Consider the following 288,358-nt stretch of genomic DNA (forward strand, 5'->3'; position numbering starts at 1 on the left):
TCAAATCCAGGATGGGACTGTAAGATCCTCTGTGAGGACCTCAGAAAGATGTAAGGCAGTATTTTTAGACCTTTTCAGACAGGCAGCAGTCTGCCTTCTAAAGATGTGCCTTTCAGGTTCCCTCCGTTAAACAGTAGGGCTTCTCTGATTAGTAGGGGTGTTCTCACAATGAGCCTCTGCTAATGGAGTGGATTTCATAAACTGACACTTGAGAAACCCATAAGGTTTTTAAAAGAATGTCAGCTTAGACCGAAAGACAAAGAGACGGTGCAAAATGAAGAGTCTTTCTACTCCTGAAATTGTATAGGCAGGCAGTAGACTGAGAAAACTACTCAGCTGTAAACACAATTTTTTTTTAATGAAAAAGAAAGGATGGCCCAGAGGGTAGAAACAAACACAGAAAGCAGAGCGAAGAATCACGGAGAAAAACCCCCAGCGAGTAGGACCAAACCCTAGTCAAGGACCTTACAGGGTGTACCTGGCTGGATTTCAGAACTGCCATAGACCAGAGATTGCCATGTGCTTTCCCTTTCCCCGTTTTTGGATAGTGTGTCTATTGCGGTTATTCTAAGCCTATACCACCATTGCATATTGCATGTGGAAGGGAAGAGAGGAGATAATTCTCTATTTCACAAGCCTTTGGATCATGAAGAATGTGACTCAGTGTGCTATAATTGAAGAACCACATCTGAGGAGCTTTATATGATGAGATCTTGGGCCTCAAGCCTGACCCTGAAGTCATAGTGGTATGAGACTTTGTGGTTTCTTGGGAGGGGATGAACAATTTTGCATGGGAAAGGATGTGAACTGTGGCCACAAGGTAGACTGTAGCAGATTGTTTTCCAAAGATGATGGCAACAGTATCTTTTATGCCACATAATTCATCTAGAACCTTGCCTCACCCCATCAAGAGATGGAGTCTGATTCCCTTCTTGAATGTGGATGGGCTAGCGGCTTTCTTGTTACCAGTAGAATACTGTGGAAGTGATACTTCGTGACTTCAGAGGCTAGGTCAGAAAAGGTGATGAAACTTCCAACTTTGCATGAATACTTGTGCTGGAGACCAGAGTCCCTTTGTAAGTAGTATGACTCCTCCTGAGACTGCAAGCGCAGAAATCCCCAATCAGCCCCCAGCTGCTCCAGGCCCATTTCAGCTCCAGCTGCCACCTGACTGCAACTGCATGAGAGACCATGAGGCAGAATCATCCATTTGAGCCCTTCCTTTTCAATTTTCTGGCCCACAGAAGCCAGGAAGAATAATAACATGATTGTTTTCATTTTAAGCCACTAGGTTTGGGGGTAGGTTGTTATGGAGCAATAATAACTGAACCCACTCCCATCACCACCCAATCCTATAGAAACCATTATAATGTGGTATTTCCTTTTATTTTATGTGACCTTAGAGTTCTTTTGTGAGAATGCATCTTTCATTTATGTATGAATATAACACTGGGAAATATATTTTGCTCTTTTTCCCCCCATTCAGCATTTTTTAAATGTCCATGTCGCTGTGTCCATCGGTCTGTTGTTTCCAGCTGCTGTGTAGCATGCCATAGGGTGTATCCACCGTATTTTCCTTACCTGTTTCTCTAGCAACAAATCGCTAGATTGCCTCCGATACCCACCTCGCAACCATCCTTGGACATGTCCTCTTATAGCCCTCAGTGGGAGTTTCTTGGGATAATACACCTGGAGTGGGAATGCTGGGACAGAGGGAATAGTATACTTCTAGCTACCCGCTGCTGGCCATCTCTCCAGGATCACTGCACCAGTCCACACTCTCACAACAGCAGGGACTTAGGCAAATAACAAGATGCTTGCTTGCTGGCCCAGCTTCTACATTTTATTTATAAAAACAACCAGTGAGTCTGCTAGAGGGTTTGTTTTCCATAAGCGCCCCAGATACAGTTCACTTCGTTTCATGAAGTTCTTACTTCAGATGTCACCTCACCAGCCTATAGGGAAGGGCCACCAAAGTATCCCATCACTCTCCTCCCTGTTATCCTGTCCTGCTCTTCTTCATAGGTATTATAATTTGGCATTTGTCTGTGTGTGTATTTAGTGTGTATCCCTCTCCACACAAGAATGATGTTAGGTGCACAGTAGGTGACCAATGAAGAATTGTTATGAATGAATTACTCAGGGCCTGGTTTAACTGGGTGCCATTCTGAAGCAGTCCACAACTCCTCACCTACCTGTCCTCACTTAGTGAGGAAGGAGTCTTGAGATGTACTGAGCCTCCCTGATCTCTCCCTGCCTACAGTTTGGGCTCAACATGCACAAGGGTGAAGGGTATTAGGACATTCTGTTCACTTGTAGGACTATCTTGTCAGGGCAGAATTTTGGTTCTATCAGTGTTTCAGGACCACTGGTGTCCTAAGTGTTTGTAATGAGGTCACCATTTCTTGTTAAATGAATGAATAGAATCATTAGACCCTAGTTTAGTGTTATGTAATGATCCTAAGACAAATAAAGAATGGTAAAAAACGAATTCGATAAAAAGTACTTGAATAAATAATATAGCACTAAACTGTCTGTTACTAAAGCCACCAGCTATATGTGGCAAATTACACTTAATTACAGTATAAAATTCAGTTCCTTAGTCACGCTAGCCATACTTGAAGTGCTCAATAGCCATATGTGCAGTTATAGCTAGCGTGCTGTGCAGATGTAGACCTTCCCATCATCAGAGAAAGTACCACCGGGCAGTGCTGTGTAAAAAACTCAACTCTCTAGGGGGGCATGTTCTGAAAATGCAAACCTGCTTTTAGAGGTTTTGATGGAATCTCTTCTGCCTCCTTCAAGATCAAAAGAGTCAGAGTTCTGTTCTGTTATTAAAAATAACTACTTCTGTTATTTTTTGCCTACTTTAGATTTGGGAAGACAGATGTCTTCTTTCCTACTGACTTGTGTTGGGGGACACCTGCAGCCTACCTGTGTGTGCGCAGCTCCACTCAGTTGCACTGAACATACGTTGTTAGCACCAAAGTCACACTGAGATAAAATTTATTGTCATAGAATGAACATTTTTTTTTTCAGAATGAACAAATCTGTTTTACTTTTCACATGCCATGTTCATTGTCCCTCTTTTGGGAGCCTGGATGAAAAGTTGGAAAGTTGCTTTTTTCCCTTTTGTTGTCATTAATTCTTCAAATTCCAAAGTTGTATATTTAAGAGTAGATTTAGTAAGTTGTTGCTAGCATCTGCTGCAATTTTAAAATTATAAAATAAGAATTAGGGGGAAAATCAATTGTTATAAATTTATTTGGGACATTTATTGCCACCACATTGGAAGCCTTTGAAAATTCAAACAGAAACCAATACACTTCCATCTTTTTTACTTTCGATAAATAATATCTTTGTGTATATGGATATATAGATAGATATACTTAATCAATAAGTCATTTAGCAGGGTTTTTACATTTTATACTGCATTCATCCAAAACAGCTCTTTCCAGATCGATAGGATGCAAATGAGGTAAGAATTAAGGCAAATCCAAAAGGCATGCAAATGTAGTACATTTATATTCACTGATAATACAAGCTCCTGTGGTGTGTGGACTAGACACAGGAGCCAAGGGTCCCTCTGTGTCTGTCCAATAGTATTTTACAGGAGGGTAGTGACATAGCTTATAATTAAGTTACATTACCATGGGGGTCTCAGTGCTACTAACATTATGTAATCAAGGAGATACGAGCATTAGCAAAACATGAACAAGAAATCATATAACTCTTTGCAGCACATTTCTGCCCAGGCTTTGGAGGAAGAGGGATTTTTATGAAATGATATTACACATATCACATTGTGGCAGGTTGTTTGTTTTGTTTTATATATGCTTTTAAAATTCATTAGCAAATGACATTCTCATGCACACAAGTGTTTCAAACACAAGAAGCAAGTCCATTTATAGGTAGTCCAAGCAATATTTGTGTGTGTGTGTGTGTGTGTGTGTGTGTGTGTGAATAGCTGCAGACTGAATGGAACATTGAGACTTTTGTGCAGTCCATAGCATTGACATCAGCTCATTTCTGGATGTCGCACTGCAGAAGTAATACAATGGAAGGGTCGCTCTTTGCAGCTTCTTTGAATTCATCCAGTGTAATCTGGTCATCTTTGTTCTTATCCATCTTGCTGAAAATCTTGTCTACTCGCTGCTCAGGCGTCAGGCCATCCTCATTCATTTTCATCATGATCACAGTGCCTACCATTTTGTAGATAGCCTTGGGGGAAAGAGCATTGTAGGTGATATTACCAGAAACCCAGGAGGACAGAGAGCTCTTCTTGCCTCCCTTTCACCTGACGGGATCCCACCCATCCTCCAAGCCTCAGCTTCCCTTTCCCCAGAGGAGTTTCACTCCTTGTGCTGCAAGTTTCTGTGACAACCCATACCATTTCCCCCAACAGAATACATCTCACCTTTATTAAAATAACTGCTTTGTCTTCCCCACTAAAGAGTATGTTCTATGGAGCTAGGAACCACGTGCTCCTGTAAGTCTAGGGCTTGGTATGATGCCTGGCACATCACAGGTCTCAATAAGTACTGATCAAATGAAAAAGCTTTAGCTGCTGGAGCGTGGGATGTGGGGCAAGGGGCAGTAGGAGGGAGGGCCAGGTGAAGTGTTGAAAGATGAAGCTGGAGAGAGGGAAATGAGAAGCAGATCACCGAGTTTTCCTAGGATAAGATAAAGAATTTAAGTTTATTTCAAATAAGTCCTTAAATGCTATTGAATAAGAGATGACATAATCAAATATGGGTGAGTCTTGTGACCAACTGGATATAGAAGAATTTGGGGTGGCTTCCAGGTTTTTGGCTGGAGGAAGTGGTTAGAAAGGGTGGCTCAATGGTGAAATTAGAAATAATGGATTAGGAATAGGTTCAGGGAGGAACATGATGGGTTCAGTTTTAAACATTCTGCATCTAGGTGCAGGAAACAGTCAAAAAGCACTAGCCTTGGGGATTTAGGAAAAGAAGAATTGTGGGGCCAACCGATTAGAAACTTAGACTCTAGTAAGACAACCAAGCCAGTTGTACCATTAAAATTGAACTCTGCAAGAAGTTAGTTTAGGGAGAGTTGTGGAGCAGGGACTCTGTTTATAAGTTAAAGAATAGAGTGAGAAGATTTCAATTATCCAGGCCAACTAATTGTATACAATTAATTCTTGATATGAAATTTCCAAAGTATAAATTATTTCCTTTCTTAGAAAAGTGCTTTAAAAATAAATGCCCATCTATACAAAGACTTGCATGAGAACATTCATAGCAGTATTATTAATAGCCAAAATGTGGAAATGCCACAAGTGCTCATCAACTGTAAACAAATAGGATACAGCTATATGGTAAAAATATATATATTATTTTAGCAACAAAAGAGAATGAATATGCCACAACATGGATAAATCTCAAAAATATAAAGAAGCCAGACACGTAAGGCCACATGTCATGTGATTCCATTTGTGTCAAATGCCCAGAAAGGCAGCCAAATCCATGGAGACACAGTGATGTGTTGGTTGCCTGAGCCTGGGGTGGGAGCGGGCCTTTGGGCATGAGGGATCTAACTGGGGGAATAAAAATGTTTTAAATTTACATTATGGTGATGGTTGCATATCTCTGTACACTTACTAAAAATCATTTAAGTTGTACACTTAACATGGGTGAATTTATGGTCTGTAAATTATAACTCATAAAGTTGTTTTTAGAAATGCCCATCAGAGCAAACCACTAACTAGAAAGTGCTTTATTTAACAAGTTAAAATGTCCACTGAGATAAAATATTTTGTGCGTATTTACTTTTGTAGCTAGATGGTATTGATGTATCATGGAACACTTTAAGAAAGTTGTCTCTAAAAGAGGCAGACTTTCCGAAATTTCATTTTGTGGATAATTGGTAGACAAGGTCCTGATTACTCTAGTAGCCAGAGTGGTGCACAAGGGAAAAGCAGGGAATGTGTACTGTCTGGAATTTAAAAAGAGACAAATGGTCCGTACACATGTAAGCTGCCACTCTCACCCTGGCCTTTAAAAGGAGAAATCAAAAGCCCTTACATGAGGCAGTGGGTATGAAGGCAGCAAAACAAGTGCACTATTAATAAAGTCAGGGTAATAAGAAATGTAAATGCAAGAAGTCCCTCCTGGACCTCAGGAAGCAACTCTGAAAATGGCAGGATCTCATTAATCGTATCCATGACACAGCCCTACAATTGGGACTGTGAACACGACAACCAAGAAGGGCCATTTCAGATGCAGACTCTTACATATCACAAAGGCCGGGCATGCCAGACTCGGAACTCAGTGTGAAACTGCCCCTGTGGTCCCCAGCCCTGATGGACCTGTACTGACTTGCCTTTCACTGTAAACTAGAAAACTGGATAAAAATAAAAGAAACAGCTGTTTTCAGACTTTACAACTGACAGTGCAAGACTGTAATTCCTAAGAGGTGGGAAACAAAGTAGATGAACCCTATGATCTCAGCCCAGAGTCCTTCCTGGACCGCAGCACAAGGAGAAGGGTCCCAAGCAGGGCTGAATCACCGACTGGAGGAGACAACAATTGGAGGAGGAAGGTGAAGATAGCCAGAAATTTCGGGGCAGAGGACCAGAGAGGGAGCCAGGCAGAAAGAAAGCCTCAGAAATCTGCCTAGGAGGACTCCTCAATGTTTATCTGGAAACTAGGCTGCACACAGAGGATAAAAGTTCACAAAGAAGTTTCTGAACAATAAGCCGAACAACTCTTGGTGCTCACACAGGCTTGCAGAGCATTCTAGTTCTTAATGCAAAGAGCTTGCTAAATACCTTGGCATTCAGGAAGCCTATTGTCCATTCTTCTTCTTTTTAAAGCAAAGCTTCTGGCAAGAGTTTTCTATAGTCACTGTCTTTACTTCTTCCTCTCCCATTCTCCTGGGCTGCTCTATTTAGGATTTTGCCACCAACTCCTCTGAAACTATTCTCAGCTGGTTCACCTATGGCCTCCAGGTTTCCAATTCCAATTGTCAATGATTACTTTTCTCCTTTTACTTCTTCTATCAATAGCATTTGACATGATTGCACGTTCCATTCCTTCCCCACAAAACAGTGTGTTTCCCTTCCAGGACTTCTCACTTTTCCTTTTTTACTTTGACCTTTCTGACAATTCTTTCTCCATCTCCTTTACTGATTGTGCCTCATGTTCCTCACCTCTAAACATCAGGTTGCCCCAGGACCTCAGTCCTCTGGAAACCTCTTTTCTATTTATGTTCTCTGTCTAGTTATACTCTGATATGTCGTCTTTCACTTAAATACCTGAATAAGTATCACCACACACGGGGCTGGTTCCCACCACCCAGAGTAGAGAAACCTCACTAAATGTATGAGAAAATCAGTAAGAACCCCAAAATGGTCACAAATTGGTCACTGGGCTAACTTACTACAGAAAACCTACTCTCCATCTGCTCTAAAAGCTTAAAATTATAAAACTGCCTCGAAAAGATCACACTAATTTACATGTAACTTACCTGCCTGTCAAAACGAATCTCAGCACTCTATAAATGAAGACAACAAAATACACTCTAATGCAACATTCATAATGTCCAGGAACCAATAAAAATTATTACGCGTGTCACGAAGCAGGAAAATGTGACCCATAATCAGGTGAGAAATCAATCCATAAAAGCTCTGAACAGAAGAAAGGAAGAGCTAGAAGTGATGGGGGGAAACGTAGAAGAACTAAGAGAAAGAAAAGCAGCCACTGACAGCCAGGAAATGGCCTGGACTGCCCACCGGGCCTTGGTGCTGCCGGGAGATGGCCCAGCCCTCACAGTCAGGTCTCACACCAAACATAACCAATGTCACAAAATGCCAGTGACCATGATGGAGCAAGGCAAAAACAAGACCACTCTGTCATTAAGTCTGAACACAGACACAAAACACCAAGCATCCCTGCTTCCTGCTATGGTGAGTGACCACTGCTTCTTCACCTGTTAGAGCATTGCATCGGTCTGTGTGCCCTCCTCCTAGGTATCTAATCATAGAAGTGTCCCCACTCCCTGACAGTAACCAATCCACAGTAAACCTCTGCTTCTCCGAACCCTCCCCAAATCACCCTCCCAAAGTCCAGATCCTAGAAGTCTTTTCTAACACCCTCCTGCTGAATTGCCCCAAGATTCCCTCACTGCAAGCAGTTATAAAGTCAACTTGTGTAAGTGTGGGTATGTCCTTGGGGACTTTGGCTGAAGGGCATTGACAAGGATTAGAGAGAAAAGTTTTGGAGAGGAAGGGATTTGGTGGCCAGTGAGGGGAAATGACAAGAAGTCAAAGAGGAGAAAAAACTTGGAAAAACCTACTCTGTAGGGAGCTTATAGAGAGACCTTGGAGGGAGCCAAGTTAAGTGTGGAAGATGGACAAAAGATTAAAGAGTGAGAAAGATGAGAAAATCAAGCCACATGTTCAGAATTATTGTGCTGCATCTTTTCTGATAACCTGTTGGAAAAAATATATATTCAATTGAATGAAGGGAACACAAGTAAAGAACTAAGATGTTAGTTTGCTGGGTATATTTGAAAGGGAGTGGGCATTGAAGATAGAAGGGGAGAAGCCAACGGAGAAGAAGAGACTAAAGATGTGGAATGAGAGGGTGTGCAAGTGAACGAGGCCAGCTTCCCAGGCAGGGAGTTGATGGGTGACTTCTCTCTGAGGCTGGGAGGAGAGTGAGAGTCCTGAGGGGACCTTGGGGCTTTGGCTTCTGTTTCTTGCAATCATCCCATTTTCTTGTGGGGATCCACCCTGCCTGATCTCAGCTCTTGGTGTCTGGATGGGGCATCCCCCCAGCTCCAGGATGGAGCACCTGGCTCTACCTTCAGCAAGTGATACCTTTCTCTCCTTGGTCAGAGTGGCTGGTGCAGGGGTGGGAACCCATGCTAAGACAGTCAATCAAAGGAAAGCTACCGAACCATGCATCTGCTATTGCATGCCTGCCAGGCTCCAGGCTGGGTCTGGGTTTTGGGCATGCAGCCGTGAGGGCAGAGCCTCCTCAGAGAGCTTGCATTCTGCCATATATTCCACTCAACAAGGTAATCTGGGGCAGGGACAAATGTTGGGACAAAACCCCTCTTGGTAAGGGTTAGATTGCTTTGGCGTGAGGGTGGAGTGGGCATATTTGGGAAGGTATGCGGGAAGGAAGTCCTCTCTGGGAGATGGGATAAGATCAGAGATAGGAGCGAAGTGAGGGAGGAGCCCCCAGAGGCCAGGGGAGGGCATGCTGGGCAGAGAGAGAGGAAGTGGAAGGCCCTGAAGTGGAACTGGGCATTAGAAGAAAACCAAGAAGACCTTCACATTGGGAATGCAGTACGCAGTGGGTGGCGTGGCAGAGGAATCCTGGGTTATTCACAAACACAATGGGCAAAGCCTGCTTGCTGTGGAATGATCAGAACCTGGAAGGATGTCCTGGGAGCCCCTGACAGCCTCGGGTCCCCACTAGGTGCAGCTGGAGTGAGGCAGAGCAGAGATACACCAAGTGCCAGAGAAACTGAGCCCATGACATCCTGTGTGCCCAGTAAGACAGGTTCATGGGAGATCCAGTAGTGAGTGAATGGCAGATGACAATGCCACCGTCACGACAGTACGGGCCCCATGGCTTGGTTCTGGGACCTCCCCAGCACTGTGCTGCAGTGGGGACAGAAGCAGGAGAAGTCCAGGCGTGGTGTGCAGCTGGCAGGGCTCGAGCAGAGAGAGAAGAAGCCACCAAGGCCTGCACCTAGGAGGCTGCCGTGGGGTCTCCTTCTGTGCCCACCACCCGCCAACCACGCCCCGGGCCTCACCTCGATGATCTCCAGCATCTCCACTCGGGTGATCTTGCCATCACCATCCAGGTCATACATATTGAAGGCCCAGTTCAGCTTCTGCTCAAAGCTGCCCCTGGAGGTGATGGACAGAGCGCAGATGAACTCTCGGAAGTCAATGGTGCCGTCCCCATTCTTGTCGAAGGTTCGGAAAGCATGCTGGGCAAACTTGGAGGCGTCTCCATAAGGAAAGAACTGCAAAGGAGAACACGCGCAGTCAGGTGTTGGGAGGGGATGGAATCGGGGCGACGAGGTAGGTTCCTAATAACGGCATCACAGGTGCTCCTGGGCGTTGTTGGAGCCTCACCCTTTGGAGAGCGGTTTGGCCTGACTGTCAAGCAAGGGCAGGCATTAGGGGAGGCTTTCTCACAGCAGGTGCTCAGGTACAGGCATCTCATTGTTCCCTGTGGGTGAGGCTGGTGACATGTGGCTTTCAGTTGATGGGGCTTGGAATCGGTCAACAAGCACCACCTGATGCTAGTGTTGCAGCATCTCAGCTCACTGCCCCCAGGAACAGGACTGAGGCAGACAGCAGTTTCTCTCCCCACACAGGTGGTGCTACACGAACTTCAATGTTCCTCTAGATATGAGAATCTGGCTTCATCACTGCCCAGTAGGGCCAGAGGGAGGGTGCCCAGACCTGGTTTCTCCTGCCACCAGCCCTCGTCCTGGGCCCACACTTATCCCCTCCCTGGGTGAGGTTCCAGTTTCTAACTTCTTTTTGCAGGGACTTTTCTTTTGCAGAACAGACATTTAAAACTCATTAAAAATAGAACATGACTGGGCTTATTTTTGAGAGACATAAAGAGGTTTCTTCACAGAGCCAACTGTCACCAGGGGTGTGTGGGAGGCAGAGAATGGACACAAGGAGGAAAGGGAAGCAGAGACCACAAGGAGGGAAGGCCATGGGGAATCAGTAGGCGGTGGCCTCAGTCCCCTTGGACATAAGCCTAGGCCAGTTACAAACAGCAGGTAGTTCTGATAATTAACAAGGAAGAACTGCAAAGCCCCAAATACAACCACAAACAAACCGTGTGCTATTTTAAAGCAGAGAAGATATGTATGTGTTTCTGGATGAATAAATCTGGGTTCTGGGCTCTATAGGCAAGCACTACAAGGTCTATAGAAGATTACTGAGGATGCTCATTGATATCCCTTTTCCTTCGTAAGTTTTGCACCTGCTAAGTGGACCAGGTGAGCAGCCTTCATACAGATGGCCTCTTTGCCCACTCTGGGCTATCTACCTCGAGGAGCCCTCGGTCCATCTTTCTCACTGTGCATCCTGACCTGGGTCCTGCAGAGCTCTGCTGCCCACTCCTCCTGCACCTAGAAGCACATTGGAAGGTAGAAAATTTCCCTCCAGACATAAGATATGCTTTAACACAGAAGGATTCTATACATGGGGCCCAGGGAACAGCCAAGCATTCCAGGAGAAGGAAAGTACCCATTACTTATATTTTGGTAGTACCCATTGCTAGGCACAATGATCTGTTCCAGAGACTATTCCTATATAACAAATCACCCCAAAAGCTAGTGGCTTAAAATGACAACAATCATTTTATTATCTCACGAAATAAACATTTGAGACCCATTTCTTTTTTTCATCAAACATATCTTTTCCTGGTTACAAAGGACAATGTTCTCTTATGTTCCCTCATTCCCTAAACATATCTTTCACTTCTCTTATCCTTCATTTTTCATTATTCATCAGAATTCACTGCATTCTTTTTCATGTCGGGCCTCGTCTTGGGTGCTATGGACTCAGAGAGCAATACCTCGAGGTCTCTGTGTTCCGAGACTACACAGTTAATGGGGGGACTTTACTCAAAATTGACTTGGTCATGTTACTTGATAAGAACTAGAACAGAGGAGAGGGCAAAGTATTACTAAAGCTCAGTAAATGAGCTGTTAGTTTCAAGGAGGGAGTTGTAGAGGGAAGGACTTTCCTTCTTCTTTGAACAGCTCAGCATGACCCCAGCCCCTCACCCCCCAATGCTACTTAGGTGCTTGGTACCTGAGGACAGGCTGCCAGGCGCTGAGTTTTGAACTAAACAATGTTGAATCTGAAAACTTCTAAATAGGCAAGTTTGCTCCTCCTGTGCCTTATGCATGAGTGGTCCTGGTCCCTTTCTACAGGGTACTTTGGCTGATGTGTTCATCTGCCTTGTGATTAGGGGCCTGGGTGGAGCTGGCACCTGTGAACTGACTTGGAGTGGAGCAGAGCGAGCCCCTGGACAGGTTCCCAAGTCCCCTTAGTGCTGTTTACCCGCCAGCATTTCTATGTGCAGTTGGCATGAGACCAGTGGGCACGAAACCTCCATTCATGTAGGTTTCTGGCACTGTAATGCTTTAACTATCTTATGTCTCACAGCCTACTTTTAGGTTAAGGGATAGTTCACAGTTTTATCTAAAAATAACAGGGCACCTTGGGTCAGTATATTAAAAATTAATTTAGGTCTAAAAAACCTTGAGAGAAAAATCAATTGTAAATTTTGAGCTATAAAAGTTACATGTGCCTTGCAGAAGGTCTATATATTGACTTTTACAACCAACATGTTTACTTTAGAACTGAGTGTGTGCTCAAGAGCCCTCAAATTTCTGGAGGGGTTGTTTCCTTTAGGAAATTTATCCTATCATGTTCTGAGTGCTTTGAGTTTTTCTAACTAGGGACATGCTCCTTCTTTTGACAAAATAATTCAACTCTAGATGGATCATCACAGAGAAATGAAGCTGCATTCCCTTCAATTTCTTTAGGAAGAATTCAGGGTCTTGAACTCAGATTTACTTCTCCTGGAGGACAACAGGGCCTGAAAAGCACAGTATTTTTCTTTTTTTGCGTACTGTTGTTCAATTTCTTTTTAACTCAATGTAGTTTGTTTCAACTCTTGTATTAAATTTTGACATGGAAGTAATATTCGATGGCAGTAATAATCTATAAATAATATGACAGATACAAAGAACTTTGAGGTTGAAAAATTAAAAATATATATACACACTCATATGTATATGTATATGTGTGTGTGTGTGTATTAGTGTTCTCTCACTTAATTTTCATAACAAAATCTGACATTGTACTTTCCATTTTGTGGATGAGGAAGTGGAAGCCTAGAAAGGTCAAAGGCATTTGCCTAAGATTCCTGGCTGTCTGCAGCAGAGGCTGGATTTGAATGCAAATCTGTCTGACCGTTTCTGCCACACCTTGAGATTTATCTTAATCAAGTGTTAGCCGAGGAAATAAACTTAACTCCACATTTGATGAAGCAACCAAATTTGTTGCATTATGTAATTCTTAGCATCCATTGCCTCTGAAGCTTGAAATTCTCTGCTCTGAGTATTTTCGCCACCTTCTGGCAGCACACATGTACTGCAAGGAAATTACTGAGATTCTAACTGAGATATTTTCTGACTCATTCTTTAACTCAACATTGATTGAGCAGCTGCTATGTGTCAAGGACAGTGTTAGGTTCTGGCAATAAAATAGAAGAAAGACATAGAGCATTAAGGAGTAGGGGAAAATAGGCATTAATCAAACCACCATATAAAGAAGTATAAAATTTTACTGTGATAAATTACAAGTGTATGGAGCTGCAAACAAAAGTAACGGACATGATATTGTCAGTTTGAAGCTTTAAAATATTCGCATGTGGTCCTTTCCCCCATCCTAATATACAGGCTGCTGACAATTCATTGTTCTTCATCACAGCCTAGAGTTTCAGAGTCTGAGACTTCTTGGGATTACACAGACCTTGACTGCTCCCGGTTGTACTCCATACCCTGTCCCTGAACTGACCAACCTGCAGAAGAAAACCCCAGGAAACACTTGAGGTCTTTTCTTTCCCCAGGCAGACAACAGGAGTCTTTGCATGGTTTAACCAGCTTCCTCCTGGCCAGGGCAGGAGCTTTTTCTACAGACAGTTGGCCCCACTCTGCATTTCTTTCTTTTCAGTAATCTATCTAGTTGTGAATATCAAAATGTTTGTTTCCTCTAAGAGGTGGTGCATGAGAACCAGACACATTAGCCTCTGGGCCTCCAGGGCCCCACCCAGCGTGGGCACAGAAAGGCTGAGTGATGATCTACAAACACTGTGCCTCTCTCCAGTGACACATTTCCTCTGCACCCCTATCCCAGCCCTCCCCAGCACCATTGCTTCCTGGATAGCTTATCCTTCCAGAGAAAATATTGCAGCATTTCCCACATGAATCTCTCCCCTCCAAAGATCCCTGGTTCACTGCCTCAATGTGATGGAGGAGGGAGCTCCCCAAGAAGTTCTCCAGCCCAACCTTTGGGTGGGGGTGGGGTGGGCACAAGCAAGGCCTTGGCCAGGACTCACCCCTGCCCATGCAACAGCTGATGTGCTGTGTCAGGAGGGGTGGCAGCAAGGCTACTTCGGAGGATGCCTCTCTCCAGGGCTCTGCCCAAGGCCCAGCTCCTGGCTAACACTGGGCAGCCCTCAGACCTCAGAATAGATTTCTGCCCATTAGTCTGCTGGAAATAGAGCTCTTGATAGGAAATAGGGCTTCAAAAAACCAGAAGAGTATTCTTGGACTGCTCCGCTGCTCACAGTCTTGGAGAGGTCTGCCATCCAATCCCGCAGAAGACATAGTTGCTTTTAAAACACCCTCACTTGGGTCAGTTTTGTTTCTTTTGTTCTCAAATTTCAAAGGCCTATTTTGCCTGGCCTATGAATATACAAATACAATCACCCTGAAATACAGTTGCTCAACCTCCAAGGTTATCTCCCCTTACCCTGCTGGAATTAGCCAGTGGCTTCTAGCCTGTTCTGGATGACCTGGTCTTGTACCTACCTCTTCAGGCCCTGCTACTGAGACAGTAGTTATTGTTTCATGAGTGTGTCTCGTGGAACAAAGCTCTAAGCAGGTCCTTCTCACAGGCCACCCCAGCTGATTCTTTCAGCAAGGGTAGGACTTGGAGGAGGGTCATTTTTCTGGGGTAAGTAACTGGCATGAGGTCACATCACTAAGGGGTGCAGAGGGATCAAACTCAGTGCCATCTGAGTCAAAGCCTTGGCTCTTCCCAGCACCAACTGCAGTCTCCTTCTCCTCCCACACCAGCCCTGCAGACAGACCCTGGGCCTGTCTCTTTCGGGGTCTTGACCTTCCTTGGCTACACTGTATCTCAGAGGCTCCCTGAGGGGCCCCTCGTGCACTGTCAGGCTGCTCTTTGCTTTAGGCCTGCTGGGCTTGTCTACCTTCTGTGGGAGCCACCAAGGACAGGAGCTGTTCAGATGAGCTCACCCCTAACTCCTTGTCCTGGGGGCTGAGGCCTTCACGTAGGGTGGTCGGGCCTTTCCAGCAGACCTCCTGCCGATGGGCAGAAGGTTAGTGTTGGGGTCTCATGTGCCCTGAGATGCTGACCATATGCCTTTGAGAGGTCATTTGATATTTGGTTTTGGCTTTCAGCTCTTCACATCCACGAGGCCTCCCCCAGGAATAGGACCCCATTGTAGTGGTACATTCATTGCTTCCTAACTTTCCCTACACTGAGGCCCTTCCATCCATCATTACCACAGCTCCAGGGGAAACTTTGCACACCCATGTTTGGTCAAGTTTCCTTCCCACACCTGACAATAGCATCTAATTGTTCTCAGAAGAAGGAACGAGACTGTTTCCAGGCCTCAGAGACCTTTCTGTGTCTGGTCCCCACCTCTGTGTCCAGCTTCTGGTCACCTGGCTCCCTTGTCCCGGGGCCGCTTTCACTCCCTGGGGCCTTGCTGGCTCTCCCTCCCCTGCCACAGTCATGGGACAATTGCCGTGCTGCCGCTGTGGTCTGAAAGTTCCTTTGCTGCCCTTGGCCCAGTGAACCCCTGTTCCTTCTTTAAACCTTGATTTGGTCTGGGTCAGACCCCTGTTACACACATGCATGTCACTGTAGGGAACATTTGTTACAATTGTGAAGAAACGTTCACAGGATTGTGGATTCGTGCCCTTTTTCCCTAGTAGACTGTAAGCTAAACGGGGCCGAGAATGACCTGGTTTTGCCATTGCTGTAATCTCTGGTGCCTGGTACAGGGCCAGGCACACAGTAGGTGCTCAGTAAATGTCTGCTAAATGAACAAGTGACTCAGCATACAGATCGTTTCGAGGCCTTGAGAGACAGGGCAAATCTACCCACTGACCAGTAGAAGGGTTGAAATGTGCTCTGGAAGCTGCCTGAAGCCGGCTGTGCTGCAGAAGGCTCACCACTTGGCCTGCAAGCCCATTCGCATTACTACTTAAGCAGATGACTCATGAGGAGATGAATCAGCCCAGAGCAGCACTTGCACTTTAGTCACGTGGATGGGAAGACGAGAGACATTTTCCCTTAATTAGAAATGGTGAGTCCAAAAACTGTTTCCTGCCAAAGCTTTCATTCAACAGATACTCACAGAAGCCCAGTTGGTGCTGGGCTCCATGCTGAGCTTTGTGAGGGCAGGAGGGAGAGTGAGGAGAGGCAACCACGAATAAGAAGATAGAAGGTCTGGTCTCTGCCCTCAAGCAGATGTGATAAGCCAAAGGTAGGTGCAGCCTGACACATGAGCTCCTTCCACATGTAGGCTCTCCAGAAGGAGGTTAAGGACACCCTCGCCCACCCCCACCCTCAAAGGGTTTTCACAGATCCTAAGGTTGCTTCTCAGAGCTACCCCATCCCTTGTCCTCTGGGTGACAACTTCCATTTTCTATCATCACTGCTTCCTCAACATTACAGTCTTTATTACAAGGCAGGCATTATTAGCCTGTGATTCTTGTATAATTACATCTATTTGAGAATAAAATTACTCTTGAACTAAATTTCTAGAGAAGGGGCTTTCGCCTCCCGGGACAAGATAAGCAATTTTCACTTATGTCTTAGACCAGATCTCTCTGTTTACACAGACTGCCCCAGAAAGGTCATGAACTCCCAGAGAAGTTCTGCTTTTTTATAAAAAATGAGAATCAGGCAGTAGAAATCCAACCTCCTTACCTTCCAGATCTCCTTCACGTTAGAATGCTCACCGGCTGGGCGCGGTGGCTCATGCCTGTAATCCCAGCACTTTGGGAGGCTGAGGCGGGCAGATCACAAGGTCAACAAATCGAGACCATCCTGGCTAACACGGTGAAACCCTGTCTCTACTAAATATACAAAAAATTAGCTGGGCATGGTGGTGGGTACCTGTAGTCCCAGCTACTCGGGAGGCTGAGGCAGGAGGATGGTGTGAAGCTGGGAGGCGGAGCTTGCAGTGAGCCAAGATAGCGCCACTGCAATCCAGCCTGGGTGACAGAGCGAGACTCTGTCTCAAAAAAAAAAAAAAAAAAAAAAAGGGATGCTCACCATGGGAAAAGCCAGAATCATCTCTATGTTAAGGATGAAATTATATTTTGTTCTTCATTGTATCCTTACTGCTCTCGAATAAGGCTCTGGTATGCTGTAGGTGCTTTATAAGTGCTACTATATTTGGATGGGTAAAGGAAGCAATTTATTGCAGAGGAAAAGATGCTGGTTGAGTGACAGAGTATCTGGGTGTGACTAAGGTCACGTCATCTTGTCTCTTGGGACTTTCGTTTCCCTGGATATAAAATGACGGATAAATCAGATAAGCTTCAACATTTCATTTAGCTATAATATTTTATTTAGTTTTTCTGATTCTGGAAGTAAAATTTTTAAAAAAGAAGGGATGTTACTTTCATGACTTTGTCATGAAAATGTCAATTTGTCATTGACCAAAGCACCTACCATTCCCGTTGTATCTAATGTCCTAATTACAGGATCAAACTTTGAAGGGTGAATCTCTCTTCTCTTTCTCCCTTTCTCATATTTCTATCTCTATCCCTATGTCTATGTATAAGTCTATGTCTATACAACTACATCTAGATCATATCTCTTTCTCTATTTCCATCTCTGTACCTATAAGAAAGTTTAAGTATCTATCTCTGGTCTCTCCATCCCTATTTCTATCTCCATTGGAAATGTCACAGACCCTGAAGGGTACTTACTGATTACTCAGACTTTAAAATCAAATGAAGTCTCTTTTTATTTCTGTCTAATACACCATTCGCACTATAAATCAGGTCAATGGCATTTTGATTTTGGGTAGGGGATTATTCTAGTACTTCTCTTCCTGGTAAATATTGAGCCACCAACCTATTACTCTTTGTTATGAAACTAGGATGTCAATAACAAATTACACTTTGGAAATTGTGGTGAGTTTCCATTTACAGCCAGTCTGCTAGACTGGAAAGATTGTTTTTATTAATTTTAAATGGCACTGAATTTGAAACTAGGCAAGTGGTGAGGATCTTCGAAGGTGCTTGGTAGCAGCTTGGTTGCTGTGGGGAAAGCTAGAATGAGACCACTCCCTTCGTACTGTCTTCACTCGCTCCAACTGAAGTGGGTAGAAAAGCAGATTTCAAAACTGGTTCTAAAACTTATTTGATCTCCCTGTCTCCTCCAGAATAAAGTGGTCTATCCAAGATCGATTCTCATTTCACCCTGCACCCAACACATTTCACAGCGTCATGGTGACAATGATGAGAACACTGAGCCTGGCTGCATCTCAGTTAGAACCCTACTGGAATGCCATTGGCCACCAGGTCTGGAATCGTGGGGAGAGAGCTATTATAGCACAGCTGGTGACAGCAATGGCAGCCAGAGCCAGGCATGTTCTATCTGCAGAAGTTGAACACATTTGATACAAAATTACAGCTAGATAGGAGGAATAAGTTCTAGTGTTCTATGGCACTGGAGGGTGAGTATTGTTAACCATAATTTATTGTATATTTCAAATAGCTAAAAGAGAGGATTTTGAATGTTCCCAACACAGGGATAAATGAGGTAATGAATATGCTAATTACCCTGATTTGATCATTACACATTATTTACAGGTATCAAAATATCATCTGTATCCCACAAATACATACAATTGTTATGTGTCAATAAAAATAAAAGAAAAAAAAAGAAGTGGAACACATTTGTCAGAAATGAACAAGTTCAGGACCATTGCCTAAGAAGGTGGGGCTTCTGTTTTCTGGAGGAGAGGAAGCTTCCTACCAACTCTAACACGTTCTCCTAAATGTATTCCTGTCCTGCATTACTGCAATATCTTTAACTTCTCCCCAAATTATATGAGCCCCACATGATCCCATCTCTGCCACCACAGTTATAGGATAAGATCTGGTTGCAGACTAAGAAACAAACAAAGGAAATGCACCACGTAGAGAAGTAAGGATGCTATGCTGTGGTGGAGAGTGTGAGCTTTGGGGTTGGATGGGTCTGGGATTGAACATCAGTTCTGCAGTTCACTACATGTGGGACCTGGTCTCGGGCAAAGGATTTTTAATCTTTTCAAAGCTTTAGTTTCTTTTCTTTTCTTTCTTTCTTTTTTTTTTTTGAAACAGAGTCTTGCTCTGTTGCCCAGGCCGGAGTGCAATGGCACGATCTTGGCTCACTGCAACTTCCTCTGCCTCCCAGGTTCAAGCGATTCTCCTCCCTCAGCCTCCTGAGTAGCTGGGATTACAGGCATGTGCCACTGCGCCCAGCAGTGTATTTTTAGTAGAGACCGGGTTTCACCGTGTTGGCCAGGCTGGTCTCAAACTTCTGACCTCAAGTGATCTTCCCGCCTTGGCCTCCCAAAAGTGCTGGGATTACAGGTGCAAGCCAACACACCCAGCCTTAGTTTCTTCATACAAAAAATGGGACAGGATAGAGGAGAATTGGCTGCTGGGCTGGGACCTTTGGGATTTAACGGGGAGGACATTGGAACAGAGTCAGAATGCCCGGTATTGGGTTCCAGTTCTTCCACTATTGAACAGTAGTGTGCCTAGGGGCATTGGGCTTCCCTTCTTTGGATGACCCTGGTAGCAAAGCTGTGAGGATTAGGATGATGTGTGTAAGGCACACACATGATGTGCACACAGTGTTGGGCTCATAATAGGTATTCAGCTGATGAAAGATGCTATTATTATTGTTATTATTATTTTAGTTTCAGCAAGGCTGTGTTCTGTGTATGAGCCAATAATACGAAAACTAAGGAACATTTAAAGAGTACATATATTCTTTAAAGGAAATGACCAGAAGAGGAAATGATCTTCTTTCATTCTTTTATAGAAAACAATATATTGAGTGATCAGTCAATCATCATCCACTATGTGCACCATATGTGGCAGATGCTAGGCAAGGTGCTCAGACAGATGCAGAAAGGCAGACACCGAGGCCAGGATCTGCATGTGGTTAGGGAGGCAGAGAGAGGCACACCGAAAGTTAATGAGCAGTGCAAACCCAGCCAAGGCGGCTGAGATAACCAGTGAGAGGAAGGTGGATTTCACCTTGCAGGATGTGTAGGATGCATCCTGGTATACCTGTATCTTCCTTTTATTACTGTCAAACCCAAACAGAACCTTGGTCGTCCGGAGTCCAAATTTGCTCAAAACCAATATTTCCATCGAAGCAATGCATTTTGCAACATGAGATGTTATGATGAGTTAAAGGCCTCCCTCTCCCCTGAAAGGCAACTGGGGAACAGAGGGCAACTGGGGCAATAGATCCCTTCACCCCACCAGCCCCTTAGCAAAAGAATAGAAAGACTAGATCCCTGCGGGAATCTGGGAGGGCTTATTTGGAATTGCCACAAGATGCAACAAGAGTCAGAACTCATGGGCACAAAGAGCAAGAATATAAAACCCACACAAAAGGATGGCCACACCAGGGCATCAGAGACCTCTCACTTCCTTATCCTCACTGCAGAGCATTTGAGGGATAACAGGGGGAGCTGGCAAAATACTCCCCTGGGAAGGGGCCCTCCTATGCTACTCTCTCCTCCCAAACCCCAATTCCTTGATTATTCCTTTCCCTAAGGAGTAACTGCAGCTAATGTGACCTGATTCTTGCCTCAGCGGTCAAGAAGGACCAACTTAGAGACTAGATCTCAGGGCAGAGGGGAAATCTCTGGAGAGTTTGCTAGTAGGTCACTCCCATCCTACTGAGAATGAAGAGCAGGCGCTCACACCTGTGTGGGCAGCTTGGACTCCAGCGCCAGGTCTGGAACTCGCTCTACTTTCTAATCGTGTCCTGTAGGGCGTGGGAAGGAGGAGCAGGCTGAGTGTGCATGAGTCCAGGTTCCAATCATGCCACTTACTGGCTGTGAGATGCTGGGAGAGGGATTCAACCATCTGGGCCTGTTTCCTCTTGTGTGCAACGAGGGAGTTGGCTCCCTCTGAGCCCTAGGAGTTCTACCAACTCCTGTGGTTCTAAATCTGCAAAGTCTTCAACATTACACTTGAAAAAAGACACTGGTTTAATTAAACTTTGTAACACTTACTATGTGTCAGGCACTATGTAAGCACATTACCCATATTGAATTGTGTAATCCGCCAACAATCCTATGAAGTAGGTTCCACTGCTGTCCCTATTACATGGATGAGTACACAGAGGCATATGGATATTATGTAACCTGCCCAGGGTCACATACTTAGTTAGTGGCAGAATTTGAACTCAGGCAATTTGGCCTTGGGGCTGTATAGACTCTACATACCTCTCATCCACCTAATACAGGAACACAGACCCCCCAAGAGGGCAACATCTCAGTTCTACTACTAGTATCACATCTGCATGCGTTCTAGTGAGACAGAGGCAGCAAAGAAACTGAGCACGTGGGGCCAGCACCTCTTCCAAAACCCCCATAGTCCAAGTTGCTTAGAGAGTCTTGACTTGACCGCTCAGCATTATCCAGGGCCGTGGGGGAGTTATGTGAGACCACGTCCGGGAAAGTGCTGCGTCAACCTCAAGGACTCAACAAAGGTCATTCTGTCTGTGGTTGGAATATTTACCAGGAGCCCAGTGCCATGCAAGGCACTGCAGTGGGCACAGTATAAACCAGACACAGTGCCCTGCTCTCACTGGTGTGGGCCAGAGCAGATCTCCTGGGGATCTCATGAAAATGCAAATTCTGCTTCAGCAGGTTTGGGTTGAGGCTGGGGTTTGCATAGCGCACACTCTCTGATGCAGAAGCTGCTAATGGGTCCTCAGAAAGCAAGAGTGTAGCCTCCAGGCACTTGGGATTTGAAGGAGGAAGCCCAGGCAGGTTGGAGAAGTCAGGGGAGGCATCCTGGGGTGGGGTTGGGGGCTGGATGGTAGCTGGAGATGGGCCAGCACCTGTGCAGTTTTGTGGTGTTGTGGGGGCAGCGTACAGGAGGTGCTGTGGGAAACAGAAACAAAGCCCAGCCTGGGCAGATGTCCAGGGGTCAGCCAAGCCTGCCTAAGGGGGAGCAAGGGCCCAGCTGGGGCTGAGGAGACTCTGCCGGCTGCAGCCCTGGAGCTGCCTCCTCCACCCCTCCTGGTTTATGTATTAGATGTCATAGCAGCCCTTAGTCTTGATGGGGAAGCTCTTCTTGCACATTTCCATATTTATCTCTCTGAGTCTGCAGGGAAAGCACAGAGCAGCCTTCACACAGGCTCTCCGGGCTCCCCTGGGCCAGGTTCATGAATAAAGATGCCTCCACTGGGAGAGTTCTCCCAGCCTTCCCTGTGAGAAGGGGAAGGGAGGGGAAGAGCTGGGCAAGAGGGGCCAGAGAGGAACTGGACAGCCAGCTCTAGAGGGTGGAGGCAGTAAGGACTAGATCCGGGTGGGCGATGGCCTATGGATGGCACCTGGAACACTGGAATCATTTCTCCTCTCAATGCCTCAGTTTCTCTGCCTGTAAATCAGGAGATTGAACAAAACAGCTTAAGGGTACTTGTTCCAGGTCTGGCTTTCTGTGATTCTGTCATAAAGAGAGGCCAATGTTTTGTGACTGCTAAAGCACTCTCCAAACACAAAGCCTACTGTGAGTACCTTTGAGAGCAGCCCTGTCCAATAAAAAGATATCATGAGCCACAAATGCCAATCACATAAGGAATTGGAATTTTTCTAATAGCCATATTACAAAGGTAAAAAAAATAGTTTTTAATAATAGATTCTATTGAACCCATTATATTCAAAACACATCAAAATTACATCATTCAACATGTAATCACTATTAAAGTTATCAGTGAGATATTTGACTTTTTGGACTAAGTCTTTGGAGCAGGTACATGTGTCATTACTCACAGCACATCTCAATTCCTGCTAGCCATATTCTAAGTGCTCAAAACCACATGCAGCCCGTGGCTACCATACTGAACCCTGCAGCTCTCAGCAGTGCAGACAGTGTGAAAGGGCGTGTATGAGCTGTTGCCATAAAAGATCTTTGGGAATATGTGCATGTCATGGTGTGAGCATCCACTGGTCAAGGAAGCAGGGGTTTGTGCGTTAACCTGGAAAACCATAAGCCTCTGAGCACAGGCTGCAGCCTTTTCCTGCCCTTGGACTCCTCAGTCTTCTAGGCCAGTGAGTGTGGACAGAGAGATGAGGCCTTCTGCTTGCTTGGAGCTTGGTGGAATCCATGTTTTCACTCAAATCTAGGTGTCTATTGCCTTTGTACCTTGATGACATCTTTCATTTTCCCAAGACCCTGGCTTACTATTTCCCCATCTCAGGTACCATATGCCAGGGAGTGCTATGGTAATTACACTGGCTTCATATCATAATTCTAAAATGTTACTCTGGGGAGGAGCTCTTTCCACCAAATCCTGACACCCGCCCCCACCCCATGCCAGATAAATTAGTAATTTTCCCCCTTTCTCTGAAAAGCAATAGTGGAGGCAGTTTGGCTTGAGGAATGAGTGAGGGCTACAGAGCCACAGTGACCATGTCAAACTCTGGCCCCATTGCTGAAGCATGGCCTTGAGTAGGGCACTTTGCTTGTACGCCTCAGTTTCCATGGGTGTGAAAAGATAAATCCCATGAGTAAATGGCATTTTGTACAGTGTCAGGCACATGGAAGACACTTTTAAAAAGGTAGCTTACTTTGCTTCCTTCTGTCCTCAGCATTGTGGATGTCTGTTTTGGAGATGACATTACAAAAAGTCCTTTTACCTGTTTTAAGGTAATTCTCACAACAGTCCTCTGAGGTGGGGCTCATAGATGAGAAAACTGTGGCACAGACCGGCAAAATAACTTTCTCAAGATCACAAAGTCAATGGCAGAAGCTAAATTGTGAACCTTGAAAATCCAGCTGCAGAATCCTGGTGCTAATATTCTTTGCCTCGACGCTACATGAGAGGTAGAACTCCTAGGAGAAGGAGCTTTTGAGCTTAAACTCCAAAAGCGAGAACCACAAGCCAGGATGGAAGATTTTAGGGTGGCCATGATGATGACCTGAACCCAGATCTTGCTAAGGCAAATCCCCTCAGCAGAGATTTAGGAATTCTTACATTTTGCCTTCCACCTGTCATCAGCCATCCCTGCAGATTCCCCACCGCCCACGGCTTGCTGTCAGGATTCTATTTTCTGGAGCACCATTCCCAGCAGGCCTCTGAGATTGCTGGCACAGGACCAGAGCCCTGAGTGTTCCATCTCCGAGCATTCGTCTAGGAGACACACACCCCTGTCCTTCAGCCCAGTCCCTCTGGTGGACCCTTCTCCTCCTTTTTGGCACCTGTGTTTGCAGCAACCAGGGAGATATTTAATTCCCACTTCTGCCCAACAGCTTGTTACTAAGCAGCTGGTGCACGCCGAGATGTGTGGAAGGAAAACCTCATGGTGACAAAAACAAACCCTCATGTGCCCTGAGCCAAGTGTGTATGTATGTATGTGCACATGTACATGTGTGTACGTGTGTATGTGTGTTCAAACGAGCTAGGGGTCGAGCTGCCAGTTAGAGCCTGACCGTGAGTCAGAACCAAGCAGGAGCAGTAACTCCCTGCAGCGGGACCCATGGGACGAGGAGGTTCTGGCTGGGGTTTGAGGGGTTCCAGGAGAAAGTGGAAGCAGCACCAGAGCATGAAGTGGGTGGGATGGAACTGTGTGACTATGGGAATGAGCTAACCATTTTCTCTTCTTTGGCAGTTGTGATCTCAGCAAAACAAAAAACAAACATACAAAAACACCTGTTTTCCTCCTCACCCTACTATGACCTGAGAGGCTCATTCTTACTTTGCTGATCTCAGAGGAGAGATGAGGGTGTCAGGGGACAGGAAGGGGCACAGCTAAGCTTTGCCTCAGCCTCATTTGTACAACAAACACATCGCAGGGCATTGTCTGCACCTTGGGAAATGTCACACATTGCCTTTTTATTTCTTGCTTCTTTCCTGGACACGTATTGAGAAGACCCCTAAATGCAAAGGCTGAGATGGAAAGGGACAGAAGTTCCTACTGCCTTCTCTCCTGGTCAACTGCATAACAAACTTTGCCTCAAGTCTTGCCAGGACCTCTTACATAATTTGCAGGGCTCAGTGCAAAAGGAAAATGTAGGGCTTCCTCTTTAAAAATTATTAAGAATCAAGATGGCAGCAGCAGAGCAGTAAGCCAAGTGTGGGGTCCTTCTGAGCACAGGGCCCTGGGCACCTGCCAGCCCTGATTCTCGCCTGCACACTGCTGTTAGAATGAGTGAGCGCATCTGCAAGTCTAGGCCTTAACCTCTCTACTGCACGCTCTTTGATGCCCTCCTCCACCTTCTCCCCCACACTCCAGGATGAAAGCCACTCTGCTTAGTCCAGTCCCACAAGGCCCTTTTGGACTTGGGTCCTGCAAACCTCTCCAGCTTCATTTCTCCACCACCCTCGCCTCCTCAGACACTCCAAGCTGGTGCCGATCCATGGGAAATCTTTCCAGAGTGCTTTTGCATGCTTTGCCCATGCTTTTCTCTTGCCCCCTCACTCCTTGCTAGTTCCTGTTAGTCCTTTATCACTCAGCTCAAGGGGCACTTCTCTGAGCCCCTTGTCTTCTCAGCCTGCTCTTTCCTTTCCACCCCATATTCCAACTCTCTCCCCTGCCTAAGCTGAGTTAAGGGCTTCCCCTCTGAGCAATGACAATACCCTGTATCGATGCACAGGGTCACTTGGGCCTTGTCTTGTCACGAGCTGTTTTATGCCTGCCCCCAACTCTGCTCTGACATCCTCCAGGGAAGGGTCACTCCTGACTCATGTCTGTATTCTTAGTGCCTGGAACACAGTGGATATTCAATAAGTATTTCCTGACTAACTCAATAGGTGAAGGTGGCCTCTGCTAGATCCATCACATTCAGCTCTTACTTTTAATTTTTTTTTTTTCTTTTTGAGACAGAGTCTCACTCTGTCACCCAGGCTGGAGTGCAGTGGCGTAATCTCGGCTCCCTGCAACCTCTGCCTCTCAGGTTCAAGCAATTCTCGTGCCTCAGCCTCCAGAGTAGCTAGGATTACAGGCACTCACCACCATGCCCAGCTTTTTTTTTTTTTTTTTTTTGTATTTTTAGTAGAGATGGGGTGATATGGTTTGGCTGTGTCTCCACCCAGATCTCATCTTGAATTGTAGCTCCCATAATTCCTGTGTGTCCTGGGAGGGACCCAGTGGGAGGGTCATTCCCACACTGTTCTCGTGATAGTGAATAAGCCTCACGAGATCTGATGGTTTTATAAAGGGGAGTTCCTCTGTACAAGCTCTCTTACCTGATGCCATGTAAGACATGACTTTGCTCCTCATTCACCTTCAGCCACGATTGTGAGACCTCCTTAGCCATGTGGCACTGTGAGTCAATTAAACCTCTTTCCTTTGTAAATTACCCAGCCTCAGGTATGTCTTTATTAACATCATGAGAACAGACTAAGAAACAGGGTTTCACCATATTGGCCAGAGTGGCCTTGAACTCCCAGCTTCAAGTGATCTGCCTGCCTTGGCTTCCCAAAGAGCTAGAATTATAGGCATGAGTCACTGCACCTGGCGCTTTTCTTACTTTTAATACCAAATCATCCAAGAAGTATTTTTAATGCTTATTTCTGCATTTCATAATTCTTCTCCAAAGGGCGATTTATTCAATGTATAACTGAAGGAGATATGCTGTGTCTATTTTTTAAGGCACTTTAATGAAAATAGCAACACTTTTTTCTTACTCTATAGATAGTACACATTTATGAAGAAAAAATTTAAAACACAAATAAAGGAATAATTAGCCAAAAACCTACCACTCAGAGTTATTATTAAGAGTGATCATTGTTTGGCCGGGCACAGTGGCTCATGCCTGTAATCCCAGCACTTTTGGAGGCCAAGGTGGGCAGATCACGAGGTCAGAAGTTCGAAACCAGCCTAACCAACATGGTGAAACTCCATCTCTACTAAAAATACAAAAATTAGCTGGGTGTGGTGATGCATGCCTGTAATCCCAGCTACTTGGGAGGCTGAGTCAGGAGAATCGCTTGAACCCGGGAGGCAGAGGTTGCACTGAGCTGAGATTGCACCACTGCACTCCAGCCTGGGCGACAGCAAGACTCCATCTCAAAGCAAACAAACAAACAAAATAAAAAACAAAAACAAAAAAAACAGTGACCATTGTTCTAGGAGTTCATTGATTCAATGTGTATTTATTGAACACTGACAAAGTTTCTCACACTGGGGATACAGCAGTGAATCATACAAAAAACCTTACCTGGCCAGGTGTGGTGGCTCACGCCTATAATCCCTGTGGGTGGAACAGTTAAGGTGAGGAGTTTGAGACCAGCCTGGCCAACATGGTGAAAAACCGTCTCTACTAAAAATACAAAAATTAGCCAGGCATGGTGGCATGGGCTTGTAGTCCCAGCTACACGGGAGGCTGAGGAAGGAGAATTGCTTGAACCCGGGAGGCGGAGGCTGTAGAGAGCTGAGATCATGCCACTGCACTCCAGCCTCAGTGATAGAGCGAGACTACATCTCGAAAAAAAAAAAAACAACAAAAAACTTTACCTTCATTCTAGTCATTAAGTATGTACCTGTGTATGGTTCTGCATTCTGCATGTTTACACATACACGCATGTATATTTATAACTCTAGATTTATTCATTTGGTGCTATGTCATGAAAACCTTTTAGGTCACTGGCTTTAAATATATGACCCCCTTTTTAGTGGCTGATTAATATTCCATTATATGAATGTTCTATAATTTATTTAATCAAATCTAGAGACTCTGACAATGGTTTAAAACGTCTTCACTGTTATTAATACCTTAAAGTGTTTTATTTATAAAATTGATCTGGTTATCTCCTAAACATGGACTATGGGTGAAGGAATACACAAATCTTACTTGTGACCCATATTGTCAAACCACCATCCAATAGTTAACCAGAGTGCTAATGTGTGACGCACCCTTGACATTGCCTCTGATACCAGAACAATGATACAATATTATCCAACCATTTTTGCATTTCTCTGATTTCTAGTGAGGTTCACTATCTTTTTTATATCCTTTGGAAAAATCATATACAAGTTGCTTTTTTTTTTCCTGTGCAAAAGTTTAGATTTTTATATGATCAAGGCATCAGAATTTTCCTAAATGGTGTTTGGTTTTGGTGTCATTTTGAAAGTCCATCCCCACACCGAGATTCAGAATATTTCCCTATGTTTTCTTCTAATACTTTCCTCTCTCTCTCATTTACCTTTGAATATTCACATTTAATTTGTGAATATAATGACTAGACAATTGTTATAAGATTTAATGAAAAGTCCATTTTTTCCTTTCTGATTTAAAATGCCATTTTGGGCTGCGCACAGTGGCTCACGCCTGTAATCCCAGCACTTTGGGAGGCCAAGTAGGGCAGATCACGAGGTCAAGAGTTCGAGATCAGCATGCCCAACATGGTGAAACTCCGTTTCTACTAAGAATACAAAAATTAGCCAGGCGTGGTGTTGTGTGCCTATAATCCCAGCTACTCAGGAGGCTGAGGCAGGAGAATTGCTTGAACCCAGGAGGCGGAGGTTGCAGTGAGCCAAGATCGTGCCACTGCACTCCAGCCTGGGCAACAGAGCAAGACTCTGTCTTGAAAAAAATAAATTAAAAAAAAATAAAATGCCGTTTTGCCCCATATATGCGGGTGTATGTTTGATATGTTTGAACTAGTTATTATTTCTTTATTTGGTTGTCAATTTATTCCTCTGTTAACGGCATAGTATCTTCATTATTGCAAGCTTATAAAATATTTTAATATGTGGAAGTTATCCTCTTCTCTCTTCTTTTATTATTGAAAATATACTCTTCCAGAGGAACTTTAAAATAATTAGATCAAGTGGCAAAGCAATGAAACAAAGCAAACTGTGATGAGATTTTGATTGAGACAGCTTTGAGCTGCTACATTCATTAGGGAGAGCTGGCATCTTTGCAGCACTGAGTCTTCCTATTCAAGAACAAGGAACATCCACTTGCTTATTTATGTCTCTCAACTGATGAGGCTTCTGCAGTGTGAACTGCCACATCCCTTTCTCACAGAGCTGCAAGCCCTGCAGCTTTGGAGTAAGGGCATTGAGCCTGAGGGAATGACTCAAGAGGGCACTCTGGGCTAAAATCCCAGTGACAGTGGCAGGAGGCAGCCAAATGCCTAGGCAGATGAGGTGGGTCCATGGTGAAACCCTACCTCCAAGGTACATTCTTAATTACTAGAAGACAAGGCAAAGACAGTTGAAAGCCCGAAATCCAAGCTACAAGTAAAATACACAGACGAGATTGAGAAGCTATTTTCTCGTTTGGCTTGCTTTCTTGTGATTAAGCCCCACCCTTCACCTATTTTACATTTACCTATCCTTTCCTAATTGTTTTTCTACACTATCATGCCCACCTTTGGGTGTTGTCTTCACTTTAACCTGTTTTTGCATACTCACAAACCAATCTGCACGCACTCGCCATTCCGAGTCCATAAAAAGCCTGGGACCCAGCCACACTGAGAGAGAAATCACCTGACTGTGGGGGTGGGGGACCACCCCACCATGTGCCCTCTCAGCTGAGAGCTGTTTCATTGCTCAATAAAATTCTTCTCTGCCCATCCTTACCCTTCTAATTGTCAGTGTAACCTTATTCTTCTTGGATGAGGGACAAGAGCTCAGGAATTTTTGAATGCGGGTACAATCTATAACACAGCAGGCCGAGTGGACGAGGTGCCTCCAGCAGGCCTGGGGCCAAGCAAGGCCCAGGCATGGCAGGGGGTATTGCTGGCCATGGAGTTCCCTGGTTGGCAAAGTGGCTGAGAAAAATTCTGCATCACCAGTGGCAGTTGGAAACCATTGCCAAGTAAGTCAAGTCCACTGAACTCAGAAGGGCTTACACAGAGAGGGGATTTAGAACAATCCTGCCCTAGGAACAAAACTGTCTTTCTCTGGAGAAATTGCTATAGCTTAGATCTCAGTAGGGGTGGCAGGAAAGACCTTTCATGAGTTAAGTGAAGGACTGCTGATATGGGGGCACCTCCTAGGATAGTTGCTTCATAGAAGCTTCTCATTGCACTTTCTCATCAACCCAGCGAAGTGGCTAGTGTTGCCCTATGTAACACGGAAGGGGCATATGGTTTGGTCACCTGCCTCAAGGTCTTGGAGCTAATGCTCTGGGATTGGATCTCAGATGTGTCTGCCTTTGAGCCCTTCAACTAAACAACCCTGAGCCTTAAGGGACCTTATAACAGCCCTGAAAACTCAGTCTGGGTGTGGGTGGAGACAGCTCCAGAGCCCCAGGCTGGGTGCCCAGAAGGGCCAGGTGGGACAGACACCCAAGGAAGATGCAGAGACAGGTGATTTAGCTGCGGCTGGGCTTCTGAAGCTTTGCCTTGGCTCTGAGCCCTGTGTTGAAGGCAGGCATTCTCTTTGTGCCACTAGAGTGAGGAGTTTTGAAGCACAGAGAGACCTAAGGCTTGGCAACTATGTGGGAGGCAGGAATCAAAGCAGGTGGGGCAGAGGAGAGAATGAGATCACCTCAGAGAAGAGCTGTGCTCTTCAGCAACTAAATGCAGAGAGCAGAGCTTCCTTGGAGCCCTGGCTCCCTGAAGATCCCAGCAGGGGCTACAGAACAGGCAGGTGGCTGAGCTCAGGCCAGGACCCAGCTTCCCTGTGGCCCTTTTAAACTCAAGGACTTACATGTACAGAGTAAGACCTCCCTTATACCTCAGATGTGGGCAGCCTGCCTAAGGTGCTGTGGGACTTTGAATTTCTCTAACACCATTTAGAGGGAGGTATTCTAACAACTTGGAAACCACATCTGAATGCTCAGATTACTGCAGTCCTCACAAATCTTTCTCCCTGGTACAAAATAACTCACCCACAACTCTGGACTTAAACCACAATCCAGTGGCCTAATAAGGCCTTAAAAAAACCACAATGTCACTCTTCTCTGTTTCCTGCCCCTCTGTACCTAGTGGAAACAGTGTAGACTCCTCAGCCGGGCATTCAAGGACCTTCAAAATTAGGTCCTGAGCTTTCATCATGCACTCCCTCCTCCCTACACTATATATCAGACAGAAAAAATTATTTGTTTTTATTCAAATTCTTCACACTCCTATGCCTCCAATGCTAGGTCAATTTAACAACTGTTAGATATCCAATATGTGCCAGACCCAGGTGAATCCAGAAAGAGCCAAGATGGACTGCTGTCCTCAATAACTCACACTCTATTATGCCTTTGCTCCTGCTGGCTACAATCTCCAGCCTGGATTTGAGCTTCTTAACCTTTTATTTGTACTTCTATTAAGATACTTACACTATTGTGTTATTTTTTCTGGCCATGTGTCTGTGTCTACCTTGCTAGATGTGAAACTGCCTTTGCAAAAATCGTAACTGAGAAAATTATAACAGTGAAAGATATCAGACCTAACTGACCCCATCTTGCTTCTAACCTCTATACTGTCCTTGTTCATTCCTGGGCATAGGCCGAACTAGCTTTGGAAAGGAATTTAGTGTATAGTTATATAATAGCCCTTCCCAAAAGGCTATTCTTGTAAAGCAAATGAAAGGTCACCAGCCACCAAATCAAGATGAGAGGGGCTGGAATTTGAAATATTACCAACCATTATTTCAGAGGTCATAAAATTTGCAACTTCCTCAATCACTCTTGAAGTTAACATCACTATTGTGAACCTAAGATCTGCTTTTTGAGATGTTTTTTCAGATTTTTGCATTTCTAACAACAGATGGCCCCACCTGGACCTGCCAACCAGTTCTGTGGCCCGTTGCAACACAGGAACTGACTCAGCACAAGACAACGGCTTCAACTCCCTGTGACTTCATCCCTGAGCTAACCAATCAACATTCCCGATTCACTGGACCCCTACCCACCAAATTATCCTTAAAAACTCTGATCCCCAGGTTTTCAGACAGACTGATTTGAGTAATAATAAAACTCATCTCTTGCATAGCCACCTCTGTGTATATTACACTTTTGCTGTTGCAATTCCCATGTCTTGATAAATCGCCTCTGTCTAGGCAGTGGGCAAGGTGAACCCCTTGGGCGGTTACAGATTGGGCAAACTACCAAGGTGAAAAGGTCATCTTTTATCTGTCTTTGTGTACCTGAAAACACAGAGGGGGCACAAGATAGGTGCTTCATTGAAAGGATGAATAAATGAGTAAGTCCTAGAAGCAATGACAGATTGTTATGCATGCAAATAGGCTAGGATTGTTTGAGGGGTGCTTATCTTACCTCCTCCAGGGCCCTGAGGCAGCCACGGGCTGTGATGTGGTGAGATGGGGGGTATGTGGTGTCTCCTAGGCCTGGGTTTGCATTTAGGTCCTGAAGCTGTTTGGATGTGGTGTTGAAATGAGGGTGAAACTGCTGGGATAGTCCAGGAACAGATTTTAGACAAAATAGTCCTTTATTGCTTTGATTGCTGCTAAAAAGCCTTCTTGGGGCAACCCCACCCAGAGTCTGTGCAGCAGACAAGCTGCACCCAGCAGGCTATGGCCATGGCCAGGCCAGGCTGGAGTGGGGCAGGCATCTGAGAGCCGCAGTTCATCATTGAATAATATTCCCAGAGCCTCTTCTGAGTATCTTAGTGAGGCTTCTACCCAGTGACAGATTTTTCCTTTGTCCTAGAATTGTGGACAATGCTCCAAACTGAAAATAAAAGGTAGTAAGCACTTCATTCTAACTTCAGAGAGCTGCTGGCAGTTGGGGTCAGCCATAAGCTGATAGGGTCTAATAAAGGCGTGCATTTAAGAATCACTCGTGCATCCAACCATCATCTCCCAGGCCAGCTTAGAGACAATGTTCTCTTTGCTCCTCTGCAGACACAGGGGCAGGGTGGGTGGGAAGGGTTGGGGAGTGCTTCCCCTGGTGGTTCCAAAAGAGTTCATCTATGAGAATGGCAGGAAATGGGCATTTTGCTCCCTGACTGGCTGTCGCTTAGGACTTCGCTTAGTGGCCCCTGTGCACCGAGGCTCTGGGCACTGAGGCCAGATGCTCCCTACTCCTGTCACCTTTTCCAGTTCCCAGTTCCTAAGACTTCCACATATGCTCACCGGCCTGTAGTTGGCTCAGGCCCCAAGGGGTACTACACGAGTCCTCAGGGGAACGTGGCCTGTGATGCGCTAGCTAAGGCCAGAACTCCCAACAGTCTGCCAATACTTAGGGGCGCTGCAGAGACATGGTAATGCTGCAAGGGCACCAATTTTTGCATGTGGGGCATATTGGGGTCATGGCTAGCCCTCAAGGAGCCCAGAGATAGTGAGGAGATTAGAAGATCAGCCAAGGGGTTGGGCCTGGTGGCTCATGCCTGTAATCCCAGTCCTTTGCGAAGCTGAGGCAGGCGGATCACTTGAGATCAGGAGTTCGAGACCAGCCTGGCCAACAAGGCGAAACCCCATCTCTACTAAAAATACAAAAAAATTAGCCAGGCATGGTGGTGCATGCCTGCCTGTAATCCTAATCCCAACGACTTGCTTAGGAGGCTGAGGCAGGAGAATCACTTGAACTGGGAAGGCGGAGGTTGTAGTGAGCTGAGATCTCAAAAAAAAAAAAAAAAATCAGCTAAGGAGATGCTGTAACCTGGCCTAGTTCCGTAAGGAACTTACTGAAATTCCCTTTTCTCTATATCTTCCCTGCCTCAATACATGAAGGAGTGGAGGAGCTGCTTAGTAGTAGAGGAAGGGGTGGGTGCCAAGTGCTGATCCTTGACACATTGTCCCGCCCCCAGCCCCTGCCTCCTAACTGCAGCCACAGACAAGGCAGCCTGTGCTGGGGAGGGAAGGAGAGCACTGAACTGAGCTGGAGGTGGAATTTTTTAAAATGAGTAAGACTGTCTTAAATACCTGAAATGAGTCTGTTCTGATAACCAATAACAGAGAGTGTCGCTAATTTAGGGAATCTTGCCAAGATGCTGTCAAAGCAACTATTACAAAGGAGATAATAGTTCATCATAGCACAATTGCTATATGGAATTATAAGGAAAAAATAATTTCACATTTGTATGTTGAGGAGTAGAGATTTCAGGAAACCTGGTTTCCAATATCAAGCCCACGCCAGCTGCTACTGGCATGATAACCAGGGTACTTTTAACTGAGCCCTGTATTAGTCTGTTTTCACACTGCTGATAAAGACATACTCGAGACTGGGCAATTTACAAAAGAGGTTTAATTGGAGTTAGAGTTCCACGTGGCTGGGGAAGCCTCACAATTATGGTGGAAGGCAAGGAGGAACAAGTCCTGTCTTACATGGATGGCAGCAGGCAAAGAGAGAATGAGGAAGATGCAAAAGCGGAAACCCCTGATGAAACCATCAGAGCTCGTGAGACTTATTCACCACCACAAGAACAGTATGGGGGAGACTGCCCCCATGATTCAGTTATCTCCCACCGGGTCCCCCAAAACACGCGGGAATTATGGGAGTATAATTCAAGATGAGATTTGGGTGGGGACACAGAGCCAAACCATATCGAGCCCCATAGTAGACATTTCACACAGGTGTTTTCTCATTTAATTATCTTAATTATTTGAATATTACCTGTTGCTGCTGTAACACATTACCTCGACCATTTTGGTTTAAAGCAATACATTCATTATCTTATAGTTCTGGGAGTTGGAAGTCTGACATGGGTCTTCTCTGGGTTACCATCAAAGTGTTGGCAGAGCTACATTCCCTTCTGGAGGCTCCAGGGGAGTGGATTCCACCCCCCCTCCTTCTCTGGCTCCAAGAGGCTGCCTGCATTCCTTCATTTGTGGCCCCTTCCTCCTTCTTCAAAAGCAGTGGTGGCAGACGGAATCCTCACATTGAGTCACTCCAACCTTCCCTTCTGCCTCCCTCTTTCACTTTAAGGACGCTTGTGAATACATTGAGCCCAACTGGATAATACAGAATGCTCTCCCTATATTCAGGTTAGCTGATTAGTAACCTTAGTTCTATCTACTACCATAAATGACCTTTGCCATGTAACATAATATTTTCACAAATTCTAGGGGTTAGGACATGTATACCTTGGGGTGAAGGGGGGACACATTTTTCTGCCTATTACATTTGTTCCTTTTCACATTTTATGCATGAGACAAAAGGCACAGAGAGATGAGGTGACGAATCCACGGTTTCCCAGCGAGTGAGCCTCAGACCTGGAGATAATCACACACTGGCCCCAGCTGCCAACACAGGCATTGTTCCCTAAAAGCACTGCTGAAATTGATCAGCCACAATCAACCCTGGCTTTTAACACAGAAACAAGTGTAGGAGACTGTGCTCTGTGTCTTCCTTGAAGTTTCCTTGCAGAAATTAGAGTTCCTGATCTGCTCCTTTAGTCCTCATGATAATTCACCACAATGTGTTTCTATCACAGAATTCCAGTTGGTGCTTGGACTTGAATTTGGCCTGTGGCACGTTTGGACCTACACTACCTTAAGTTGTAGCTAGCGACACTATGAATCTAACAGATATTTCCCATCACGTTTACTCTTAGAAGCCATCCTCATCAGGGAATCAATTAACAGTCACTTCTGTTTCCTTATTATTTAATGTAAGCTATCAATTCTTTAATTTATCTGGAATTTATTTGGTGTCTGGTGGAAGGAGAGGATCTGAATTTATGTTCCACTCTCTCTTCACAAAAATTCAACCGGATATCCCAGCAGCCTTTAGTCTATGATAGCATTTGATCATATTTTCCATTCTTATATATGCTAGGGGTTGCTCTGATTTTTTTTTTTTTTTTGAGATGGAGTCTCACTCTGTCGCCCAGGCTGGAGTGCAGTGGCACGATCTCGGCTCACTGCAAGTTCTGCCTCCCAGGTTCACGCCATTCTCCTGCCTCAGCCTCCCGAGTAGCTGGGACTACAGGCACCTGCCACCACTCCCTGCTAATTTTTTTGTATTTTTAGTAGAGACGGGGTTTCGCCGTGTTAGCCAGGATGGTCTCGATCTCCTGACCTTGTGATCCGCCCACTTTGGTCTCCCAAAGTGCTGGGATTACAGACGTGAGCCACCGCGCCCAGCCGGGGTTGCTCTGATTTAACTGTTTTTGCCATTTTTCTGTTGTGGCATCAATACCGTACTGTTTTAATTACTGAAGTTGTAAAGCATGTTTTCATTTATGACAGAACAAGTATCCCACTTACTTACAAGTCAGCTGGTCTCTCTCAGCTATTTACTCTTCGAAGTGGACTTTAGAATGATTTTAAATTCATATTTAATTACTTCTATTCAATTTTTTTAAGATATTGATATAATTATGAAGTATTTATAGCATTTGTAATGTTAAACTGTCCTTAAACTCCTGGCCAACAAGCTTACCTGATTGTGGTGCATGATTGCTTTAATATGCACTAGCTATGGATTACTGAGACAGATAAAAAAGGATCCCTGGAGAATCTCTAACCCTTCCCCACAAGTGTTTATACCAGATGCTTTTGTATAGATGAGGGAACCTGCCCAGGGTGGTTTGGACATGGCCACAGTGGATTGGAGCCCTCCTGTGCACTGGGAGGACCAGCTGGAAGTTCACGCCGTTTGCAGCAGGGAGGAGCCTGGCCTCTCCTGTTCCTGTGTGGGGACCTGGGATTTGATCTGTGAGGCAGGAAGTTGTTGGCAAGGTCCCCTGTTGCTTTGCTGAGTTTTTATGTCTTTTTCCTTTTCACCCAATGAATTCCATTTTCCTCACACTTCTATGTGTCCATGAGCCTAATCTTTCCTGGTCATATGACAAGAGCCTGGTTTTAGCTGAGCTAAGGAGAAAGTGCTGCAACATTACTAGGATTCATTGAAGATTTTTTTTTCTTTCTTTTCTTTCTTTCTTTCTTTCTTTCTTTCTTTCTTTCTTTCTTTCTTTCTTTCTTTCTTTCTTTCTTTCTTTCTTTCTTTCTTTCTTTCTTTCTTTCTTTCTTTCTTTCTTTCTTTCTTTCTTTCTTTCTTTCTTTCTTTCTTTCTTTCTTTCTTTCTTTCTTTCTTTCTTTCTTTCTTTTTTTTTTTTTTTTTTTTTTTTTTGATGTAGCCTGGCTCTGTTGCCCAGGCTGGAGTGTAGTGGCGCGATCTTGGCTCACTGAGACCTCCGCCTCCTGGGTTTAAGTGATTCTCCTGCCTCAGCCTCCCAAGTAGCTGGGATTACAGGCACCCGCCACCATGCCTGGCTAATTTTTGTATTTTTAGTACAGACAGGGTTTCACCATGTTGGCCAGGCTGGTCTCGAGCTCCTGACCTCAAGGGCTCCCAAAGTGCTGGGATTACACGCGTGAGGCACCATGCCCAGCCTGTTTTTTTTTTTTTTTTTTGGATAGAGTCTGAAGATTTTTATGTTCATGTTCAGAGGTAAAATTTGTAGGATGAGCTAGTAGAAGGCTGCCTGCTTTGGAATACCTCTGGATTTGATGTCTGTGATAGATGAGTGGAAAAGGAAGGCAAGGAGAGGGACTCAGAAAAATTGAGGAGAATGAGGACATGAAGCAAACTTCTCTATCAGCCCAGCCTCTCTCATTATGACTCACCAGGATCTTCCCAGCAGCCTGGTAGAATCCAGTCTAAAAATCAGTACCCTCCCCTGGAACTGTTAGTTTTGGCTGTGTGCGGTGGTTCATTCCTATAATCTCATTGCTTTGGGAGGCTGAGGCTGGAGGATCAGAGTACCATACCAGCTTGGTCAACATAGTGAGACCCTGTCTCTACAAATATTTGAAACAACAACAAAAAAATTAGCCAAGTGTGGTGGCAAGTGCCTATAATCCCAGCTACCCAGAAGGCAGAGACAAGAGGGTTGCTTGAGCCCAGGGGTTCGAGGCTGTACTGAGCTATGATTGTGCCATTGCACTCCAGCCTGGGTGACAAAATGACATCTCCTCTCTATTAAAAAATAAAACAAAAGAGTAGAGGCATGGTGGCTCATGCCTATAATCCCAGCACTTTAGGAAGCTGAGGCGGGCAGACAACTTGAGGTCAGGAGTTCGAGACCAGCCTGGCCAACATGGTGAAACACTGTTTATACCAATAAATACAAAAATTATCTGGGTGTGGTGTTGTGCGCCTGTAGACCCAGCTACTCAGGAGGCTGAGGTGGGAGAATTGCTTGAACCCGGGAGGTAGAGGTTGCAGTGAGATGATATTGTGTCATTGCACTCTAGCCTGGGTGACAGAGTGAGACTGTGTCTCAGAAAGAAAAGAAAAGAAAAGAGAAAAGAAAAGGAGAAAGAAAGAAAAAGAGAGAGAAAAAAAGAAAGAGGAAGAAAGAAAAGAAAGAAAGAAAAAGAAGGAAAGAGAGAGAGAAAGGAAGGAAGGAAGAAACTGTTGATTTTTAGAGAAAGAAACTGCTGATTTTTATAGGGCTGCCTGGTGAGATTCCCTGTTAAGTGATATGCTAGGTATTGTTTTTAAAGTAGCTTTCCTTCATCAAGTTCATTCTTGTATATAAAAATGACCATACTGCTCATGACTCACCATTATGTAACCATAAGTCGATTATAGTTTTCCTATTAACTTGCTTTATTCTACTCATCAGCATTTGATTACACAAATATTCTCTTAAGGTTTTATTATGCTTGAATGTGAGAGGAAGAAGTAGGATTCCTTTGAAACAATGTAAAATTCAAATTAGCCCTCCCCAGTGAGTTTAAATGGAGAGGTTTCATTCTACTTTTTTTCTGAATTTATCGGGGTTAGTCTGTACTGTTTTACACTAGCAGATGAAGGTTGTATGATCTTTGCAATTTTTTTTGTACTATATTATACCCTCTTTTATTTCTGAGGCTTAGAATCAATTTGTAGCGTCACTCGATAAAAGACAATAGTGGGTGTGGAATTCTTTTTCTCAAAAGATAATATCATGAATAGCATAATGCTCACCTACCCACCCACTTTCTCAGGGGAAGAGAGATGACTGCATTCTACTGTGGCCCCTTAGTTTTAATTAGAGGCTTCGTCTGTGGGTGAGGAATCCTGGGCTGGAGGCAGCTCGAGTCCCCCATCCAGAAGTCTTCCACGTGGGAGGTGCACTGAAAGCACAGCAGATCTTCCCTGAGAATGAGGAGGCGGGGCCCCTCCACCTCCCATCTGGATACCCTCCAGGTTCCTGCTGGTATTTCTGCCTCTAGCCTGCCCTTCTCGCTTTGCCAATCCCTTGTCCAGACTGCTTCCAGAATGAACCACTTAGAAAATTCCATGAAGCCATCCTACCCATGCTACTTAAAACCCTTCACTGGTTTTTCATCACTTTCTGGAGTTGGATCCCCATGAGAGGGGCCTGGCTCACGTCTCCGGGGTTTCGCCCGTTCATACAGTGGTACCCTCTCTGCCTGACGGACACATTAGGCATGAGCAAAATGAACTTCTGTGTTTCCCAATGTGCCTTCCAGGATATGACCTGTAATTTCTTACCTCCATGCTTTCCCCATTGCAGGAAGGCCTCCCTCTCAAACGCTTTCTACCTCCTGGCATTTTCTTACAGATGCTCTAGCACTCAGTTCATATAGAAAGATTGAACTCCAAGCTAGGGCAAGTGCCCTTCCCCTATGCCCTCTCAAGACCCTGGGCATGACTCCACCACACGTTATTGTAATCACTTAGAATGGCCCTGTAACATTGCTGGGGGCCTTTTGAGAGGGGATTGCATTTGTTTTTTAAGACTGTAACAAATTATTTGAATCCCCGGTGTCTAGTACCATTCCTGATCACAGTATATGCCCAATAAATCTTTATTCAGTGAATGAATACGTTACCCTCATTCCTCAGGTGAGGAAATGCATAAGGAGGGAGGCAAATGATGGAGCACAAGGAGGGAGCCCTGGATGGGGAGTCAGGACCATGAGTTCTAATACTGTTTGTGACCTGGTTTCTCTACTTTCCTGCCTAGAAGCTGCCTTTTCTAAAAAGGCAAATAAGGGAAAATTGAACAAGTTGAGGTCCAATGCCCAAACTTTCCACCAAAGCACCCTTAAGAGTAGAAAATACCTGAGACCTCAGAAGGCTCGGGGGCTGCTGAGTCTGAAGTTTCACATTTGAGTTAATATTCATGTAAAATATGTGTTATGTGCCCTAAAATGTCTCCTTTTAAAAACTGAAATGTGTTTGCAAAACCCATCAGTTAGTTAACTTAAAAAAACCACCCCTCAATCTCCAAGAAAAATTAGGCTGCTGAGAAGATGGACCAAGATTGCCCGCTCTCTACCTATACCCAGGCCTCCACCATGTGGGTAACTTGGTTAAAGACAGATAAAAGAAGGAAGAATACTGATTCTGGATTCAGAGAAGACCAGATCCAATTTCAGTTGTGTTACTTATTAGCTGTATTACTTCAAATAAGCTGCATAACCTCTTTGGGCACTGGTGGTATCCTCTGTAAAACTGGGGAGATGGCAGCCTCTTGGACCTTGTGAGGAGCTTGTGAAGCATCCTGGGAGAGCCCCTGCCATGCGGCACACAGTGGTTATTCAGTATTGGCTCTCTTCCTTCGCCCCTGACTGTCAGATTCTCTTTGGAAGCTTCTCTTCCCAATCCCGACCCCACCACCGATTCACTGGATCATGAGAGAATGATTACAAGCAGCAGTAGGTCCAAAGTGCTGGGGGAATTTTCTGGTGACATATGGAAAAAACATATGCCTGGAGCCATTCCCTCCTCTGCCTTCCTTACCTAAGCCCAGTGGCCCAATTCACTGAAGTCCTCATGTCTAATTTCTTCATGTGTAAATGTGGATAATTAAGGCATCCTTGTAGAGCTTTAGTGAGGATTAAATCAGTTAATATGTGTAAAAATCTAGCAGAGTGCTTATCACATGTTAGGTGCTCAGTCTGTGGGAAATATTATTATTACTCTTACAATAATGGTTATTGAGGGCCCACATTCACAGAACCTGGGCAGAGGAGGCAGAACGATGCTCTCCCCTCAGAGATGTCTACATTCGAACCCCTGAAGTCTGTGAATATGTTACCTTACATGGCAAAAGGGACTTTGCAGATGTGATTAAGTTAATGACCTGCAAATGTGGAAATTATTTCTGGATTATCCAGATGAAACCAATGTAATCACAGAGTCCTTAAAAGAGTCAGAGAAGGGGACGTGACAGTGTAAGCAAAGCAGGCAGAGATTTGAAGATGCTACGCAGCAGAATTTAAAGATGGAGGAGGGGCCTCGAGCCTCCGAATGAGAACAGCTTTGAGGAGGTGAGAAAGGTAAGGGAATGGATTCTCTCCTAGAACCTCCAAAAGAAACCCAAGCCTAATGAAATCTGTTTCAGACTTCTGGCCCCCAAAACTGTAAGATAATACATTTGTGTTGTTTTAAGCCATCAGTTTGTAGTAACTTGTTACAGCAGCAGTAGGAAACTGATATACCAGGTGACTACATCCTTGAGCACAGACAGCAACATTGACCACCAAACTCCTCCTCCGCTTACCAGGTACCAGGACAAGAGCTGGTCCTCTCACACTTCCCTTATCCCCCTCCCCATATTCTTTCCCCAGGTACTGCTGCTTTCTGGGGTAAGAAAGGTGCTGCCATGCTTGAACTGTGCCACTGGAAACCACACCTATTCTTCCCTGCAGAAAGGTAGAGGAAAAAGTGTAAGGTGGGGTGTGTGTGTGTGTGTGTGTGCGTGCATGTGCATGTATGCAGGTGAAGGCATCTCAAAATTGGAAAAGTGCCACATGATGGGGGCAACAATTCAGCCCTGTTCAATTCCAGCATGCCCAGACTGACAAGCTGAAGATGAACGGCAGTTGCCATGGAGACAGCATCCCTTACTTCCACTTGCTGCCTCCTTAGTGTTGCTCCTCACTGTGTGATGCGGTCACCACCCAGCTCTCGGCAGCACCACACCCTGGCAGGGTCCCACCCTGGCTGGGGCACTTCTGCTGTTTCACCTCTTTCTAACTTAACTGAATGAACTCTACAAGCCAGGAAATAGGTTTGGGAACAAGGATGAGAGGCTTAAGGTACAGTGGACAGAGTACTGGTCTCAAGACCTCTTTTTTTTTTTTTTTTAAGACAGTCTTGCTCTGTTGCCAAGGCTAAAGTGCAGTGGCATGATCATGGCTCACTACAACCCCTGCTTCCCAGGTTCAAGGGATTCTCCTGCCTTAGCCTCCAAAGTAGCTGGGACTACAGACACGTGCCACCATGCCTGGCTAATTTTTGTATTTTTTAGTAAAGACAGGGTTTTTCCCAGTTGGCCAGGCTGATCTTGAACTCCTGACCTCAGGGGATCTGCCCACCTTGGGCTCTCAAAGTGCTCGATTACAGGTAGGAGCCACCTCGCCTGGGACCTCTCAAGCTCTCCTGCTGAAGGTCTTTCCCTCCCCTAAGCTCCAGGTTCCTCTTCTGTCTGATGGACAGGAAGTTGGCCAGAATGACCTGTAAGAGCCTCTCCCACAGCTATGAGATTAAGTTCATGGGGAGATCATAAATTTAGACTAAGGAACAGGGGTGAGCTCAAAAATGGTCAGGTTGATGGCTGTTTCTCAGTGACAACCAGATTTTTCACTGTACGGCCAACCCCCCAAGGGACGACTGGGTGTCAAAGGAGGCCATTCTCTGTGTTACACTCCCCATCTTTCTCAGAATAGTGTCCATTCTGAAATGAGTAAAGGGAGAATGGATGACCAGCTCACCCCCTGAGGCCTGTTCATCAGGACTCACTGCTGTTGAGCTTTGAGGGCCTTTCTTCCTTTACCATTCTTCTGGGGCTGTATAGCTCTGAAATTCTGCCACTGGGCAGGAGGGACTCTGGGGTCCAGATGGCATAAAGCCGAGGGAAATCCTCAAACCAACCTTATTCACCAGTTAACTTTTCAAGAATACTCAGCTAGCCCCTGACCTACAGGAAGTGGAGACATACACACAAGTAACTGCAATCCAGGGTGACACTGAGCTCACTGTGTGTGGCCAAGCTTGGCTGTTTAGGAAGCAAATTCATTTCCCTCCATCAGCTCACACCACCTACCACTGTGCCATCCATCAGTGTTTGGAGAAGTACACTCTATTCTGCCTCTTCTTTGTAGGACTTGTCACAGTGCTGCAGAGAAGTGTCGCTGGATCAAGGCTACACTATGCCATTTCATAACCCTTCATGATAAAGAAAGTCACCGATTGGAGCTCATCAATTAGATATGAGAGCCCGACAGGAGCCACAGAGCTGGCTGTGGGGCCACCCAGAGTCAAGAAGCCACATGGAACCTGCTGGGCTTCACTCTTGTGATGATGTTCACAGTATGTGAGTGCCTTGTTCCTGTCACCACAGCCTCCCAAGGGAGAATGTCACAGGCCAAGGGAACAGCTTGAGTACAAGGCTGGAGGTGCAATGTTGCAGAATGTCTGGGGACTGTGAGCCACCCATGTGAGCTAGTGCACAGACTACAGCAGTGAGGAAGGAAAGTTAGTGGGCCCTTTGGCAGACAGTCTTAGTCACCTTTCTACTCCACCTTCCCAGTTTTTCCTTTCTGTAACAACTGTGCTTTTGTTCAAGTCCCAAGCCCTGCAGGGGAGGATGTATTCCCTTGCCTTTTCCAGGAAATAGATGATAATTGGACTAAAATGAATCATGATGATCTTGTTTCTTGCTTTTCATTATTATTTCCTGTCCAAGTGGTATAGTTTAGGCCAAAGAGACAGATGAGTCAGTCTTCTGAAGGTGGGTGGGTAGAAGGCACTTTTTGGAAATCTTTTGATTTTCTGATTAAAAAGGACTGATGCAGCTGGAACCTTTTCCCTATCTCTGGCAGACTTGAATGGTAATGTGAAGCCTGGAACTGCAGCAATCATCTTGTATTCATGAGGGAGAGACCAAGAGAATCTCAGAGATGTTCAGAAGTCATGATCCAACGCTAAACAAATGTCCAGCTCCAAACTTCTTTGTATGTGACAAAAATAAACTCCTGTCTGTTTAAACCACTGTTTGCTGGATTCAGTTAATTGTAGCCAAATATCTGAGGCAGGCCCAGTGCAAGGAAATGGAATTTTTACCTTTTCCAGAAGCAAAGGGAGTTAGAGGAGGTTTCTTTTGTTATTCTTTAGAATTTAGTTTTACATGAATAGTGATGGGAGCTGCCCTGATTTGATCACTCTACAACATATGCATATACAGCTCAAAACATCAAATTACACCTCATGAATACAATTACCATGTGTCAGCAAAATATTTTTTAAAAATGATACTCCATACGTGTTGTGAAAACTTTAAGTGACAAAAAAATAAATAAAATAAGGCATGAGGGGCCCCCTCACTCTCACCAATCCCACTTCCTGGAAGTAAACGCTATGAAGAGAGAGGGGGCAGGGAGCTATGTGTGTATATTTTACAAAAATCAGATTATTCTGCACATCTTTCTATTAATATATAGGGTTTTGCAATTGGCTTTTCTTATTTAATGACATGTCATGGATACAGGAGGTTTTTGAGGAAAGGTAGGATATCATGGGAGCTGTAGTTAAGAAAGGTGAAGACATTTATTCAGTAGTCTAGAAACTGGCCCAAAACTGTATTACATAAAACTTCCGCTCTCTCTGGAAAGAAGCGGAGGGAAACAGAAGTATTGGTAACTTCCTAAGTGCAGGCATATGCTAGGCATTTTAATTTAATTCAAACTCCTCTGTGAGATTATTCTCCTCTTACAAATGAGGAAACAGAGGCTCACTGAAAATTGGAACCCAGCTCTATCTGACCCAAAGCTTCTGGTCTCTCTGTTTCATCAATGAGTGGTTTTGCATTTTTCCACGGGGCAGCCACCATAACTGCCCATGTTTTCCTACTGCTAAATGCAAATATTTGAATTGCCTTAGGAAAGGCATAATGCAGAGTGATTGCTTAGAGAGTCTCTTCCTGGTGGGCCCTGCTAAGAAGACAAAATGCCCTGGATCTGACCCTGAGGAGATAAATGCCCTCCTTGGGGTTGGCCACAGCTAAGTGAGTGAGGCAGGGACAAATTGGAATGGGTTTGGAGGAAAACGGGGACAGGACAAGAAAACCAAAGGAAGTGCCATGTGGAGCCCAATGGGCTGGCTTCCCTGTGACTGCTAAGCAAAGGCGGAGTCGGCTCCAAAGTGCTTGGGAAAATGACAACTGGCAAAACTCATACTGAGGGGTAATGATGCTGTCAGATGCACTGCCTGGTGCTAAGGGCTTGGAAGTTCTGCCAACAGGATTCATTATGAATGTGTAATTTGCTGAACATTGTTAAGCCAATGTTTCCCCCAACTGGGGATGACAGGCAAGTGTGCCTTCAGTGCCCCCTCCTAAGAGCTGCCAGGTCTACGTTGCCACGCAAGCAACAGTGGTAAGAGGGGCCCCCGAGTCTTACAGTGCCCTCAGCTATACCTCAGAGGGCCTCGCCCACACTGAAGGACTTCCTGGTGTGATGCCCTCCCCACTAGGGCCCTTCTCCTGGAATTCTATCCCAGTTCAGAGCCCCACTCAAATCTGATCTCTTCCAGAAAGCCTTTTCCGACCAGCCACCTCCCCATGCGTGTTTCCAGCCCTCAGCTCATTTCCCCAACCTTCCTGGACTTCCCTTTCAAAGGGAGCTGAGCACAATTTGCCTAATACAGCGAACTGTCTATCTCTCTCCTCTTGACTTGGGGGCTCTTCTGGAGCAAGATCTGTCTGACTGCTTTCTAATTATTGATCTCCCTACATGCAACCATTTAAATGGCAGAAGCTATTTACATTTCTATGGGATGAATAGATGAACAACTGTGTCATTTGCTTATGGACAACAGGATGAAACATGGAAAGATGGGTGAATGAGGTCTGGACCAGTGGGTCTGTGCAGCACAGGGAACAGCTGAGCATTCCCCTGTGTATGGCCCCACCCCCCACTCCAGGAAGAAATCTGGGCGTAATGATGAGTGAAGAGTGCTCAGCACAAAGAAGACACTGGACTGACTGTCCCAACGAGAGTCCTTAGAGATTATTTAGCTCTGACATCTTTTGTGATGAGGAAACAGGCCCAGAGAAGGGAAACATCTGTTATGAGGATGCATCACAGGGGCCAGTGGTGGGGCTAGAACTGAGGTCCAGCCCAGGGCTAACTTCTGTTTGCTGTCCTGTGGCCATAATTTGAATTTGGCCATGACCGTCTCAGGGGTGTAGGTACATGTATAATTCATCAAATGTTTTCCAGGAATTTCACTGTACTTTTTCCAAGTAACTTAAAAAATTGCTTTCAACAATTCGTGTTTCCTATCTCAATTAGTATTTTCCATGCACTTGCTAAATAAACCCTTGCTGAAGATTTGAGAAATCACTCCTGCCGATGGTACCTTCACACAGCCACAGCCCTTCTTGTTCCACTGAAATTGGCCTTTCTGGCTATTGGGTGATGGTGATGAATTGTGGGGCAAGATGCTGCAGTATGAAGTCTGAGCTCCAAAAAAAAGAGAGGGGAAGATGGGAACAGTGATGGGGTGGATTTGGGAGTGAGGACAAAGAAGGATGAGGATGGCCTAGGGAGTTAAGGGAATGAAGAGGAGATGGGGTGAGGAGGAGCTGAGGAGAGGAAAGTTGCCTCACTGCACTGCACCGCACTGCACTGGAAGCACCTTGCCCCAAGGTTGGGTATCTTATTCATCTCTGTGTCCCTAGAACTGGGGACTGAGCCCTGGGCCTGACTCAGAGAAGGGCTTTGGAAACTCTTCCTTGAGTGAGTAAATGCACTGTAGAATGGGCACATCCACCGTCTGGGAAATGAAGGAATTGCTGTCACTCAGAGCTGCCTGTCCCCTTCCAGCAACATGTTAAAGCCCAGAGGCAAGCTGGGATGCATTTCAGAGTCATCTTGGAGCTTTTTCAAAGTATAGATGTTGGTCTCACCTCCTTTACACTGAATCAGAAGAGGGAGGGATGGGCCCCATCAGGTGAATCAAAAATGCATACTCCTGTGGTTGAGGACCATTCTGTCACAGTCTTCCTCCTTCCCTGGCCTCTTCTGTAGATGACCTTGCATTGACTGCAGGTTCATCTCTTTGTCATACCTGGGATCATCCATTTAGTAAGGTTTGATGGAACTGAATGTCTATGTGGATTTTCCTAACCATAAGAACCATTACCCAGCGTCCCACAGTCAGCCCCAACCTCAGCCTCTGATGGAGAACTGATGGATGTACATGGAGGCGGAAGGGGCCTTTACACTGTGGAGCACTTAGGGAGGGGGGCTCCCTGCTCAGCAGCTTTACTGGCCAGTCCCTGAGACAAGCCACAGAAATCACATGGCTATCAGGCAGCCTCTGGGGCCACCTCTGCTTCCCTTCTTGGGGTTGAGAGGCTTCAGCCTCCAAAGAGGACCACGCTGCAAAGAGATTATTTTCCTGAAGGGGGTCAAAATCAAGGAAAGCCAGAACTTCAAAACACATCTACCCCTCTCCTCATTCTCACGGTATGCATAGGCACGTGCGTGTGTGTGAGTGAGAGCACACACACACACAGAGTGCATGAAGAACATGGTTTGTCAAAGTCCTCTCCCTGACAAATGACAAAGTCTTGTCTTGCATTGCCCGCCTCTGTGTGTATCATATATTCTGATATTAATTTGAGAATATAAAGAAAGTCCCCTGAACAGGCCCTAAAATCTCATCACTATTACTTTGGTTTTCCTGATAAACTATAAATCCCTTAGCAGGATGTACACATTAAATATAATCAGTCACTGATACGTTAATATCAATAAATTGATGAGAGACATTTGGGGGAGCAGGTTTGGGTGAGGGCAGGACAAGAGTATAGCAGTGGGGCATGGGGATCACAGAGCAGAGAGCAAAGCACGGAGTAGTGGAAGTGGGGGTGCTGGAGACGGAGCTGGCTCCTTTCGCACCTTGAGCCACCACTGTCCTCTTCAGAAAGTTCTGGAGTTGGCCCAGTCCGGGGAGTTTGGGAAAATCCTCCAAACCTCCTCTTAGTCTACTCTTCGACCAAGTTCAAGGCCCCCTTCCTGGATGGAGCCTATCCCCACAGCAGTCATATGTGAGTGCACTACCCCACATTTAGTGATGTGGCATGATCATCCTTCATCTTATCTCTATTCAAGCTTTGTCTTTCAGCATAATCACTGACACCCTCACCACAGAGCTGGGTGTAAGGCATTGCTATCTCCATCATTCAGATGAAGTAACTGAGGCTCAAATGGTTTATGTCATTTGTTACACAGCAAGAGTCAGAGCTGGGAAATGTGAAGTTAGAACCTACGCACAGCTTAGCCATTCACTAGTTGTGTGTCCTTAGACATGTTACTTCCTCTCCTTGTGCCTCGATTGCCTCATCTATAAAATGGGGATAATAATGGTATCTAGGGCAGAAGGCTGTTGTATTAATTAAATAGATAACACAGAGAACATGTATAGCATAGTACCCAGGTACACAGTGAATGCTACATAAGCATTTGCTGTAATTATTGTTCTTGTTTTTGTTCAATACTGTTTCCAAGGGATCCTATCTCCTTCTCTGTTTCTCTCATAGCATCTATTTAACACATAGTAGGGTCTCAATAAACATTAGCTCCCTTCTTTTTCCCTTTCCTTTATTTTTCTGAAAACTACCACCAGGATCAGAAAATGCCACAACTGCTTGATCTATCAAGCAAAGATTTTCTTCTTCCTTGGGAAAAGGAGCCAACCCTGGCACTACTGGATCAAAGCATGCAGAGTTCAGGGCCTTGAACTGTGGCCCTTGCCTGGCTAGAGTTCAGAGGAAGGTTCCCTGGAGATGGAGAGCCAAGCCCCTGTCATCTGGATGCTTCCAGTCCCATGTCACTGACACATTGCAATCCGCATCATGTTCTCTGTCCTCAACAGGGCTGTTCTGATAAAAGGCTGACTAATGGGCAGGAAGGGGAATGTCTTGCCAGTGTGCTTGTTTCCATTAGATTATGGATGTATTTTTAGACTGGCTGAGAAATATCTAGGATCTTGCCTTGCAAGATGATTTTGCGGACTAGGACTGGGAAGAAATAAATCTTAGTAAGAAAAAAAAAAAGATTGCAAATGCTTCCTGCTGCTGGGAGTTCCTTCTTTTCATCACCACCTGGTTCACTATATTCAGATATGGCTTGAGTGTTATTTCTTCTGAGAGGCCTTCCTGGAGCCTCTTCCAGCACCACCCATTTTTCACAACCTCTTGGGCCACATTTGTCTCACTGTATTATTATTGCCAGTCCACTTGATGGACTCCCTCATTGATTGAGCTCTTTGAGGGCAGGAGTCATGGCCGTTGGTTCATTCCAGAATCCTAATTTGAGGCTTTTATAGAGTAGATGCTCAATAATGTTCAACAAATACATGGATGGATGAAGTACAAAGACCAAACAGTCATTCTGTATCAGTAAATCTGACTATGAGTGTGACTGCAGGCCCAAGCCCCTGTGTTTCAGCATCTCCCACGCTAGGTGTTTGTCCCTTACCCCATGTGCCACTGCCTGATGCCCCTGCTGGCCTGCTCATTATGTGATATTCAAGTAATGCAATTAAATAAAGACCTCTGTTGCCAGACTGACACACAGAAAGAAACAAAAGTATAGTTACAGTCAACCAGTCCAGTGGCACAGCCTGCCGGGCTCCATGTGGGGATAAAGGCTGGGGAGTGGGTGCAGGAAAAGGGTAGAGATCATGGCAGTGGGGGGTTGTGTAAGCTATCAACTTATGGATAACAGTTTCTCTTGTTTTCAAAATGAACCCCATCACCTACAGCATATGAAGTGATCAATTGGTGGGACCTTTATGGTCACGGTATAATGCTCTCTATTTGGATGAAGTTTCTCTCAGTCCTCAGTGCCTCAGACAGAGCAAAGCCCTGGGGAAGCTGTCAGGTCCAGCCCAGGCAGCAGAACAGGGTATTTTAGCACCAACCACTCTTGATAATGCAGAAGCATACAGAGTGAGTCTGTTCCTGCTTGTTAGGGCCTCAAATCCCATCTGCAAGGAAGAAAGCTGACATAGCTGCACATCTTGCACTTGACCTTCAGAAGAGAGGCTGATGACAGAAAGAAGCCCTCCAAAAATGTACCCACTGAGCAGAGACTGCTAGCTATCCCCATTATCTAGTCTTCTGTTCTTCCATAGTAACTGATTTTTAACTGAACATGTGGCCAACCAAAATGAAGGCTACTTTTCCAGTGTCCTCTGCGGCTAGCTGTTGCCGTGAGATTAGGTCTTGGACATAGGCTGAAGTGATGTACAGTGTTTCTGGGTCTTGACCCTGAGGGGAAGGACATGCTCCCCTACTCCTCTATCTTCTCCTTCCTACCAGCTTATGTGACACTGTGGTGAGCCAGGTAAGGTCATGAATCACAGCAACACCCTAGGAAGGAGCACGAAAAGAGAAAGAGACCGAGGCCTTGAGGACTCACAGAGCACAGCTACCAAACCGGCTTGGACTTTCCCCATGAGAAAATTAATCTTCAGTCATGTCGACACCATGTGAGTCTCTGTCACAGTTGAACTTAGATCCTAACTAAGGCACTCACATCAATGAACTGAATATATATATGTGCATGTGTGTATGTATGTATGTAGAAAATCAGACACACACGCACACACACACAGTCATCAGGTTCTTTATATCTCCTCCATTGCAAGTTATGAATTTAATAGAATTTTAGTCCTTTAAGGGAGTCATTCATCCCTTCGAATGATAAACACATATTAACATACATCCCTAACACAAAATAATGGGACATCTATAACAGCTTGGAAATCGTAAAACTAAATGGTGAGATTGATTCTTGGGGAAATGGTCATTCCTGCCTGATATGTATTATTATTATTCTCTGTCAACCAGAATCCCCATTTTCCCAGCGTTTTCGTCATCAGTCTCGCCATGAAGACTTTTGTATTGAGATAGGTGCTCCAGGTGTCTAATGCTACCCACTTCCAAATATCACCACCATTCCCTTATCCTGAAAGCTGAACAGACCAACAGCCACAACTCTGTTCACCCCCAGGATATCCCTTGACTCTTCCTGGTTGGTCTGGTCTTATGTAATCTTTCCCAAAGCCAGCTAGAGCTTCATCCAGCGGGTTACCCTGGCAACCCAGCTGTGTCATCTTGAAAGATGTCTCCGGGCACCAGCTTTGAAGTCTGCAAGAGATTTGACTGGGGCTGAGCTGTGAAGCCACGACATATTAGCTTTAACACGATGTCATCATTTATCGTGCTCCTGGTAGACATGTCACATTTTTTAAAAGAACATGGATAAAAATAAGTACTACCTTGACTATGCAGTGAGATTTACTTAGAAAGCAGACACAGCTATCTATTTTCAGAGACCAACTTTGTCTTTTATGGTTTTCCTTGCATTTCTTCTAAAAGAAAATCATTTCAGTGTTCACATTTTTCTCTGAATATCTCGTTACAAACTCCAACATAAGCAGCCTAATTTCAAGTCATCAGATAGCCTTTTCATACTGGGCATGTCAAGTTTTACAGTTTATCTTTTCATTTCCTCTTTGGGAAAATAGTATTTAAGGAAGTTCATTGACAACTCTCTTTTGCTGGTAAGTACCTCCCGTAGTCATAAGAAAATTAGCTAGCTACTTGACTCTCAGAATGGGGGATGTTATGTTATTCTGTTATGTTATGTTGCATATTACTTATTTAAACATTCTGTATTGAAAAGGTTCATTGAGAATCTCTGTAGCTCATTATTCTGGATAACACACTTTAAATGTTTCATTTCTTTCACTTATTCTTTCAACTGAGTTTCAGTTAAGCTATGAAACAGAGTCCTTTATTCATTTGTTAATTTATTATTTCATCCAACTAATTTTTGTTATTGATTGCTGGGGATACAGAGATGACTAAGACACAGTCCCTGACCTTGTGGGTAGCTGGACAAAAAAATAGCCACAATGTCAAGGGACCTGTGCTATAGGGACAGGCATGTCTAGCAGAGATTGAGTGACAGCTGCACGTGATTTCTAGAATCTTGCTGTTGGAAGGGAACTTAAGAAGTGACATGGTTCAACTCCCTCTCTTTACAAAGGAAGACACTGAGGTCACACCTGCCTCTCCTACTCACCGACCACTCTTCTCACTCATATTGAACTTCATTCTGTCCCTTGAACAGGGTGTTCACTCCAATCTCTGCCTTTGTACCAAATTTTATTCATTTTTGTATCTCCAGATCAAAGCAGGAGGTGGAGACAAAAAAAATGTTTCATTTCGCCTCACAAATATTCTTTGAAGGTAGTAGAGCAGGGATTACTAGCCCTCTTTAATAAATTGATACTCTATAACCCAGACAGGTTTGTAACTGGCCCAGATCAACTCGCTAGCAACAGTCCTCACCATGCTCAGGGCCTCCTGGCTCAGTCCCATTCTCCTTCATATTAAGTAGGATGCTTTCTCTTGCAAGGAACATAAGACCCCACTAAGACAGGCCTTGACACAAAGGGTTAATTATCCCACACAGCATGTGGCCCAGGTCCTGTTTCAGGACTAATTCTGCAGCTCAGGGATGTTCCCAGTCCCTTTCTACTCTGCCACGTTCAGCTTGGAAGCCTTATCTCCCCTCACCATTGAAAGTTAGCTGTGGCAACTCCAGGCATCACACACAGACAAGATAAAATCCAGCAGGCTTGTCCGGATGAAAGAAAAACCTTTTCCAGAATCCTTCCCACCCCAGAAGACCTTTTCTCAGATCCCTTTTGACCAGGATTGGGTAACTTACATATGTCTTTCATGCAAAGTAGACCAGTAAAGCATGTAACTGGATTTTTAGCCTCTATTTTGAGAGGTAGGCCACTGCTAGAGAGAAAGGGATAGTGACCATCTGGTAGGTAACCAACAGTGTCTGGTGTCTCATTTAATCAAGCCCCCTCTCTCTGGCTCCTCAGTGCCAGGCATGAGGACCTGTGATACCAGCTTATGGTCATGAAGTCTGCTAGAGAGGGAAGTTGTAATTCCTCATGGTGGGCTTCTCCAACCTCACAGTCATAGCCCACCTTGGTTTTCTTCTGACCCAACTCCAGTGCTGTCAACAAGGAGCCTAAGCTAGAAGTGTAGGCACTGTCAGACCCTCAGCCTCCTGGCCCTCACCACTGCTCTGGGAAGCAGGTGAAGCAAGTCATCATCCCATTTGTCTGATGAGAAAACTCGGACTTGGAGGATGAAGGACTTGCCTACAGCCAAACAGCTGGACAGTGCAGAGCCAGGACTTGGACTCATTTCTGTCTGACTCCAGCCCCCGACTCTTCACTTCTCTGCACTTCATCCTAGGAGCCACTTGGAACCATATCAGACATTTATGTCAATGTTTTAAATCTGAAGACTATAGGAAAGGAAAGCACACAAACCACTCTTATTAGTGGGGATGAGGATCACCTGAGATTTCCATCAAGGCTCTCTCTACCAGGTAAAGAGCATTGGCAATGGAGTTCAACTGCTGGGTTTCAATGCTGTGTGACCTTGGGATAGTTACTTAACTACTTTGTGCCTTAGTTTCCTCATTTGTAAAATGGGGCAAATAATAATAGCACCAACCTCAAATACCCTTATGAGGATGAAATGAGTTAATATATGCAGAGTGCTTGGAACAATGCCTGACGCACACTGAGCATTCAACGAATGTTGGCTAGTATTCTCTATTATTCATCTATGCATCTAGTCATCCTTTGATTTACTTTAGAAAGGACATAAAGTATCTGGTTTTCTATGGTGTTTTATGTGGTAAAGCCAACCAGACTCCCTGCCTGCATTCCCAGGGTGTGGCAGCCTGCCTGGAGCCAACAGTAAATTTGATGGCTGCACGGGGATAACAGACACCTTTCCTGCCACCTACACTCCAATATTTCCAAGTTTCAGGATGCTTGGTGTCAAATGTGATCCTGTCCCTCTGGGTCAGCCCTGAGAGGGGGCTCTGCACATGCCCCTAACACTCTGCCTGGGTTGTTTTGTTGAGGGAAAATTGTATTCTCTGAGAGCCTTTCTCTTGCGTCAGTGTAATACCTTCAAGGCTGTTACCAGCTGCTGCGGAGGGGCTCAAGGAGCAGAAGGTTTCCTTCTCTGCTGGCTTACCCCCCGAGTCGCTGGGAGGATTCCCTGGTGCCTGCACCAGGGACAGCCTTTTCTCTTCCTCCTTCAACTTTTTTTCACATAGAAGCAGTGGTGACTGGGTCAGCCTTGTAGGGGTTCTGGGGAAGGCTGGTTCACATGGATTGGAGGCCAAGACAGTTTCCATACCACCAAGGGGATATAGTCCCCTGGAGCAGATCCTAACTTGATGCTGTGCAGAGAAGGATCTTTGCTGCATAATCAGACAGCAGTGCCAGCTTCCTCAACCCCATACTCTATCCCCAGTCATAATAAGAGTGACCTTTACCATTTATTGAGCAGTTGAATAGCAGACACTTGTAAAGTAGATATGAAGAGCCATTGGGCAGCTGCAGAATCTAAAATGAGAGAAGTGAAGGCCATTGCCCTAAAACTCACAGCTCCCAAGGGGCAGAACCTGGATTCAAACCCTGTAAGAACCCTGTGTCTTACTCCAGGGCTGGTCTCTCCACAGAGCAGCTGCCTTTTCAGCTATTACTTAACATGTATTCTAAGCTGTTGTCTCTGCCTCGGATAGAGAGAACCAAGCCCAAAATGATAGTATGTATAGCTTCACCACACATCTTTGTGCCATTTAGTAATAAAAAATATACACAGGAGAAAAAAAGAAACCACCCAAATGAACAAACATAGGACAACAACCATCTTGCACTGGTCCCTAAAAACATTCTGAGCCACACTGATAAAACAACCCATTTGTCTTTGCTTTCAGACCAAAATGTTTTGAGTATGCTTCTTTATTTCAGATTGAAGGTATTTCACCTACTATATTGGGGATCTGACCCAGGGGCCACCTGTAGCAGCCAGGCCCAGCTGGTTCTCACGGGAACACCGTGTTACTGTTTTTACCCGGAAAGTTGGTCAATCCACTTTTTACTCAGCAAGTCATCACCAGCTTCTCTCTGTGGGAAGTGGCAGAAACAAAGGCCAAGGAAGGGCCTCCTCCCTAAGCAAGTGGAGGGCTCAGGGCAGGCAGCTCTGGCTGGGATCTGTACTGCCAGCTCTGGCTGGGATGACACCACAAGACTAGGCTGGTGGGCTGGGGTCGGCCTCTGCCCATAGGGGCTGACTAAGCAGACAGACCACATGAGGGGAAATCCCAACATGCTCCTGAGCAGGGAGGGGCCTGGCATTCCAGGATCAAGGCCCTGCCCACCGCCTGCTCCTCTGCTCCCCAGCTCATCACCTGCTCAGTGCAAGGAGTGTTTTTACCCTCCCTGTTTGTCTAAGTCCTTTCTGGATGTCAGCTTCAGCTCCTGCACCACACCCTCTGCCCTGCTGGACGCCCCCAACCTGCTCTCTCCCTTCCTGTTCTTTGAGCTCCCAAGGCCGCAGCTCACCTACACCCACACTTAGCTCTTGGGCTGTTGCTGCAGTTGCCAGTTTTGAAGGCTTTATCTTCCCAGATGGCCTGGGATATCCATGGATGTCCTACCTGCTGACCCCCCTGGTGCTGAGTCTAGTACTGTACACACAAGGTACAGACAATAAATTCTTCATGAGTAACTTGAGTCATCTTGGGCTCTAAGTCATTCTCCTGAAGGCACAATGCAAGCTCCTGTATCTTCATCCCTTGAGTCACTGGGACATTTATGAGGAAAAATGAAAATTAACTTTTCCTTCTTGGTATTGTCCATCATGTTGTTTTAAGAATACAACCCCAGGCCACCAGAGTTTCCATTGTACTCTAACACGTTTGGCAGTTTGTGGATTAGTTGTCTATGCAGAAAACCATCTGATCGCCTTGTATACCACATTCAGGACCTTAGGACTTTTGTGGCATTTGATGCCCTCTGTGACCTGGCTCTACCCTATCTTCATCTCACTTTCCCCCTGATACTTCTTTGGTTACCTGACATTTCAGCCAACAGAACTCCTTGCTATTTCCCACATCATCCCCCTGTCTTCCTGCCTGATACAGTCTGAATGTTTGTGTCCCCTGCAACATTCACATGTTGAAACCTAATCCCCAAGGTGATGTTCTTAGGAGATAGGTTCTTTGGGAGGGGACTAGGTGCAACCCTCATGAATGGGATTAGTGCCCTTATAAAAGAGGCCTCGGAGAGCTCACTGGCCTCTTTCACCATGTGAGGACACAGCAAGAAAGAGTCATTTATGAACCAGAGAGGGGGCCCTCAGCAGACACTGAATCTGCCCTGGTCTTGGACTTGCCAGCATCAAGAACTGTGAGAAGTGTATTTCTGTTGTTTATCACTACTTGGTTTATGGTGTTTTGTTACAGCAGCTCAAATGAACTGAGACTCTGCCCTTGTGCCCTTTCTTAGGTTGTCTCTCTGTTAGGAATGACATCCTTGCAGCTACAAATCTACCTAAATTTCAAGGTGTCTTGAAATCTTCAGTGAAGTTATTTATACAGAAATTTCTTAGGCTAGAAAATCTGCACCTATGTTGGGGCAAACGTTACTTTGTATCTCTTCTAGCTATTTACACAGATTGTTACGAGTTTCTCCTAGGCTGTGAGGCCCTTAGAGTAGGGTAAGAGTCTGACTCAAATTCCACACACTCCATAGCTCTTGGCTATGGACTCCTTTTAGACGCCATTCTATAGTTGTTTGTTGAAGGTGGATGACAACTAATAGCTTCTCTATTACTACAAAGGGATTCCTCCCTTTGACATTTTATTTATTTTATTTTATTTTATTTTACTTTATATTTATATTTTTGAGATGGAGTCTTACTCTGTCTTCCAGCTTGGGGTGCAATGGCGTGATCTTGGCTCAATGCAACTGCTGCCTCCTAGGTTTAAGCAATTCTCCTGCCTCAGCCTCCCCAGTAGCTGGGATTACAGGCATGCACCATACCTGGCTAATTTTTATATCTTTAGTAGAGACAGAGTTTCGCTGTGTTGGCCAGGCTGGTCTCAAACTCCTGGCCTCAGGTGATCCACACACCTCGGCATCCCAAAGTGCTGGGATTACAGGCGTGAGCCACCACACCCGGCTGCTTTGACATTTTAGACAGGGAAAGTTGGTCGTAAAATAGCCCAAAATCTGTCTATCACTCCCCCAGTTATAATAGGACTGGATTTCACCTGTGAGAGGAGAAGCTGACCTGGAGTTCAGGGCAGGGTCAGATTCACAGCAATATCACAGTAGTCATGAGAATGGAGCCACAAGCTTCATAACAACCCTCAGAGAGAAACAGTTAATGGCCCAGGAATCCTTCCAATTGGACACCAAAGATGGAAGAATCAGTAAGACAGAAAGCCTTCTTCCCGCAGTTGCTCCGTGGGCCACTGGAGGGCAGGGGTAACTGACTCCCACCTAGGTGAGTTGGTCATTCACAGACCCAAGGTGGGTCAGTGATAGCCAGATCCAAATCCAGATCACCATTTCAAAATGTTAGAAGAGCCCAGTAACATAAAACAGCTTTTCACTGAGAAATCCAAACGTGATTTTGCATGTTCAAGTCCAATTCTATAACAGAAATGTGCTAATTCTTACTCTTTTTTTTTCTTTTACTTTTTTTAGGTGGAGTCTCGCTCTGTCATTCAGGCTGGAGTGCGGTGGCACAATCTCGGCTCACTGCAACCTCTGCCTCCCGGGTTCAAGCAATTCTTGTGCCCTCAGCCTCCCGAGTAGCTGGGACTACAGGTGCATACCACCACACCCAGCTAATTTTTGTATTTCTAGTAGAGACGGGGTTTCTCCATGCTGGCCAGGCTGGTCTCGAACTCCAGACCTCATGTGATTCACCCATATCGGCCTCCCAAAGTGCTGGGATTACAGGCATGAGCCACCATGCCTGGCCTATTTATTTATTTTTTTGAGATGGAGTCTCACTCTGTCATACAGGCTGGAGTGCAATGGCGTGATCTTGGCTCACTGCAACGGCTGCCTCCTAGGTTTAAGCAATTCTTCTGCCTCAGCCTCCCCAGTAGTTGGGATTACAGACATGCACCATGATACCTGGCTAATTTTTGTGTTTTTAATAGAGACAGAGTTTCGCCATGTTGGCCAGGCTGGTCTCAAACTCCTGACTTCAGGTGATCCACCCACCTCGGCCTCCCAAAGTGCTGGGATTACAGGTGTGAGCCACCATGCCTGGCCGCTTTGACATTTCTTCTATTGCAATTAGAAATGGAGTGTCCTTGAGCAATCTGCTGCAGAGAATAACTAACGGGACAGCAGATCCTTCTAGCTTTAAACCCTCATTCAAGGGCTTCAATGTCCTTATTTGTAAAATGGGGGAGGGAGTGGACTGAGAGACTTCTAAAGGGCTCTTTCCAACCTTATCCTGAGGGCAGAGAAGTTGAGGTGCCATCTAAGAGCAATTCCTTCAGGATGCCACAGTCACAATAACCACTGATATCTCTCTAAATGACACCTGCCCTACCATGGGAAAGCAAAATCCCAAGGTGTGGAAGCCATCCAAAATAACTTCACACCCTTGGAGACAGGGGAAGGTTATCATTTTGACCCCTGTGGGGTAATTGCTGTCTCTAATGCTGGTAGCTAGCTATTCCCTGAGACAATATCACCATAATAAAATACCACTGGAGCCTCACATGGGACCTTGTTTTCTCAGAACTCGAGATTATTATTGTCTTTTCCTTGAGATTTCAGACCGCAGCTCTTGTCTTCCCCATTAATTCAAGTTGAATGCAGCCTCAATCATATTGGCAAACATTCCAAGTGGAAATACATGCTAAAAATTGCAACATCCTCACCAGCCCTGTCTGGATGACATTATGTATTTCATGTAATGTCTATTCCTTAAGGAATTAAAACCCTTCTATATACAGCTCTGCCCAACGAATTTTTAATAAAGTCTGCTCCTAACTACATCTTAGTAACAAACAGAATCTGAATCCCTAAAAACTGGTCATCCCCAAATCTTTTTTGAAATGTTTTATATTCAAAATTATTTGAATCAGATGTTGAGAAGAGGCAGTAGTCATCTCTGTCACATTTTCTTTTGATAAAATATCTGATGAGAGAGAAAATTCTTGATGCCACAGCCCAATAAAATGGACTATTTGGCATCTGGATATCCTCCCATGCTGAGGTACCTAACACCAAGTCACTGATAAGCCTCACCTGTGCAAGATGATTCAATGCTTATGAAGCACTTTTGCTCTCACCACCCTCCTGTCTCAACAAAAGCCCACGAAATAAGCAAGGCCCAGAATGTTATTCTCATTTGACAGGTGAGAAAACTGAGGGGCAGAGTGGTCTGTGGATTTATTTAACAAACCTTAAGCATAAAGGACTTTCCCATATTCACACTGCTAGTGTATGGCAGAACCAGGTGCACATCCAGCCTTCTAATTAAAATCACACTGCATTTACCTGTATTCAGGTTGCAGAACAGAATGTCCTTGCTAAAAGTTGGGACAGATGCACACCAAAGTCTTGGGAACACAGAGGGAAGAGACTCTTTTGGCTTTGGGAATTGGAGAGGTCAAGAAATGATTTCCCAGGGAGAAGCTTTTGAACTGATCCTGGAAAGATGGCTAGGATGGAGCAACATGATGTGCATTCTGCTCTACCACAAGATAAACTGGAGAACCTCCCAGATGCCTGCTCCTGAATGTGACTCCCAGGACACAGGAAGCATGAAAAGGTGGCAAGAAGGCTGGGCTGAGTGACTCAGGTGTTTGTCTCCACTCACCACTTTGTAACCTAAGCCAAGTCTCCTGACTTCCCAACCTCTATGGCTTAAAGTGAAGGAAATGCTATCTCTAAGATCGATTTCATAGGCCTTGGTGAAATCAAGTAAGCCACTGGTCAGACTGACAGGGGTTAGAATAATTGGAAAGGAAGGGAATAAAGAAGACAAGAGAGAGAGAAGAGAGAAAAGAGGGAGTGAGAAACAAGGGAGAGATCTATGGCAGAAGCCCCAGAAGTATACAAGCTTTTTCTTCCACAGATTGTTTTCAGGTTGTTGATCTCAGCAAGGCTGCCAAGAGGTTTTTGATTATTTTTGATTTTTGTATTTTTGTTTCAACCTAACATACTTGATCCAGTGGGCCTCCTGCCAACACAATAGGAACAGGGGCTCAAAAACACAATAATCATTTTTAAATTCAAATTTTTATTGTCTTAAGTCAATGAGATTTTTTAGTTTCTAGACAGACTGATGGGTCCTCATGTTCAAATTCACCTTCTTTTGTGGAATAGCTTGAATGTCACCTTCCTAACCAGCCCTCTCTGACCCTCCAGGCCCTTCCTTGTCTTTCCTGTTCCTGATCACAATCAACCCAGTGTGATAGCTGTTCATATATGTATTTTTTTACCCTATCTTGACTATAGGTTTCTGGATGGCACCAGACCATAGTCACCTAGGCAGGGATTTGTGGTGTTTTCCTCTGCAGACCCAGGGCCTACACAGCCCCTGGCACATAGGAGTGCTCAGGAGGACTGCAAAGCAGGGGCTGCGTTTCATCCCACTGGAGACTCCCTCTGCATTAGCGTGGAGCTATAGACAAAATAAAGCTTGATTGGTGGGCCATAAAGGAATCAGTCAAACATCATCTACATAGTAAAAACCAATTTAACAAAACAAAGCCTGGAAGCTTTTATTTGTATTCTTATGCCAGTGAAGTTTGTTTGAAAGTATAACTTAGAAGGGGATTTTGCTGCATTTGTCTTAGTGCCAATTAAGACTCAATAACCACTGTTATGGAACCTAGAATGTTACGTCTGCCAATGGTTAGAAACACTTTTAATGACTCTTATCCTTTCTTGGGACTACAGAATCCTCAATGAATCCGATTAAAGCTACCCCAAGAGAGTTTATATATAAAATTTTACTTGCAACTTCAGTGTGGGCAGAACTCCTGAAGCCTATTTAAACATACTTCCAGGTTAAGACCTAGATTAGTGTTTTTCAAAATGTCACTTATAGATTTTGTCCTTTAGAACCACCTGGCAGGTCTTACTAAGAATACAGATATTGGGTCTCTAATTCCAGTGAACTAGCAACCTGAGGAAGGGGCCTAGCAATCTGCCAACTGAGCAGTCAACCCAAGTGATTCTGAGATGCGTTACAGTTTGAAAGCCACCTACATAGACCAATGTTTTCATTTGCACAGATGCTGAACTTAGAACCAGAAAAACAAAGGCACTTGTTCAAATCCCACAGCAAACAGTGCAGACCTTGATTATATACTTTATTTCATATTCTATAAGACAGAGGTTATGCACCTAAAATCCTATAATTATTATATGTTTGTGTACAACTTTAGGAAGAATGCCTTTTATTCCACGTAGTAGGTTTTTAAGCCCAGGGGCACAATTTAAAAGTAGAATTCTAAAACCACACAGAGAATTACAGAACGTTTTCATAATATCTATTAACTAGAAAAATATTTCTTATTCTATTAAAAGATTTTTACCATCAAATATTTAGGTGCTGGTCCTACAATAGCATTTATTCTTATTTTGTTTTAGTACATATTCCTGGGTAGTTGTATCAACAAAATTTTGGTGAGTAAATTTGTATTTTCAATGCCTTAGGCCTGGAAAATTTCTCATTGAAGGGAATTCCACCAGTATATTTTGTTGTAAAAATAAAGATGGTTTGGTGAAGTGAAAAGCATTACTCAAAAATAAGATGATACACCAATTCCTCCAGGCTCTGAGCTTGCTCAGGGCAATTGAAGGCAATGCCCAATAAATTGTCTGTCCCACAGAAAGCACAGAGAAAGTGGGTCTCAAGTGAATGAATGAACCAATGGATAAGCCTGCTCTTAGCTAGAAAAGATGGAAGCATGTTTTCTAACGAGCAAAATACAGAAACTCCTCAGGAAATGACCACCTAGAGGGACAGGGAATTACTTGGTAGGAACTCTTTTGTTATATGCAAATATATTTTATTAAAATTCAAACTGTTAAATCAATGATGATCAAATTGGACTCTAGGGCTCTCTCACCTGTCTCAGGTGCACCTGTCAGTGGCCTAAGACTTTTCTAAGAAGAAAATTTGGAGCAACGGCACAAGCTGAGGCTCAGGAGAGGTGGGCCGGAGCCCAATAGAACAACCCTTGGGTACTCAGTGGCCTCTGAGGACCTCTCTCCTCATCTGCAAAATAATAAGCAGTAGAATTGAGGAAGGAAGTCTCCTTTCTGGAGGAGGGGCATGAGGGTCAGGACATTGAGAGATTGGTAGGAAATGGTAAAGAAGGCCTTAAGTGCCATCTTCATCCTATCTGGCAGCAGGGAGCTGGGGAAGGGTTTGTGCTTAGGGGACACGGAGTTCGGTGTCTAAGAATCCAGGATGGGAATAGGGATGACACTGCCTCATAGTATGTCCTGCCATGACCACTGCCCCCAAACCCACAAGAATACACGGTAGACATCACTATTTGACTAGGGCACATTTTCCTGTTGAAATTTCATACAGTCTCTCACCCTCCTCTGTGCACCATTTGGTGCTGCCATCGTACGTGGCCTGTGAAATGAAACTTATTTTCATCCTGGCTGTGTAAGTGTAAATGAGAGGATTGTCAATCAGGACAGCAAACACAACTTTTGATATGTCATAAATAGTTTTTATTTCCCTTCTTTCCTTTAAGACTCCGCTGTGTGAGGTGATAAAACAGGCCTTATTATTTCCACCTTATAGACAGGGAAACAAATTCAAACCGGCAGAGATATGGTAAATGTAACACAGCTAGGAATGACTCTCACATCTGTCAGATTCCAAATCCCATTTTTTTTAAACAACTCTGTGACTGCCTTTTCAACTGAACCTAAACCAACCCGAATGTTTCCTGATGAAAATAATCTTGAAAGTCAAACTCTAAACATAAATTAAAATCCACTTAGGGCTCTTTGCAGGATTCCTCTAGGTTTGTTTCTTGATTTCTTTGGCTTTGATGTCATAGTGGCTAAGCAAAATAGCAATGGCACCAACTCTCCAAGGTAGAGGACCCTGGGATGGAGACACTTCTTCCCTACACACTTGCTTGCTCTTCCCCTGGGTTGATTTTCTCATTAAACTGCGGCCAATTCTGTGAAAATACAGTTAAAATTGCAAACTGCCCATCTTAATTTGTGATGGATTGGCAATCAAAATGATTGTTGAAAATAGGAAATTCCCTTGGGGGGTGATCAGGTACTTGGTTCTTGGTGACAAAATGCAAACGCTTTCTTCCCAACCTATCAGCAGCAGTGCTGTCGTGGGGATGATGAAACATCTGCTATGACTTCTGTGGCCAGAGACACAGAAATCCCTACATGTCCAGGGAGTTCCAGACATCTGGGACAGAAGGCAACTTTCTATCAGATGTAGAGGGCACAGAGAACGCATGTGACAACAGAGAAGGAATAAGAATTATATTCATTTGCTCAGGCTGCCATAACAAAGCACCACAGACTGGGGGGCTTAAATCAAGATATTTATTTTCTCACAGTTCTGGAAGCTGGAAGTCCAAGAGAATGTGTTGACAACCCAAGTAGTGCCCATCAAAGGGAAAGTGGAAAATAAACAGTGGTGTATTTGAACAATATAACGTTATACAGCAGTCAAAATACTTGAACTGTAGCAACAATAAGACATTAAAAAAGCAAGTCTCAAAAGATTCTAAAGTAAATACAAATTTTAAAGAATGCACTTTATAGGATTACCAATAAATGTAGCTTCTCTCCCTGGCTGGTAGATGACAGCCATCTTCTCCCTGTGCCTTCCCGTGGCCTTCCCTATGTATGTCTCTGTGTCCAAATTTCCTCTTCTAAAGACACGTCACACTGGATTAGGGCCCACTCTCATGACCTCATTTAACTTTATTACCTCTGTAAAGGATCTGTCTGCAAATACAGTCCCATTCTGAGGTACTGGGTGTTAGGACTTCAACATATGAATTTGGTGGAATATTATTCAGCTGATAACAGGCAGCAAGCTTGAAAAGGGAAAGAGCTATCTGCTAGGGGACAATTTTGTTTTCTAAAAGGTTAATAGAAAAGTCTTCCTCTCATCACTGCATTAATTAACTTCTTGTTTTAATATTCCATTTTGAAATCAACCTCTCTGCTTTCTACTCTTGCCCTACCACCAAACGTTTCTGTCATTACACATTACATTGTGGTGAATCACATCTTCCCAACTTGCCTGTGAAATTCGGGAGGGCAGGCAGGACTGTCCCATAGTCACTTTTATATGCCTCCATCACAAGGCTGCCTAAGAAGGAGATGTACAGCCAGCACTTATTACATTCAGGCAAGAAATGCTTACCCACACTTGCTCTGTGGCAGGCCCTGTGCTAGCCGCTGGGTCTTAACATTGATTGAAATGAGGTGACTGTGTCTTCATGACTAAAGAGTGAAGCCTGCATCTAGCTGGGAGGGACCATGTTCAGATCTGTGTTTTACAAATCTCACTCCAGCAGCTGTATAGTGGATGGGCTGGAGGGGGTTAATGAGGAGCTGCCTTGGGAGTTTGGCTGAGAGGCAGAGCTATGTGCTGCAGTGGGAGTCAGCATTCCTGTCTTTGAAGTCTGTTCCACATTCAGTTTGTGATGCTGGGCAAATTGCCTCATTTCTCTAAACCTCAGTTTTAAATGCTTTTAAAAATATATCTGCTGAAGGAGTTCCTTCATATTTGGAATGCAAGGGCTTTTAAAGTTGGGAGACTGTGGCCCCTGGCCTTGCAGCGGAGCCACTCCCATTATCCTGCTCCTCCTTAAACACTCATCAGGACTTGTTTTTTAGCAACCGAGTTTACTTCCCCCTGGAAAGGGAAATGGGTCTGGTAGCAAGAGGGGATGTGCCAGGTTGACTGCACACACAGGAGGGCAGAGGCTGCAGTCAGCTTTGCTCCCTCAGTTGCATCCCAAGATGCCTCAATCTCTGCACCAAAGATAGAAGGAATCACTGAATGTGCCCATTCACCAGGATAATGACTGTGTCTTGCTGAATATTTGCATTTTTTTCCAGAAGCATTGAAAGAAGCTTTTTCTCATCAGCCCATCTTCTGGGCCTATTACATAATCCACATCTTTTTCCATGCTTCTCCTTTCCAGCTTATCAGATCCGCCTTTCTTTTTTCTGTGTACGTGGCATATTTCTGCTGCGGTTTTTTTCTGTCCTTGGACAACTCTAGAAGGAGAAAAAGACTGCCTGCTTTCTATTTGATATAAGAGTACAGGCAGAGTTGGAATAAGAGGTTGCCAAAAATATAGACCTAAGTTCAGAAAGTCATATATTCCCCTCCTGGAATAAAAAACCCACTCTAGGAGTGAGATGGGGAGGTGGGAGATGATTTTGGTGCATATACATCAGTTGTACCATAAAACGCCAAGGCATGCTTAATGTTTACATGACCCCTCACCTTGAGGCTGGTGCTGTTTCAGTGCTACATACTTCCAGTGTGTAAATAAAATACCTCATTTCCTGCATTTCAACTATTTCTTCAAAGGCAATACCCCTCTCATTTTAAACAAATAGTGAGGAACGTGGCACACAGTGCTCTCTTAATCATAGGGTGACAGCTTGCATGGTCTTTAGTGATATGAAAGTGATTTTGAAAAACTTGTTTGTCTGTACTTTCCTTGAGGTTGAGAATAGAGATAGTTCCAAGGCATGGACTAGCCCCTAGGTAATAAAATAGAAGACATGACATTGAAAACTAGGGAGAGTAGTATGGTTATCTAGGAAATACATACTATCCCACTTCTCTGCAAAAGCAATAGACATCAATTGAGTAATAGATGCACTTTCTCAGCACTTCTATAGAAAAGATCTTGGCATGCTAATAATTGATTACCCAGATCTTCTTAGAAATGTCACAGTGATCGTATAAAATGCACACTATTTATTCTGTTGATTAGTGAGCTTTTAATGATGCAATAAACACTTGCAACAGTTATGACTTTGAACACAATATATATCTAACCACATGGCCATACCCCCATTTCATCCCTTGGTCTTCCCCACTTGAAGTAACTTTTCGTTTGAATCTTGGGTTCATCACTTCCCTGCTTTCCTTTTTATATGATTTTATTGCATTTATTGGTAATCCTATAAAGTGCATTTTTAAAAATTTGTATTTACTTCAGAATCTTTTGAGACTTGCTTCTTTAATGTCTTAGTGTTGCTACAGTTCAAGTATTTTGACTGCTATATAATGTTATATTGTTCAAATATACCACTGTTTATTTTCCACTTTCCCTTTGATGGGCACTTGGGTTGTTTCCCAGTTTTACCATTGTGAATAGCGCAGCTATGAGCATTCCTACACATGCCCCTTCTTGTACAGTACAAGAATGGAATTGCTGGATCATAGGTTATGGAAAATGTTCAGCTTCAGGACATAATGATAACGCTTAATATTTTATTCAATCATTTCACATACACATATATACATCTGGGTGATTCAATATTGCTCAAATCAACATTTGCTAATTAAATGATATAAAGCAATATTTTTCTATTTGGTATTTTAATCAGAAAAAGTTTTAAAAATGTATTTCTTTCACTTGTGTAACATTACATAAGTATACACGAAGTGGAATGTCTTAGATCAGCCCAATCTAGAACCAATACAACTTGTAGACTCAGACAAGCCAAAACAATACTACTGCAGTAGAAATTGTACCTTTTATGGGACTGTTCTGTGTAATGTTCAGGGAAAGTTTAGCTTCTGAGTAGTGTACAGTGTTGAGTTATTGTCCATGTTGTAGACATTGCTGACCAGAGATACGCTACACTCCCCCACCCCTTTTCTAAATGTGCTGTTGTGGGAATCTGGGTTCTTATCTGGATACAGGAGTATCTTTTCTGGTAAAAAAAAAAAAAAAAAAAAAAAAAAGAGAGAGAGAGAAAAAAAGCCCTCTTGTGTACTTTTTCTTTAACTGGGAGAAGTACACATACCTTTAACAGGCCAAATAATGCTGTAATTAGTAAACTGTCAATAATTATCAGCAAACACTCTTCTCTGAGCTTTTTATGGTTCTTTCACCAGATGCTGTCATTCCTTGAGCTCTATTCAGTGCTTTGATTTAACAATTACTCTTTTTGTTCAGAAATTGCTTATTTTGGGAACAACATATATACATTTGCATTTTTAAATGTTAATTTTTCTTTCTGGATGGAAAACAGCCAGAGTTGAAACAAACTAGCTACTTAGAGTTATAATTCCATGTGAGGGTACATTTCATGAAGGCCATAGTTTCTGGCCTAAGGAATAAAAATAAGGTTGAAAAACAACATACCTTCACATAGAGCTGCTGAAATTCCTCGAGATTTAGCCTCCCACTTGGACAGTCCTTGAGAAATCCTTTGTACCACTGCTTGAGTTCATGCTCATTAAACTCTGTGCTCTTCACCAGGTCCTCCATCACTTCAGGGGCCAGTTTGCTATTCTGCTTCCCCATCCTGCCTGAAGAAAAGCAAATTAATTCAATTAGCGCTGTGGCTGTGATCATTTCAAACTTGGTTAGGAGCCAAGCTAGAGTTCTGAGCAGTCCCATGGTCGGAACTCCCTCCAGTGTGGCTAATCCATATCTTCCCAAGTCTGCCTCCTTCTACTTGGTATTCTAGAAAAATATATGAGGGAAATAGACTCTTCTGACCGTTCCAAGGGCTGTAGCGTTCACTCTTTACCTCATTGTGTCATCTTTCATATGGTGTTGACTCCCAAATGGAAGGCAACCATCCCTTTTTATGCTATTCATAGTAAGCATATAGAAGTTGTTTTTCTTTTCCTTCTACAAATTACACTTTATTAACACTTGCCTCCCAGGTGTTTAACTCTACATTTAGTTTAATGGGATACTCAGTGGGATTACTGACAAGAACAATGAGAAGACTTTATAACTAAATGATCAGTAAGTGGCTTGGAATATCCAATCAGCAATATTAAGGAGCCTCAGTTGGTCTGGTTCAAGTTGGAGCTTTTTTCCCCAATAAAAACAGCTATTTCTATTAGTCACACTAATTCTCTATTTCTCCTCTCATAATTAGAAAGTTCGTACAACATTGTCTTCAGAGTTGACAAAATCTTAATGGTTTTCTTCTAGGGATTGGTTGGGGAGTCTTTGTTGATATTATTCCAGACTGCTATTATTTCTGATTTTGAGTTAAAGTAATAGTGCATAAGATAATGTTACCTATATCCATTAAGCACCAGGTTGTGTGGCCAACATCACAGCAGGGAGTAGGGAGACAGAGCAGGCTTGAGATAATTCCTGATTTTTCTTCCTGATTTGGCCAATTACTACATGTGTTACTTAGGGCAACGTTAATTAACTGCATTATCTTCAACTTATTCATTAATAAAGCAGACATAATAATGAAGCTCTTTCAGATTCATTGTGATGGCTGATTAACAAGTAAGTAGGTAAACAAAGGCCAAAAAAAATTCCAAAATTAAAATAACTGCAGGAAAATTAAAGATAATTTTAAAATTTTCCCTTTAAAGTTGCTTTATAATAAATAACAATAAGACTATTGCTAATAATAATAATAAAAGAATTAACACATAAATTAACCCCAGATTGATTTAAAAAGTCAGGTTAAACTTGAAAATTGGAAAATTTCCAGAATCAGGAAAGTGCCAGAAGATCTTTCAAATTCAGTTAAAAGATACTGAGTTAGGGTTGAAGAATTAACCAAGTGAACCTAGTCCTTCACTGTGCTTGAGACAAACTCTCTTTCAGGCTGCAGGCATGTCTACACTTGCAATAGCCTGGAAGGGGTAATCTCACCACATACTTTATTGTTATTATTTTTTAACTTCTCCTAAAACAGATTCCACACCCATTGTCAGTAACCTGCCCCAACATTGGCCAATTCTTTCACTGTAATGGAACTAAGCCACTCTTGCTACTTCCAGGGAAATTTCCACTCAGCACAATCTCAGCAGCACAAAATGCAGTCAGATGATACCATTAAGATGGCCATTTACCCTCCAAACTCTTCAGCATGAGAAAAGGGCCCAGTATCAGCAACTCTTCCCTTTGTCATGGGGCTTCTCTACTTATTTTTGCTCTGAATTCAAGTTCCAAATCTCTTATAAGCAACTGTCTATTAATTATAAGTTACTGTGGAATTCCACAGCTGGGTGTGGAAATCAAGTGGGTACTCAGGTGTCAGGTTTAATTAATGTGAGTAAGAACACTCTAATTCATGGTTATCCTGGAAATCAAAAGATGTATTATTGTGAAACCTTTCAGCACTTTACTTTGGTTTTTTTGGTAGAGAATTACAAACCTTCATTCTTAAACTAGAATCTCACCTAAGAAAAATAGCTATTTAATATTGAGTGCTGGCGACAGAGAAGGCACTTAATGGAACACCTCACAAATTTCATCTCCTGCTCAGCAATCACCGAGCAATCAGGATTAGGGGAGCTCCCTGGGGCTCAGAACGCTTATGGTAACTTGTATAAGAGCATACAATTAATGCATGGCAGAGCTAGAATTTGAACTTGGATCTATAGGACTCCAATGTCCAATCATAGACTAGTGGATGAAAGACATTTCAGGAGAAGGAACAGGAAGAGTGAAAGCAGGGAGGCTTCAGAGAACTGAATCAGTGCCTAGAGGGGATGAAAAAGGATCACTTTGCCAGCCTGGCTGCCTTGTTTGGAAAAGACTTAAATTTACCAAACCACAAGCTCAGAAGTGACTTTGTATTAAAAACCACCTCCCCCAATGCCTTTAGAAGTTCAACAACGTATCAGCTTCTTTGTTAGGCAAGGAAGCTTGGCTTCTCCATGGGTCACTTGTGATGTCTTAAACTGTTCCAGTTGACTTGGGAGAGGGTGGTCTCTTACACACACAGGAAATATTGTCAGGACTGTGAATCACAGTTTGGAGACTCAAGTGCATAACTTCATGCTTCTTGTATGGGTCTGCACCATCACTCAGGTGTGTTGGGCAATGGTTGAATCACACAGAAAGTCAGGTTCTGGCCTGGCTCAGAATGGCATTGCCACTGCCCTCATAGGCCTCATCAGATCTTGCCTTGATTAAAGATTGGCCTCCCCATTGGGCTACCTGACTCCAACCACTCTCCTTCTGCACAGCTGCCTGAGTGAATTTCCAGAATACAAACCTCATTGATCTACTCTCTAAAAGCCTCTGTACTTCTCCTTAGTCTCCATGATGCAACCTCATCTCCTTAGCGTGGCTCAGGTCCTGCCTACTTATATCCTCATTTTCTGCCAATCTGTCTTTTCTCATGTGTCAGTGATTATAAACTATTATAGATTCCAGGATTGCATGCTTCCACACTTCCATGGCTCTGCATATGCTGTTCTCTTCTCCTAGAATGACTTCCCCCCGTTTTCTGCTCAACAGACTTCTTCCCCTTCTTTAAATAGTCTCAATTTACACACCACCTCCTCCATGAAACCTTCATGGACTCTCCATGGCAAACTTAGGCACCCATTCTCTTAGGTATCTCCCTTTCCTTGTAAAAGCTTCCATGATCATTATGTATTTCTCTACTGGATTGTTATTATGGTTTCTCGAGAGAGAGGACTATTATTTATTTATTTTTGCCTCTTGGTAACTCCTATTAGGTGCTCAAATAATATTTCTTGAGGACATGAATAAATAAGGGGTCTGAGATATTTGGTATTTTTTTTTCTGAGAAAATGTCTCATAATCTATATATGAGGAGAGTCAATGCATTCACAAGTATAAATATAAAATGCAGTTGGCAGATGGGAGAAATATTTCATTTAACTGCATGGAAAATATTCAGCCCTCCTGGAGATTGTCTTCATCATTAAAACTGAATACCTTGCAGGTGGGACCCATGTCTTTTATCTCAGTATCTTCAGTAACTGACATAAAGGTGGTGTTTAGTAATGTGTGATAAATGAATGAAAGTATAGTTAGATTAATACTCTCCACCTATAGTCCTTTTGCTCTGGGCTGCAGTGATATGGGCCGAGCAGTATCTTTCATTATGGGACCAGCATAACAGAAAGAGTACAAACAGTACATTTTATCACATTCCCAATAAAGAGATTCCGCTACACCATATGAGGGGGAAGCAGGCTGGCTCTGTCTCTAACTTACTCTGTGATCTCGGCCAAGATCCTTTCCTTCCTAGTTACTCCATTTCCCCATTTAAAAAATGAGGAGTTGGACCAGATGATCTTTAAGGTCTTTCCAACTCTACCATTCGCTGATTTCCCACGTAGGTTTTGTAAATATGAAAATATGAGTCAGACTTCCTATTGGCTTGTCTCAACACATGCAGGCTCTGTGGATTCTTGACCTGAGAATCCATCAGCATTTAAGTGTTTATTACCGAAGAAGGGAGGGGACAGAAACCGGAGTGTGTTACTTTTTAGCTGGGGTTTCAAGCTATAATATTAAAGCCAGCCCATCCGCAAACCAAAAGAATTTCTCACTGCTTGTGTTGTCATACAGAGAAGTTCAGTGCTAGGAGCAAAACAGGACTGGTGGAAGGGCTTTGATGGACAAGAGAACTTCAGATGATAGAGCCCTTGGGGAGGAAAGCACAGCTTCACTTAATGGCAAATGATGTCCAGAGAAGACGGCACTTTTGTACACTAATTTACAAAAGGCAACAACATTGTAAATGTTTGTAAAACATACAAAATGTATGTTTGTAAAACATACAAAAAAACATACATATGTTTGTATGTAAAACATACATGTTTGTATGTTTGTAAAACATACAAAAGGCACTAATTTACAAAAGTGCAACAACATTGACCCATATAAACTATTGACCCCTTTTTTACAGCATTAAAAACAGTATTTTTAAAAACTGTAAAAAAGAGATTACGATTGTTTCCTTTTTACTGATGAGAACTTTGAAGGCCAGAGAGATTAAGTAATTTACCCCAGCTAAACCAGCTAGTAAGGGCTTAGTAAAGAATGCATGCAGTTCTCTCGCACCCCACTGCTTTCCTAATAGAGGCCATCGTCTTCTCTCACCTGCAGGATCATCTCAAAGATACTGCAACTACCTCCCAACTGGTGTTCCTGTCTTGAGTTTTGCTTATCTCTCATCCATTTCCTACCCTGTCTTGATAGCAGGTTCCAGAGCAGAAGAGGCAGAGGATTTAAGAATGCTCCTAGAAGAGGACCAGGAGAACTTCGTGGATGCGGAAAGGGCCTACAAGGGAGCCAAGAAGCACCCATAAGCATCTTTTTTCCATAAGCCCTTTGGGTATTAAAGAGGATTGAAACAAAATATGTATGTGTGTGTGTGTGTGTGTGTGTGTGTGTGTGTGTGTTGCCCTCAGCCTGTCTCTTACCTACTGTATCTAAATCCAGTCTTCCAGGACATACCAGGGTCTGCTGAGTATGAAGAGGCACACAGAACTGCATATCCAGCTCCTCCCAGGTAATCTAGCAATCAGCCTAGCTGAATCTTAGCAAGATTCATTTAAATAAAAACTGAGTGGCTGAAATGGAGCAGTCCCACCACATGTGCAAATACATAGCAGGATAAACACAGCAGTGGGAAAACAACCTTGGAAATAGGGCCCAGAGCAAAGGAAGAAAGGGCTTTAGGGGCTCAGGTTGGAGACCTGCATGTAATGCAAGTATGGAAAGAGGCAGCAATGGGCTGGTCAGTGACAGATTAGTTAGGTCAGTCTTGAATAAATCTTTTCTTTGAGCCCTAGGCTCTTCACTCATATCCTGAAACAATTGCCTTTGTAGAGACTGGCCTTCTCATGCTTAGACTTCTGCCTGGAATGCCCCTTGTGCTTTTTTCCTCCATCTATCTAAACCTTACTCGTGCTGCAAGACTCCATTCCAATCCTGTTTTCTCCATGATACTTCTCTGCCAACTGTTACTACTCCTCTCTTTTCCTTGTATTTGATATTGTGGTTTGGGGTCATTAATGACCCATGGCATAATTAACTTGATGGAATCAGGCAGAAAACTCTCTGCACAACTAAGTTTGGCAGATGTTTGTAAGAATCTTCTAGGAGAAAAGCTCTGTGCTAGGTAAGGTGGGATATAAACAGAAAACATGGTACCAATCTTAAAGGGCTCAGACCTGGATGCAGGAGACATTTACAAGTCTTGGAATATGAAGCATCATGAAATGAATACTCATAGCAGAGAGCTACATAACACAGAGGATAGACAAACAGACAAATACTGACCAAATCAAGCACCTTCACCTGTCACCGGTCCCCAGGTGAAAACTCTTAAGCAGTCTTTCCTAAACTTATCTGAATATAAGAATCACCCTTGGTTCTTCCTTAAAAATACAGCTTAGTGGGTTGATCCTTTGTAGGGAAATCTGTACATTTAAAAAGCAACTCAGGGGAATATGATCATGAGTCAACTTGGGAAATGCTTCTGGAAAGCATAAATAAAAATCGAAGTACATGATCTAAGAAGCACACCCCAAACCAGCACAGACATAACCCAAGGTCTCTCTGATTCCTCACTAACCCCATCTGGCATTCCTGATGTGGTTTCAAGATCCTTGTACTGGGGACTAGCATTAAGAATTCCAAAATTGGCCGGGTGCAGTGGCTTATGCCTGTAATCCCAGCGCTTTGGGAGGCTGAGGTGGGCAGATCACCTGAGGTCAGGAGTTTGAGACCAGCCTGGCCAACATGGTGAAACCCTGTCTCTACTGAAAATATAAAAATTAGCCAGGTGTGGTGGTGGGCACCTGTAATCCCAGCTAGTCGGGAGGCTGAGACAGGAGAATTGCTTGAACCAGGGAGGTGGAGAAGGTTGCAGTGAGCCAAGATCGCACCACTGTACTCCAGCCTGGGTGACAAGAGTGAAACTCTGCCTCAAAAAAAAAAAAAAAAAAAAAAAAAAAGAATTCCAAGATCACACAACGGAAGACCAAAGCTTGAAAAGATTTGCCTGTGGGCTCCTCTGCTTTAAGCCCTTTGGTTTTAGGTTGGAGAGTTTGAGGCTCAGGAAGGTGATGAATTTTCCCAGATCACATGGGCAGCTGATGGCAGAGCTGGGATGAGAAGCCCATCCCCGCACCTGGATGGGTGTCCCCCACTCCCCACCCCCACAGCATGCTGTCCCTGTGTCTAACACTCAAAGCTTGTAAGCCACTACCCATGTATCTCTCTGTGCAAGGATGTTGAAACAACCCCCAGCACCACCCCCTTGGATCCTATAAACAACTGACACCGGATTGCTGGTTTCCAGAGACTGTTAAAAACAGCCTTGAAAACCATGCCTCAAAATTGCCCAGCATATTGTATGTTTTTTTTTTTTTTATAATGAAGCCAAATATCTGACACGATGCCTCTTTCTGTTTCCCTCTTCTTCGTCCTCCAGAAGCCAAGTACTCACAAGCCCCCAGCAGCATTTCCCAGCGGGCAGGGAGGGTGTGGACTACAAGCTGGCATTTCATGCTGTGTCTGGGGACAAAAGCAGCTTCTGGAAAGAAGAGAAATCCCTTCTTACAGCATCCTCTGATGATATTACCTCAAAACCTGAATCTCCTGGAATTATAGTTGCGGTTTCACCCCATAAGCATGAAACAGGAGGGGGCCACAGACTGCATCCCTGGGGACTCAAGATAAGGCAAACGTATTTTTTTAATCTATAATAAGTGAGGGAAAATATTTTGACAGCAGTGGCAGTGGCAATGTTAGGGCGAGTAACAAGAGTTCTGTTTGCCAAAGTATAGTAAACACCTGAAGGTGAAAGCAGAAGTGGGCCCCAGGGATCAATCATCTGATCCAACCCCTTTGTTTTCTAGAGGAGGCCCAAGGAGGCTAGGGGACTTATGCCAGAAAACATAGCGAGTTAGTAACAGAGCCTAGCCGTGCCCTAGCTACCAAGTCTCAACAATAAGACTCATGCCTGCTGCAGTGCCCAGGTCTGTGATCCTTGGGTACTGAGACAGGCTGAAGGTCCTAAGCCCTTCAGAATCATGTCCTCTCATGTGAGTAGGGTGTGACGAGTGGACTCCCTCCTTAGGCCTGCCCCAGCTGCTCCCAGTGAAGCTTCCACCTGAGCTATCTTTTTACAGGGCAGGTGCTGAGAGCCTGAAGTGGCTCTGGAGCCTTGGCCAAATGGTATATCCCTGACTCTGGGCTGGGTGCTGGCAGTGGACATTGGTCTTTGGCTTTCACTAGGTGGTCTCAAGCTAAAACCCACTTAGAAACTTGGGGGCCAGATATCCAGGGGCTCTGATCTGCAAAGGGTCAAAATGGCATAATCAGCCCTTGGGGGTCAGATGCAACTGCCATCTGCCTCCTTTCCAAGGCACAAACAACATTTCCTGAGTGCCCGGGAAACATGACTTAGACCCAAGCCATACTTGATACCCAGGTGCTATTCTATGACTTTGGAAAAGTTTCTACTCAGACTCAGTTTCCCTTGTATCCCTTTTTGTGGGTTTCCTTCTTTTTGTCAGGTTCTGATGTCTCTTTTATTTTCAACTGGACTTAGCGTAGTAGGGAAAAAAAGTGTGTGCTGGAGTCAGTCTTAGGGTCAAATGATGCTCCTGCTTAATACAAGGTGCGTGAATTTTGATAAGTTACTTAGCCCACTGGAACCCCAATCTCCCCATTTTTCAAATAAAATAATGTTATTTGCTCAAAGGGTTGTTGTGAGGATAAATGAGATAATGCTGACTTTTTTCCAACAGTGCCTTCCATGAGGCAGGTGTCCAAAAAACAGTAACTATTATTATCCTCATCACAGGACCCAGCCAACTGGGCTGCTCCAGATGATGGAGAGGGGGACTGTTCAAGATTCAGGCCTAGACAGCAGGAGTCATCCTAACCTCAATACATGGCACCAAGCCTGGCACATGTAAACAGAAGTACACAAATTGTGAAACATAGGGAATTTTACTGTGGCCTTGTTGACTCTCCTTCCTTTACATAAAAGTGCATCATATCTGACCCGACTGAGGAAAGTCATCTGAGGACCTCACAGCCCCAACTAAGCATCAACCATTGAGTGAAGTTTCCATCCAATTTCTTGCTCACCCACTGAACAGAAGTGTGAGCTGATTAATAGCTGGTAACCTTTCATCTGGGAGTGTTTCAAGCAGCCACCCACTTTTCTGCGCCTTATTTTTACTTCCCTATGTGTACTGTCTCTGACCATTCTATGTGTTTCTGAGAATTGGTTTCTATGAAAGGAAATGGGCCATCTTTGGCAGTGTTAGAACCTCACTTAGTTCTGTGAGGTAACAGAGGAAATGCTTTCATTAATAATCACAGCCTTCTGTCCAACAGATTGTGTTCTAGGTTGTGCTGCCAAGTCCCAGTGGGGAGGGACTGTGGCCCTTATCTGAGAACAGCAGGGAGCTGCCGAGAGAGAAGAGCAGACCTGGGGTGTCCCGCTTCACCTGCACATTCCCTGTCACAGGGTTAGGCATTGATCATCAGGAATGCAACCCCTGTCTTTGCATTCAGAGAACTTGAATATTTGGTGGAGGGGGTGAGTGGCATGTACCAGTGTCCACCAATAGTAGACAAGTTCCAACTCACTCATCTTCTGACTCTTAGGCTGGTGCTCTTTCCTCTCTGAGAGCCATTTGCACTCACCATGTTCCTAAGTTGTTATCTCTACAGTAATTCTAAAAAGATACTTTAATTCATGTTGGTTAGTCTTAAAAACAACTTTGAAATTCTCTTATGAAGGTGGCTTTACAGAAGTAAAATGTTCTAGTTGAAGGAAACATGATGTTGAAAATGAGTCAATTCATTCATTTATTCAGCAAACTTTTACTCAGTATTATCATATGATTCCCAAATTTTTCTTTAGGACAGGTCTTTCCAGGTCTTTAGGGGAGGTCCTAAAGAAAAATTTGGGAATACTAGATAATGTATTAATCTGCCTGCTAGACATTTCCACCATTGTATTCTACAACCACATCAAACTCAACATACTATGCAAACATGAATTTGTCCTCCTTTTTCCCCTAAAACATCCTTTTATTCTTTGTTCCTCTCTGAGTAAGTGGCCTGCCATCTTCACAAGGTTCCATGCAGAGTCTGGGCATCATTCTGAACTTCTCTATTTCGTGTTTCTGTATGTAAACCTATCAACAAGTTAAGAAGTTGGTAGATTCTACTTTCTAACTCTTGATTCCATCTACTTTTCTCTGTTGCCACTACTTTGGTTCAAGCCATTATCCTATCACTTTGAGTAGTACAATAGCTTCCTAACTTGTTTCTCCATCTAAAGTCTTGCCCTCCTGAATTCCATCTTCCATACTATCATAGCTGGAATGACCTTTCTAAAACACAAAACCCAATCATGTCACTGCCCTGCTTAAACCCTTCAGTGGTCTCTCATTATCCTCACTCTGAATTCCAACTGTCAGCATGGCTTCCCAGACCTGCTCACTTGGGCCTACACTTTCCCTCCAGCCTCCCACCTTCCTCCCTCCCCTCACCCCTCCTGGCACCTCTTTAGTTTCCTCTCTCCCCATGTTCTCACCTATGCTACAACTTCCTAATATCATGCCAAACCTCTCTGTGTTTCCTTTTGCTGTTCCTTTTGCTCTGAGGGCAGTTCTCATTAGCTACACATTGGTTCTCTAGTGAACTCCCACTGATATTTCAAGATGTAGAGGAGGTACCTCATTTTCAGTGACTTCACTGTCTGGCTACTTCTTCTTTTGCACATTACACAACTGCTGTTACTGCATCACCTGCCACAGTAGTATCTGTAATCCATGTCTCCCATCTCACAGATGGGGGTTCCTCAAGGGTGGGTGATTGTCCACTTCACCTCAGCACTAGTTCAGAGCCCACTGCTGAACAGATACCCAGGAAATGTTGTTGAATTAATTAATTACTATGTAATCCCTCCCATTAACAGCAAGAGCTTATCAGCTGAGCGATAAGAGAGAACCTATGAAACGAAGCTTAAAGATGACTGCACTAAGTGCTGTTAGGGAGAGAAAAGCAGTGTCATGAGGAAGAGAGAGAGAACACGCTTCTTTCTAGGAAACCAGCAACAAAGCTTCTTTGAGAGATTGGGTAAGGAATATTTTATAAAGTGGTCCCTCGAAATTATCTCATGGAAATAATGACACAAGCCTGCTAAGACATATATACAAAGGGTGTTTACTTCAGCATTGTTTAAAATCATTTTTAAAAACCACTTTTAACAACTACCTAAAGGTCCATCACAGGAAACTGGCTAAATAAATTTCTTTAGAGCAATGAATGGAAATTATGAAGCCATTAAAAGTGATAACGTATATCTACATTGATGGATATGGTTGGGTATTGACTCAATGTCATTTATTTAAGTGAAAACACACAAATGTACAAATAAACTCTGTATATTTTCAAGGATAAACCTTTACCTGAGGACATATATTAAATACAATATAATGGAGGAAGGGAATGGGAGCATAGCAAATAAAGGGAAATTAAAACTATATGAGAAAACACAAGAAGGGCTTTATATAAACAATGTTGATATTGAACCATGATCTGAGGAATACGATTAACATAAGCAGCACTTTAGGAATAAAAATGAAAGAAAAAAGGAGAGATAATATTGTAATAAATTGTTAAGTCAAAAATGCAGGTCACAAAACAGTAAGTGTAGCACCACTTACTTTTGCTTTATACACACACTTGCTTGAGCTTGTGTGCACAGGAAGTTTGGTCAGTTCATAATTTATATCAAAATCTTAACAGTGGTTATAACTGCTGGTGGTATAATGGTGGCATTTCACTCTCTCCTTAATATCTTTCTGAACTCTTTATAATGAGCATATAACATTTATAAGCAGAAAAATGTGCAAATGTTTTTATTTTGGCAAACAAATAAATGCACAAAATGTATTTCATTCACCAAACTAATAAAATCCTAACAAAGCTCACTTCTTTCTATAAAGTCTGAGTTTCGTTTTCTTTCCTGACACGGCCTGGAAAATGCACTAGATTAATAGTGAGAAACACTTATACAATTTGCAAACTGCCTCCAGGGTTTGTTCTTACAATGAACTGGTGAATTACGTGAGGCAGAAACTTTCATAGAACTTGTATAGATGAGAAAACTGAAGTTCAAAGAGGACACAGACTTTTGCAAAAGTCACACGGGAAAACACTGGCAGAGTTTGGACTGAAACCTAGCTCTGATGCTTTAGGGAAAGGTGTGGTCCCATGAACCTGTCAAAGCACAGAAAACTCACACAGGCCTTTGGGAGGCTTGGAAAACCTCCTGAGGATATTAGCTGGTTTTGTGGTCAACAGTTTCAGGTTGAGGTCCCAGAATGGTGGGTTTTACCTTCAGAGAAATCATTTCCTTATTTCCTGGAAAGGCAGCAGATAAGGTTGACCAGAGATGTTAATGTTCCCCAAGGCTTCTCGGATCTTTACTTTGTCCTTTGGGTAGATTCCTTTCTGGACTTCACTGGACAACTCTAGACCCAACCATAGGCACCCAGAAGTGGTGATCTATGGAATTTCTGAATTTTCTATTTTTTGAATTTGAATATGAGTCATTGTAATGAACAGTGGATAGTGCTTTAGCATTTACAAAGCTCTCTCCTATCTCACATCTTACATAAACCTTGGCATTGTTAGCATCAATCTTACAGAAGACAAAACTGAGCCTCAGAGAGGTTTGGTGACATAGCAGATTCTGATGGTCAGGGACTCTGACTCCCAGCACTGTGTCTCCCGATCACAACTTCTCCAAGGTGCTGAGATGTCACCTCAGGGTTCTCCTGAGCTTCTCCTCCATATTCATCACCCAGAGCTAAATAGAATGAGCCTAAGAACTAAAGGTCTTTGATCTACCTGTGAATCCTAAAAGACTGCTGTTAGTTCATTGTTTGTAAAGGGAGTGGCTCTAACTGAAAGCACCACAGGAGTTCCTTTTCCAGGATTCTTTCATCCCAGGGCCCTCCCAAATGCCTGTGTGGGTTTTCAGTGCTTTGATAAGTTCATTGGACCATACCTTTCCTAAAGCACCAGAGCTAGGTTTCAGTTTCAGCTTTGCCAGTGTTTTCCTGTGTGACCTTTGCAAAAGTCTGTGTCCTCTTTGCACTTCAGTTTTCTCATCTATACAAGTTCTGTGAAAGTTTCTGCCTCAACGAATTTGCCAGGTCATTGTAAGAACAAACCCTGGAGCCAGTTTGCAAATTGTAAAATTGTTTCTCACTCTTAATCTAGTGCACTTTCCAGGCAATGTCAGAAAAGAAAACAAGACCTAGACTATATAGAAAGAAGTGGGCTTTGTGGCCAGGAGCGGTGGCTCACGCCTGTAATCCCAGCACTTTGGGAGGCCGAGGCGGGCGGATCACGAGGTCAGGAGATCGAGACCATCCTGGATAACACAGTGAAACCCCGTCCCTACTAAAAACACAAAAAATTAGCCGGGCGTGGTGGCGGGCACCTGTAGTCCCAGCTACTCAAGAGGCTGAGGCAGGAGAATGGCATGAACCCGGGAGGCGGAGCTTGCAGTGAGCCAAGATTGCACCACTGCACTCCAGCTTGGGCGACAGAGCGAGACTCCGTCTCAAAAAAAAGAAAGAAAGAAAGAAAGAAAGAAGGTGGGTTTGTTAGGCAGGGACAAAAAGAGGGAGTAGGTTTTCAAATCCCTGGCATGAAGGAGAAAACACACTTGTTGATGAGGAGCCAACAGAAGATTCATAAAAAAGAAGCTGGAGGAAGAGGAGTTGCGTAGAAGGAGAAGCACAACCAAGTGTTCCTTCTTAGGGTTTTGGGAGCTGGATGGAAAGAACGTATTTACCAAAGGTTACGAGAGGAATGCTGATCCTCTTCTGTGAGGTCCCTGTGTTTGAAGTGTTTCCAGCTCTGATTTAGGCTTACGCTGTCCTTGCTGGGCCTTTGTGAAGTATCCAGCAAGGCTGGAACAAAGCACTTTATTGTAGTGCATGAAAAATATCTTCGCTGAAAGAGACAATGCCAAGGCTAGGGGGACTAAAATTAGACCTTCCGGTGTGTTTGACTTGGCAAGTTGTATGGCCTCCTCCACCTGCCTCCCTCCCAGCCGTGGGCCTTCTGAGAGCACAGATAGCATGTGCTGAAGGAGAGGAAGTGCTGCTTCCTCTGGCACCCTGTGGGGATGACAAATGCTTCTGGGCCTGTGTCCCTTTCACTTGGAGTAGTTATGTGAAGTGATACTCAGTTTGAAGGGACATGTTTCCACATCAGCTAATCTGCAAATAAGGATGAAACCATATTGTGTCTCCCCATTAACCTAATGTCCCTCCATGTTGAAACCAAAAGAAAACCTCAAAACAATCCTATGTTTGAACCTCACATTTACCTTTATCTAAGAATTTAGAGCTTCACCTAGTAACCATGGCAGAATCCAAAGAGCCAGTTATCAGTGCCTTCCATCATACAGTGGAGTTGTGTTGTCTACAGCAAAGACCCGGGCCTTCTCATTAGACAAACAAGGTGAGATACTTGCTGGAGCACATCTACTAGCTGGGAAGGGAAATTTACTGAGTTTTTCTTATCCTGTTCATTCAGCATTAAACTGTGTATATTAATAACTACCTCAAAATGTTAAGTAAAATAATAAATCTATATGACCGATATTTTAGCAGTAATAACAACAGCTTATATGATCAAGTGCTCACTATGTGTTCATGGATTACCTCACTTCTTCTTTACAACCGTTTTATGAAGTAGATACCATTATATAGTCATATTACAGTTGAGGTGAATGAGGCTTACAGAGAAGGTTACACAACAAGAAAATGGTAGAGTTGGGATTTGAACCCTGACAGACCCTTAGCCATTGTAAACTATTCTATCAGATTAGAGATGAGAAACAAAAAAGTACTTTTCTGTGACAAAAACCGTTATTTCCACATAAGAGCTCGTCAGTCTCCCTTTTTCACCTGGGTGCTGCCTTTATGTAACATTTTTTTCCCCAAGTGAGGGAACTCTGGGGTCCCCTGAGGCTTGGTCAGTTATCTCACAATTGCCTGCCCCTGGTCCCCAGGGCGATGGGAGAGGACTTGGATGCTAAATAGAAGGGTAGCCATTGAAAGAACAGGGAATGTTTAGCCTGGAGAAACAAAGACTCAAGAGAGGACATTTGAGGTCTCCTCAAATACATGCAGAATTTATGGGCACAAAAATAGACATATAGATCAGCATAACAGAATGGAGAGTCTAGAAATAGATCCAGCTATACAGACTCACTTAATATATGATCAAGGAAGCTTTTCAGAACAAGGGGGAAATAGAGGAAATATAATTTATAAGTGACATAATCACCTCTTGATAGCAGTTTAATAAAAAAAGTAAGAACCATACCATATGCCATCTTTTAAAAAATCATTAACATTTGGAATCAAAAGTTCAATACAAAAACTATCAAAGAAAACTATCAGAAACTGAAAATATAGACAAAAGGTTAATAGCTATGTATGTGTATATAATGCCATGTGCCTCAGAGTGACGGTTCACTCAACAATGGACTATATATATGATGGTGGTCCCATAAAAGTATAATATATTTTTACTGTACATTTTCCATGTTTAGATATATTTAAATATACAAATACTATTGTGTTACAATTGCCTACAGTACTCAGTACAGTAACCTGACGTACAGGCTTGTAGCCTATAGGCAGGTGTGTAGTAGGCTATGCCGTCTAGGTATGTGTAAGGACACTCTATGATGTTTGCACAATGATACATTTCTCAGAACATGTTTCTGTCATTAAGTGATGCATGACTGTATATGTATCTAAAGCAAATACCAATTATTAAGGAAACCATCAGAGACAGAAGACAGAAATGATTAAAGAGTATGAATAGAAAATTCATACCAGAGTAAACACAAATAGTAAACTGATAGAAGTATGTTTAACCCGATTATTAAGGTCAAGATGGACTCTCTAAATAAAAGCAAAGACAGAAACTATAAAAGATAAGACTGATAGATATAACTACATAAAGATTCACAGTTTAGGGAATCTAAAAAAACAGAAAAAGTAAAAATAACAACATGGGACTATATATTCAACATACGTGTCTTTTAAGTATTAACATTGCTTAAAAATAAATGGGAAGAGGATTATGCTGGCAGGCTGAGCAATGAACATCAATAGAATATGAACAAAATATTAAATATCAATGGCCAAGTTTACACCTACAAATAATCAAATACAGCAAAACTGCATGTTAATATAACCCACCAGAAAACACTAGAAATAAATAGTTAAATATAAACTTTTGATTCCAGGGGAAGGTATCTTAAGGAAATAACCCAAGAGGAAAAAGTTACATACAGACACATATTTATTGCATTTTCATTTTAATAATAGTAGAAACTCTAGCACTATAACCATTTCCCACTAGGGAAATGGATAGTAAATCATGGCACATTAACTGAGTGGAACATAAAATTGTGAATGCAATGTTGAAACATGGCAAATTACTTATGATATGCTAAGTGGAGAAAGCAGAGATGCAAAATTAAACACACTCTATAATTACAACTAGTTACTGCAAAAAATGAAGACAATTGTTTTCCTCTCTTGCTCCTTACAAATGAATAAAAAGTGTGGACTATATGCAGGAACCATGTTAAGTATCAGGATATGGAGATGAAAAAGAAATGGCTTATTTCCTATACAAACCAATGACCCAATGAGAGGGACAAATAATATGCAAAACAATTTATTTGTAAGTTATAATATGGAATGATAAGCATATTCCTATAATTTACAAGTTTCTATGGTAACAAGTGAATGTTAAATAGAGATCTCTTATAGGTTATCATATTAACTTATATATTAACATATGAGAACTTGTAAAGATATTTGTGAAATCGGGCCGGGCGCAGTGGCTCATGCCTATAATCCCAGCACTTTGGGAGGCCGAGGCAGGCAGATCACAAGGTCAGGAGTTCGAGACCAGCCTGGCCAACATGGTGAAACCCCGTCTCTACTAAAAATACAAAAAATTAGCCGGGCATGGTGGCGCACGCCTCTAATTCCAGCTACTCGGGAGGCTGAGGCAGGAGAATCGCTTGAACCCGGGAGGCGGAGGTTGCAGTGAGCAGAAATCGTGCCACTGCACTCCAGCCAGTGTGAGACTCCATCTCAAAAAAAAAAGATATTTGTGAAATCTACTTAATTTTCCCTATATAAGGTTGAGAAGGTTGAGGTCCAAAGAGAGTAAGTAGTCTAGAGTGACAAAGGTCGAACTACACTTAGAAAAACAATCAGGTTTCCTAACTCCCACTATTGTGTTATTTCAATTATTTTATGGACTGTCTTCAATGATTTAACCTTCAAATTATTCAGAGGTAGGTAATCCCTTGTATTTTAAGCTAATGATGGATGCCCTTTTATTCTTATTTTCTCCTGACTTTAGGAATCTGAATTCCTCCTCTGCTTCCCTCCCGGGTTGGGAGGTGACCAGCAACCAGCCTGCATTTCTACCTTCCCAGTACCTGCAATCCACAAGGAAGATGTTCAGCTCTTGGCCATCTCCTACAAAAAGTTTAATAGGCTGGGCATGGTGGCTCATGCCTGTAATCCCAGCACTTTGGGAGGCAGGGCAGGTGGACTGCTTGAGTCCAGAAGCTTGAGACCAGCCTGGGTAACATGGTGAAACCCTGTCTCTACAAAAAATACAAAGAAAAGAAGAGAAAAGAAAAGAGAGGAAGGAAGGAAAGAAGGGTAAGAAAGCAAGAAGGAAAGATTAGCTGGGCATGGTGGTGTGTGCCTGTAGTTCCAGCTACTTGGGAGGCTGAGGAAGGAGGATTGCTTGAGCCCAGGAGGTGGAGGCTGCAGTGAGCTGTGATCACAGCACTACACTCCAGGCTGGGGGAGAGAGTGAGACCCTATCTCAAAAAACAAAGTTTGCTAGCTTAGTTTTCATGAAATAGCAAAGTCTTCCATAAGTGGCAAGGCTCTTTTCCACATCCAACCCAAAGATTACAGCATGGAAAATGAATGGGCAGAAGAGAAACAAACAAAGGAAAATCCCTGAGTATTCAGCTGGAGCCAGTGACTGGCAAGGATCCCAGGGTGTATGTACACCTTTATTAAACTACTTGTAAAATTCTATGGACTGTATTTGATTGCTTTTTTGAAAGGACTAACTTGAATACGCTCAAAGAATTTTCAGCTGGAATATTAGCTAAAATCTGAATAAGAAAGATGAAGGCAAGAGTTAAATTGGTGACTCATCTGAGAAAGCACAGTTTAAAATATTAGGGGGCAGACACTTCTGAAACCATGGTGCAGAAAGGAGCTTAGCTTTTGTGAAAGAACACAGTGGGTCAGGAAGGAGTGTTTCACGTGATGATAGGGCTAAAAGTGCTGTATTTTGGCCCATATATAATCATTTTCAGGGGTAGAGAAAAAGTTATCTGTTAACTGAACTCTGCTGACTTTTTGATAGAAATATAAAGATCAGGGTGGGGGGGATCAAAGAAAGACATAAGATAGGATTTACCAAGAACCTACGGGTCAGTTATGACTTGCAGGAGAATAGAATGGGTGTCAGGACAAGCTTCGAAACTTGAAGTCAATGGAAATTACCAGATGCATGAGAAGTACAAAGAAAATGTGAAGTCAAATCCCAGTAAATGGCTTCCTTGCTGCTAAAGTTAGGTTGCTTGCAGAAAACGCATGTTTGGCTTTTGAGAACTGCATTCAACCACTAAGCAACTGCTGCCAAGCAGAATCCTAGAATCACTGAACTGAGAGGGAACCAAAATATCCTAGTTTAGATAAACTCTTTCCTTTTCCAGATGAGAAACAGGTCTAGGGAAGACACAAGCTTTCTCTAAGTGTGTAGAAAATATCTGTGGCAGATCTTGTTCCAAAGCCCCATCTCCTGATTCCAAATCCAATAGTCTCTTCAGCTGCCACTTTTACCCAAAGTCAATCAATAAAAACACCAAGTAGGTGTCAGAAGAAATGAGCTTACTCATCTTGCAGAGAAGCATAAGGCAATGGAAGATACAATGGGCAGGACCTCATCTCTGTCTCAGTAATTCAGCAAAGCATCATGAGTTTGCAATCCCAAGTCTGAAATTTATGAGTCAGCCTATGTTGCTCCATTTCTTCCCCTAGTTCTAATTAATCAGAAATTCTAATTTCTAACCATGAATTCCTCTTCTGCTCTCCATTTCATTTATTCCACCTCACTTCAGAAACTCTTTTTTTTTTTTTTTGCAAAAACTAAGTAGTCTTCCTGTTTGTAGCCTGTACCCTTCAAAGTTAGTCTTGACATTGCCTCCATAGTAATTTTACTAGAATAAATATCTGACCATTTCAGGCATTCAATGCCTTACTGATGCCTGAAGAGAAAGTCCCAGTTCTTTCGTAAGACCCATAGGGGTCACCATGATCTTGTTTATGCCTTTCTCTTCAGTTTCATCTCTTACTTCTCCCACTTCATGCTCCCAGACTTAAAACATGAGTAAATTTGCATTTTTCAAAATGTGTCAATAGTTTATCAGGCCTCTGTCAGCATAGTACGCACTTGTCGAATGGCCAAATGAATGAACAAATGAGTCAAAAGAGATTTAATAAAGAAATTTCTTAAAGATATTGGTTACTTTGCTAATAAATCCTCCCTAGTCATAAGCTCCTCTGAGGATGAGTACTATGTCTGTCCTGTAGGCTATTATATGTCCAGTATTTAACAGTTGAATAGATGAATGAATGGATGATGAATGAATAAAACATTGCAGCAGAGATTCATGTGGCTATTATGGAAGGACAGAGAAGACAATCAAACACATTTGTGGGAACTGAGAGAAGCTTCACATGAGAAGCAACCTTTGCAGTGGATGAATAGGGACTGCCAGGCAGGAATGATAGATACAAAGAGATGTGAAACAGCATGTTATGTTCAGAGATTAAGTAGTAAGAGAATACCACTGGAAAGCCTGAGGTGGGCAGGATAACCTGAGGGAAAGGGTGAGACAGAGTTAGATTTAAATCCCAGCCTTAATTCTCACTACCTGTATGACTCCAATCAAGCTATAAAATCTCTCTTACGTGAAGATTAAACATGGAGTAATAGAAATGAATAATGGTTATTGTATGGCATAAAACAAGAGGCTGTCTCCCTTTGCCTCCTCCTTTTTCTTCCTCCTCTTCTTTTTTAGTGTTAATTACTGGTTTTGGCATAAGTATCCTGGGCTGCTCCAGTCACAGTGTAAGACTAGAGACCCCTAGTCTTACACAGATCTAAACCCCAAAACCTCTGCCCTGGATGTTCTCTGTGGAAAACCGGGTCTTATTTACATATCTGTATCTCATTTATCCTACTGCATGCGCCAGACAAATGTAAAATAAAAACAAGTGCCTCCAACTCAGATGAAAATAGGAAGGACCAATGGAAGAAGAAATCCACTTGCTATCTAGTTTCTAAAGTTTTTATTCATCTGCTATCTATATCCAAATAATTTGGCTCCTCCATATCTCTCCACAGAAAGATTGTATAATTTATTGTCCAAAAAGCATACTTTGAGAGTGAAAGGAGGTGCTATTATTTACACCAGGACAATAGGCATTGTTCAGAACTACCTTAAGAAAATCAGGGTGCACGTTCTTTCTACCTCTCCAACTTTATCTCCTATTACCCTCTCTGTTATTTACTGTGCTTCAGTCATACTCTCTTTGTGGTCTTCTCTAACATATTGAGTTCCTTCTCATATTACAGCCTTTATGTGAACTTTTCTCTCTCTCCTTAGAATTCTCTTTTCCTAAGATTCTTTATGGCTGGCTTCTTGCCATTCAGATCACTGCTCAAATGTGACCTGTCAGGTCTTTCTGGCCTATTTCAACTAGTCTCTCCCATGACACACTCCTAGTGACTATATAATTACCTTGCTTTATATTCTTTGTAGCTCTTAAAATGATCTGAACTTATCTAGTGTATTTGTTAATTTACATGAGTATTTATTGACTGTCTACTTTCACTAGAATGTAAGCTCCAAGAGGGCAGGAACCTGGTCTGTCTTGTTAGCACTCTTTGTACCTAGAATTGTCCCTGGTGCTGAGTAGGTGCTTAATAAATATTTGTTCTATGAATATCTTAATTTTTGATCATTTTTAAAAATAGGCTATCTTGATAGTGATGACTTTTGGTATTAATATATAAAGTGTTCATTTCATATATTAATGCAAAGAGGTTGTCTCTGTCAACTTGGTTGAAAGAAAGGTCAACTTTAAATTCCTATAGCTACCTTGCCTGCTCATGAGCTCAGTAGGGTTATGCATCAGTAGGTAGGGTTCTTAATTATTAGCAACCTCAAGGAAGAACTGAAAAAACAACCTTAAATCAGATTAAAGGCTACAATGTTGTTTGAAAAATTATTATTAGTTGTGTTAGGTTCCGGCTAGATAGCATCCTAGTACCTAAAGGAAAGTGTGGTTGAGGGTTACAAAACACCTAGGGAGGTTGCCTGACCCAAACCATAGCTAAAACATAAGCTCTTGGTATTTTGCATATTTTTAGATCATAAGTCTATTTCTTTCCCTCCTATTTTAAAGTGCTTTGGAGGTTTTTAATCAAACAAGTTTGAAAAAGAGAAATATTACCAGTTTATTTTGGGTAAATTAGTTTTGCCTATTTTTTTTTTGAGATGGAGTCTTGCTCTGTACCCCAGGCTACAGTGCAGTGGCGCAATCTCGGCTTACTACAATCTTCACCTCCTGGGTTCAAGCGACTCCAGCCTCCCACATAGCCAGGATTACAGGCGCCACCACCGCACCTGGTATTTTTAGTAGAATTGGGGTTTCACCATCATGGCCAGGTTGGCCTCGAACTCCTGACCTCATGATCCAACCACCTCGGCCTCCCAAAGTGCTGGGATTACAGGTGTGAGCCACTGCACCTAGCCTAATCTTGCCATTTTTGACAATCAATTAGCCTTTCTAAGGCTCAGTTTCCTCATCTATAAAATTATGATACTACCACCTGACTGAAAGGGCATTTGTAAAATTAGAAATATGTAGGTAATAAACCTAACGCAGTGGCTGATATAGGAGATGCTTAATAAATAGTATCTACTTTTATGGTTTATTTTCTCAGATTGTATTAATCTGTGTATTCCATTTGCATTTGGAAATAAGTTTTAAAATAATACCAATCCATAGATACTCACACTCAGAAAAATCCTGATGCCAAATACTATAAACCTTTGGTGTTAATAGATTTAATATTTAAATTTTCAGGTATTTCATAATGGGCCTAAATAGCTCATTAAGTCAAGTGGTTTATAAGTTTCTTGGAGCACACGTTCAAAACATGATTGGTATAGGGCTGGTGTGTAGCCCTAATAAGTGATTCTCCCAAGCATCTGCATTTAAGTACAGTTTTGTTAATCTTTATTCTACCCTACACATGTAGGGAGTCTCATAAATGATTTAAAAACACAGCAAAAACTAAAAAGCTTTGTTTATTTTGTGAACAATGTCCCCCTTAAAAAACACATCTCCTCCTGCTGACAATGGAAGTGAAAAGAGAAGAGGTCAATCTCTTCACTGTATTTCATGAAGAAAACTACCTGTCAGACACTCAATTTGGAGATTTGCAAGATTTCAAAATGTCTCCTTTACATTATGCCAGGTATATGAGACTGAGCGGAAAAGATCCTTCATCGAATAATCCAAAATAAAAACTTTAAAACAAGAAATTGGAATCCTGAATTGGAATGCTTACCTAGTTATAGTCTGAGTTTGTACTATTTCCCCAAAGTAAGAACCCTAAGCCAAGAAATATCACGGAACTATTATGGAGCTCTGGCAATTACAAATTCTAAAATGGTCTTAAAGGGATGTTTTCATTACCTGCTTTCAGTAATTTCTTGTTAAAGAATTAAAAATAGAGACTTGAAGATCAGAATAATTAATTATGAGGGATAATGGAATAGAAATTCTAAAATATAGAGTTAATACATTTTTAAATAGAGAGAGTTTAAATAATAGTTGAGACACAGATGAAGAGGAAAGAGTAAATTGGAAGTTAGTTCTAATGAAATTATCTGGAATGGAGCACAGTGAGGTAACGGATGAAAAATATGGAAGAGACATTAAGAGATAATGAAGCTAGAATGAGAAGCTCCAATATAGAGCTATTAATAGCTCCAAAGCGAGATAAGACAGAGAGTAGGAGAGAAATTAAACCATGGAATTTTTCAGATTTGAAAAATTCAGAATAAAACATTTTACAAATTTCAGAGTAGGAGAAATAAAACAAGTCCACATGTGGGCACATGACTATATTTTTTTTAATTTTAAATTTATTTTATTTTATTTATTTATTTTTTTGAGACAGGGTCTCGCTCTGTTGCCCAGTCTGGAGTACAGTTGTATGATCTCCACTCCCTGCAACCTCCGCCTCCTGAGTTCAAGCAATCCTCCTGCCTCAGCCGCCCGAGTAGCTGGGATTACAGGTGCCTGCCACCATGCCCAGCTAATTTTTGTATTTTTAGTAGAGACGGGGTTTCGCCATGTTGGCCAGACAGGTCTCGAACTCCTGACCTCAGTGATCGGCCCATTTCGGCCTCCCAAAGTGCTGCGATTACAGGCATGAGCCACCATACCCGGCGGCAATGAAATTTAAGAACATAAAAGTTGAAGAAAATTATCTTAAAATCTATCAGAAAGAAAATTTTGGTTAACTTACAGGAAGAGCCATTAGTCTAAAGTCAGCCTTCTCATCAGCCACATTTAATGCCAGAAATCAACAGAATAGTTTCAAAATGCTAAAGGAAAAAAAAAATCAACTAATAATTATATACCCAGTTAAAGTTTATTCAAAATGAGAGTGAGATAAAGACATTTTCAACTGGATAAAAATTAGAGAAAATACTAATTAGGGACCCTATTATTAAACGATGTACTTCAGGAGGAAGGACACTGAAACCAGAATGAAGTAGTTTTAAGAAGCAACGATGAGTAAAGAAATAGATGAAAAAAGTTGGTAAACAACAACAAGGGATGTTTTGGGATTAAAAACTAAGGTGCAACAAACATACTAGGATGCAATGACATGAATGATGGGGGTTGTGTTTTGGAGTTAAAACATGCAAGGTCCTTCACTTGTTTAAAGACAACTAAAGATACTGACTGACCTTAAAATTTGTTAAGTAGCCTAGGCAACATAGCAAAACCCCGTCTCTACTAAAAAAATATATATATATTTGTCTGGCCTAGTGGCATGTACCTATAGTCCTAGCTACTGGGGAGGCTGAGGTGGGAAAATCACCAGAGGCTGGAAGGTTGAGGTTGCAGTGAGCCAAGATTGCACCACTGCACTCCAGCCTGGGCAACAAAGTAAGACCCTGTCAAAACAAACAAACAAACAAACAAACAAACAAACAAACAAAGCCGAATTGTTAAGTATACATATTAAAAAGGTAACAAAATAGGTATCAGAACAGTGGTAATTATAACTTCTAGGTAAATAGAAGAAAGGAAGGAAAATAAATAAACCTTAATTCAATAGAAAACAGAAAAGGAGGGGAGAGGCCAAAAAATAAGCCCAGCATATATTAAAAATATAATATAAGAAGATAGATGGAATTCTAAATACATTCATCATCTCAGTAAAATCCAGCTATATGCCATTTGTAAGGAATCATCTAAAAAAAGAATAGACTAATTTAACTTTTGAAAAGAGAGGTAAAATACCTACAAATTATCAAATGGAATCCAGCAATGTATTTAAAATATCACTATCAAGCAGGGGTTATTCCTGGAATGCAAAATGATACATATTAGAAAATCTATTACAGGTATTGACCTTATTAGTAAAGAAGTAAAAAAGCCTTTTATTAGAAAAGCATTCAATAAAATCAGCACACATTAATGATTATTTAAAAAAGAAAAAGAAAACTCTCAATAAATTAAGACTAGAACGAATATCCTTAACCTGATAAAGGTTCATACCAAAAGACCTATAGCAAAGTGACGTTAAAAAAGTGAGACTTGGGCCGGTCGTGGTGGCTCACGCCTGTAATCCCAGCACTTTGGGAGGCCGAGGCGGGCGGATCACGAGGTCAGGAGAGCGAGAGCATCCTGGCTAACACAGTGAAACCCTGTCTCTACTAAAAATACAAAAAAAATTATCCGGGCGTAGTGGCGGCCGCCTGTAGTCCCAACTACTCGGGAGGCTGAGGCAGGAGAATGGCGTGAACTCGGGAGGCGGAGCTTGCAGGGAGCCGAGATCGCGCCACTGCACTCCAGCCTGGGCGACAGAGGCAGACTCCTTCTAAAAAAAAAAAAAAAAAAAAAAAAAAAGTGAGACTCTATGAGACTCTCTTTACATTAAGACCAAAATCATGTAAGATGCCTAGGAATACACCTCATAAAACTGTGCCAAAATTTTATGGAGAAAACTATAGAACTTTATTTTTAAAAATTTGAATAAATTTTAAATATACCCGGAAACCAAATCATCTTATAATGCATCAGTTCTGTTGTCATTAGTATAAACACTCAATTCAATTCTAATAAAAATCCCAAGTATATTTTTTATGAAGTTTAACCAAATGAAAAAGCAAAAGGTCAGTAATAGTTAAGACAACTTTGAGGAAGACCACGGATAGTGTTCTACTCCATTAAATATCTAAGCTTATTATAAAGCCACACCGTTTAATACAGTTTGGTACTGATAAAATAATGGAAAAATTAAAAATGGCAATAGAACAGAGAGCTAAACATTTGGGACTTTACATGTGATAGTGGGTGCCTAATACAACAACAGAGAAAGAAAAATACATTCAATAAAACTGTGTTAGGATAACTGAATGTCTACAGGGCAAAAATAAAATTAGATTTCAACCTCACACCAATCTCAAAAATACATTTCAGTTAGATTAAAACCCAAACTTAACACAGTATTTTAAATCATGGTAAGAGGTTGATAAATCCAACTATCTCAAAATTTAAAATTTTGTTTTTAAGACAAAAGCAACCATAAACAAAGTTAAATAAGTGACAGACAAAGAGATAATATCTGCAATGTATATAACAAATAGTTTGCATTCAGAATATATAAGGAATTCCAAATGATGGATAAGAAAAAGACAAACAATCCCATTAAAAAATAGGCAAGGCCTGTGAATAAGTAATTTACAGAGAAGAAAACCTAAATGGCCACTAAAGATTAAGAAAATGAAAAATTATGAAGGACCATTTTATATAATCAGTTTGATTTAAAAATTTAATATTATGATACCAAATGACTGCAAAGATGTAGAGCAATATGAACTCTTCTAATATACTGCTGGTGGGAATATAAATTGGTATATTTTCTGTAGAGAACAATTTGGCAGTATTTAATACAGCAGAAGATGCATATAGAGTATGATCTGGCAATTCCATTTCACTATCTATCTCACATATATATACAAGAAGCCATGTGAAAAAGATGTACACTCTAACTTTGTAATAGCAAAAAAAGAAAAGATAACTAAATGTTCATCAAATAGGGAATAAATAACAAGATATAGTTGCATGATGAAATACTGCTGTATAAGTCTGTTCTCACGCCGCTAATAAAAACATACTAGGGACTGGATAATTTATAAAAAAAAAAAAAGAGGTTTGTTTGACTCAGTTCAGCATGGCTGGGGAGGCCTCAGGAAACTTACAATCACAGCAGAAGGGGAAGCAAACACACCCTTCTTCACATGGTGGCGGGAGAGAGAAGAATCAGTGCCCAGTGAAGCAAGGAAGACCCTTATAAAACCAGCAGATCTCATGAGAACTGACTCACTATCACTAGAACAGCATGCAGGAACTGCTGATTCAATTAAGTCCACCTGGTCCCTCCCATGACGTGGGAATTATGAGAACTACAATTCAAGATGAGATTTGGGTGGGGACACAGCCAAACCATCTCAGCTGTATAGTAGTTATAATAAATGAATAATATTATATGAACTCTAATTTTATTTTTGCCCTGTAGACATTCAGTTATCCTAACACAGTTTTATTGAATACATTTTTCTTTCTCTGTTGTTGTATTAGGTACCAACTATCACATGTAAATTGATAATAACATATAATATTATCATAATAAACATGATCTAAAAGTACTTTTGAGAGAAGCAATTTGGTGAATGATACATTAAGTATGATGTCAGCTACTTAAATATCAAAAATGATACTGTATAGATCTACATATTAAATAAAAATAAAAGTGTTCTTGAAAATACATACCAAATTAAATAGAATGATTGCTTTTGAGGAAGAAGGTAGGTGAGTGAGATTGAGAATAGAAATGAAAATAATTTCAAAATATGAGAAGGCATTAATATTCATAACTTCTGGGTAGTAGATCAATGGATATTTATTATATAATTCTCTGAATTTTTCTGTATGTCTGAAATTTCTCCCAATAAAAAATATTTTCTTTTAAAGTATTTTGTAATTCAGACTTCTCCCTAATCCAGACTAACATTGTCCTAGGTACTTTACAATGTTGAAGATTAATCAAACGGCCATCTATGATTTTAGATAATCTTTTTTCTTCTAGCTCTTACCATAGACAGTAATCATGTTCATCTCAAAGGAAACATGGTAGAATACTAAAGAGAAAATTGTCCCATAACTCTAAGAATTTTGCTAATTTAAAGCATGTCCATTTTAAGTTTAGGAAAAAATACATTTCTCTGATACTCCATTGCTAATTCTCAAGTGATTTCATTTTCATGACATACAAATTTGGTATAGAAATTCAACTAAATTGAAATTCAGGTTAATTTCCGCAATCTTACGACTACTTTGTTGATACTACAATTGCATCTGCGATACTTTCAAGCTAGTTTTTTGCGCATTGCAACTATTTGTTTACTTGTCCGACTCCATTAGACCCTGACTGCTTTGAAGGTGGGAGTCTGTCTTGCTCATCAATAATTATACCATGTGGGCATTCAGCAAGTGTTTTAAAAAATAATTTTATAAAGTTTCTATTTTCATCTGTGAATTGGGATACTAGGCACAGCCGTTTAACACAAATTTGTAAAGCAACTTGAGAAATTCTTATCTTTAGAGGTTCTAAAATAGAAAAAAAACAAAGTTGGAAGGGGAGTAACACTTTGAGTCATCTGGTTTTCTGCCATTGTACTAAGAACACACAATGAGGATATAATCATTTGCAGTTGCTGCTGTTGTTGTTTTTACAGAATCCTAAGCATAAGTATTGGAATAATTTCTTCAAAACCACTCTGAACAGCCTAATGAGATGATGTAATAAAGGTTCATTTAATGATAAATATGCATCTCATTACAAAAATGAAACACAGTCTTTGGCCATCTATCCAGACATAGTTCCTTTCAGCTTATGGGCTCTGAAAATGCATTTTAGATTGGAAAGACTCAAGGAAGGCACAAAGGGGTTGCCAGACCACATAGAAAAACTTCTACTTAATGATCAGAAGTGTGGGCCAATCAACACCTGTGAAAAAAATGGGGGTGAAAAAAAGAAATCTAGGCCAGAACAAATAGAAGAAAGCCTTGTTTTCCTTTTTGAAACCTCTCCTTTCTAATTCATTTTTTCTGTTTTATTTTATTTTGCGATGCTTGACACATTTCCTAAACCTAACTGAAATCCTTTCTGAAACAAGGAAAGAGACAAAGAAGGGCGTGACTCTGAAAAAACCTTCATGTAATTAAAGGAATTGATTTTTAAGAAGACTATTTAGAAATAAGAAGGTAAATTTTATCTATGTCACCACTATGTAAAACAAAACAAAAAAAGAACATAGATAAGAAACCAGAAAGAAAAACACCAAATAATCACAATACCTACCTTTGAATATTAGGATGATAATTTTTATTTTTCTACTTTAATTTTTTTCTAGATTCATGATCATTATCAAATATTAACTTTATAATAAAACTGCATTTTTCTTTTTTTTGAGACAGAGTCTCACTCTGTCGCCAGGCTGGAGTGCAGTGGTGCGATCTCGGCTCACTGCAACCTCTGCCTCCTGGGTTCAAGTGATTATCCTGCCTCAGCCTCCCAAATAGCTGGGACTACAGGTGCGTGCCACCACACCCAGCTAAAACTGTATTTTTTTTTTCAAAAGGACTTACACATTCAGATAGCAGACAGGCAATTCTCAAATATTCAGCAATTACCTATTTACTTAATATCTGAAGAGCTGTCTTGACTGACATAAACTGAACAAGGTGACTGACCAATATTTTCCATATTCTGTATTCTCTCCATACAGTACTGACTGATGCCACACATAGCTAAACACCCCCAGCTACAATGAATTTGCAAACAAGCCATGCTGTGGAGTCCAACAGGCCTGAATCTGCTGGATAATGAAGCACATTAATGAGCTCTCAAAGCCTCACTATCCTCTTCTGTTAAATGGAGATAATTTTATAACCCTGCTGGGTTTTGCTCTGAGGATAATGCATTATGTAACACATGTAAGTGGTGCTTGATTTATTTTTGGGATGAAGTAATTTCCCTTCTCCCTTTATCTCACCTTTCTGGTGGTTTCTTGTCAAATATATTGAGCATATTGGTTATTAATATGTCCCATCCCTTTTTTGTTGTTGTTGTTAGCAGAAATGGCTCTACTCATACTTCAAGTTCAAGGAGGTAGTGTTAAGCTGTTTTTAGGCAGAGATGGCAATCAAGGTTGAGTCACCGACCCAAGAGTGGCACAGTACAGGCCAGGTGATAAGACTAGTAGGGTTGGATAGTTGGAAGAACTCTGCAAATAGAGGTAAAAATAATCAGCCTTGCCCCTTCATGGATTTGGAATGGAAGACAGATGGCACCAGATCATTCGTCAATAGTGAACGCAAAGCTAAACTGCAGAGAGAAAAGCTGAAATGCTATCTATAGTTAGAGGAACATCTTGAATCTCACAAGACAATAAATCCCTAGAGATCTGCTGGTTCCTGATGGCTCTGGAGGTCTAGTTCGGATGTTTATCCTTAAAATAACTCCTCTTTTAATCACAACGTTTAGAGGCAGGTACATCTGCCTTAGTGCAATGTATGCCCTCATTATGGATAGACTCTAGTTTTTAAACCTAAGGGCATACTTATAGGGGAGCAGAAAGAACACATGCTTATATAATCTCATTGCCCTGTCTTAATGCCATCATTAGGGACCAAATGCATTTTGCTTTGGTTTCTAAAGAATGTGAAATTCTTAAAAAGATCATGTTAATATTAGCTTTGTTTCTTATTTCAAACAAAATGTTCATCTTGAAAAATAAAATTTGGTCTGTCGATTGCTGGGGTGAAGTCTGAAGGTGGGGGAATCCAACAAATTATTGCCAAGAGTCTGTGAACGCAAATGAACACTAAGCTTTGGAAACTGAATAGGGTTTCTTTCACATATTGCATTATTTTTCAAATTCATGTCAATTCTATCACTATTAATAAAATATGAATTAATTTTAACATTTCTAAATTTATAGTAGCTATTTGTCACTATGTATTCTTTCAATCAACTACTAACCTTGGGAGCTTGAAAAAGTTGTTGGCATTACTAAGTCTTAGAAGTATAAAGCAGTGCTGTTGAAAAAGATTGGGAACACTTGACACAAACTGTAGCCCTGAGGAAACCTCAGTGGAATTGAATGGTAATTCAGTAGTCTGGGGCATTGCAGACCCTGTTGGCTGGTGAGAGTTTGATGTGAGTCACATTTTTATTCCGATAAGTACTTTTTTAGAACAATGTAAAGGGAGTGTCATTTTTTGGATTAACTTCTTGGCTATTGTTAAGAGTCACCAAAAAAAAAGAATAGATACTTGGTGTGGATTCTCTGTCTGAAGAATTATACCACCATTTACCCAATCATTCATAAACAGTCTCTCTCTCCTCTTTTTCTTTCCTCACAAACACAGCCATGCTCCCCTATGCTCTACCTCCTAAATTCTCTCAGATTTATACAAGTCTCTGAATTTGTGCCATATCAAAAGGAACATCATCTGTCATCTGGGCAACTGCAATAGCCTCCAAACTGGTCTGCTTCCATCTAGCATCTTCTTAATCCATTCTCCAAAAGTATCTTTTGAAAATGCAAGTCCGATCAAATCACTTCCTTTCTAAAGCTTCCAATAGATTCTTACTGCTCTTAAGATGGAGTAAAATTGCTTAATACTGCTTGGAAGATTCATCACAATCTGGAACCTGGCAGCTTGCTACCTAACTCTTCAGCCTCATCCTAGTATCTAGTGACATTCACCCAAGTCCCTTTTTAAGAAGCTCCAGTTTTTCAACAGGTTCACTATCAAATCCAGCCCTTGTACATGCTAGGGCTTCTGTGGGGAGCACTCTTTCTGTGCCTCTCTTCACCTGGCTGACTCCTATTCCTACTTAGGATGTCAACACAAATGCCACTTTGTCTCTGTCCTAGATTCCATAGGCTGTTATTCTCTTTGTTATATATGTCCACAGGAGCATATTCTTCACCCCATTTTTCAGACTGATCAATTTTTAATCATCTGTTTATTGTCCCTTCCCTACCATAAGCTCTATCAATAAGTCTATCTCTTTTTGTTTCTATCTTTTTCCAGTAGAGGGCTTGACACATAATAGGCACTCAATTAATGTTTGAACTGTTGAGTTGGATTAACTGTCATACTCTTCCTGAAAAAAGTTTTGAGGACCAAAGAAGCAACTTAAGAAATCTATTGAAAACAGATTTGTTCTCCCATGTCTAAAATGTCTTAGTACATAGTCTATCCTGTTTGTAGTAGCTCTTACCCTGTTCTACCTCATATGTTGCAATCTGAATCTCAGTTATGGACCAGGCATTATGGTACAGAGGATACAGAGATCTATCTTCTAAAGCATACTAAAATATATGGCAAATTTCTATGTTAATGACATCTTTTGACATAATGAAAGTTTACAATTCTATGGAATCAAATATCCCTATTATTTTATAGCTTCTTGATTGCTTATTTCCCACTATATCTAGATTATACAAATGTCACTTAGATTTTCTTCTGAGGCTTTAAAAAATTGAAGTCTTTAATATGCCCGAAATTCATTTTATGTAATGTGAGATAGGGGTTCAGATTTGCTTATTTCTAAATGGTTAATCAGTTGTGCCAGTAGTACCACCTGTTAAATAAGCTACATTCTTCCCGCTGAATTGAAATGCCACCTTTGTTGATAATTCATAAAATCTTATAACAATGAAATACCTTTGTGAATACTCTATTTTGTTCCATTGGTCTACTTGTCTATTCATATGCCTATTCCATATTATTTGATTATAATGCTTGTGTGTTCTGGCACCTGGTAATGCAAGCTTACCCTCACTCTTTTTTTAAATACCTCTAATCTTGAGAATGCAGCCTTCCAGACAAACTTGAAGACCATGTAAAACAACTTAAAAATGCATGCCTAAAATAAAAACCCTTGTGGCATTATAATTGTTATATATATATATGTATATATATATATATGATGTTTTCCTATTGTCTTTTAATTTTTAACTGTATTTTCTGTTCTTCAATAAGATTTACAGTTACATATAAGCACTTTGTCTTTCATTTTTTAATCCTAAATATTACCTTGGTAGCTACTGAACATAGAGCTTTTTTTCTAATTTTAATTTCTGAATATTTTTTGATAAGCTAAAAGAAAAGGCTACTTTTTTTGTAATTTATCTGATAGCTAGTCTCCTTATCCAATTTTTACTAATTTTTGTTATTACTTGAATCTTTGGATTTTCAATATATATAATCAGCAAAAGATGTCAGTTTAATCTCTTTTCTGATGTTTATTTTTTCTGATGTTTACTCTGCTTATTTCATTTTTTATTATACTGTTTTTCAGAGATAGATAGAAGTCTTTTTCTTTTCTATGACAAGGAAGGATATAAATATACAAAGATAAATCTGTATCTACTCCTGAGAAAACTGGCTCATTGCTAGATTTTTGCCCTATAACACTTAAATTACTTTAAAATTCTTGTAAGTAAATGAATGTGATTTACCTATGTCATTCAGTAATAATAGGTAGAACTGGAAGGATATTAGATAAATTCTAGTTTACCCCTACTCATTTTACATATGATGAAACTAAAGCCCAACAAAAGAAAGTGATTTGAATAAGATGAAAAGCTAGAAGCGAAGCCCAGCCAAGAATACCAAGGTTGTATGACCTCTTTGACAATGTTTTTTGTAAAAGACATAGTTGATTAGAACCTTAGGCATGAATTTAAAAAGCTGTTTTTTTTTTTTTGCTGGTTTTTAAATATCACATTTTAAAGAACAAATTGAACATCTAAATTAAATATTTATTGTATCTTAAAATTTTATTACTAGTATGGCAGAAGCTTCTAGTTTTCTCCAAGACTATTTTCCTCTTCTTCTTTAGTAATAAAACCCCTAATTTTTAGCAAGGGTTATATTAAATGTGACTAAATTCTGGCCAATGGCATGTATGCCAATTTTCAGGTGTGACTTAGGGAAGTGTCCTTAACAGGGAAGGGTATGACCTGACCTTCATCTCCCTTTTCTCCTTCCTACTGGTTAGAAAGCAGATATGTGGCTGCAGCCACACTAGATCATGAGGTGCAAGCCACCTGCTAAGGATGGCTAGCCAAGCAAAAAGGCTGAAGGAGTCTGGGTCCCTGAGAAGTCTAGGTTCTGGGTCCCTGCAACCACCCTGTCAGGGATTGCCTACCTCTGAGTTTGTTTATATGAGTGAGAAATAAATTTCTCTCTTATTTAAGCCACTGCTATCTGGGATCATCTATCATTTTAAGCTGAATTTAACTCTGATCTGCCACGTAAATTATGAGGTATAACAACAAAAGTGGAAATACCTTAAAGATAATCTGCAAACTCTTGCTCCAGAAAAAAAAGCATATCATAGATGTTTGATATCAGAATTCTGGTTATGACCTCAAGACCTTTGAATTTTAAATAATGATCATAATAATGACAATGATAACAATAATAATAGCTGTGTATTAACTATTACAAGGAGACAGTGGAGAGCAGTTAAGAAATGGGGCTTAAGTCAGACTACCAGATGTGCCACTTTTTGGCTATGTGACTGTGGGCATGTCGCTTACTGTTTCTAAGTCTCAATTATCTTTATAATGGGGATAATGAAAATTCTTAGCATGAAGTTGTAATCATTAGATAAACACATGTAATGAAGTCAGTAAAAATTAGCTCCATGCAATATTATTGATCTTATCATTAAAACCCACCAGATTTCTACTACTTTAAAGGCCAGGCATCAAATGACACCTATGTGGCAATATTTATAATTTAATTACCACAATAATACTGTCACATAGGTATCATTATCTACATTTCACAGATAAAATGATTTATAAGGCTCAAAATATTTTGTGACTCAGCTGGAATGGAATGTTGGCTTGATTATAAAACCATATTTGTTTCCATACTATGCTCATTTGATTAAGATTTTATAACCCTTTAAAACCTTATGTCAGGACATAAGCATTTCAAAGTATTCTCCTGCTCTCATTATATACTTTGGTTGCTGCTTCCTCTTAATAAGAGCATTCCTACTCCCTCTGCCCTTTGTCTATCTAATTCCTAGTCTTGACATCTCCAAAATTCATCTCACCTCCAATCCTCATCCTAGGAAAGTTTGGTTCTGTGTGCCCCAAAAATGCTCCTGCAGCACTCTCTGCTTCTTTCATGGACTTGTAGAAGCACATAGAGTTGTAGGAGCACTTGGGCGTATCTAATGACCTATACATCTACACCACAGGAAAGCAACCACGGGTTTGGGAAGAGCACGTAACACACAGGTGCTTGTAAATTTCTTTATCTGGAAACCGTCTCAGGGAACTTTGCATCAGAGGGTAAGCTTCCCTTGGAGATTTACCAACATCAAAAGCTCTATTGTCCTCTGTTACTGGAGCCTTGTGAGTGAGGAATAAAATGGGAGATGGTAAATCCTGGGAGGAAGACCCATAATCCTCTTTTCAAAAAGAAATGCAGTAATAAGCCTCCTTTGTCAGGCCCAGCAATGGTAAACGAGTGTTAGTAGCAATCTCAGGAGGCAAAACTGGAAATCCAGACCTCAGTGGATTTTCCTGGAATCTATTATTTCAAGCAGCCCCAAATATAGGTCTCCCTGTTACACTTTCTTACAGCATTACTATTTTCTTCTATAGCACTTAATTAATTGTAAGTGGTGCCATTTTGGGATTATTTGTTTAATATCCATTCCTCCAGCTAGACTCTAATCTCCATGAGGGCAGGGATTATGGTTGTTTTAGTTCACTTAGTGCTAGGCAAATGATGTCCAATAAATATTTGTTGAAAGAACAAATGAATTGGTGAAACAGAGATAGTACCTCATACAAAAGCTACATAGTGAATATAAAAACAAGGTGAAGTGAGTAAAAAGAGCATCGATCCAATTTGGATTTTAGAGACCACAAATTTTCTGATTTTAGGCAAGTTCCTACATTTCTGTATCAATTTCTTCACCTCAAATAGGGATAATATCTATTTCATTGGATTGTTGTGAAAATGAGTGAGGTAGTATGCATGTAAAGCGCTTGGCAGAGTCCTTGGCAAAGAGATGATATGTGCTAATGATTGTTTACAAACACGGCATCCTTAAAAAAAAGCCATCTCTTCCTCTTTCTCCTTTGCTGGATTAACTGAGGAGACTTTTGGAACACCTGAATGTTCTAAGGTGTAATAATCTGTGAAAAGTGAAAAGACCTTGAATGACTAAACTCAGGCAGATGTAAGCTCCTTTTGCCCCTGAAATATCTTTCTCCTTTGGCCAGAAATTCTCACCTTCCTATTCCATCTCTTAGAGACCATTTGGTGTCCTTTGATTCATGCAATGCATATATATTGAGAATCTATAGAATGTTAAGCACAGAACTGGGCTCTGAAAATAATACACTGGTGAACTAGACAAGAAATGTTCAGCCTAAGAGCTTTATTTAAATGTGAATAAGTCCTGGAAAGAACTGTGGGACTTAGTTATACATACGCCACTGTGAACAATGATAACTATCTGGTTTTACACATCTACCCTATCCCCCGCTCTGTCCTAAGTATGTTACATGCACAATCCCATCTAATCTGTACAAGGACTGTGTGAAATAGACTTAACAGTTTCTGTTTCACAGGCAAGGAATCAGAAGCCATGCAGCTTCTGATGTAGGGGTTTGAATTAAGGTCTGTGTAACACTACAGCCACAATTTTCCTTCTATCATGATGTCTGCCTACCAATGACTTTTAATGATTCAATTGATTTAAGAAGTGATGAACTGGCATATTTAATAATTTACTTCCTTTTATTAGATTCTACCAATATATGGTTGTTCAGTTGAATAAACATGGTTCTTATAATAACTGATGTAAAAGCAGGGGTTCGTAAACGTTACATTTTCACTGGCATATGGACTCTGCCTGCATTTGTTACAAAGATCTTTCAAAAACTACCCTTAAAATGGAAGTAAAAGTCAGGGTCCAAGAGTTCTTCTTTCAGATCTGGGGTGTAAAACTCATGGATCCTGAACCACATAAAACCATAGATGTGTTCGTATTGGTTATTTTGTTTGATGCCATGTTTTAAAAGGCAAAGAAATGAGGCAGGTATTCTGCTTGGTCAAAATACCATCATTTTAACACTCATGTAACACCTGGCCCATTTCATTTAGCTCCTGCTTTAGACCATTAGCTTCTTGAAAAAAGATATTTGTCTTAAGGATCTTTATGTCTCTGGGGCTAAATTCAATTTCTGGCATATAGCAGAAGCAAAAGAAATGTTTTTCATATGAGTGAGAAAAAATCCTATGGTTAAGAGTTTCCTCCAAGTGTCACAGTAGGGTTGGGGCTGGTAAGAGACAGGACAAACTAAGCAAGTGAAATTTGTCATTCACTACCTCCTGGGAACCCAAGAGCCTTCTACTTACTTTATTTTAACAATACTCTCTTTGGAGAAAAAATGATTAGAAATTTATTTAAACTAAAACATAAATGAGTGAATTCTGTTTTAAAGCACCTAACGATGTTCCCTGAGGACTATTTAGGTATAGAGAATTTTCAGAAATTCAAAGATTAATGAGGCCCTGAGTCTACGTTGTAGGAATTCACAGACTGTTCAGGAAGACTACCACTGGATATGATGAAGATGATATTTATGAAGATGATAATGATGATGGTGGTAGCAGTAGTAGCAATGATCATACAGGCAAAGCATGGCATAAAAACTGTATTAATCAGTGCTCCAGGATCTCAGCCTAGACTTGGCTCTCTTTTCTGTTTCCTGCTCCAAAACAAAGTGACAAAAATAATGGACTTTTGGGCAATTGCAAGTAGGTTTTGATTAGAATAGGCTTTTCAGTTCGGAAAGGAATGCAGCCATCTGCTCATAATGCTGGCCCTGAGAATTACTAACTAGTTCAGGTGAATTTTCCTCAATCTTCTAAGTGTTATGACCTCTCAGGCCTACTGCTTTCTAGGGCCCAAGCCTCTGCCATAAAAAGCAGCAAACCTACATTCAAATTTCACACTCTGCCAGAGATGGGCAGAAATCTATGCTGAGGACACTATGCAGCCTGTAGTCAGAGTTATGTGCACAAAGATTTTCCTTTAAGTGGTATTTTAAAAGTTAAAATGTAAAACAATAAGAGAACAGTGAGCTAAACCTTGTTCATATATACGATGGAGTGTAATCCAAGTATTTAAAATATACATTTGCAAAGAATTTTAATTGAAAAGATCATGTTTCTGCTATAATGTTATTAAAAATGTAGAATATAAATTTTAAAGAAATGAGCAGTCTCTATTAGAAAACAATATTGAAAATGGAGGAAAATATAACTTAGTAATAGATTGCAGGTGATTTTTATTCTTTTTTCTGTTTTGTTTTCCAAATTTTCACAATGAGCGAATATTACTCTTTTTACTTAAAAAAGGCAAATTCCCAACCCTCACTGAGGCTCACTTAAGAGCTGTTATATAGAGTAGTGACTTGAAGGACCAGGTATCTGATTAATGAATTACCTGGAATGTCAATCGCAGCCTTCTTTAGTTCTGGTTGTTAGAGTTTTGTTAAATGAGTTTATAAAACTAGAAAAAAAGTGTTCTGAAAGAAAAAGTAATGTCTTCTTCATTTAATTATAAAAAAAAAGAATTCTGTACTTCTATCTAATCCTAGACAATGACAAAATGAATATTCTCACTGTTACAATGAGGTGATCTCAGTCATCATGATAACAATCGGTGGTATCCAAGCTAGAAACAAATTCAAAGAAATGACTTTATTCCTAATTATCTACCATAGGAACCAATAATCACAATCCAGAGAAGATAGCTGGAATACTGTGTAGATTTTTAGCCTTCCCTCTATTATTCACCTCTCAGTGATTTTCCATTTACAGATGTATAAACTTATAGACCTATTATGAAGATTTGGGTACTCCTTACCAGCAACCTCCAGTTGGCATTTGAGGAGGTGATTCTCAGATAATGTAGAAGCTGCTTACTTTACATTCTCTAAATAAGTAGCCATAAGCAGTATACTGTCATTGCATTATGAGCCCTTATAAATACTGTGTGTTGAATTCATCTACCCATTGTTCTACATAGTGTCCATTAACTTCATACATGGTTTTAGATCTACCCAGTGCAAAAGATGGTCTGTTGGCTATGCGCAGTTCCCTACTTCTTTCTTATGAATTTATTTAACTTCTCAATTTAAATTAAGAGCTCTTGAATTGAGGACAGCAAATACTACTACTTCTTTATTAAAAACAAACTAATAATAACCACCAATGAGTTTCAAATAAAAGAGAGGGTTCCGCTAAGCATTTAATGGATATTATTTCTAGTCCTCACAACAATTTCGTGAGATATGTTATAATTTGCATTTAACAAATAAGACTGGGGCTCAAAGAGATTAAATTATTTGGCTAAGGCCAAGAAGACATTAAGTAGTGGAATTAGAATTCAAATTTGGTTCTGACATATAGTCCATTATTTTTCCATTTTCCCATGTTGCTGATGTCTGATATTTAGATTTTTTTTTCAAAACTTCCCTTTTACACCCTAAGAACCAGACTTTGAGGAGTGAAGTAACTTGCCCAAGTTCATATGAAAACAAAGCAAACTCAAATCTGAATCAAATTAATTGCCCTTATTTGTTTTTTAAAACTATGTTACCTCTGTAACATAACAGCAATCACTGCTAATACGATGTATGCCATATTTTAATTTTTTCTATTAGTTTTAATCGGTATGAAGTTAAACATATTTTATAATACTGTCATTTTTCTGAATTTGAGATAATTTCGAAGTTACAGATTTTCTGCCTTTTCATATGGGAAACAGCAGAACTATAAACATGTCAGTGGGGAAGATTCAGAGCCATTAGTCATTAGCCACTTTGGCACAACTGTGGTCAAATATCCATCCAGGAACAAAATGGGAGTGCTCTCAAAAGATCAGTTGCCAAAGCACTTCAAGAAGTTTCCTCTTAATAAGAAGGCCACGCTTTTTGGCCTACTATTCCATTTTTCCTTTTTCTTTCCTCCCTCCCTCTTGCTCTCTCTCTTTCTCTCTTTCCCCCTCCCCCTCTTTTTATAGGAAACTTAACATTCACTGAAGATCTTGTATATGCGAGAGACTGTTCTAAGCACTTTCAAAGACATTATGTTTATCCTTACAATTAATCTCAGAAGTACAATTTTCATTTTCCAAAATTTAGACAACTTGTTCAGAGGGATAAGGCCTATCTTTAGTCTAAAGCCACATCTCTTTAATCCACAATATACTTCTCTCCAGCGAGATGCAGTCATGTCTCATATAAACAGGGTGCTATCTTTTCAACAACTGGGATGTATAGACTTAATTGGCACCCTGATTCAAATAAACTATAAAAATACTTAGGAGATTAAAAAAAATACTTAGGAGATTTGAACACTGGCTTTATATTTGATGATATTAAGTGTTTTTTTTGCTGTGCTAATACTATTGTGGATATATGTAAACTATTACACACAAAATGATATGTCTTAATTCGTTCAAATTAACCCATTAGAGAGAGGAAGGATGGGGACGGCAGTGAAACAAAGTGGACTTAATACTGATTAACATTGGGTGATGGGTACATGGGGGCTTATTATATTATTCTCTCCAAATATGTACGCTTTCCCTAATAAAAAAATTAAAAAATAAAAAGACGTGTGTAGATTGGTTGTAGTTTGGTAGAACAAGAGGGTTTTGGGTTTGAACAACACATTTATCACTTAATATCTATGTGACCTTGGGCAAATTACTTTCATCTCAGAGACACAATTTCTCAGTCATAAAATGAAGCTTACCTTGCAGACACGTACCTCAAAAAGCTGTAAGTAATGAAGTAACGCGTGTAAGTATCCAACACAGAGCACTGTACATGCTAAGTTTTTTTTTTTTTTTTTTTTTTTGAGATGGAATCTCGCTCTGTCGCCCAGGCTGGAGTGCAGTGGCGCAATCTTGGCTCACTGCAAGCTCCGCCTCCCGGGTTCACGCCATTCTCCTGCCTCAGCCTCCCGAGTAGCTGGGACTACAGGCACCCGCCACCACGCCCTGCTAATTTTTTTGTATTTTTTAGGAGAGACGGGGTTTCACCGTGTTAGCCAGGATGGTCTCGATCTCCTGACCTCGTGATCCACCCGCCTTGGCCTCCCAAAGTGCTGGGATTACAGGGGTGAGCCACCGCGCCTGGCCTTTTTTTTTTTTTTTTAACAAAATTGCTAAGCTATTATTATTAGAAGGCATAAATGATTTCTGCTTTCATTTACTTGCTCTTGAGACCTAGCCTAGAGATAACTTTCAATATTCAGATTAATTCAATTTTGGCTAACAGCCAAAGATGAATGATATAGGTAAGCCTTCTAAGTACATGGTCTTCTACTGAGCACCTCTTTGGAAGAATGTCAGCTTTCCCAGTTTCTCCTATGCCATTGGTGACTTGGATCTAGATCACTTTCCCCTGTCCTCTTCCAGTTCTCATGGATTTCTTCTAATACCCATACCAGCAATTCTGGCCAAGGCCTCTTGTTTTAAGAATGAATCATATGCCATTTTTTATTATTCCTTGTATAGCCACTTTATGAAAGTATTGGCTACATTATTCTCTCATCACTGCTGCAAACATGCTCTATCATGCCTCCCTTCCCCATCCCAAGATGATATCTTGGGCTGATTTATATTTTTTCTGCACTTGTAGGTACCAGAAAAGTGGTTGTTTCTAGATATTAAAAAGTTTAGTCTAATTTAAATATAAATTTCCACTATACCAATTCAGTCTTTCCTTAACTAGGATCTCAATCTAGCAGTGGGGAGAGGGGGTAATACGTTCTTTTGTCCTGCTGGCTTCCCTCTTGTATTACTTGCTCTGCTGCTTCTAGGGAGGGGGCAGAGAAGGGGACTACATAGGAAATGGACAAGGTCTTACTTGACTGGTGCCTGTGTAATCTGGCACTCTGTGAGTCAGATGCCCAAATGCTTTGCCATTATCCTGGAGTGTTTGAGGACTCTTTAACAATTCCTGACTGGGAAGTTCCAAACTCCACAATTTATTGATGGGTCAATGCACAGTTGACTTACTGCTCCACCTATTCTGCTGTCCTCAGTGGTACAGCTCTCCAAAGGGGACTTAGACATGTATCAGACATGATTTCTTCCCTCAATAAATTTCCAGTTTTATGCGAAAGTTGGCATGTATACAGTGATTATGTGTTCAGATGTGCTAAGAGGACTGAGAAGTAACTTTTTGTTGCATTCCCTTAGGATGACTGGGTTAGGATATCTAAGTAAGGTTCAGATTTTCATAATCAGAACAGCTCTTGCAAAGTGATTTCCATAGTCCTTGAAGAGAACTCATCTCTGTTCATGAGTTCAAGAGCTTATCCAAGACAGAATACCTGTGTTTGCATGCATATGTGGGTCTCTTTAGTTTCTCCTGTTGGTCTTACTGTCCTTACTCACATTATTTGGGTCTGTATATGCATGCTGATTCCTGGAAGGGAAGTCCCAATTATTCTCATGGGCTTCTCTTAACCCCAGTAGGATGAAAATCTTATTTCCAAAGCTTCTTTGCTAGAGCAAACACGTGAGCTTGACTGTGGTTGCTTTTGTTTCCACAAGGGTCTCTTTAGAAGCCAAGACATGCTCACACCACTGAGAAATGGCTGTGGGCTCAAGTTCTACAACCAGAGCATGAGAAATCCAGAGGCAAATTTAAACGATACAGATGTGTCTCAAACCTTCCATAATTTAGGCTTTTCCTTCCAGATTATTTTACTTCAAAATCATTTTTTCAATTTAACTGTGAAGACCTAGTTATCATAGATCTATCATTCTTTCCCAGGACCTAGAGTAGGGGTGGGGAGAAGAGAGGGGACATATTTTAGCAGATATAACCATAATATAATAATTTGCAGAAGATCAATAATTTGATTATAAATCACCTTTTTAAAATCTAAAATTCTAAAGTTGAATGATATGAACAATAAATTTTTTATTGTCACATGCTATTATGCAATCTGTGAAGTATGTTCACAATATCTCGTAACTACAAAGGGTAGGTAATATCATAGTTATTCTCACATGAGGAAACTAAAACTCAGAGAAGCTAAGTAAGTCTTCCACAGCTACACACTATGATGCCTAAAGCACAGGTGTGATGCCTAAAACACACATTTAATGACTACTAAGTTTGTGTACTTTCTATTACATAGTTCAGCTTTTGTCTTTCTAAAGCAGTTTTTCTAACTGAGTTCTTCAGAACAACAATGAAATGTTGATAAGTATATTTTCACATAAGTTTCCTGTACAAACAGGTTTGGAAATATACAATTAATCGAAGCTAAACAGATTCAGTGGTCTTTACCACAGGGCCACTCAGACTTATTATTAACATGAAAATGAGCACTGGGAATATCGAAGAGTGGGATTTAGTAAGCATTTTTCCCCAAAGAAGTGTTTCAAAAAAGTCTTTGCTTCTGTAAAGATATATTTCCAAAACGCTGATAGGTATTCTTACCACCAAATTTAAACCATCCTCCCTTTCAATTATGCACTTGATCTAGAATGAAGAAATTTCAATAGGCCTTCCTTTTTAATGCTGTCTTGTAAGTAATGATTTGTTATAAAGCCATTACTCTTAAATATTTTGCTTAAAACTATACAAAACAATCTATTACAGTACATTGAACATACTGTGTATATATCATGTATGTGTGTATGTATGTATCTATCTATCTGGATGTATGTGCATCTCTACCTCAGCCCTACCTTGAGTACCATTCTCTGCACTTGGTCAATCTGCATTAGTGCACACTTCTACAAACACTCAGCAAATGAAGGTTCTGATAGGCTAAACCTGATCTGAACATGTTCTGCAACATGTGTTGTGTGTATGGCCTCCCTTTTCTTCCATTTATTTGGTGTTATTTGAGAACCATTTATTTGATAAACAAAAGATATGCAAGTGATATCACCAGTTCCTGCATAAGAGTTGAGGTATAGGCGTCTCCTGGAGTGTTTAACAGGTGCTCAGGGCACCTTGGGGGAAAAGGTAATGGAAAAAAGAGGATAAAAATCAGAAGATAATTAAGCGCTGTCAGATGTCCTCTGACATTATTTATGAAGAGCACCACAGAATCACTGGAGTGGGGGAGGACTGTTCATCAACTGAACATTAGTCACTAGAGGCTCTGAAAACTTTAGCAGAAGACATGTCTTAAACAAATGAAAGAGGTTTTCTAAACAGATGCAGGAACACAGGCCTAAGCTAGGGCATTGATTCAGTTAGCACACGCTTTCTAGGACTGCGCTCACCATACTACCTGGGATATGTGTTATGTTACCTACTATTTAACTATGAGCCAATTAGGAAGATATACTTGGAAAAAATGCAGCAGGACACCTAGAACACTAGCCAAGGAGAAATGGTGAAATGTAGACTGAGAAGGTGGTCAGAAAAGATAAGAAGATGTGGGCAGGAGAGAAGATTGGGGTGTGCAGGGGGAGAAGGAATTATTTATGTTCCAAGCTCTTTCAGGTGCTATATACACATCACTATATTAGGTCTTCAACATTCATATAAGATAACTACATTATCCCTATTTTCACCAGTGAGAAAATAAACTCAAAAGATTAATTAGAACAATAACCCTACTCAATTCTATGAATCATCCAGGAGTTGTCCTATTATACAAAGAAACCTCAGAATTTAGGTGCAAGTTTTGTAGACTTCAAAAAGAGAAAAAGATGTCCTTTTTTATCTACAGATTAGAAATATGCCTGAAATTTCCTAGGAAATTGGGCAGGAAATAGAGGAAGAAGGGGGGAAAACCTGAAGGAAATTGAAAACGCTCTTTGAGGAGTTAAAAACAATAAGGCCATTTTGGATTTGATGTGTGTGGGGGTGGGGGAAATGTGGAGAGGGGCTAGAAACATTGTTTTTGGCTCAGTAGGAAAAAGCAGTTGGAAGGTATCTTTTCTTTATTGTAAAAGCCTGGGAGAAAAGAATGAAAGAGTAGCTCATAGGAGACTCTACCCACAGACACACATTGAATGATTAGTCACAAAATGGGTTGGAAAAATAGAGGAGGTGTGGGGAGAGTATCAGAAATCCTGTTTTGGGAAAGTATTAAAAGACAGAAGTATCACAGTGTAATATTTAACCAAAAAAGCGGAGCTCCTGAAATGTTTTTTATTGAAGTTCAGTGATCAACTGTGAGTGCAGGTTGGGGGAGAAGGGAAACATGTTATTTAGCTACACTGAACAGTAATTCATAGATAATAAAATATATCCAATAAGGAAATAAACTCAAAAATTTCCTTTCACTTCCATATTCTGGACTCAATTATATGCTGGCATTATATAGTAGGCTGATGATGATAAAGTAAAGGCATAATGGAAAGGATATGCATTTAAAGAAGGAATAAGAGAAAATTTGAACTCTTAGTGCAGGGATTTATTTCATTCTGAAATAATTCTGTGCATCCATACCACATTTTCATTTCACTTGACTTAAAATTGCATTTATCTGTCTTCTCCATTAGGCATAAATTCTTGAAGGCTGGGATTGTATCTTACTTAATTTTGTTCTGCAGTGACTACACAGAGCTTGGCACACTTTCTCAATAAATTTAAGTTTTATAAGGTAGGGTAAGCACTGTAAACTGTTCACTATTTGATTCCTTATTTAGAAGTTCTGCAATGAATGGAGATTGCTTCAACTCAGTGACCAAAGTGGTTTATGAGCTACTGATTTCTGATTAAAGTGATGCTAATGATAAGGATAACTATTATTTATTGTACATTTTCAATAATAAGCCATTATATTCTTTACATATATAATCTTCTATTTTCTGTTCAAGAATCCTGTGAATTACTATTAGAAACTGATGCTGAGAGTTTAAACAATTTATTCAAGGTCACAGAACTAATAAACTATGGCCCTGGGAATTTTTGTCTAAGTATTAATATACCTAGCTTAAGAACTTTATACTTCCTGTCATAATTTTCTCTGAGCCAACTGAAATCATGGTTAGAAGTTTCCCATTCACAAACTAAAAATGAGGAAAGACTAATAGTTTAGTGGTTTTCATCTCACTCTGAAGAATGAATACCTTTATAATCATTTAAAAGAATAACAATTTTATATATTGGATTTAAGTTTACTTCACAATTTCATTTTTCATAAAATTTTTCATAAGAACAAGAAAGCAAAAAACATCAAGCACTTTATATAAAGTTACAGAAACTCTTGAACTTCTGGAATTAACAAAATTGATAGTCTTCCATTAACTCGTAACATCAAATGCCAAGAATTTCAGCAAACAGAACTTGCTAATTGAAAGTGAGCCTTGTGCAGCACTACTTAATACATTAAAAGCAAAATATTATATTAATAAGCATTTCAACTTTATTAATAATGCTTGATGGGTCTCCAACGGGACATTTTACTCAAAATTTAAAATTGGACTTCAAGAAATCAGAAATAAACACGCCAATCACAAATTACTAAAACCAATGCAAAATATAAAACACTAGTCTCCTGTAACACCAGCGTTTACTATTTCAAGAACTCTTGAACTGCAAAAAGATTCTAAAATATAAGATAACAGAAATATTAGGATCTGTTGATTTACATTAGAAAAAATTCACCCAGGTTTCAAAGTACATTTAACATGTTAATGATTTGCCAAAAAAAACAAAAAACTATTTACATAAAGCTCCTCAAAAGTTCATAGTCTTTCAGAGCCTAAGAAATAATAAACAAAATCCAAAAAAAGGAGGAAAAAGTATACTTAAAAAGTGAGAGATTTCCATTTTCAGAAAAGTATTATATGGGCAACAATGAATAGGATTAATTCTATGCATCGATAATAATTGCAGATAAATTTAACTGATTTGTTAACACTTTGCCTTTTATAAGCAATGCCTCATAAAAATAAAATCTTTTTTAAGTAAAAGAGATCTACTTTCTACAAAAAGTTCAGTAATTATTGTATTAGGTACATTGAGCTTGAAGACCACTTGGTGAATGAGAGTACTCCAAGTCTTAATTGTAATTTAGAACAAAAGGAAATAGAATGCTCACCTGGAAATAATCCAGTAAATCCTTGGAATTACCATGCATTAAAAAAAAGAATAAACAATTGATGGTTACACAGCAGGTCGTCTGTGTTAGGACTGCAGTAAATAAAGTAAAGAGGTGGAGAAATCCAGAGAAAGTGTAAGAATTGTGAAAATTACCCAATCTGTATACTTTAAGTTAGCTGATAGGGGTATAGAACAGCTCTTGAACATATTCACAGGCACCTTATGATTAAAGTGTCAAACCTCTTTGAAGATTCCTCAGTAATTTACTATTCCATTTCTGTTTCATTCATTAAATAGTTTCTAAAGCATCCCCAAGACCCTTCCATTAGTAAAAGTTCTCAATGATTTAAGCTGGGAGCAACGCAAACTATTTTGATTCACTTAAGAGTGCATAAGTTACCTTTAGAAACAAACTGTAAATGAGAAATGCAATGCTGTGGTCCCCTCACAGGGTGAACATGTTAAAATAATTCCATAGCTCAAGAGAGCATGATCTAAGTGGAGCACATAGCTACCACAGTCTAGATTTATATTCCCTCTTTTACTTATCAATATTCTTATTCTTGTAAATAGGTAAAAATACTTTATCTTTTTACTTATTAAGAGAGAAAAAGGATAAACATGTAAATAGATTTTAAAGCACTCTTAGAGGTATTAATGTAATGCTTTAATATCTTTACAAAAAATAAATCATAAAATAATTTTTTTGAGATAGGGTCTCTCTCTGTCATTCAAGTATAAAATAATTTTTAATCTAGTTTTTTTCGTTACTAACAAAGATACTTAAAGAAATGTTAATTGTGCACATGGTTTCAGTAGAAATTTAATTTTTGATATAATTAACAAGGTACATGCAACTGATTCTTATTAGAACAAATATTTAATTGACAAATATTGAGTTTCCACTATAAAAGACATTGTACAGATATTGTGGAAATATTTTAAAAGGTCATTAAAATCATTGTTTTCCAGACAATGAATTCATATTGTAGGGGTGTCTTTAAGATAAAAAAATTTCCTGAAGATACTATTTTAAAAATGGATTGGAGGGATGGATTAGGTGACTTATATGGATCTTGTCCAGCTCATATGTTCTATTAGTCATATGAATTAACCATTGGGATAATAAAACTATCAATCATTCTTTAATATATCTCTGTACCATTTGATACTTTAGGAAAATTAATGTTTATATTCACTATGCATAATGAAGATGGACATTGTCAGTTTAGATTAATTAAATGTGATCATTTCTGTGAAGAGAGCCTTCCTATTTTCCTAAATAATCACTAATTTTAGGAGCATAGAAATCACTCAAAACAAAGAAAAAGACCTTGAGAACAGTGAAAATATATTGCTGTTATCAATTAGGAAACCATATGTTTGATACTGATGCCGAACTGTTATTCTGTGAAACTCCCTAGGGAGCTTCTCCACAACGTTTGGAATTCATAACTACATGCAACCCAAATAGAAAATCTATAGCTTGCCCAAGACAATATTCCTGATGCTGTAATCCTATCACATGTGACTCACATGTAATGGGGAGGTGATTCACAGTGTAGTAAACCAAAGCGGGGCCCTTAGCAACTACAAATCTCCGTATCTCTGCAAAGGCTATCTGGTGTTCAGAATACCCTGGAATGGGTATTCTGCAAGGGTATATGAATGGGTATATCAGCAAGATCAGGTAACATCTAACTAACCCGAGAGCATTTGTTAGAAACAGACTCTATCCAAGACAGAGCTCATCCCAATTCAGTAAAGATTTACCAACAGAGGAGGGGTTAAATTAAATTGTTAATTGGTAAAGGTGTTGAGAAACTCACCACTTTGCTTCTTAAAAGCTTCAACAACTTCCAAGAGTAGTTACCTACTCTTTGAAATGAGAAAGAGATCCCAAGTGGGACTTCCTCTGGCCTTGCATTCCAATCATCAAGCTCCTCCTTTCCTAATGCCTCAGCTTTTTTCAGGTAAGAATCCTTAGCATTTCCCCATTTGTGGTAGTTGTGAGTATCTTTCTGAGTGCCTGGGAGATTACATTTTTGGAGAAGAAACAGGAAGGCCCAGACTATATTTAGGAGGCGTAGAATGTTATTGTATAGGCACTCAGAGAATTTTTATGGAAGAAAGGGAGAAAATGAGGAAGAAATGGAGAAAGCAAAAGAGGAAAAAAAGGAGAAAAAACAGGAGGAAGGTGGGAAGGCCAGTTAGGCGGGTCATCTTGTCTGCTTTGCAGCCCTCATCCAGCAAGATGAGAGCAGAAACTGCGAAAGAATAAAACAAAAGATCTGCCTGAGGAAAAGCTATGCAAATGCTTTAAAAGCTTTAAAGGATGAAAAAGCTGCACTACTCTCCTCTATAGCACAACTTCAGGTTAAACCAGTCAAGCCTTCTTCGGTCTTTCTGTCCCTTCCCTTTCCCTTCTCTGCAGGTGGCTTTATCTGGAGGATTTCCAGGAAGGCTGGAGACAGGCATCTCTAATTTGGGTTCTGCCTCCTAGGAGCCGGACGAGAGCTGGCAAAGTCCACTCTGGAAACCCTGCAGCTTCCTCACTCCACGAAGTCCTAATCTCTGCAGCTGCAGTGGTTTTGGAGGAGGACAGATGGGAAGAAAAGTGGGAATGTAACTGCAGTGTCTTTGAAGGCTGGATTCCCTGAAGGATTTTGGGGAACACAGCAGGGAAAGATGGAAATGGGCCCTGGGCAGTTCTCAAACAGGAACTGCAGATTCTGATACGCTAGTGCTCCCGGCAAACGCCAAGGATTCCAAAGAAATTGTCTGAGATGCAGAGGAGGCCAGAAAAGCCAGACTAAACATCCAAAGAGGTGGGGATATTAGAGGTGAGGGGCAATAAAAAAGAGAGAGAAAGAGACCTTACAAGATAAAGAGAGGCAAGGAAGAGAAATGAGGTGGTATAAAAAGGACCCCTAGAGACAATTTCAAAAGATGTGCTGGAGAGCAGACAGTTATTTATTTGAAGTCTGCAGCAATGTCACTGAGACTGCTGAAAATGAAAGAGAGAAGGAAACATTTCCACTCAACATTACTTTTTAATTGTTTATTCCATAGACTAGAAGTTAATTGACTTTTCTCTACATCCATGGTTCTGGCCCTCAGTTTCCTCATCTACAAAGCAAGGGGTTTGGACTAGATACCTTACAGGGTCTCTGCCTAACTTGATCCTCTCTGTCAACCTATGAGCCAGGGACTCCAAGACCAAGCATTTATCAGTTTTGATACCTAATTCCCCCCTTTTTCCTCTACCACCCCTCTTTATCAATGCAGTGCCAACACCTGCACCATTCATCGAACTGATGCCAATGCTCAATGATGACAGGGAGTATGGCTCAATTATGACAAATGATTAGTCCTTCTGCCCTGGAGTAAGGAAGGAAGGAATAGACAAGGCAGTATGATTTATACTGTGGATTTCCAATGAGAGGTTCTTCTCGAATTTTCAATTACAAATTTCATCCATTTAAATAAATTATAAATTCCTTTGAGGGGTTCCAAATGGTTGGACTGATCAAAGGGCCAAAGAGCCCTATTTGATGGCCCCCACACCCGATTTGAGGGAAAATGTATTTCATTTCATCCCCAAAATTGGATTTGCTTATTTCGTGGAAATCCAGCACGCACTAGCCATGCTTTTTTCTCATCTTTCTGCCTCATGCCCATTCTGCCAACCTGCTTCAGTGCAGCATTTTCTGGGGTTATTAAACACCCAAGGCTTAATGAGAGTGCATTCAAAAGTAAGTTGTTCAATGATGTAGGATCACCCCCTACTCCCCCCCCACCACACACACACAAACAGACGTAGGCAGTTTAAATGATAGTGGGGGTAAAATGTGTTTTCACAAGTGTTTCATTTTAAATTTGTCTCAACCTGAAATTCCTTTAGAAATTAAAATAAATATTAATATGTAGAAATAAAACTCCCCAGCTTCTCTTGCCTTCAACTGGAAAGTGATACACAAATAGTATGTACTTAGTGTTCTCCACAACCACCAACAATTCTATTTTATTTTAGTTTCCAAAATACGGACAGGAGGGCAACTCTAGAAAAATGGATTCCCACTCTGGCATCTCACAGGGCACTGATCAGGCAATGCTGAGCACTCATCATTTCCACCATGCAGGGAGTATCAGCCTCTCCTCGCTCCTTCCACGTACACATTCTTGTACCCCTGAGGGTATTCATCATTCTGATTTCCACCCGGGGTTTGACCTTGCAAAGACCCTTCTTCCAGTTTCTGGGCAAGGAACAACCCATTTTAACTCAAAACACAAAACGACCTTTTATCCTTTAAAGAAATACTACCAAATGTAACACACCTTGATTTACATTTTTTAACCCCAGATTCCGGATGGCGAACACGGAATGCAAAGGCAGGTAACTAGTTTGGGTCTGACAGTCCCCATTCAGCGACCGAGCCTGTGACTCCGTTCAAAATCGACAGTGCAGTAGAGCATCTTTCCCTTTTCTGCCCATTCACCATTGTGACAAAAATCAAAGACGAAAAAATTATCTACTCATTTCTGAATACTGAGAGAAATGTGCTCATTTTGCGCCTGACTCCGTGGATCTTAAACACTAACATCCCGCTCAGAGATCAACCATGATTTCCATACCAATCTCATCCACTCAGTTTTACTTAGCAAACACCTTTGCTGCCCTTCCACGGTGAGAAAAATGGTGCACCAATCCCACGGATGACAGGTTGCTACTCGACTGCACCCGCTCAATAGTTTTATCAGCAACCGGAAAACTTCACAATCGGTCAATTAGCTACTTAAATCTGTCTAAGACAAACTAAGAAAGCATCTCAGTTTCACCTGTCTTAAATCTAGTCTAAGACAATCCCCCAAACACGCCGCATATAAAACTCCCCCTTCCCCCACCCCCAATATTCCAAAAGATCCCCCATGGACTAAGAGCACATTCAGATCGCCAGCATTAAGCAAGGAAATTGTCCCCATGCATTTAGACGCATCTATGCAAAGCAAAGTATGTGACAATAGCCAAAGCATCTCTCTGACAGTTGGTTGCACTACACATGCAGAAATGCAACGAAGATTGTATTTTCCACTTACAGTTACAGCGCTGCGCACGGTCACTTAACGAAAATGATAAAACTCAACAGTTCTTTTTAAAAATATATATTTAATTCGGGTAAACGCTTAAGCCGTCTCTGTGTGTGTGTCTCGCTCTCTTTTTCTCTGGAGCTCTGGGCTGCTTAAATCCCTCTTGGATCGCGCCTTGCAAGCCCAGCCGCTGCCGCAACACGCTCGGGTAAATCTCTGCTGCAGATTGGGAATCCCATAGAAAACCTAGGGTCCCTGGAGCTGGATGCGCAGGCGCGCGAGCCTCCGCCTCTCCAGGCACCCCCTCCCCTTTCCTCTCTTCCCTCCCCCTAGCTCCGCAGCCCCAGCTAGGAGAACTCGGGAGCCTGTGACCAAAAGCCGCCCGGCGATGGCGCATGCTCAGTCGGAGGGGCTCGGAGTTTCCGCGGGTGGATTCCACGTCTCCAGATTTTAGCAAAAGCTCAAAAGGAAAGTATATAGGAAAAGGGAGTCCGGCTACCGGAGCAACCCGCACCTGGACGGGCGCGAGGGAGTGCGGGTTACTCGGGCTCGCCACGCCCAGTGGTTACCGAACCTGGTGGCTGAAGGCCGAGGCCAGAGATGGAACACGTGGAGCCGCTTTTCCCGCTGCTTTCTGTCCTAGCCGACCCCCGGCCCACCCTTTGTTAGGCTGTAAGGTGAAGGAGAAAACTGCATAAATCTCCGAAAGAAGACTTCCCACCAAGCTGTGAGCACGTCTACCTGGCTTATTGAAGGAACGGTTATGGTGGTCATTTTGTCATGGGCCATTTCATCCGAGGGTCTTCTGCTAGGAGTACTGGGAGCCGGGTCCTCCAGCACCCAGCGCCCCGGACAGTCTCGGTCCAGAACGGCGTTGAAAAAAATGTGTGTTAAAGGGAGCTGGGATCCGAGGCTTCTTGCCCTGTGTACCCTGAGCCAAGCGCCTTCTGTATGCACTTAAGTGTTTTTAACATATGCTTTGCGTCTGGGGTGGGAGGGGGTGGGTGAAAGGGCGGGAATGAACCATTTTGCGAACCCACGTTTAAGGGCTCTGATTAGGCCATCTTATAAAGCCCCCTTTGTGGCCTTGAACAACTAACAGGTTTGCCAGCCCTCCCCCGGCTCCCCATTGGCCTGCCAAAGCCTAGAAGGCTTGGCAAGGAGTAGTGCCCAATAAATGTTTGGTCGGTCGCTTCCCTACCAGAAAAGCAAGGAGAATTCCCAGATGTTCCCAACCAGACCAGTTTTCCTCAAGTGTGTATGTTGTACATGAACTCATTCAACAATTATTCATGGAAGCATTTGCAAAACTATTAGACATTCCTTTATGCTTTGGGAATAAGTGCGGTTAACAAAACCCCCTCTTGGGCTTTACATTCAGGTGGGAGTTTTATTTTCAAGGGAGGGAAGTTCTGGGGGCGAGATGAATATCGGGGTACTCCTTAAGCAGAGCGCTGTACAATCTGCACAGCGTCTTCACACACCCTATCACGTTCAGCAAAACTGTAGAGTTGACCTACCCTTCGGTGCTGGGGACACCAAGAGCGTCTCCCGTGGCAAATGAGCTCTAAATTGACAAATCTCCAGCTGCTCCTGGTTCCAAGTCGAGGAGTCCAGCTTTGAACAAACTTGAGACTACTTAAGTGGGCACCAGGAGAAACTCCGCCAGACAAGTCTGTGGCTGTCGACATGCTAAGTGAGGGCCTCAAGCAGTGATGCCTCAGCCTCATTCGCTGCCAACCTAGCCAGCCCAGAACCCAGGAACTGGCTTCCCGGGCGGGACGCCTCGGGAAGGTTGCGCAAAGGGGGAGCGCGCTCTCGGGACTCCCGGGACACCACCCGCGGCTGTCCCTCTCGGCAGGGCTCTTCCGCCAGTGCTGGTGACCGCGGAAACCCGGAGCGCGGAGTCGCGCGGACTGGGGCGCGCGGCCCCGGCGGGCTGCGGCAGCCGAGCACGTTTAGAATCTGGCGGGCGCCAGCCCTTCGCTCTGGAGCCGCAGTGCGCACTGCGCTGCGGGGCTCCCGGGCGCGCCGGGCTGCTCCTGTTTCCTGGGACTGGCAGGGGGAGTCAGTCCTGAATAAGTCACTTTTTCTTTTTAGCTAGAAAAACGACCTTCAAAAGGCTTTCAAAATCTCGTCTTTGGTCGATTTCCCCTACTACAGCATTTTACGCTGGGCTCTGGTTTCTCTCTCGAGAACAGCCTCCGCACTGTAATCTGCATCAACCCAAAGGGTCATGATGCCATTTCTTCACTTCAACGAGATATACCTATTTATTGCACCCTGGAGGTCTCTTTCGTGGCGGTGTTCGATTTTAGATAACTTACTTGCAACTTGTGTTTAGGAAAAAACGTACACTGATACTTTAAACCATGCTCTGTTGTAGGGTACGATTGATATCGACGCGTGCGCTTTTGTAAAGTAGCTTTGTCTACGTGGGCGGGCAGATTTTTTTAAAGTTCCATTTGCACTGCAGCGCTGTTTGCGTCCTAAATGCGATATTGTAATGTTTAATATCCAGCTATTATGTAGCTTTATCTTTTTCAGCTTTAATATTTTGTTGCTGTTTAATTTTTTTGGCATGCCTTTTAGTCGAGTTGTATATACGAAGTCACAGTAAGAAAGCCAATTCTAAGACTCCTAAGGAATATTATCATTTAAATTACAGAAGGCAAATCCCCTCTTTAGGATGGGAGAATGTACTTGAAGGGAGGAATGTGGCAGGGTCCCTCAGAAGTGAGGGAGCCCGCTGTTCCTCCTTCAGGCATTTGCGGATGGCACTGGTGATCACAAAAAAGCGGAGATTACGCTGCCGGGCGCTCCTGTGGTAGAGGGACTGGAACACTGTCCCATGTTGAGTGAAGAATGCCATCAGCTTTACCAGTTGTCCCGTTACCTAAAGCCACGTCCCCAACTCTACAACTTTCACACCCTGGATTTTTTTTGGGGGGGTGGGGGGTATAGAGGAGGAGGAGGAAGGTGCTGTAGGTAGGGGCTTGTTTCTTCCTTCCTGTGTATCTGGTAGAATCCTCAATTAACCAGAAACAACTGAAGAGCTATTTTTCTTCCTTCAGTTGCAAACTATGTTCTTTATAGAAATTTCTAGCCTTACTTCCACCTTATTTCTTCCCAGATTCAAACAAACAAACAATACCAACAGTAGCTTTTCAGGTGTAAAACACTCCATGTAATAGTCTCACTCGCTTTGTGACGTGGACGAATTGAAAACGGAGAATGACAGTAAAAGTGTGAAATGCCAGTAGTGTAACAGGTCTAAGCTCGTAGTCCTGGGAACTCCTGGTAATATTATTTATTAGAAATATTTGTGTGTAAAATATACGAGCCAAGAAGGGTGGAACTTAAGGCGTGGGGATATTTGTTAAAAATTGGAAGAAAACTTGAAAGTCATTATTAGAAAATGAAAAGAGACCGGAACTGAAGAATGGATTTATACTCGTTTATTCTTAAAGAATAATGATAGTAATTTACTTCTATGGATAGCATACCTTTATTCCAAAAGCAAAGGGTATTTATTAATCATTACAGAAAAGATGTGTTATGTAAGATAATTATATTACGTAAGATTTTTTTTTGTTTTTCTGAGAGAGACAGGGGTCTCGCTCTGTTGCCCAGGCTGGAGTGCAGTGGCAGGATCATAGCTTATTGTGGCCTCAAACTCCTGGGCTCAAGTGATCCTCCCGCCCCAGCTTCCCAAGTGGCTGGTACTACAGACACATACCACCACGCTTGGCTAATTTTATTATATTTTTGTAGAAACAGGCGTCTTGCCATGTTGCCCAGGCTGGTCTGAAACTCCTGGTCTTAAGCAGTCCTCCTGCTTTGGCCTCCCAAAGTGCTGCGATTATAGTCATGAGCCATCTTTTCCAGTCCTATTCTGACTTTTTAAATCTTTTTTTAAAAGATGCAGATAGACCAACAAAATAAAATAACTTCCCTATAGTCAAATAGGAAGTATATCTTAGAATACAGCCCTACAACAGTTTTTCTGACTCATAGAATGTCTCATTGTGTATCTCTGTGCCCCTTCTACATGTTTTTCTAAAATACTGAAAAAAATGCAAGACCATGAAGCAGTGATTCCCATGCAGTTAATGGGTGAGTTTTAGACCTCCTTCTGCAGAGAAGGGAATAAAAATTCTAGTTTTAATGAACTTGATTGATCATGTCTCCCAGTCCTCCTCTGATTTCACTCTGTAATCCATGACTGGATCTAAATTCAGTCTGAAAGATCACTCTGTGTCTGTAGACACTAATTTCCTCAAAATTTGCACAATGCACAATAAAAATTTCATAAGGCCCTGCCAGATGAATCACCGTGAAAGATTTGAGTTTCCTGGAAGTTTCTTGGGGCCTCAGAAATAGTCATAGCAAATACAGGTAGTGTGCAGCCTCAAGAATAGAAAATACTTTATTCCATTTTCTCTTCTACTATTTGGCCTGACATATAGATTCATAGCAGTGCTCTGAAGCTGGAAATTTTTACCATTATTGTTAGTGGCAACACTCCATAAATGATGACAACAGAATTGCACTGTGCATGAGCCCTGTTTCTTTTCATTCATGACATTTTAGGTGTCTTTATTGCTAGGCTGTACTCCTTTTCAGTTGTGTGAATAGCCATTGCAGAAAATATCACGGATCCATTTTGGGGGACCTCGGTAGTTGGAAATCATTGAGTCCAGAAGGGTCTTCAAAAACCCTTCTTGCCTAAAGCAGATCTTACTGACTTGTTTCTCCCTTTAATCTGTGTTTTCTTTAATCTAGAGTTTTTAATTAAACTCTCAACCTCAACAGAGATTCTTAGCATAGAAGTTAAGAGAAAATACGAACAGTGATTTCTATGCCCCCTGAGAGACAACCAACTAAAACAAAACCCACTTTTTTTTTTTTTAACCAAACAGTTTAAAAATTTTATCCTGCCTGAAGGAGGAAAGAAACAGTGGGATCCCTCTTTTTTTTTTTTTTTTTTTTGGTGTTCTTACCACATATATCCTTTAGAGTTCATTTTATCATTCCTAAGGGGGTGTTCAAGAAGAGAAAGAATGATCACTGGTGTTCTTAAATCCAAACATTCACCTTACTCTCGACTTCCTCCTTTTAAAACTACCTATGGAGCATCTTCATGTTAATTTGTTACAGATGGCTCAAACTCAACATCTCCAAATGATTTTCTCCCCTGCCCCTCTGCCTCCTTGGATCTGTTCTTCCCCCTGTGCTGCCTAGCACTTTGACGATGCCCACTATCAACCCAGTCCTCTAAATTAGAAGCCTGGATGATATCTTCAGCTTCTCCATTTCTCTAATTCCTCATCACGTCGTTAACTGAATCCCGTGAATTCCATTTTCTGAATGTCTTGCAAATTCATTCCTCACTGCCACTGTATTAGTTCAGCCTCTCATCATCTCACTCTTGGAACACGTGTTCTTTCTCATTCTCCTAACTGTTGCAAGTAAAATCGCGTCACCTCCTTGAATAAAATCATTAACTGGTTTCTCACTTTAAACAACATAAATTAAAATTTCTTAGCACAGCATGCAAGATCATTTTCTGGCTCTTGAGAGCCCCATCTCTTGCCATGTCTTTTTAGTGCTCTATGCTCAACCGTTCTGTGTTACCTGCAGTATACCAAATATGTAATAATGTTTCACTTCTCCGCACTTATCCATATACTCTTTCCCTTTTCCTGGAAACTCATCCTTCCCTTGTCTTGCCTTTAAGGGTCTTATTAATCCTTCAAATTCAGCCAAAAAATTATTTCCCAGCAGAAGAATCTTTTCCTACCACATAGCAGACAGTTTACAGAATTGTTTTGAAGATTAACTGAGAATAGTATATATGAAAATACTTAACTAGGAAGCTCTACTTAAACATAAGATACTATATAATGACAATACATCTATTAATTATTAAATAAAAGCTAATGTCTGCTTTTCATTTCAAAAGGCAAAATGAATGCTACGTTGATATGAGAAAAAACTCTCGAATCATTTTGATTGAATTTAAGGTTCTTAACTTTGATATGAAGAAACTTTATAACTTTTAAGCATGAGTGTCTTCCACCTTGATTAAATTATTATCATGCAAATAATCCACAAAGTATTTAAAAGCATTTATTAACTGATTTTTCAAGGATTTTTACTCAATTATTCTTGTTTGTTTATTTTTCTGGACATTAGGCATAAATTACAAGTGTAGAACTATATTAAAGTATCTTCTGTTTTATAGCTTTTAAATGATTTTACTATTCTTATGTTATTTGATTCACAAACAGAGAGCATTACCCCCATTTCATAGGTGAGATCAACTCCTTAGGAAGGCCATATTACTGAACATCATGAACTTGATTAAAAAAAAAAAAAGAAGAAGAGAAAGGCCATATTGTAATGCTTTCTAAAAGTAAAGTGGTATAATGTGACAAAACTAGGTAGGGGCAACCCAGTAATGTAATACTAGTTATTCAGCAACTGCTACTCTCCGATGCTGAAAAAAAATGAGCTACTAGTTTCTATCTTTCCGAGTTTCAGGTTCTTACTTGGGATGACAAGAATATGCAGTAATAGATTATAATTTAGGAAGAAGATGAATTACCATTACATACACTACTAGAAGAGAAAACCAAAAATATTTGGCTCACTTTGTTTTTCTTGATTAGGAAACCAGAGTATATAAAAACAAAAAGTCAAAGAGTATTGGGTATTCCACTAATAGTTCATAGTCTAAAATACCATGGAAAATTTTGCACTAAAATTAAAAATTATATACTTACTAAAGCATTTTTAAAATTTATACATTTTGCCTCAAAACTCAGAGGCATCAAGGAATTCATTTTTATTCAAGTTGCTTGAAATATAACAAAGAAGGAAGAAATTCTATTGGAAAATCCTATGAAGTAATAGTTCTGAGGCTATCTACTCATATTTGGTGATAGAGATGTAGTTTACTGTGTCATTTCAGACTGGTTTGTTGTATTTTTGATTTTAATGAAAGAAAATTAAAACGAAATCAGTAAAACATCATCCAGATGGCTGGAGTGCAATCGTACAATCATAGCTCACCGCAGCCTCAAACTTCTGGCCTCGTGATCTTCCTGCTTCAGCCTCCCAAGTAGCTAGCACTACAGGCATGCACCCCTATGCCTAACTAATTTTTTAAATTTTTTGTAGAGATGGAATCTGGCCAGGTTGACTAGGTTATTCTTGAACTCCTGGCCTCAAGCAATCCTCCTGCTTTCACCTCCCAATGTGCTTGGATTACACATATATGATTTTATTTGAAAACAAAATTTCACTGCGAATTTTTAATGTTTAAATCACGGAGGGACTAGAAGAGTCATAACTAGAGGTAAAGAGAATTGGAAGAAAAGTTTTTACAATCACATTAGAAGAAATAAACACTTGAACCAGAAAAGTGGCAGTGGAAATGGAAAGTGTATGAATTTGATATTGTTAGAGTAGAATCAACAAAATTTGATACTTGATTATGTATATCAGAGAAGGTAAAGTCAAACGCAATCATAAGATTTGGAACTGGATCATTGGGACAATGGTATTGATTTTAGTAAAAACAGAAATGCAAGTTTGGAGAAGAGGAGAGCAAGAGGATTGACTTAACTGCTGGACATGTTTCTTGCATTTGAAAGGCTATTGGCACATATAGGTGGAGAGGTCCAGCAGACATCAAGAAATTGCAGGGATGGAACTTGGGTGGGAAGTCTGTGCTAGAAATATAGAATTGGTGGTTATTCATGTACAGGTAATGGCTGTAGCCAGAGAATAGGTTTGATTGACAAAGGAGGAGTATAGAGAGAGGAGACAAGAAGAGTAAAACTTAACCACCAAAGTTTAGAAAAAAGGAATTTGGAAGAGTTGCTTTTGCACTTGTTATTCTCCCTACATATTTGTTTGCAAATTCCTAGAAAGCAGTAAGTTTTACTGATTTTAGTATTGTCAAACAGCACTTAGAATATTGTCTGTAAGAAAGTATTTGCAGGATTAAAATGACGATGTGTATTTAACCCAGCTAAAGTAGAACATGGTCTGTTAATAACAAAAATAATAATTTGTTTCAAATATATGCATGCTGGTTAAATTGTTTTAGAAAATGTTAATATTTAACTTGATTAATAACTTTTCATATGCACATGCATGCATATGAACATATATGTGTTTATCATCTATCTATCCATCTATCTATCTAGTTTTTTGTTTTCATATTTGGAGTCTGTAGTAGATATTTTTGGAGGAGTATGCCTAGCCCACAAGTCAATGGTTCCCTTGCCTCCAAAAGGGTCTAAAGAAACAGGTTCCTGACTGCTGTTTGTTCTGGACACTAGAACCTCGCTAGACCAATTGGATTTTTTTCTTATGATTTTTTTTTCTTTTTTGAGGTGGGGGTCTCGTTATGTTGCCCAGGCTAGTCTCAAACTCATACAAAATTCCTGATATCCTTACAAGAGAAAAAACACAGAGACACAGAAAGACACAGGCAGGGAGAATGCTGCGTGACTACAGGGGCAAAGACTGGAATTATGCACAAGCCAGAGAACACCAGAGATTTCCAGCAACAACAAGAAGCTAGAAGTGGTATGGAACAGATTCTCTCTCAGAACCCCCTAAAGAAATCTCCTGATGATACTTTGATTTTAGATTTCCAGCCCCCAGAACTGTGGGAGAATACATTTTTGTTGTTTTAAGCTTCCAAGACTGTGGTATTTGTTACAGCAGCCCTAGGAAACTGGTGTAGAGGACAATTGCATTTAAATACAGCATGTGGGTGTTAGGTTTATAGTAAAGAATATTCTGGCAGTGCAATAATAGAAAGAGTTTTCTTTTCTGCAAATATGCTTCCCCCCCACCCCGGCTTTTTTTACTGTGAAAATTGCCGAGGTTTGAATTAAGAGATGTGGATTCAAAAACTAACTCTGCTTCTTATTAGATGTGGTCTTGGGCAAATTACTTAAGTTCCCTTCATGCCCTGATTTCCTTATTTATAAATTGGGAAAGATTAAAAAGTAGAGATCTATGGTTCACAAATTCAAGATATTGGGCATCTAAGAAATTCTGGATAATAAGTTAATAGTGCTAATTTGCGTCTAAGATGATATTGAGCCAGTTTCTTCCAATGCAAAACTAAACTAAATTCACAGTTTTAGTTTTATTTAAAATAATTTCCTTAGAGACCTTTCATTATTGTTGCTCATGGAAATCGGATTAGGTATACTGATCACAGTACCACTGCTGGAAGTAATTCAAATTCTGCTTAAGATTTGCTAGGCTAGTTTATGGATGTTTGAATAAAATTCAGTATTAATAGCACTGTAATGTTAAACAATATTTTGAAATTAGACTTATATAACACCTTGCCAATGATCCATATAATGTCATTTTTAATGGACTATTTTTTAGAGCAGGTTTAGGTTCACAGCACATATGATGTTTGTAGAAACATTCATTGACTGAATTCTGGTTGTGTAGATTGTAGTACAGTATTAGAAGTTCAAACATGTTGATTGTGGATTGGTTGAAAAATAAGACTAAATAACATTATTTAATATGTTATATATCTTAATATTCATAAGGGACATGTCCTAAGGCTTTCCCGACTCCCCAGTATGTGAATATTACTCTAGGACAAAATTACTTTGTTGGTAAATGGCCGTATTATTGCCTATGAGTATAAAATGAGATGATAAATAACAACAGCAAAGCTACATTCAGCTGCACATACCACATGATCAGCTGACTAAACTTACTAATTTAATTAACTGCAAGCAACAGCTTTATAGTTCCATAAAATTCACATTTGTGCTTTAGCAAAATGACATATTACTACCTGTCATGAAAGCCTTCAGGGTCATTTACAAATAGATACAGCCCAAAGATTAAATCTGTAATGGTTACATTCTATGAAAATCCTGCTACCTGAAAACTTTATGAAAATTTTCATACATCATTGTACAACTTGAAAAATAAGTAGTTGAAACTTGAGAGCATGACCATTTTGAAAGCAGTTTGAATCTGATGGACTAAGGACCATTTTAAATGAACTAAAATTTACTCTTTGGTTTTTATGACTTCAACACTCACTTTTAAAAATAGGCCTTTATTAAGACTTCTAAATAGATTGAGGTTCTTTCTCCCATTATTGAAGATAACAGATCTATCAATCTAAGAGAATGGACCATTAATATTATTATTTATGCTTGTATTATTTTTATCTTAAAAGATATGTGGATAATTTCCCACTTTGGTCTAGAGGAAAGAATACAGTAACTCAATATATGTCTTTTTTTTTTTTTTTTTTTTTTTTTGAGACAGGGTCTGACTCTATTTCCCAGGCTGGATCCAGTGCAGGGGCGCAATCTTGGCTCAAAGCAGCCTCAACCTCTTGGGCTCAAGTAATCTTCCCACCTCAGCCTCCCGAATAGCTGGGACCACAGGCGTGCGCCACCACACCTGGCTAATCTGTTTATGTCTTTAGGGACACCAGTATTCATCTGAGGAGTCAGTGCCTCTTGAAAGCTGCCAAAATAACTTGTAGGATCATTTAAAAACTAATTACAGAAAGCTTTACCCAGGAACATTAAGGGAGTTAAGATAAAATGTTCCTGATGCTGTCAGGTGAGTGTGCTTTTTATTTCCTTCTCAGAATATTTCTTTTTGGTCCTTGCTATAGCAAGGCTTATGCTGTTACTTGGTGACACATTTTATTCAAATAGTGTGAATAAGCGGAAAGGTGCCAAAGATGAATCTCCTGAGATTTATGATAGAATCTTCTCCAGAGAGAAGAGAATTTTACTCTTTGGTAGTTATGTTGACACTCTTGTTCTGTGAGATGAACTGGGAATGGGGCAAGAAACAGGCAGTATCAGTCAGTGATTTCTGATCAGATCCTATGCCTGAAGTTAGATGAATCTGAGCAGGGCAAGATCCTCTCAAAGATCTGACTCACTAAGAGCATGTCCAGACAAAAGTGATCCCCCAACCTGTAGTTTATAGTGTTCCTAGAGCTCCACTCAAATTTGTACCCCAAAATGACGAATTGTACAATGGAATTCCACAGGAAGATTCAGATTACAATGCGATGCTTAATTTGTATAACTGTGAATTTTCTACTTATTCTTTAAGGTCTTGTTTAAATCCCATGAATACTTCCCTGCTTATCTATCCCAGGGTGATATTTTCTTCATTTCAATTTTTAGTAGTCTTAATATGAATGGAATATTCAATGAAATATCACCAGGACACATAGTTCTTCTTTTAGATTTTAGTATCTAATGATATCATAAAGCTACTTATTGCAGAAGCTGCATCTTATATATTTACTTTGTATGATTCAGAATGCTAAGTTCCTGATTCATAATAGAGCTCAACATTATTTGGTTGATTAATTACTCTTTCTTTTTAGCTTTCATTCTCGTGGGTTATTTTTCTATGATTTTACTGTCTAGAAGAATTAACATTCCATTGGAAATTCTGATAATTGGGAATATTATTTTTATAACTTGATAATTTTATTTATAATTCATACTATGATACATAATTCTGCACTTACAGAACCAAAAACAGTAGAAAACAGTTGTTTTTTAGTAATTCTAAAGAGAAAAAAAATTTTAAGTAATTTATTTATTTATTTTTTATTGTTAGTTGACAAATTATGAATGTGATGTTATAGTAAATGTATGCAGAGAAAAGTTGACATGTCCCAACAAGTGATTATATTTCTTAATATATAAGATATTTTATAATATGTTAGAATATACTATGAAAGTATTTAAGAAAAAGTGACTGTGTGTTTAAGTTAATTTTCATGAATATAACATGATTAGATTGATGAATGAAAACACATAAGACTTGACAGGGAATTTCTAGATTTGTATGGCTGGGAACAGTTTTTACAATTGGCAACAGACACTGGAACCATCTTTTGGCAACTAGTATAATCATTTGAAAGCCAAGAAATATGTTTATATTCTTTCTTAGGTACTGGTCCTCCTTTTTTGCTACTGACAAATGAAGGTTGTGCTAGACTTTATTTTATTTTATTCTTTGAGACATGGAATTTTTCTGTTGCCCAGGCTGGGGAGCAGTGGTACAATCACGGCTCACTACATCCTCCGACCTCTCCCGGCCCAAGCAATCCTCCCCTTCAGCCTCCTGGGTAGCTAGGACCACAGCTGCATGCCACCATGCCAGGCTAATTTTTAAAATTTTTTGTAGAGATGGGTGTTCCTATGTTGCTCAGGCTGGTCTTGAACTCCTGGCCTCAAGTGATCCTCCTTCCTTGACTTCCCAAAGTACTGGTATTAGAGGCGTGAACCACTGTGCCTATCTGACTTTATTTTTTCTCTAACTGTTCATTAGGTAGCTTCCCTGAAACTGATCATAGCTTTCCAAGGTCTTGGTAAAAATTTAAATAGTTTTTCCCTCTCATTCTTTTTAAGGAAAATGCCATATATATTTTTATGTTTTAAGAGTGATTGTCTATATGCAGACAATGTTAAAATCTACATGCTACTGATTCAATGATTATTTGTCGCCTACCCGTACTTAAACTAATTTTTGTGAAATTAGTTCCAAAAATCACAAAATTAACACTTACCATATTAATCAATCAATAAAATATCTTCAAGGAGTTTCTGATTAAAAGTATTTAGATGACAACAAACCTGAGTAAAAATTTTGCCAGCTTGCAATATAGTCAAAATGAGACTACATTAAAGCAGGGATCAAAATTTGAAATCATTTTTTAAAACCAAGCCAACCACACTAGTAGAAAGAGGTAAGAGGTTTATTTTTCATCAAGTGTTAAGAGGTTTCTATGCTCACAAAGAATTTATAGGTATCATCTGATAGTATATATAAGTAGAACAGAGTATAAATTATATCATTTTTCCCATGATGATATATAGTTAGAACAATATTAATAGTGGCAAAAAGAAGCTGGGAGAATGCAGTTCTGATGTTTCTGCCCTTCATAACCATGCCAAATCATTTTAATATGCATATGAACATGAAATCATCTGCATTTATAATCCTTATCTGCTGTTGAACTCCATTTATGCTTTTCCAACTAGCAGTCTAGGGCAATAGCATTTTCTTCAATACAATATGTTTAAATTCAGATGCCTCACCCTCATCCTTATGATATACTTTCAGACAAGTTCAACCTCTCTACTCCCCTCTGCCATTAATAATATGTTTATTTTTCTAGTCAACTGGGCTTGAAACCTTGAAATAATCACTGATTTCTTACCCTCAAAGCAGCTGTAACAAAGTTCTAATGAATATTTCTAAAATGTATTATTCCTGTGGTCGATACTACAATACAGGTTCTTAACATTTCTGGTTATATTATTTCAATGTCTTCTAAACTAGACCAATTTCTCCTAGAGACAGTATTCTCTTGCTTCTGGTTCATGCTAAATTGGCTACTATATAAATTTTTCTAAAATGCTATTTACGTATATCATTTTCCTGAAACACACAAATATCGTCTTGTCTGTGGCATAAAGTCCACCTTTTCTTAGCTTTGGCATGCAAGGTTCTGAACACTCTGGCCTCAGCCTCTTTCCCTCCTCTCATCCTTTTTTTCTCTCTGTTCCCTCCCTTCCCTTGTTCCTCCCTTCTTCCTTTCCTCTCTTTTTCTTTCATTCTAAAAATAGGAAACACAGACAGAAAAGGATATCATTCATAAATGTACAACATAATGAATTATCACAAAATGAACACACCACTCAGGTAAAGAAATAGAAGGCTGAAGCATGATAATTTTTGGGATGCGGAGCCCATATTTCTTATGTTCTTTACTACTCTATGTTGGCTGTCAATAGATTTCTGGCCTTCTTAAAATTCTCACTATGATTTCAGTGTAAATTGATACAAGTTTATAGTGTTCATTCCTAAAAGCAATAGAAAAAAATCAAAATAAAACAAAAAGCCTGAATTTTGAGCTTGTTTTCTTGCCAGAGTTTGAAAACCTTTTTCATTAAAAAAAGTGCAAAATAGTTTTGTAATTCTACTGAACCTCTGGCAAATTCAGTTAAGGCACATTTTTTGAGCAGTGCAGTGAGTGTAGTTTTGACTATTGTATATGCAAACTCTTATCCTTTTCTTGTATGCCTTTCTTGTAGAGGGTTTAGGGTTACAGAAAGGGTTAGTGGTGAATGATGCTACATTTCTGTTTCTTGTCTTCTATTTCTCAGTCCCCAATACCAAAGTCTCCTGCAGACATCTGGGATACTTCTTTTGGAGTTTAAACTGGCATATTTTGGTTCCACATTGAAGTTCCTGACAAAGTTTCACCTCGTATTAGTACTTCAACAATGGATAATTATGGTCTGAGGCACTTCGTCTATAAATCAAACTCGGTAGAAGGAGCATTCCCTGCAATGACATGCAGCAATTGAAATAGTCATCTTTTTATTTTTTGGTAATTATTCTACCAGTTTGGAGTGTAAAAGTAGAAAATATGATGCTGCTATTACATTGCTAAGCAAGCAGAAGGATATCCAACACGGAACCACATATAAATTTAAGTGTTCATGACTGCAAGCCTATACCTATTGAAAGACGAGCCTTGTATCCAGAACAGTGATGAGCACATATTCTGTGCTAAGTATCATTTGAATGAATTTTTTTATATGTGTTTGCACCCGACAGAGATTTTATATGCAAAAATAAAAAAAAGAAAATCCTCTGTCCTTTTATGCTTTACTTTTTTTAAAAAAAATACAACACCTGGATTGTTGTAGAGCATATTAACTTAAAATTCTATTTATAATCCCTTGATTCATTATACTACTTATACATTACATATGTAATATATAATATAATTAGCATGGCTTGGAAATATATGCTCATTTTGCTGCTTCTTCTCTTTCTTACCTTTTTGTTTTCCACATACGAGAAGAAGGGTCATATATGTATGTTATCTCTTTACTCCAATCATGATTACTGTGGTTCTGTTCCTGCTTAGCTACACATTATATTCCAAGCCCAGCTGCTGCCTTGTTTGAATGTTTCTTGAAGAAGGCATTGTAACTTTAACCAAGCAGCCCGTATTCTATATCTATGTTTTTCTAGGTTATTGTCCAAGGTGCGGGCCAGATAACTTTTAAGAAAGTCATTTCTAGAGTCCCTCTGAGTGGTCTCCAGAAATTGTGGGATTAGCTTTTGGAAGTTGATATGAAACTACAGTTAAGTGGGTGATGAGCATGAATGACCTCAGGCAAAAATTGCAAAGCAACTTTCTTCTCTATTCATAAGTACTATGTAAAACAAATATTACATATATAATGAGTATGTATCAGATTGCATTTCAAAATTAAACATGTTGATCCTATTTTTTCCCCACATAGGGCATAATTATCTTTGAGAAACTATTAAAAATTAGGGAAAAGGTTATCCTTTAACAGAATTGTGTGACAGCACATTGCAGTACGCACTAATGCCTCTCCCCAATTCCCAGTGTTACATTTCCTTGTCTACTTTCTGAGATTCTTGGCTCTTTTTCTGCTAGACCCCTTCAAATATCTGCTCAAGGGTATCATGGCCTTGGTCACATTTTCTTTCATTAATTCTCCTCTTAAAAGGTCCACTGATGCTAAATTCAGTTATGTGGAATATACCAAACCCATTCATTATAATTAGAGAAATCCTGGGATACATACTACATTCAGGATAGGCAAGTTACTATATCATAATGTCTATTTAGATTTAGTTTTTTAAAATATTGCTCAGTGTCTTCCAGGCCCTTGTTGCTTTTCACCCTGATTGGCCAAGCCTTCTTGTAACCAGATTCCTTGAGTCAGTGGCTTTCGGATTAATTCATCTTTATTCCTACCTCTCAGTTTAATGTTAGAGCTATTTCCCCACTTTCTTTGTCTCTGACAAAACAGAGCTCTATTTTTTGGACCTTAGGTTAAATTTTGTTTCTGGTTGAAACTACTCTCCTGAGGCTTCCTAGATCCTGTTTTACAGGAATTTTTCAATCCTTTCCTCTGTGAAGCCTTCCTTGCCTATTTTGTATAGAATTTATGGAATCCGTCCCCGAATTTTCACAGCATTTATTTTTTACAGTACTTATTTTCTATATCATTCACTTGGTATATCTTCAAGCTGACAATTTAAAAAATGTCTATTGTATGGTAGGTCCCATGCTAAATATTGGAAATATGAAGATAACCAAGTTAACTATCCCAAGTCTTAAAGAGCTAATAATTTAGTGTAAGAGATAGTATGTTACAACTAATCTCTATATAATTTTATAAGTATGCAATAGATGTCTGAAATGTTATGGAAACATGGATGAATAATTGATTAGTATGGAAATAAAAGGAAGTTTTACAGAAAACTATAGGCTTATAGGAATTAAATGAATGAATATAACCTTTAAGACTCAGCTTTTGGACACCATTTCTTCCTGAAAGTCTCCCCTAAGTCTCCAGACTACATTTGATCCCCTTTCTTCAGTGGCTAGATATAACTTTACTGTAGCGCTTATCCTATTATACTGAAATAAATTCTATAAGTCTGTCTCCCTACTGTACTCTAAATTTCTGGGAAAAAGACTGTGTATTATTTTGGATTCCTGATACTTAACCCAATGCTTGCTGAATAATAGATGCTCAATAAATGTCTTTTGAACTGAACAACAAAACAACAAAACACATTAATGTTTGGAAATTGCAAGTAGTTTTGTGTGGCAAATTGTGAGAGGCACAGGAGAGGAGAGTGAAGTGGCTGAAGATAAGGCTGAAAAATAGCTAGGACAGTTGTGAACAGCCTGATTAGGCAATGTATTGTTGGTTATCCTTTTATATGCATATTTCTTGTTAGAATGCATTCTTTAGAGACAAGGATTAAATCTTACATGTCAAAATATTTCATTCAGCATCAGGCACAGATCCTTGCACATAATAGATGTTCAGCAAATCAAAGGAGAGTTAAATCATCACATGACAGCATCCACTTAAAAGTACTTTGAAGATTATATTATGATTCAATGATCATTCATTGATAGTAGGCAGTGGCTATACTCTGTCCTAGATAATGATAGAGGGAGTATTCTTTTGATCCATTGTTTTCCTGTGAACAGAACCTATGTGCATTCTGAAATCAGGAAACTATAAACAAACTTAAAATATTAAATAGCTACTTTTTTGTATATGTTAAGTTTTGGACTCTCCATTCATAAAGAAGTATCAAATGAGATGAAAACTAACTACCACGAGCTTCTTTTATTTTTAAATGAGGTTTTTGCATATGTCCTGGCATCAAATATAGAGTCTATTGAATTGCTTGACTTTGATATTAGCTAGACAAACTGCCTGGCTCACTACAGCTATAAGCTTGTAGTAAGAATTGACTTAGATAGTATGAATAATATAAATTACTATTGAAACATAAGACAGAGTTTGATGCTGTACTATGCTGGTAACTGTTAACAACTGGTTTTCTAGAAAAAAAAAAAAGCTCTGATCTGTAGCATATGCTGATTTCAGTGATATAAATACTTCCATTATTAGCCGTTTACAGTGATGTAAATACTTCCAAACTACCCACGTGAAGTTACTGAAATACACAGTTGGGAAGAGATGCTAACAATCAACTCTTCTGAATCTGTAAGAGCCAGCTCAGCACACTATGAGTTTGATAATAACTATTGTAATTAAAAATGTTTTTAAATGGACATTGACTGGGTGCCCAGGACTCTTCTAAATGCTTCTTTATATACTGTATTTCATTTACTTTACCCAGCAACCTATGAGGTAGGTTCTATTTTTTAATTCCTATTTATGGGAATCTGTGTCTGAGAAAAACTAAATAATTTGCTCATATTACACATCAAGGAATGAGTGGACTATAGATTCAAAAACTTAGTTTGATTCGACTCTACTCCTCCAACTACTACTCAATATTTCTTTCAGGATATAAAATTAAATTATGTTCAGCATAGTTTTCATGTTAAATGTATTTTTTATCTAATGTCAATATATGTAATTCCTTGAAAATTTTAAGTAAAAGATAGCTATATAAATTTGCCATGTCCAACTAAATATTTATGTGACTAAATTCAGGAAAAAAACTACAAAAGGAGGAAGTAATCTAAGTAATTTTAAGTTTATATGATTAGAAAAAGACATTTTGTCCTCTCAAAACCTTGAAAAGATTTTTACGAAAGTCTAATTGGAAAGAACTCATAATTGTTTTTAAAAAAGGTGTTATTTGCAATTGCATGGATTCTAATAAAAAACAAACTCTTGCTTTATTTCAGCGACAGGGTTCTTAAATTGTTACTGAAGTTTATTAGAGTATCAAATGGATGTTGTAAATAGTGAAACATTCCACCTGTTTTTCCAATACTTAGAGCTCAGGAAAAAGGTTATTTCTAATTAGCTAAGTAAGCACAACATATAATAACATAATAATGAGGAGAAATTTAGAAGTTAAAAAAAAGGTTAGCAAATAAAACTGTAGGGGTCTAAAGATGATTGTAAACTTTGGATCACTGCAGAAAACTTTCCTAAGTAAGACCTGCCACTATGCTTTAAGCAAACGAAGCAGGATATGGCCTAGACTGAAACTGCGAAGGGCTTTATACATTTAAGGGATGGCAAGAAGTTAAGTGCTGCAGGAAAGTAAGTTGTGTTGTGGGAGTAGATGTGGAAGCTGAAAAAAACAGTTTAGAACTGAACTATGAGGAACTTTCTATGTCAAATTAAAGTCTGTATTTTATTCTGAAGGGCATCAAAGGTTAAAAGAAGTTCTTAAGAAAGTAACAAAATGATTAATATTCTATTAAGAAAAAACCTTTTGTAATGGTATTGGGCAGAAGTTGAGAAGAGACTAGTAAAATGAAGACTGGTTTATTACAATATTCTCAGAAAGAGATAATGAGGGATTGAAATAAAGATGATACATTATGGATAAAAGGGGGATTAATTTCAGGGTCATATTTGATGTAAAATCAACAAGATTTGATGAATGTCTATGTAGGGGATGCATTTTGGGGAAATAGTAAAAAAAAGAGAAAAAGTTAAGGATAATACTGAGAGTTTTAGTTTAGGAGACTGGATAGATGATGATGTCATTAATGAACATTGAGGACAAAAAGGTGGTTTACAGTTTAAAGCATTTGCACATATGTTATCACATTTAAGATGATATTTATGTTACAAATTACCATTATTGCGCTGATAAAAACTTAATCTTATATGCAAATAAATGTACACAGTATCCTGATTTTCTTATTTTCCCCTAGTGCTTATCATTGACTTGATGAAAAGTGCTATTTGTGTTATTTATAGCCATATTTATTTTAAATATTTTTAGTAAGTGATGATGTTTTCCTTTCTAACTGCTGTATTTAAATATTTTTGTTGGTGGTTCTTTTAACTGTTTGAAATATATTTTATTATCTTTCAGTTTGAAACAAACTTTTAGATTTAGCATATTTATTCACTTCTTACATGATTTATTAAAAGAAGTAAAAGGGAAAAACTGTCTTGTCATATTTCTGGTTCTATCATGAAACATAAATGATGCTAAAACCACTAATATTTGAAGTCCATTTTGAACTCCTATGGTGTTATAGCTCAGCATAGTTTTCATGTTAAATGTATTTCAACATGATTATAAAAGCAAGTCTCTAACGTATAAAACTAAAGCAAAATAACACAAAAACAAGAAACTTAAGGCACTTTCTTGTCAAGACACCATGAATCCATTTGAGTTGGTAAATGAGTATTAACCATGGAGTAATTTCATTTCTTCTAATTAACTGAGGTACTTAGAGGCACTGGGGATACAAAAATTAATAAATCCTTGTCCTGATTAATGGAGCCTAGTGGAGGGGACATATAAACAACTCAATACAATAAAGACATTTTAAGTGTTCTACAGTTAGAAATAAATTGCTATAGGAAACAGATGACGATGCAAGTAATTCTGCCCAGGGATTGGCTACAGCAGGGAGGAGGAAGAGAAGCTTTCACCGTAGAGGTAACTTTTGAGTAGGGCCATTTAAGGCTTAATAAGAATTTGCCAGGAGGAGAAATGAAGGGCTTTGAGAACATACATAAAAGCAAGAAAATAAACATTCTGGTGTAGGCAGCATGGGGGCAAATTGTTTAAAAAAAAAAAAAAGCTGAAAGAGTTAAGTAGGACCTAGTAGTGAGGATGTGACATACTATGCTTAAGGACATTAGACTTGATATTGATATTGAGTAAATTTCTGATTTAACTCTAATAGGAGATTGTGTCATATCTTCAGTATGGGGTTTATCTCATGAACTCATTAATCCTTTTATTCATTCAGAGTTGAACTATAAGAAGACACCACGCTAAAAGAAATCAGATAGATGCTGTCTTTAAAGCTCAGTTTACTGTTATTAAGGAAGCTAAGAACTTCAAAGGAAGGGTTGGGTAAAGTGATATAGAAAAATGTGACATTTGAAATGGGCTTTGAGGCATCAGTAAGATTTGGACAAGTCTTATTTATATTTTGATTATGATGAGTTGAAGACATAATTTTTTGCATTTCTCACTTATAACTGGTTCATTTTCTAGGTGGCATTTAAAAAAACAAAGGAAAAACCCCACATAAATAGTGGTTTCAATAGGCATTGTTTGAAATGGCAGTGGCCATTAGTATAATGTTTAAATAAGTAAATGCAAGAAAACACTCTTTTTTTGGTCTTTATGGCTGTAAGTTTCTTCAGGATAGAGAAAATAACTATACATTTCTGTATCTTGGAGTCAAACAATTGTTGAGTTACATGTAATACTTCTGGGTTTTATTTGAATTTTAATCCTTAAACAATGTAGAGTTGTTAAATAATGACGTGATGGAGATATAAAAAAAATGTGCTCTTGGGCAAACTAGTAAGATGAAGAAGTAATCAAATATCAAGTTACAGATCAATCTAGACTAGAAATCACAATCAATGGCATTTACTTTACAGATTTAAAAAGTCTTGGTCCTAATATCACACTAGTGCACCAATTATATACACCTTAGCTATACAAGTCACCCCTTATGGGCTAAAACAGAATGGATTAGAAAAGAATATAGGTTTGTGGAAAATCTGGGATAGAAAAGCAATAGAACATAAGATACACAGAAGTAGAACTTGGAGAATTCACTGATGTGGAATCTGAACCACTGCCACATTCTTATTTATAGTGTTAATGAAGTGCTTCTGCTGCAAGGCTTTCTACAAATTTAAGTAAACATTTCTCTAGAGGAATTTACACTGAAGTAATCACAATGTATCTAAGAGTATTTAAAAGACATGAAACTGGTGAACATCTTATTACCTAAAGTAGAAGGCTAGTTATATATTGCCATCTATGCCATGGGAGGGTTCTGAAGTTAGGATTCTGGTTGCATGTTATTGTAGTTATTATAAATTTTAGCATAAAATGTAATATAAAACATACCAAGCTTGAAACAACCACCAAGGGAATCGAGGTGTTTATTACTGAGCACTAGTTACATGTTTCTTAAGAAACATATAATAATAGTAAACATTTTGAAAAACATTTTCTTCTTAATGATTATAGAATTCACAAAAACCAGAATTGACTGGAAATCATAAATGATTCTCAAAGCAGGAAAAAAAAAAACAAGAAATGGCATCTAAAAATTTGTTAGTAGGTATGAGTCAGACCTGTATTATTATGTTTACACTAAATGGGGTAGTTCAAACATTTAATATTTTATCTCTAAATAATTTTATCCACAATATTTGAGAAGAAATCCCCACAGCACATAGTAAACTATTTTTTTTTTAGTCTTAAGTGAAGAATAATAATTATCCGGATAATAATTTCCACACATTTTTCCCTCAGATAGACTGGTAAGTACTGGTGGCTTTTTTCCCCCAAACACACTTTATTAGTGAAGTGGAAATATTAATATGATCTTAAGTGACGCTGGAAGGATTAAAAAGTTTTTCCATACACAGAGAGATTTGGTCTGGTGCTGACAGAACTACACTATTTTACTGGCGAGTCACTCGAGCCGTTGTGGAGATGCCATTTCTGAGGTAAACAAAATTTTAGAATTTAGAAAATAAAGTTGTTACCATTCACAAATTTTTTTTTTGTAAGTGAGAGATTCTAACTTTTCCCCTTCGTTCTACCACAGGGAAAAAAGCATTTAGACTCTCTACAGTCGTGGCATTAGAAAAAGGCGCTAAAAATAGACAATGTAACGGCCCAGGGTGCTCCGACCTTCAGTGGTGAGACAACCGGGGCGCGTGGGTGGGGGCAGGGAGAGGAGGGACTGAGGGAGGCGGGGCGGGGCTGAGGCTGGGGCTGTGGAGGGGCGGATTCGGGGTGGGGCAAACCCTGAGATTAGGCTAAGGCCAGGTCTTGAGGGGCGGGTCAGGGGCGTGACCAGAGCGGCCCGGAACCGCCTATTAAAGGATTGGAACCCCGCCGGGACCTGGGACAGATCCTTTCCATTCGCTGTCATGTCTCTCCCTCAGCCTACGCCGCGGATGGCTGAGCTCAGAAAGCCTACCTCCTCTTTAACGCCTCCTGAGGACCCGGATTCCCAACCACCCAGTAGCAAGCGGCTCTGTCTTGAGGAGCCTGGAGATGTCTTAAAGGCGGGCTGGCGACTGCCTCTGGTGCCTCGCTTGTCTGAGGCGGAAAAAGTCTGGGAGTTGTCCCCTAGACCCTTCAAGGGACTCCTTGTTTCAACGAATGCTCTTTTCGATAACTCCACAGACTCGTGTGTGGAGAAATCAGTCAGTGGGAAGCAGATATGTAATCTGGAATGCTCAAATCTCAAATTCCAAATGAGTAGCTGTTTGCAGTCTCCCCCCTCACAAAGTCCTGATTCTGATTTGAGGGCTTCAGGAAGGTCTGAGGCAGGACTGCATGACAGAGAGGCTTTCAGTGTGCACCGCAGTAATAGCTCCAAAGCAGGGGTTAGTCAACTTCTGCCTAGCACCTCTATACACGATATACATGGAATTAGAAATGAGAATCGAAAACAACAGTTTGTCCAAGGAAGAGACAATGTTCACAAAGAAAATCCATTTTTAGATGTTACCTTTTACAAGGAAACTAAATCACCATTTCATGAAATTAAGAACAGATGTAAAGCTAACAGTGTTATGCCATCAAATAAAAGAGAAAATAACATTTCATCATCTGTACTAAAAATATCAAAATCTCAAAACCAGCCCAGCTTGGAAATTGCCAAACCTAGCTATTTTAGAGATAGCGGCACAGTAAGTGTCCCTCAGTTTCCAATGGACTTAAATAGCAAAATGTCCTCTGTCTATTTAAAGGAAATAGCGAAGAAAAAGAATGACAAAAAAGAGGCATATGTTAGGGATTTCACAAACATTTACTGGTCCCAAAATAGACCTGATGTTAAGAAGCAAAAGTTACAGAATGATAAAAAAACTGTAGAAGCGGAAAACATTTTTTCCGAATGTTATGAAAATGACTACCCATCACTCAGCAGCCAAAATACTTGTAAGAGAAAAGACTTGATCAGTTCAAACTACTGTAACTGCAGTAGTATCCAGTGTAATGTAAGAGACTCTAGAAAGAATTTCGCTATACTAGAAAATGCAAATTGGGAGGAAGCAGAATGTCTGGACAGTTACATACTTACCAGGTTGGAAAAATCTCAAAACTGGGACTGTAACGTTAGACACATTTTGAGAAGAAATAGAGGAAATTGTTGGATTATAAATAATTGCAAGACTAAATGTGAAAATATGAAAAAAACTGAAGAAAAATGGAATTGGCTATTATTATTAGAAATGGACCTTTTAAGCAAGGAAGATTACCACTGTGCAAAAGTCATCAATGCATATGAAGAACAATCAAAGCTTCTCGTAAGAGAAATATTAGGTAGTCAGACAGCTTTAATAACGACTGTTTGGCTAAATGGTAAAGGAGAAAATGATAATACTCTACAGTTGAGATACAATACTACACAAAAAGTCTTTCATGTGAACAACCCTTTTGAAAGTTTCATTATAGAAATTTTTTATTTCCATAAAAGTATTTCAGGAAATAAAAAAGATAATAGTATTTTAACCTGCTATAACATTTTGAAGTGTAAAAAGCAAATTGGTATAATTAGTATTCAAAATCTAATAACCAGAAACATGAATACAAATATAAAGAATGGAATTTTAAGCATATGTTTACAAGATAGTGTTTCAGAACCTTTAGATATTCTATTGAAAACTAACATAGCTTTTTTGCTCAATAACTTTGACTCTTTAACAAGAATTGAAAATGATTTGGAATTAGAAGAGGAATGCATTTTCACGTGCATGCTTTATTTGAAGTATCCAAAAAATATAGTGGAAAATCATACTGCATATCTAGTAAAGATTTTAACTTCTTCAAGACTATTAGAAGATAATATGAAACCTATGTTAAAGAAAAGGAAGTTATTTAGAACTGAACAAGTTTTTGAAAAGTCTAAGAAAAAACCCATTAATTCCTTCAGTATGACAACTCAAAATACAGGTTTTCCAATTTTTGAAACATATGAAAAAATTCCTCTTTTAATGGGCTTTGATGACATGGACGAAATTTCTTTAATAAGAGAAATTACTTGTCAGAATATGAGTTGTCCTCAACAAGTTGTGAATATGGAAAATTGGGCTCACTATAATTCTAGTACTGTTAAAACACATGGTAATTCTTGTCCTCAATTTATACAGAACAACCAAGGATACCCTAATGAAAATTTTTATGAAGTAAATATGCACAGCCAAGATTTAAATATGGAAAGAAAACAGGGACATAATAAGATCAGTAGCTTTGATTGTGAGCACATATTTGAAGATGTCTGCAATGTTAGGCAACAGGCCATACCAGCAAGCCACAACATAATACATAATGAAGAGACCCATACCACTTCTATAACTCAAGTACTAAATTTTTGGAACTTGCTAAGTGAAATAGAAGAAAAAAAATATGACTTAATTTTGAAAGAGGAAGTAAAAGCCACAGCTGAAAGTTTAACAAATAGTTTCCAAGTTCACAAAGATACTAAGATAGAAAAGGAAGAGAAAGATAGTTTTTTTCCAATGGATGACATGTTTTCTGTACAGTCAGTTTCATTAATAAGTAAGGAAGTAAATGTGGAAGAAAATAAATATGTTAATCAAAATTATGTAACAGATACAAATGAATATGAGAGTATTTTGCCAGAAAGGGAGATAGCTAATTCAAAGGATTTTCATAGAAAGAATGACTCTGCATTATATATTAATCATCAATTTGAAACTGGTCTGAGTGAAGGGAATGGTGAATGTTTTCAGGACTTAGCTGCTAAATATTTATCAACAGAAGCTCTGACAATAGTAAAAGATTTTGAGATGAAGAGAAAATTTGACTTAGTACTTGAAGAACTTCGTATGTTTCATGAAATTAGTAGGGAAAATGAACTTCTAAGCACTGTGGAAACAAACAATGGGCAAGAAAATTACTTTGGAGAAAATGATGCTGAGAAGGTAAAAATGGAGATAGAAAAAGATTTGAAAATGGTTGTGGTCAACAAAATACATGCATCTTCCTCGTTCCATGATACTATAGCAGGTCCTAATATGCGCAAAAGTCACCAAAGTTTATTTAAATGGAAAACTGTACCCAATAATAGAGAACAGGAAGTTCCTAATGAGAGTTGTTATCCAAGTAGATCAGAGGAAGAATTACTTTACTCTACTTCTGAGAAAGGTATGAAATTCATTTTAGAACATTATTTCTCATGCTAGAAAAATTACTGCTTTTTTCTGTGTAGGCCAAATGTATAATTTTGACAACAAAGAAGGAAGGTAGAGATAAAATGCAAGACAGTGTTTATTGATGCACACTATTTTCTTTCTTTTTTTTTTTTTTCCAGCAAGAAGCCATAGCTTTATTTATGACAGAAACAATACAAATTTCAAAGCAAGCTGCAGTTACTCCTTGGAAACACCAAAAAAAAAAAAAAAAGTTGTTTTCATACGGTTACATTGTTAATTCCACAATAGCATTTACCATATCATTACTTGTACTTCAGGGCTCAGACTGCCTTTGCTCTCAACACATTTACTTCTCGCATGACCAATTCTATGTCCTTAACTTCTTTTTTTTGAGACAGAGTCGAGCTCTGTGGCCCAGGCTGGAGTGCAGTGGCGCAATCTCGGCTCACTGTAACCTCTGCCTCCTGGGTTCAAGTGATTCTCCTGCCTTAGCCTCCAGAGTAGCTGGGATTACAGGTGCCTGCCACCACACCCAGCTAATTTTTGTGTTTTTAGTAGAGATGGGGGCTTCACTGTGTTGGCCTGGCTGGTCTTGAACTCCTGACCTTGTGATCCACCCCCCTCGGCCTCCCAAAATGCTGGGATTACAAGCGTGAGCCACCGCGCCAGGCCTTATGTCCTTAACTTCTACACCTGTTTCATCAACCTCTTCCTCTTCACTCTCCTCTTGTACAGTTGGAGTCTGTGTGTTTTCTTGAATGTTTGAGACAGCTTCACCTTGAACTTTGACACAGCTTCACCTTGAACTTTGAATTTCTCAGCAGCTGCTAGCTGGGTGCACACTATTTTCTCATAAAGATGTATTCAAATGTTCAATAATATACTGAAGTTGAAGGAAACAAGTTAATTTTAAAAAGGAGCTTTGAAGAATCCTACTTCATTTTTCTAAATATTAGGAGCCAACTGAAGGAAATATTTCTGAAAATATAATTTGTTTATACCGTTAATATTTTATATAAAAGTTACTTTTTGCTGTAACATATCACTCTTTATTTTCAGATTGTGAAACACCTTTACCTAAAAAACCTGCTTTTCTCCCTGATGAATGTAAAGAAGAATTTAATTATTTATTGAGAGGAGGTAACATTGTGGTTACTTTTTAGGATAACTTCTAAGATGATTATTGCATTATGGTATTTTTAGTATGAGGAAAGTATAGATATGTTGTTCAAAATAAATACAAAGTTTTAGCACCTTTTAAGAGCATTAATATTATACTGATAAATTCTAATAATTAAAAATTTGGTAACAGTTAAAATGCTATTTAGAATATTATTGGGAAATGCGCTCTGCAAAACTACATTCAGATATTTGTATTGATGTATTAAAGTGACTATATGTTAAGTGTTGCATATGCCTAGTTTACACATCTAATAGAGATGTGTAATAGGGACCATGCTCTCTGATAGAGAACATGCTCTATGCTTCTCATTGTTATGAAGCTTTTATATGGACATTTTATTATGTGAATAAAAAATATTTGCCATTTAGTCATGTCAACATGATTTTTGACTGATGTTTATACTTTTGATTACATTAAAAATACAACTAGGCCAGGCACGGTGGCTCACGCCTGTAATCCCAGCACTTTGGGAGGCTGAGGTGGGCGGATCACGAGGTCAGGAGATCAAGACCATCCTGGCTAACACGGTGAAAACCCATCTCTACTAAAAATAAAAAAAATTAGCCAGGCATGGTGGTGGGCACCTGTAGTCCCAGCTACATGGGAGGCTGAGGCAGGAGAATGGAGTGAACCTGGGAGGCGGGGCTTGCAGTGAGCCTAGATTGAGCCACTGCACTCCAGCCTGGGCGACAGAGTGAGATTCTGTCAAAAAAAAAAAAAAAAAAAAAAAAAGCACACACTAAAGAAAAATTAAACAACTAACCTTATCTTTTGCCCAATAGATCTACAGTATCAGAATAAAACACAGTATGTCTAACACTCATTCCACCTTGTGGTACCAAGGGTGTAGGGTAGGGGTAGGATTGAAATTATGGAACTAGGCAAAGTTATAATCCGGTCAGAAATTTCTGGTATTATACAACAAGGTTAGATCTAAAAAGAGTAACATTGCAGGTTAAATATATTCACTAAAACATCTTAAGTCATGCATCATGTCTCAAAACATTTTTTCTGCATTCTCATAATCAGTAGAATGTTACCTCTGATACTTTTATTGTCACCTCAGAATTGTATCTTTTCCTCTTAGCTTACAATGAAATAGTTTTAAAAATTAATCAAAACATTGGAAGATCAAAAGCCCACAGGTAGTCTCTTCTCCCCGGGATGAAGGAAATAACTGATGGAACAATACTCCATGAGTCAAAAAGTAGTATGGCAAGAATTAGCCTGAAAAGGATAGGGTTTGCTTCTTCTAGGGCAGAAAGAAAGGAAGAAATTGGCTTAGCAATATATTTTGATATAGAATAAAGGAAGATTAGGAGTATATCCTCATGCTGTCATTGTGATTATAATTGTGATAATAATATGGATGTAGGAGGAAGATAAAGTATGTGTGCACACTGGAAAAGCAATCATTACATTTGTTTGAAATATCTAAACCCATATAACAATGTGATTCTGCCTTCACAAGTTAAAATGACATGTTGTGAAATGTCAAAAATAATGTATGAATTCAGCCAGAATTATTTAATACTATGTTAGGAAGTAGATTCACTTTCAAAGGGTACAAAAGTTGAATGATCTTCCTGAGGCTTGTTAAAATCCACAGTGTAAGAGAAAAGTTGGAAGATACTGGGGAATGGGGTTAATATGAACGGATTTTACTGATCTGCCTAGTTAGAGTGGTTGCCTGCTTATACACTGTCATTTTAAAGGCATCAGAAAGATCCCAGTTATCCTGAAAAGTTTTGATACACACCCACCTGCCATCATGATGCCTCTTCTCTTAACGTTTCCGTTGACTACTAAATGTCTTCAATGGATCCCTTCTCTCTTTCCATCTCTCTCTTCTCTCTGTGGTGTGAAGGCAAGTACAGTATTGAAATTATTTTGAGCACATGTTGTATGCCAACCAGCCAGTTCACTGGCGCTTTATATATCATTTAGACCAATGGAGGAGGATCTTGTGATTCAACAATGTTGTCTTATTTAAACAATCCCTTTGTGTTTCAAAGTTTTTGTTTTTGTTTTTGTTTTATTATACTTTAAGTTTTAGGGTACATGTACACATTGTGCAGGTTAGTTACATATGTATACATGTGCCATGCTGGTGCGCTGCACCCACTAACTCGTCATCTAGCATTAGGTATACCTCCCAATGCTATCCCTCCCCCCTCCCCCCACCCCACCACAGTCCCCAGAGTGTGATGTTCCCCTTCCTGTGTCCATGTGATCTCATTGTTCAATTCCCACCTATGAGTGAGAATATGCGGTGTTTGGTTTTTTGTTCTTGCGATAGTTTACTGAGAATGATGGTTTCCAATTTCATCCATGTCCCTACAAAGAACATGAACTCATCATTTTTTATGGCTGCATAGTATTCCATGGTGTATATGTGCCACATTTTCTTAATCCAGTCTATCATTGATGGACATTTGGGTTGGTTCCAAGTCTTTGCTATTGTGAATAATGCCGCAATAAACATACGTGTGCATGTGTCTTTATAGCAGCATGATTTATAGTCCTTTGGGTATATACCCAGTAATGGGATGGCTGGGTCAAATGGTATTTCTAGTTCTAGATCCCTGAGGAATCGCCACACTGACTTCCACAATGGTTGAACTAGTTTACAGTCCCACCAACAGTGTAAAAGTGTTCCTATTTCTCCACATCCTCTCTGTTTCAAAGTTTTTAAAAGATCTAGCAATAATGTATTTTTCTTTAACCTTTAATAATTAATTTTCTAATTTTAATATTGAATCGAGTATAATAAACTGATTTTATCTATTTTGTGTTGTTTTTCTCCCTGTTTATTATACATGTAGCTTAATTCTGTATTCTACTTCATTAAAGTTTACATAGATACATACAGATTCTTTTTGGTTCAGGTTAGTGAAAATCATACTGCTAACCTTTTGTCAGATTTAACATTTGATTACACTGTTTTTAGTATAACAGGCTATTATATTGAGGTCATACTGATTCAATAAAGTTTGATTTACATTTTTGGTTTTACATATGTACCCCACAGTTTGGTTTTGCATATGTACCCCACCGTTTATTTAAAAAACCCTGAAAGTTAGAGATATTGTATTTTATTTTCAGAGGTAGTTGATTTTACATAACTGATTTAGTAACAGATGTATGTATCTCCATGAACTGTTTTGGACATCTTCGAAAATGATATAGTATAATGTTAAAGAACAACTTCCAACTCAGAGCCCTCTATTGATGCATAATAGATGGAGTGCATTTGTGTTCTATTATTGACAATAACCTCCATTAGAAACCAAACATAACCATTAACCGTACAGCACAGTTGTTTAGCTACCAATAGAAAAAATGACCTGGTGTTTAAAGCCACAACATCAAGTTGGCTTTAAAACCTATATGGTTTTGTTGTGATTGTTGTTAAGTTAGACTGCCTGATTGGAATGCTGACTTTATTTAGTTGCTATATTTTATGGGGCAAGTTACTTAACTTTTTGTGCTTATGTTTTTCATATTTTAAAACTGGAGCTAGAAATAAGTAAAATAATGCCTTTAAAGTATAGTGCCTGGCACATAAATAATAAGTGCTCAGTAAGTATTCAGTAAATGTTGCTAATATCATGATTAGAAGTAAAGATTTTTAGGCATAGAAACTATTGATAATTTTTACTCTTTTATTGTCTTATATTTTTAGGTAGTCACTTTCCACATGGCATTTCAAGAGTACGACCGCTTAAGACATGCAGTAGGCCAATCAGGATTGGTTTGTCAAGAAAAGCAAGGATTAAACAACTTCATCCTTATCTGAAACAAATGTGTTACGGAAACTTAAAAGAAAATTTTTGACTTTCATATTTCAAAACATTTTACAACATCTAGAAATGTTTTGTTTTCTTTGGATATATGTTCTTCCAGCTTGGGGGTTTGGGGCTTGCTTTATTATAAAGTGGAGAAGTTTTTTTTTTGAGTGTATAAATTATTGTATTACCTTTCAAAGTTATAAAATATTTTATGGATTTTATATCATATAAAAATGTACACATTAAAGGCGTTTCATTATTGGATAAAACATGTTGACTTATTATTTTTCATGATATATGCATACAATCCTTTTGTGGAGAAAATTGATAGCCTTTATTTTCTTAAAAGGATCTGTGGCTCATAATGAACTACAGTTCTAATCCACTTCCCCCGTTTTTCAGGTGAAAAAATGGAGGCACAGAGAGGATGAATAAGCTTTTCAAGGTCACAGCGTTTGTATTAAGATTGGAATAAAGGCTCTCTCCTCTGTAACATTCTTTCCTACTTTTTTCTGCGTTCACTTTCTAATCTTTATTTTTTCTTCCAGAGTCTATCTTTGATCCCAGAGCAGAGTTATGATTATGTAGTTAATACTTATTATTAATTTGTTCATTCATGGAACAAATCTACTGTAATACCCTACTATTGTCTTAGGCTTAGTGATAGAATAAAGAAGACATGTGTAAGACTTTGCCTTATGGAGCTTACTTTCTATGCTTGACATTGGTAGAAAAATGTAGGATATACATAATTTATTTATTTATTTATTTATTTTATTTATTTATTTTAAGACAGAGTTTTGCTCTTATTTGCCCAGGCTAGAGTGCAGTGGGGCAATCTCAGCTCACTGCAAACTCCACCTTCCGGGTTCAAGAGATTCTCCTGCCTCAGCCTCCCAAGTCGCTGGGACTACAGGTGCCCACCACCACTCCCAGCTAATTTTTTTGTGTTTTTAGTAGAGACAGGGTTTCACTGTGTTGGTCAGGCTGGTCTCGAACTGCTGACCTCGTGATCCACCCACTTCGGCCTCCCAAAGTGCTGGGATTACAGGTGTGAGCCACCGCGCCCGGCTGGATATACATAATTTAAAGGTAACTATCAGTAGAATAAAATATACTTTAGCCAGAGAAATAACAAAAAATGGGCTAGTTAGCAAAACGTAAGGAAAGAAAGAAGCATCAAGAAAGCATAAAAAACAGAAAGCATCTGATGGCATAAGGAGGACTAAATGTATTGATTCACAAAATAGATGTGACTGGATGAAATTATCTTATTACAAGCAAACATTCTCAGACTTACTGAAACCACCTCAAATTTGGCTCTGTTCATTAATTTCCATCCCCCACCATACACTTTCCAACTTCAATATCTTAGACTAATTTTTCTTCTGCCCTCATAGAACTCATTACCTTCTCACACGGTAATTTATACCTTGCTAGAACATAAGCTCCGTGAAGGCAGAATTCTTTTCTTTTCCCCACTGATATATCCCAAGTGTCTAGAACAGTACCTGCCCCCTAGTCAATACTCCTATTATTTATCTGACTGAAGAAATAAATTTCTACTCCAATCTCATACTAGCTATGTTTTTTTGAATTCTTAATAGCTTTATGGTCCTGGGCAAGCTCCTCATTTCTAAAAAGAGGATAATATTATCTTCTGGGATTATTGTGAGGATTAAATAAACTAAAACATACCACATATTGTAACAGCTCTGATACATAGTAACTACTCAATAGGGAGTACTTACTGATACATAGCAACTACTCAATAATTAATAACTACTTAGAATGTTTGACTTTTCTTGAAATTTTGTTCTGGATTTTGCATTAGATTATTTTCAGAAGTATGCTATTCTTATGAGTTTTATAAAAATGTTTCTTTTTTTCCTACAAATGTCCTCCCTTCCCTCTTCCGTCTTTTTATTATTATTAGCCCCATGTTGGATTTTTCTGTAATCCTACAAGGTAAATCTCCTCACAATCAAGATCTGTCTTCACAACCTTAGTCCTTTGCCCTGTTCTCTGTCACTCTGTGTGAATATTTAATTTTGTTCTCAGGTCTGTATCTCTAGGACCGGTTTATATGCTTCTATTCTTATTCCTAGTACCACGAAGGCTTTTATGGATACTTTTGTCTTTTCTCTAATAAATAGTATATTCACTTAGAACCACTCAATGCTGGTACTTTCATATTCTGAACTGATTGAACATGTGATAAGTTTAAACTCCTAGCACATATTGTGCTGCTTACAACGGTTTTCCATGCCACTGCCCTATTACTAGCTTTGATCGCTAGAACTTTTCTTCTAGGGATGACACCTCCCCAAATGCAAAACTTGCTCCTGCTAGTGTAATTCCTCAAGCACTCCTTCCCCAACTACCTCCAACCAAATACACAACATATGCACACAGGACCTTCCCCTTCCTGCCTAGTTCTGTGAGTTATTTTCTCCGGAAATAGAAAGTTGGAGGATAGGAGGAAGGCAACATTTTAGCTCTTCTTGTGTTTTTGTGTCTTCATAGCCAGGTTTGAAGACTGCATGGGATCCGTGGTGGAAGACATTTTAAACTGATACCCATCCTCTCTCCACCTTTTTCTTTTTTATCTTTGCTCTTAAAATGTAAAAGTTGAATGCTTTCAGATCAGAGGAAATATTTAAAGGGTAAAAAGCCACTTTAAAAAGTACTTGCTTTTATTCAACTTCAGAGTGAATCTCTGCGTTACTTCAGTTTAAAGTTACAAGCTTCTGGATGCATAACTGTGAGCATGAGAAGAGAAGCAGAGCCTTATATTAAATCATCTTGAAAAAGTGATGTGGATAGTCTGTACCTTAAGTATGCAAATCTCTGAGTTACCTGTTTAACCTTATTTAGTTAAGCAAAATGGAAAACAAAATATGCAATGAAGTTGATCTTTAGTTCCATCTAAATTGCCACATAAAAGAATGTTTATAGAGTCAGTCATCATTTTGGGAAATCTTTTTAATAATGCAGGCATTACACATTTACATTGACACATAATAGATTGTGGCAGAGTTTATCCTGCTAAAAATAATCTTTTAGATTAAAGAGAATAGGATATCAAGAGGATCTGAAATTATATTTTTCACATTTTGTTGTAACACATATCATTGTTTGAAACTATCCTTGCTAGATAAGCCTATTTAACATATTCTTTTAAAAACACAGCATATTCAGAAAGGAACAGTCACTAAACCATACCACCTATCCAGGCAATGGCCAAAAAATAAACTCAAGATCTAAAGGTCTCTGTAATTTCTTCTGTAATTTCATAATTTGGAGAAACTCATAATTAAAAAAAAAAAAGTCTGTGGATCTCTTCCTTGAATTCAAGACTCATGACTTTTACTCAGTTTCTCTACTGTGATGACTAATAGGCATTGCAAAGCTACCAAACTGAGCTTCTGATATTTGTTCCCAAACTCTTCCTTCCACAGTGTTTCTTATTTCAGTGAATGGCAATTCTATTCTTTTAGAGAGGAAATGCTGGAGTCATCCTTGACACTTATTTTTTTTCTCATAACCCATGGCTGGCCTATCAACCAATCCTATTGCCATTAGCTTCTCTTGTCTGGATTATTGCAATTGAGTCCTAACTGATCTCTCTGCTTCAGTTCTTGCTCCCCTTCAGTCTATTCTGAACACAGTAGCCAGAATGATTCTTTAAAATATAAGTTGTAGCATATCCCAGTTCAGCTCAAAACCTTCCAAAGCCTTTCCTTCTCACTCGGAATACAAGCCAAAATTCTTACTTGGATGTATGAGGGCTATAATGATCTGACCTTCTCTTGCCTCCTTAAACTCTTCTCTGTATTTTCCCCTTGTTTATTCCTCTGAAACCACAATGGCCTTCCTGTTTCTTAGACACATTAGGTGTGTCCCTGACTCATGGCTTTTGCACTTACTTTCTTTTCCTGGAATGCTTATTCCTAGGATATCTGTATAGCTTGCCTTGTACCACCTTCCTAAGAGCTTTATTCAAATGTCACCTTCAAAGTGTGGCCTTTCCTTCCTGCTAACATTCATATTCCCTTTCCCTGCTTTCAGTTTTTCCTCCTTAATAATTTACTATGGACATACTACATATTTTACTTTTTATTTTGTTTATTGCCTGTCTTTGCCACTAGGTTTTAAACTCTGTGAGGGCAAAAGTCTTTTGTGTTATATTTATTACTCTATCCCCAGTGCCTAGGACAGTGCTTGACATAAGTATTCAATAAATGTTATTGACAAAAAATTGAATAATGAGACCAACAGTGAGTATGTCTTAAACGTATCATGCTGAATAAACTTCTTGAATCATATAGCTTTGTGCCCTCCTGGAATTTAAAGGTCTCTTCCTTCTTCTTTGCTATTCTCTTTTGTATTTTCTCCTTGAACCAGAGAAGTGAAAACAAAGCTTGAATCTAGATCATTTACTGTGTGATCTTCTTCAGGCATTTAGCTGCCTAACTTGTCTGAATTTAAAATTAGTCTTTTTTAATGAAGAAAAAAATAAGGCAAACCATAGTAAAATTTGGTACATATTTAAAATTCAATGTCGTATCTCTTATGCCACTTAAAATCTTTGTAAACAACATCAGTATTTAAATTTTCTAATGGCCTTTTCCTTTTGTGTTAGTAAAAAACATCTATTAGAGTTTTCCAAATTTTAATTTTTGCCTTTTTACTTTTATAATTCCCCTTTAAACAGTCTTTTAAATTTTATTTACTGATTCATTTTTGAAAAGTTAATACCTAGACATGGTACAAAATACAGAGAATAAAGAACAAAAAAAGAAACAGTGAATATAAGTCCTTTTCTCTTTTTCCACACTCAACTTTTCAGTTTCTGTTGATGGAGGAAACAATTGTCAACAGCTACTTGCTCCTATGAAAAAATAATATTTTATTATTAATAAGCATAGAGGGTATTTTTAGTTATTATCTGTTTTATACCTATACTTTAAAATATGCATGATTGTCTTTGTATCTTACTTTTTCCTTAAATATATATTTCTATAAAGAAATTTGGTCATTATGGTATACTTAACAAATTTAATAATTTATGCATTTTAACGTGTTACAATTTTAAGGTTATAAAACTTTTTTTCAATGTTAAGAAACAGAAACTTGAAAAGTAAACTGGGCTTAGTGAATCTGACATTTCCATTAAAATTACCTTAATTTCTGAAGCAATTTTAGAAATTCTGATTTTTAACTATTTCAAATATCTTTAACACTATCTTAACAAAGTATTCATATTCCAACAAATTCAATTTTATCTGTACGCTTAATTACACAGTCCATGTCTTCGTTTTTTTTTAAAAAAAACCTTTGTCATTGATTTTGCTGCCTAATTATGATTGCAATTTCTCTCCTTTATTTCACTACTATACATCCACTAGCTCAAATTCCTACTCAATTCTTTATTAAGCTTTCATCTGTATGTGCACACATTCTTTCTCCTCTCTCCTCAGAGTTTTTATCTCTTTGCCTTCCCTGCCTTCTCTCATCAGAAAGAATACTCTTAAAATGCAGAGGACTTTGGCCTTTTTTCAGTTTGCATTTTCTTTTATTTCTTTGCATCGTTAGCTGCTTTCTATTCTTGAAACTTTCACTTTATGATGATACATTACCTTTTATTTTCCTAACAATTGTATCTCTTTTGCTTTCTAATCCTCAGATATAAGGAAACTTCAAAGTATAGTCCATGGACTTTTGCTCTTTATTTCTGTATTTTACACTTACAAATCTCATTCATTTTTCATGGGATCACTTACTGCCTCCACATTTACCAACTCTACAGTTTTGGAAACAAATTATGTCTATTATATCTCTCTATATATCAATTACAACTACATCAACAAACTCTATGCTTTGGAAACAAATTATACCTTTCAAATTCTAATTTTGGCAGCATAACAATAATTAAAAAAACTAATGTTTATGAAATACATGCCACGGTTCAGGAGCTATTCTAAAATCTGTATATATAAAATACTAATTTAATCTTCAAATAACCTCACAGTCAGATACCATTACTATCTCCATTTTACATTGTGAGTTAAATAACTTGTCTAAGGTCACAAAGTATTATGTTTTCAGAATTCAAACCCATGCAGTCTGCCCTATGGCCAAAGCTCTTAACTGCTGTTATATTGTTCTGATTTCCACATTGCTATAGGTCAACAACTTCAACTCAGTTGTCTAAAATCTCATCAGTCATCATTCACTCTACCACCTGACATTTATTTCATACTGTCAAGTTCTGTTACTTCTTCCTTCTAAGGAACCCTTAACCAATGCATCCTTCTTCATTCTTTAGAGCCTCTATAAAATGGCCTTACCTAATAGAACTTTCCAACTGGCCGCCCCTCAACTTCCCTACAATTTGGCTAGTCTATTAATGCACCACTTTCTCCCAACTAATATTTTCCCATTTTGCTAATTTTTTCCTCTACTGAGATGCACTTTCTTTTACCTGTTTAAATCACACCTGTCCTTAAACTACCACCTTTATACTGCTTTTCCCAACTACTTGAACATTTTATGATTGCTAAGTCCCCTGAATAATGATAGTGCTTTCTTTTTAAATGCATCATCAAGCATTTATTACACCTGCTTTGTATTTTATCTTTGCCTATCTAAGCTTGGGCATAGAGATCATTTTAGAAACTTTGCAGTCTCTAAAGCAGTGTATCAGAGCTTTATACTAAAAATGTTTGTTAATTATATTTGAATATTAATATTGCATTTATTTCATGGCATCTTATATTTGGCTTTATATTCTTATTGATAAATCTAGTAAGCTTATAGCTTTTTTTTTTTTTTTTTTTGGTTTGCAGAAGAAAATGTAACTAAATACAAAGGGCGTTTTTGGCATATTTTTGTCTTTGGCCTTTTCTTGTTGACCCTGTCTCCCTCTACTTCTTAGGTCAGCTTCAAAGCACAACCCCACTTTTTCCTCACATAGTTTGTATAAATGCCTTTTAATATGCCTAACACCTACTCAAATTGAGTTGCACACATTTTTTATCCATCAATAGTACTGATTTTAGACAAAACATTATGAAAATATTTGTGTATTTTCATCAATAGGCAAAAAAGAATGTTTCACAAAACAATTTTCCTGTCTTTTAAAATTTGGTGTACAAAAATAATATCTTGCAAATCTGCTACTCTAACTGCTACCCTTTGAATAATTATCCTCGTTATTACTGCCACCATTATCAGTTATTAAGTGCCTTCATGAAAAAAGGCAACTTGCTGCAAGATATATAGATATAGTGTCAATAATCAACATTTGGAGGCCACTTATTTGTAGGAACAAAGGGGTTCAGCTTGTAAGAACCAAAAGCAGGACCAAGGGATTCTTTTATAGCCTGCTGGGTGGATCAGTCTTCTAGCTGGTACTTCATTTTAAAATTACTTTATTTGCTTTTAAATTTTTTATTTACTTCTAATTTAATGGCATGTTGCTCAAATATCTTAGTATACTTTCACGAAATTTCTCTACACATCTCAAATTCCTTTTTTCTTGCAAATGACAAACTACATGCTTATTGACAGAGAAATTTAATTTGTATGTGGCAGAGTAGTATAAAATTAGCTCAATGTATAATTTTGAGATATATATGGACTTATTTCTCTAAAAACTGATTTAACTTACATATAGTTTAAAAACTTTTATTTAACAATAAACTATTTTTAACAGGAAATAAGTTTATTGAGATATAGGTATATTGATCAGAATACCATAAAGTAAGTTGGGTCTAGGAATATTTTTGAGATATAACATTTTCATTTAGATTAAAACTCTTGTTAAAAAATGGCAGAGCACAGTTTTATAAATCATTAACATTTTTATAATACTATCTTTAAAAAATTAATAGGCTTTGTTTATTAGAGTACTTTTAGGTTTACAAAACTATTAAACAGAAAATACAGAGTTCCCATATACTTTCCCCCAACTCTCCCTACCCTCCAGTTTCTCCTATTATTAACATTTTGCATTGGTGTTACCACTGATAAATCAATATTGATACATCATTATTAACTGAAGTTTGTGGTTTACATTAAGATTTGCTCTTTGTGTTGTAAAGTTCTATGGATTTTGCCAAATGAATAATTTAATGCAATAACCATTATAGCACCACACCAAATAGTTTCAGTGCTCTAAAAATTTCCTCTGCTCCACATTCCTTCCCATTCCTATCCTAAACCTCTGCAACCCCTGACCTTTTTAATATCTCTATAGTTTTGTCTTTTCCAGAATGTCATATAGTTGGAAGCATACAGTATGTAGCCTTTTAGACCACCTTCTTCCACTTAGCAATATGCATTTAAGGCTCCCATAATGCTAACTTTTCTTGTGGTGGATCTTCTCTTAGTAGAAGACTTACATCTTAAATGCTGTAGGCCTTAGCCTTTCATTATTACATTTTTTTTTTCAGGAATAAAGCAAATATAGTTCAAATTGTGGCTATATCCATTCATAAACTTCTGAAAATGTTTTTTCATAGATTTTCCTTATAGGGATTCTGAGCTTCAAGGAAACTATGCTGTTAACATTCACTGGCATTTCAAAGCATTTTAAGCCTTGATAAAATGGCTCTAAAGGAGGTTTTATCTTCTTTCTGTTTGCAGAAACAGTACTTAAGAGCCAAACGTACAATAGAGTAAAATGGTCCATGGTAAGATGTTGCTGTAAAAGTCTAGGCTAGGCTTGAAAAATTCTAGTAAATGGAAATCCAATGTGCTAACCAATATAAAGGGATGTTTTAATGTGTTACTTTTGTGATGTCTTGCATAATGAATGCCTTACATGTGCTACACGAGCATCAGAATATTATTACTAATCCAATTCTGTGACTACAGGAATAATAATAATCATTAAGTATTTTTTTTAGACCCAGTAACTATCTAGCAGTTGGCCCTATGTGGGATATTCATGTGTATATCATGGCCCCTACTTTTAAATAGTATGACATTTTAGTTGACAGAATCTAAGAGGCAATATCCATGAAACACCTAGAAGAATTGTTAGGAGATTTGAGCCTTCAATTGGACTGTCTTTCATGACTTTGAATATGTCATGTAGCCTCATTTGGCTTTCAGATGTTTCCTCATTTGGCATACTGTAATCACTGAATTAACTTCTGATATTCTGCTCTGCAAATAAAATACATTGTGGGTTACTAATTGTAAATGGAAGGAGAAACTAATTGAAAATGGAAAGAGAAATACCAAGATGGAAATACAGTAAATGTAAAAAAAAAAAAAAAGAATGTGTAATACTTTTAGGTATTTTAGCAACTTTTATTTTCTATTAAATGAAGGTTAAAAAAATAAAAATTAGGGTAGTTGCTATTATTTTTCATTTATTTCAAATAGGAAGTATCTGATTTCTTTCCCAACTCATTCATTTATTCATTTAATATTTATGTCCTCAACAAACATTTACTGAGGACATAACAGGAGTCTGGAGCTGAACAAATGACTTAATTTCTATAAATTCTCTCATTTATGAAGCTCAGGTCACTTTACTTATCATTCTTTATGTACTATAGCTTTTGACAGGAATCTATTCAAGGAATGGTTTGGTCCTAACTATTAAGGAATTTGTTTTTAAATCAATTCCTGTTCTATACAAATAATAGAAAATGAACCTCAATAATGATTGCTGGATTTTCTGAAGGCTGTTGTGAAGACAGTCCCGCAGATGTGACCTATTTTCCCTATCTGGATAAAATGAAGTTTTAATTGCTTTAATGTTCGTTATTATGGAGATTTGGGGGATGGAGTAGGAATTACCTGACTGACTTCCATGGAACCAACATTAGAGATAATACACATGAGATGTCTAGCATAGCTTCTGGCACATAGCAAGCATGTGGCTACTAGTAGCTAAGATTATTAACATTTTAGAAAAGAGTTTTCTCATCCTTTATAGGTATAAATAACAAGATTACCAAAAGTTCTCTAGTCTTAATGGATTCCACATATAAAGCATGGGTTGAGGAATATTTACCTTTATGCTGAGAAGTGTTTATTATGTATTTTGAATTTTTACTTTTCAGAATACTTGTTCAAGACACAATTCAAACACTATACATGTTGGGTCAATTTATTTTAACAAGTATAGTGTATTGTGCCAGGTTCCATGGAAGACCCTTTACTATAAATAAATTAACCATTAAAAAGAATACAGCAGTTTTTTATCATGATAAAATACGAATACATAACATGCAATTTATTATTTTAATCATTTTTAGGTGTGGTATATAGTTGAGTGGCAATTTTGAACTTTGCCTTACTTAAAAAATATATTTTGTTCAGTTTTCCCATTTTTACCATAAGAGTGACATCATAACTTTATAACGACAGAGGGGGAAAACTCATTTTTGCATCTCTGGTTTTTGACTCAAACTGATTTTGTGGTATAATTCTTAGCTATAGTTAACACATTCCTATGTGTCTTTGAAAACTGCTTGGGAATTTGTTAGAACTTGGATGCAAAGTTCCTTTGCTTAATGGCTTTTTCTTGCAAAGACATTACACCAGGGAGAAAAGTTTTAAATTGGGATCAAATTATGAAAGTTATTGAGACTGTACTTGAAATGCAAATTAAATTGACAAAATAGTAATATTTACACATAGAAAAATACTGCATATTAGTAAATTTGAAAGAAAGCATGAGATCTTGTTAGATTAAGATAGATGAAACACATTATTCAGTTGAATAAACATCCTTGAGGATTTGTTATATACAAGGCATTTTGCTAAGTACCGTGGGAGTTGGAAGGATATACAAGATAAGGAGTTTAAATCTTATTGGAGAGAAAAACGCATTCACAGGTAATACACAACAGAGTGAACCAACAGAGTGCTATGGAGGTGCAGAAATTCTAGGGAGTGATTCTGATTGGAAAGAAGGATTTATATGAAATCTGGTATTTAAACTATCTTAAAAAAATTTTTTAAATTTTAGATTAGGTAGAGTAAGAAGATTCTATTCAGAATAGCATGAAGGTAAGCAATTTAGCTAGAGACTTATAAATGTTAGTGGTGTATTTTTTATTTTATTACTCTTTACACAAAATCATGAGAGATTATAGATTAAAAATAAAACATGTTAAAAGACTGAATTCTCTTTTTATGGTGAAAAAATATTTTTCCTTATTTTATATTTTGAAATCCTCTTTAATTTTGAGAATTTGATTTGTGTTCAATAAATCAAATTCAAAGAGGCTTTCTAGGATAGGAAGCAGTAGACTGAAATCCTAGAATTTAGAACAAATTAATTTTTAGTACTTCATACATTACAGTCTCAATAAAGAGTAATGAATGCCTCATTTTCTAGTGATTCATATGCCTTTAGAGAAATTCTTTCTCTTAGCCTTCTGTGCTGAAGTATAATCCAAAAGTAAGGCATGCTACTCAAGTTTTCTTCCTTCTTACTAGTATTCAACCCAGCAATCCCATTACCAGGTATATACCCAAAGGCATACAAATTATTCTACCATAAGACGCATGCATGTGAATGTTTATTGCAGCACTATTCATAATAGCAAAGACAGGGAATCAACCTAAATGCCCAACAGTGACAGACTGGATAAAGAAAATATTATATATATATATATAGGTGTGTATGGGTGTGTGTGTACACACACACACACATACACACACACACACACACACACACACACACACACCCTGGAATACTGTGCAGCCATGAAGAAGAACAAGATCATTGTCTTTTGCAGGAAAATGAATGGAGCTGGAGGTCATTATCCTTAGCAAACTAACACAGAAACAGAAAACCAAATACCACATCTTATCACTTATAAGTGGAGCTAAATGATAAGAACTCATGGACACAAAGAGGGGAACAACAGACACTGGGACCTACTTGAAGGTGAAGAGTGGGAGGAAGGAGAGGATCAGAAAAAATAATGATTGGGTACAAGGCTTAGTACCTGGGTGATGAAATAATCTTTACAACAAACTCCCATGACACAAGTTTACCTACATAGCAAAACTTCCACATGTACCCCTAATCTAAAAGTTAAAAAAAAGTAGACTGTAAAGAAACCAGATATTAATAAATTTTTAAATATATGAATATTCATTTCAGGCATATAATTATGTGATAGTTAAAATGTTTCACAAAGCAATCTATTTATGCCTATGTTTATATATATATATATGTACACACCTATATTTTAATGCTAGTTTTATTTATCCTGAAGCCAGATTGCTAAATTAGTAGAAAAATTTCTATGTTAATTACATAGAAAATATTTTAAAAATTAAAACACAACCTTCTCAAATTATTTTTCAAGTTGTCACTGGACAAGATTAGAATAATGAGGTAAGATATGACAAGGTTCACCACTATGTGAAAAAGGATTTTATCCAACGTTCATCCCTAAAATTGAGTTCAAAATGAATGATTATCTCACTGCATTCCTAACTGCAGACTGTAAGAGGTAAAATTTATTTAATAATGGGGATTAAACATTTTTAAAGAAATATTTGATACATGGATTCAATATGATTTAAAACTTTAAGTTTTGTAACATTGCTGGGCCTTCAGTCATGAGACTTCCCAGTTTTGAAAATTATGGAACTTGACAAAATATGCCTGTCTCCTTTTTCTATTCTGAAGCAAGATGGAGAAATAAAAATCTTTCTCCCCAAAGCGTGTGCTACTTTTCAGCCTCACTAATGAGAGTTTATGTCGGATATTCATTTTTCTGACCTAATAACTTAGTCTTTTCAATATTTCCTTCTGACCTGAGCACTATGGAAAAACGTAGACCAGTACCTCTTTCTCTGACATATGGAGACATAGTCAGCAGATTGAGTTGTGGTTTTTATAGTAGAAAAGGAACCAGGCAAGAAATGAAATAAATGCATCATCATGACTTTTGGTTGCATTGTACCCAGCATTTCCAAATAGCATGTGAAATAAACTGAAAGCAGAAGCAGAGTGTTGTAGGAGAAAGGACATGGGTTTTTGGAGATAGAGAGATCTGACTCTCACCCATAGCAACCTGTTAGATTTTCTGTGTCTTCATCTGCAAATTGTTGATAGTAAAATATATCTTTCAGTGTTTCTATCAGAATTACAGATAATTCTTACAAGTTGTCCAATAGGGTGACTGGTACATGATAAACATTTAATAAATGGTAGCAATTAATATTTAACTGAGCTTGTCATAAAACAGTTGCTCAAATGTTTATTATTTTTACATAATATTATTATCATTTTAAATAATATTAAATAATGTAATGTTTATTGTAATAATTAATAATTGTGATATCTAGTGCTTAGATACTTAACTAATCACTGTTTAATAATTATTCAAAAATCTTTGTTGAATAACTACTATGTATAAGACTGGTTGTAGGTACTTGGGATACGTCAGTGAAAAAAACAGACAAAATTTTCTGCTCTTGTGGACCCTACATGCTAGTGGAGGCAGGGACAATAAACAAGAAATGTAAAAAATAAAGTAAATTATACAATATGTTAGCAGGTGGTAAGCCGATGCAGAATGGGGTAAGGATTAGGGTGGTATGTTGGGGATGAGATATAATATTAAATAGAGTCATCTGGGTAGAGTTCACTGAAAAAATAAGATTGAAGCAAAGACTTGAAGGAAGTGAGACAGTAAGATCTGACATGATTTGAAAGGATCACTTTGAGTGTTTGTTGTGAAACAGGTGGGAAACACCACTTGTTAGAAGGTGAAATAGAGCAGAAGACCGGGAGAAGATGGCTATAGAGTTGGTGAGAATTGATTGCATTCTGGATATATTTTGAAGATAGAAGCAAAATAATTTTCTGACATTGGGTGTGTGGTATAAGAAAAAAACAAAGTCAGGGATAACTAAGATGTTTGGCCCCAGCTACTTAATGGATACTGTTGCTCTTAAATTAGAAGAAGTAGGCTGACAGTGGAGAAGGTTTAGGGGGTTGATATCAGGAAGTTTGGCTTTAGACATTAAGTTTGAGATGTTTATTAGATATCCAAGTGGAGAGGTTGTTGAAGAAGCAATAGGATATATAAGTCTGGAGCTTTAGAAAGACATACATATCAGAGATACAAAGCTGGGAGTCATCTGCTCATAGAAGGTGTTTAAATTTGCAAGAATGCTGTGATCACCAAGGAAGTGAATGTTCACAGAGAAGAGGACTAAGGATTGGGATGCTCCAATACTAAATGGATAGTGAAAAGAAGATAAATCAAAGGAGAAAAATAAGATTATAGAAAAACCAAGGGAGTGTAATAGTTTGACAGCCAACTGAAGAAAGTGTATCACTCTCTTCTTAATCCAGATTAATGACAGAATTTAGCAATGTGGAGGTCACTGATGCCCTTGAGCAGAATCGTTTCAGTGCAGTGATGAGGCAAAGCCTGACTAGCATTAGATTAAGAAAGAATGGTAGAGAAATAGGCCATGGAGAGTGCCAACAACTTTCTCTATTCCCTGCAAAGAGAATAGAGAAATGAGAAAGACAATAGAGAAATGGAGTTGAGGTAACTATGGGGAAAGGGGGGAAGAGGATTTTTTTAAAAACATGGAGTAAATAATAGCTTGTTTGTATGATGATGGGAAATTTATATGGTCATGGGAACTTGACGTGGGAGACAAAGAAAAGACTTTTTAGAAACTGGTCAATGAGTAGGCAGAAGGGATGGTATCTAGAGAACTTGAGGAATAATTGGCTTTAGGCAGGAGCCTGAAAATTTATTATCTTTGGTAACAGGCGAGAAGGTAAGTGGGTGTAGATGTGATTGTGAAAGTCTCTGGATGTTCTCTTTTGATTATTTTAAATCCTTCATAATGTAGGAAGTTGTTTTTTTTCTGCTGAGATTTATGTTGAGGAAGGAACTGTTGATAGGATTTCCAAACGGAGCAGAAAATATGAAATAGTTGTCAAGGAGAGTAGGAGATGAAATTGACTCTGTGATATGTTTGCCTGGCATTGTTAAGTTCCCATTTAAGGTTGATTGTCTTGAATTTAAAGTGAGAGTAGTCATGTATGGGCTTGCATTTTTCTCCAGTCATGTTCAACTTCATGTATTCAGGGTCAGAGTGGGTAGAGGATTGGCTATAACCAGTGGTATGACTTTGCCAGGCAAATTTAAAACAGAAAAAGAGAGTAAAGGAAATAGAGAATATATGCAAAGCATGATTTTCAGCTTTATTATATAATCTAAATTGGGTGAGGAACAGAGTAAGGACATCAAGGGAGAATTAGGGATGATAAAAGAGCTCTAGGATTAATGACTTGGAAGTTCCAGAGGGACCCCAGGATTATTGGGTTTGGAAGACTATAGGAAATGAGCTGATAAGATAGGAGATTGTGGTCAGAAAGTGAGATGCATGAAATTGAAATTATGGAGAAGTTTCTGTATAGGATATGTCAATGTGGAAGAGTGACTGAGGTAGTGCAGGAAGATTATTATTATAAGAAATCAAGTAACTAGAGGCTAGAATGCTATAAGAATTATTTGTATACATTGAAATCACCAGGAATTAAGAAAGGTATAGTACTAAAGGGTGACAGAGAGCCAGGCAAAATTGTTGAGAAGTGAGGTGGGTGACTTGGGGACGTACAGACAGCAACAATGATGGGGTAGAGGGTGATATAACTTGATAACCTGAGATTCAAAGCTATGCATTTTTAGGAAGGAGAGAGGGAGAAGGCTTGAGTGCTGCAAAGAGAAACACGAAGAGCATTTACCCCACTGCAGGCTCAGTTGCAGAGGTGCTGTGGGAGAAAAACCATCCTCTTTTTGAGAAAGTTGCAAGAGGAGCAGTGTTCTTAGGAGACAGATAAGTTTCCTTTGGTCTAGTAAGGGAAAGGGTAATGTTCAGCAGAAGGCTGACAACTTAAGAGATTCATGGGGCAGAAATACAAAGACTGAGGACAACAGGTCATGGGGGCTGTTGGAGACGATACTCAGATAACTGAGTATACAGATGGAGAAGAGCGGACCTAGGAGAAGCTGAGACCAGCTTATTTAGGCTTGGTGCTATCAGCAGCTTATCAGAATCTGTCTCAGTCTGTACCTTCTACCTCATGCCTGTTCCCACTTTGTCCTGTACTTGAAGTCACCTAGTAAATTAATAAATAAGTTATATGTCATTTTCTCATCAATAATGTCATACATAGAATGGTAGACATTCTTAGAATGACCTGCATAATGCCCAGTTTCCTTGAGAAATTTATGTTAGGAATTACCCTGACTACTCTTCCCACTAGCTTTTGGGGCAGTGCATCTGCACCTCACAGGAGTGAGACTCTCCATGTTCAAGAATTCTTTGCTCCGTCTCATATCCCATATTCACACTTTCTTCTTTCTGAAGACCCCATAAATATCAAGAATAGGGTGTCAGGCATGAAAAAATGCTCATCATCACTGGCCATCAGAGAAATGCAAATCAAAACCACAATGAGATACCATCTCACACCAGTTAGAATGGCAATCATTAAAAAGTCAGGAAACAACAGGTGCTGGAGAGGATGTGGAGAAATAGGAACACTTTTACACTGTTGGTGGAACTGTAAACTAGTTCAACCATTGTGGAAGTCAGTGTGGCAATTCCTCAGGGATCTAGAACTAGAAATACCATTTGACCCAGCCATACCATTACTGGGTATATACCCAAAGGACTATAAATCATGCTGCTATAAAGACACATGCACACGTATGTTTATTGTGGCACTATTCACAATAGCAAAGGCTTGGAACCAACCCAAATGTCCAACAATGATAGACTGGATTAAGAAAATGTGGCACATATACACCATGGAATGCTATGCAGCCATAAAAAATGATGAGTTCATGTCCTTTGTAGGGACATGGATGAAGCTGGAAACCATCATTCTCAGTAAACTATCGCAAGGACAAAAAACCAAATGCTGCATGTTCTCACTCATAGATGGGAATTGAACAATGAGAACACATCGACACAGGAAGGGGAACATCACACTCTGGGGACTGTTGTGGGGTGGGGGGAGGGGGGAGGGATAGCATTAGGAGATATACCTAATGCTAAATGACGAGTTAATGGGTGCAGCACACCAACACGGCACATGTATACATATGTAACCAACTGGCACATTGTGCACATGTACCCTAAAACTTAAAGTATAATAAATAAATGAATAAATAAATAAATAAATAAATAAAAAGAATACGGTGTCAGGGACTGGTGGGGTGCTGGAGGAGCATATCTTCTCACTAACCTTAGGTGTTGTTGCTGAGCTTGCAAGCTTGGAAAGAGGTTAATGGCATTCCTGTTATGTTAATTTACAGATGTATTGCTTCATGGACAGACAATGTGGCCTATACTATCACTACATTTTATAATACATTGAGATATACTTTGTGGGCTATTACATGATTAATCTTTGTAAATATGTCATAGACATTTGGAAATAATGTATTATTTTAGACATTGGGTATAAAGTTGTGTCTAATAATAAATCTAGCATGGTCATTATAGAATTACATTTCTCTTTATTTTAGTTTCTAAAAGAGGTATAATAAAATTTCCACATGATCCAATCTTTGTTAAACCTCCTTGGATCAAACTTTTTTTTTCCATTATATATTTTGCTCATGTGTTGTTTGGTGAATAAAGGTTTATGCCTGTTAAAATTTCTTTGTGTGCTTATCTTTTTTCAATATAAAATTTTCTTTTTTGTTACATTGATGATTTTGCCCTTCATTCTGTTTTGATATTAACATTGCCACTCTTGATATAAATGTGATATTATTTGACAGAAATATCTTGATATTTCTATTATTTTCAATCCCATTCTATCATTTCTTAAAAACTGTTTTTAGGATAAAAAGAATAATAAAAAAGTGAACTTCTATATTTATTTTTAAAAATCATATGTGAGGATCTTTTTAGAATAGGGGAAATTCAGTTGTATTTACTGTATTCACTTATACGCTTTCTCTTTTTTGTGATCTTATCTCTTCCTTATATTATGATTTTTGATTTGCCTATATTTAACCCATTTTCTGACTTGTCCTGGATGATAATTTTTCCAATTTTCTTTCCCTTCTAGTATTTTAGAAATTCTAAATGTTACTTCTATTAGTACAGTGGTTCTCAATTGTAGTAACCCATCAGAATCACATGTAGACTTTTAAAAAAATGCTTCTTCTGAGCTCAAAGACCAAATTTACTGAATTAAAATCTTTCTGGTTGGGGCCCAAGCATTTGCATTTTAATAAAACATCATAGATGATTAAGATGTACAGCCAGTGTTGAGGATCACTATTTTAGTGCTAACCCAAATCCCTAATTAGGTTTTAAATAATTGGATGCATTTAAAATTTCAACATATATTTTATTAACACAGATAATTAAACAGTATATATAAAACTTCCTCTCTCTTATCCACTCAAATAAGATGAGACTGTTAGGACATCTTTTTTTTTTTGCTCTTGATATTCTTCTTCCCCCTCCACTACAGTCTTGAATCATCTGAAATTCTTCAGAGTTTAAAAAAATGCCTCTTTTGTTTTTAGAACTCATTTCTTAACAACTAAGTAAATATACACATTTCATTATACTTCATGTGCATTGTCGATACTTTTTTTGAATGGAACTGTACATTTTGCTTGTTCCTTTTCTCACCATTGTGTTTTTTTCTCTCAATATTTATTCTGCTTCTGCTTTTTCATTATGAAGAAATATATTCTCTAAAATTTTTTCCAGAAAAAAATAAAAAAGTGATAATGCGTTACTGCTATCTTAGCTCCTAGTATTTCTTCTACCTTCTCTCAGTAACACACTTTCCTTTAGAAAATTTCTTCTTCAACACTATTCCTTTGAAATGACCCCAGTATAGCTGGTAGTCACAGTATTCTATGCCTGTGACCACAGATATGGGTAGCTGATCTATGTCTGGCCAATCATAGTACAACATCACTCTGATCACAAGGATTTCTTTCTTTTTTCTTTTTTTTCCAATAATTAGATGTATGATTCAAGTTATATCAGAATCTTTTCAGGGGACTTATATGTACTGATATAATTCTTCTGTTTTTATTAGTGGAATGTGTTAAATCAGAGTAGTTTGAACCAAGTTTTCCCTATCTCCTGTGATGAGGATGAAAGATACTCATTGGGAAAGAGAAAAATTCTGAAAAAGAGAGTTGATGATAATCGTTGAGACCCTGGTGTAATCATGCCTGAGGCCCACCCATCTTTTCCTTCCCTGTTTTATGAGCCAGTAGAGTCTCTCTTTTGTTTAAACTTGTTTGAATTAGATTTATTTCACTTGCACCTAAAATAATCCGAAGCAAGGCAAGTAGAATATTTTCTTTGTCTTTGCATGTTGGAAATCATCTTAATTTTCTCTTCATACTTGAAAGATAGTTTCTCTGGGCAAAGAATTTTATGTTTAGAATCCTTTTTCTTTAGTCCCCTATAGATATGTGTCCATTCCTCTCTCCCCACCAAATATTGATATTTGTTCTACTCTATTGCCTTTTCTTCTCCAAAGCAAGCATAATTTTTTGTTTTTTTTTTTAGAGTTCAAAAGTTTCCCTAAGATGTATCCAGGTGTGTTTTTTTTTTTAATACTAGCTTCTAGCACTTGCACAGTTCTTCAAAATCAAAATAGTGCTCAATGCCAGTACCATGTTCAACTATTAATAGGAACTTAGGAAGAAATTGAATCCCTGAATAGACCAATAACATGTTCTGAAATTGAGGCAGTAATTAATACCCTACCAACAAAAAAAAAGGCCAGGACCGGACATATTCACAGCCGAATTCTACCAGAGGTATAAAGAGGAGCTGATACTATTCCTTCTGAAACTATTCCAAACAACAGAAAAAGAGGGATTCCTCCCCAACTCATTTTCTGAGGCCAGCATCATCCTGATACCAAAACCTGGCAGAAACATAACAAAAAAAATTCAGGCCAATATCCCTGATGAACATTGATATGAAAATCCTCAATAAAATACTGGCAAACTGAATCCAGCAGCACATCAAGACGCTTATCCACCATGATCAAGTCGGCTTCATCCCTGTGATGTAAGGCTGGTTCAACATATGCAAATCAATAAACATAATCCATCACATAAACAGAGCCAACGACAAAAAACACATGATATCTCAACAGATGCAGAAAAGGCCTTCAATAAAATTGAACACCCCTTCATGCTAAAAGCTCTCAATAAACTAGGTATCGATGGAACATATCTCAAAATAATAAGAGCTATTTATGACAAACCCACAGCCAATATCATACTGAATGGGCAAAAGCTGAAAGCACTCCCTTTGAAAACCTGCACAAGACAAGTATGCCCTCTCTCAACACTCCTATTCAACATAGTATTGGCCATAGTTCTGGCCAGGGCAATCAGGCAAGAGAAAGAAATAAAGGGTATTCAAATAGGAAAAGAGGAAGTCACATTTTCTCTGTTTGCAGATGACATGATTGTATATTTAGAAAACCCTATTGTCTCAGGCCAAAAATCTCCTTAAGCTGATAAGCACCTTCAGTAAAGTCTCACAATATAAAATCAATTTGCAAAAATCACAAGCATTCCTGTACTCCAATATTAGACAGAGAGCCAAATCATGAGTGAACTCCCATTCACAACTGCTACAAAGAGAATAAAATACTTAGGAATACAACTTGGACATCTTCAGGGAGAACTACAAACCACTGCTCCAGGAAACAAGAGAGGAAAAAAACCAATGGAAAAACATTCCATGCTCATGGATAGGAAGAATCGATATCGTGAAAATTGACATAGTGCCCAAAGTAATTTATAGATTCAATGCTAACCTCATCAAGCTACCATTGACTTTCTTCACAGAATTAGAAAAAACTACTTTAAATTTCATATGGAACCAAAAAAAGAGCCAGTATAGCCAAGACAACCCTAAGCAAAAAGAACAAAGCTGGAGGCATTACACTACCTGACTTCAAACTATACCAAAAGGTTACAGTAACAATAACAGCATGGTACTGGTACCAAAACAGATAGACCACTGGAACAGAACAGAGGCCTCAGAAATAACACCACACATCTACAACCATCTGATCTTTGACAAACCTGACAAAAACAAGCAATGGAGAAAGGATTCCCTATTTAATAAATGGTGTTGGGAAAACTAGCCATATGCAGAAAACTGAAACTGGACCCCTTCCTTACACCTTATACAAAAATTAACTCAAGATGGATTAAAGACTTATACATAAGACCTAAAACAATAAAAACCCTAGAAGAAAACCTAGGCAACACCATTCAGGACATAGGCATGGGCAAAGACCTCATGATTAAAACACCAAAAGCAATGGCAACAAAAGCCAAAATTGACAAATGAGCAAAAGAAACTATCCTCAGAGGGAACAGGCCACCTACAGAATGGGAGAAAATGTTTGCAGTCTATCCATGTGAGAAAGGGCTAATATCCAGATTCTACAAGGAACTTAAACAAATTTACAAGAAAAAAAAGCAACTCTATCAAAAAGTGGGTGAAGGATATAAATAGACACTTCTCAAAATGAGACATTTATGCGGCCAACAAACATATGAAAAGAAGCTCGTCATCACTGTTCGTTACAGAAATGCAAATAACAACCACAGTGAGACACCATCTCATGCCAGTTAGAATGGCAGTCATTAAAAAGTCAGGAAACAACAGATGCTGGAAAGGATGTGGAGAAATAGGAATGCTTTTACACTGTTGGTGGGAGTGTAAACTAGTTCAACCATTGTGGAAGACAGTGTGGCGATTCCTCAAGGATCTAGAACCAGAAATACCATTTGACCCAGCAATTCCATTACTGGGTATATACCCAAAGGATTGTAAATCATTCTACTATAAATACACATGCACACGTATGTTTATTGAAGCACTATTCACAATAGCAAAGACTTGGAACAAACCCAAATGCCCATCAAGATAGACTGGATAAAGAAAATGTGGCACATAAACACCATGGAATACTATGCAGCCATAAAAAAGGATGAGTTCATGGATGAAGCTGGAAACCATCATTCTTAGCAAACTAACACAAGAACAGAAAACCAAACACCGCAAGTTCTCACTCGTAGATGACAGGTTTTGGGTGCAGCAAACCACCATGGCATGTGTATATCTGTGTAACAAACCTGCACATTCTGCACATGTATCCCAGAACTGAAAGTATAATTAAAAAAATAGAAACAATAAATTTTTTGAGGTACAAATAACCAATTTGAGTTTATCTTCAGCTCAAATTTTCTTCTATTATACATTTATTTTTCTATTTTCCAATTTCTATTAAATAGATGTTGAATTTCCTAATTGCGTTATATCTTAACCTTTCTCAGAAAATTTCCTTTTGCTTTGATGTTTTGCAATATGTTCTGGAAGCATTCTGTGGCTTTCCAAATTCCTAATTAGGTTTTAAATAATGGGGGCATTTTACCATTCAGTTCTGCTGTAAACTTTTTCTTGTTTTACCATGTTTTATCTTCCTAAAATCCTTTTCTCATGCCATTTTTAATAGGTCCCTGTTTTTATTTAATGGTTGTAATATTCTCTAGAATTCTTCAGATAATATTTATTTTTTCAAGGTTTAATTCTGTTTTCTCTATTTCCATGATGGTTATTTGTCTTGCTTCTCTAAATGAGTAGTTAGTACAGTTCTGCCTTTTCAGACTGTTGTCTTTCCCCAAATGTCTGATAATTCATGGTGGTATAATCCTATTTGTAAGTAAAAGACTGGTTTGGTGAGTACTGACAGCCACTGTGGGATTTCTTAGCCATTATAATAGTTGGTTTGGATTTTCCTTAGTAGGAAAATCCTAACCCTGACTGATGAATGCAGAGCTCTGTGGCTACAAATGAAGTCTTGCCAATATTCAGGCTTCCATTAAGGTTGTGTGGGAAGGAAACAAATTGACACACTGGTGAGTTCCCGAGATGGAGCATATAGACAATTCCATAACTTGAAAGTAAAGTGCTTTAGGAAATTTCATTACTATGCTGAGCCAAGCCTACTGACTTTTGTTTATTTTCTTTAATATCTGTTGAGGACACCAAGTGTTCTTGAGAACACTGCCCCACTTCTCTGCTTGGCCCAATTTTCAAATTAAGAGCACTCTTTTTTCCAGCCCAGCAGTTCTCCAATTTACTTTGAAAGTAATTCCAAAGGTTGTTCTATGTACAAACTTCGGGAAATGTGCCTATTTTATCTTTCTATCATCTTCATAGGATCTTCAGAGAAAGGAGAAGGAAAGAGTATGGGCTCAATGTACCATATGGAATTGGAAGTTGTATATAGTTGTTTTTCTTCTTATTGTTTGTTTCCACTGCACAAAACACTGAAAATAAACTAATTGAGTTTGTAATTCAGCTTTCCCAGGCAGAAGGTTCTACTTCTTTTTCAAAATGCTGAATATTTGTATCTGCCATTGTGTCCAAGTTATTTTTTATCTTCACTAAACGATACTACTAGTAATGCTGGTGATGGTCAGGCAAAAACTAAAAGGGGTCCTTTAAATTTCAATAGTCTTGTGATATGGTTTGGGTCTGTGTTCCCACCCAAATTTCATCTCGAACTGTAATCCCCATGTGTTGAGGGAGGGACCTGGTGGGAGGTGATTGGATCATGGTGGGCGGTTTCCCCCATGCTTTTCTCAGGACAGTGAATGAGTTCTTATGAGATCTGATGGTTTAAAAGTGCGTGGAAGTCCCCTCCACCTCCCCTGGCTTCTTTTTCCTGCCATCATGTAAGACGTGCCTTGCTTTCCCTTCACTTTCTCATGATTGGTAAGTTTCCTGAGGCTTCCCCAGCCATAAGGAATTGTGAGTCAATTAAACTTTTCTTCATAAATTACCCAGTCTCAGGTAGTTCTTTATAGAAATGTGAAAATGAACTAACACACCTTGTCAGATAGAGTGAAACCTTGCCTTCAAATTCAAATGTCCTGTCAAAAGCTAGAAGCCCACTGGCTGCTATTAGGAATATAACTTCATGGACCTGCTCTTTAAGTTTTCATAGGCTCCAGATAGTCCTGCTCTATTACCTCTGACCCTTAGGCCCTGTCCTTATCTTCAACTTTCCTGACCCCACTGTTTTTTCTTTGGATTAGGAGGATATGCTTCTTTGCTCAATGATGAATTCAGAATTTCTAAAAACGTTATTACCTTGCCTCCTTTAATTCTTTGAGAAAAATCATTATTTTTGTCTTCATGGGTTAAATGGGACAAATAATACTGCACTAGACACCCTTGATGGGCTAGCCCAAGTGTATTTTCCAACTCCATCTTCCTTTGTTGTCTTAACAATAGAAGTTGAAAAAGTTAAATGCTTATTTCCCCATCCCCCGCCCCTAGCTTTCTTGCAGTTGGGAGTAGGAGAGCACGTGATTGTTCTGGCCAGATAAAGTAAGAATTCTGCTGATGTCTTCTAAGAAAGCTTTTGATTTCCTGATAAAAGAAACAATATCTCTAGCATTCCTTGAAATTTCCCTGTTGTTCCTTCTGTGGGCATAGCCTGGAACTACAACAGCCACCTGGGACCATGGGACAATAAAGCAACACACAAAGGATGGAAGCTTAGAAAGACATTATTGAGGTGCTGTGCCACATTGGGTGATAATTATCATTAGTATATATTATTCAAATCTATTATTTATGTCAAGGATGGTGCTTCCTAATGTTGCTGTATCTGTGACATTCAATTATATTTAAAATGAACAGCTTTAAGTGATGAAAATGGCCATTATCTAGATATCTAGTAGAGACTGGAAAAAATATTTAATTCCATTTGTAATACTTAAAATCTATGTGAGTAATTGTTTCACTTTGATTCTAAACTGTATGTTAGAATTCATCAATTGCAAATATTTAATACGCCTAGCTTAATGTTTGTGGACTAGACACTCTTAACATATTTACCTAAAATTTTATAGTTTATGTGTCATTTATTGACTGGAATTGTTTGTATATGAAATACAACATTTTATAAGTTCAAGCCAATGGTCAAATATGGCTGGTGGAAAGGACTCCTGATTCGGAGTTTGAATATGGGTCTAAATCAGGAATTAGTTATTAAGATTTGTTGTTCTGAGCAATGACTTCAAATATTTGAATTAGAATTTTTCTCATCTGAAAATTTGAGACAATATTTATTTAATAGGGTTGGTGTGAGTATTAATTTAGATAATATAGGCATACATTCAAACCACAGTGCTTGCCAGACAAAAACTTAGACTTTGTTTATTTAAAAAGTGAAAACCTATAAAAAACATAGTGCAACATCTTTCTGAATAAATTTTAACCTTTTAAGGCAACAAATCTCAGAATGGACACATTAAGCAATATGAAGTATAAGGTAAAGTTAATACATTATAGCTTGCTATTAGCTTTATTTTCTCAAATAGTACTCAGATAGTATCCATATATTCTTCTGACTATTAATAAAATAAGATATCTTATGTAAAACAAAGCAAACAGTCTGAATTATGCAGAAAATTGAGCCCAGAAAATGTTGGGCTGTATAGAATCACCTATAAGTAAATATATACTAGTTCTACAGTACTTAAACTGTATCAGTGAATTGAATCTACATCAGGGTAACATAGCATTTAACATAGAATCTCCATGATGTTAGGTGTTTAGTAATTATAAAAACAAAAGAAAAAAGAGTTCTATTTGTTTTACTTGCTTTAAGTATATTTAGCTGGGCAAATCTTTTTTTTTCTTCTTCTTTTTTTCTTCTTTTTTTTTGTTTTTGAGACAGGGTCTTGCTCTGCTGTCTAGGTTGGAGTGCAGTGGACATGCTCATGGTTCACTGCAGCTTCAATCTCCTAGGCTCAAGCGATCCTCCTCCCTCTGCCTCCCTAGTAGCTGGGACTACAGGTGTGTGCCACCATGCCTGGCTAATTTTTGTATTTTTTGTAGAGATGGGTTTTTGGCATGTTGCCCAGGCTGGTCTCAAACTCCTAGGCTTAAGCAATCCACCTGCCTAAGCCTCCCAAAGTGTTGGGACTATAGGCATGAGCCATAGATAGCACTTGGCCTTTCTTCTATTTTTCTTTGTTGTTTAAAATATATGTTTGAAATACCAGAAGCAACCCATGGAAGAACAAAATAAGATGAAAAGTGGTGGAGTTTTGAAAGAAATAATGTAGTATAACTTGGTTGTGACAAGGTTAACACTATCTTCTATGGGAAACTCTTGAATATGAAATAACTTCATAGAGAAAATGATCATAAATTAATATATTGAGGCAGTGTTAGACTATGTTTGGCTCTTCAATATTTTAAATTTCTCTAAGAACCATATACAACTCTTTTAGAAAGAGTTTGATATGTGAATGTGAGAGCTAGTTGATTCTCTGATTCTATGGTATAAAATAAAGAACTTCATTTATAAAGTAATAAGAAATGAATGACTTTGTCTTGATAACAAAGTCTTGGTCTCCTTTAATCTAAGATAGTATATTTCTCTTTTGCTTAATTATTTTTTTCATGTCACTTTCCGTGAGAAATTGAGATTAATAGGGACTAAGAGTAGACTCACACAGTGTAGTGATTGAAAGCACAGTCTCCGGAGCTAAGTGGCCTGGGTTTGAATCCTGGCTCCACTGCTATATATGTGATCTTATTCATATTACTGAAACTTTCTTTAGCTTGGTTTCTCCATCTGCAAAATAGAAATAATTAGAGAATTTTTTGTATAGCAGGGGTGTCCAATCTTTTGACTTCCGTGGGCCACACTGGAAGAAGAATTGTCTTGGGCCACACATAAAATACACTAACACTGACAACAGCTGATGAGCTAGAAAAAAAATCCTCATAATGTAACGTTTTAAGAAAGTTTATGAATTTGTGTTGAGCTGCACTCAAAACTGTCCTGGGCCATATGCGGCCTGTGGACCAAGGGTTGGACAAGCTTGTTGTAGGGATTACACTAATTGTACTTACAAAGTTCCTAGCACATTGTAAGAGTGTTTTAATAAATAGTTGATATGCATAGTGGTTAAAGATTATCACCCTGGTGGAGCCTGGAAGGCTCTCCCCATGCTCTCTTTTCCCTCTACCTTAGATACCAGTGAGTTTCATTAATAGTGCTGACAGGACAAAGATGGATATCATGATGTAAACAACATGGTGCCAGTAGATTTTAGAGATTAAATGTAAAGCTTGAATAAAAACTATTTTTAGCCCTAAATATATACACAGAGTTCTGCTATGTGAGATACACATGGGAGTAATGCAATCCTAATAATAGAAGGTTCTTACTTTGAAAAAAGTAAAATTTGTTTTAGCCTTGCATTTAGATTTGCCAGATATTTCTCAGAAATAGTTATGTTCCTAAAATGATATTACAGATACTAGATAAATCAGCTGACCCTTTCAGGCCCTGGATATCTAGTGATACCAAAATATGGCATGTTAGGGAGTTATTCATGCAAATTCATGAATTTGGAGAGCTTAAAATGAATTATGACATATAATAGCCTCTTTTATCCTAGTCTCATACTAATTTAGGTGATTAACGATATGGGCTTAATTTCCCTGAATGGCCACTATTTAGGAGGAAGCCACTCACTCAGGCCTCTATTTGCCTCATGGCAGCGGGAAACACAATGTAAAATTATGGAACTGTGACTCTGTAGGAATTGACTAATTTAGTACTATGTAGGCCCTTGAGTTGTGATTTTGCTCCTCCCCCAGTCTAATAGCAAAAAAGTTAATGGATTCTGGTTTCTTCTCTGGTCCCTCAAATTTTAAGCTTTGTGTATTACATCAACCACCAAACTCTGGACTGCTAAAAATTAGAGAAGCACAAGGGAGCTATGTCTACTTACATGTATACTTACTTTCTGACTTTTGCCCACTTGTTTGCTGGTTTGGCAGTTAGCCATAGTGAAATCAACTTTAAACAATTCTGAGTTATCATTCTCTTCATCATTTGAATCAGATCAGCCCTTTGTGGTTTGACCCCGCTCAGCCTTGTAATGGAAATGTAGTGAGTTAGGCACTCTTGAGTAACATATGCTAAATCAGTACTGCATATCGAAAAATCAATTCCAACTTATAAAACTAGCCCAAAGAAGCATAACTTAAAATAAAAAGAAATTAATTTTGAGCCAGGAAGAAATACACACTGTTCTGCCCACGACACTTTAACAAGGCTGGCAAATTGATACTTCCATGCCCTCCACACATGAAAATATGCCCTGAAAACAGGAAGCAGAATCTGCCTAACGCATTTTCCTTATCTCTACTTCATATTTTCAGCTACTTAGGCCAAAGTTCTTGTAATCATTTTTACCTCCCCTTCTGTTCTTTCTTCTCACCTCCAAATCTTTTGGCAGATCATATTGGCTCTACCTTCAAAATCAATCCTCACTAGGCCTTGTCACTTCCGTTGCCACCATTGTCTCCCTGGATCAATGCAATAGCCTCCTTATTGACCTCTCTTTTTAACCTTTTGTTACTCCTCCTACCTATTATCAACAGAACAGCAATAATGATCCTGGTAAGGCACATGAGAATATGCCACTCATTTGCTAAAACCCCTTCAATGGCTCCGACCTGCCTTACTGACCGTCATGATCCTATATTATCCGGCTCCTGGAAGACTTTTTGACCTCATCTGTTAGTATTGTTCTGCTTTGCTCAATCTGGTTCAGCCACACTAGCCTCCTTGCTAGTCCTCAAACAATCAAGCATTTTCCCATCATAGGCATTTCTTCTGTTGATCCTGCTGGATGGAAGAATTTTCCCAGATATCCTCATGACTTGCTCCCTCCCTTCCGTCAGGCCTCCGCTCAATTATCACCGTCTTATTGACATCTGTCCTCTTCACCCCATTTAGAACTGACATCATGCCCCAATTGCTTTATCTTCTTTCTAGTTTTATTCTTTTTCAAGGACTTACTGCTATCTAAAATATTTCATTTACTTATTTATTATGTTTGATGTCTGACTTTCCTCACTAGAATATGAGTTCTGTGAAGCCAGGGGTTTTTGCCTGTTTTATTAACTGCTATCATCTCAGCATCTAAAATAATACCTCATACATAACTGCTCAAGAAATGTTTGTTGAATGAAGGCATCAGAAATTTATTTCAGATTCCAGTTCTATATCATGTATCATGGGTTGGTATATATAAATATGTCCAAGTTAGCAGGAAAAAATTACATGTAACTCTTATTCCTTTATGTGAATTTGTTCTGAATTCTGTTAGTGTTTTTGTAAAGATCTAGGTTAAAAAAGATCCCTTAAATTGTTATATAGAATTTTTAGTTAAACAATATTCTAATGCTTAGAGGGCAAACAAAATAAAATTACACCTTACAGATTTTTGCTTTAACAAGACATATATTCCTGGTTATACATGAGATAGGTTCACTTTTTTTTCTTTTTGCTAGCTAAGGTGACTTAAAATAAGTATTTTCTAAGTCTATACTCAGGTTTTAGCCCTCTGAATTTTAAAAAATAAATTTGTCACATATTTCTATGAATTTTAGAACTATAGAATTGGATCCAATATTTGTGTATCTGGTACTGAATATATTAGGGAGATTATTTTATAATTTTTAAGTCTGGTACCTTGTTTATGAATTTCAGTTGTGCCTACTTTAAAAAGCAACTAATATTTTGTTAATTCTTATTCATCTTTTATCCTTCGTGATTTATTGTTCATATCCTCTTATTCCTATACAGAGCCTGTCCTTCTCTACTGTGTGTTAGCCTACAACAAAAAGTGACACTTGATGTTTTTTGCTTCTCTAGTATTAGCTAAGAACTTTAGAAGCCCGAAAAGTTGTAAATCGTTGATATAGAAGGTTTCAACCTACCTCCTAATATACTTTGGTGAAAATTTAAGTAAAGGAAGTATAATGAGTCCTCTTTTGTTTTTGTTTGAGGAATACTATAGTAATAAGGAAAGATGGCTTTTTAAATGAAACTCAGTATCATTCCATTCAGCTCTTGGTAGCTAATAATTGAATTCATTTGTAAAATATTGCTGATACTAAGTATTTTATGCTATTGGGGAAGTTATTCCATTAAACTTGGGGCTTTGGGAAGACTATAGTGAAGAAAGGGACCAGGAAATTTGGACCTTAGTTACCTCTTACTAATTATTGAGAAAAACAACCTCTTTGAATAAGGTGAGTGGGTCAGTGTTCCTTGAATAGTTACTATTCACAGGCATGAGCTTTCTTCAGTGCCAGGTGTCTTGGTAATCATAGCCCAGACCAGTGATTTTCGAATTTGGGTGCATGTAAGAATGATGTGTACTTCTTGAAAATGCATAATCCTGAACTTAACTTCAGAGGTTTTTTTATTCATTAGGTTTGGGGAAAACACCAGGAATTTGTGCATTTGTGTATGTGTGTGTGTGTTTGAGAAATATCTGAGGTAGTTCTGATGCTTGTCTTAGAAAGACCATAGTTTGAAACTTAGGTTGTTAGCACCATGTGGATTTTCCTATATATCACAAACATAAACTTGTCTGCTTATAATAATAAGCTTCAAACACTAGCTGGTGTTCAAGGCAATTCTGACACTGTCAGCTTTCATCTCTTGACATTGGACCACTAACCTTAATTCTTATCGCTGACACCTGGTGTTCATAGGCGCTTTTTTTGATGTTATTCATATGAGCCTTTGGTGTTCATATAAGCTTTTCCCAGGAGTTAGATTTTTGCGTCTTCTCTAATGACTATGCTTGAGTTAACTAGTAATCTTAGTCAGGGTCATCAATTACCAAATGTAGATACTTTGTACTTCACAAGAGCAAATATGTACCCTGGGCCACTGAGCTGGGCTGTTTCTCTTACAGAGTGGTGAGTCAAACAGCAATAATGTCTTTATAAAGTCTAGTGAGATTATGCAAGATTATTATTATTATTTATGTACCTCTTTACACCAGTACTTTACAAATGAACATATATTACTTTTATAGGAATTCTAAAAACAAACAACAACAACAAAAGGAAATCATATGTTCACATCCTAAAATATTACAAGAAGACCTTTTTTGAAGATTTTTAACATTCCTGGTACAATTGGTTGGGTTATTTTTCTCATGTGCCTTCTCTATTTCGAGTATCTCCTGTCCTTCAGTGCTACACAAAATTTCTTAGGGTACATAATAAACCCATAATAGTTATTGTACTTTGCTCAATTTCATTTGGCCCTGAAAATGATCCTTCTTCCCACTTACTGGCTCTTCTCTTTAACCCTAAGACCACACCACTGACCTTTATATCTTATGCTACAGTTTCTGAGGTGCCAATTTGGTCATATCACTTCCCACCTCCATTTCTCTTCTCAGCTTCAAATTAAGCCACTGCAGTGGCTTCTCCTTTTTCTTAAAGACTAAAGTCTTAACGTGGTCTTAAACATGTGTATTCTCATTTTTACTTACTTCTCTGGCCTTTATTTTGCACTACCTCATTTTTCTTCTTTCTCAACAGAAATTATGCATGTTCTTCCTTTTGCTTGGAAGTCTTCCCCTCTCCCCTTCTTTCTTATTTAATTTCTACTCACCTCTTCAGTTCTCATCACTTTTTGGGACACATGTTCCTAGAATAAGTAAATCCTTCCTATTTTAATTCTTATATTACCCCGTATCTTTACTTTATGAGGCTGTAACTTCATATTTGTGTGACTTTTTATGGCTGTCCACCAATCCATCTGGCAGTCTGATATTCATGAGGACACTGATTATGTCCGTTTATGCTCAAGAATGAACCCCAGCTTCTAATGTGATGCCTGGCATGCAGAAGGTGCTCTTTTGTATTTGTTGAATGAATGATTACACTTTTTGAATTAAATAATTAAATTAGATTAAATTGAAAAATGTACAATCATTTTCTATATTGTCAGGAGTGTGCTGGAATCCTATATCTTGTTTTAGGATTCTTATTACCAACTCTCTGTCCCTACCTTTGCATTTATTTAAACATAATAATTAAGAATTGATTTTTAAAAAACTATTTGATTGTTATAGATTTTTGATTCTCTTAAAACAGATGGTTGGATTAATCTGAGGCAGTAAGAAGGATTCTTCTTTGTGCTTCAAGTGAATTTTAGAGTCAATCATTTCTGGTTTCAAATTGCATTTATGCCATTTATTACAATTGTGACTTTAGGCCAGGAATTCTTAATTGGGAGTGATTTTGCCTGCTAGGAGATATTTGGCAGATATCTTTGATTCTCATGACTGGAGGAGTACTACTGGTATCTTGTGGGTGGAGGACAAGGATGCTGCTAAGCATCCCATAATGCACAGGACAGTCCCCCTCATTCCCAACAAGTAATTCTCTGACCCAAATATTAAATGTGTGAAGGCTGAGAAACCCCACCTTAGGTAAATTACTTAACCTTTCTAGATTTGGTTTCCTCATTACGAAATGCATATGACAAAATACACTCAAAGGACTGTGGCACAACATAAATTAGATAACGTAATTGCCTAATGATATAAATAGTACAAAATACTATTAGAGTTAGAGGTTTTCTTTGACTTTAAAAATATTTCTTTTCCTTTCTTTCTTTCTTTCCCTCACTCCCTCCCTTCCTCCCTTCCTTTCTTTCTTTTCTTTTCTTTTCCTTTCTTTTTCTTTCTTTCTTTCTTTCTTTTCTTTCTTTGTTTCTTTCTTTCTTTTTTCTTTCTTTCTTTCTTTCTTTCTCTCCTTCTTTCTTTCTTTTCCTTCCCTCCCTCCCTTCCTCCCTTCCTCCCTCCCTCCTTTCTTTTCTTTTCTTTTTTTTCTTTCTTTCTTTCTTTTTCTTTCTTTTTTTCTTTCTTTCTTCCTTTCTTTCTTTCTTTCTTTCTTTCTTTCTTTCTTTCTTGCTTTCTTTCTTTTTCTTCTTTCTTTTTCATTTCAATAGCTTTAGGGGCACAGGTAGTTTCTAGATACATGGATGAATTGTATAGTGGTGAAGTCTGGGCTTTTAGTATACCTGTCACCCAAATAGTGTACATTGTACCAAATTGATAATTTTCAGTCCTTATCCCCCTTCCATCCTCCTCACTTCTGTGTCTCCAATGTCCATTATGCCACGCTGTATGTCATTAGAGCTGGAAGGTTTTTGAGAGCATGTTGTTCTGAATCATGCAACTGCTTTGCTCCATTTCACATTTATGGGGCTTTCCTTTCATTCTAGTCACTGCCAAGGAGATCACTTCTGTGCAGGCTTTTCCCTGCTTCTCTGCAGGGCAACCTAAGAGCACTTTATTTTAGTCTTCTTTCCGTGCCTGTCACTTCCTGATCCAGGGCTTCTCTGACCTTTCTGAGTGGACACCTGTGAGATCCTGCTCCACACTCACGCAAGTGCAAACCATTAAGTATGGGGGCTTCAGCACCCTTAAGGGCCACCATTGACTGATGAAGCACTAAATCGATGCTTGCCCCTTTCTTCTTCTGGACAGACTACTCTGAGACACACTTCATGGGACTCCCCAAAGACTCTGAGTACCAGGAGCCCAGAGCTGTCGTCAGCTCAATGCCATCCATATACTTCTATTGGCTTCTCCTTTTGCCCTGTTTTATTCCTCTTGTTCTTCAGTTCTGCTCACTGGGATCATTTCTGAAATAAACTGCATGCATGTAGGCCTTTTTCCTAGGTTCTGCTTTCAGGAAACCTTAGTGCTGATACTTCTTATCTGAGAAATAGGGTATAGAGGCTCAGAAAGATGAGGCAATTTGTCAAAGGTTACGCAGTCAGTGCAGATGCCAAGACTAGAAACAACACATCCTGACACGTTTTCAGTGCTCTTGCCACTGCACCACAATTTCTCTCCACATTATGGTTTGGCTCAGCTTATCAATGCTATTTATGTACTAAGTGTTTTGGTTATTATTAGGGACTGTTAAAATATGACAGGGAGGCATATGCTAATAAAATGTGTGGGTTTTTGGAATGCCAGCAAAAACTGTTTATGCCATGGTTTAAAAAATTATTTAAAGAATTTTAGGTGTTTTACCATCTGGAATGTCTACAAAAATATAAAACTATATCCCAAGTTTACATGATACTTAAATATGCTCATACATATAATTGTATTTCTCTAAGATTTGTATAACAATAAGTATTGTTAACAATTCACCAAATTTCTGTGTTATTTGATATTTCACAAAATCAGTATGGCATCTTAACATGAAAAAGCCACTGACTCTAGTGTAAATAAAATTACACATAATAGTGCTCAAAATTGTCGATCAAATGTGTTGAGAAAAGGCTTTGGAGGTCATTTTAAAGCATCTATAATAAATCTGATGAATTAAGAGTAGGCAGAAAGATATTGCTACATTATGTGCTATTTACATTAGTCTGTCTCTAGCATTACATTTCCCAGAAGTTGGAGAGAGCATGGCGTTCTTCACACAGACAGATCTTCTGTCACAATCTAATTCGCAATTGCTCTTAATGAATTGTAAACTCATGCCAAGAGGGAGGTGATGCATTAATCCATATTCATATTTGTGAAAATGCATGTGAACACAGTCAATGAGTCATCCTAAAGTCTGGATTACCTTGCTCAAGAACAAAAGTATCAGCAGGGTTTCTGCATTTGTGAGCTCAGAAAAGCATTAAGCCTCAGCTTACCTACCTCAGAATGTGCTGAATTTATCCCAGTACTGCTGGATCAGGATTCATTTTCCAGCAAAATGGTGGTTCTGTTCTAAGCATAGAAGAGACGTAGGAGTTGTTTGGGAGGCAGATAATAGGATAATCAATTCTAGGGAATGGGAACTGGACTGTGGAATGTTAGAAAGTATTAACATTTCCCACTCAAACTGCTCAAACAAAGAGCAATTAATGGTATGTTCTTCCTGTCCCTCCACTCCCCACCCCGCCTCCAAAAAAGGCCTTGCAAGACCAGGATTATATCAATGGAAAGTTAAAGTGATGCTATTGGCTAGGTTGAAAACTTCCCTCGGAGTGGAGATTTTCTTGGTGATACTGGACCACCCAATTTCTCAGCTTACTTACCTTGTCTTCAGGGTCCATTTAATATGTGACAGAGTCTTGTGTATCATGCTAAGTAACTTGGGCTTTGTCTTAAGAATACTGGCTACATAGAGGCAGTTTTAAAGCAAAGGAACAACTTCAGGTATTTATTTTATTAATGAGCAGAAGTTGGAGAAAACTGAAGACAGAAAAGTCAGTTTAGATGCTACTGATGTAATACAATTAAAGATGACAGGAAATTTCCTTAGAAAGCATAAGTGGGAGTGGTGAGCACACAGTCAATGTAGGTGTAAGAGGAAGTGACTTACTTCACCTGTTGCTTAAAGAGATGTTGAATAATTTCACATACATGTGTTGTGTAAGATCTTTCCCACATTGTTGGCTTTTCCTCAGATACACATTCTGCTTTTAATATTTATTGACATTCATTCATTCATTCACTTATTTACATATTTATCTTGCAACAAACATCTGCTAGATTCTATAACAGCAAGGGAAGGAAAGATAAAGATGACATAAAATTGTACCGAATGTAGTGACAGACACAGATCTTCATTCCTGCTTAGAGGAAGTTATAATCTGCTGAAAGACTTTTTAAATAATATGGTTATGTTTTTAAATAATATGATTTTTAAAATATTAAACCATAAATGTATAAAATAATATGGTTATATTTTTTGATTTCTAGAAAAAAAAGCACTAAAGAGCCAAAACATGTATATTATGTTTTTGCACTAAATTTCTGAATTTTTTTACGTAAATCACTTCGCTGTCCATCTCCGAATTTGTAAAGTAAGGAGTTTGCAACTTCGAAATGCTATGAGCTGCTCAACATCGTTAGTTATTAGGGAAATGCAAACCTCAGATATCTTAGACAATCTGCATAATAAGATATCATTTCACTTCCACTAGAATGGCTGTAATAAATAAGGAAGACAATAAAAAATTTTATTGAAGATGTGGAAAATGTGAACTCTCATACATTGCTGATAGGAATGTAAAATGGCAAAGCCACTTTGGAAAATAGTTTGGCAGTTTCTCAAAAAGTTAATAACCAAACTATCATGATCTAGCCACCCAACTCTACATATTTATTCAAGGTAATGACAACATAAGTCCACACAAAGACTTTTGAGTGAATTTTTATAGCAGCATCACTATTCCCAGGGTCAGAAACTGGAAAACCCCAAACGTCCATCAGTTTGTGAATGGTTAGGCAAAATGTGGTAGATCTGTACAATGGAATATTATCCAGTAATAAAAAGGAACAAACTACTGAATATTACTTTATAGATGAACTTTAGAAATGTGTAAAGTGAAAGCATCCAGATATGAGGCTGTGTATTATATGATTTTTATTTACAGAGACAGAAAGTAGATTAGAAGTTTCCTGGGGCTACTGGTAGGATAAGAGTTTAACTCTAAATGGACATAAGAAATCTTACTGAGGAGATGAATATGTTCTACAACTGATTTATGATTATGGTTGATTATTAAGAATATCTAAGTTATAAACTCATGAAAATGGGTGAATTTTGTGATTTGTAAAATGTACGTCAATAAAGCTGTTTGAAATATGCTATAAGCAATAGATGATGACCTGTCTTTAGAGACACGCAGAAAAAAGACAAGGTATGGCCAGAGTCAGTACATTTTCTGAATGTGATTTCCACATTCTTGCACAGAACCATTACTTGAAGTTTAATACTTTTCCTTCAGTGCTTTTCACAATGTAATTTAATTTGTTTTGCCTGAGACTTTAATATTTCATATTCATCAAGCATTTGCCAAAGAGGCACTGTGTTCCTCTCACTTTCCTAGAAGAATAAAGGGGGTGTGGCACATAGAAGTTGGCTAGGTGTACTCTGTGGGGATGTCTCTACTTTGAGTCTGAGCTTCACTCCATTGTGCTATAGCTGGCTGCTTGATTAGCTAAGGAAATGCAAACATAATGAGTTAGTGCCTGCCAACTCAGGAATTGTGCAGGTTGTCTTTCATTGTTATTCTCTGTAAACTAATTAATAAATTAATAATTTCAGAGAGATATTTTCATTTTTATTCTGCTCATTTCTTCTTTTAAATGTTTTTACTAATTTCTCTTCATTCACAAAAGACTGACATGTTAACCCTTCTTTTCTAAGTATGTTTAATTCCTTTTTTCATTTTCTTTTTCATTTTATCTGTTCTCCTGTAAATGTTCTTTACTTTTGTGGTTTCTTGATTTCTTCTTTATGGCAGTTGTGTCTGGCTATGAAAATCCTTGGAAAATGTAAACTTTCATCAAAAATTATGAAAATAAATTGAATCTCAGGAAATTAATTGGCTTTTCCTTCTCAAATATTTATAGATATATGACTCAAGTGAAATCACAAAGCTGCAAAGTCACTTCTTGAATGCATTTCCTATAATAATTTTAAAAAAACAATTTTCTTCCCCATTGAGCTTCTTGCTTGCTGCTCTTAGTGACACAAAATACCAAAGTATTTATTAAGTTGGGACAGTCAACATTTAGTTTTTTCTTCTTCAAAACCAATTATAATTTATCCTGGATTCTTTAAAGAAGGAGAATGGAAGCCAAAATAGAATCATGAAGAGCTAAGAGTGAAATTTTTCCAATTAGCACAACAGGTTGTCTATACAGACTGGCCCTAGCAATCCTCCCTACTTATCTTAGCATTATTGCTATCTGGTTTGGATTATAATTCCACTGGACAGATTATTATAGCCTGAAAGCCACCTAGTATTTTGTCGATATTAAATAAGCCTTAAGTAGGCATTAGCCCTTTGATTTTACTGTACATTACCATAAATAATGAATCTTTATCGTTACGTATTCACTTAGGTGAAATTACCATGAAGTCCCACTTAGTAATTCACTGTATCCTAGAATTCTAGGGCCACTAAAGAGTTGATTTTTTTGGACTCACTGAAAATATTTTGCATTAGTTTGTCTCAGGCAAGTTTAGTATCATACTGAAACCAATAACAAAGTGAACTCTAACTGAAACAAACCCATCCTACAAGCAGAAGTGGTTCATTAAAGCATACTTGAGCAAAGTCTGACTATCTAAAGATTTCTTACTTGATAACACATGCAAAATAGAACCTTAATGATAATAGAAAACACTTATTTCACGCAAACTACATGCTAGCACATCAAGGAATAACATTTAATCTTCTCAATTTTACAAGTGAGAAAACTGACGCAGAGAGGTAAAACAACTTGTACAAGTTCCCATACTAGAAAGGAGCAAAACTGAGACTTAAACCCAGAAAGCCTATCTTCAGTCTATGTGCTTAATTACTATATATAGAGCCTTTCTGGGTAGATAAGATTCTATATGTGGTACATAGTAGCTTCAGTATATACTTAAAGAATGAAAAGAAAACACCATACCAGATAAAACTAGGCTTACTGGTAGTACCCTATTACAATCTGGGGAGAGAAAGCTAGGGGAACAATGTCTTAAAAATTTGAGAGAAAAACATTTACTGTTCAGAAACTTTTAACAAGCCAAACTTTTAATCAAATTTGAGATTATAGTAAAAACAATTTCATTTTCTTTTTAATTATTTCTTTTCTTTTTTAAATTCAGAGCTCATTTTCAACCAGGTCAGCATTACCCTGATACCAAAGCCAGACCAAGGACACTACAAGAAAATTACATGCCAATATCCCTGATGAACATAGATGCAAAAATTATCAACAACATACTAGCAAACTAAATTTAACAGCACATTAAAAGGATCATTCAGTATGATCAAGCAGAATTTATCACATGGATACAAGAATGGTTCAACATATACAAATTTATAAATGCTATATATGACATTAACCAAATGAAGCCCAAAAACCATATGATCATCTCAATCGATGCAGAAAAAGAATTTGACAAAATTTAACATCCTTTCATAATAAAAATTCTCAACAAAGTAGGTATAGAGGGAATGTACCACAATACAATGAAGGTCATATATAACAAATCCACAGATAACAACATACTCAATAGTGAAAAGTTGGTCAGGAGCAAGACAAGGATGCCCACTGTCACTTCTTATATTCAGCAAAGTACTAGAAGTCCTAACCAGAGCAATTAGGCAAGCAAAAGAAAGAAAATGCATAACAATTGCTAAAGAAGCTGACCTGTTCAGACTTTTGTTTCCATTATGATTGTGTAGAAGCAAACTGGCTTCACTACCGCCATAAAAAAAAAAAAAAATGTACAGTGCTTAGGTTATTACCAGCAATATCCCAGAACTCAAATATGAGGATGAGTCATTTCCTGGGGCCACAGAAAACTTAAAATCTGTGAGCAGATGATCGGAGAATCAGATTTTCAAATCCACAATGCTCCTCTCCCCATTCTGCTTAACAGCAAGCATGGGGAAAATTTTCCATAACTCTCAGTTTTTAAAACACTGGAAAAAGTGAGTCAAGGTGGACAACCAGCTTCTCCACCATCATTGGTTCACTGACAGGAGATTCATCTCTTCCTCAACTTACAGGAAGCATTGTGACTGCCAAATGAGAGAAATTACTCCTGCAGGCAGCTAGTGAGAAAGTAGGGAGGCAGAACTATCATACCCAGCCCTGAAAATTCTGCTGTGTAACTCAGCCAATGGAGAAGCCAAATTAAAGTGGCTGTTCAGCAGCACAATGCTGTAGGAGGTACGTTCCACAGGTCCCCTGGGCATGAGCCCAAGCCAGCTTTCCCACACTGCCATGATATCCCCCTTGAGACCTCCCCTATTCAGGATGGGCAGTATTCTGATCGTGTTAGAGCTGGGAAGAACCTGGGCTTATAGTGCCATCTAGTGCCAAAAATGAGGGCATGATCTAGCGAAAGAAAAAAAAAAGACATTCAACAGTTACATTACAAAGAATCTCTAAGCAAATATACCCAATTAAAACCAAAGCAAGCTGACAGAGAAGACGGGAATAAATACATAATGATTCAATGCAAAGAAATAGATATACATCCACAAGAAACAAGGGCAAATGGGGAACCAATGAGAAGACAATATGTGAGCTTTCTGATCAAAAGTTCAAAATCCAGTTTTAAGGAAACTCAGTGATCTCCAATATAACACAGAAAAGCAATTCAGAAATGTATCAAAGAAATCTAACAAAGAGATTGAAATAATTTAAAAAATCAAATGGAAATCTTGGCTCTGAGAAATACATTAGCTGAACTGAAAAATTTATTAGAGGCCCTTAACAGCAGAGTGGATCAAGCAGAGGAAGGAATCAGAGAGCTTGAAGACAGGCTACTTGAAATTATACAGTCAGGAGAGAAAAAGGATAAAAAACACAAAGATTTCCTACAAGATTTAGAAGATTACCTCAAAAGACCAAATCTGAGAATTACTGGTATTCAAGAAGGAGCTGAGCAAGGGCAAGAGCAAGGAGTAGAAAGCTTATTCAAATAAATAATAACAGAAAACTTTCCTCAACTTGAGAAAGATAAATATCCAGATAGTAAGGTCCAAGAACCTCAAATAAACTTGACCCAAATGAGATGACCCAAAGGCATGTAATAATCAAGCTCTCAAAGATCAAGGACAGAGAGGGGATCCTAAAAGCAGCAAGAGAAAAGAAGCAAATAACATATAAAGGAACTCCAAATTATTTGGAAACAGACTTCTCCATGGAAATCATATAGGCTAGGAGAAAGTTGGATGACATTTTTAAAGTACTGAAAGAAAATAACTTCCATCCAAGAATACCGTATCCAGCAAAGCTATTCTTCAAATATGAAAGAGAGATAAAATCTATCCCAGACAAACAAAAGCTAAGAGAATTTACCCCCACCAGATCCATCTTACAAGAAATGCTAAGGACAAGTCTTTAATTTGAAAAAACCCTACTAATGTGCAAATTGTAAAGGAAGAAATATTGCTCCTGTTTTCAGACCACTTGATCTTATATATAGAAAATCCTAACAACTCCACCAAAAAACTATTAGGGCTTAAAACTAATTCAAAAAAGTTGCAGGATACAAAATCAAAATACAAAAATCGGTAACATTTCTATGTACTGACAGTGAATTATCCAAAAAAGAAATCAAGAAAATAATCTCATTCATAATCGCTAAGCAACAACATTAACAACAGAAACAACAAAGGAATAAATTTAACCAAGGAGGTAAAAGATTTGTACACTGAAAACTATAAAACATTGAAAAAAAATTGAAGAAGACTCAAATAAATGGGAAGATAGCCCATGCCCATAGATTGGAAGAACTGATGTTGTTAAAATGCTCATACTACCCAAAGCAGTCTACAGATTCAACGTAATCCATATAAAAATTCCAATGACATTATTTTACAGAAATAGAAAATATGTATGGAACTATGGCAGATCCTGACTAGACAAAGGAATCTTTAGCAAAAAGAACAAAACTGAAGGCATCAGACTACCTGATTTCAAAATATGCTACAAAGCACAAAGTTGTCAAAACAGCATGGTACTTCTATAAAAACAGACACATAGACCAATGGAATGGAATAAAGAGACCATAAATAAACTCACAAATTTAAAGTCAATTGATTTTTGAAAAAGGTACCAAGAACATACAATGGCGGAAAGAACTGTCTCTCCAATAAATGATAGTAGGCAAATTGGATATCCACATGCAGAAGAATAAAATTGGACCCTTATATCATGCCATATAAAAAAATCAACACAAAATGGATTAAAAACTTAAATGTAAGACCAGAAACTGAAAATACTGTAAGAAAGCATAGGGGAAAAGCTCCACAACACTGGCGTTGGCAATAATTTTTTGGATATGACCCCAAAAGCACAAACAATGAAAATGAAAATACACAAACAGGATTACATCAACCCAAAAGAGCGCATACAGCCAGGAAAATAATCAATAGAGTGAAGTGACAACCTAGAGAATGAGGGAAAATATTTGTAAACCAAAGAGGTTAGTATCTAAAATGTAAAAGAAACTCAAACATCTCAGTAGCCAGAAAATAGCCTGATTAAAAACTGAATTTGAATAGACCTGTCTCAAAAGAACACATACTAATGCCTAACAGATATATGAAAAAATGCTCAACATCAATAATAATTAGGGAAATGCAAATTGAAACAACAGTAAGGTATCACCTTACACCTGTTAGAATGGCTAATATCAAAAGGCAAAAGACAAGTGTTGGCAAGGATGTGAAGAAAAGGAAACCCTTGTATACGGTTGGCAAGAATGTAAATTAGTACAGCAATTACAGAAAACAAGGTATCTGTACTCCCATGTTAATTGCAGCATTATTCATAATAGCCAAGGTATGGACTCAATATCTTAGTGTCCATCAATGGATAATGGATAAAGAAAATTTGATACGTATATGCAATGGACTACTATTCAGCCTTAGAAGGACATCTTGTCATTTGTAATGATATGCCACGCATAGAAAGACAAATATTGCATAATGTCACATATATGTGAAATCTAAAAAGTTAAACTTAAGGAAGCAGGAATGGTGGTTACTGGGGGCAGAGTTGTGGGTAGCTGGGGAGATAAAGGTAAAAGGATACAAAATTTCAGTTAGATAGAAAGAGTAAATTTAAGAGGTCTATTGTGTGACAGAGTGACTGTAGTTAACAACAATGTATTGTATTCTAAAAAAATGCTGAGAGTAAAAATAAAAGTAATTTAAGTTTCAAATACTCAGAAAATTTTCCCTCCATGCATCTTTTATTAGAAAGCTACTGGAAGTTAGACGCTAAATTTAAAAAGAGGAATCATGAAATAGAGAAAATAGTGAATCCATCATGAGATTTTCAAGAAGATACCAGATGAAGAGGAAAGGAAGACCCAAGAGGACAACTCTGCCATAGGTTTAAAGAACAAATCATCACATGGAGTAGCAGGAGGTCTCTGGAGAGAGGTTAAGAGAAAAAAAAAAAAAAGAGTTGACATGCAATTTTTTTTTTTTTTTTGAGGCGGAGTCTCACTCTGTGGCCCAGGCTGGAGTGCAGTGGTGTGATCTCGGCTCACTGCAACATTTTCCCCCCCGGGCTCAAGTGATTCTCCTGCCTCAGCCTCTTGGGTAGCTGGGATTACAGGCACGTGCCACCACACCCAGCTAATTTTTGTATTTTTAGTAGAAATGGTGTTTCACCATGTTGGTCAGGATGGTCTCGAACTCCTGACCTCAAGTGATCCACCTGCCTTGGCCTTCCAAAGTGCTGTGATTACAAGCATGAGCCACCGTGCCCACCCAAAAAAAGTTTATATGCTTTTGAAACTATGAGCATTTGAAAATAATACAGTAGGTTTATGGCATATCAGATGTGACATTTGAAAATAATCAAGAGTAACAATCAGAATATTAAGAAAGAGAAATAACTGACAGTTATTAAATCTATGTATAGAAAGAGTAATATACAAACAAGGGAATAAAATCTTAGTATAGTATTTGGCTCAATAGTGAATAAGGAAAACTAGTAATTTAAAGACTGGCTACTAAATTAACCAAAATTTCAATATGATTGTATTTTAAGGATGGTGGGTAGGAAGCAGATGTAGAGGAAGCAGTTCTAAGTGTGAAAATATGATCTACTGCAATTGAAAGTAAGTAATTTCTAAAATTGATAAATCAAGAAATAGCAGTATAATCATTGTATTCAGAAATATAGATGTTAAATATTAGAAGAAACAGATGATGTAATTAGAAGTGTTTGTATTTGAAACTAGGGAGCATTGAGCGGCAGAAACTGCTTTTTTGCAGGAAGATTATACATTTTCTGCTTTCAAAATTATGTACATTCATTACTTTTTTAAAAAAAATTTATTATACTTTAAATTCTGGGATACATGTGCAGAATGTGGAGGTTTGTTACATAAGTATACACATGCCATGGTGGTTTGCTGGACCCATCAGCCCGTCATCTACATTAGGTATTTCTCCTAATGCTATCCCTCCCCTAGCCCCCCATGTCCCAACAGGCCCTGGTGTGTGATGTTCTCCTCCCTGTGTCCATATGTTCTCATTGTTCAGCTCCCACTTATGAGTGAGAACATGCAGTGTTTGGTTTCCTGTTCTTGTGTTAGTTTGCTAAGAATGATGGGTTCCAGCTTCATCCATGTCCCTGCAAAGGACAGGAACTCATCCTTTTTCATGGCAGCACAGTATCCCACTGTGTATATGTTCCACATTATCTTAATCCAATCTACCATTGATGGGCATTTGGGTTGGTTCCAAGTCTTTGCTATTGTGAACAGTGCTGCCATAAGCATACATGTACAGGTGTCTTTATAGTAGGATGATGTATAATCCTTTGGGTATATACCCAGAAATGGGATTGCTAGGACAAATGGTATTTCTGGTTCTAGATCCATGAGGAATTGCCACACCGTCTTCGACAATGGTTGAACTAATTTACACTCCCACCAACAGTGTAAACTGTTCCTACTTCTGCCTGTCTTCTCCAGCATCTGTTGTTTTCTGACTTTTTAATGATTGCCATTCTAACTGGTGTGAGATGGTGTCTCACTGTGGTTTTGATTTGCATTTCTCTAATGACCAGTGATGATGAGCTTCTTTTCATATATTTGTTGGCCACATAAATGTCTTCTTTTGAGAAGTGTCTGTTCATATCCTTTGCCCACTTTTTGTTGGGGTTGTTTGTTTGTTTCTTGTAAATTTGTTTAAGTTCCTTGTAGATTCTGGATATTAGCCCTTTGTCACATGGATAGATTGCAAAAATTTTCTCCCATTCCGTAGGTTGCCTGTTCGCTCTGATGATAATCTTTTTTGCTGTGCAGAAGCTCTTTAGTTTAATTAGATTTCATTTGTCAATTCTGGTTTTTGTTGCCATTGCTTTTGGTGTTTTAGCCATGAAGTCTTTGCCCATGCCTATATCCTGAATGGTGTCGCCTAGGTTTTCTTCTAGGGTTTTAATGGTTTTAGGTCTTATGTTTAAGTCTTTAATCCATCTTGAGTTAATTTTTGTATAAGGTGTAAAGAAGGGGTCCAGTTTCAGTTTTCTGCATATGGCTAGCCAGTTTTCCCAACACCATTTATTAAATAGGTAATCCTTTCCCCATTGCTTTTGTCCAGGCTGTCAAAGATCAGATGGTTGTAGATGTGTGGTGTTATTTCTGAGGCCTCTGATCTGTTCCATTGGTCTATATATCTGTTTTGGTACCAGTACCATGCTGTTATTGTTACTGTAGCCTTGTAGTATAGTTTGAAGTCAGGTAGCATGATGCCTCCAGATTTGTTCTTTTTGCTTAAGGTTGTCTTGGCTATACTGGCTCTTTTTTGGTTCCATATGAAATTTAAAGTAGTTTTTTCTAATTCTGTGAAGAAAGTCAATGGTAGCTTGATGGAGATAGCATTGAATCTATAAATTACTTTGGGCACAGTGTCCATTTTCATGATATTGATTCTTCCTATCCATGAGCATGGAATGTTTTTCCATTTGTTTGTTTCCTCTCTTATTTCCTTGAGCAGTGGTTCGTGGCTTATCCACCACACTCAGGTTGGCTTCATCCCTGAGATGCAAGGCTGGTTCAACATACTCAAATGAATAAACATGAACCATCACATAAACAGAACCAATGACAAAAACCACGTAATTATCTCAATAGATGCAGAAAAGGCCTTTGATAAAATTCAACACCCCTTCATGCTAAAAACTCTCAATAAACTAGGAATAAACTAGGTATTGATGGAATGTATCTCAAAATAATAAGAGCTATTTATGACAAACCCACAGCCAATATCACCCTGAATGGGCAAAAGCTGGAAGCATTCCCTTTGAAAACCGGCACAAGACAAGGATGCCCTCTCTCAACACTCCTATTCAATATAGTATTGGAAGTTCTGGCCAGGGCAATCAGGCAAGAGAAAGAAATAAAGGGCATTCAAACAAGAAAAGAGGAAGTCAAATTGTCTCTGTTTCCAGATGACATGATTGTATATTTAGAAAACCCCATCATCTCAGCCCAAAATCTCCTTAAGCTGATAAGCAACTTCAGCAAAGTCTCATGATAAAAAATCAATGTGCAAAAAACACAACCATTCCTATACACCAATGACAGACAAACAGAGAACAAAATCATAAGTGAGCTCCCATTCACAATTGCTACAAAGAGAATAAAATACCTAGGAATCCAACCTACAAGGGATGTGAAGGACCTCTTCAAGGAGAACTATGAACCACTGCTCAAACATTCATTACTTTTACAAAAATAAAATCAATAAAAATATTCCTAATAAAATAAAAATTGATCCGTTCAGGATCAGGCCCTTGCTGAAGAAGATGATAATAAAAATTGTGAGATACTGAAAAAATTAGAGGAGAAAACTCTAGAATTATGTGCTTTGAAAATATTTAAATTAGAGCAAAATTTTAATATGATTTGCACAAGGTTCTAAATAACTATAGAAAGAGATCTTCTCAAGGGTTCTGTTACCCTTGCCTCCATTCTGCTGTGCTGGATCAGTTTTTCTGCCTTCCATTTATTCACTTTGAAATCTTATACAAGTCACCCAAACTGTCTTTGAGGATTCAACCTAGAGTCTAGGCTCTAAACTGACCTCTTTGAGCTTCCCTCACCTTTTCTCCTAGGTGTTCATTTTGGGCCTGCCCTATGATACTTCATAGAATAATCTGATCCACGTGACCTTTTCCAGCCAGGAGGTGGGAAGTCAGGGTGCCCAACCAAATATGCACTGCCTTTCTCAGACTTTGACACTTGACATAAGGGCTCTCAACAAACTTCATAGAGCAATACTGGTTTCTACCTCCAGTGGTTGGAGTCATTCTTGCTCAAAGCCCCTCTAAGCTACCTATTCCTTCCCTCCCTTCATTCTCTTTCCTTATTCAACAGAGGCAGCAATGTAGAGAAAGTATATAGCTTTTAGAATCTACTTAAGTTCAAACGCTAGCTGCATGTCTTTTCTAGACAATTATGAATCAACCAGTAACAGTGAAGATAAAATTAAACAAGATAATTTGTGTAAAATACCAGGGACAGAACTATAAATGATAGTATAATTATTAATTGTTGGTAGTAGTAGAAAAAGTAGTAGTAGTAAATTGTTAGTAGTATTTTTATTTTAGCAGGATCAAGGATTAATTGGACCTTTAGATCCCTTACTTTCATCTCGAGTGGCAAAGTTGGAGTATCTTTTTACCCTTTTTTGTCAATCTCGGTTTATATTTCTTTATTCTTTATTATCCTGTAAATATCTTTAGCTTAAAAATTAAATAATATGCTTTATGGTTTGAGAATTTTTTCTTTTTCTTGAATCATCTTAACCACACATGTAATCTTTTAAACTTACATTATTTGCTAAAGCAGGCTCAATGAAAATAGATACAGTTATTCAAAGTTTATTTATGAAAAGACTGACTAGTGTTTAATTTTATATAATCTACAGAGTCAAACTGAAAACATTGCATTACTATATTCAAGGGGGATTATCTAGATGTTATAACTTAAACACATGAGCATTCATTTCCTAAATATTTAGCCCCTGTAGATCATCTTTTGGAGTGCTTTTAATTCCAGCTAAAAAGGCACGTCATTACCTGATTCTTAATATTTACTTTGTTCTGGATTCATAGAAAATATCTTTTCAGAAAAGCGCCTTTTGTTGAACTGTGCAGCAAAGTCAGTTAGATAGAGGTATTTGAGATGGCCACAGGGCAGATGATTCAACTCTTTTGGTTTGTGAATTTGGATGGGCAGTGAAGGCAGAAGTTGGAATTAGTGAGGAGACAAGATTGTTTAGATAGGCAGAGATCATTAAGCTTGATTTTGAATCATATCCAAAGGCACATTGAGCCTGATACAGTTCAAGCTCCATTACAGCTTTGATGACAGTGCAAAAGGGCTGAAGAAGATCATCTAGCTCATTACAGCTAGCTTCTTTAATACTCAAAAAAATTATAAATTATTGCTTACAATGCAGTAAAATGAGTATGTGTCTGAATTTTTGGAAGAGTACAGGATTCATGCATTTACCTTATTTTTTAAAATAATTCATTTTATAAGAAACCAGAGACAATAGTTTCTTCTCTCTGGTTTCCTATGAATGATCAAGAGGGTAAGTCAAACATATGGTGAATATCTCTATGTATGCATATTTAGCACTCTGCTATGCATTAGCATAGCAGCTGTTTATGCATTAGCATAAACATTAGCTGTTTATCCATTAGCAGCTGTTTATGCAAAGGCAGCAAAGACCAGGAAGCTTTCAAAGGCAGGATAGGTGGTACATGTTAACTTTATTGGTGATTTTTTTTCTTAAAATTTGAAATGTTTATATGTTATATTATAAATCAGGAAGTAGGATAATTTAGAAATGGAGAAGAAAATTAGTGAATATTGAAATTAGAAACATCTGGGTAAATAGAAGAATAGAGGTAGGTTTTGATTAAAAGTATCTGCTATGCTCAGTGGCAGATACAGTCAAGATTTATTCCTCTCTTTTCCCTTATTTGGGAAGATAAAACACATAAATGTGGAAATACAGTGATAATACAAGGTAGAAATTGTTAAGTGCCGACTGATTTATACAGATTAAAAAAACTTTCAGGAGAGAGTTCAGAGGAAGGGAACTAATCCCAGATTGGAATAATCAATTATGCCCTCATAGAGGGACTGCCATTTGATATGGGCGTTGATGTAGAATTTTGATGAGTGAAAAGATGGGAAGAGTATATTTTTGGCAGAGGAAAAGTGTAAGTAGACCAGACTGGCTAGAAGAGAGGATTTAGTTAGAGGAGCAGTAAAAGATAAGATTTAAGGCTAAGATGAGTCTTAAGGGCCACGTAGAAGATTTTGAACACTTGAGGGAGATACACATTATTAAATGGTAAATCCTCTTTCAGGATTCAGTTGAAATGTCACTTCTTCAGAACATTCTTCCTTGGATACTTTCCTAAAGTAGTCAACTTTTTCCCCATCTTCCCCTCTCCCCATGCTATCACAGTTACTGCCTAATACATCACCATATTTATTTCTTTCATAGCATTTAGCAGAATCTGCAACTGCTATACAGTTGAAGAACAGCAAAGATTAATTGGTAAGAAGACTCTGAAAATTCTTACATTTGAATAGGGAAGACACATGTAAATTCAAACCAGTAATATGAAATAGAATATGAAAAGTGACTCGATTAGAATAATGTTAATTTATGGCAGAAGAGAGTTGGTTGGGATTTGAATGAGAACATGAAAGGAATTTCTAATTCATGGCTTGGATGATATCCATCTTAAAATAATGCATTACGCCAAACATTTGGTTTATGTGATTTTCTGTACCTGTTTATAATTACACAATAGAATATTATTAAAAGTTATTGGAAAAAGAAATACAATGATATGGCAATTGGAAAGAAAGAGGAAACATGTCCAGCTATGGTCATCAGAAAGGTATCCTGGAGGTGATGACCCTTGAGCTGAAATGACTTTATAAGATTCCTATAAGGTGAGGTACGAGAGGGCTTTTGGGGTAGGAAGAAAGGAATAAATAAAATCCCAGAAGTGGAAAAACCTGGAGTGTGTTTAATAGTGTTAATTGCAATTGCCTTTGATGGAGGAGTGGGGAAAGCAAATGCTGGGAAGATGGACTGGGATCATGGGGAACAGAAGTGACAACTTGTGATAAGTACTGTATGTTTCCAACTCACAGTAGTCATCTTGTAAGTATTTTTTTGAATACATGAAATTTGTATTAGGTGGTATACAATTGGCCTAGTGCCTACAGTTGATCTGAATTTCCCTCTTGAGCAAATAGAGTTGTCATATATTTTAGGCCACCACTGATGCGTAAATAAGCACCTGCAGCAAAGAGAAAAAAGGAAATTTAAAATCCATTAGCAGCTGTTTATGCAAAGGCAGCAAAGACCAGGAAGCTTTCAAAGGCAGGATAGGTGGTACATGTTAACTTTATTGGTGATTTTTTTTCTTAAAATTTGAAATGTTTATATGTTATATTATAAATCAGGAAGTAGGATAATTTAGAAATGGAGAAGAAAATTAGTGAATATTGAAATTAGAAACATCTGGGTAAATAGAAGAATAGAGGTAGGTTTTGATTAAAAGTTGGATGAAATAAGTTGGAAGTAAAGAATTAAGAGTGAATGAGTCATTGAATGGCTGAGCAGGAAAGTACATATCACCTGTGTGGAAGAAGCAAGTGCTTTTGAATAAGACAGGCTTTGGGTTTTGAATCTTGGTCACCAATGACTAAATCTTGGTTATCCAATGACTAGATGACATTGGTTATCCGGTAACTTGGGCCTTACTGAACCTCAGTTACATTCAAATCATAAGGTTGCTGGGTTTAAATGAGACATGGAATTTAAATATTTAGTACTATCTCTGGTTCCTTGTGGTTCTCAATAAATAATGGTAACTTTCCACTGTTCCCTCCACTTTTCCTTCCCCCTCCCCACAGTAGCATAACTGCTATGCTTCTGGACTAAAGTTCAGTTAGAAAAACGCAGTAAACTTTATTTCACTAAGTTAGAATTGGCTTGCTCTGTATCTACCCTGGTGTCTGGATGCCTTTTTCTATTTGATCTGAGTAAAGACCAAATTCCATCTGGAGTTTATAAAACATCTTTTACTTGTCATTTTCAAACAGATTTTTCTGCATGTGTCTACTAGATGATTTGAAAGCTGTAAGGAGGAATAAAATGCTGTGAAAGAATTCCAAGGTGGTATGTAGATTTTCTGACTGTAGCAGTTTTTTTATTATTAAAAGCACCAAAGTTTATTATCAAAATTATCAACTGTACTTTCCATAAAGATGGAATATTATGAGCTCAATTAATGTGCTCCATTACCTCACTATTACAAAATAAATCCAAAGTTCTTAGTATGACAATTAGATCTCTCCGTCACTCATCTGAGGCTTCTGTTTCATCTTTATTATAGATATTTTTTCAAATTTATTATTTGCAAACTGCATTTTATATTCTTATTCAAACCTCACGACTTCCCACAACTCATTTATTAAGTAGTGAGGCTAGTAATTCAAACTTGGTCTCTGTGATTTAAAACTCTTGTTCTTTTTCCACACTGGAATGCTCTCCTTCTTGCCTTCTACCTGAAGCATCTTTTGTATTAGCTATTGTTCTATTCATCTTTCGTGTCCTGGCTCACATGATACCTTTTCAATGAAGCCTTCCTTGATGCTTCCAGTTGTATTTTAGTTCTCTTCCCTATACTTCCAAAGCTCTTTAGACCTTTATTATAGCCTAGTATCTAAGTTTGTTCTACTAGAGTTAATATTATGGCAGAGATAATAATTTATCCCCCTAAATATCCAAGTTCTCTTTTCTTTGATAGGATACAGAACTTCCAACTTTTAGCTATGCACAAACAATATTCTCAGCCTTTCTGATAGATAGCCATAGGACTAAGTTCTGGTCATTGGGATATAAGTGGAAGTGTCATGTGCACTGGGAAGTAAGTACTTAATGAGATAGTGATTGTCTGTCTTTATCCCTTGTTGCTGGCTGGTTGCAATGTGCTTGTCGTCTCTGGAGCTCAGGCAACTGTACTGGGCTATGAATTAGAAGCTGTGTGCTAGAAGGGAAGAGGAATAAGACAGAAACTTAGGTCTCTGATAGGTTTAAAAATATCTCACCAATTTTAATCTACTAATAGATTGCTTTGGATTTCTTTTACATGTGAGATAAACTTCTATTTGTTTAAGGCATTGTTATTTTAGGGTTTCTATTATTTGCAGCTGAATGTAATTCTACCTGATATAATTGTTTTTATTCTTAGATAGTCTCTCTTTTCTAACCCAATATTCCTTCCTCTTCCTCTTCCCACTGCTGTGAACTGCTTGAGGGGAAGAGTTGTGTTTCACTCATTTTTTACATGGGAATAAATATATATTAGAGGATTAGACACTTATTTATTGATTCAACCAATGCATTACTAAATGTCAGGCACTGTGTTAGGTAGAAACAATCCAGACATGGTCCCTCTCCTGATAGAGCTCAAAATCCCATGAGGGAGACAGATTCTGAATAATCATTGTTAACAGTGGGTCTCAGTATTTGCTCCATGTCATCTTTACCTGGGAGTTTCAGAAGACTACTAAGACCCACATCCACTCCCCTAACCCCTAACAATTTAACTAGAAACTCAGGAGATGTGATCTGGGCATCTATGTTCTAAGAGCTTCCCAGTTGATTTTAATGTGCATTGAAGTTTGAGAACCATTGAATTAAACCAACAAGAAGGCACAGCAGTGACTTTAATCTAATTTCTAATGGTAGCCAGAGAACACTAATAACTACCATGTGAGAACTGTATTAGAGTCCTGGGGCTGACACCACAAATTACCACAAACTAGGTGGCTTAAAATAATATAAATCTATTCTCTTACAGTTCTGGAGGCCAGATATCTGAAATGAAAGTGTCATTGGCATGACCATAGTCCTTTTGGAAACTCTAGGGTAGATTTCTTCCTTGCTTCTTCCAGCTTCTGATGGTTCCAGGTGTTCCTTGGTGTCCTTGGCTTGTGGCTACATTACTCCACCAATATTTGTCTCCATCTTCATAATGCTTCTTCCTCTTATATTAATCTTTCCTATCCCTTATAAGGACACTTCTCATTGAATTTAGGTCCCAACCAGGTAATCCTGGGTGATCTCTTTATCTCAAGATCCTCAACTTAAATCGGCAAATAACTTTTTTTTTTTTTCAAATAAGGTAACATTAAAAGATTCCAGGAATTAGGGTGTGGTCCTATCATTTAGGGGGCCACTATTCTACCCATTAGAATAACATCTTGTATATTGGGCACTAAAATAGCTTTCATGTGTTTATTCTTATTTAATTCTGTTGTGACTTTTGTTGTTGTGATTTTCCTCCAATTTGGTCTTGAGGTCTCTCTCTGGAGAGTGGCTATAAATTCTAGCTCTGCCCCGGTGGAAGTTCAGAGGAGGTGGTCATAGATGTTTACAGTGTGCTTTTCATGGGGGTCTGTCTTTATCCTGGCAGATGGCCTAATGTCTGTCAGATGCAAGATCAGGTGTCCCTCTCCCAGGAAGCCTGTTTATATTGAAAGATGCCTTGTAGTTCATGTCTGACCTAGGTCCAGTTTGTTCCTGTCCAAGTAGCCACTCTGTAGGAAGAGCTCTGACCAGGGGATTGAGGTTGGGGTGTATAGGTCAGGTCACAGGGGAGACAGTACAACAAAACACATGAAATGGCAGAAGCAGCACGTTACTGACAGATCTGTGAGAGAATAGGATTGCCCATGAGCGAAGTCCAGAGACAGCAGGATGGTCAGCCCGCAGGGAGGGGCGGGGGGTGGTGAAAGAGGGGAAAGAGAGAAAAAAAACCTGTGAGACTCTGCTTTTATTAAGATCTGTGGGCATTATCCCCTAGGCTCTCCTTCTGGAGTTGCGGGTTGGCTAGTCTAAAGAAAACATATGCAAAGCGAGAAACTGATTTATGTGACTCTGGTGTTGACCATCAGGCTTTCTAATGGTCAGTAGCTGTGGGCATGCTGGGTTTTGGGTCACTGGGATGAGGAACAAGGGGGCTGTTGTGGGAAGTCAGGGACCCCAAACGGAGGGACCAGCTGAAGCCATGGAAGAAGAATGTGGATTGTAAAGATTTCATGGACATTTATTAGTTCCCCAAATTAATACTTTTATAATTTCTTATGCCTGTCTTTACTGCAGTCTCCAAACATAAATTGTGAAGATTTCATGGACACTTACCACTTCCCCAATCAATACCCTTGTGATTTCCTATGCCTGTCTTTACTTTAATCTCTTAATCCTGTCAGCTGAGGAAGATGTATGTGGCCTCAGGACCATGTGATAATTGCATTAACTGCGCAAATTGTAGAGCATGTGTGTTTGAACAATATGAAATCTGGGCACCTTGAAAAAAGAATAGGATAACAGCAATCATTCAGGGAATAAGAGAGATAACCTTAAACTCTGACTGCCAGTGAGCCGGGTGGAACAGAGCCATATTTCTCTTCTTTCGGAAGCAAATGGGAGAAGTATCACTGAATTCTTTTTCTCAGCAAGGAACATCCCTGGGAAAGAGAATACATGCCTGGGGGTATAGGCCTATAAACGGCCCCCCTAGGTGTCCCCGTCTCTTATGGATGAGGCTGTAGGGGTGAAATAGACCCCAGTCTCCCATAGCACTCCCAGGCTTATTAGGAGGAGGAAATTCCTGCCTAATAAATTTTTGGTCAGACCAGTTACTCTCAAAACCCTGTCTCCTGATAAGATGTTATCAATGACAATGGTGCCCAAAACTTCATTAGCAATTTTAATTTTGCCCCGGTCCTGTGGTCCTGTGATCTCGCCCTGCCTCCATTTGCCTTGTGATATTTTATTACCTTGTAAAGTACTTGATGTCTGTGACCCACACCTATTTGCACACTCCATCCCCTTTTGAAAATCCCTAATAAAAACTTACTGGTTTTTGCGGTTTATGAGGCATCATGGAACCTACCGACATGTGATGTCTTCCCTGGACGCCCAGCTTTAAAATTTCTCTCTTTTATACTCTGTCCCTTTATTTCTCAAGCCGGCCGATGCTTAAGCAAAATAGAAAAGAACCTACGTGAATATCGGGGCAGGTTCCCCGATAGGGGGGCTGTGTCACAAACAGCCACACAGGAAGGGGAAGTTTTTTGTTTTTTTTTTTTTAATTTTTTAAAATAATACTTTAAGTTCTAGGGTACGTGTGTCACAACGTGCAGGTTTGTTACATATGTATACATTGCCATGTTGGTGTGCTGCACCCATTAACTCGTCATTTACATTAGGTATATCTCCTAATGCTATCCCTCCCCCCTCCCCCCACCCCACAACAGGCCCTGGTGTGTGATGTTCGGGAAGGGGAAATTTTAACAAGGCCAAAGGTGACAGGGTACTATTGGTTTTAAAACAACTACGTTGGTCCAAAAATGGATGCTGAGGTAGCAACCATACGAACAAATTTATGACAAATCCTAATGCTAGATCTATGAGGTAACAATATCCAAATTTTACAGATTTCAAAATACATACTAAGTAACTCTTGCCTTTTGATAGAAGACAACTATGTTGGTATTGTTCTTGGGCCCAATTTTTGGTCTTCAAAATTATATCTACTATTAAAATCAATAGTGCTATTCATGGAAGTGTGATGTGACATACTGGACAAAGATCAACCTAAAAAATGAATTTCTGGGTTAGTGCTGGTACTACCACACAAAGTGGAAAGTCTTGATGCATTTTTTTTTTTTTTTTTTTGGTGAGTGGGGAAGGTCAATGGCAGTGTTGGAGATGGTGACATAATTAATTTTCCTTAAGTTATTGACATAATTCTAGATACTCCTAGGTATAGAAATATGTTTATTTTTGACTTAATGACTTTCTATTTCTGAAAAAGTGAATGAAAAGAAGATCACTGCTTAATGTTTCTCCTATAGCTTGAGAGAATGAGAGAATGTTTCTGTAGTTTCACAGTGTCTGGTGTCTTCAATTCTTAAGGCAGGCTGAAAAACATCTGCTTTGATGCTGTAAGTTGTCTCATTATGATTTCTTACCAGCAATAAAAACTGTTTGCTTCACATTATATGCACCCAAATATGCAGTTTCCTGTGGACGTGGTTTATTTTCATTTTCCCTTTTAAATTTTAACTTCTAATAATAATTGATATTTTGTCAAAATCATGGGTTTTTGAGTCAGTCAGGCAGGTCTTACGTATATTTTAATCCTAGTCCAAACATTTTCTAAAGGGGAAAATGCTATCTACCTTGTAGAATTGTCATGAGAATTAAGTGAGACAACCTTGTACACGGTTGTCACTCAGTATGTGTTAGTTATCTTCCCTCCCTTTATTGACCTCTCCCAAGGCTGATTGGTAACAATGGCTAGATTTGGATTGCCAATAGAGACAATACTTTTTGCTTTCTAGATAAGAAGACCTTGATAATTTGCCTTAAGATCTATGATTCAATTTAGAAAGCATGCTGATACTAAGAAAAAATAGTTCTTTAAAAACGTATCTTACTAAATATCAAAAGACTGTAGACATTATTTTTACAACATACTCTCAAAGAACTCCATTCTTTATTTTCTAAATTTAAATAATTCTTAGACATTCATAACAATGGCAAAGATCTATGAAACTTTAATCCAAGCATCTACTCACATGTAAGAAACCTAGAAAAAAATGTTATTTTCTTAAGTTCACAAATTTATTTCCTTAGAAAATCTTTGTCTCTTAGGAAATTGTACATATTTAGATGTACACAATAAATCATGTGGCTTATTATTTTAGAAAAAGACCAGAATGGGTGGGAACTAATTAAGGAAGAGTCAGGTCTTTAAAATCATAAGCACCTGCACATATAAAACAACATACAAAGAATAAAAATAAATGCTCAGTACCTAATTAAAATTTATACTACCTAATTGTGCTTTAAACAGCACATAATTAAAACATGCATACATTTAGTAGGCTATTTTCTAAAAGTGAAATGCATTTCAAACAGGAAGTAAATAAAAACCTGCCTTATCTGGCCTGTTTTACCCAGGAAACTTCACCAAGGCTAAAACTTTTTAGTAATTAAAGTGCAATTAAATTGGATTTTAAACTCCATATCTTTTATTTTAAAAAAAAGACCACGTGAAACTTTGATTTATCTGTTTATGAGCGGTTTAGAATAGATGGGCACTTTGGCTCTATGTTTAATGATGAACACTCTATTAAGGACAATGCTTCTTTCTCCCTAGGTTTTGGGTCTCTGACTGTATATGCTGTCAGAGAAAATTTACCTAAGTATCCCAAAATGCCATAGGAGAAAATTGGCCTTAATGGGAATGTGAAATGTATCTTAATTTCTCTGTCATCTTTCTTTTTTATGCCCTTTTCTCTGTGCACACTTTTTTCTTTAGGTACTTGGTGCTCTGCTGCCCTCCAGCCCTTCTTGTCACTATGGGGAATAATTTACTAAGCCAGTGGTTTAAAACTGAGTTTCTATGAAGGCTTCAGGCATGCCTTTGAGGGGTGAGGGGGTTGCTGATAGCGATGCACCATTAACCTGCTTCAATCAGAACAGTTCTGGTGGTGTCTGCTTTATTTTCCACAAGCCTTTGGAAGATTTTGTTCAAAGGAAAGTTTTAGCTGTTAAAGAGAAAGTTTGTAAGTTACAATAAGACTTTGACACCATTAAAAATTTTTCCAACATACAGAAAAGTTGAAATATTAATAGAGTTAACATTGCATGCCTTCCATTGAGACTCCACAGTCGTTAACATTTTAGTCTGTCTGCAGAATCATTTCTGAGAAAATTGCCCTCCAAAACAGTGCAGATACATCTCCTAAAAATAAGGACATTCTGTCACATAGGTATAATACAATTGTTGCACCTAGAAATTTCACAACAATTCTCATGTATTAACTAACAGTAAATGTTGTGAGTAAAAATTTTGGGTTATGTCCCATTAGTCTAAAATAGCCGTCCCACAATTTTATTTTTCACGACATTTAATTATTTAGAAGACAAGACCAGTTATTTAGTGGAATGTCTGCATTTTGAGTTTGTTTGTTTGCTTCTCGTGGTGTCCTTTAATTGGTTTCTTTACCCCTGTATTTCCTATAAACTGTAGAATAGGTCTAAAGGCTCAAATAGATTCAATCAATCATTTTTGGCAAAGAGATTTTCACAAGATCCTGTATTGCATCAGGAGATGTAAAGTGACACTATTAGTGATACTAGGTTTGATTACTTAGTTAAGGTGGTAACTACAAGATTTCTCTATTGCAAAGGTAAATTTTCCCTTTCACAGCAGACAATCCTAAGAGTGAGACGTCCATAAAATGTGAATATCCCATTCCATCAACTTTCCTTCTGATGGTTTTAGCACCCACTGATAATCTTTTACTGAATTATTTTTTAAAATTACATTTCATTTTAAAAGGATCATTTCTTCTACTTTTAATACATCCCTTTTTTTCTGTAATAACATTTTAAACCATCAACTGGCAGTGAGTTATAGTTTAATTTTAACAAGCGAGGTAAATGCTTACTTCTTTTCCCTTCAATCATCAGTTTTCAAGTTAAGGAGTTGAATAATTATTGCCTGCAATGATAGCAAGTGAGTGTCTTTTCCTTCTTTCCGCCTTCCCTCTCACCCTCCTTTCTTTCCTTCCCTGTTTGCCCTCTTGCATTTTCTTTATAAGCATGATGATATTTTCAGGAATTTTTATTTATTCAATGCAATGCAACAAATTACAGTTACTAATTCTGGTGCCCAAGTCATCCCAAATGTGGCCAGTGGGAGCATCTTTAAACTGGCTCTTCTATCCATTTGATAGATTCCTAGTAGTTTTTGAGTACTTCCTTGCTTTCTGACACCCACTGGCCCATGTTTTCACTTTGTACTTTCCATATCTGAGACATAGAATCAGCCATTTCTCCAAGGAGAACTGGTCCCCACCCAATTTTAAAAACTATATATGTTTTTATATGTTACCCAGTATGTATTCTTTTGTATTTGAAGCAGGACAGGCCTCATGGGTATGTGGCTAGTGCAGTCACACAGGGACACATGTTCAAAAGGGCCCTGTGCTTGTGTGTTTGCGATCTCAAAATTCCTAATAATTCTCTCCTAGAATTTGTGTTTTGTAAGTGAAGTCTGATGGGACAATTGAGCATGCACTGGGGTTTGGAGTCTGGACTCATGCTGAGGCTCACTCCCTGCTGCCACTCTGGAATCAGAACTCAACTGTCTACTCTCCAGCCCTCTGTTGTCCTGACAGCAGAGACTCTTGGAGTGTGCCTGCCCGAGATCCATCTTGCTCTCTGCCCCTGACAAGGGAGGGTTCCTGTCCTGGGTGAAAGCCTTGCAGCATCTTGGGGCAGGGCCACCCTCCCTGTTTCTTGCTAGCAGCACCATCATCGGCTGCACCTCTGTCGGAATGCTTCTGGAGTCTTCTGCTCCAGCTGCCTAGTGTCTTTTCAGTCCTAATGACAGAATCTGGATACCTTGGTTGCCTGTGCAGGATTTGCACGCTGTTTTGAATCTTTTCGATGGGAGCCTCCTATTGCCACTGCTTCTAGTCGGCCATCTTGGCCTCGCCCACCCTTGTGGTATTATTTCGCATTTCCTTATTACGAAAGCAGTTGAGTAGTTTTTCTTATGTCTGCTGGATAATTGAGTATACTCTTTTTGTGAAGAGCTTGTTTAAGTCTCTTGTTCGTTTGTGTGTGTATGTGTGTGTGTGTGTGTGTGTGTGTGTGTGTGTTTTCTTCTTATTATTTTGAAGGACTTTTTTTGTATTTTTGGTTCTAAATGTTGCAAAAATCTTCTCTTGCTCTGAGTCTTGACTTTAGCGGTCTTTCTGGTATTTTTTGAGAGATAGAAGTTTGTGTATAATTAAGTCATCTAAGTTATAAGATTTGTCATCTCATAAAAATATGTTCATATTATTTTCCAGAAGATTTATTGCTTTACTTTTCACACTGAGATCCACACTCCTACCAGAACTGATTTTTGAGCATGATGTGAGATAAGATCATGATTCTTTTCTTTTTCCTATGGGAAAAACATGTTGACCTAGCAATTGGTTACAGAAGACCTCTGTTTCTCCATTCCACTGCACTCCACTTTTGTCACAAATCAAGAATTGCTATATATATAGTTCTGTTTCAGACTCTGTTCTGCACAATTGAATTAGTCTATTTGTCTTCGTTTGCTCCAGTAACACATGGTCATCATTAATGTAGCTTTGTGATAAGTCTTTATATCTAGTATCATAAGTCTTCCAACTTTGCCCTTCAAAATTGTCTTAGGTATTCTCAGCCCTTAGCATTTTGAAATAAAATAAATTTCAAAGCAGCTTGTCAATTTCCACAACAAACACTGCCAAGCTTTGATTAGGATTGCATTTAATCTACAGAGCAATTTAGGGGAGAACGAATAACTTTATGATTTTGTGTCTTCCCAACTTCTGAAGGTGGTCTATCATTCATTATGAAATCTTCTTTATCTTAGTAATTGTTTTATAGGTATTTGATTTTTATCCAATATAAGTAATATTTAAAAATTTGTTTTTATACCTTGTTGCTGCTGTATAGAAAGGCAATTTTATATATATTGTACATTGATGTAACCAGCAATCCTGCTAAACTCATAAATTTTTCTAATTTGTCTATAGATACTTTTAGCTTCTTTAGGTATTGTTACACCTTTTGTGAGTAAAAGTAATTTGTTTTTTTCCCTTTCCAGTCCTTATGCCATTTTTCCTTCCCCCATTCCTTTCTTTCCCTTTTCCTTCCCCACTTCTTTTCCCTCCTTCCCCTCCTCTCTCCTTCCTCATTCTCCTTTTCCTCTTCCTCCTTCTTTTTCATTTTATTGCATTCACTGGCTAAAACCTCCAATATAATGTTCTATTGAAATGCTGACAGTAGACATTCTTGTCTTATTTCAACCACAGAGGAAAAGCTTTCATTATTTTATTATTAAATGTGATGTTTTCTGTAGGTTTTTATTTATTTGATCTTTATTTTCCTAGGTATCCTTACCCAGATAAGGAAGGTTTTCTTTCTTATTTTTGTAACAGGTTCTTTTTTGTTGTTCTATTATTTCTCTTTTTGAGTGGTGAGTAGACGTTAAATTTTATTAAAGACTTCTTGGTAAATTTGGTTTCTCTTTTCTTCTTCTGATTGTCCTCAATAGGTGTTTATAAATTTTATTTGTCAAGGCTTTGTCAAAGGACCAATTTGGGCTTTGCTAATCCTTTGTATGGAATTTTTGACTTCATTTTCTCCTTTCCTTACCTTTTAATTTACTGCTAATTTTATAATTTCTTAAGATAACTGTTTATACAATTATTCTATTTCTATAAAAAATGTCTTCTGATCATGGCTTTAATCACATCCCACAAACATTAATATGCAATATTTTCATTATCATTTAGTAAAAAACACTTTCTAATTTTCATTTTGAGTCTTGTTTAAAAAATGATTTATTTAGAAGTCTATTGCTTAATATTTTAAACACATGAAGATTCTCTAGTTGTTTTTTTAAAATTATATTTTAGCTTTATTCCATTCTACTTAGATAACATGCTTTATAATTCCAGTACTTTCAAATGAGTTAAAATTTACTCTATTGCCCAGCATACCGTCAGTTTAGATAAATATTGTTTGTACTTACAGAGATATGAATTATGCAGTTGCCAGATTCAGTTATTATTTATGTCAAAATTTTTAATAGTATTCTTAAAGGCTTCTGTATCTTGTCTGCTTGTTTTTATCAGTTACTTTATATATTTTTTCTGACTTTTTAATTATTTCATCTGAGAGGGTAATTCTGGTCTTTTAAATTTATTTTGGTCAGAGGTAACAGTGATCTAATTGTTTGTTAATAGTGTAAGAAAATAAAATTGATTCTTGTATATTGATTTTATATTCTGCAAACATGTTAAATTAATTTGTTATTTCTAGTAACTTTTTTGGATGAATTCCTTAGAATTTTCTATATACATGATCATGTTATGTTTGAATAGATGTAGTTTTAATTTTTCCACTGTGATCGTATATATTTATTTATCGCCTTACTGCATTGTTTTGCATATTACATTGCATTCAGAACACTGTTGAAGAACGTTGAGAATGAGCATCCTTGCCTTCTTTCTGAACTTGAGTGAGAAATTATCTTTCACCATTTAGCATGAGGTTTTTTATAGGATTTTGTGAATTTTTTTTATGAGGTTCAGGAAGTTCCATTATATTTCTATTTAGATAAGAATTTTTATCATGAATGGGTGAATGTGTATTGAATTGTATCAAGTGGTTTCTTTTTGTTGTTGTTGTTGTTGTTGTTTTTTTGACAAGGTCTCACTCTGTCATCCAGGCTGGAGTGCAGTGATGCAATAATTTGATCATAGCTTACTGCAGCCTTGAAAACTGGGCCTCACGCAATCCTCTTGCCTTCACCTGTTCCCAAGTAGCTGGGACACAGTCATGCACCACCATGCCTGGCTAATTTTTAAAATTTTTTGTAGAGATGGGTTTCTCTTTATGTTGCCAAGCCTGGCCTCAAAGTCTTGGGCTCAAGCAATCCACCCTCCTCGGCTTCCCAAAGTGATGAGATTGCAGGCATGAGTCACCACATCCAGCCTCAAATGCTTTTTTGTGCTTTAATGAGATCATATATTTTTATTAATATGGTGAATGATACTGGTTATTTTTTACGTTTTAAATTCACTTTGCATTCATCATATAAACCCCACTTGGTCATGGTGCATTACCCTTCTTATAAATTGCTGGACTTAATTTGCTTATACCGTGTTAAGGATTTTTGAATGTATGATTAGGAGACATATTGGTCTGTAGTTTTATTTTTTAATAATATCCTTGGTTTTAGTATCAGAGTAATGGTGACCACATAACACGAGGTATGAGTATTCACTCTTCCTTTATTCAGTATTTTTTTTTTTTTAATGTTTGACAGAACTTGAGCTGCGTGGACTTAGAATTTTCTTTGTGGAATCGATCATCGTGGCAGACAGGAGGCAGGATTAGATTGCAGCTCTGACTCAGAGCAGCGTGCGGAGGCTCGCATTGTGAATTTTAGCTCCAGATAAACTTCAAGAACAAACCAACAATCCTGAGAGGACCCACAGACCCTCTGAAAAAAGCGGACTGTTCCTGCAATACCCAGGAGACACCCCAAATACTGTGAGTGACCCAACTGCGGAAGCGGGAAAGGGAGAGCCTCCTCTCCTGAACACACACCCCCCAACTGGAGAAACTGGTCTGTTTGTGGGAGAGGTTTCTGACCTTACCTGGAGCTGAGTCAATTTAGAGGGCCAAGCAAAATACAGGGAGGAAGCAGCAGGTGGGATCTCTCTGGGTTCCCAAGCAGGTCATTCCTGCCTGGCACCACAGGGATCCTTTGGGAGGGCAGCCAGAGGAGTAGGGGGAAATCACCACAGGGAAGAAGGTCTCCAGCTGAACTTTATAACAATTTGAACTGGGCAAGAAGCTGAATCCGGTGTGCAACCTCCACAGGTGGGGGAGGAATCAAGCCCTTGTCTTTCCCAGCTGGGAGGCAGGTAGCCTGGGGCAAGTTCTCAAGACCAGCCTGCCCACTGCCTGGAAACAGACTCAGGGCTGTTGAGGGGGTCATGATGGGAGTGAGACCAGTTCTTTGATTTGCATGGGAGCTGGGGGAGATCTGTGGCTGCTGATTATCCCCCATTTCCTTGACAATCTGCATGACTCAGCAGAGGCAGCCATAATCCTCCTAGGTACACAACTCCATTGACCAGGGAAGCTCACCCCAACCCCCACAGCATTCACAGCAAGACCCACACAAGGACAGTCTGAGCTCAGACACGCCTAACCCTGCCTCCACCTTCTGGGTCTTCCCTATCCACCCTGGTAGCTGAAGACAAGGGGCACAGAATCTTGGGAGCTCTAAACTGTCCAGTTTGGAATAATTGCTTTTGCAAATTTTTTTTTGATTGAATAGTTACTGGGAGTGATTTTGTGGCAATACAAACTAAAAATGACATGGAAACTTTGCAGGGGCAGATTTTCCTAGAGAGAATCAAATGCTTTTTAAACAAAACATCTGTATTCATGGCACATTAGTGACAGGGCTTGAGAACCATGATTTCTTGAACTTAAGTTCTTTTAAAACCTATACCTTACTCAGAGACTAGAGAGAGAACATTCCTTCACAAAATATTTGCAGCCAATGGAAAGACTGGTGTATGACTGAAAACATTTATTCATAATTGAATATTTTTTTTGAGACGGAGTTTCATTCTTGTCACCCAGGCTGGAGTGCGATGGTGCAATCCTGTCTCACTGCAACCTCTGCCTCCCAGGTTCAAGCGATTCTCCTGCCTCAGCCTTCTGAGTAGCTGGGATTACAGACATGCACCACCACACCTGGCTAATTTTTGTATTTTTATTAGATATGGGGTTTCACTATGTTGGCCAGGCTGGTCTTGAACTCCTGACCTCAGGTGATCTGCCTGCCTCGGCCTCCCAAAGTGTGGGGTTACAACCATGAGCCACCGCACCTGGCCTTGAATGATGTTTTGATAATGAGACTGAAAATGATTTTACCAGCAAACCAACTAAGATAAATACACATTTATTACATATTAAACATATGGATGGTTCTAAAAAGAATATATATAAAAGACATATGCTTATTGCAAAATTGATGGGGGCAGAAAAACATACACATAAAAATTATGATATTTCCAGTTCAAAAGATATTAAGATAACCATATAGTCAAACCCCTCCTTTAAAAAATTACACGTTACATAATTTACCAAGTGAAAGAGTCAAAACTACATTGCTGGACTTCTCTCTCCAATTCCGCTGTTTCAAATTTACTGCCTATTACAGTATAAGATAATGTGCCAGAAAAGTCAGTCAAAGGCTACAGATTGTCAGGTAGTACTACACTTGTTCACAGGATGGGAAGGTCACCATAGGTCGGAGAAACTGGGAAGAGTTTCAATGGGAGCCAACGGCTTGAGCTGGATTAGTTGCAACTCCCCCATCACCCCTGGATGCTTACTCTGGTCAAATTTTTCCATTATCCTTCACTTTTACCTATAATTTACACTATATATACATATACACCTATATATGCATAATTTATGCTTTCATATCTGTCTCCTCCTGTCCTCTAAAGAACATAACTTTCACAAGAACGGTAATTTTTGTCTGTCATTTCACTGGTGTGTCTCCAGTGCCTAAAACTGTGCTTGATACTTGGTAGGGGCTTAATGAATATTTACTAAATGAATAAACCCATGAATGAGTGAGGAAAATAGTTTCCTAGATTTAAGAATTTATTTATATGGAAAGTAATGAGAGACAATAGAGGCAGAAGAGGTGGAGGCTGGAATTCAAAGAACCTTGAATACTAATGGAAATAATTTGGTACTTATCTTACAATTAGTGGGTGTCATGAAGACAAAATTTTGCTGCTGGTTCTATGAACACATACGGGTTCACATTTATGAAATTATGGTATATTTATTTTATTATAATGAATACTTTTCTCTGAGGTTCTAGGTAATGTAGATGTTTATTTTAATTTTAAGATGTACTGGAAATATTATTTTGCTATGCTGTCCTGTTAAAACACTAGAAAAAAATCTCTGGAAGAGATGTTTTGCTTTGATTTTGTAGATGTATATGCATCCATTTGTAAGTGATTATTATGCACTTTGAATTAACTAATATTTTAGCAAAGTACAGAGTAAGTCCTGTTGTTACTTTTAATACGTTTTGCAAAGGTTGCCTTCATGTCTCTGTGGGCCTCAGTCAATTCAAGTTAGAAATTACAAAATGTTTCAACAAGTCTTTCCTACAAAAAGCAATTCATATTTTAATTTTTTTCCTCAGTAAAGATTGTTTTCTACTGCATTTGGTTGTAGAAAGTCTTTAGTTTTATTGTGTGACAAAAGCAATCAACAAGCAAATGCAAATACACTGGGAACATTTTGAGGATTTTAATTGTTTGGCTTTAACCTCACAATATCTTTTTTCCCCATCTGGGGAAACTGGTAATATCCTTCTTTTAATTTCACTGTGTCTGGAGGATATTTTGGATTATTAATTTACAAAAGTTTTTGGCTGATCTCACATAGAACACAGATGCCAGAGGGATACACATTTTAAATAACCAATCCCAATTTTTTTTGTGATTTCTAAAGCAATTATAACCAGTACAAAGGAGCAAGAAAGGCCTATTTAAAATCTCAGTGGGCGATTGATACTTCAGGTTCAAGATGGCAGACTGAGCATGCATGTTTTCTTCCTGTGAGGCCCTGTTTTGTACAATCCAATGAAAAGCAAGGCCAACATAATGTGAATGGTGTATCCTTGACTGAGCCAGTATGTTGATCCTACTCAGCTTCCTCCCAAGATCTAGCTCCTTCCTAAGTTCCTATGGTCCTTTTGAAATTGTGTGTGTGTGCGTGTGTGTATTCTATAACAGTGCTGAAAAGCAAGAAAGGATTCTGTAAGTATACCAGATATTTTGCATAATTTTTAAGTTATAGACAGCAGGTAGGACCAGATTGACAAAGGAAATTATAATTTGAAATGGACGCAGACAAAGGCAGAAGCCAGTTACAACGGTGAGAACTGTTTTTACCACAGGAACTCCAAACAAACTCAGTATAGGGTCAGGTATAAAGCAAGAAGTTCCTTGGGGCAATTACCAGGGTAATTGAGCAATAATTCTTTGTAGAGGAGCTCCATCTTTACTTAAAGCTACCAGTGGATGGGGTTTGTTCCAAGTCAAAACCCTGAGTAATTTTCTTTTAATGATAATCAAGACAGGAGGCACATAATGTATTAAGGCCAGATAATAAAACAGAGTGGAGTTTAATAATAAGTCGTGTTCTCCACAGTGGTGTTTTCCTGTTTTATAAAATATGAAATCAGAATTATCCTTGAAATTCAGTTTTCAACTTCATAACTTTAGGAATAAAGTCAGCCCATTAGTTTTATTTCTTGACATTGAATGTAGGCAATTGTGTAAGATTATCATTTTATATATTTTTCAAAGGCATAGTTGCACTGGAAATAAGTTACTTTAAAACATTTGGGCAACTTTTTTTGGACACACTGGAACAGTAATGTTAATGCATGCAGTCAAATAATAATATTATGAAAACAATCTTAATTTTAATCCTATTAATCCGTGTGACTTTGGGTGGTTTCTATTCTCACATGGATTTAAATGAGGCAAAGAGACATATTTTATATCAATAAAATATACTAACTACTAATAAGATGTAGCAGACTGAAATTTTTATTCATCAAGCAACATACAATTAAAATATAAAACACTCTTACATATACAATAAAAAGGAGACCCAGACAAGTAAAATATACATAAGGTTTTAGAGCATCTGATCAATAATTACTTAACTTGTTTAAATAAGTATATATGTAGATGATATACATTCTTTCAAACACCTATGGAACATGTATAGAAGTTGAACATATGTTAAGCCTCAAAGAAAATCTCAATATATTTCAAAAACTGGAACTTATTTAGGTCAAATTGATTGATCACAATGTAGTAAAACTTAAAAGGGCAACCAAAGAAGATTAGAAAGTTAAATTGATATAAGAATACAGCAACAACAATGTTTTCAAATAGCTCCTGGTTAAAAGAAGAAATCACACTGAAATTATAAACTGTTTGGCAATAAGTCATAATAAAGAACAGACTATAGGAAATGCTGCCAAAGATGGTACTAAAAGGAAAATGTACATTAGAATAATATGTTAAAATGATAAAGAATGAAACTAACAAAAATGACCAATATGATAAGCCACAAATACTAGAAAGGAAAAAACTAGTAAAGGTAAGAAAGTCTTCATGCACAAAAACAAACAAACAAAACCATTACTATGAAAAGATTCATCAATTTGCCTCCACCCCACCTCCCACTCCCCAAAATTACAAACTTCTGGCAATTCCGAAAATGAAAAGAAAGAACCCACCACTCTCCTCTCCCTCCTTGGACTCACATATAATGCACAACAGGGAGGAAACCACTGATCTGATTTCTATCAGCATAGGTTACTTTTGTATACTCTAGAATTGTATCTAAATGGAATTATACAGTATATACTTATTTTAAAAATGTATCCATATTGTATGTATCAATCACCAATTCCTTTCTATTGTTGAGTAGTTTTCCATTGTGTGACTATACCACAGTTCATCTGTGCACCAGATGATGGCTCTAATTAACAAGCTGCTATCAACCTTTTTGTACAGGGCGTTTGGTGGACATATGTTTTTATTTCTTGCAGAGTCACAGGGTAGATTTATGTTTAACGTTTCTAATAAACTGCAAGACAGGTTTACAAAGAGGTTGTACTATTTTACATTCCACCAGCAATATTTGTGAGTTCCAGTTGCTCTACATCCTCTCCAACATTTGTTTTCACTTCAGCTATTCTTGAGAGTGTAGTAGAAGTTACACTCTCAAGAGCAGCTGAAGTGAATTTTTAATTGGAAAATTTTACATTTCCATTTAACTGGAATTTTTAATTTGCATTTTCTGATGACTGATGATTTTAAACCTTTTTTCATGTATTTATTGAAACTTTGAAAATCTTCCTTTGAGAAGTGCCAAAATGGTTTTGCATTTGTAACAATGGCAAATTTGGAATGGAAAGCAGAATGTAAATTAATTTTAAAAAGTACAGCTTAATTAAAGAGCCCTCACTAATATTGACCTTGCTGTCTACCAGGCAATTAGGCACTCTTTCTTCCCTATGAAGTAAATATTATCATTTCCATTTTATTCATAAGAGACTTTTAACTATAACTTGATCAAAAGGGACATACCTAGGAACATTTTTAAAAAGCAAGTTAACATGAACTCAACTTAATAAAATTGTTAATAAAATAAAATTGTTTAATGAAAGCATTTAATAGGATCATATGTTTATATGACCCTAAAAGAGTTTAAGCTGTTTGAAATACTTTTATTTTCTGGTTTTATTCATCTAAGTTTGGTTCTTATTTATAATTATTCATTTCTATAATTGAAATAAACAATAAGATTCTATTATATATAATAATATTTTGTTTTAAAGTACTTACTACACAGTTCTGCTCTTGTAGAAATCATATTTCTGACTGAAGTTCCTATTTAAAATTTTACTAATTATATTACCAATAATATGAAAAGAATCAAAACTCATATTACTAAAATATATACCATTATTGTTTAAAAAAACATAAAAGTAATGAAGCAGAAGAAAATAAAATATTTTTTAAATTAAAGTCCATTTAAAGAACTAAAATAAAGAACATTAACTTTCTTTGGTAATCAGTGACATAAAAACACCCTGGGCCATGCTTTTGTGAGGATGATATATTAATCATAAGAAACGTTGCCTCAGCCTTGAACCAGAAGGCCCCTTTTTAATAAGTTAGTTTTCTGGTGCCTTCTTCTGGATAAAGCAGGCCCAATGGAGAAATCTGTCTAGTGGGCATTAAACAAGTGGTGATGCAGAAGGGACTTTCTTTTATGTTCTGCCTAACTTTTAATCATCAGTCTAAAAGCTTTTTACAAAGCCATTGGATAGTCCCCTGTGGTTAACACAATGATATCAAAGTACAGTACTGTAAAATCTTTCTGAATAGTGCTGGGGTAAGAGGATGGGGACTGAGTCAGGAGCCCGGATATCCTGCTTACCTTCATTAGGGTCTGGATAGCTGGATTCACGTTACCAAAACTGACCATGCCTTTCGTGAGTGTGTGTGTGTGTGTGTATATGTGTGTGCCGGTGTGTGTGTGTGTGGTTCCTCTTGTTATACTTTCTGATGTGAGTGAGTACACTTTTTATCACTTCTTGGAGGCAGAGCTCTGTCTTCTCCTAATGACCTCAGGACACTAGTAACAATTATCCTTGACATTGGTATAAAACTCTAGATGTTTAAAAGCCATGTATATTTATGGATTTATGAGCACCTGCTTCCAGCCTTTTGAAGTCAATTTCAGATTTGAGGTAGGTGTCTGAGACCTGAAGAGTACATGGTTTGACCAACGCCATATTACCCAATAAAGTAGAATTACTGGGATTAGAAGCCAGGTATCCTCACTTTTTCCAAAACTGTACCAAGCCTTCAGTGTTAGACAGCCTCTTCTAGTTGAATGCTTTCATCGTGTGTAGGTTTGGGACTGGAGAATTTATTTGGGAAAAGGCCATTTCTCTGAAGCATTCCAATTTTGTGAAGTACTAAAAAGTACAATTTCTATCATAAATATACAGCAGGGTACAAAGTGTTTATACTTTTTAACTTATGTAATTTTTTTCTTTTACTTTTTTCTATTTTAACCTGCTAATCATTTAATTTTCATCTCACATCACCAAGATTGGGTAAGTTAGAAGACTAAAATGATACTTTCACATTAACATTTAGGATTTCCTTATTTTAACACAATTTTTGTAAAATTTAGGAAATTCTGAAGCATGAGGACACAAAAGGAACGTAATGAGTTTTAAAGGTCTATAGATCTGGGTTCTGTCATTTATTAGCTGTTTCATTGTGAAGACATGATTTAACTTCTTTGACTCTTGCTTCTCTCACCTGTAAAATTAGAATAGTAATACCTGACTCAAACAATTGTCAGGATGTTTAAAAGCCATCATATAATTAAAACGTCTAGCATGGTGTGTAGCTTATAGGTTTTCAAGTAATGGTAGCTACTATTAGTATTGTTATTTTTGTTAAGTTGCTTTTAGCAAGGATTTTTTGTCAAGAACACATGCATTTGCATACATTAGAATATCTTTTAAGAGTACTTTGTCTTTGGGTATAATTTATTTGAACTCTTCAGAGTATATTTGAAACATAATTATTTCTTATCAGATGAAGAATCTGAGGCACAAAGAGGTCAACTGGCGTGCCCAAGGGTACTTGGCAGGTAAGAATTAGGATAATGCTAAGTCTTCTCTTTCTTGGCCAATAGGTGTACACTGTCCCATATGTACTTCCATGTATGCCTATGGAAGAAAATGTCTACCAAATTGATTTTTTTACACATGTATTTTAGGTCTCAAAAACATCTTCTACCATATTGGAACAGAAAAAAATGAAGACAATGAGCATATCCTCTTACACATGACTTCTATTGAAATGTTTGCAAATCTTAAATGCTATAATATTTGCTTTGTTCCTTATCAACTTTTACAAACAAATCTTTAGAAACTGCTTTACAAAAATAATATATGTTCCCATTTATTTATATGTTCGTTGCTTACCTCCATTCACTAGAATGTAAGCTCCATGATGGGAGAAATACTGTCAGCATATTTTCACTTCATTGTATATCCTTAATACTTTGAGTAATGAATAGATGAGTGAAACGTATAGTATTTAGTAAGTATAAATATGCAAAAATAAAACTTTCAATTTAACGTACCCATTTTAAATACCGTATATAGTTTTTTTACAAAAATGTGATAATGCTGTTTTGTAATAAGTTCTTTTTTTAAATTTTAACAATATAAATGAACATTTTTGCATGTCAATAAATATCTGTCTTTTTAAATGCATGGGTAACATTTCCATATACAAATATGACATAATTTATTTTTTGTTGTTGGGCATTTACATTGTTTTCAGTTGCTCTATATTATAGGCAATGCTTCAGTCTTTGCATATGTCCGTAACACTTCTCTTTGGCTACATTACTAGAAGTAGATTTTGCATTTCATGGATTTTAATTACAAAAATTGCCAAGTTGTCTTCCAGAAAGATGCTGCTAATTTGTACAATAAGCAGCATTGTAGGAGAGGGTTCATTTTCCTGAACTTTAACCTCACTAATATTTTCTTTCATTATAATTCATATTGTTATTTTAAAATCTTCACAAATTTGGTAAAAGTGGGATCTTCTTTTATGATTTGCATTAATTTTATTGCAAATGAGCTTTTACTGTTTTCTTATGCTTATTATTTAATTTGTTTTATTAATTTTTCTCTTGGTACTCTTTCTTATTAAGCTATTAATAGGACAAAGTAGAAAATAACTATTTCTCAAATTCTTTTGATTCGTAGACATCAATTAAAAAAAAAAGAAACCCAAACCAGCATGCCTACTTCATCCTGTGTTGTGAGACACGGCTATGTGTGTCTAGGGTATTCCAGTTTCCCGAAGCATAGTAAGTGGAAAGTGACTTGGTAAAAAATAAAAACAGTAAGATGGATTAAAGCCAGACAATGGAAGAGTTAAACTTTATGCTAATGAGTTTTGACTTGAATCAGCAAGCAGTTACTATGAAAGAATGTACAATTTAGCCATCCCAAGTTGTTATATCTTGATGAATGAATAGCTTACTACTTTTGCAGCAATATGTAATTTTTAAAGTAATTTTTCTGTTAACAGGAAAGGATAATTTGGACAGGGTAGTGGGAAAAAGATCAGCTTAAAGTTTTTCTTACCTTATCTAATTTCTCCCACCCAGAATTAATGCCACTCTCCTTTCTGTTCCCTTGGTACTTTCTTCCATTATAGCACTAGCCACATGCAATTGCAGCACGTAACATCAGTATTATTTCTGTATGCATCTGTGGTGCCTACTCTAAGGCACAGTCCAAAAGGGCCTTTTCTGTTTTGTGTGTTCCCATCCTGCTGAATGGATGGTTTGGTTCAATAAAGTCGTATTAACATCAGAAGACCCAATTGCATTTCTTGTCTTGTTGGCCAGAACGCTGATTCCTCTCATTCCTGTCCATGATTACTTGAAATGTGGATTTGGTTTAGCTAATCATATCTTTTCTCATTGTAGTTAACTAGAAAGAAGAAATTACAGTGATTGTAATTGTTTCTTTACCGTTGTTTAAAAGTTTATTCTGGTTGAGGGCTGAAGTGCTTTTCTTACTCTGCCTTATTAAACACCTATATTTTCTCTTTCAAAATGTCATTTTGTGAAAGGATCAAGAATACTACATAAATGATAGAATCTACTTTATGGCACTGTGCTTGTAGAAATGTTATGCTTAGTTAAAATTGAGATACTCTATATGGGAGGAGAGCTCATATTGATTTGGGGTATATAATACAAAGTAAAATGAGATGATAGAAAGAAACAATGCATAGGAAAGAAAACCTATTGATTTCTCTTCTCTTGAACATGAACCCACACATAGCTACTCAAATATTTGTGCCTTATACTATTGGAAATACATAACACAAAATAAAATAACAGCCATTATAAGTGATCTAGAAAAGGCTCATTCTGAGAAACACAGCAAAGAATTCCTCTTCATTTAACTATGTCTATTTCTGTAATGTTTTAGAACTTTTTCTCCTAATGTTAGAACTGGGACATTAATAACTAGATAAATCATATATGGAATTAATTGTGTTCCTTCAGAAGCAGCTGCTGGATCACACACCCAGAAATTAATACTTAGCAGCATACAATTTTACCTTTCCTCCCTTGATGTGTGACTTTGGGATTCTTACTTAACCCCATGGCTTTCTAATTTGCTTTTCTGTAAATCAGGAGGTCCCGTGAGGGGCTGCCATGCTGTATTTGCACATGGTTTTTGCAAATAAGTGTTGAGAATTCAAGTTAAATATGAGAGAGGGATTCAAGTTGTGTTATTTTTTGAGTTTCTGAACTTCCAGGCTTCAAATTTCAGGCTTCAAGAAAGGTGCTGAGTATGTCTTCCCTAAATATATTATTACCTAACAGTGATTATCTTCCCTCTGTGTATTAAAAAGTACATAGTCTTAGGATTTTTGTCTTTTTTTAAACTGTATTTCAGAATGTCCTAGGATTGATTTAAAATGACGCAAATAATCTGTAACTTTTTGTTTGAATAAAGAATTCAACATCTTCATGGTATTACTGTTGCATTTGTGTATAAAGGGAGGAAAAATGGAATGCTCAAGGTGCTCTTCTGACTTAAAAATATCACGGCTGGGCGCGATGACTCACGCCGGTAATCGCAGCACTTTGGGAGGCTGAGGCGGACGGATCAGGAGGTCAGGAGATCGAGACCATCATGGCTAACACAGTGAAACCCCGTCTCTCCTAACAATAGCGGGGCGTTTTGGCAGGCGCCTGTAGTCCCAGATACTCGGGAGGCTGAGGCAGGAGAATGGCGTGAACCTGGGAGGCAGAGCTTGCAGTGAGCGGAGATTGCGCCACTGCACTTCAGCCTGCGCGACAGAGCAAGACTCCATCTAAAAAAAAAAAAAATTAGCTGGGCGCCAGAGCACTTATAGTCTCAGCTACTCGGGAGGCTGAGGCAGGAGAATCACTTGAACCTGGGAGGCAGAGGTTGCAGTGAGCCGAGATCCCACCACTGCACTTCAGCCTGGCAAGAGAGGGAGACCCTGTCTCAAAAACAACAACAACAAAAACAACAACAAAAACCACACTAGTATTTATATATTTTAGGAAACAAGGATGCTAATTTGAATATTTTTACCAGAGCAAATAATAATCCGAATATTGACAAATGATATGAATCACAAACTTAGTCTAACAGATTATATTGCAGCTGTTACTCAGTAATCTTGAAAGACTCTGTGGTGTCCTAAAAGACTCCTTTGTACAAATAACACTTCCAAGAACAGTTTCCATAACATCCATAACAGATTACACTTTTCCACGTTTTGTGAGTATAAGATTGATACTTTTATAGATGTTTTCCATTCACCATTTTATCAAAACTAGGTCTATGAGGCAGAATAATATTATTTTTCTGGAGCTACAGGGGGAGATAAATACTTTATCCTTTTTATATTTCTGAGATTTCTATCGTCAGCATTTAGGAACACATGCGCTTTCAATGTTGGCACTGTAATATCATTACTTAGCACCAGAGGGGAAAGTAATAGGTGACCTAAGAAAATAACAACTTAAAATATGGCAAAGGAAAGAGCACAGAGAGCTTTTAAAAGGCAACTATGGGACATCTAATGTTTTGCATTTACAATTCTTCTGCCTGTTGACTATAATCAACACTCCATTTTAAATTTGGATCTGTGTAGGCTCCCTTAAATATCTCACTGCAGTGCAATACTTTCTTAGCATCGCAGTGAGAACATTTGTGATGCACCCTTTTAAGGCTACATTGCTTATAGCATTTCATAAGCATTGCTTCTACATCTAAATGAAAACTATCCTGTTTATTTTTTATTTCTTAATTCCCTGCAAGGATGCCTACCAGCTGATATAAATAAGTTATTATCTTCAGTGCAGCGTAATTTGCCAACTTTCTTCAGTTTGGGCTTGATAAGTCATGGATAAACTTTGAATAGATGGGGATACAGTTGGAGGGGTCCTTACAGGATGTGAACACAGCCCTTTTTTGATGGCTAAGGTGAAACTCCAAGCCACTCTCTCAAAGGATACCAGGCTTAGAGAAACAGTCCTGACATTACTCCTCTGTTTAAAAAGGTTGGCTGGGTTCTTGATCTCTCCAGTAGAGCAGGTAACTCCATAGGATGGATATGTTGTGCTCCAAAGTCATTTTGCATGAACCCTTTTGGAAGGAGAGTGAAACATTCCTTTGTGAAGACTTGGAGGGTAAGCCTTGCAAAGTTCTTAAAGCTTCAAGTTTTATAGAGAAACCAAGTTGTAATATACTCTACGGTTGTTTCATTTTTAGTACACTTTTGGGTATAGTTACTAATGTTGGTTTTCAAAAACAATTTCATCATTCCTATGGCAAAATAAGCCACAGACCACAGTTGCCAAATATAGATCAGGTGTTTCTCTCTTTCTCTGGGGTGAAGTGGGAAACTACTCATTTTATACATGTTGATTCTGGCCAGAAGCATGCCCAAAACATTTAGAATTTCCCCTCCAGAAACTTTGCTGTGTGTCACAGGGAGCACACCCAACATAGAAACATTTAAGGAATGTGCTGTTATTCTGTCTTTGCCATAGAGCATAGTACAATAGGAGCAACTAGATATAAGTTTATTATTTTTGTGTGATTTAGGTCTACATGGTCCCAGTAATTTTTCACTTCAATTGACACTTAATGACTGAACTTCTAAGTTCAGATGGGACAGTGCAGTAGTTAGAAATTATAACAATGCTCACTGAAATACACTGGTCCTCTCAGTTTAAAGGCATTTGTAAACTCAATGTTTTATCTTGATGGAAGAGAGTGGATTAACAGTTCTGTTCAGTCTCCTTATCGTGTGACAGCTCTCAAGTGAGAATGAATTTTTCAATAAGAAAGTAGTCATATCAGTTAATGGAAGAAAGGGGTTAGCAGAACGTCGTTGGGATTCAAACATAGATTTTTTTTCCTTTTTAAGCTTCTAGACAATACTGAGAATGCCAGGACAATATATGAGGGCAAAGTAGAACTGTATGTATGGGAGATCAGTTAAAAAATCTTGTCAGGAACAAACAAGTGAAGTCAGAAGCATGGCTTTCCTATTGGCAATTACATAGGTTGAATACTATCTGCTTGGATACTGTCAGTCTGGCATGTGGACTATAATAACTGATATAAGGGTTGAATTTCTATTTTTAGGACTGAGGATTTTCAGATTTCTAAAGAGTCTCATGTCTCTATAAGAAGCTTCCTTTTGGTTGTCATGTTGGGTCTAAGACTCAGGTGAATAAAACAAATCATTGGTCCTGGTGTCTAGGGAGAAAACAGCAAATTAATAGGAAGAAATGTTATTGTAGAAGGCTTAAATTTAAGACAGTAGGTTTTGATACTTAACTATACTAAAATTCAGCAGGATGTGACAAGGCCCTTCCAGTGAGGTTCAAGTGATGTCTTGCTTTACTCAACTCCAAGTGAACTCAATCATGTCTTGATGTCACAGTACTGTTTTTCAGCGCTACTGGTAGAGCTTCTAGTACTTGTGAGTGGAATATGTTCACACAATTTATTAGTATTTTGTAATAATAAAGCACAACATTATTTAGCATTTAAGTGTTCTAGTGAGTGGTCCCTGGGAAAGTAATCAGAAGTATCATAGATCATCCATTAATGTAGTATGTGGAAAGTTCCCAGTGTTCTGTTAACTATATAGTTCTCTAGTTCTTAAGAGCTTTGATCACTTCAGTTCTGTTTCTTCACAGACTTTAATCAGTTTATAGTTTTGGAACTCATGTTAATGTTCTGCTATCCACTGATATAGCCAATGAAGTCACTGATGAATGTGTAGGGCTTTACACACTTGCTTTGCAATCTGTTTTAAGTTGTATGCCCCAATAACTCCTTATAACAAGTATTTCAATCATGGCAATACAGTCATTTAAAAGTATATTGCTAGTCATTATTTTTCACATCCTGAAAATGAGCAACAATTGCTAAATTACATTCATATGAGCATTTAAAAATACAAAGAAAATTGGTGGCCCCAAGAAGGATAAGCTGCCCTCTTTGTTTTTAGAGCTTTTTTATATCGAAGACTGAAAATAGAGCAGGTTTTATAATTTTGTTGAGCAATGCCAAAAACATTTGGAGCATACTAATCATGCTAAATATTCTTAGCATTCCTTTGTGTTTTTATGCCTGTGCCATGAATTACAGGAAAAAGATGAGGGAGAAAGTTCTTGTGTTTCTAAGTGGCTATCTGAGAAGTGTCAAAGATAATCTATATGTAAAATATTCCAAGCATTGCTTCTAAAAATCAATATCCTAAAGATTGTCTTTATCTCTAAATCAATCAATCTATCATCTATATATAATGTTGATTTCCCTCTTTTTCTCTCCCTTTATATATGCATAAATATATATAAAATGAATATATGTGTATATATAAATGAATATATGTGTATCCGTATGTATATTCAAAATAGTGCTGTGCTATTCCAAATAGGTCCTGATTTTGAAAGACAACATCCAAATGGGTTGACAAAGTAGAATTGTTAGTTGCTAAAGATAAGTGTAAAAGTTCCTGAGAATGAAAAATAGTTGGAGCTATTCAGAGGAGCCATGTTTTCTCACAGCCAAGCAGAAGCAAGGATTCCTTTCTGAAGCTAGTAAAGCTGAAGCATCAGGCTCTCGACCTTATCCCTGAGAGGAAAGCAACATAAAACTATGCTATTTTAGCTCTGCTAGAAGCAAGCAGTCCTCATTGTTTTTACAATTGGTCATTGTCATGAAGTATCATCAATGCACACTAAGGGCCAATGTGAATGTTAACAGAGCTTTGAGAGTTTAGAGACAAGCTCTGGAAAGAATAACAGGTTCTGCCACCTGGCAACATGCACAGACAGCAAAGAGGAACTTTTATTAACTCATTCATTAACATTTACTAACTCATAGCCAGAGAACAGTTTTTTTCCCCTTGAGAGCTACTGATTTTCTTTCTTACACAAAACATTTTAAATTAACTTTAATGTAATTTGAATTATACACACATATACAATATAGTAAGATGAAACTATTTTTAAATGATACTTTTTAATTTTTAACACAATTACTTTATCAAGCACCTTACAAGAAAACATTTATAATGCCTTGATTTCATTAGCTTGATTTGAATGTTATAAGAAATGAACATTTTTGTACATTAAAAATAATACACATAGGAATTACATGGTGGTTATTAATACCACTTTTTTCCCCTCATGTTTACTGTTTTAATTACTTTCTTCCTTGTGTTCTTTTAGTTTATTTTTGTTTTTTCCTTGGTTTTCATTCTGGCATTCATTTTTATTTTAAATTATTGCAAACATATACAGAAATTACTTGATAAGCACTAATCACATAGCTATGGAAATTAAAATATAGCATGCTTGGTATTTAAAATCTGAACTTTTATGTTACATTTTAACTGCCAATTCTGTCAGCACAGTTATTGATCTATGTATTGGCAATATTACTGTCTTTCTGTCAGAATGAGTGTTAGAATTAAGTCCTATTTTTCTATTTATTAGTATCTAATATCTGTGTACATTAATTTTGAATACTACTATAGATACGAGTTCTCACAAAATAATAACATATATTATAAAAATTTGTGCTCTTATTTATTAATCTTAAAGTAAAATTAAACTCTTCAAATTGTTAATAAATCATTAAAACATATTTAAAAAATTAAGGTGAAGAATCCTAGATTTACAATTAAAAGTATATTCCTAAAGACATGATAAATCATGTCTCTTTATTATTGTTTTGTCATTATAGTAAATAGTTTATTTTCCAGTTTTTATTTACTGATGAAACAGTATAATTGAGTGTTCATTTCTTATAAATCACTACATTTTTTATCCATAAGAGTGATAAGACTACTCAATGACTAGAAAATATCATTAATTCTTATATCTGAAAAACATCTCAAATATTACCTAAGGTTCAACCCTCTTATTTTAGGACTAAGACATTGAATTGAATGTTAATTTGTCTAAAGTCATCACAGAGCAAATTAATGACGAGGCAAGATTGGAAATGCAGCTTCTGGCACATCTGATCAACCCCACACTAGGGGTAGAAGTCAGAAAGCCTCCCTAATAGGCAAAATGGGACCTAGCTTATGAATGTTCAGATCAGGGCTCAGGACACTGGGCTGTCAGAGCACTGCCAGTCCCAGACACAAGACAAGGAATTAGGAAATTTATAAGAAGACCATCTAACGAAGGGGTGACATGCACAGGTCTGGGGTCAAGGCAAGGGCTCTGCTTGCCTGAATCTGAGAACACTATTGCTATCAGGGCACTTGGAGAGTTATCCATTTAAGCAAATCAAATGAGGGAACAACTTGCTTTGTCTGGCAAAGGAGTAGAAAGGCTTCATGGAAGGTGTACAATTTGAGTAGGGTTTTCAGACATGAGTAGGGCTTTTTGAGCTTTCCAGTCAGAAGGGCTACATGTGCAAATTCTGGTTGTGTGAATGGACTTAGATTTGAGAAATAGTAAAAGTTAAATGTGACAGGAATGTGGAGTGAGTCAGGGAGGGGTAGATGAAGACAGATGGGTGGGTGCTGAAGGGCTTCATATGCCAAGTTACATGACTGGGGGATTATGGGTAACACCATTCCTAGGAACAGGAGAGTTTGTGATAGAAACTATAAGCTAGAATGAAGGGTGTTGAGGGCATATGGTGGGGATGAGGTTGGAACAGTGGTAGGGTCCTGCCCTGAAATAGAAGGATCTGGTTTCTTATAGTAAAACAATTCTCATCATACTACATGTACTTAAAGGTCACCTTGAATGTGGAATAAACAAAATTTTGCATTTTGATTGAATTAGAAATAGCCAGAGTCAACTTCATTTGACTATTAGTCTGCTGAATTGTTTTTTTCTACCCAGAAGAGGAGAGGAAAAAATAGTGAGATAATTGACAAAGTAAATAACCAGCATATTTCATAAACTAGCAGTATTTCTTACAATAAACATGACTTATGACTCATACAATGCTCTAAAACATATTTGTAAATTTTGAATTATAGCACAAGCTTTGGTGTTAAAGGTTTGCATGCAAGATGGGGTAAAGACAGGTTGTTTTGTGTAAAAACAATTTGATATCAAGGGAGTCAGATTTTATTCTGATCATTAGTAAAACACAACAGAAAATATCTATAACTTAGGATAGACATGTTTGAATTTAATCTCACTCCAAACATTTGCCACAATTGAAGTTTCCTTTTGTTTACATCATTGGATTTTATTTATTCTGTATCAGACAGCTTATCAATTTTCAGCATAGTACTTGAATTGACAAATAATTATTAGCTCCAAGGAGAATATTTCTTCTCTGAGCAAACTTCTGGACTATTTTTTACTTTTAATCATGACTGCGGATGGTGAGACATATTATATGTAAATTATAAAGCATACACAATGTAAATTATAAAGCATAACAATAGCACAATTACCTGGAGCCATTCTCCCAGTGGGTGAAGGAGCCATTACTGATACAGTGTGAGGCTATTTGTGTATTTGTTCCCAATCACATCACCTTTCTCTTTACCTGAATAGTCAGTCACTACCCTAAATTTTTGTTTATCATTCTTATGTTTTAAAATAATCTATCATGTAACTATCCATAAGTATTTAGTTTTGTTTTCAAATTTCATAAAAATATTAGCTTATTTTTCATATCACTTCTTTGTATCCAATATGTTGATGTGTACAGCCATAGTTAATTCATTTTCACTGCTGTAAAGTATTCCCAGGCATGAATACAGATTATTATCTGTTCTTTATCCAATGGAAATTTAAATTCAGTTAAATTTTCTACTATTATACACAATGAAACCATGAAAATTCTAGTATGTCTCTTGAAGCACAAATACAGCATTGTCTCTAGGATATATCTAAAAATAGAATTACTGGGTTGTACAGTATGTGCATCTGTGGCTCTATCAGATAGTGCCAAATTGTTTTTCGAAGTGATTGCAAGAACCAATTTATATTCCCTACCAATAGTGTTCCTATTGCTTCACATCCCTACCAACACTTGCTATTGTCAAACTCTTTCCTTTTTGCCAGTTGGTAGATATGTAATATCTTATTATGTCTTTAATTTTTATTTCTTTACTTAAACTTTTTAAATTAAATTTATTTAGTTTAATGAAGCTAAATAACTTTTAATTATTTATTGACCATTCATGTTTCCACTTATGAAATACCTATTCAAATATATATACATATGCATGTGAATGTATATTAATGGTGTATATGCAAGCCATTTTTTCTATCAGGTTATTTACTTTTTTCTTACCTGTTTATAGTATTTATTTAAAAAGTACCCTCATAATATTAAGCCTTTATTAATTATATATATTATAAATATATTCTCATATTTTGTGGTTAGAATTTTCATTTTTATGGTATTTTTTCATAAATAGAAGTTATTATTTATATTTTCATTGATTCACTGATTCATAGATACATTCAACAAATGTTTATTGAATATTGGAGTATTTTGGAAAATAAAACAAATACCTGCCCTTATTAATTTTCTCAGGGGAATATAGACAATCAAGAGTATGTTTGAAGATATAGTGTTATGAGAAAAACAATAGAACAAAGATATTGGAAGCTGGGTGGTGTGCACATAGGCCTCATTGAGAAAGTGACTTTTGAGCAAAACTTCAAAGAGGTAGAGTGTGTTAATTAGGAGATTACTAGGGGAATAGCATTTCTGGCTAAGGTAACAGTCAGTTCAAAGGTTATATGGTGTGTGTGTTCCAAGAAAAGCAAGGAGGCCAGTGTAGCTGGAGTAGACTAAATGAAGGAAGGAAAAGTAGGACAGGTCAGAAAAGTAACAGCAGGCAGAATGGACGTGAGCTTTTAGGCTATTGTAAGGACTTTGACTTTTATTTTTATTGATATAGGGCTAATTGATTGTAATGGCCCAGGTTTATTATGATCTTGGTAAGAAATAATGATGACTTGAATCAGTGATAGTAAAACCACCTTTGCAAAAATTATGAGAGTGAGAGAAATCTAACATAACTGACTCCATCTTACTTCTAACCTCACAGACTAATGCCCCTTACTGATTCCTAGGTGTAGGCAAAGCTAATTATTGGAGGAATATAGTTTATAGTTTAACTTTAAAGCAAGGATGACATTGGCCTCTTCCCAAACTACCTTCCTTTTTGTTTGGGGACCTTCATTGCTGTAAAAATAATGAAAGGTCACAAGGTTAGAACTGTGAGAGGGGTCTGAATTCTGCTGAGACCTATGCTTAGTTAAATAATAACTAGTCATGTTTCCTAACTTGCTTACTGCTCAGAAATCATATACGCAGTGATGACAAGATTTGTAACTACCCTAATTGTCCTGATAGAGAACATTGCTATTGTAAAACCTAAGGCTGCTGTTTGAGATATTTTCCAGGATTTGCATTCTGCGGGAACAATTGGCACCACTCAGAGCAGTGACCCTCAACCAGGAACTGACTCAGTGCACAAAGAGAGTTCCAATAGTTTTATGATTTCATCCCCAACGAATCAGCAACATCCATTCCCTAGGCCTTTGCTGGCCAAATTATCCTTAAAAAACCTAACCCTCTTGTCTCTCAAAAAGGGAAATTTGAGAAATATCTTCCTTCCTACCGCATGGCTGACTTGGGATAATTTAACTCCTTCTCTGCTATAACACTTCTATCTCAGTGTATTGGCTTTATCTGTGTGATGGACAAGAAGAACTCTTTTGACTGTAACAGTAAGTATAAGTTATGAGAGGTCATTGGGTTCTGAATTTCTTTTTGTGAAGAGTTTGTGTAAGGAATGAGAGGAGGAAAGTCAATTGTAACTCTAACAGTGACCAAGGTCTTTGGCTTAAGCAGTTTGAAGGATTGATGCATTAATTTATATGAGGATGATGATGGGTTGGGAAGGTTTTGGGAAAAGACTTAGGATTTTATTTTGGAATTGTTAAGTTTGATATATGTATCAGACTGTCAAATGCATATGTTGGATAGGCAGTTCCATATATGAATCTGGAGTTTAGGAGAGCTGGTGATATGAATTTGGGAGTTGTAGGCAAAAAGTAGTATTTAAAGCTATAGAAAAATGATAAGATAATTAAAGGAGTGAGTATAGATAAATAAAAGAAGACAAGCAAAAGACTGAATCCTGGGGCACAAGGTTAAGGGGCAAGGTAGACAGGAGATTTGTAAAAGAGCAGCCAGTGAAGTATAAGGAAGTTCAATTCAATAGAATATCATAAAAAAGAGCCAATGAAAGGGCCAGTGATCAGTTGTGGCAAATACTGCTGGTAAGTCAAAACGAATAATGAGGATTGAGCATTATATTAATCAATGTGAAAGTCACCAGTGATCTTGACAAGAGCAATATCAGGAGAGTGGCAGGTGGAGGTCTGATTCAAGAGGGCTAAAGAGAGAATGGAGGGAATCAGAGAAATGAGTACAGAAATCTCTTCCGTAGTTTTGTTGGGAAGAGGAGCAAATAAATGGGGGAGGAGGTTGGGAAAGTGGTATCATAAGCAGGTTTTAGTAGATGGAAAAAAATAATAGCATGCTTTCATGATTGTGGTAATAATCCCAAACAAACAAACAAACAAAAGAGATTCAGTAGAGAAAATAAAATTGTTAGAATAATATTGAATAGATGAGTAGAAATAGGAAGATATGGCTCATAAGTGGAAAAATTGGCTTTAGATAGATGCACAGGTAGTTATCTGCAGGAATAAGAAAGAAAGCATAGTACATGGCTGTAGATGTTGATGACATAGTTATGGTGGTGTGAACCTGGTGAACCTGGTTGCCATTTTACTGCTTCAAGTCTTATTAAGGTTGAAACCAAAGCCATAAGCTGAAAGTGAAGGTGGGAGAGGAGATATTATAGGTTTGAGGAGAGAAAAGTTGTAAAGTAGATATCTAGCAAACTTGGAGAGTTGATACCAGGGAAATAGAGCATGAATGCCTGGCATATTACTAATAATATCTTGAGAGGTTCATAATCATGAATTTAAAGTGAGATCCATCAGGATGGTTCTGTTTTTCATCAGCCACATTCTGGCTTATGAGTGCAGGTGTGGCAAAAGTGAAAAAATACATTTAAGCAGAATAGCTAGGTTAGCCAAAAGAGTATTTTAACTTGAGAGAGAGAAAAAGGAGTTGAGTTTGTATGCAAGGGAGATCGTATAATGATTCTCTATGGAATTTTAGCTGGATAAGAAAGGAAGAGAAGACCTAAGTGGTGATGGTGCATGCAAAATTGGTGGAATCACTGAGTTGAAGGTCCTAGTAGGGCTGAATAATAGATAGAACCAGGATAGGGAATAAGAAGGAAAGACAGGAAGAGATGGTTAGAGAGCCACATAGCATTGAGATAAGGGAGGGGCTGTAATTTTTAGTAATGATAATTTCTAAGGCATGATGATGGGATTGGAGTGGCTGCAATATGATGGAGGACTAGCTAATTGGAGGAGAACAGTTCAAGAAACTGACAGCCTATATTAGATAAATTAATTAATCATATATACCATTTATCAAGAATTAAGGCAAGGATAGTGTTAGAGAAAGTGTCAGTAAGTCGGGAACTATATCATCAAGAAATGAAAGTGACATTGGGGCCAGGGTGAAGAATGATGCAGTCTGATGGCATAGGATTCAAAGTTGAGGATTTCAGAAAAAAGCAGAGCAAATAGTATGAAAGTATTAATAATGTGCAATGGAAATAGCTACCCTACCTCCAGTCCCCAAGATACAAAGGATGTGGGTAAAAAAATAACCACCATAAGAAAGGATGGCAGGAGTAGCAGTGGCCTGGAGGGAGAGCTAAGTTTTCCTCAAGAGAAGAAGGTAAAAGGAGTTTTAGAAATGAATTTGAAGATACAAGGGAATTTTTGAGGATGGACTAAAATGCCAGAGAACACAGAGGTACTTTTACAACTTAAAGAAAGTGAAAAATAGGTCAGAATAGGGGACACATGTAGACTTATGGGGATTAGAGTGAGGGAGATGGGTGATCTGAATCTGATTATTCTTGCAGTGAATGATATAAATGCAGATAAAGAATATAATAGAATTATTTTGATGAGGTGAAATTTTTTAGCCTTTTTTGTGATTGGAGCATTTTGTGTCTTGTGAAGGACCCCTAAATAAACACTAAAACATATCCCTCAATATTTTCTTCTATCATTAAGAAGCTCCATCTTTTTCATTTTTCTATGCTAAGAGGTAGTTATCTATTTTCATTTTCATTTCATATTAATAAGTAATTGACCCAATATAATTTCATGAATTATCTATCTTTAACAAATGATTTTAGTGTTTTTGATGTGTGTGGGCTGTCTTCTTGTGCTCACTGCTTCAGCCTATTGATCTATTTGTCTTTCCTTGCACCAATATCATACTGTCTTAACTACCTTTGCTTTGTAATAAGTCTTCATATCTGATAATGCCAGTCCCCTTCTCCCCCAACCCACTCCTTTTCTTCTTCTCCTTCTTCATCTCCTTCTCCTTTTTCTTCTTCTTTTATTTTAAATTGAGGAGTCTCTTTATAGTTTTTATCCCTTTAATCTTCAATATAAAGTATTAAATTATTGAAACAAACTGTCAAGTTTCATAAAATAGCCTCTTGGGAATTTGTGTATAATTCATTAAATCTATAGACTACTTTAAAAGGACTGACATTTTTACAGAAATGAGCTATTTATCATGGAGCACTTAAAATGCTAATAGCAATATTTTTCACTCTATAAGTACTTTTGGATTATTTTTTAAAGATTTTTGATATTCTTTCCTCTTGTTCATGTTTTGATTTTCTCCTTTATTAAATACATTAAACACATTTATTTGCACTTGAATTTTTAATTATAGGACATTTTAAATATACACCAAAGGAGAGACAGTATGTGAAACTCTCTTAAATCCATCATCCTGCTTAAACATTACTCAAATCAAAGTCAATTTTGCCTGATTAATCATCCACCCTTACTCTGTTATTTGGAGGCAAACTCCAGATATCTTATAATTTCATTTGTAGGCACTTCATTATTATTTCCATAAGATAAGAACTTTAAAGTATAACTATTTTTAAAATTCTATTTTTCTAATTTTTAATTGATATATAATAATTGTACATTTTGTGGGGTACATGTGATGTATTTATACATGTATACAATGTGTAATGATTAAATCAAGGTAACTGGGATATCCATCACCTTAAACATTTATCATTTCTTTGTTTTACAACATTTCAAAATTCTTTCTTGTAGCCATTTTGGAATATATAATAAATTATTGTTAATCATATACACTCTGCTGTGCTATAGAACAGTAGAACTTATTCCTCCTATCTGTGGTTTTGTACCTATTAACCAACCTCTTCCTATCTCTCCCTCCCCCATCCTTCCCAGGCTATTCTACTCTCTACTTCTATAAGATCAACTATTTTAGCTTCCACATATAAAGGAGAACAGGTGGTGTTTGTTTTTCTGTGCCTGGCTATTTCACTTAACATAATGTCCTTCAGGCTCATCCATGTTCCTACACATTACAGGATTTCATTCTTTTTTGTGGCTGAATATTATTTCATTGTATATATGTATACATACCACATTTTCTTTATTCATTTATCTGTTGATGGACAGTTAGGTTGATTCTATGTCTTGGCCTTTGAGAGTAGTGCTGCAATAAACATTAAAGTGCAGATATCTCTTCAACATACTGATTTCCTTTCCTTTGGATATATGCCCCAGTAGTTGGATTGCTAAATCATGTAGTATTTCTATTTTTAATTTCTTGAGGAAACTCCATAATGTTTCCCATAATGGCTACACTAATTTATGTTCCTACTAACACTGCATAAGACTTCCATTTTCTCCACATTCTTGCCAGCATATTTTTTTTGTCATTTTAATAATTGCCATTTTAACTGGAGTAAGATGATATCTTACTGTGGTTTTAATTTTCATTTCTCTGATAGTGATGTTAAGAATTTTTTCATGTATTTCTTGGCCATTTGTATGTCTTCTTTTGAGAAACATCTATTACTGTCCTTTGTCGACTTTTTATTTTAAAGCATAAGTATTTAAAATACCCTTAATATCATATGATATCCAACCAAAGTTCAAATCCCAAATTGTTTTATAAATTTTTAACTGTTTTTTTGAATCATGATCCAAACACGGACATGTTACATTTGTTTGACATATCTCTGAATTATAGGCTGAATTATGTTTTCCCCAAATTTGTAGGTTGAAGCCTTCACCCCTAGTCTCCCACATATGACTGTATTGGAAGTTAGGCCCTCAAAGGTGACACTGCCACCCACAGTGGATGGGGTTGGGCCACCACTCTGCTAGGCCTGGAGGACAGGGCATGGAGCCAAAGAGGATTATTCATGAGCTTTAAAATCTGATGGAGTTCCCCTTCCAGGTTTTGGACTTGCTTGGACCTGTGATCCCTGTCTTCTTTTTTATTTCTCTTTTGAAGTGGGAATGTCTATCTTATGACTGTTACACCATTGTATTTTGGAAGCAGATAAGTTGTCTGGTTTCACAGGTTCACGGATGGAGAGAAATTTTTCCTCAAGATGAATCATACATCGAGTCTCACCCACACTTGATTTATATAATATTTAGATGAGATTTTGGACTTAGAGTGGATACCAGAATGAGTTAAGGCTTTGGGACTGGTGGGATGGCAGTGAATGCGTTTTGTATGTGAGAAGAACATGAATTTTCGTGGTCAAGAGAACAAAATGTTATAGGTTGAGTCATGTCTTCCCAGAATTTACATATTGAAGCTCTAACCTCCAGTAGTAGCTCAGAATGTGACTATATTTGGAAATAGGAACCTTAAGGAGGTGATTATATTAAAATGAGCCTCTTCAGGATTGGGGTCTAATCCGGTCTGTTGTCCTTATAAGAAAAGGAAATTTGGACATGGAGAAATACCAGGGGGTGCATGCCCACAAAGGAGAGACCATGTGAGGACATAGCGAGAAGGCAGACATTTGCAAGCCAAGGAGAGAAAGCTGAGGAAGAACCCAACCTGACAAAATAAATTTTTGTTGTTTAAGCCGAGCAGTCTGCAGTATTTTGTTATTGTAGCCCTAGCAGGCTGATATAGTCTCTTAACTCTCTTTAATTATATATGCTATTTTCCCATGTTTTTTTCCTTATAATTTAAAGTGGAAATCAGGTCACTTATTCTGTAGAGTCTTCCACTGTCTAGGATTTGCTGTTTTTATCACTAATGTATCATTTTACATGTTTCTTTGCCTGTAAACTAATAGTTGGATATAGAAGCTTGATCAGATTCATATTCAATATCTGGCAAGAATACTCTACAGATAGTGAGTCTTGTGTACTTTCATCAAGAGGCTCCTTATGCCTATCTGTCTCTTTTTGTCATGAGACTGATTAGTCTGTTCAAGTGGTTTTGGCCTGATCATTCCATTTTAAAGTTTTCCATGGTCTTTTTGTGTAGTGATTTTAACGATCATTGATAATCATTGCATGGATTCGTTATTTTATTAGAGGGTTGCCAAATGGTGATATTTAAAGTTTTTTAGTCCTTCTTCATTCATTGAATGAAATATTTTCTTTAAGACACACTTCCTGTAACTCTTTGGTTACCTTGAGAAACAATTTGCTTTCTAGAATAAATGGTTGACTTTTCCCTCTTTGCTTATTAATTTTCAGTATAATATGTTGGTTTCCTAGAATCCTCCAAGGGCAACCTATGGGTTTTTCTTTCAGTATCATTTTGAACTGACACATTTTAACTATTTGATATTTCAATTCATTGAAGTTATTATTCTTATACTCAAATTGTGTTATCTTTGGCTAATGGGGGGTCTCTTCAGTTCTTTCCTGAGTCTTTTGGACATGACTACAGTTTTCTTTAATAGCCGTATTGTTTTCTGATATGACAAGGTGTTCCAAATTCAACATCTATGCTTTCTTTCCCAGACCTGGTTCAGCCAATTCTCCAAGTAGCCCTCATTTCTCTCTTAGTGGAAGATAATATCTAGAGACCATAATCTGTTTGCTAATTGTAAACAGTTACTTTGCATTATATATCTATTAACACCTACACTTAAAATCTTTCTGAACTTTTTTTTAAATGATGACTTACTGTAGTACTTTTTCTCCTTGTGTGTTTTATAGCTTTTCATTGTTAGATCATACTTGCAAATATATCTGTGGGAATCTTTTGCTGCCTGGGTTGAAAGTGTGTTTCTCTGAAAGAGATGTGCTTTTGGGATGCTGCAGATTGGGTTAACCATAAAATAATTTTTTTTTTTTTGCCTCACGCAAATAGTATAAATTTAAGCCATAAACTCACAGGAGGAACCAAATAGTGCTTATGGAGACTCGTGGAAAATGATTTTATTTTCCTCTTCTCAGAACCGAGGCTAAGATATAAAAGTATTTTTGCTATTTCTGAAGTTTACTTTTGTCTTTTTGATCGCCTCTTCTCTGAGACTTGGGTAAATCTTTATGAAATTTTTGTGATCAAATTTCTCACTATATTTTGCCTCTTTGGATTCGTGTTCTCTCTTTTTTTCCTGGACTTAAAGGATTTCATTTAATTTTTTACACATTAGTCAATTCCTTTACTAGTACTTTTACGAATTTTTTCATCACAGTTTTCAGGATTTTTCATTGATAATATTGCCAAATACTGAAATGCTCCAAAATTCACATAATGTTTATGCTTTGTCTTCTCAGGAAACTTATTATTTCTGGATAAAAGGTTAAAATGTAGATTACAGGACTCAGACTCAAGGAGTTTGATTTTGCTGGCCTGGACTGGTGCCAAGAATATAAATTTTTTTTTCAGTAAAGAAGTTCTGATACAGTTATTCTGGGAATCACACTTTGCAAGACACTGTGCTAGAAGTTTGTATTTTTTATTGTATAGGCGACAGAGAAATAACAATTATTATCAGTCAGTAATATAAAGTCATCAGTTTTAAGATTACTCTGTTAGTAATGTAAAGTTGGAGAAACAGGTGGTTAGAAGACTAGTTAGGAGGCTGTCTCAGTGAAAGATGAGACATACGCACACACGCACATGCACATAGCAAGCAAGAGAGAGAGAGAAACGATTTCTGAGGTAAAATGGACGTGATTTGATTTTGTGATTGAGTGAATATTGAGCATGAGGGAGAGGAGTCAATGATGACTCTGAGGATTAGTCCTTTTGTATTTTGAAAGGTGTTTGATTTCAGGAAGATGAATTCTGCTCAGAGCTCAATTTTTCTATGTTTAGAATTTTTTCTTAGGAAATATACTTGAATATGCAATGAAAACTGCCTTATGACATTTTCTAAAAGAGTATGAAACACACACATGCGCATGCAGTAGGAAGATACTTTATGCCCTTGTGTATACTCTAAACTTGATATTTAGAAGGTAAATGTTATACAACAGCATTATAAGTGTTTTCCCTTTTGGCATTTGGGAGAACCACAGCAGACCTTTCTTTAAAAAAGCAGAATCAGAAAAAGTCACACAAAACCAAATGTCAAAGGAGATCAAAAGCTTAGAAGCTAGCTCTGTGACTCTGGCTCATGGGATAAAATCAGGACGATTTTCTGACAGTTCCCAAATAGAAGAATGAAAGAGAAATACAGTTCCAAATACAGTACACCTGAGTAGTAAGCCCTAAAACACAGGCAATCAGTTGTGACACTTTTTGCTCTAAATCTCATTCTTTAGGGTGTTGAAAGCCAGTCTTACTTACCTATGGTATTATCTGATCACTTGCTCTAGGTGAGCCTTCCAATACAGGGATATATTTGAGGCAGCACAAAAAATACATGCTAGCAGTCACATCACAGTTGTGATCTTTCTGCCTTGAAAAGCACACTGATTTTAAAAAGCATTATTAAAAGTCTTAATTACAATCTTTTCTGAAGTTTACAAACAAACTTGATGCACTGTTATCCCCTTCACCTTGTATTTCCTGAAACATATGTTTTCCATGAGACTTTCTGTAATCATGCTTCATTTCAATAGCTTACAAATCCATAGAAGAGAAAAGTCCCTTACGAGGGAGTCTGAAATTACACCATGTGATGAAACTCGCAACACTTTATTTTTCATAGAAAATAATATTACGTGAGATTCAGAGAAATAGACATAAATTTTCTAGCCCATCTTTTTTAAAAAAAGAGATTTTTAGTTAGTTAACAGGTAAGTTTCAGCCTAAAATTTCAACATAAGTTCTTTTTAAAAGTTGGCAATAAGCAAATATTTTCTGTTTTTTCCCAAGTATTTAGCCAGTCTATTTATACATTTTCCATTTTGAGGAAAGACCTATAACTCTCTCTGATATGCTTTATTTAAACTTGCTAGCTCAGAGGAGCCCTCAAGTACTGAAATTCCAATGAGGTTCTTCAACGATGAGAATTCCATGAAAGACTACATTGCTGCCAGAAGAAACCTCACTTGGCAATGATTTTACAGGGGATGTGGGTTTCTAACAATGGGAAGTTCACAACTGCATTGAGTTGGCTGGGGTTTTGGAGATAGGCATGGGTGTTGTTCGTTGTGGGACCATGTAATCTCTCTCTGCCTTGATTTACTTATGTGTAAAATAGAGAGTAAAAATAGCTATCTCATAATGTTCTCTTCAAGATTGAAGGGGATTATCTTTGTAACATTCTTGGTGCATAGTAGACTTTCAATAAAATATAGCTGCCATATATTAAGTACTTTTCATAGTGCAATTACAAACTTGTAATAAAGAGTTTATTTTTGGCTCTTGAGGTAATCATGTTCAAAATTAGTGTTGAATGGTTTTAAAAATCAAGACATTAGTAGCTCTATCATTGCTGGTGATTGCTTTTCTCTGGGGAGCCAGTGGGTAAACCCACTGACTTTAAAGAGCAGTAGTCCCTCTCCAAAGTGTCTCATGGTTGTTGGTTTTTGATAGGTGCTTTGAATCATGGAATTTCAGAGCAGTAAGTAATGTAAGGCTTATAGTTCCATTTAACCTCCCTCCTCTTCAGCTTTTTTTTTTTTGCAATTTTTCACATGAGAATCCTGAAGCACACATTAAGAGAAGAAAGCAGCATAAATTTTGGAATCATACCTGAGTTTGATTCCCAATCTGTCATTAACTAGTTGCATATCATAGGTTAATAACTTTATTTTTCTGAGACTATTTATTATTATTATTTTTCATTATTTTTTATCCAAACAACAGGCAGATAGTTATAAAGAATATATAAGAAACTTAGGAGAGGGTTGATGTTGTAGGGTTTAATGTTAATCTCAAGAAATTTACCCAAAATCACAGTCCTAGTGATGTCAGAGAACTTTTGCTGTAACCCAGAAATCCTTATTCCAAGTCCAGCATTTCTTCCATAGACTTTTAGGGAAGACATTATGGGCAACAAGGTTGGCTTTATAACAAAAGCATGTATAAAGTGGTGTCAGATCGCAGAAGAATGAATGTCTCACAGTTCCATAAATAAACATAAAAGACAAATAACAGATGAGGAGAGGATATTTTTAACCCATATAATCAATAAAAATTAGTATCCCTTAAAAATCCTTCAATAAATCAATAAGAAAAGGACAACTTGTTAGATAAATGGATCAAGACTTTGACTGGAAACTTTGGAAAGAAGAAAGCCTGGTAAAGTACAATTTTATAATAGGACTTGCAGGGTCAAAGTATTACTGAGTTTAGTGAGACAGCTCCTTTTTTTCCACTCTATTTTCTGTAGCCTCAACACCTCTGCTCTCTCCTTGCCAGCCAATAGAAGGATCTAATGTAGTAACTCTGTATTAGTCTGTTTTCATGCAGTTAATAAAGACGTACCCGAGACTGGGTAATTTATACAGGAAAAAGGGTTTATTGGACTTACAATTCCATGTGGCTGGGGAAGCCTCACAATCACGGCAGAAGGCAAAGAGGAGCAAGTCACATCTTATATGGATGGCAGCAGGCAAAGAGAGAGCTTGTTCATGGAAACTCTGCCTTATAAAACCATCAGATGTCATGAGACTTATTCACTATCACAAGAACAGCTCAGGAAAGACCTGCCCTCATGATTCAATTACCTTCCACCAGGTCCCTCCCACAACATGTGGAAATTCAAGATGAGATTTGGGTGGGAACACAGCCAAACCGTATCAACCTCTTTAATAAATATTTGTTGAATAAATAAATGAATACATGGAAGAATGTTTCTTCAGCCTTTACTGCCTGGTGCAAGTTGAGTGGGAATTCTGCCTCTAGTGCATCCTTGTTGCCAAGAGAGATGCAGTTCTGCTGCTGCCACCAGATGCATTTCTCTGCCAATGTGTTGGTGTGGGCTAATGGAAATGCACTGCTGCTCCTACATCTTCCTTGTGGATCTTCATCCTCCTTCCCCATGCTTTTCAAAAAATGAGATGACTACTTCTCTCTTCTGTATTATTTATTCTCTGCTTGGCTGGGGGCAGTAGAATGGGTTGAATTCTCACAGCAAAATTACTTGGTTCCTAAATTTTTTTTTAGCAATTATTGTGACAGCTCTTTCAATGAATATCTATGGTTCTATTACTCTCCAGAGAGCACACACACCTCTATAATGTCTTCAAAAGGATTGGGTTGGATAAGAACAGCAGCCATGCTCAGCCTTGGTCTACCTCTTCCTTCTGACCTTTATGCATTGTTTATAAGTCAGGTTCACTGTGACACATTCATTCTTTCCTTCTGATGAATTTTCTTTCAGGGGCTTTATAAACTTCCCTTCCAACTGGCTTCTGTCAATACCAGCATCTCAGTCTGTTGGACACATCTTGGACAAGTTTGTATTATTCAGGATTCAAGCTTTCTCTCTGAAGTCTCTTCATCTTTTATGTAAACAACTATAGCCAAATGGGAACATAGGTAAAACTATAGCTTCACTCCATTCACTGAATATTTCTGAGCCTCAGCTCTAGATGAGATAATAATAACTACTGGCAGAGTTGTGAGAATTAGTGAGATAACATAACACCAGGCATATGGTAGGTAGGCTTCTCAGTAAATGGAAACCATATCATCAGGGTCTGTGAACAGATTTTCTAGAGCTAAATAGGGTACTCAGTGTTAGAAAAAAAATGAGAATTATGGCAGACTATCAAGGCAAGTCACAGAGAAAAAATAATGGATTACAAAGAAAGAGTGGAATAGTATTGAGAAAGCAAACATGAAGCTGTTAGAATTTGGTTATAAGGCCAGTATAGGACCACTTGTTAGATAATTCACTGCTGAATCTACTAAATATTGAGCTAGAGTTCTTTACCATCTTGAATCAGGGACAATGTGTCACATTCACCAGTCCGCATACTGTCCTTTTTGCCCACTTGGTGGTAGGTGAGCCGTTCCTATATCTCTATTATACTGTTTGTTTTCTTGGACCACTTCTGGTGCCATTTTTGTTAGGCTGAGGTCTATGAGAATCAGACTCCGAGACAGGATTAGACATGCAAGTTATGTATGAGGGGAAATACCTGTGAGGAAAAATGGGAAGTTAGAGGAGGCCAGGAGAGCCATCGGAGTTGGATGACAGTCTTACACTTGCAAAGAAGAGAGGGAAGGTTGGATGGAAAAAACTTAGACAGCATGCAATTATAGAAAGATTAAAAGGTTGATGCTGACTTCTTGAGACAAACCTTCTCCTTCAGAGGAGGACTGCATTTTCCAGAATAGACCTGACTCAGTATCCTCAGCACCCTGGATTATGACCTCATTGCACATGCAGTGATGGATTTCAAAGTAGGAACGCTAGGGTTTTCAGTCCATTATTTTCTCCACAGTCAAACATATAAAAAATTCAATTGATACCATAGTGGGTATCAAAATTGATCTTCTGGCTAGGTGCAGCAGCTCACGCCTGTGATCCTAGCAGTTTGGGAGGCTGAGGAAGGAGGATTACTTGAGCCCATGAGTTTGAGACCAGCTTAGGCAACATAGTGAGACCCTATCTCCACAAAAAAAATTTAAAAAAATAGCCACGTGTGATGATGTACACCTGTGGCCCCAGCTACTCAGGAGGCTGAGCAAGGAAGATTGCTTAAGCCTGGGAGGTGGAGGCTGCAGATAGCCATGATAGTGCCACTGTACTCCAGCCTGGGGGAATCTGGGGGAAGAGCTAAACCTTCTCTCCCAAAATGAAAAAACACCAAAAAAGAACAACAAAGAAACAAACAAAAACCAATGGAAACAAAACAAAAAAGCTAGGTGTTCCTATTGTTCTTCTCTTGTTTAGAAGTAGAGGAAATAGTAACATATATCTTTAAGTGTATATATTTAAATGTTTTAAAATAACTAGTAAAACAGGAAAGGGACAAATTTTAAAAATGCAAAAGAATATAAGAAGGAAAGAAACAGGAAACAAACAAAAACCTCAGTAAATACGACAAATAATAAGCACATAAAAGATAGGACACACAAATAAAAAATTAGTAATCCAAATAAATTGAAATGGAATAATTTCTCCAACTGAAAGGCAAAATTTGCCAGATAGGAAAACAAACACAAATTGAGACTATATGCTTTCATGAGCATCATACCTAAAACATAAAGATATAAAAAAAGTAAAAGAATGGTGTGTTAGTTTGTTTTCATTCTGCTGATAAAGACATACCTGAGACTGGGAAATTTACAAAAGAAAGAGGTGTAATTGGACTTACAGTTTCACGTGGTTGGGGAAGCCTCACAATTATGGTGGAAGGCAAGGAGGAGTAAGTCACATCTTACATGGATGGTGGCAGGCAAAGAGACAGAATGAAAGGCAAGTGAAATGGATTTCCCCTTATCAAACTGTCAGATCTCATGAGTCTTATTTACTACCACAAGAACAGCATGGGGTAAACTGCCTCCATGATCCAACCATCTCCTTCTGGGTCCCTCCCACAACACATGGAATTATGGGGGTACAAATCAAGATGAGGTTTGGAGGGGGACACAGAGCCAACCCATATAATTCTCCCCCGACCCCTCCCAAATCTCATGTCCTCACATTTCATAACCAATCATGCCTTCCCAACAGTCCCCCAAAATCTTAACTCATTTCAAAAGTCAATAGTTGCAAGTCTCATCTGGGACAAAGCAAGTCCCTTCCACCTATAAGCCTGTAAAATCAAAAGCAAGTTAGTTACTTCCTAGAAACAATGGGGGGTACAGAAATTGGGTGAATACAGCCATTCCAAATGGGAGGAAGTGGTCAAAACAAAGGGGCTACGGGCCCCATGCAAGTCCAAAATCCAGCAGGGCAGTAAAATCTTGAAGCTCCAAAATGATCTTCTCAGACTCCAAGTCTCATATCCAGGTCACACTGATGCAAGTGGTGGGTTCTCACTGTCTTGGGCAGCTCTTTCCTGTGGCTTTGTAGGGCATAGCCTCCCTCCTGGCTGCATTCATGGGCTGGCATTGAGTGGCTGTGGCTTTTTCAGGCACATGGTGCAAACTGTTGGTGGATCTACCATTCTGGGATCTGGAGGATGGTGGCCCTTTTCTCACAGCTCCACTAGGTGGTACTCCAGTAGGGACTGTGTCGGGGTTTTGACCCCACATTTGCCTTCTGCACTGCCCTAGCAGAGATTCCCCATGAACACCCCACCCCTGCAGCAAATTTCTGCCTGGGCATTCAGGCGTTTCCATACATCTTCTGAAATCTAGGCAGAGGTTCCCAAACCCCAATTCTTGACTTCTGTGCACTTGTAGGCCCAACACCACATAAAAGCTGCCAAGGCTTTGGGCTTGTATTCTCTGAAGCCATGGCCCAAACACTACATTGGCCCCTTTCATCGATGGCTAGAGAGGCTGGGATGCAGAGCACCACGTCCCTAGGGTGCACACAGCATGGGGAGCCTGGGCCAGGCCCACAAAACCATTTTTCCCTGCTAGACCTCCAGGCCTGTGAGGGGAGGGTCTGCTGTGAAGACCTCAGACATGGCCTGGAAACATTTTCTCCATTGTCCTGGGGATTAACATTCAGCTCCTCATTACCTTTGCAAACTTCTGAAGCTGGCTTGAATTTCTCCTCAGAAAATGGGTTTTTCTTTTCTATCTCATTGTCAGGCCACAAATTTTCCAAACTTTTATGCTCTGCTTTCCTTATAAAACTGAATGCCTTTAACAGCACCTAAGTCAATTCTTGAATGCTTTGCTGCTTAGAAATTTCTTTTGCAGATATGCTAAATCATCTTCCTTAAGTTCAAAGTTCCAAAAATCTCTAGGGCAGGGGCAAAATGCCACCAGTCTCTTTGCTAAAACATAACAAGAGTCACCTTTTCTCCAGTTCCCAACAAGTTCCTCATCTCCATCTGAGACCACCTCAGCCTGGATTTCATTGTCCATATCATTATCTGCACTTTGGTAAAAGCCATTCCACAAGCCTCTAAGGAATTCCAAACTTTTCCACATTTTCCTGTCTTCTTCTGATCCCTTCAAACTGTTCCAACCTCTGCCTGTTACCCAGTTCCAAAGTCACTTCCACATTTTGGGGTATCTTTTCAGCAGTGCCCCACTCTACTGGTACCAATTTACTGTGTTAATTTGTTTTGATGCTTCTGATAGAGACATACCTGAGACTGGGCAATTTACAAAAGAAAGAGGTTTAATTGGAATTACAGTTCCATATGGCTGGGGAAGCCTCACAATCATGGTGGAAGGCAAGGAGGAGCAAGTCACATCTTATGTGGATGGTGGCAGGCACAGAGACAGAATGAAAGCCAAGCAAAACAGGTTTCCCTTATTAAACCATCAGCTCTTGTGAGACTTATTTACCACAAGAGCAGCATGGGGAAAAACTGCCTCCAGGATCCAACCATCTCCCACCGGGTCCCTCTCACAACACATGAGAATTATGGGAGTACAATTCAAGATGATGTTTCGGTGGGGACACATTGTCAAATCACATCAAATGGAACTATATATAAGACAAACATAAACAAAAAGATAAGGCTTAATTGTATTAAAACTAGAAGAGTTCAAGGCAAAATGTATCCTTAGCAATAAATGGTTCAACTTCTTAGGAAGGTATAATTCTTAACTTCTTTGTACATAAGAACACATATTCAAAATAAATAAAACAAAACTTTATAGTCTTCAAGGGAGAAATTAATTTATTCATTATGTTAGAGGAAGGTTATGACATGCTCTCTCAATATATGAGTTCAGGCAAAAATATATAAGTAATGATAGACAGTATTTTAGCATGAATCAGAATCTTGACCTAATGAACATATATGGAATGTTGGAATAATTGAAAGCTTTTTATGTACATATGGAACATTTAGGAAAATTGACTTGAACTAAGCCATAAAGCATGCTTCATTAAAGTTCTTTTTAAAAGTAGAATTATTTTGTAAGCTGACATAATAATTATACACATTTATGAAGTATGTAGTGATGTTTTCATACATACAATACGTAGTGATCAGATCAGGGTAACTAGCATATCAATCATCTCAAACGTTTATCATTTTTTTGTGTAGGGAACACTTGAAACTATATAATATCTTACTGTCAACCATTGTCATCCTGTAGTGGTATAGAACTCTAGACCTTATTCTTCCGATTAGCTGCAATTTTGTGTCCTTTAACAAATCTCTTTCTATCTGTCCTTTCACCTTACCCTTCCCAGACTCCAATATGCTCTGTTCTAGTTTTCACTTCTTTGAGGTCAACTGTTTTTTAGCTTCCACATCTGACTGAGAATATGTGGTGTTTAACTTTCTGTTTCCAGCTTATTTCACTCAACATAATGTCCACCAGTTCTATCCATACTACTGTGAATGACAGAATTTTATTCTTCTTAATAAGGAAATAATTTTCCATTGCATATATATACCACATTTTCTTTATCCATTTATTTATTGTTAGAAACCTAGGTTGATCCCATGCTTGGCTATTGTAAATAGTTCTGAAATAAACATGGGGACACAGATGTCTCTTCAATTTACTGATTTCCTTTCCTTTGGATAAATGTCCAGTAGTGGGATTCCTAGATCATATGATGGTTCTATTTGTAGTTTTTTGAGAAACTTCCATACTGTTCTCCATAGTGGTTGTAATAGTTTACATTTCCACCAATAGTAAAATAGAGTTCCCTTTTCTTCTAATATTAACCAGCATTTTTTTGTCTTTTTGATAACAGCCATCCTCACTGGGGTGAGATGATACCTCACTGTCATTTTGATTTGCATTTCCCTTATGATTAGTGATGTTGAACGTATTTTCATACATTTTTTAGCCATTTGTATGTCTTATTTTGAAAAACGTCTGTTCTGATCTGTTGCTTATTTTTAAAGTAGAGTGTTTGTTTGTTTGTTGCTGAGATGTTTGAGTCCTGTGTATATTCTGAATATAAACCTCTGTCAAGTGAATAGTGTAGGTTACTCCCATCATGTAGGATGTCTTTTCAGTCTGTTGATTGTTTCCTTTGGTAGGCAAAAGCTCTTTAGTTTGATATAATCCTTTTTGTTTATTTTTGCTTTTGTTGCCTATGCTTTTCAGGTCTTATTCATAAAGTCCTTTCCCAGACAAATGTCACAAGCATTTTCCCTATGTTTCTTCTAGTGGTTTTATAGTTTTGGTTCTTACACATATGTCTTTGATCCATTTAGAGGTAATTTTTGTATAAAGTGAGGAGTGGGGGCCCAGTTTCATTCTTCTGTATATGGATATTCAGTTTCCCCAGCATCATTTCTTAAAGAGGCTGTCCTTTCCCCAATGAGTGTTCTTGGTGCTTTTGTCAAAAATCAGTTAGCTGTACATACATGGGTTAATTTATGGTTTCTCCATTCTGTTCCATTCATCTATGAAAGTTTTTATGCCAGTATCATGCTGTTTTGGTGACTATGGCTTTGTAGTATATTTTGAAATCTATATTTTGAAAAATAGTGTGATGCCTCTAGCTTTATTCTTTTTGCTCAGGATTGCTTTGGCTATTCAGGGTCTTTCATAGTTCCATACAAATTAAACACTTTTTTTCTATTTCTATGAAGAACGTCATTGATATTTTGATAAGGATTGCATTGAATCAGTAGATTTCTTTGGGTAGTATTGTTATTTTAACAATATAAGTTCTTCTGATTCATGGGTGTGAGATGTCTTTCCATTTGTTTGTATCCTCTTTAATTCTTTTATTTGCATTTTGTAGTTTCCTTGTAGTGGTATTTCACTGCTTTGGTTAAATTTATTCCTAGGCATTTTATTTTATTTTGTGTCGCTATTGTAAATGGGATTTCTGTGTTGATTTCTTCCCTCAGGTAGTTCGTTGTTTATATATAGAAATGCTACTGATTTTTGTAGATTGATTTTGTATACTGCGACTTTACTGAATTTGCTTATCAGCTTTAAGAGGGTTTTTTTTTGGTAGAGTCTTTCGATTTTTCTGTATATGAGATCACATCATCTGCAAACAGGGTTAATTTGACTTCCTACTTCCTAATTTATAAGCCCTTTCTTTCTTTCTTTCTTTCTTTCTTTCTTTCTTTCTCTTTCTTAATTAGGATTAAGCTTTAATTAGGATTTCTAGTACTATATTGAATAAGAGTGATGAGAGTAGGCATACTTATCTTGTTCCAGTTCTTAGAGAAAATTGTTTCAGCTTTTCCTCATTCAGTATGATGTTAGCTGTTGTTTTGTCATATATGGCTTATGTTGTGTTGAGGTACTTTCCTTCTATAGTCAATTTATTGAGAGCTTTTATCATGAAGAGATGTTAAATTTAATTGAATGCTTTTTATGCATCTATTAAGATAATATATTTTTTGTTCCTCATTCTATTGATATGATGTATCATTTTTATTGATTTGCATATATGTTAAACCATCCTTGAATTCCTTGGATAAATTCTACTTGATCATGCTATATTATCTTTTCAATGCATTGTTGGATTTGGTTTACTAGTATTTTGTTAAGGATTTTTGCATCTGTGTTCATAAGGGATATTGAACTGTGTTTTTTGTTATTATTGTTGTGTCCTTGTCTGGTTTTGTTATCAGGGTTATGCTGTCCTCATAGAATAAGTTAGAGAGAGTTACCCTCACCTCAGTTTTTTAGAAGCACATTCTAATTGTAATAAAACAATCAATTCAGCAAGAGAGCATAACAACTGTAAACACAGCTTAACCCAACACTGGAGCACCGAGATATATAAAGCAAATGTTATTTAATCTAAAGGGAGAGGTAGACCACAATACAATAATAGTTGGGGACTTCAACGACTGAGTCTCAGCATTGGACAGATCATCTGTACAGAAAATCAACAAAGAAATATTTCATTTTAACTGCACCATAGCCCAAATGAACTTAACAGACATTAACAGAACATTTTGTCCAACAGCTGCAGAATACACATTCTTTTCATCAGCTTGTGGAACATTCTCCAGCATTGACTATATGTTAGGACACAAAACAAGCCTGAAAAAGTTTTAAAATATTGAAGTAATATCAAGCACCTTATCTGAACACATGGAATAAAACTAGAAATCAAGAGCAAGAGGAACATTAGAAATTATACAAGGTCAGGTGTGGTGGCTCATGCCTATAATTCCAGCACTTTGGGAGGCTGAGGCAGGCAGGTCACCTGAAGTCAGGGGTTCAAGACTAGTCTGGCAAACATGGTGAAACCCCGTCTCAACTAAAAATACAAAAAAATTAGCTAGGTGTGGTAGCAGGCACATGTAATCCCAACTACTCAGGAGGCTAAGGCAGGAGAATCACTTGAATCCAGCAGGCAGAGGTTTCAGTGAGCTAAGATCATGCCACTGCACTCCAGCCTGGGCAACAAGAGAGAGAGTCTGTCTCAAAAAAATAAAAAAGAAAAAAAGAAATTATAGAAATGCATTAAAATCAAACATGTTCCTAAATGACCAATAGGTGAATAAAGAAATTATGAATAAAATTTAAAAAATATCCTGAAACAAATAAAAATAGAAACACAACATACTAAAACCTATGGAAGGCAGCAAAAGCAGCACTAAGAGGCAAGTTTACAGCAATAAATATCTACATAAAAAACTAGAAATATTTTAAATAAACAACTTAACAAAGCATCTTAAGAAGCTAGAAAAGCAACAACAACTGAAACACAAAATTAGTAGAAGGGAAGAAAATTGAGATTAAAAAATACAAAAGATCAATAAAGCAAAAAGATGGTTTTCTGAAAAGATAAACAAAACCAATAAACCATTAGCTAGACTAAGAAAAATGAGAAAAGATCCAAATAAATACAATCAGTGATGAAAAAGGAGACATCACAACAGATACCACAGAAATACAAAAAATCATTTGAAACTAGTATGAACAAGTATATGCCAATAAATTAAGAAAACCTAGAGGATGTGAATAAATTCCTGCACACGTGAAACCTACCAAGATTGAAGAAAGAAGAAATAGAAAACCTAAACAGACCAATACCAAATAAGGAGATTGAATCAGTAATAAAACATCCCCCAACAAAGAAAGTTCAGGACCAAATGACTTCATTGCTGAATTCTAGCAAAACTTTAAAGTAGAATTAATACAGATTATCAAACTGCTCCAATTTGAAATAAATCATAATATATTGGAAATAAACAACAAAGACTACTGGAAAAAAATGCATCCAGAAATTAAAAAAAAGATTTTAAAGTAGCTCATACACTAAAGAAGTAGACATTATGGAATTAAGCAGTCAACTTCAAAAGTTGATCAAACAGAATAAATACAGAAAGAATAGAATAAAGTTACTTATAATGGTAAGATAAATTTAATATAAGCAATAATGAATATACAACATGCAGAATCAAAAAAGACAAAAGTCATTATTCTGGACAAAAATAAAATTGACCAATAAACAATAAAAATGGCAAGATCCATTAATAAAAACAGAATGAGGATATAAATAAATATCATTGGGAATAAAAAGTGGACGTAATTGTACATGTTATAGAAATTAAACAAACAATATAAAGATTTTATGCTAATATATTTAAAGCTTGGATGGAATGAAAAAATTCATAGAAAAATTTAATCTAGCTTAAAAGAAATAGAAAACCTGAATATTTATATAACTGTAGAGGATCACAAGACCAAAATGGTTGTATCAATAAATTCTACCAATCACTGAAGAAAAAAGTAATTCCAAAATTTCACAATTCCAAAAAAAAAAAGAAACATAAGACAAAACAAAATCCCAGTTTGAATTTGTTTTATGAAGTGACAGAAATCTGATGATAGATAGGAGATCAATACGTAATAAAGGAAACTGATAATACTCCCACAGCAGACATCCAGGACATGGATAAGACCAAAAAAGGAAAGTAAGGGGATGTGTGTGTTTCGTTATTGTTGTTGCTAAGGGGAATGTCTTCACATTTGTTTTGTTTGTAAAGTAAACATGCTGCTTCCAAAGAATAAAAAGTCTCCCTGTGTCTTATGCTAAATACTTTGACATTAACTGTCAGAGGAATGCAATTCTTCTAAAGGTCAGCATTTTTGACCTTTAATTTTGAATCATAAGTTTCTTAAGAGACTGAATCTTAAGTTTCTTTGTGAATGCCTGCCTTTTTGTTGTGAATCTTACTAATAAATTAATAATATAGTGAATTTGTATGTTTATAATAATTAATTAAATTTGAGCTGAATTGCTTTGGTGAGAAAAGTAGTCTCACTGCCCTTTGTACATAATTAGTTTTTTCCCAATTTTTAAATCTCCATTTGCTTAGATTCTTTCTTTCTTTGAAACCTCAGTTTATGTTCCATCTCCTCCAGAATGTCCACTTCAACTACTCTAGCTCAGGTGGACTTTGTCTTCCTTAAAATCACAGTTGCTCTTATTATTTCTACCAAATTGATAAATAAGAGTAGTAACCTACAATCAGACCAATTTACTACAACTAATTTACCAAGTGACCAATTTGCTTAGTTTACTAGAGTTGAAAATTTCCCTAGTTCTACTCGGCTGAGTTTCAATTTTTTATGAAATTCATATTTTAGAACACAAATATTTTCCATATTCAAGGGGTGGGCTTTTCCTTGAATACACTTCTCATTTTTTTCTTTTTCTTTCTTTTCTTTTTTTTTTTTTTTAGGTTCACACCCTGTTTCTTCCTCTCAGAACGAAATGGCTGTGAAAAATCAGTTTAAGGTGCTTGGTAGTTTTTGATGAATTGATCATTTGGCAAATTGCCTTTTGAAAAATTGATGTTTTAGTAAATTAACATAATCCCCCCCATTTTTTTTATGTTCCAAATGCAGCACTCATCAGGAAATATAAAGATGGATAAGATACGGTCTCTGCCTTTTGAGAAAAGACCCCTTAAGCCTATGTTTCTAGTACTTTGCACACAATCTGGTATGTTGTGAGTAAGAAATAAAAGTTTGTTGAATAAATGAATAAATACACGCAAACCTCAATGTCTGGTGAGGGATGTAGTCCATGAATAACTATAATTTAAGGTGGTATTTGCAATGATAGATATATGTTAAGGCAATTGCATGTACATAAAGACTGATGATTGAAGCATGAATGTAGGGTAGAAGGAAAAACTGGAGAAACTTATCAAAGAATACGTTTACACTAAATCTTAAAGGATGCTATATGTTTTGCTACATTGTATTTTGCAAAACATATAGCAGGTAAATAAGAGAGACACGTTCCAAATGAAAGACTACGTCGTACATGCCATGGGGGCCATGAAAATGTGCTCAGCATATTCTACGGCTGCCTACCACATAACCACAAAAACAGCACACTTTTATTCTTACACGGTTTTCATAGTTTAGGGCATGGCTTATCTGGGTTCTCCTAGGATTTCACAAGGCTGTAATGTGTCAGCTGAACTGTGTGCCTTTCTGAAGCTAGGGATCCTCTTTTAAGTTGAAGTGGCTGTTAGGAAAATTTAACTCCTTATGGTCATAGGATGAAGGCCCTCAAAACCCTAGGAGCTGCATCTGGTTCTTTACCATGTGGACTTCTCCATTCACATCGTAACAACTTGACTTGCTTCTTCAAGTCCTGAAGGAAGGTCTCTCTGTGTGAATAAAAGTTATCTGAAAAGGAATTTGGATGAAAGAGGCTTTATTTCAGTGAACAGTTTGTAAACCAAGCAGACATTGACTTTGGTGTAAAACCAAGGTGCTGCTCCAGAAAACACAGAGAGGGCTCGTTTTAGAGTGAAAGTTCCCATTCAGTTTTCCAATCAGGTCGATTTATGCAAATGAAGGATTCAAACTTGTTTGGTTCTGATTGGTTGATGCAGCTGAGTTCTGATTGGTTAACACAGTTGAGCCCTAATTAGTCAAAGCAGATGAGTTCTGATTGGTTGGTTCGAGGGAGCTCTGATTGATTGATTCACGTGAGTTATGAAAACTCAAAGTTAAACAGAGGTATGGGTTTCCTGAGAACTCAGAATACATCTGTGACCTCTACTCAGCAAATGGCCACTTGGCTTTGTTTGAATTTAGACCCAGTTAGCCACTTGGGATCTATCGTGAAGCATTAGCTCCTTCAGGTTCACATTTGTTCACAAAAGCACACTAGAAAGGCAGAGTCATATGTATTTCATAACCTAACCGTGGCAATGATATTGCACGACCTTTGTCATGTAGTATTATCTACTCACAGAAGTGACATCCAATCACTTTTGCTACATTATATTGGTTAGAAGCAAGTCACAGGTCCTGCCTACACTTAAGAGGAGGGGATTACACAATAGCTTGAATGCCCGGGGCAGAAATTTTTAAGGCCTACCTTAAGGTGTATCCACCACAATGAAGATACATGTGGCAGGGGAACAATAGCACATGAAGCTGGTGTTTTCAAGGGTGGCAGGAATTGGATCTTAAAAATACTTGGATACCTATATGAAATGTAAAGAAAATAGATTTAAAGACATAGTAAGCTTTAAGTTTATCCCTATATCCTTTGTGGAAAAGCTTTCTTAAGAAAATTAATGGCGTAAATAAGTTTGCAGAGAACATATGCTAATGTTTCTTGGATTACTAAGAGTATTTGAAAATATGAAACTATTTCCTTTAGAGAAAAATTACTATACCATTTTAACTTTCTGCTTACAGAGTTTAAATTGGTTCACTTCTAATAACTTAAGTCTTGTTCAAAAACAAGATGCACAAACTTTGCACATTTCCTGTCTTTGAGTTATACAACATCAGTTCATCTGGTGAAACGTTCTAGCTGATCTGTTAGAGCATTAGAAAATCATAAACATCTGACCTTGCATGTCGACTTTTTTCTTTCACTTCTCTCTCTCTGTCTTTTAAAAGCTGTAAGGTAAATGTGGCTGCCACCCATTCGTTCTGAGATACCTTTACTTTGGGCTTCAAACAGTCAAGTTCAAAGAAATTGTAGTTATATTGGGCTCCTATGTGTCTCACAGAAAAACGCAAGACAAGAACATGTGTGTTGTTTTTAAATAATTTGATGAATCTGTGCTTCCCTGATAAAAGTCTTTCAATAACTCACCAATAATTAGAGTCTACATCTTCTTTCTTCCAAGTTTTTTAAATGATGGAAAATGCCATACAAATATACAAAGTCATAGAGAGCAGTTTAATTGTCAACCTTGTTAATCTATACTCTTATCTCCTTTATTTCCTATTCCTTAAATTGTTAGAGCAAATTCCAAACTATCTGAATTCATCAGTAGTATACTCTAATACATACATAAAAAAGACAAGTACTCCTTTAAAAAATAACCACAATGCCATTAAAACACCTAAAAATTAACACTAAATTTGTATTATCATCAAATAGCTAAATAGTTCTAAATTTTTCTTAATTCCCTCTCTCTTGTTTTTGACAGCTGGATTGTCTGAACAAGGATCCTAATAAGGTACCTGCTTCACTGGCCCCCTGTATTTCATCACTGAGTCTTTTTTCACCTATGAGTACTCTTCTCACTCCTTTTAAATTTTCTTATACATTTTTTGTTGCAGAAATTGGGTGATTTGTTTAGTCTGAATTTTGCCAATTGCTTCACATGAAATTTAACTTAACATGGTTTTCTGTCCCTCTATTTAGGTATTAGGCTGAATCAAATAAAATTTCATATTTGTAGGTCAAAATGGCAATTTTATATGGCTTAACCTGATACTTAGATCTAGAGGTGAGATCAGATTTAGCTTCAAATTTTTGACAAGAGTACTTCACAGTTGTCTCATATTTTGTTCCTCCAGGCAGAATCCAATGATAGTTTCTCTCTTTTTGTGTGTGTGTGGTGTTAAGATTAATCTGGCCATTATAAAATTCTCCAAAAGCTTTTCACCTATTGGCTTCGGGAGGATTGGTAATCATTACTCTGATCCATTGTTTTATTAGAGGCTACAAAATGGTATTGTTTATTAATTAATGTAATTCTTTAAAAAAGATTAACTTTCTATAATCAACTATTTGGTTACAAACTAAAGGATAGTATATAAAGAAAGGCAGGACAAATGTTTGGTTATCTGCATTTAGTTCACAGTTTTCTCAATTATGCTTTGGTTCTCCTGGCATCCTCCAGAGGTGACCGTTGAGCTGGTATTTAATTTTCGTTTTTAGAATAATTTAGACATATATGGGACAGCTTTAACTCTCATGAAGGTATTCATTGATTTTGATGCTCAAATTGTCCTCTCTTTGGTAGTTAAAAGCCACTTCAAGTTAGCTTTTGAGTTCTTTTCATAAAACTTCAGCAGACTTCAATAACTTCTTTGATTTTCAGAACTGAAAAGTATGGTACATTTAGTGTCCCAGGCCTAGAATTTCTTGTGGGTACCATAGTTTGCTCCAGTGAGAAGTGTCATATGGAGAAAAGTATAGCGAATAAGGGTGCCACTGGTATTTAGCTGGTCATTACTTCTAGGTCTTTTTAGTGGGCAGAAGTAGAAAAAATGCATATTTTAAAAAAGAAAATACATCATAAATGTATGCAGACATCTATATAACTAAAATTCGTATTAAAGTGTTTTGACTTAATTTCTCTGATTGTACACAACACACCTCTCTTCTCCCATGGAAACATTTTATTCCCAACACCACCAACATAATTGTGCCCTTGTCTTATCCTGCATACACATACATCAGTTCAGAATAACAACACAGATATTACCACCAAAATTATGAATAGCAAACACTGATCAAAATTTCTTTGGAATTATTTTTCCTGTTAGAATATATCCCCCTAGGGATGTACAGCCACATGGCTGTATTTTCAAGTCACTTGAAATAATTTCTATGTGAGATTAAGCCAATCACTCAATACAAAATTAAGTTTGTTTTGTTTCCAATTCTTAAAATTACTTTATTTTTTGAATAACTTTTATTTACAGTTTTGTAAAACATTTACATGATTCCAGATAGCATAACAGTATTGGGGATAATCTTCGCTCCTTCTTACAGCTGGTAGTACTCCAATGTGTAAATAAATGTATTAATACTATAGATTATTCAACCAATCTTCTATTGAATAGACATTTAAGTTGTTTCCACTCTTTTGCTATTAGAAATAGTAACACAATGAATAGCCTTATGAATATATCTTCTTTGGGGGAGGCAGATCATTGAAAAATTAAGTTAAAATCCACCACATGAGATTGCTGATTAAAATGGTAAAAGCATATGTAATTTTATTAGATGTTGCATAAATCTGTTCTCTAGTGGTTGTACCACTTGACATTCTACCAGCAATATATAAGACTTATTTCCCAGCTCGGCACGGTGGCTCACACCTGTAATCCCAGCACTTTGGGAGGCCAAGGTGGGTTGATCACTGGAGGTCAGGAGTTTGAGACCAGCCTGGCCAACATGGTGAAACCCCATCACTACTAAAAATACAAAAAAAAAATTAGCCAGGTGTGGTGGTGCAGGCCTGTAATCCCAGCTACTCGGGAGGCAGAGGCAGGAGAATTGCTTGAACCTGGGAGGTGGAGGCTGCAGTGAGCTGAGATCATGCCACTACACTCCAGCCTGGGTGACAGAGCAAGACTCCGTCAAAAAAAAAAAAAAAAAAAGACTTATTTCCCCAAAGGTTTACCAACAGAATATACCATTAAACTTTTACATTTTTGACAGTACGATAGGTGAGAATGATAACTGTAGTTTTAATCTGCAACTCTATTATTACGAATGACGTTGAGCATATTTTCATGTTAAAGGGCCATCTGCCTTTCTTTTTCTGTTAAGTCTATATTTATATCTCTTGTTCATTTTTCAATAGAGTTATTGGAGTTTTTCTTCTATTAGACAATCTTTCTGTTTTAGGGATACCAACTCTTTTCTGTCATATAAGTTGCAAAAATTTTTTCCAGTTTGTCTTTTTTTCGTTATACTTAAGATTTATTTTTGCCATATTTTTTAAATTGTTATATCTCGTGTTTATTAATCTGTTCCTTTATTGCTTCTTAAGTTTTTCCTCTTTCAGATGATAGAGGATTTACTCATGCTTTCTTCTAGTATTTGTATGTTTTCCATTTTTACATTTAAATATCTCATAATACACTTTTTTTTCTGGTGTATGATGTGAGAAATAACCTAGTTTTATCTTTTGTTATAATATGAATATCAAATTACTCCAACATCATTTACTGTTTTTCTTTCCCCCACTGATTTGCAGTGCTGCTTATTAATATACTGAATTCCATATGCAATTGATTCTATTTCTAGACATTCAGCTATATTTCATTGATTTCTTTGTAAACCCATTTACCCATACCATATGGTTTTACTTTTAGAGGATTTATGTTTTACTACCTGGTAGGGATAGCCACCTCTTACCCTATCCTAATGCTCTTGTGTTTTCTGAGATATTCTGACTATTAGTGCTTATTATTATTTTATTTTATTTTATTTATTTTATTTTTTACCTCTATGTTAGGTTTGGGGGTAAAAGTGAAGGTTTGTTACGTAGGTAAACATGTGTACATATTATTTCATCACCCAGGTATTAAGGCCAGTACTCAACAGTTATCTTTTCTGCTCCTTTCCCTCCTTCCACCCTGCCCCATCAAGTAGACCTCAGTGTCTGTTGTTTTCTTCTTTATGTTCATAAGTTCTTATCATTTAGCTTCCTCTTATAAGTGAGAAAATGTGGTATTTGGTTTTCTGTTCCCGCATTATATTATTATTCTTTTATTTATTTAAAAAATTTTAAAATTCTTCTTATTATTTCAGTAGTTTTTGGGGAACAGGTGGTGTTTGGTTACATGAATAAGTTCTTTTGGTGTGATTTATGAGCTTTTGGTACATCCATCACTTGAGAGGTGTACACTGTACCCAATGTGTAGTCTTTTATCCCTTACCCCTCTCTTACACTTCCTCCTGAGGTCTCAAAGTCCATTGTCTTGTTCTTATGCCTTTGCACCCTCATATCTTAGCTCCCACCTATAAGTGAGCACACATAATGTTTGGTTGCCCATTTCTGAGTTAGCTCACTTAGTTTAATGGTCTCCAACTCCATTCAGGTTGCTAAGAATGCATTATCTCATTCCTTTTTATGGCTGAGTAGTATTCTATGGTATATATACATCACATTTTCTTTATCCACTCATCAGTTGATGGGCATTTAGGCTGGTTCCATATTTGTGCAATTGTGAATTGTGCTTCTATAAACATGCGTGTGCAAGTGTTTTTTTCATATGATGACTTCTTTTCCACTTGATAGGCACCAGTAGTAGAATTACTGAATCAAATGATAGTTCTAATTTTATTTATCTAAGGAATTTCCATACTCTTTTGCATAGTGGTTATACTAGTTTACACTCCTGTTAGCATTGCAAAAGTGTTCCCTTTTCACCACATCCACACCAACATGTATTTTTTTAATTTTTTGATTATGGCCATTCTGCAGGGTTAAGGTGGAATTGCATTGTGGTTTTAATTTGCATTTCCCTGATCATTAGTGATGCTGAGCATTTTTTCATATGTTTGTTGACCATTTGTATATCTCCTTTTGAGAATTGTCTATTCATGTCCTGAGCCCACTTTTTGATGGGATTTTTTGGGTTTTTTTTTCTTGCTGATTTGTTTGAGTTCTTTGTAGATTTTAGATATTAGTCCTTTGTCAGATGCATAGTTTGTGAAGATTTTCTCCCACTCTAAGGGTTGTCTGTTTACTCTGCTGATTATTACTTTTGCTGTGCAGAAGCTTTTTAGTTTAATGAAGTCCCATCTATTTGTCTTTATTTTTGTTGCATTGGCTTTTGGGTTCTTGGACGTGAATTCTTTGTCTAGGACAATGTCTAGAAGAGTTTTCCTGATGATATCATCTGAATTTTTATGGTTTCAGGTCTTAGATTTAAGTTTTTTATCCATTTTGAGTTGACTTTTGTTTAAGGTGAGAGATGACGATCCAGTTTCATTTTTCTACGTGTGGCTTGAAAATTATCTCACCACTATTTGTTGAATAGGGTGTCTTTTTCCCACTTTATGTTTTTGTTTGCTTTGTCAAAGATCAGTCGGCTGTAAGTATTTGGCCTTATTTCTGGGTTCTATATTCTGTTCCATTGGTCTATGTACCTGTTTTTATACCAGTATCATGCTGTTTTGGTAGTTATAGCCTTGTAGTATAGTTTGAAGTTGGGTAATGTGATGCCTCCAGAACCATTCTTTTTGCTTAGTCTTGCTTTGGCTATGCAGGCTCTTTTTAGTTCCATATGAATTTTAGTATTTTTTTTCTAGTTCTGTGAAGAGTGATATGATATGTTGATGGGAAATGCATTGAATTCATAGATTGCTTTTGGCAGTGTAATCATTTTCACAATATTGTTTCTACCCATCCAGGAGCATGGGATATTTTTATTTGTTTGTGCCATTTATAATTTATTTCAGCAGTGTTTTGTAGTTTTCCTTGTAAAGATCTTTCACCACTTCTATTCAACATAGTACGGGAGGTCCTGCCCAGATCAATCAGACAAGAGAAAGAAATAAAGGGCATACAAATAGGTAAAGAGGAACTCAAACTCTCACTGTTCACTGATGATATGATCATATACCTAGAAAACCCTAAAGACTCATCCAAAAGGCTCCTAGATCTCATAAATGAATTCAGTAAAGTTTCAGGATACAAAATCGATGTGCACAAGTCAGTAGCACTGCTATACACTGATAACGACTGTATTAATTTGCTCCTATGCTGCTATGAAGAAATACCTAAGACTGGGTAATTTATAAAGGAAAGAGCTTTAATTGACTCACAGTACACATGGCTGGGGAGGCCTGAGGAAACTTACAGTCATGGTGGAGGGTGAAGATGAAGCAAGGCATCTTCTTCACAAGGTGGTGGGAAACAGAAGTGCCAAGCAAAGGGGAAAAAGCCCCTTATAAAACAATCAGATCTCGTGAGAACTCACTATCATGAGAACAGCATGGGGGTGACCACCCCCCATGATTCAATTACCTTCCACTGGGTCCCTCCCATAACACATGGGGATTATGGGAACTACAATTCAAGATTAGATTTGGGTGGGGATTCAACCAAACCATATAACTCTTCCCTGGCCCCTCCCAAATCTCATGTCTTCACATTTAAAAACACAATCGTGCCCTTCTAACAGTCCCTCAAAATCTTAACTCAAACTCATTCCAGCATTAATCCAAAGACCAAGTCCAAAGTCTCATCTGAGACAAGGCAAGTCCCTTCTACCTATGAGCCTGTAAAACCAAAAGCAAGTTAGTTACTTCCTAGATATGATGGGAGTATAGGCATTGGGTAAATACATCTGTTCCAAATGGAAGAAATTGGCCAAATCAAAGGGGGTACAGGCCTAATGCAAGCCCAAAATCCAATATGGCAGTCACTAAACCTTAAAGTTTCAAAATAATCTCTTTTGACTCCATGTCTCACATTCAGGTCATGCTGATGCAAGAGGTAGGCTTCCATGGCCTTGGACAGCTCTGCACCTGTGGCTTGGCAGGGTATAACCCCCCTCTGGGCTGCTTTCATGGCTGGCATTGAGTATCTGTGGCTTTTCCAAGCACATGGTGCCAGCTGTTAGTGGAACTACGATTACGGGGTCTGGAGGACAGTGGCCTTCTTTTCACAGCTCCTCTAGGTAGTGCCACAGTGGGGACGCTGTGTGGGTGCTCCAACTCCACATTTCCCTTCCTCACTGCCTTAGCAGAGGTTCTCCATGACAGCCCTGCCCCTGCAGCACATTTCTGAAGCCATGGCCCAAGCTGTACCTTGGCCCCTTTTAGCCACAGCTGGAGTGGCTGGGATACAGGGCACCAAGTCCCCAAGCATGCACACAGTAGTAGGGCCCTGGACCTGGCCCAGGAAACCATTTTTTATTTCTCCTAGGCCTCTGGACTTATGATGGGAGGGGCTGCTGGGAAGGTCTCTGACATGCCCTGGAGACATTGACCTGCCCTGGAGACATTTTCCCCATGATCTCTGTCATTAACATGTGGCTCCTTGTTACTTATGCAAGTTTCTGCAGCTGACTTGAATTTCTCCCCAGAAAATGGGTTTTTCTTTTCTACCACATTGTTGGGCTGCAAGTTTTCCAAACCTTTATGCTCTGTCATCTCTGGAACACTTTGCTGCTTAGAAATTCCCTCTCTCCAGGTACCCTAAATTATCTCTCTCATGTTCAAAGTTCCACAGATCTCTAGGGCAGGGGGAAAATGCCACCAGTCTCTTTGCTAAAGCATAGCAAAAGTCACCTTTATTCCAGTTCCCAATAAATTTCTAATCTGCATCTGAGGCCACTTTAGCCTGGACTTAATTGTTCATATCACTATCAGCAGCATTTTGTTTAAAGCCATTCAACGAGTCTCTTGGAAGTTCAGATTTTCCCACATCTTCCTGTCTTCTGAGCTCTCCAAGTCTCTAGGAAGTTCCAAACTTTCCTACATTTTCCTGCCATCTTCTGAGCCCTTCAAACTGTTCCAACCTCTGCCTATTACCCAGTTCCAAAGTCGCATCCACATTTTAGGGTATCTTTATAGCAGTACCCCACTCTCTGAAGTAACAGATTACTGTATTAGTCTGTTCTCACACTACTAGGAAGAAATATCTGAGACTGGGTAATTTATAAAGGAAAGAAGTTTAATCGACTCACAGTTCAGCATGGCTGGAGAAGCCTCAGGAAACTTACAATCATGGTGGAAGGGTAAGGGGAAGAAAGACACCTTCACAAGGCAACAGGAAGAAGTGCCTAGCAAAGGGGGAAAAGCCTTTTATAAAACCATCAGATCTCATGAGAACTCACTCACTATCCTGAGAATGGCATGGGGTAACTGCCCCATGATTCAATTACCTTCCACCTCTCCCTCCCAGGACATGTGATTATGGGAACTACAATTCAAGATGAGATTTGGGTGGGGACACAGCCAAACCACATTAGCGACCAAGCTGAAATTCAAAGCAAGAACTCAACCTCTTTTACAACAGCTGCAAAATAAATAAATAAATAAATAAATAAATAAATAAATAAATAGGTAATATGCCTAACTAAAGATGTTATATTTTTATTTTTAATATAAAACTTTGTAATTACCTTGTTTAGCTTCAGAAAAAATGGTATATGGTATATGTATATATACACATATATGTACATATGTATATATACACATATATATGTATATATACACATATATGTACATATGTATGTATATATGCATGTATATATGTCTATGTATATATGTATATGTATATGTGTATATATACCTATATGTATATGTGTGTATATATGTCTATATACCTACATGTATATATGTATGTATATATGTATGTATTTATGTATACATATATGTATATATGTGTATGTACGTATATGTGTATATGTGTATATATGTACGTATATATGTATATATGTGTATATGTGTATATATACATACGTGTATATATGTATATATACACATACGTGTATACATGTGTGTATATATGTATATATGTGTGTATATGTGTATATATGTATATATGTGTGTATATATGTGTATATATGTATATATGTGTGTATATATGTGTGTGTATATATATTTTTTACTGAAATCACACTGCATTTATAATTTAACTTAGTGGGAAGGGGCAACTTTCTTGCATTGAGCTTTCTGACTCCAAAACACGGATTATCTTTCTATTTATATAGTCTAGTTTTGTGCCCTTCAGAAATGTTTCATGTAGTTTGTTCAGGAGATTTTGGATATTTATTGATAAGTGCTTTGCCTAGGTTATTTATTTATTTACATCACAAATGGGAGGTTTTCCTTTTCATTGTGTTTTCTCAGCAAGTTTTGTTTGTTTATATGGAATGGAGCCTGAATCATAACATGGCATTCTGGGCCTTCCATCTCTCTCTTTTCTGTTTCATTTATTACATTTTTCTTGTGCTAACCATATGTTCTTCAAGAAATATTTTCTATAAATGCCCCTAAAGAGCCTTGTTTTTTGAATTCTTCAGCCCTGCTTAAGTATCCTTCTTGATTCCCTCCCCAACTTTTTTTCGTCTGTAATTTTGTAAACTCTTTTATACCTTCTAAGTCCTCTCTTCCACATATTTCTCCTACAGCATTTAGGTCTGCATTCAAATGCTACACAACATAAGTTGGTTTTCAGTTACCTTTCTGGGTGTGCTTGTCTATTATATAAAGCAAGCCTCTGAGATACAGAATGGCAGGAACTATGCTTCACGCTTTGATTTTTTTTTGGTAACCAGTGGATTGAACCTACTGCACGCTCAGTAAAATTTGTCTGTTGATCTTCACCAAATATTTTAAATTATCTCTGGTAACTATCACTTTCATTAGAACAGCTTGATACATTCTAATTCTGGTGATCTAATATGCATAACAGCCCTTAGGAGCTGAGTCAGAAGAGAACTTTCATCCCACCTCCAGGAGACAGCCCAGTGGAAGATTAAGAAACCTGCCCCACAGAAGGCCAGGTCTAAGCCAGGCTTGAAGCCAGCTCTTCCAAGAGTTCAGGGCTTTTTCTGCTGAACTTTTTGGCCTCTTTCTGCTCAAAGAGCTGAGTCATAAGTTGTCCTAAATAGCCCTCAGGAGTGTCTTCTCCAGCTTTGGGAACAAGTTGCTGGAGATTGAAAAAGAAGGAGAGTTTGGAGTCATTGCAGTTTCAGTGGGCCTATAGTAACACAGGTCTTAAAATTTCTGTCCAGTTCAAACACGCAAAATAAATTTATTTCCCTAATTACTGTTGATTTTGAAACAAGAATGACCAAACTGCTTGTTTTGTAAGTAAACCACAAAACTTGGAAGTAGCAACAACTCTCTAATCCTTTGTTGAGATCCTTCATCAATAATTAGAATAATAGTAGTCCCACTTGAATAACATATCTGGTTCAAAGCCACAAACAGACCTTGAGAGACCAAAGAAAAGTAGAATACTACAGTTCTTCCCACCTGTGTTCTGTGCTATGAGCTTCCACACACATTGCTTTCATGCGTCTTCCTTCTTGGGAAGGCATTGTGACTCCATGAATAGAAGCAATGGCTTAAGCCCAGAAGGACCTAATTTCAATTTTGTTTCTTTCATTACTGTTTATTGGGCATGTAACTTAACCTCTCATACTTCTAAAGTATTTTCATCCTATGGGGAGAGACTGTAATAAAATTTTTGCAGAGTGTTTTATAATCTGGAGATGAAATGTACAATGTAAAGCCACCACCAAGTTGTTATTAGTCATAGCCAGGACTCAAGTCAGCTGTCAGTATTGCAAGGAGGAGCAACTCCACTGTGTAAAATGACAATCTCTTCATGAGCTTTCAAATGCATAGAACTTGCTGACACAAATACTGCAGCACACCAAAGGGTAGAAAATCAAGGTAATGATTGCAGTGGAATAGAAGGATGTCTGCTGGTGTGGTATCAGAGAACTCTTAGTTAAAAAAAGAATAATCTGAAATTTGTTTTAAAAACTGAAGACTGTTTGATGGTAAAGCTGCAGAATCTTTTCTGTCTGCTTCCAGCCCTATGAGAACTTGGATAGCATTCACATGTATTGACATCTGACAGGAAAAAACAGAATTACTGCAGAGGCTGTTGGAGAGCTCATTGTATTGTGACTAAGCTCACTAAGAATCAAATTCTATCTAGTTTCATTAAAGGGTTTTGTGCCTGGCGTATCATAAGTGCTTAGTAAATGTTACTCTCATTATTTTGCTTGGAAGAAGAAAAATACTGCACCCACGGGTCACCACAGACATAGGATGATGCACATAGCATTGCTTTCACAAATAGCAGAAAGTGTGCGTATCTGTCTATACATAAGCCAGTAAAGAATATCTCCAACTCTGTCTTTTGTTCCCCAGAAAAATACTTGGAGGTTTTTGGAGCTCACCATGTTTCATCCCTGAAAATAGACTTGATTTTAGTTTAGACTGGGTTCTTCAACCATTGTCTCCAGACAAAAAGTCATTACACAGCCATGGTAGAACATTCATTCTCTGAACCTTTTCATAGAATCCACTGGGGCAAAGGTTTTCTCTATCAAGCCAGGTGATTAGAAAGAGCATAGAAAAGGCTGGTAACTCTCCTCTAGACTACAGCCTTATATGAATGTTAGATTTTCACAGCGTGTGTTATTCCACAATTTCCCCTGCTTCTTCTCCTACCAGTTGGCTTGCTTGTAATTTGGGCTGCTGGGCTTTGGTGGCTCAGACCTTCTCCTTCATGGAAGGCTCTCAGCCTCCCTAGTAAAGTTCCATATTTTTATTATGTAGGATTGACCACCAACTACAAAAGAACTTTTTAGATTTCCCTAGGGAAATAAGCAGGGGGCAAATGCATACTAGTCACCATCATAATGTTTTAGTTTTTCCCGTTACATTAAGCTCTTTTTCTTGTTTAAGACGAACTATTTTAGGCTATCTCTCAAGACAGCTTTGCCATCAGAGTGACCACAGAGGATGACAATAACAGCAGGTGTTGTTTGTTGAAAGCTCAGCTGGTATCTGGTTTTGTGGCGAGTATTTAAGATGCATTATCTCACTTAAAACGTAAGTCATCCCTGAAACTCAGAGAGGTTAAGTAACTTTCTCAGCATCATACAGGGGGGAAGTTATCAGGATTCACACCTAGGCTTACACATCTTGAATTTTTTATAGTTATTCTATATGCTATTGGCAATGTCAATAATAACACCACCAGGTCATATTTTCCCTTTGATGTTAGGCAGTGAATAAGTAAAGCATTCTAATATTAAAAATCAAATAAACAAACAAATGGACAGAAACCCAGATGATGATTATTATTTTTGTTAAAGAGCACACTCCATTGGGAACAGACTGCTGCACAGTGACTGACAAAGGCCACCCAATGGGCACTTACACATCGTACTCCAAAAGACATGGGATATTTTGCTAATGAAAATCAATGAGAACAGGGATTCCTCTGGGCAACTCCCCCAACCTCATCCTTTTCAGGAGTCGAGGAATCGCCCAACCATTTTCCTGATGGCAGCTGTGGTTCACTAGAGATAGAGCCCCTCAGGGGTGTCTTCCTGTTTCTTATAAAGAACATTTTCTTTATATTTTTTGAAGTATTCATTCGTTACTTTCATTCTACGTTCTCTTGAGGCCATCAGACAAGCTTCTGTACAGACTGCCTTGATGTCAGCACCAGAGAGGTCATCTTTAACCATGATCAAGTCGTCCAGGGTTACGTCATCGGCCAGTGTCATCCTGCTTGTGTGATTCTGAAAGATACGCTTCTTAGTCCTTTCATCAGGCAGGGAGAACTTGATCTTCCTGTCAATGCGGCCTGGTCTGATAAGTGCTAGATCCACAGTTTCTATTCTGTTTGTTGCCATAATAACTTTCATGTCTCCCCTAGAATCAAATCCCTTCAACTGGTTCAACAGTTCCAACATTGTTCACTGAATTTCTCTCTCACCACCAGAATTTGAGTCATATCTTTTTGTCCCAATGGCTCCAATTTCATCAGTAAACATGATGGATAGTTCATGCTCTTCAGCAACTCAAAACAATTACCATACGAATAAGAGTTTGGGCCCATCACCTAGGTACTTCTGAATAAGTTCAGAGCCAACTACTCTCAAGAAAGTGGCTGAGGTTTGGTTTGCTACTGCTTTGGATAACAAGGTTTTGCCTGTGCCGGGTGGGCCATAGAGAATGACCCCCTTGGGAGGCTTTATACCCATTTCTTCATAATATTCAGGATGGGTGAGAGGAAACTCCACAGCTTCCTTTATTTCCTGAATTTGGTTGTCAAGCCCCCCAATATTGGCATAGGTCTCCTGGTGGGCCTTTTCCATCTTCATCACTGTGACCAGGGGATCCGTGTCATCCATCAGCACCCCATCATGGCATGCACCTTGTGGTTGAGCAGGACCGAGCAGCCAGTTTCCAGAAGATCCTTGTCTACAAATGAAAGAATGTTGACATAGTGTTCTGAGCCCACAGATGTAGACATGATGGCATGATTGTTATCAATGATCTCTTCCGAGGTTCCTACTGACATCGGGGTCCCCCTCAGATCATCCACTTTTGATCTTTCCTCCTCTTGCTTTTCTTCTAATGGTTTCATTTGTTCCTGATTTCTAATGAATTCTTCCTCCATGAGAAGATAGTCTTTAATTCTCTCTAATGTCAGTAATTTTAACCGGTACTGAGTGTGAGGTGTCACCAGTGGCAGTTTGCTGACTGCATCTGGTCCCTTTGTTTTCTTCTTCTTTTTCCTCACTCTAGTTGGTACAGAAGGTTCATATTTCTTTTTCTTGTCCTTGTCATCCTTCTTGCCACTTCCAGGACCATGACCACCACTCTGACTTTGACCTATCTTGCCTTGGCCACTTGAGGTAAAAAACTCGGATTATTAAGATGCCTGTTGGTTACTTAACAATTTTAGTTTCACTATATTGTTTAGCTACAAATAGCAGTGGGTTCAAACATTTTCCCTTGCTGGGGATATAATTTCTAGAAAGTGTTCTTTGCAGTGAAACTGAACTTGAAGCCATTAAGTAGTAATTAATATTAGCTCCTGCTTCGAAAGCATTATATTTAACAAGGCTTCATAGGAATAATAATAATAATATGAAACGGGGTTTTGGTTTATAGTTTAATTCCAGGAAGAAAGCATATGCTTTTTAAAATTTACCAGAGTATTTAGTAACATTGTTTTCATCTCCAGTGAGCATGCATTGCTGATTTTAAAGAGACAATGCAGCTGCAAAAAAATAGAAAAACAGAACAATTGCAGGACAGGAAGCTCAAGTTTTAGAGAAAGAGAGCTATAGTATCACGTAGTGGAGGTTACCCTGTAGTTCCAACAGAATGCTGAACAGTGAGTTTCATGCTGTTTTATCTAAGCAACAAATTGGCAAAAATATAAAACACAAGCCTAGAAAATGAACAGGAATCTAGTGAACAAATCACTTAATAGAGGAATTATTTTCTGTGTAACTCCGGTGTGAGCAAGGGTGGTCCCCTCAATCTTGGTGTCAATTTCACACTCTGTGACAATCCAATGTCCTCTTGAAATGTTTGCAAATTCACGGGTGAAGAGGGCTAATGTTCTCATGGTCATGAGTTCAGTCTTCCTCCAATCTTAGTAGCACATTGGGAATTAGTTCTCAAAAGAATATTGCTGATTTGTTAAAGGGTGTATGGTTATGCTCTCAAACTGAAGGGACTTTTGCTCCAGTGGATATAGTGGGTCATAAGGGCATATGTTAGCGCTTTCTGCACTGAATGCAAGATTAGGTTTTATATCTTCTGTTGGCCTGGGCCTCTTTGAGAGCTATTGACTTTTGGAATCACTTGGTAAATTGGCCGAAGTAGAATACCTTGCCTTTCTCTTGCAGAGTCCAGCAAACATTACAGGTTTGTGGTTTTTTTTTTTTTTTTTCTGAATCATCTTGCTGCTATATCTTATCAATATAATGTGTTTAATGGAATAAATCAGCATGATGTCTTACAGGATTGTGAGTTGTTCTTGGGAATTAAATTGTGACACAGAACTGGGGAGTTGATAACTGACAGTTGGCGTTCTTACCACAGTAAAGGCATACTTTTGTCTCCACCAAGTGAAAACACACGATTCTTAGTGTTCTTTGTTTCTGGGAATGGATAAAATGCGTGTTATCTATCAATAACTGCAAACTAGGTGGCATAACCCCTGTAAGAAAATCAATCTGGCAGGCAGCTGTAATAGGCAATAACACTATTCTTCTTAGTGTTTTGCACTTGCCAAAGAGAAATGCATTATGTTCTTTGAATCTTACAGCTTCCTAGAAATGAAAGCAGAACAGTTTTTCTCCCCATTTTACAGATATGAAGACTGAGTAACAGAGAGTACATTTTGTTGGGAAAACATTTATGAGGGTACTGAGACTCTGAGGAGCTTGTTCTGAAGTGCCATTTTCCTTGAGCAGTTTTTTGTGTTTTTCCTTATAGATTAGCCTGTGTTGCATTGCAGGCTGAGGGCAAGGGGCCTGAAGTCAGACTGCCTTAGTTGGAACTCAAATTCTGCCACTTGTCTTGGGCAAATTGCTCAGCTTCTCTGTGACTCAGTTTTCTCATCTGAGGATTAAATGAAGATTAAATATATGAATGCAAAGTAAAGTACTCAAAACAGAGTCGGACACTATTAGCATTCTATCTATAGTTACTGAAGAAGCAATAACCGGCAAGGTTAAAATCTTACAACCCAAAGTCAAATGTAGAAGATTTAAAATATTCTACATTAAAAATGTATTTTCTATCGGGTCCCGGGCTACCTTCACCTTCTTCAATGAATGGATCAAGTAGGAAACTATATCTCATTGGTTTAAAGTTGAGGTGACTTGTGTGCTAAGTGCCTCTGTTGGCACGCAGAGAACCCTTTGCATGATTAGCATTGACCGGACAAATTGCTGTACTCTCCAAGTGATTCAGCCAAGCCATTTCCCCAGTGCTGACAAAGCACCAATCCCAAGTACTGCACAACAGGGCCACCATTATCTACCGTTTCAGAAAGACAAGGAGCTTAGATGGAGAATATTACAATTATTTTCACAAATTAGATGGCTGTATTTGAATCTGAGAGCAAAAATTCATGGGTAATATATATCTTTCTATATCTCTCTTGAATATAGAGAAAGTAGTTACAATTGGTAATTGAAACATTGCCTATCAGTGTGAAATTTATGAGATAAATTTTAATAAATACATGGACTTTTCAAGTGTCTTTTACTGACAAAAACAGCTGAATTGATTAAAACTAATTTGCACAATTTGTGGTTTATGGTGAGAAACTGACAGCAAAAAAATGGAGCATTTTTAATATAAGTACATTTTTGAACTTGGGGTACTTTTGTTTACATCATGTTGGTAAATGTTTAAACCTCATACTTCAAAAAATTTGCATTTGAAGGGTGACAGACTTTTCTTTGCATCAATTCAAATTATTTAATTATAGTGGAAACAGAATTTATCTATTTTCATGAACCTGTTACATTTTCATTGAAGTTTAGAGATTTGAATTTTTTTCAGAGTTAATAACTTTTATTAAATTGACTTGATGATATTTTGTTGCATATTTTTTCTTTTAGTATTACGGTGAAATCCTTTTGCTTTAAGTTGTGTAACTGCTATTTATATTCCTAATGCAATATAAGACCTTGGAGGCTTCTAGGATTTCTCTTACTGGAACTGTCTACGATTAAAAGATTCAATTATTGGTCTCTTACGATAGAAGCACATTCAGACTTGTTACTTGTTATAGCTTAATATCCATCTCATAAGAACCACTGAGAATCAATCTCCAATTTGCAAATAACTTGGATTTGAGGCATTGGTTTGTGAGTAATCTGTATCATTTTTGGGAGTTCTTTTTTTGTACCATAACGGTAAGTCAATATCAGTTGTTGCGTTTTCTGTTTGCTTAAAAATATTGGAGTATAAAATTGGTTGTCAGGCGGCTTGAGGTTTAGTTCCAGGTTTGCTTTTAGCTCACTTTAGTAACTTACTTAACTTCCGTGTGCCTTGGCATCTTCATCTATAAAATAAAGAGGGAGGAATTAAGTCAGACTGGAGCATCTTAAACGTTCTGTTTCTGAATTTCTCTTTGAATTTACCAAGGTAGATTCTGCACTAGCTTTGGCAGACTCAAGTCATAAGGTTGGTTAAGGTTAGAAAAGACGATGAATAGGAGGGAGCACCTCAGATCAATTGGGCGCTAGGGAAATTAAACTGTTTATAAAGGAAGATCCTAGTAGAGCCTGCGTAGAGGTCCTACACATGGACCCTCAAGGCTTGGCAAAATTAAGTGAAGTTTGATAATATGTCACTAAGATAATTGTTGTGGTAGGGAAGTGGGGGTATATTCTCAGAAGAAGCAGTGCAGAGAACAATTGCATTCAGCTGGTAATAAATAACACTCAGGGCCAGGCACTGCAGAAGCATGGCTCTGGATGATGGGGCACAGAGGGTTTGATCACAGGGAGATTGGTCAGAGAAGCACAAGACAAAAGCATAGGAAATGCTGTAACTGGGAAGCCACAGGGTTGTCTGAAGCTCACTCAGCCCTATAATATAGACATTGGGTCTGCTGGTAGAAAAATATCAATTCTCAGCTCTCCCAGCCTTAGGTAACACTGTGTCTAAATGGCAGTATGTCTTCCTAGGGATTATGAATGACAAGGGGGATGAGAAATGACCAGAACCATCATGCCTCCTCTGCTACTTCTGTAAAACCTTACTAATGTTTTTATTTTTTATTTTATTTCATTTTTTATTTCCAGTAGGCAAGAAGAGAATCTGAAAAGTGATGAAGGAGGAGGGTAAGTACTTAGGGAAGAAGATTTTAAAAACTGAAAGGATCTGTTTTAGTTAGAATGGGAAAGACGTTTCCTTGGTTACAGATCTTTATAGGTGGCAGAATTACGGTGAAAACACTTTAAGGAAAATTACTTGATTGCTGGGAGGTGTCAGAGTTTTTCAACAAATATTTCATTGAATAGAAATGGATTGAGCACCTGCTATGTGCAAAGCTTTGAACTGAGTGCTCTGGGGGATATGAACAATTATATTCTATCATTCCCACACCTGAGGAGTTCACACAAAAGCTGAAGAGACAAAGCACACAAAGCAGTGAATTAAATGATAGAACAAGACTTAAATATCCGTACAGAATGCCGTGGCAACAAGAGGGACTCCCCGTCCTCCGGAGTTCTGGACCAGTTGAGAAATATGCCAAATAGAATGCATATAGGGCAATAGATTACCTTTATTTTTAGTAGATAAAAGCTAAATTGAAGTACACACAGCTTAGCACAGTTCTCAGTGAGCCGCTTGACACTGAAGTCCGGAATTAGACTTATATTCTTAGCCATGTGGTGCCTCTGTCCCCATGGAACAGAGAAAAACCACTGTTTGTGGAAGAGCTTGTTTCCAAGAAGAAAAGAGAGGAGCTGAGTCTAAAATCATAAGTTTATTCTTTCCTACTTGGCCCTGAGATGAAGCAAACAAGGCATAAAGGAATATCAATAATTAAGCTCCTTGTTACAGAAGGATTTATCAAGAGTGGGAAAAAGGCATTTCCCTTGACAAAAGATAACAGTATCAGCAGTGAAGAAAGAACATGCAAAGTGACAAAGAAGGATCCAGATTTTAGGGGCGAGAGATAGGAAGGACAAGCTGGGCCACAGCATGTTGAAAGGATTTTCCCAGGGGAAAGATTTGAGCTGGCTTTTTGTGATGATAACATTTAGATAGGCAAGAAGAAGAGCCTGCTGGTGGGAGTGGGAGGGATGATATGGGCAAAATACTGAGAACACAAGAAAGAATGTAAACCCCAAAGCAGGTGATGACAGTGGAAACTGCAAGAAAGGGTCAAAGTAGCAAATGTTGAGAAGGGGATACCACTAGGGGGAGATAATATGTAGGAGGAGAAAAAAGGAGTATGAATTCAAGGGGAGGGATCTCAGTTCTCCTTTCCCTTTGGTACCGTAGTGTGTCAGTTAACCTCTCCAGGACTGTCTCAATTTCCTCATCTGCAAAATGGGAGAATTTGGATAGCTGATTTCTCTAGACATTGGTTAGCATGGCTGCCACTGTTAAGAGGAGCTATTAAGCTTGTCAGGTAGAACCAATGGCATTCTTCCCAGAAATAGAAAAAAAATTCCAAATTTATATGGAATCACAAAAGACCCAGAATAGTCAAAGCTATCCTGAGCAAAATGTACAAAACTGGAGGAATCACATTACCTAACTTCAAATTACACTACTGAGCTATGGTAACCAAAACAACATGGTACTGGCCTAAAAACAGACACATAGACCAATGGAACATAATGGAGAGCCCAGAAACAAATCCATGCATCTACAGTGAGTTCATTTTCAACAAAGTTGCCAAGAATATACAGTGTGGAAAGGACAGTCTCTTTAATAAATGGTGATGGGAAAACTGGATATCCATATGCAGAAGAATAAAACTAGACCCCTATCTCTCACTGTCTACAAAAATCAAACCAAAATGGATTAAAGATTGAAATTTAAGACCTCAAATTATGAAAGTATGGCAAGAAAATCGTGGGAAAGCTCTCCAGGACATTGGACAGGGCAAATATTTCTTGAGTAATATCCCACAAGCACAGGCAACCAAAGCAAAAATGGACAAATGGGATTATATCAAGTTAAAAAGCTTCTGCACAGCAAAGGATATAATTAACAAAGTGAAGAGATAACCCACAGAATGGGAAAAATATTTACAAACTACTCATCTGACAAGGGACTAACAACCAGACTATAAAAGGAACTCAAACAATTCTATAGGAAAATATCTAATAATCTGATTTTAAAAATTGGGCAAAAGATCTGAATAGACATTTCTCAAAAATGGGACACACAAATGGCAAACAGGCATATGAAAATGTTTTCAACATCATTCATCATCAGAGAAATTCAAATCAAAACTACAAAAAGATACCATCTCACCCCAATTAAAATGGCTTTTATCCAAAGGACAGGCAATAACAAATGCTAGTGAGGATGTGGAGAAAAGAGAACGCTTGTACACTGTTGGTGGGAATGTAAATTACTACAACCACCATGGAGAATGTTTGGAGGTTCCTCATAAAACTAAAAATAGAGCTACCATATGATCCAGCAATACCACTGCTAGATATATACCCAAATGAAAGGAAAACAGCATATCGAAGAGATAGCTGCACTCCCATTTTTACTGCAGCACTATTTACAGTAGCCAAGATTTGGAAGCAACATGTGCCCATCAACAGATGAATAGATAAAGAAAATGTGTCACATATAACACTATGGAGTACTATTCAGCCATCAAAAACAATAAGATCCTGTTATCTGCAACAACGTGGATGGAACCGGAGGTCATTATGTTAAATGAAATAAACCAGTCATGGAAAGGCAGACTTCACATTTTCTCACTTATTTGTGAAAGCTAAAAATTAAAACACTTGAACCCATGGAGATGGAGAGTAGAAAGAGGATTACCAGAGGCTGGGAAGGGTAGTGGTGGGGAGGGCCAGGCAGGTGGGAGGGAAAAGGTAGGGATGGTTAATGGGTACAAAGCATAGAAAGAATGAATAATATCTGGTATTTTATAGCATAACAGGGTGACTACAGTCAATAATAATTTAATTGCACATTTTAAAATAACTAAAACAGTATAATTGAATTGTTTGTAACACAAAGTATAAATGCTTGAGATGATGGATACCCTATTTACCCTGACGTGTTTATTAAACATTGTGTGTCTGTCCAAATATCTCATGTACCCCATAAATATATACAACTACTATAAAAATTTAAAAAAAGATTGTCAAGTAGAACCAGAGAGGTAAAGACCAGAACAGACATGTGGCATTCTTCTCTATACCCCTGGGAGATACAGAGATATAGAAGGCTTTCAGGAGTCAGAGGAGGTCTCTGAGAAGGAGGCTGTGTTATATCCCTGAATGCTGCTGACATCTCTGGTGAGGACTAGCCTCTATAGCACATTACACAGACTGAGTGTGGAGGGTGAGGAAGCTGAGTTAAAAAGCTTCTCGGCTTTCAGTGCCTAGGTCTAGTTAAGAAGTACCCAGGGTAGAGCCTGACCCATACCTCAAAGGGCACAGTAGAGACCCAGGGAGGCCAGTGGAAGTCCGCCTTGTTTTACTTACTCATATTTCCCCAGGCCAACCCACTTTAATACAGATTCATCTCTGGGAAAAGATTTTTCTCTTGCACGCTAAGGTTATGCACTGAGAACATCCATTTAAATCTCTTGGCATTTCTAAATTCATACACCTAGTAAAATTTTGGGAAAAAACATATTCAGTGTAGTGACTGACCTTCAATATCCTTACTGTATTCCCTTGAATAATCAACTTTTTATTACCTTTAGTGTGCATTAGTGAGATTTATTACTCACTTTAAAGAAGCTGTCTTTTATCTAAATTAAAAAATGCGTACATATTCCATATGATTCTCACCCTAAAGAAGGGGAAAATGGGGCTAAGTGGGGAGAAACCAATCCATAAAATAGTTATTTTCAAATATGATGTACTTGATGCTGTGTGTACAATTGATGGACTTTTAATATGAATTGATACCCAATTTAGCTCAATCACAAACAAATAACCATTCCTTCTTAATATGTAGCAATGAGTGATCTGACAGAGCTGGTCTCACTTCATTTATAATTAATTCATTCATTTATTCCTTGTCAAATATTTAGTGAGCTTTACTGAGCACTAAGTCCTGTGTTAGGTGCTGAGAGTATAATGGTGAGCAAAACAGTTGGGATTTCTTTCTTTCTGGAGGTTTAGAATGGTGTGGAGGTGAAGGGAGACAAATGGAGCAAATCTTACAAATATGTAATTACACACTATGAGACTTGCTATAATAGAAAAGTACAGGCTGTTTTAGTAATTTCTAATCAAACTAACAATACATTTCCAAGGTGCGGCAAGGCAGATACCTGTGCCCTCTGTGTTGCAACGTCACTGTGCCTAGCTCTCAATGTGCACTGTCAATCCTTGGTCCTTTTTCTAGAACATTTCATGATACATTTCTCTCTTCTGCTTGGTGAACTCCTATCATCCCTGCAGATCTAGCTCAAATGTTAATTTCTTGTTAGCTAGCATGAGGTGGCCACATTGAGCCCACAGTGAAGATGTCCCTTGCCCCAGTTAATTTACAATTGTTCTAATAACCATGTCACCTTAGTTTAGGCCTACAACCTGGCTCTGTTCTGACCTCACTTGGCTCTTTTTCAGACAGGCATCTTCTTAGGCTTGTATCCAGTTCATCTAAAAGCAGTATCAGGTTATTTAAGTATAAATTAAAAATGAGGGATGTGGTTGCCATAAGCCACTTAAGCCTGAAATTAGAGGTCTCAGAATTTTGCTCCTTGGCACTCAGGTTCTGCTCTGTGACTTCATCAAGTGGTCTGGGGGGCACTCCCTTGCTTGTAAGCTTTGGCACACCTCAAATTGTCATTTTAGTTCTGCATTATGATGAACACTCATTCTGACCTCCCTGTATTGAAATTGGGTCTGTAATTATATGTGCCCAATAAATGTCTGCAGAACCAGAAATTTATTTTATGGCCAAGAAATGACTATAGGAGAAAAAAATTACATTCTAGAAAAACCTGTTAAATAGCCAGGAGTTATGTTGTCCTCAGGGAATGAGCCTTCATTGCCCTATCACAAGTAAATGGGACCACAGTCACAGTACCTAAAAAGTGGGCAGGGAGGACCCGTGACCTGGATGCACTCGCACTCTAGCTTGCCTACACAGGCCTGAGATCTCTTTCCCATGGGTGACAGGTCTCCATCCTGTGCTGAGAGATCAGGCTTGACATAATCATCTTCTTCAGGGTGTGGGGCAGGGCCAGGAAAATGTGGGCCATTTGGGACCATAACTGACAATTATGGATATCCTCTCATGGAAACAAGTTATATTTTGGAGGAGGAGGAGAACCTAAGGTACCTTGAAGTAGGAAAAGACTTGGGATGCGCATTGGAGAAGGGGAGGGGAGGGCTTTTAGAGGTAGTTTATTAAGTGGCCTCTTGTAGCTTAGTGCCAGCTCTGTTTTCCTGGGGTCCATTTCTCTTGGGAACTTCAGATATAGCTCAGCTATATCAGAAGGGATGTGTGGTTTCATTTCTAGGGAGAACAGGACCTAGGGAGTAAACAAAATAAGGTTCTACCAGACAAAAGCCGCTGTAGAAATGGCTCAGAAAATTTTTAGCAAGCTGTATCCTGTTGTTTTTGTTAAGCACTGCCCCCTACTCTTTCTGTGATAAGCATTGTCAGTGCCTCATCATTCAGAGCCCAAGGCAGTGAGCCACATGACTCTGTTACAGGTATTCTGTCTGCTCTCTGCAGCCTCTCAGCCATTCCTTCCACACCACCCATTGCTGAGCCATCATTTCCTAGAGTGAGCAAGCTGAGTGCTGCATTGCAGCAGAACCATTTAAAGAACCTGGGAGTACTGTGAGTTCCTGTCATTTCCCTAACCATTTGCATGAGTGTGCCGCACGGGGGCTGTCTGGGTTTCAGGGAACTCAGTGCACAGATGCAGTGGAAATAGGGACTCTTGCTACGCTGGGAGCAGAACTAAGTTATAGTTGGCTGAGGTTTAGAAACTGCACAGGGTGGCAGAAAATAGGAACTTCTATTACATATAGCCCAAGGATCAAAAGGAGCAGCAGCTCAGAGATGGAATGTTGGTCCTTTGTGTTTGGTTCTTTATTTAGCAAAGTAGAGGGTGTACTCCGGGTTGTGCCAAGCAGGTGTGAGATTCTGGGGTAAGGCTCAAAGTAGAGTCGCTTCAGCATCTGGCTAGATTGAACTCAGAACCCTAATCCTGGGCAAGTTAATGTGAATTAATCAGTGTTTATCGGGCACCTACTAAGCATGAAATGTTGCTCTGGATTATGCTGAAAAGAGGCAGAAGGATAAAAATTGGTTTCCATGGAATTTGAGGAGAAAAATAAAGTAAGTTTTAATTAAAGTTGTGAGTGTTCACTACTCAGAGTGAGATATGAGAATGAGAAAGAATTCAGGAGGAGGAAGAGAGGAAGAGTATATTAGAGAGGTCTCCCTGAAGGAGGTGGATTTTGGTTAAGCCTTAGAGGATGAGAAGACTTGGGTAGAAAGAAAGTTCTAGCCATGCCAGGCTCCAGAAGCCCCCTGCAGACCCAGAGCCAAGGAGGCTTCTTCCTTGAGGACCTTGGCCTTATATGAAGAACTTAATTCCTCAGCTCCGTGAATTCAGAAATTTTGTAAAAATGAGGCAGTGTTAACCCAAAAGATGGCCAGAGGGATATTTTAGTACCATTTAATACAATTATTCAGTGCCATTTTATTCAGTACAAGGAACATTTATTGAGCACAGTCTCTGTGTGGAGCTGTGTAGAACACAGGAGTAAATAAGACCTACTTTGTACCCAAAGAGCATCCAGTTTGCAGAGAAATGTATGCCAGTGGACTGTGAGAGGGGCTGGAGTTGGAACACGAGTGGTTTGCTAAAAAAATGAGGGTTTAGAGGCAACAGATCTGGCTCAGGTCCTGGTCCTGCCCCGTTCCTTGGTAGTCTGTTTTTCTAAATTGATTCAAAATAGTTGCACATTTTTATGGGATGCATGTAATAATTTGATAAATGTATACAATGTGTAATGGTCAAATCAGGATAATTGGGATGTCCATCACCTCAAATATTTATCATTTCTTTGTGCTGTTGGTTGTCTAGTTTTTAAGAAATCATTTAACCTCATGGACATTTAGTTTGTATGTATGTAAAATAGGATTAATGATGGCTTTTCCTCTCTTGATATGGGAGCTTGAGATTCAAATGGCATAAAGTATGGAAGGCATTTTGTTAACTGTAAAATGAAACAGTAATGTTGTCATTACTATGCATGTGAGTCATAACATTATTAGAAATGCAGACTTAGCATTTTAGCCATACTTACGGTTTGTAGTTAAAATGTGGTCATCTCTAAGACCTTATATCAAAGCTCTCTCTCTCTTAGGGAGCATTTTGAAAGTCTACTTTGAATTACCTATGGGTCTAAGCAGAACAAAACTGAATTTCTTTAAAGCGATTCTACCACATCTTTTTGGTAATTTAGGATGGCCTTTGCATATAATTAGTTTGAATTTACATTGCATTATATGCTGTAGATGCAAAATAAAAGAAACATATTCCTATGTAGAACAGTTTGACAGAGTACGAGAGAAAAGAATGAGAGAAAAAAAGAGGAGGATGGTTAAAAAAATACACAAAAAAGAGCATGGGCACATGAAACAAATTACACACCCAACAGCAATAGCAGAGAAACCCTGGACCAGGGTCAGACACTAGGATTTTAGTCCTACTCTGCTTCAAGCTCTTGTTACTTGGCTACACCACTTACCTTTTCTGGAGCTCTGTCTTTCTTTCTTCCTTTCCTTCTTTTTTTAAATAACAAAGATTAAGGATTATGACTTCTGCCATCTTGAAAATTGATGATTGTAAACTTAAAGGAAAAGATGACTGAAAGCCATAGTAAAGAACATTGTAATGTCTAATGCAGAAGTCTGGGCCATTGAGGTTAGAGACTCTGAATTTCAATCCAAGTTTGTCCAGTTTCTTGGGTAAGTTTCCATTAGTCATTGGCATTCGAGCAGTTCTCCGTTCAGAGTGGGTGTAATTATGACTTACTGAATGTGTCCCAGAACAGCCATGAGTTTATGTCTTTGAGACAGCTTGAGCTGCTCAGATGAAAGGTGGCCCACATAAATATGTAGCTAGAGAAGCCTGTGAGGAAGTTGCTGCGTTTCGAGAGATGCTGCTTCAGAAGTTATTTGAAAAAGGCAGGTTGGAGGACAGGGTATTCAGCATCAAATAAACTATGAAAGAGAAAAAGAAAATCTAATAAAAAAGAAAGAGAGAAAAATGGCAGATAGGAGGTAGGACTAACTTGCAGCTCCTAGTTGGATGGACAGAACAGTGTGTGGAGGCTCACTTCATGAACTTTTGCTCTAAGAACTACTGCAGGAACATAACAGGAAAACCAAAAGAATTCACAGACCTTTTGAAAGAAGTGGCTTGCCACTGCAAACTCCATGAGACAGCCAAAAACACTCAGCTGCAGCAAGCCCCACCCAAGGAGAGTCTGAGCTCAGCTACACCTACTCCTACCCCTACCTGATGGTGTTACTCTACCCACTGTGGTAGCCGAAAACAAAATATATAATCTCTTGGGAGCTCTATGGCCCTGCCTATTGTGTGAGAAACCTGAATGTTTATCCAGGCGACCTTAGGACCTTATCAGCTGATGCTCTCTTGAAAGTGCCACCACCTGGCTGTAGGGAAACCAACTGCTAGCACAACCAGCATTTGAGAAAACCAGCACACTAAACACAATTACAACCAAGGACCCTCACAGAGTCCACTTCACTCTCCTACAGCCTCCACCAGAGCAGGTGCTGGTATCCAAAGCTGAGAGACGTGAACACAGATCATATCACAGGACTCTTTGCAGACATTCCCCAGTACCAGTCTGAAGTCCAGTAGTTTTGCTGCGTGGCTAGACCTAGAAGAGAAATAACAATCACTGAAGTCTAGTTCTCAGGAAGCCCCACCCATAGGGAAATGAGGAGAACACCACATCAAGGGATAACCCAATGGCACAAAAGAATCTGAAAAACCGCCCCTGAGCCCCAGATATTTCCTCTAACATAGTCTACAAAAACGAGAAGGAACCAGAAAAATAATTCTAATAATATGACAAAGCATGGTTCTTTAACATCCCCCAGAAGATCACACTAGCTCACCAGCAATGAATCCAAACAAAGAATAAATCTCTGAACTGCCAGAAAAAGAATCCAGAAGGTTGATTATTAAGCTACTCATGGAGGCAACAGAGCAAGGTTAAAACCAACTTAAAGAAATTTTAAGAAGTGTCTGTTCATGTCCTTCGCCCACTTTTTGATGGGGTTGTTTGTTTTCTTCTTGTAAATTTGTTTGAGTTCATTGTAGATTGTGGATATTAGCCCTTTGTCAGATGAGTAGGTTGTGAAAATTTTCTCCCATTTTGTAGGTTGCCTGTTCACTCTGATGGTAGTTTCTTTCGCTGTGCAGAAGCTCTTTAGTTTAATTAGATCCCATTTGTCAATTTTGGCTTTTGTTGCCATTGCTTTTGGTGTTTTAGACATGAAGTCCTTGCCCATGCCTATGTTCTGAATGGTAAAGCCTAGGTTTTCTTCTAGGGTTTTTATGGTTTTAAGCCTAACGTTTAAGTCTTTAATCCATCTTGAATTGATTTTTGTATAAGGTGTAAGGAAGGGATCCAGTTTCAGCTTTCTACATATGGCTAGCCAGTTTTCCCAGCACCATTTATTAAATAGGGAATCCTTTCCCCATTGCTTGTTTTTCTCAGGTTTGTCAAAGATCAGATAGTTGTAGATATGCGGTGTTATTCCTGAGGGCTCTGTTCTGTTCCATTGATCTATATTTTTGTTTTGGTACCAGTACCATGCTGTTTTGGTTACTGTAGCCTTGTAGTATAGTTTGTAGTATGTAGTACGTAGTATGTAGTATGTAGAAGTCAGGTAGTGTGATGTCTCCAACTTTGTTCTTTTGACTTAGGATTGACTTGGTGATGCGGGCTCTTTTTTGGTTCCATATGAGCTTTAAAGTAGTTTTTTCCAATTTTGTGAAGAAAGTCATTGGTAGCTTGATGGGGATGGCATTGAATCTGTAAATTACCTTGGGCAGTATGGCCATTTTCACGATATTGATTCTTCCTACCCATATGTTCTTCCATTTGTTTGTATCCTCTTTTATTTCCTTGAGCAGTGGTTTGTAGTTCTCCTTGAAGAGGTCCTTCACATCCCTTGTAAGTTGGATTCCTAGGTATTTTATTCTCTTTGAAGCAATTGTGAATGGGAGTTCATTCATGATTTGGCTCTCTGTTTGTCTGTTGTTGGTGTATAAGAATGATAAAACACATGAAAAAAAGCTCACCATCACTGGCCATCAGAGAAATGCAAATCAAAACCACAATGAGATACCATCTCACACCAGTTAGAATGGCAATCATTAAAAAGTCAGGAAACAACAGGTGCTGGAGAGGATGTGGAGAAATAGGAACACTTTTACACTGTTGGTGGGACTGTAAACTAGTTCAACCATTGTGGAAGTCAGTGTGGCGATTCCTCAGGGATCTAGAACTAGAAATACCATTTGACCCAGCCATCCTATTACTGGGTATATACCCAAAGGACTATAAATCATGCTGCTATAAAGACACATGCACACGTATGTTTATTGCGGCATTATTCACAATAGCAAAGACTTGGAACCAACCCAAATGTCCAACAATGATAGACTGGATTAAGAAAATGTGGCACATATACACCATGGAATACTATGCAGCCATAAAAAATGATGAGTTCATGTCCTTTGTAGGGACATGGATGAAATTGGAAACCATCATTCTCAGTAAACTATCGCAAGAACAAAAAACCAAACACCGCATATTCTCACTCATAGGTGGGAATTGAACAGTGACAACACATGGACACAGGAAAGGGAACATCACATTCTGGGGCCTGTTGTGGGGTGGGGGGAGGGGGAGGGATAGCATTGGGAGGTATACCTAATGCTAGATGACGAGTTAGTGGGTGCAGCGCACGAGCATGGCACATGTATACATTTGTAACTAACCTGCACATTGTGCACATGTACCCTAAAACTTAAAGTATAATAATAAAATAAAATAAAAATAATGACATGCATGTGAAAAAAAAAGAAATTTAAAAAATGATACAGGATATGGATGAAAAAATCTCCAGAGAAGTAGATAGCATAAACAAAAAACAACCAAAACTTCTGGAAATGAAAGACACACTTAGAGAAATGCAAAATACACTGAAAAGTCTAAACAATAGAATCAACAAGTAGAAGGGAGAACTTCAGAGCTCAAAGACAAGGCTTTCAAATCAATCCAATCTGACAAAGACAAAGAAAAAAGAATAAAAAAATGAACAAACCCTCCAAGAAGTTTGGGATTATGGTAAATGATCAAATCTAAGAACTACTGGTGTTTGTGAGAAAGAAGAGAAATCTAAAAGTTTGGAAAACTTACTGGAGGGAATAATTGAGGAAAATTTCCCTGGTCTTTCTAGAGACCTAGACATCTAAATACAATAAGTTCAAAGAACACCCAGGAAATTCATTGCAAAAAGATGATCACCTGGGCACATAGTCATCAGATTATCTAAAGTCAAGGTGAAGGAAAGAATCTGAAGAGCTGTGAAGCAAAAGTGTTGGGTAACCTATAAAGGACAACCTATTAGATAAATAGTGGACTTCTCAGTGGAAACCCTAGAAGTTAGGAGGGATCAGGGTCCTATCTTTAGTATTTTTAAACAAAACAATTATAAGCCAAAAATTTTGTATCCAGAGAAACTAAGCTTCATAAATGAAGGAAAGATACAGTCTCTTCCAGACAAATAAATGCTGAGAGAGTTTGCCACTACCAAGCCAGCACTACAAGAACTGCTAAAAGGAGTTCTAAATCTTGAAAGAAAACCTCAAAATACACCAAAATAGAACCTTCTTTGAGCATAAATCTCACAGGGCCTACAAAACAATAACACAATGAAATGGCCTAAATGTTTCATTTAAAAGATACAGAATGGCAGAATGGATAAGAATTCACCAACCAAGTATCTTCTGTCTTTAAGAAGCTCATGTAACACTTAAGGACTCACATAAACTTCAGGTAAAGGAGTGAAAAAAGATATTCCATGCAAAAGGACACCAAAAGTGAGCAGGAGTAGCTATTATCAGACAAAACAGATTTTAAAGCAACAACAGCTCAAAAGACAAAAAGGGACATTATATAATGATAAAGTCTAGTCCAACAGGAAAATATCACAATCCTAAATATATGTATATATGCACCCAACAATGGAACACCCAAATTTATAAAACAATTACTAATAGACCTAAGAAATGATGGAGACAGCAACACAATAATAGTGGTGGACTTCAATACTCCACTGACAGCACTAGACAGGTTATCAAGACAGAAAGTCAACCCAGGAACAATGAACTTAAATTATACCTAGAACAAATAGACTTAACAGATATTTACAGAACATTCTACCTAACAACTGCAGAATATACATTTTTTTCATCAGCACATGGAACATTCTACAAGACAGACCATATAACGGGCCACAAAACAAGTCTCAATACATTTAAGAAAAGCATCAACTACCCTCTGAGACCACAGTGGAATAAAATTGAAACCAACTCCAAAAGGAACCCTTAAAACTATACAAATACATGGAAATTATAATAAGTAACCTGTTTCTGAATGATCTTTGGGTCAAAAATGAAATCAAGATGGAAATTAAAAAGTTCTTCAAACTGGACGATAATAGTGACAGAGCCTATCAAAATCTCTGGGATACAGCAAAAGCAGTGCTAAAAGGAAAGTTTATAGCATTAAATGCCTATGTCAAAAAGGCTGAAAGAGCACAAATAGACAATCTAAGGTTACACTTCAAGGAACAAGAGAAACAAGAAAAACCAAACAAGAACAAACCAAACCCAAACCCAGCAGAAGAAAAGAAGTAACAAAGATCAGAGCAGAACTAAGTGAAATTGAACCAAAAAAGAATACAGAAGATAAATGAAACAAAAAGCTGGTTCTTTGAAAAGATGAATAAAATTGATAGACCATTAGCAAGATTAACCAAGAAAAGAAGAGAGAAGATCCAAATAAGCTCAATTTGAAATGAAACAAGAGATATTACAACAGATACTACAGAAATACAAAAGATCATTGAAGGCTACTGTGAACACCTTTACATGCATAAACTAGAAAACCTAGAGGAGATGGATACATTCCTGGAAATATACAACCTTCCTAGATTAAACCAGGAAGAAATAGAAACTCTGAACAGACCAATAACAAGCAGCAAGATTGAAATGGTAATAACAACCTGCTAACAAAAACAGCCCAGGACAAGACAGATTCACAGCTGAATTCTATCAGACATTCAAAGAAGAGCTGGTACCAATCCTATTGAAACTATTCCAAGAGACAGAGAAAGAGGGAATCCTCCCTAACTCATTCTGTGATGCCGTATCACCTTAATATCAAAACCAGGAAAGAACATAACAACAAAAAAGAAAACTATAGACCAATATCCCTGATGCAAAAAATCCTCAACAAAATGCTAGCTAACTGAATCTAACAGCATATCAAAAAGATAATCCACCATAATCATATGGGTTTCATACCAAGGATGCAGGCATGGCTTAACATATGCAAGTCAATAAATGTGATATATCAAATAAACAGGATTAAAAACAAAAAATCACATGATCATCTCAATAGAAGCAGAAAAAGCATAGAAGCAGAAAAATGCAGCATCCCTTTATGATTAAAACCCTAAGCAAAATTGGCATAGAAGGGACATATCTTAAGGTAATTAAAACCATCTATGACAGACCCACAGCCAACATTATACTGAATAGGGAAAAGTTGAAAGCATTCCCCCTGAGAATTGGAACAAGAAAAGGATGCCCACTTTCACCACTTCTATTCAACATAGTACTGGAAGTCCTAGCCAGAGCAATCCTATAAGAGAAGGAAATAAAGGGCATCCCAATCAGTAAAGAGGAAGTAAAACTGTTGCTGTTTGCCAATGATATGATTGTATAGCTAGAAAACCCTAAAGACCTATCCAAAAAGCTCCTAGATGTGACAAACAAATTCAGTAAAGTTTCAGGATACAAAATCAATGTACACAAATCAGTAGCTGGCTATACACCAACAGCATCCAAGCTGAGAATCAAATCAAGAACTCAACCCCTTTTACAATAGCTGCAAAAAAAGAAACTTAGGAATATAACTGACCAAAATGGTGAAAGATCTTTACAAGGAAAATGATAAAACACTTCTGAAAGGAATCATAGACACAAACAAATGGAAACACATCCCATGCTCATGGATGGGTAGAATCAATGTTGTGAAAATGACCATACCGCCAAAAGCAATCAATAAATTATAAAACTACCATCATCATTCTTCACAGAACTAGAAAAGAAAATCATCAAATTGAGATGGAACCCAAAAAGAGCCTGCATAGCCAAAGCAAGTCTAAGCAAAAAGAATAAATCTGGAGGCATTACATTACCCATTTTCAAAATATACTATAAGGCTATAGTCACGAAAATAGCATGGTATTGGTATAAAAATAGGCATATAGATCAATGGAACAGAACAGAGAATTCAGAAATAAAGCCAAATACTTACAGCCAACTGATCTTTAACAAAGCAAACAAAAACATAATGTGGGGAAAAGGACACCCTATTCAACAAATGGTGCTGGGATAATTGGCTAGCTGCATGTAGAAGAAGGAAACTAGAACCTCATCTCTCACCTTATACAAACAAACAAAAACTCAAGATGGACCAATGACTTAAATCCTAGACCTGAAACCATAAAAATTCTAGAAGATAACATCAGAAAAACCCTTCTAGACATTGTCTTAGGCAAAGACTTCATGACCAAGAACCCAAAAACAAATATAACAAAAAGAAAGATAAATAGATGGGACTTAATTAAACTAAAAAGCTCCGCACAGCAAAAGTAATAATCAGCAGAGTAAATAGACAATCCTCAGAGAGGGAGAAAATCTTCACAGACTATGTATCCAACAAAGGACTAATACCCAGGGTCTACAAGGAACTCAAACAAATGAGCAAGAAAAAAATGAATAATCCCATCAAAAACTGGGCTCAGGACATGAGTAGACAATTTGCAAAAGGAGGTATACAAATGTCCAACAAACATACGAAAAAATGCTCAGCATCACTAATGATCAGGGAAATGCAAATTAAAACCACAATGTGATACCATCTTACTCCTGCAACAATGGCCATAATCAAAAAATCAAAAAATAATAGATGTTGGTGTGGATGTAGTGAAAAGGGAACACTTTTACACTGCTGGTGGGAAGGTAAACTAGTACAACTACTATGGAAAACAGTATGGAGATTCCTTAAAAAACTAAAAGTGGATCTACCATTTGATCCAGCAATCCCACTCCTGGGTATCTACCCAGAGAAAAAGAAGTCATTATATGAAAAAGACACTTGTACACACATGTTTATGGCACC

General features: G+C 38.3%; 2 protein-coding genes, 1 long non-coding RNA gene and 1 pseudogene across 4 annotated transcripts; 1 reads left to right on the forward strand and 3 right to left on the reverse strand.

Moving 5' to 3' along the window:
- Positions 1 to 2,989: 2,989 nt before the first annotated feature.
- On the reverse strand, positions 2,990 to 118,977 carry VSNL1 (visinin like 1). Of its 2 annotated transcripts, XM_055378749.2 has the most exons (5): positions 118,612 to 118,921; positions 113,513 to 113,533; positions 67,221 to 67,387; positions 9,790 to 10,005; positions 2,990 to 4,221 (listed from the first exon to the last, which is right to left on the reverse strand). In XM_055378749.2, exons 3-5 carry the CDS (start codon positions 67,380 to 67,382, stop codon positions 4,024 to 4,026), a joined length of 576 nt encoding a protein of 191 aa, XP_055234724.1. In that variant the 5' UTR covers positions 67,383 to 67,387; positions 113,513 to 113,533; positions 118,612 to 118,921; the 3' UTR covers positions 2,990 to 4,023. The 2 variants fall into 2 exon arrangements, with proteins under 2 accessions (XP_055234724.1, XP_004028920.1); XM_004028871.5 differs by lacking the exon at positions 113,513 to 113,533 and having other exon boundaries at positions 118,612 to 118,977.
- A 22,018-nt stretch (positions 118,978 to 140,995) lies between these two features.
- RAD51AP2 (RAD51 associated protein 2) lies at positions 140,996 to 149,602 on the forward strand. Its single transcript, XM_004028870.5, has 3 exons — positions 140,996 to 144,351; positions 145,419 to 145,499; positions 149,228 to 149,602. The coding sequence occupies exons 1-3, from the start codon at positions 141,105 to 141,107 to the stop codon at positions 149,377 to 149,379; spliced, it is 3,480 nt and encodes a 1,159-aa protein (XP_004028919.3). The 5' UTR covers positions 140,996 to 141,104; the 3' UTR covers positions 149,380 to 149,602.
- Positions 149,603 to 254,220: 104,618 nt separating this feature from the next.
- On the reverse strand, positions 254,221 to 277,506 carry LOC129531730 (uncharacterized). Its single transcript, XR_008677107.1, has 4 exons — positions 277,416 to 277,506; positions 272,168 to 272,196; positions 254,994 to 255,102; positions 254,221 to 254,293 (listed from the first exon to the last, which is right to left on the reverse strand). It is a non-coding gene; the product is annotated as an uncharacterized lncRNA (long non-coding RNA).
- Positions 267,671 to 269,011, reverse strand: LOC101146803 (26S proteasome regulatory subunit 4-like; annotated as a pseudogene).
- Positions 277,507 to 288,358: the final 10,852 nt, after the last annotated feature.

The sequence above is a fragment of the Gorilla gorilla genome, chromosome 12, assembly GCF_029281585.2.
Source record: "Gorilla gorilla gorilla isolate KB3781 chromosome 12, NHGRI_mGorGor1-v2.1_pri, whole genome shotgun sequence".
Taxonomy (NCBI): domain Eukaryota; kingdom Metazoa; phylum Chordata; class Mammalia; order Primates; family Hominidae; genus Gorilla; species Gorilla gorilla.

What these genes read in the sequence shown, in the direction of transcription:
- RAD51AP2 (XM_004028870.5), top strand. Translation starts at nt 141,105, where the DNA reads ATGTCTCTCCCTCAGCCTACGCCGCGGATGGCTGAGCTCAGAAAGCCT. An exon ending in TTACTCTACTTCTGAGAAAG is followed by an intron (nt 144,352 to 145,418) that starts GTATGAAATTCA and finishes CTTTATTTTCAG; the next exon opens with ATTGTGAAACACCTTTACCT. An exon ending in TAATTATTTATTGAGAGGAG is followed by an intron (nt 145,500 to 149,227) that starts GTAACATTGTGG and finishes TTATATTTTTAG; the next exon opens with GTAGTCACTTTCCACATGGC.
- VSNL1 (XM_004028871.5), bottom strand. Translation starts at nt 67,382, where the DNA reads ATGGGGAAGCAGAATAGCAAACTGGCCCCTGAAGTGATGGAGGACCTG. An exon ending in TTCAGCAGCTCTATGTGAAG is followed by an intron (nt 10,006 to 67,220) that starts GTATGTTGTTTT and finishes TCTCCTTTGCAG; the next exon opens with TTCTTTCCTTATGGAGACGC. An exon ending in AGATGCTGGAGATCATCGAG is followed by an intron (nt 4,222 to 9,789) that starts GTGAGGCCCGGG and finishes CTTTCCCCCAAG; the next exon opens with GCTATCTACAAAATGGTAGG.